Genomic DNA, 271,284 nt, shown 5'->3' with positions numbered 1-271,284 from the left:
AATACAGTAAGATAATCAGACTTAAAATCTAGTCTGACTTGTGTGGAAACCTAGAGGAGAACTTATGGAAATTATATTGAGAACTTGAAAATGTATTCCCACAATGTAAATGTTATATGTCATTTGACTAAAACTTGAAATGAAAATACAGTAATTGAACTTACGTTTTTATTTTCACATGCTCATGGCTGTTCCATAACCATATTAAAATAATAATTGAAAAGCAGTTTGACATTGACTCTGCAGTGGACAATATTCAAATTTTAATTCAAATTTGAAAATTTAAATGCAGTATAAACAATATAACCTGATTTTCCATATATGCAAGCAATATGTAAATGAAAATGCAATCATCTGACAATTTAAAAACAAAAACGGCATTTGACAAAGTCTTACATTTTAATAATAATAATAATAAATAATACATTTTATTATATAGCACTTCTCAAAATACTCAAAGACGCTTTACAAGTACAAACAAGCAATACATTAAAATTTTAGTCATGCTTTCGGCATGAATGAATGCTCGGACATGAGCTGACACAGAATCGTGATAATGAAACATTTGCATCTCACGTCCACGGCATGGTTTCACTGGAAAATCCAGACATCTGCATTGATTTGTCTCCATGTAGTTAGAAAATGACGTATGTGCACAAACAGGTGACAACTGCCAAACAGAACCCCCGCCAAGGGGCATACCTGAGGATGTGATGTCACTTTGCCCATGCGAACTCTTGCAACTCTTGCAGATGCATTGAAAATAAATCAAGCCTTGACCTGCTGTACAGTAGACTATTCAGAAACAGTGGCCTTAGTCTATTGCATTTACATTAACATGTCAACATATCTTGAGTTTGGACATCAACTGTCAAACAAATGTCCTGCCTACAGAGAGTGATTCATGTCTTGTAGGGGATTATTGAAGTCACTGAGATTCATCCTCTGGAGATCATGAATCTTGCCACCAAATTTTATGCCAATCTATCCTGCAGCTGGCAAAACACACAACATACTCAAACCTAAAAAGGTCTTAAAATAGGAGATTTTTGGAGTGATAATTCATTAATTCACCTAGCCCACTGTTTCTGTTGCTGATAAGTATCATGGCATGTCAGTGTTTACAATTTAACCAAGATAAGTCACCCACTTCCTCCTCTGAAATTTTGGCTGCTAAAACACTCCATGCGTCTGACTGAGAGTGTTTCGGCATTTTGTGCAGGGTAGGTCAGTAGTTTGCAGTGTCACAAGAGCAGCACACTGCATTAGTCAGTGGTGCTGTGGCAGGACAGGCAGTCTGGTAAGTGCACATCTTGTTGTTTTGAAAATTTTTCAATGTGTAACTGTTTTAATTTATTATTACCATTATTTCTGACTGGACATGTCTTGTCAACTTTACTACCATGTCTCCTGGCACCCTGTAACAGACAGGTGCTGTGGTCTTACATCACTAAAGCCACTAGGTGTCTCTCAAAGACAAAAAAAGTTGCAATTAGCTTGAGAACCTCATATGAGTGTTGTGTTGTCTTTTATATATATATGTGTATTTTTATATGTTTAAATGCTTTTAAACAATCAATTCATTAAAGACAATTAAACATTAAAAGAAGATGACAAGCAAAGACTTTTAGATTCATAATCACAAATATGCTAATGCCCCCCTGTGGAGACTTCAGCTTATGCCTAGAGGCACGGGATATATGCTGAAGGGTTTTGTACCCCTGGGAAAACTTGCGCAGCTTGATTATAGAGGTTTAGGCTTTGGAGCTGACATTTTTTTTCCTATTTTGTGAATTAGACCCTGATGACAGAATGGACACCTGGTTTGTGAGGTAATTCAGAAATTCAAAGCATTTATGTATAATGTGATGACTCAGTCTAAGCCACAATGTAAGGGGTGTGTTCAAAACCTCCCTCTTAGACACAGTTCCCCTTTTAAACCACTAATCAAATTGACTAGAAAGCTGTCTCTGTCTGTGAAGTGTCTGCTACCTTGTTCTGAAAGTCTCTGAACTTCATCACACGCTTTTTGCAGCATGGAAATGCTTCCATTGTGTCCCTTATGTCCCTCCTGATAAAAATATAGATTAAAGAGTCTATTAGAGGGCTAAGATAGACCAGAGCACTTGTCAAAACACTGGAAAAATCCTTGACCGTGTCATTTGAGGCATTATCACCTTTGAGAGAGTAGAAGAGATTCCTGAAACAGAAGGGGAAATACATAACCATGTATGTCCCCAACACCAGGCTCAGAACCCCCAAAATTCTTCTCCTGTTCTTCGGGTCATGTCTCATGGCCATACTCTTGTTGAGGGCTTTCCACGTGGCTACGAAGAGTCCCAGAAGAAACGGGGTAGGGAGGAGGCAGATGATGGAAAACAGCAACATGGAGAAATTGGTGTTGATCAAGAAGAAGTAATCCAAAGAGGAGTAGGCCAGTGAAAGGCTCCACACACAAACTGAGATCAGGATGGATAACTGTGCAGAGTTCTTTGTGTGGTACCACACTGGACAAGCCACCAACAAATACCTTTCTGCAGAAATCAGCAGCATGAAGCTTAAACTGGAAGTCAGTCCCAAGCGGACAAACAGTCGCGCAATGCAGCGGGCGATGGCGAAGGGGTAGAAGGTGGCATCAAAAAACCGACTGATGATAAAGACAATCGTAATCCCGATCTGAATGAGATCTGACAGAAGGAGGTTTACAGCGAAGATTGGAGCAGTTTTGTCCTTCTTGAGTAGACACAGAAGAGCATAGCAGGCCAGGCAGACTTCAGGTAGTCCTATCATGAATATCACCCAGTCCACAACAATACCCATAGTATGTGTGTAATAGACCGGGTCATTACAGCAGAGAAGTGAAGCACTTTCATCTATCCCAGTCATCTGGCTCTTGTTGGACATCCTTAGAGTATCGACCTTGATGCTTTCAGTGCTGCAGTTTTTCATAGTCAAGTTCTATTTTTTGCCTCTTATCATGTCCGCTCATGGTTAAAGTGCATGACTAGCTACAGCAGACAGCCTGATAAATATATTGTCATCAGATATGACACTGTGTCACTTCCTGTGAACACCCTGACACACATGCAAACATATTAAAAATGACCCTTATCCACACACCATGCACACAAAGGGTGATATGAAAACCCTGAGAACATTTTGTAGTTGTTTTTTTCCATAAAAAATATGCAGCCAAGTTAAATATCAGCATCTTTTATATTTGGTATAACTTACCTTTGCATCTCTGTTTTATTGCATTAGTCCCACGTCCTCTTAAATTGAAATTATTCACTGTCATTCTTTTGAGCAGTCAGAGGTTTTTAGTAACCTTTGATCCACCCCTTTCATGAGAGAGGAATTATGCAAACCAATATAATATCTCTCTTGGAGACTATTATGGTATTAATGTATTGGTGTAGTCAACTCAGTATATTGTTATTTGTTAAACAAACACTGGAGATATGGCACCTATTCCACAGTGATAATATGCAAACAAGGCAAAACAGGTGATCAGGAGATGCAGAAAGACAGAATGGCATTTCCCATATTTATTCATATCTCAACGGGAAACACAAAACATGCTTCAGTGCACAAACATAGCACAATAGGTAACACTGTTTGGCTCTTTAACAGTATAGTACTCATAGGTACCCTGTACTCACAAATATACATACAGCATAAATCATTTCTCCTCTACCCTGTACTTATAAAATAGTTAGGCTACAGTCTAAGCAATGTCTCTGTTCCTCTAAAATATCCTGTTAAAACCCAGTGCCTCCAAAATATCTAAAGCGAAGTCATTTCTTCTTTTCTGTCACTCCCAACAGAAACTCCCTTGTTCCTTTGTATCTACATTAAGGTACTAGTACCAGTAATATCTAGGCAAGTGACTCATACACAGTATTACACCTTAAGTGAAGAGGACTTACTCAGTAAGTGATGATAAATTATACTGTAAGTCACAAGCTGCTTTATAAAATGTTACCACGCAATACATTAAAGTGAGACAATGGAGGCTCTGGTGAGCATCATTGTTTTAAAGACTATATAGTTTCCTTTTAAAATGGATTAAAACATAGTAACATCACTGTGTTATAATACTGTACAGCATAATACAATCCAACTTATAGAAATATTATTATATAACTATTATATATATTATATATTATAAAACTCTAGATAACAACTTAACTTAAAGTTGTTGTTCAATAAAACATCTCTACCTTGGTCAGAGTGATCAGGTGTTTTTTCAGGCACACTACCTAAGTAAGAATCTCAGATTACACATAAATGTGTTTCTGTGTTTATTTCACATGTTTTCGACTCCTTGTATAATTTCATTAGTCCATTTTCTTTGAAAAAAAGCTGAATTTCTGGGAGCACCCAGTAGCTCAGTTGGTAGAGCTGGCACCCCATGTACATAGGCTTTGTCCTTGCTGCAGCGACCGTGGGTTAGATTCTGGCCTCTGCCCTTTGCTGCATGTCACCCCCTCTCTCTCCCCCTTTCACGCTCTATCTGTCCTATCAAATAAAGGTGAAAAAAGCCCAGAAATATAATCTGAAAAAAAAAAAAGCTGAATTTCCATGCCCTTAAATTTCCAGGAGATGGTTAGCTTAGTGTAGCAGAAAGACTTGAAGCAGGGCAAATGGCTAGTCTGTGTCTGTCCAAAAGTTACAAAATCTGCCCACCAGAACCCATTTGTCTACCCAACAAATACCAAACTGTAAAAATTACAAGTTGTGCTCCTATGGGGGGTTATGTGCAGGACGTATTCTTAGATTTTCAGACAGAGCCTGCATGGCTGTTTCCCCCTGCTTTAATGAAGACAGCACACAGACAAGAGAGTTACATCGACCCTCTCATCTTACCCTCAGAAATAAGCATATTTCCCAAAATGTACCTTAATTAATCCAGAGAAGAGTCAGATCATTTATGTTATACAGTTGAACCTGAGGGGGACATGAATGTCTGTACAAAATTTCAAGACAATTCATACAACAGTTGCTGAGGCATTTCACTCAAAACTACAAAAATCATCCTCACGGGGGCAATAGGGGAAAAGTTTAAAGATCTAGAAAATCATTAAGATACATTATCTGTACACCTGAGTGTAAGTGCAAATGATGAATGAACATTTTCTTTTTTTCAATTTTCTACATGCAGTGGAGACTCTGAGCTGCTTATTTACTTTGTTTCCTTTTAGTTTTATGCTCACAAAGCCTGAAATTGTTAATATAGTTTTTAAGGGCTTGAAGGGCTTGTTTTTAAGCTTGATTTGGAAATTTACAATCAGTTAAATCCTCAAGGAAGTGAAAATAAACCAGTGCCTCAGTGCACAGTTGGAGTTATCAATTTTCATATGTACAGATATAATTTAAAAAGATGAGCTAAAAAGGAAATGTTTCATATGACAGCACAAAAACAAGCGAGCTGAGGTCAGAGTGCTTTTAAATGTGCACAAACGGTATTCACTAAAAATAAACAAGACAAGTCTTCCAAGAACAGTTTACTTCAAAGTTACCTAATAATTTATCCCACATCCCCCTCCCATCTCAGGGTCATGTGACCTCCTTGAGTCCAGTGCTACCGATAAAGTAAGACACCCTGGGAGGTGAATCTGTTGGGATTAGCCTTTGCAGTCAACATACTGACCACACTTAACACGCTCACCAATGGCCTCAACCTGCAAACACCAGGGCACCAACAGGTAAGAAATTCCACTTTTGCTCTAGACATTCATTTCAAATTCTCATCAAATTCAGTTAAGATGAACATATGTGAGTTGGTGGTTAAACACGTAAAATCCCAACACATGTTGAGAGTAAATCAGGCCAACAAGCTGTCAAGGATGATCTCCTGATCCCCTGTGCTTGGGTCTGAGTCGAGTTAATGTTCATCTGGGGTCAGTGTTGCAGCCTTTTACCCTTACACTGCTACTGAGCGAGTCATTTTTTAAAACATTTTGAACACACTACTTCCTTCCCTTCGATTATAAGATGTAATTTTTGAACAAACCGCAGCAAGTTTTCCTAGTGATAGTGGTTGTTAAGTATTCTATTCATAGAGCACCGTAGGCAAACGCCCAGTCGACAGGATTACTAGTCTGAGTGCACAGTTGGAGTGAAACAAGGACTTCCAACTTGCCATCACTGCAAGTCTAGGTCTTTTTATTCTTCACAGCATACTTACGTATATGTAACATCAGCGTTGTCTTTCATTTGATATTGGACAGGCCAACAATATTATATCTGGTTACATTTTCTTAGCATGTACAATAACTGACTGCTATCCAAGTCATAAAAGTATTTTTAAAATAATAGATAAGATAATACTTTGTTGTCTCAAGCTCTCAACAATCAACAGAATAGCATAAAAAAAACCCCAATAAAAACATCTGAGGTCGCCTTCCAGCAGTCATCAGAAAGACTATACAATAAGCAACCATGTGTCCCTCTAACACTGTTACGTGAGAAACACATTCACATTATAGACCTTATACATTCAGAGAAACCCCTGTCTAATTACAGTATACATGTGGGATATAAATAGGGGGGGGGGGGGGCACCTCCTTGTGTGTCTCATTTGGAGGAAGAAAAAGTGCTTGTAATTTTAATCTCTGTCATGTGTGTCTGCTGTTCAGTTAGTAGACTTGTGTGACACACACATCAGAGACCCTTCATCTGCTCACTATGGCATCTCTAGAGGAAGAGCTGACCTGCTCTGTGTGCCGAGACTCCTTTAGCCAAGCACACCCCCTGCCCTGTGGTCACAGCTTCTGCCCCGCATGCATCCGCGATGCCTGGAGCGGCCAGGACGAGGGCAAAAGTCGTTTTACCTGCCCCCAGTGTCAGGAGGAGCACGGCGTAGTGTTGTGTGACTGCTGCCCTCCTGAGTCAGCAGAAGAAAAGCCAGCGTTGGCTGTCAAGACCTGCCTGAGGTGTGAAGTGTCGCTGTGTGACGAACACCTCCAACCCCATCTGGAGAGACCAGCGTTCAGCACCCACCTGTTGGTGGATCCCCTGGGGGACCTCTCACAGCGAAGGTGCCCGACACACACAGAGATATTGCGCTACTACTGTGCTGATGAGAGGGTGTACGTGTGTGGTGACTGTCTGCTGGATGGTGCCCATGCTCAGCACAAAGTAAAGGCTCTGAAACAGGTGGAAGAAGATCTGAAGGTCAGCTGGATGTCCACATGTGTGTATTTATGTTCGTTTGTGCATGAGTGTGTGTCTACTCATATGTGTGTGATTCCACAGGTTATTCTCCAGACACTGCTCAGCAGGGCAGAGGAGAAGCTGAAAGATGGAGAGCGAATCCTCAAAGAGCATGAGAGTATTGATTCAACCATGGCTGTGAGTAAAAATACATGATGGAATATAATCGACTCTCTCTGTAAATGCTCTGTGCACCCTGTGCTGCCCAAGTTATGACCCACAAGGGATCCCAAATTAAAATCCACAGACTGGCCTCATTCTACCGATTGATTTTTCAAATGAATCATACGTTTTGATTATGTCTCAATTACTGATCTGGCACCATCCACCAATCTCTGCTTTTAGGAGTCTTTGAAGCAGGATGACTCCCAGGTGGAACGGCTGGGCTCCGACCTGCAGGTCCAGGTAAAGAAGCTGGTGACTGATCTGAGGGAGATCACCAATAGGGAGAGACAGCAGGTCATAAAGCGTGTGCATGAAGACTGCTCCAAGCTGAGAGGCGACATGAGTCAGGTGCTGACCATCCAGCGTTACCTGGCCTTGCTGCTGGCAGAGACGGATCCTTTTCTGCTTATCTGGGTAAGCTGAACAGACACTCTGTTGTACATAGTAGCCATAAATAATGTAATACAGTGCTCTCAGCTGTGGAAATAGACATTTGATACAGTAGAGTTTCTGGTTGTGAAGCAGAGCAGATCACCTTAGCTACATCAGTTTTTAAGCTAACCACGTTTAGCCATGATAGTGGCACGGTTGGATGGATGTGAGTGTCGTCCTGTTGATCCCTTCACCTCTTTGATCCGGACTGGATTATCCCAATAACTAATGAATGGATTGGCATGGCATTTTGTACAGACATTTGAGGTATTCAGAAGATGAATTCCACTAACTATGGATGGTTTGACTTTTCCTCTTGCACCATCAAGAAAATATCTTGTTTGTTAAAATTTTGGTTTCCCACTAATGCCTTGGTAAATACACAGCTTGTTGGTATTATTTTGATCTATGTTGCAAATCTTACCTCATGTGGCAAACACTGAATGGAGGATATAATATATATTATCAAATATTATTTGATAAGTCCGTCACATCACTGTCACAGGGGGAAAAAGTCAAAGCACTGGAAAACTTGTTTTCAGCATCTTTCCTTGACGTTACATATGAATGATAGTTTAACACTCAAAACTCAGCTTACCCAATCAATCCTGAATGTATGGGTGTGGTTTCATTTGACTCACAATGGAAAACTATTCACAGTCATCAGATCCTAATTCAAATGTTTGTGTCATCATTTTCCCAACTGGGCCCAAGTCAGTGAGAAGAGAACAGACAAAACAGCATAGATAGCATTTCCTATGGGAAATAACCTTTCATTCATTTTCTGTAACCGCTTGTCCTCGAAAGGGTCACGGGGGAGCTGGAGTCACTTCCAGCTGTCATCGGGCGGAAGGCGGGGTACACCCTGGACAGGTCGCCAGACCATTGCAGGGCCGACACATATAGACAGACAACCTTACATGCTCACAGTCACACCTAAGGACAATTTAGAGTCACCAATTAACCTGACCTGCATGTCTTTGGACTGTGGGAGGAAGCTGGAGACCAAGGAGACAACCCACGCAGACTCAGGGAGAACATGCAAACTCAGAGGGGCCCCTGCCCATGGACCGAACCCTGTTCCAACCGGGTTTCGAATCAGAGACCCTCTTGCTGTGAGGCAACAGTGCTAACCATGATGCCACCGTGCCGCCCTGGGGATATAACCAAAACCGCTCAATCTTTGGCACATGCAGTGTTAATATAGGACACAATAATTATTGGAAATGCTGATAAAGAACAAAAATTTCAGGGCCCTGAACTGTCCATTGTTATAGCACAAAGCCTATTTATTGTCTTAAATTGTGGCAAGCAGTCAAGTTGTAACCCACAGAACAATCTGCCATCAAACAGTTTTATGGTATTATTATATTACATATACAGGGGCCACTACATATGTTTACTATAGCTTATATTATTAATGTTATATAATCTCATATAAAAGAGATGGCACATATCTACCTCATAAAATGTACAAGCTCCCAGATATAGTTAGGTGTATGTTTGAGTGAAGGTTCCACTTCGTGTTTGTTTACTTTCTTATCCAGCTGGACAGACACAGCGACATCTGTGATTTTTTTTCTGTAAATGAATTGTTTATGTCCTTGTCTCTTCTTTCCTCAGGCTTTTCAATCAGATGACACAAAGTAAGTCTAGAACAAGTTAGTGACACTAAGTGTGGTAATGTGTATGTGTGAGTAGGCAGTCTCATATATATGTGGGGCGCAGAAAAGACACAAGACATAAATGAAGGAAAATGAACAGCTAAATGTATATTTTAACAACAAAAGTCTTTAATCTTTAAAGGTTCATTCAACAAAACAAGACAGTTTTCCTCCTGCAACACAGTGTGTGTTGTGCTCTTGTATTCTAGGTTACTAGCTGATCTGAACAGCCCACTTTTCGTCCCTGATGCTGTCAGTCTGGACAGGAAACACATCTTGGAGGACATAGAGAGCAAATATCGAGAGTTCATCACCGGCACTCTGCGCTGCCTCAGTGGACTCAAGAGGGAGCTCTGTGAGTGGACACTTTTTTTTTTACTTTCTTGGCAAGAGTTAGACAAGAAGATTGATACCAGCAGTCAGCAGCTGGTTATCTTAGCTTACCATTGAGGGAACCTGCTGCATATCATATCTGTGGGTTTTTATTTCGCCTTATTCTTCTTCTTCTTATTTTTTATTTACCTCTCTCACAGTAACCAGTCCTTTGAGTCTGGACACCAACACTGCCCATCCTCTGCTGAGCATCTCGGATGACCTTCGCACAGTGACACGGGTTAAAAACCGCCTGCCCTGTGCTGCTCACCCCGAACGTTTTGACCACTGGCCGCAGGTCCTCGCTGCCCAAACATTCACCTGTGGGACTCACTACTGGGAGCTGGAGGCTGAGGGATTCTGGGATATTGGCATCTGCTATAGAAGTATTGGACGAAAGGGAAAAGAGGGCAATGCCTTTGGGAACAACAAGGTATATCTGCCATCTACAGATTGATTGTTTGGTCTATAAAATCTCAGAAATAGTTGAAAAAAATCCCATTACAATTTCAAAGAGTGCAATCTAGACAGTTTGTTTTGTCTGATCAAAAGTCCCAAACACAAAGATAATGTTGTTTACCATCATAGACAACAGAGACAGACAGCCAATCTTTAAATTTAAGTAACCACAAAAAATGTGTAATTTTGTTAAAAAGCAAACAAACAAAGTAACCCAAACAAATTATCAGAATTGTTGTAGATAATTTTTTGCCAATACATTACTCCATTGTTTCAGCTCCGGTTTCAACCAAAATGAAAACATATCCAGTGATTAAAATGTCTTTTTTAAAATGTTCAGGTATCATGGAGCTTGACCCAGCAGCATGACAAAAAGCTGGCTGCCTGGCACAACCGCAGGAAGACCCGCCTCACGTACAAAATGACTGGCAACCGTGTTGCAGTCGCTGTGGACTACGGAGCAGGCACCATCACCTATTCTGAGGTGGGACCATCCAACAACCTAACTCACCTTCATACTTTCTCCACTACGTTCACTGAGCCGGTGTGCTTGGGCTTTGGACTTTACAAAGCTGAGCTCAACAGCCACATCTCTATCATCAAAGTCTGAGGCAGAGAAACGGAAAAGACAGACAGAGAAAATCATGCTGATGGGAGTTGTGCTGGTTTAACCTAGACAAAGTCATGCCAGGATGAAGGGGTGTTGATGTAATTCCCGCTTTTGGAGCCACACAACTTGGAACTTTAAGCCTGTCTGATGCTTTTCCTCTCTCAGATCTCAGCCTCGTCTTTTTCCTTCTTAACAAAAAGACAAAACGATATTTCCCGAAGCTGAAATCAGGTTACGATGACATGGAAATATCAGAGATATTTGGGAATGTAGAATTCATTGAGTGAAAATGAGTGGATCCCAGCAGGACAGCATATGAAGAGGAAGCTTTGAAAAAGGACAAAAAATAGGTTTTGGTGACAAAATTGCAAGATTATTATGTGCTTTCTATTGATGTAGAAACTACAGTTATGTTAAAGAAGGGTGTAATTGTTGGCAACTTATGATGTCATAAATATTAACTAATATACCTTTACTTATCCCATCCTTTCTTAAACATCTCTGATTGTCTACCTCCGTTAGACTGAAAGCTACATTTTGTGAATACCCAATTATGTCTGTTTGTATTAGGTTTTTCCTCATCAGGCTGGTTTATGTGTTCATATACTCAAAAAAACACTAAAATAATATCCTCACAGAGAAACTGATGGTTTACCCTGTTAATCCAGTCTGATGTTTAACAGGTAGCTACCTAGCCATATAAAGCGTTGCAGGAGTTTCCCATGACAGTTTATTTGATCCTTTTTTAACTCAGCTTGAAGACACAGACAGGAATGACTGATTTGATTGGATATTAAAGAGAGAAAGGAAAACAACTGCCACTCACTCGTTAACTTTGCTCTTTGAAGCAGCTCAGATACCCAGTTATTTTCTTTATTTCACTATAAAGGCGAGTGGGCGGATGTAACATAGAGGGTGAGAAAGAAGCAGAAGGAAAGGGGGGTGGCTAAGAGAGACAGAGAGAGACATAGAAAGGCAAAGAGATCAGAGCATACTCTGGCTTGGCTATGATCAGACCGACTGCCTTGCTGTAAAGTAAATGTGACAGGGGAGCAAGACGGATTTGACCATACAAAGGTACTTCAGCTGGGAGGAAACAACTGTTTTCACCTGATATGGAATACAAGATTGTTCAGACGGAAACAGGTGAATATCAATTTTTTTTCATTCACTTAAAATATTAGGAGTGTACTGCAAAATGAATACAGTTGGGTCATTTTGAAGCACTTGTTTTAAGGTGAATAGTTGATCGTTTTACAATAATGTGAACTCTTCTCTATGGAATTAGTTAGAAATTAGCGATGAAATTAATTTTATTAAACCTCAACATGAAGATGATTTGCCTAATGCTGTTGCTCATCTTGGTTAAAGATAACTGAGTGTTGTCAAAATGTATTATTTTAAACTTGATGGCATCACAGAGTTAAAAAAAATGATTTTATCCCCAATTTAATTTCTATGAGTTAAGCAACAGAAAGGCTGTTGAATGTGGAGAGAAAATAACAGATAAATGACCAACAAAAAAAGGTGACTTTTTTTTTTTTTTTTTTACATATAGCTACTATATTTGTGTCCATAAGTGTGAAACAAAAGCACAAGTGAGAGAAAGAGCGTGTGCGTTTGTGTGAGGGAATTCGTGTTGAGCAGTGCTGGGAGGGAGGGGGGTACGTGTAGAAGACAGATGGTCACTCAGTGGAGTTGTTCCCCCACACCCTCTCTCTTTCTCACTCCCTTCTGGGCCCTACATCCTTTCCCTGTCACCTCTCCAGAATCTTACCTCATGTGTTTTTTTGTTTCTGCACCTCTCATCAGCATCTTTTGTCACCCCATCCTTCCCTCCATCTGCATCACTTTAAGTCTCATCCTACTTTGTAGACCCTTTCTTCTCTCTCCCTGCTCACGTCTCTTCTGCCTTCTTGTCAGGTTTTTTGCTGAAGAAATCAACTTGAAAATACCAAGAGATTTTTCTTTTTTTTCTCGTGATTGTCATTCTGGCCCCTGCTGACACAGCACGTAGGACGCTGAAGACATTTGGGAATTGTTGGGGGCAAACAAACTAGAAAGACAGACAGAAAGGGAATGATTGGCAGCTATGGCCAAAGAAGAATTCTGAGTGTTTTCTGAATATTATTCCATCTGCTGGCTCTGCTACTGCCCGGCTGCATATTAATGTTTCAGCGGGTACCAGGCCAAATTACATAAAGATTGAAGTTTAAAACATTTTCATAAAGACAAATTTGTTTCACTTTAGCATGTTTGTTTTCGTATCAAGTTGTCCAAAGTGACACCTCTCTATCGTAGAATCAATCAGAGATATTCGACCAAACATCCCAGGTTCAGTTATGCACCTCAGGTCAGTCACCTTCGACCTCCCCATACTGTTGGGTGTGCTCCTGTTGTGGGGGCCCATGGAGTCTCGGGGCCAGAATGACACAGAGCCCATTATCCTTGAGGGAAAATGCTTGGTCGTGTGTGACTCCACTCCTTCATCCGAGCCCGCTGGTAATGCCCTGGGCATGTCGGTCCGCTCTGGCTCAGGCCGGGTGGCCTTCTCCGCCAGCCGTCAGACCAACCATGAGCCCACGGACATGAGCAACCGCACCATGATCATCTACTTTGATAATGTGAGTATGTCACTGCTTAAGAATCTTTTTAGGGATTTAAACATATTTTAAAAAGTCATATGTGTTATTCCTCTGGTCTAAGACAGTCCAAAAATATAAGTAAACATGAACAACTCTCCAAAATCCAAAAGCTAGAGTGCTAAAACTCAAATTTGTGATTTCATAGGATATAGATTCTGGATCTTCTCCGTAGAAAATGAATTGGGAAAGATGTTCTAAATCAGTGGTTCCCCACTGGTCCAGTTCCTGGGTCTAGATTTCTGCTTAGTCATTAGTTCAAGGTCCACACTATGATAAATAACCACATACTCAATTTTATTTCACAAAACTGTAAACAACATGTTGACTTAGAACTTAATGAAATAAAACATTTTGCAACCAGAAACAGAGACAGTACTTCAAAATAAAAGCTCTGTGGTAAAACAGAGTCATGAGTCACAGTCCATTCAGAATAGACCCACGACCCATTTTTGGACCACAACTCACCAGTTGGGGAAACAATTTTCTAGATAACACTGAGAGGAGAAATACATTTTGTATTTCCAAACTGAGAACACCAAAATAGAATAGAGTTCATTTGGGTATATAAAAAAAAAGAAATCAAACATTCTGTGGGTCCACAAAATCAGGCTCCCATTTATTGTTGATGAAGCAGCTCCAGACTTTACACTTGATGACATCCCACGTTTTAGACTTACCTCTCTGGTTTCTGACTTTAGATAGAGTGGCTTATAGTCACAAACACTGACTGAACTTTTCTAGTTCATGGAAATAACATATTAGAATTCTTGGTTTCTGTTGTTTTCCCACTTTAAGTTACAGTAAGCCTTTTTGCAGTTAAAAACAAAGCCCTTGTGGATATTTTAATGCGGCATAATAAAATAAAGTTGATCAGTTTTCAACTCACAGCCTCTGCACGCTGCAGTGTTTTGTAGTCAGTCTTCTGCCAATAAGATGCATATACCATTAGAGTGCTGACAGAGAGGAAAAATGCTAATGAGGTAAACAGTGAACTTTTGGACTCATCGTGCAGCAGCGTGGGCTGCATTTTCACGGGCATTTTGGGCTTTTTTTAAATATTTAAATTTAAAGAAAAAAAGACAGTATTTTGGGAAGAGACTGAATTCGAAGTGCATTGCTCTTTTTTTCTTCCTTTCTTGCTGTTGCATCAGATTTTGGTGAATGTTGGCACCCACTTTGACCAAGAGAGCAGTGTCTTCCTGGCACCAAGAAGAGGCGTGTACAGCTTCAACTTCCATGTCGTAAAGGCTTACAATAGACAAACTATTCAGGTACGACACCTTAAGTGACACTCCAAGTTTTCATTGCAGTAGAAGCGGCGTGCGCTCTCTAATCCCTTTGTTTACTCTCTCTTAGGTCAGCTTGATGTTAAACGGCTGGCCAATGATTTCAGCTTTTGCCGGGGACCAGGACGTGACCAGAGAAGCTGCCACTAATGCCGGCCTTGTGATTATGGAGAAGGGGGACAAGGCCTACCTCAGACTGGAGAGAGGCAACCTGATGGGAGGCTGGAAGTACTCCACCTTCTCTGGGTTCCTGGTCTTCCCCCTGTGACAGAGATGTTTGAGGTGTTGGGAGGGTGACAGAAGGAGAATAGACAGAGAGATTGAACAGAGGTGGGAGAAAAACAAGGCTTTAGTCTGTAACTCTTTAATTAAACAGTGCACGAAAGGATGTGTTTTATGCAAAAATGATATGAAGATTGTGCAAATTAAGAGCATTCTCACTAGAGACCAAAAGAATAGGAGGGGGGGAATTCATGATTTATGTGTGGATTTTACTTGCTCTGTTTCTGTGAATAAATATTTGTTGGGTTTGTATAAAAGATACTATAATTGTGACAAAGTTATGAAATAGCCATGTGCAATGTGGGCTTCTGTGCTAAGATTGTTTTTTTCATTCAAGGTGTTAAAAACATAGCTGTGCTTCACATGGCATCCTGTCTAGCTAACAAAACTTGCCAAACTTGCCCTTTACTCTGCTGTGTGGTATGACTGATGCTCCTCTATATGCCTGTAAGTCTCCTGCAACAAATCTTTATTTACACAGAAATTTCTAATGAGGAGAAAATAAAATCATATAAACTTGGCTTAGTATATTGCTTTTATGCATGCACGGCCAAATATTCCTTTCTTCAAACATTTTAAAACACACAATAATTTATGTTTCATTGCCAGACGAACATACAGAAATGAATGAGTTCATACTGTTATATTTGAGGGGCGTGACGGTTTAATCTGCTCACACAAAACAGTATTTCTCCCTCCTTCCATGGTGCTCTTCCCAGTGCCACAGCAGCTGTTTGTAAATATAGCTCTCACCAGCAGAGTTAGCGTTGGCGTGGACCAAGCAGACCAGCATGGGGCAGAGTGTAAGTGTGGCGAATAGCGGATACTCCTCGCCGGGCCGCAGACAGATGGAGGCCTTGGCGAGCTGGCAGGCTCTTCTCTACAGAGCTGCCGTAGATAAAGTGTGGTGTGCTGTCACATGTAGTCACTTACGCTTCCTTGGTTCATGACCACCTCACTCTCTCCTTCTCCGTCAGTCACCATTAAACCAGTACCATACTTGACCTCCTGTGCAGAAAATTATGACCTCTTCTTATGTTTTTCATGTTTTTAACAAGGTAATAATAACTTTTTGTGACATTTAAGTGGAGGAGATCAGAAATAGTAAATATGATATAAAAATCAAGAACACATTATCAACTGTGTGTAACTGGTGACTTGTTCTGTGGCCCCGGATGCAGAAGGGCCTGCAGGATGCTGTGTGACAACTGGTTTGTGGACAAGGGAGGTAGTAGTGAGGGGAAAACTGGGACTGATTACTCAGGGCCCCAATTGGAGGGGGGACTGGAAAAGGCCAAGATGAACCGTTTGGGGTTTGTTTCTAATTTTTCCTAATTTTAAGTAATTAATGCATTCACCCTTTGTATCCTGAGCGAACTGGTGTGATTTCTTTCAAAAATATGGGGAGAAAAAGGCAATGAGCAACAAACAATTTTCCACAAATTACAAGAAATTAGAAGACTTAGAAAACTGTTTTTAAAAAGCTTGGGAGAATGCCTAGGGGGGAAAAGAAAAAAGCTATGAAAAAAATGTTAAGAATTAAAATAATTTAATATATAAAATCATGTAAAAAAATTCTTCAAAAAAATCTTTTTTTTTTTTTTTTTTAAAAACAGATTTTTCTTGTACTTTTACTAATTTCTTAATAATTTTTGGGTCATTTCTTCTTTCCTCGCTCATTGACATCTTCCCATGCTTTTGAAAGAAATCGCACCAACATGCTCAGGTTTCAAAGGGTTAACTGAATTACAATTGTCTGAATAAATTGGTTGACCGACTGAACTTCATAAAAAAATAGGTGTGGAGGCTTTCTGAGGCCACTCCTACCCTAATTACCTAATTAAGGGGAAAATTTCTGCCTAGCAATATAATCCTTGACAATCTATAAAACAAAGGAGCCATGACGGCTAATAATTGTATTTCGGTGTGAGGGCACTAGAGGGCGCCAAAACCCCAATCACACAGAGCTGAATCACTAATGGAAGAACACAAATCATCACATTGGTACCTAAAATAAAGCAGTTATTGATATTTTAACATGTAATGATAATCAATAGAAATCTCTCATTATGCCTTTGGGGTCTGGATGCATATATTTTTAAAATAAAAATAATAAAGCAATATTACACGATGAGGATAATTGCTGAGGTGAAGCCCATGTAATAAAACCCTTAAAAAACCTGACTGTGTCATTAACAGATAGGCCTGTTGGGTTATGGAGTCTATTAACCCTTTAAAATAATTAAAACACCGTGTATTTTTCTCCAGTCAGCTCCAAGAGGCCTGCGCTTTCTAATGTGAGCATCCATGGCAGTAAAACAGCAATGTTGAAGATCACTCAGTCAAATGATCCCAGCTAGGCCGCATTTATTGTTTTCTCAAACAAACTATGGCTCTCATCCCGCCCAAAAGCGGCCGCACTTATGACGGATAGCTCGCCCAGCCAATGACATTGCCATATGCTGCCGGCTCGGGACAAAACGGACCAATCACCGCTTGATAGCAGACGAGGGGCACGCGCTCTACGCTTTCTCTGGCAAGAATGTTAGTTCCTGCTCTTCCCTGGCCGTTTCCTGTAATCGTACAGTGTTGTGAGACGGAGAAAGCCATGTGTGTCGATGCAAAGGTAAATTTAGCACCCCGAAATTATTACAGTGAGAGTTAAGGCAGTGGATATGATGGTTATTTTCATGTATTTTTGCCGAAAAATAGACGCAGACCAACCGAAACAGTATTGCGGCCTAACCCGTGTCTGAACGTTGACGGGCAATGGTTATTGTGGCACGTTGCTTTGGTTTGGTCCGGTTTGTTGATGAGATTGAAGGAGTCCGGTAGGCTGAATGGTTGGTAGTAAATGACCGAGAAGCGAGGAAACGTTTACAAACATACAAAACATCATGTTTTTTAAGCCTGACTATGTTTTCGGTGCCACGCACGCTTTTGAAATAGGCACATCTTGGTCGCGGTACAAGCTAATGCTAGCCGACGGTTTTTGTAAGAAAGACTGCAATACGACCAGAGAGGAAAGCATCCTACCTCTCCAGCATCAGTACCCTCCTCGTCTGACTTCACTACAAACTATTTTCATTCAACAAATGTTCTTCGGGTACCATAGCTTTGCATATTAAGATTGAAACTGCTTAAATTTGTTGGTTTTTTCTTTCTTTTCTACCTTAAATGTCACACGTGAAAGCGTTTTCTGGACAAGGTGGCCACGAGTTAGATGATATTTTCAAAGAGTATTTTCTATAATCCAGTCGAAATCGTTTGTTTACTGGGCGATATATGCCGTTATTTTGTTTTTTAACTTAAATAATTGTTATAATTGTTAAATGAAGTAGTGGTGTGATGCACTAAACTCACAGTAAAGTACAGTTATTATTCCAGTAGCAGCTCTGAAGGAGATAAATGAGTGTGTTGATATATTGATTTGGTAAAGTTAAATGTTGACAGGCACCAAAGAAACAAAAATTGCAGCCGAAAAGGAAACAAAAATCACAAGTTGTACGATTGCCTTTTGTAATACAGAGCCACATTTGCCAAGTTTCTGTCTTATGTGTACTAACTATCGAATGAGGCTTACCAAATTATTTTTTGTTACATGGTTAAACTTTATAATAATCAGTACAGCATTTAATGAAATAATTTTAAAGTCATTCATTTGTGTTTCACTGACAACAGTGTTTCTCCTCTTTCACCAGCTGTTTACTTCAAAGTTGTGAAGAACTGGACTGCGACTATTTAGCTTCCAACTCGGAGTCTTCTTAACACTGTGCCCGTCTCCCTGTGTGGAGTGGGCAAGATGGCAGACCCCATCATGGACCTCTTTGAGGACACACCTCTGTTTAACTTGGATGCCCTGCCAGACGACTCCTTCTCTCAGGGCTCCTCAGACCCCGTGGAGGAGGCCCTTAAACTGGCATTGGGTCAAGTGGACCCACCAACCGAGTCTGAACTCACGGTCAACGCAGGCCTTGGTGTTTCTGTAGCAGCTCCCGCCATCCCGGACCCTGCTCCCGTTCAAGTCCCCACACAGCAGTCAGTGCCGGTGGCGACTGCTCAGACTGTTTCCATAGCTGCAGCTGCCACTGTAGCCCCAGTCCCTGCTCCTGCCCCCGTTGACACTGTACCTCAGATCCAGGCCCAGACCACCATACCCATTGTCAGCAGCACCAGCGTGGCCACTAGTAGCACTGTCCTGCTGAGCTCTCCTCTGACTGTTTCCAGCTCCCCAGTCACCACCACTGCCACCACACAGCAGCTTACACAGATAACTCATCAGCTCACTCCACAGCAGTTAGCTGCCATCACACAGCAAGCTGGTGGTAAAATTGTCATTCTCAAAGGTCCCCAGGGTCAAGCGCAGGTGCTGCAGACTGTATCAGGAGCTGCAGGCCAGACCAGTGGAAAAGTCATCCGTGTGTTGTCCGGCACTCCTCTTAAACCTGGCATGTCCATACTGCAGGGGGGGACAGTCTTGAATCAGGCGAGCCCAGGGCAAGCTCAAGTTAAGGTGGGTGCTGCAGGGGTGCAGAGGCTGCTGCAGTCTCCCAATGGGCCAGTGAAACAGATGCTATTGACCTCCGTGCCCCAGCAGGTGCAGCAGACACAAGGTCAGACGGTTCAGGTGCAGATTCCTGCCCAAGCACAAATGGCTCAAGGGCAGACTCAAGTCCAAGTCCAGCCCCAGGCCCAAGCTGCTCAGATCCAAGTGCAGACCCAAGGCCAGGTGCAGCTTCAGCCAGCCATGCAGGCACAAACACAGGTAAGCACTACCTCTTCTGCTACAGCAGGCACAACCACAAGGAGGACAGATCTTGTGGTTTGCTATCAGGGTCGTTGCTGACTTTCTGCAGCTGTATTTTTAGGTTACTCTTTTCATAATGAGTCTTATTTTGTGTTTCTGATTCTAGGGTGGCGAAGCAAAGCGGATCACCCTGGTTCTACAGCAGCCATCCCAGGCTGGATCTGCTGCCCCAGCTGGTCAAGCCCAGCAGCAGGTCACACAAGTCCAGCAGGTTCAGACAGCCCAAGGGGGGCAGCAGCAGCAGCAGCAGCAACAGCAGCAGCAGCAACAACAGGCCCCAGCTAGACTAGTGCTGGGTCAGCTTCCCGGAGGCAAATTGGTGCTCCAGGGAAGCCAGCTCGCAGCCCTGACCCAGGCTCGTGCTGCAGGCCAGGCTGGAGGGCAGCCCAAAGTCCTCACAATTCAGCTGCAGGTGCAGCAGCAGCCCAACCAACAAGGAGGAATTAAGGTGAGAAATAAGTGCTTTACAGTTTGGAAGTACCTGTATGTTTAATCAAATGAGTGTTTTCAAGCAGTAGATGTGCCTTCTGTTTGCTCTTGTTTTTCCTGCTCTCTTCTTCTTGACAAATTACTCTGAGCACCGATGTTCTCTTTTGTGACAGTGTGAAGTGCTGACTTCATGCATGCTGCTAGTTTTTTTTTCTGTTGATGCAATTGTGGGTGTTGAAGTTCTCAAACTTTACTGATAATGATGGAAGCAAAAGTCATTCCCAATACACTTATTATTGACATTTTTCTCATTACAGTCAAGTTTTCAGCCATTCCCAAAGAGTCAAGTATTTCAAATGGTGTATTCTGAAATCTGACCCGCTGTGACGTGTTGTTGCCCAGCAAAATGCCCCCAGCTGCCACATCTGTTTGATTAACCTGTTATTTTGCCACCATTTGTGTTGACTGGAATAGCTGTTTGCGCTTGTTTAGACAGGCAAACTTAATATTGCATGTGGTGTTACAGTATACCACAAACAAACAATGGCTACTTTTGTGTCGCCGGGACAGCTCAGTCCAAATGATAAATATACCCATATTGGCTCTTCTTACCACTATCTATTAGCACTTAATGTCAATACTAGCTTTTTTATTTGCCTTACAAGGAAATTCATCATCAGTTCACTATAGCTAGTTACTATCTGGTGCAGTTGAGTGCATGTCCGAGAAAAAAATTAGAGATCAATAAAATTGTAGGAATTTTATCAGAAGTCGTTGTGTCTTAAAGCCAAATGGTTTCAGGTTAAAAACAGCAATTTGGCTCTTAATATCTAACAGTACAGTCATATTGATTGTTGGCATTTCAAAGTCTCAAATTTAAAAAAAAAACCTTCCACATACACTTTTGTCTGAATGAAGTTTATTTATTACATAATTAATAGTAAAAATATATACATCTTGAGTGTGCCTCTGTTTAGTTTATTGCAGTTTCATGCTACCATGGCTATATTTTCAGCCAACTTAAAAGCCGAATGGTAACATCCGTGAAAATATTTTTTGTTGTCTTGTCCAGAGTTAGGTCTGAAAAGATCAATGGCAGTTTCATTGCTGTGTATTCACAATAGACATGGCTCCTTAACTGGCTCAATAAAGCCTAAAGCCCCAGTCAGAGATACCAGGTACTATGAAGGTGGTTATCAACAGCTCTTGTCAACCCAAGCTTTTTTCTTTAGGTTCTTTGCACGCTCACATTAAAGGGGAGATTTGGTGTGTTTTTTCACTCTAAAACTGCACAAAATGGACAGATTCCATTCCCACTACCTCTGCCTATCAGGAATATGAATAAATTATTACAGCAAAAAGCAACACTGTTGCTGGTGAGAGAGGAATGCTGGCAGAGAATGACCAATAGTGTAAATTCATAAGTGAATATATTTATTTTACCACTCAATGCACTCAGTAGTGCTGACCGTTGATTTTTAATGTGACCGTTGCACCATTCTACAGCTCTTAAACTTTATGCTTGATGCAGCAGATTTAAGTATTGTATTCAAGAACAGCATTTAGGTCTGACACTGTCCTATAATGATAGTTATGTGAAAGTCGTTCCAGTTTTTGGCCGAATCAGAGTGAAAAGATTTTTATTGATGAATATTATCAGTTAGAAATGCAAATAGACTTATCGATTTTCCAGTCAGCGTTCTACCAGCTGTAATATACCAGCCCCAGTGTAACTAACTGACCAAGCATTAAAGAGATAACCCAAAGTGGTGACATTATGGTTATGGTTTGAATGAATTCTACTTGTGTTCATATGTAAGGGAATAATATATTGATTAATCATACATAGAATTATTAATGTGTGCTTTGCAATTTTATAGAAGGCCTCTTTTAGAGCCAGCATGGGCAAATGGCCAGAGAACACTGTAAACAGATTCAGTAGTTCATTGGGAGTGAGAACGATCTTGCAAATAAAATAAAATAGTATTCTTGCTCAGAGTTTCTTCATCATTGTTAGGTACTGCAAGGTAAAACACAACAACATTGTGCTACTGTAATTGTGTGGCTTCGCTCGGTGGCATTATTAACGTAGCATTATGGCTCAGCAAGTTTAGTTTACATGAAAAACTTATTCCCTCAGCTGAGATTCTGTATCACGTAGAGATTGACTATTGACAACAGACTGATGCTATGTCCAAAGGAGATGATTAGTCAAAGGTGCTTTTTAGTCAACTTCAATGATGGAACTGAACAAAACTTGGTCAGGAGTTAGCGTGGCAAGTGAAAAGACAACAACCTTTATGACATGGAATACTGTAATTAACGAATAAATGAATAATTACTGAAATCCTTCTGGAAAAACCATCATGCACGTAAGAATAGAGGAACCAACAACACATGTACCACATCCAATCAGATGATAATTATTTAAAAAAAGGCAAATCAAATAGATACTTTTTATAATAATGTTATTAATATATAATATAATAAATATGTTTTCCACGTGTTCCTCTTGAGAAGGTTTTAATTTTCTTTTTACATTTTTAGTAGCTCATCCAAGTTTTTAACTTGACCAAAAAAGTTGCATTTATGTTACCATAAACAGTTGGACAAAATTGGTCCTATATGTAAGTATTTCAGGGTTCTTTTTTTTGTTGTTAAAGTTTTTGTTATTGTGAAATTGGTCTTAAATTTCATTCCAAGTGGCATTAAAAAGTCTTAAGAGTTAACTTGTCTTTAGCTGTATGGACCCTGATCTCTATGAGAGACTTCAGAAAATGTCTGACTGTTTTACTTTACTGTATTGCATCTAACCTGAAATGTTTTTATTTTTTTAGGTTTTGCAATCTTCTTTTTTTGTTATTTTCAAATAGGTGTGACTGTGACTTGACATCTCTTGTTTCACTCTCACAGTACCAGCTTGTCTCAGGAGCTGGCAATACTGGTAGCCCACAGGTGTTGCAGATCTCGCAGGGCCAAGGAGGACAGAGAGTTGCGGTGCCTCTCAAAATGCTTCTGCAGCCACAGGTAGACCTCCAGATGTCATTGCCTTTTAGATACATACTAATATTGTGAGAGTTTCTGTGTGAAAGACAGATTTCTGTACTCTGAAACATTCTCCCTCACACAGACAAGCTCAGCGTCCTCGGCTGGCGGCACAGTCTCTGTGGTGAAGGTCATCAACACGTCGACTGCAGGCCCCTCGACCACAACCACCACTCCATCCCAGGCTATCCGGATCACCAAGGCCCCTGGGGAGCCTGCCTCTGTGCGACGAGTGGAGATCCTCTGCAAGCAGGAGAAAGCAAACCGTATCGTGGCTGAAGCTATAGCTCGGGCCAAAGCACGCGGTGAGAAGAACCTGCCCAGAGTCCTGAACCAGGATGAGCTTCCAGTCACGCAGGCCTCCCCAGAATTGGGGGGCACTGTGACTGTGGTGTCTGCTGCCAAGAAAAAGAGCAGCGGAGGAGGAAGCAAGAAGAAAAGCCCTGTAGCTGGAGGAACGACACCCAAAGCTGCGGGAGGGGCAGACAAAAAGAGCAAAGTGAAGACACCAGGAGGAACAACTGGAGTGACTGGAGGCACAGTAATACCTGGAGCTGGGAACAAGAGCAAAAGCAAGACAAAGACAAAGTAAGTGACATCTTTCTGAGAGCGGGAATCATTTGAATGAAACGTATCTCTGTATATCTGGATATGTAGCCTTTCTGAAAAACAATATTAATAACAATCCGTTTGCTGCTTCTTCACTCTGTTTCCTCTCTGCCCTCCTGCACCTTCCAACAGCACCATTACTCTAGTGGGAGCAAAGAAAAGAAAGAGAAATGCGTCCTCAGACCACTCTGATGGGGAGTTGAGCCCTGCCTCACCTGCTGCGCTGGATGATGACATGATAATGGTACAAACAGACACATGGTCACATAAATGAGATCAGTCCACTTTAAGATTGGATTAATGGTCAGGTAAAGTAAACTGACCTCTAAGATACCTACATTTAGAGGTGACTAGCCTGCTCAGAGTACATAAGTGGTTCTTGTGGGAGACTGCCAGGATTCAAATGTGACTGTTGTCATTAACATTTTGTATTTTCTAAAGAATGATATTACTGTAATGACAAAACTGATTTGTAGTGAAGCCTGTTTTAGCCGGTGCAGTATATCACCATAATTTACAAATGTGTCTGCTTATTGGCTAAATTGAGGTGGTAAAAACATTGCACATGTGTGAAATGTTAAATCATGGCCGTGTGCCTGTGTGAATGTCTGTTTTCATCTGCATTTACATTTTACTTGACATTTAAAAACACACTCAACTTACACCTCTGTCTACTGGCCAGAAGAGACGCTCTAATCGTGTGGTGAAGAGGAAGAAGTACACAGAAGACCTGGACATTAAGATAACGGATGATGAGGATGAGCAGGAAGATGTAGACGTGACAACAACCGCTGCCGCTGTGGCCTCCATCAGTGGCGGGACAGCAGCACAGCTAAAACAGGAACTGGAGCTGGATGTTGACGGACAGCCCAGCATGCAGTTCTTTGTGGTGAGTGTACAAGTATTGAAGCAAATTAATTTTTTTCTTTGTTGAAATTGAAAGAATTGTCATAGAGTGGTGGACGCTGGTTTAATTTGGGTGTGTTTGATGATTTATACGTCATGTGTATTTGCATTTTGCAGACGAAAATTAAGAGGATTGGAATGGTGTAGGTCAACAATTTAAGTGGGCTACTTTTTTATTTTTACAGGAAAACCCAAGTGAGGAAGATGCTGCTATTGTGGACAAAGTTCTGTCTTTGAGGTTAACCAAGAAGGAAGTATGTTTATTTTTGTTTTTAAATAATTCATACCATACAATTAATGCATTATTTCAAATTCCATCATTCTGCGTTTTAGAATCATTGAACCAAAACCTGTTTTTGTCTTCAAGGTGTCTCCAGGCCAGTACACCAATGTTGAGGAATTCTTTGTAAAATACAAGAACTAGTAAGTGTCCATATATCAGTGAAGATCTTTGGCCTTGGCACTAACAGTGTCTGTTTCTTAAGGAGACATCCAGATGACTAAAATTTGGCTCTCTCTCGTTCTCAGTTCATACTTACACTGTGAGTGGGCCAGTTTGGAGCAGCTGGAGAAAGATAAGAGGATCCATCAAAAGATCAAGAGGTTCAAGACCAAGCATGCCCAGATGAGGCACATCTTCCAGGAGGTGAGAGGAAAGCAGATCCCGAAACCTCTTATCTTAGGATGTAGTTCAGCTGCCTCAACTAAATCTGTTAATGTACACAAAATTCACTGTTCAGTAAGCACCTTGGTTTTGGGGTCATGCTTTGGACCGTTTTAGCGCAGCACAAGAAATACAGTTATTTCATTTGTTTGAAAAATGTGAACATTCAGCGATGGCCCATAGGCCTCAATTCTTACTTTAAGAGTTAAGGCACAAAAAAATAAAGAACAGAAATTTTTTCATTAATAAACTCTGACTCAATAATTCCTAAACGAACTGAATAGAATGCAAACATGAAGGCACATTGTAGCGTGGCTCAAGCACTTTGACCATATGCTTTAATTCAGTATTCTCTGCGGTTAGATACAGTACATGCAAGTGTGATCGCATATATTCAGTGTAAGTGTATCCGCAGATGTACCTGACTTCCGCTGAACAATGTCGGCATACATTTAGGCAAAATCGTTGTCCGTTGAGCTTGACTAGCCTGGTTGACCGGGTTAAGCTGGGCAGCATGCTACAGCTAACAGACAGCAACTAGTGCGCTGCCAAAACTTTCAGGGAAAAAATGACACTCCAAAATGTCTCCTTCTGTTCTGTTCATGTGCGAGTAGTAGACATAAATAGACTAGTTTAAGTATCCTGTCTTATATCATCTTAAAAATAATTTAACATCATACCCCTATTAACACATGTTTCTGTTGTCTCTGACCCTGTGGTTTTGTTCAGGATGAGGAGCCTTTTAACCCAGACTATGTAGAGGTGGACAGGATCCTGGATGTTTCCCACAGTGTGGACAAGGATAATGGCGAGGTAAGAGACCAAGTCTTGTCAAGAAATGACTTGTACAGCTGGACAAAAGAGCTTAGCTGGCCCCTTTGGCTGTGCAGCTGAACTTTTTTTTTTCTTTCAGAAATATGACCCTTTCATCTTTTATGAAGTAGCATGTTTGCACTTTGCAGTCGTTAAATACTTGCTCTCTTCCCTCTAGCCTGTTATCTACTACTTGGTCAAGTGGTGCTCTCTGCCTTATGAAGACGCCACTTGGGAACTGAAGGAGGACGTGGACGAGGGCAAGGTTGAAGAATTCAGCAAAATTCAAAACCGACAACCTCGCCTGAAGAGAACAGTAAGCAGTCAATTGGATAATGGCCAGGAGCAGTTTTTTTATCATCTTCTTCTCTTCTTTTCATGCATTTTTTCTTCTCTTTCCTCAGCCAAGGCCGTCTGCCAGTTCATGGAAGAAGTTGGAGGACACCAGAGAGTACAAGAATGGCAACAGACTCAGAGAGTACCAGCTGGAAGGAGTCAACTGGCTGCTCTTCAACTGGTACAACAGGTATTTTTCACACACAGGCACACACTGGACAGTTGATCACCTGTAGCAAAGTGCATTTTGATGCCACTTTCAAACTTGATTAGTTGTGTTGGGTAAGGTGCTGTGATTAAAGTAGTTGCAGTTGCCACTTTAGAGTAAGGACTGTAGTAAAGCATAACACAAAGAAGGCTGGAAAAACTTAGTCCATTTTGAATGATGCTCGTTGATTGCTTCTCCCCAGTCAGTTCTAATTATTCTGCTTCCTGTCCTTCAGGCAGAACTGTATCCTGGCAGATGAGATGGGTCTGGGGAAGACCATCCAGTCTATTGCGCTGCTATCTGAGGTGTACAATGCTGGAGTCCAAGGCCCATTCCTTGTCATTGCTCCCCTCTCCACCATCACCAATTGGGAGAGGGAGTTCAGCACATGGACCAACATGAACGCCATCGTCTACCACGGCAGCCTGGCCAGCCGACAGATGATCCAGCAGTATGAGATGTACTGCAAGGATGACAAGGTGGAGTTACTGATTATGATTGTTGATTAACTCTACTCATGTTAAACGTGTCTAATGGAAATTGTCATTCGGCCCACAGGAGCACTTGATCCCAGGAGCTTACAAGTTTGATGCGCTCATTACAACTTTTGAGATGGTGTTATCTGACTGCCCAGAGCTGAGGGAGATCTCCTGGCGTTGCGTGATCATTGATGAGGCTCACCGCCTCAAGAATCGCAACTGCAAGCTGTTGGACAGCTTGAAGATGCTGGATCTGGTGAGTGTTCCCAGATGTGGATTTTGGAAAATGATTCTGGTCAAATTATTGTTTTATTTATTTTTGTAGTATATTTGATAGGGACAATGCAAATAAACCTTAGCCTTTGACAAACAGGCTGTAGTAACTGATGTTTCATGTATGGTAATTATAATTAATGCTAGTTCCCAACGCCTGCCCCTAGTTAGGCTTTTGATAAAGATAAAGAAGAAAAAAGAGGATATTAAGCTTGCATCAATAGCTTGCATACAATAACAGTTATGTTAAAAAGAAGACAAAAGGTAAATATTTATATCAAGATTACATAGAAATACAACATACAGTTATAGTAACAAAGACACAAATATCAAGGTTACATACACTTACAACACTCAACTAAAAGCCATTATGAAATAGTAAAAAATGCTTACATCTCAGATTTTGCCTCAGCCAACCTTTTAACACTTTTTTCAAAAATCTTAATATCTTGTGTTGATTTCATTTCAGTTGGTTGTATTTTACATTTCTAGAGCCTTTTACAGAAAAGGCTGACTGCCCCAAGCAGGTCTTGCAACGTGCGATTTGACAATTGCCGTTTGCTGTGCCCCTGGTGTTCCTACCACTATTTTACCTACTGATAAATTTGCATAAAATATCCAGTGCTAAGTGTTGAAGGCATTTAAAAATCAGTTTGAGGGATAAGATTTTTGAAAATTATCAAAACCGAGCAAAATGTACTGCTTTAGTATGTCACAGTGATGCCATCTCATGTTTTTTAATCCAGTATTTTTGTTTATTTTTGTTTGTTTTGTTTATAAAAAGATGCAACATACTTAATTGTGGTCAGAGGGGCTTGGCTCCACAGTAAGAAACGTGAAAAATCATTGCCTGCATGTACAGTTGTGCTGCTTTGATTGGTATGTAATTTAATTAGTTTGAAGCAGTTTAGATTACTTATTACTGTCTTTGTAATCTTTTGATATTTCTCAAATTTGAGTTTGGAATCTAAAACTACACCCACAAATTTTAAATTTATTTAAAATCTCAATTTCTTTTTCTTTTTCATGTTCAAAGTGAGCTTATTTTTGATAAAGCCACTCACATAAGTTAAATGTTGCACTTAATAAATACATAGTTTAAATTAGGTTTTTTTACTTTATCTTTTCTGTTCTTTCTCTTGTTCCCTCTCTCTTCTCCTGCTTTCGTACATCTCTTTATTTTTTCATTCCCTCTCTGCCTGATGAATACTTGTTCCTACGCCCCTCTTCATCCTCCACTGCATCTCCTCCCTCTGTCCTTTGCTATCTTTTATTTGTATGCGGTGATTTCTTCCAGGAACACAAGGTGTTGTTGACCGGCACTCCTCTCCAGAACACTGTGGAGGAACTCTTCAGCCTGCTTCATTTCCTGGAGCCTGCTCAGTTCCCTTCTGAGACTGAATTCCTCAGAGACTTTGGAGATCTCAAAACAGAGGAACAGGTGTGAAATTTGCAGTCATTTTGGCACTGTCACGCAGCAGTGTTCACAATGCTCGTTGTCTTGTCGTGAGTATATATATATATATATATCCATATGCATATCTTTTTTTTCTCGGGTCCACAGGTTCAGAAGCTGCAGGCCATCTTGAAACCCATGATGCTGCGAAGGCTCAAAGAGGATGTTGAGAAGAACTTGGCACCCAAACAAGAGACCATCATTGAGGTTAGTCCAAATAGTTAACATTCAATGTGAACTGGTTTGTGTTGAAGATCTGAACGACACAAATATGGGCAACTACTTGATTGTTTGACTGCATTTTCTTCAGGTTGAGTTGACGGATGTCCAGAAGAAGTACTACAGGGCCATCCTGGAGAGGAACTTCAGTTTCCTCAGTTTAGGGGCAAACAGTAACAGCAATGTCCCCAACCTGCTCAACACTATGATGGAGCTACGCAAGTGCTGCAACCACCCCTACCTCATAAATGGTATTGCATCACAATGTTACCTCAATAATAGCTTTTTGTGTTTGGCATGTTGCTGTTATATTCAGAGAGGAAAATATCTATTTGACCTGAATTGTGCCATACTGTCCATGGAACATTTGAAGTAGTATTAACATTCATTTGGCTGACCAGTACTTGTCAATGTGTTAAGATTAACTGATATGAAAGCAGAGATGGACTAATTCTCTAAAGCTACCTACACACAACAGGAAGTCTGCATTTGTGAAAAATTGGCATAATTTGTGAGCGTAATAGTATTGTAATCTGTCTCTCTCCTTTGTCCAGGCGCGGAAGAAAAGATAGTAGCGGAGTTGCGGGAGGTGTATGACCCCATGGCCCCCGACTTCCATTTGCAGGCCCTAATTCGGTCGGCCGGCAAGCTGGTGCTACTGGACAAGCTGCTGCCTCGCCTCAAGGCTGGTGGCCACAAAGTGCTCATCTTCTCCCAGATGGTGCGCTGCTTAGACATTCTGGAGGACTACCTCATCAACAAGAGGTAAGAGGGCCAAGGTGTATTTAAATGCAACTGATGATTGTTTGAACAGTCATGGCAGTGTTTAGCATTGTGATATATATATGTGTGTGTGTGTGTGTGTATATGTATGTTGATGTTCACTTATTTTTCACAGATACCTTTACGAGCGAATTGATGGCAGAGTACGTGGGAATTTACGACAAGCTGCCATCGATCGCTTCAGCAAACCTGATTCTGACCGCTTTGTCTTCCTGCTGTGTACCCGTGCCGGTGGCCTGGGTATTAACCTCACTGCTGCGGACACCTGTGTCATATTTGACTCTGACTGGAACCCCCAAAATGACCTGCAGGTATAAGATTGTGCTCTTCTGTCTTGTATAAAGTTATTTTATGTCAGCAGCTGCATACGTTAGTCTTTTAACCTTCTTTTATCCTCATATCAGGCCCAGGCTCGGTGTCATCGTATTGGCCAGTCTAAGGCTGTCAAGGTCTACCGTCTAATCACTAGGAACTCTTATGAGAGGGAGATGCTGGATAAAGCAAGTCTGAAGCTCGGCCTGGATCGTGCTGTCCTGCAGAGCATGAGTGGCAACAAAGAAAGCAACGTAAATGGGGTAAGAAAACCTGCCTGTCATTAACTCAAACTGCCATAGGATTGGTCAGTTATTACATTGTCTTTATTGAGCTTAATTAATCCAGTTTGGGCTGCCTGTTTAAATTGATTTTTGTTTTGCCTTTTGCAGATCCAGCAGTTCTCCAAGAAGGAGATTGAGGACCTGCTGAGGAAGGGAGCCTACGCTGCCATCATGGATGAGAATGATGAAGGCAGTCGCTTCTGCGAGGAGGACATCGACCAGATCCTTCAGCGCAGAGCCACCACTATCACCATTGAGAGCGAAGGCAAGGGCTCCACGTTCTCTAAAGCCAGCTTTGTGGCCTCTGAGAACCGCAACGACATTGCCCTCGATGACCCTGAATTCTGGCAGAAGTGGGCCAAGAAAGCCGACATAGACATGGACTCCATGAACCGAAAGGTAAGTGTAAGGTGGTGTCTTTTGTTAAGGTCATTCAATCCTTAAAATGCTGATTGCTCTAGTGTGTAAACACTACATATTTTGCAAATATGTAGTTGTTGCTTTGATATTGGCTTGTAAATGAAATGCATATATATTGGTCTAAAAGTAACTTCTGCCCCTGCAGAACACCCTTGTTATCGACACTCCCAGAGTCCGCAAGCAGACCCGTCAGTTCTCCAGTTTACGAGGTGAAGGTGGAGACCTGTCTGATCTGGACAGTGACGATGAGTATCCACCTGCCAATTCCAGACAGTCGCGGGCCTCTCGACGCTCCGACCGCCACAGTGGGGGGGGCTACGGCCGCACTGACTGTTTCCGGGTGGAGAAACACCTGCTTGTATATGGGTATGTAGACTTTCCTGCTAAATTTTGCATCATAAACTCTTAAAGGAGAAATTCTCCATATTTTAAGTGGATATTTAGTCAGTGATAATGGTAAAAACACTCAGTTGGAGCAATAAAATCCTTAGTGCGTGCTGCATTGACAGAGAATCTGAGTTTTCCTTCTTGCACAGCCTTAACTGCAGTGCCTTTATGTACACGGGTGCATTGCATCTGAGCTCCTGATGCTCAACCCCAAAATCCTCCCCAAAACTTCCCAGAATGTGGAGGTGGGTGTCTCCAGCACGGCTTTGTTTAGAAAAAGTAGAGACATCTGAAATATATTACGGTACTTCACTGTTTGATTGGAACACTGGAAACAAAGACATCAGTTTAATAACACTAACACATTATCAACAATAAACATGCCTTGTTGTGCCTGGAAGTGGTGTATCACCACCACAGGAAAAGCTATTTGTTGTCCAAAACACAGCATTAGGTGACAGAGTACTCACTCAGTGGTCATCCGCTCTCTTGGCCTGCTGGTTCTTTTATGCAGTTGTCTTGCTATCCTGAATAAGGTCTTCAGTGAGTTTCCAACTGGCCACAGAAGCCCTTTCCCACAGAATGACAGTATGTGTAATAATTATTGATCTAGAATCCAACGTTTTTGCGGGTCCCTGAAAGCAGCGCAGCAGGCGGTGTTTCCATGACTTCTTTTTTACCTCATCCACAGCACTTATCTCTGGCGGGATGGATAATTCATCTATCATCCCTTCGCAGCTAATCAGATCACATCAATGGATGAGAGGAGCTGTTTGCAGATGTTTGAGTAAAAGTAAAGTTTTAGACCCAGCAGGACGAATGGTTAAGTTTCACTTTCAATTAGCTGGACATTCCTCAGAGAAGTCTCCGCTGCAAGTGCGCTATAAATAACCAAACTATGTCTTATATATTAACAATAATACTCCAAATTAACAGTCCAGCTCCAAAAATGTAGTCGTGGCGGCCTGCAAAAAAATAAATGAATGTGAATAAATACAAAGCTTTCAGGCATAGTACACATGGGCTCTCGGTGGTGTGTGACTGAGTCGGCCAGTACGCTGTAAAATGTATCCTGTAACCTTCTCTGTCTGCACTCATAATTTATGATGCCATTTTCTCGGGTGGACATGCAGCTAGTTTGCAATGTGAGACAAGATAGAAGAGTTGTTTTTGGATTCATGTAGAGCCCGCTCCATGGATACCCAGAGGCGGAGACTAGAAATACAAGCTGAAATAGCTGGTATTTCTTCTTGTAGCACTGATGTCACTGGTTCACGGAAGTACAGCAGGTTTTGAAGAAGGCCCCAGGGACACAGAGGACACTATAAAAAATACCTTGTAAAATGTCACACTGTATCCCAAAGTTGAATAAATGAAGTTCATGTCAAAAAACGGCAGTTCTTTTTTAACTCTTGTCTCTTGTCCTCACTCTGTTACCTGTTTCCTTCCTTTCTAGTTGGGGTCGCTGGAGGGACATCTTATCCCATGCCAGATGTAAGCGGCGTCTGAGTGAACGCGACGTTGAGACGATCTGCCGTGTCATCCTTGTCTTTTGTCTGCTTCACTATCGTGGAGATGAGAACATCAAAAGTTTCATCTGGGAGCTCATCACGCCACCTGAGAACGGGCGTGAACCCCAAACACTACTTAACCACTCTGGTAGGAGCTTCACAAAGTCACTCACAAAATGTTTAATTGGGATGTCAGCTTTCTCAAAAGGAATAAGTGAACAGATTTGTTCAGTAGAGAAAAAAAAGTACATTTCTATGTAATCCAGTTTTTGTATAATCAATGCTGGTGATCTTTCCTCGCAGTCTGATGAAATGTTTGAAATGAACTATATTTTTTTTCTCTGTCTAGGCTTGTCTATCCCTGTTCCAAGAGGCAGGAAAGGTAAGAGAGTAAAGGCCCAGAGCACATTTGATGTTCAGAAGGTGGAGTGGATCCGTAAGTACAACCCTGACACCCTGCTTCTGGATGACAGCTACCGAAAACACCTCAAGCACCAATGCAACAAGTGAGCGAAACCCAGTCATTTGTGTTTTGCATTGTCTGTACACTTGAATGCATTGTTATCCATGTTCATACTCTAAAACATCTCTTTTCCTTCTTCAGGGTGTTGCTGAGGGTGCGTATGCTCTACTACCTGAAACAGGAGGTGATTGGCGAACATGCAGACGCTGTCTTGAAAGGCGCTGACAGCAGGTATCTAAATCTACCCTTTGTACATTAAGTCAAATGCATATTGAAGTTAACTGTGATACATTCCTCATACCATACATTTATTCATTTTATTGTTTTTTTTTTTAGGGATGTTGATATCTGGATACCTGAGATGGAGCAGCAGGAGGTTCCTGCAGCATGGTGGGATACTGAGGCAGACCGCTCCCTGCTTGCTGGCGTATTTAAACATGGTAATTTTTTTTTCTCCATGTGAGTTGAAAACATTTAAGAGAATTTGTGAGGGTTTGTTATTGTTTCTCACTCAGTGGTGGTCATGTTTACCGCTGTTGTAACATTTATCAAGCTGCTGTAGTTGCCTCAGATGAAAGACTTGTCATTACTTAGGAACCTTAACTCTTCTTGTTGTCAGGTTATGAGATGTACACCACTATGCGTGCTGATCCCTGCCTCTGCTTCCTGGAGAGAGCTGGTCGGCCCGATGACAAGGCCATCGATGCCGAGCAGCACACTGGTGATGCTGAGCTCGGAGACGAGTGAGTAATCCTGGCTAACGGGGCCAATCAGAACCTTCTTATAGCAGACTTACAAGTTAACTGGGCATTGTAACATAGATATTTTTCCATTTTTATCAGTTTCCCTGTCGTTATAAGATGAATTAAAATGGTCTTAAAATTTCACCACATGAAACATTTTGGAAAAGAGTGCCTCTCTACTGTACATGTATCACTCTTCTCCTGCTAAATGTTGCTTTTTTGTTTGTGTTGTGTAGGGCTGACTATGATAAGTACTCAGAGGACCCGGAGTTCAAGCCTGCTTCACGACACGCCAAAGATCTTTTCGAGGAGGTACGAATCCGAGCCATCACATTGAAGCAGTTGTGTGGCACTAGATGATCTGCAAAGACCCTGTTGAATATTTTGCAATAAAAAAAATTAATTAAATCTTTATTTGACCCCTGTCCCCCCAGCCTGACTCCATGAATGTGGAGGATGAGATCTCTGTGGAAGACAAAGTTGGGCCAGTGATCACAGAAAGCTTTTCCAGCCAGAGTGGTGCGTGTGACTGGCCATCCAGCTCGTCACTTACAGCGCGGTTGCGACGGCTGATCACAGCTTACCAGAGAAGCTACAGGCAGGAGCAACTGAAGATCGAAGCGGAGGCAAAGGGTGACCGCAGGCGCAGGCGGTGCGAACAGGCCAGCAAGTTGAAGGAGATTGCACGGCAGGAGCGCCAGCAGAGGTACGCTGGTGTTTCATTATTGTTTTCTCTTCTGTTGTCTCCAGTGGCTCATGAAAATTATGCATTATACATCAGTGTATACTTAAGTTTTCCATGCACTAATTATTGCCTTAATGCAAAGCTTTTACAATAGAAAGAGTGTGCAGCACTCATGGCAATATTGGCTTTAAATTTGTAAGTTCATACTTTAGATTCCAGCTCGTTCCCTTTTCCATAAATTTGTTCACATCTAATTCTTTGTAAGAGGGGACTTTTGGAGTTTTCTTGAAAAAGTGTTTTACTTTCAGCGTTACACATCAAAACATATTGATGGAGGTGTAACAAATGTGATGAGAGGAATTTCCTCATTAAACAATTGAAAAGCCATTTTTTTCTTTAAAATTTCCAACTATATCGTTGTACATTCATATTGAATACCAACCAGTCCTTTTCTTCCCTGCCTTTGTTGGCATATTGCTGCATACAAGGGGTTATCCCCAGGTCTGACACTTGGAGCTAATGTGGAAGTGGATTAAACCTGCATTGCTGGCCACTAGGGGGCAACTCCACCTGTTGCAAAAAGAAGTCAGATTGTATAGATGTGTGTGAGAAAATACATTTTCCTAATGACTTTGTGGTCTCAGTTGTTGGTTTCAAGTCATCTTTAATACAGCACAATTTTCATTTTGTACATTATCATCCCATTTAAAGTTAGTTAAGTTAAGTCCACAAACAAGTGGGTGACCTCATGGTGGCTATGTCCACTTTTTTTAATACAGTCTGTGGCTGCGTATCTCAGTGCAATACAGCTACCTGTAGATCAGTGAAAAAGTGTGGAATCATTTGCAGGATTGTGTGTAGAGTCACCCTTGTGCATGCGTTGGGATTTCAATTTCCAATGCAAGACCGCAACTGAAGTCTTGAATTTCAGGACCGCAACTGTAAAGATTGACAGTTAATGAAAGTAAAGTAATTAGTAGTAAATAGAGTTAAGTAATTTAGCATGTCAGTATATAGTCAGTTAGGGCTTAAAACATAATGTTTGGAAATGTGCCAATATGTTTTTTAGGTAGATATAAATATACTCAAACTTGACTCTCCATGCCTTTATGTCTTTCTGTTAGGTGGACACGTCGGGAAGAATGCGATTTCTACCGTGTAGTATCGACTTTTGGGGTGGAGAAGATAAAAAAGGAACTAGGTCTTCCTGATGGAGGAGATGCTGAATTTGACTGGAACCGCTTCCGTACCTTTGCACGTCTGGATAAAAAAACTGATGAGAGCCTCAGTCGATACTTCCGCTCTTTTGTTGCCATGTGCCGGAGAGTTTGCCACCTGCGCCCAGGACGTGGTGAAGGTAACTACTGCTACACAAGCTGTCAAAATAGACTCCACTTGTCTACCTGAGCACCAGCTAGTTTGATGCTCAGAATGTTCAATTTAACGCCCTGTGCTCTCAGTTAATTATTTGGTTTAAAGTACATGTGTCACAGTCTATTTTGATAAATCCAGGTTTTGTTGTCTTGATGTTTCAAAAGTTTACCTTTCTTGGCAGCTTGATAAAAGCAGATCCTGTTGACTTTATAGTCACATAACAGTAAATATCTCCTCTCCCATCTGGCTCAGATCCGTCAGAGCTTTCCCAGACTGTGGCCCCCATCACTGAGGAGCGTGCTTCCCGTACCCTTTACCGTATAAGCCTCCTGCGTCGCCTCCGTGAGAGAGTCCTGCCCCACCCATCCCTGGAGGAGCGTCTGCCTCTGGCTCCGACCAGCTCCGAGCTGCCTGCTTGGTGGAATATTCCAGAACATGATCGTCAGCTGATGCTGGGCGCTGCCCTGCACGGTGTCAGCCGCACTGAGCTCTCCATTTTCGCGGACCCACAGTTCACCTTCAGTCAGGTTCGGGAGGAGTTCATCCAGAACCAGCAGGCTCCTCCGCCTCCTCCACCTCCACCTCAGGCACCGCCCATCATGCCCCTCAGCCAGCCAAAGACTGAGGAGGACATGCCGGGTTTGAAGGAGGAGGTAGTTGAAGAGGACGTCCGATTGCTCGGAGGTGAAATTGGTGCTGAGCTGCAGAGTACGCCCTTGAGTCACCATGACGGCAAGGCAAGAGGGCAGGACTGGAGCCTCAAGAGGAGCAGGGGGAGGGCTGGGAAAACAGGAGGAAGAAAGGGAGAGGGAGGGTCGGATTCAGATTCAGATTCTGATTCAGGCTCATCGTCGTCTGAGCGATCAGGCAGTAGTGATGAGAGTGGAGAGAGTGAGGAAGAGACGGAAAGAGGTAAGTTGGTAGTTAGAGACATAAATGTTGTTTTCTGCAAGAACACAACAAGTTTAATTTTGTTCCTTTTTTTCTTTTTAGCGGGCATGAAGCTGTGTGATGTGGATGAAGACAATAGTTTACTCTCTATGACTCCATCTCAGGACGGCATTCCTCCTCCTGATCCTCTCAGAGTGGACTGGCCCAAGGTAATTAAATGATTTATTTTTTAACCATGATTAATCACAGATTTTCAATAGTTGATAGAGGTTAATCGCTTTTTTAGTTGCACTTTTTGAGTTTAGACCTTAATCACTTAGTGATTAACGCCGACAGCCATAGTAATTAATGTACAGATTACAAAATGTCTAAACTTAATTAAAATAATTTAAAATAATTTTTATTGTTGTGAATGACTGATACACAGCACTCTTTTGTTTCAGGATCGTGTGTTGATCAACCGTCTGGACAGTTTGTGTACGCTGGTGCTGACTGGTCAGTGGCCCTCAGGGCGGCGCTACATGCCTGAGGCTCAGCTAAACCCGAGCTCAGAGCTGGTGGGAGACGAGATGGCCTACACGAGGGTGATCCGTAAACCCACTGGCATGCCTGGTGGCCCTGGGGAAGATGGAGAAGATGGGGAGTTCACCGTCAAGCTGCTTAAGGTAAGAAAAAAGCGGAGGATGAAACAATGTTCTTTACAGGGTTCACATGGGCATGGAAAATCTGGAGGAATCATAGAATTTCACAGTCACATTTTTCAGGCCTGGAAAAGTCATGGAATCTTGTTGTGTGTAATGAAATTGTCTTCAGTGGAAAACCTTCCACATAACGTAACATAATTAAACATGTATTTGATGTAGCTGTCGACACATCTTTGCTCTATAATTTGCCTCATTGTGTGACATTTCGTTTACCACCACGTCATGTTTACTAATTTTTTTTCCCCACGAAAAAAAATGCTGGAAAAATCATGAAAAATGTAAATATTTCATCCTTGAAAATGTGTGGGAACCCTGTATTTAAGTTATATGCAGGCAATTTAAAACACACACACACTGTTATTCTGTTGCTTTTCTTTGCTAATAAAATCATTTTAAGCCAAAATCAGATATGTAGGTGCAGATGTCATGTTCGTTGTCTGCGTTTGTCACCCTGTCAGGAGGAGGGGCTGAAGCTGACCTTCTCCAAGCAGGCCCTGATGCCCAATGGGTCAGGGGGAGAGAGCAGCAGCCGCAAGAAACGCAGGGACCAAGAGGTACGTGCATCAGGTCTACATGCACAGTGCAGGTGGGATGCAAAACAAAACTGTTTTGGATTTAGTTTAATCACTTTTTTTTGCTGTCTCTCTGTTAGTTATCAGACCCAGATGGCCTAAATGATCCATTGGAGCGTACTCCTCGGCGCAGGGACCCTCCCACCTGGTTAAAGGAGAACCCAGATTATGAGGTCGAGGGAGACATGCTGGAGGTATATTTTGAGCTTTGACAATCATGGAGTTTAGTTGATTAATTGTCACACAAATAGTTGTGATTAACTGTGATTTGTGTCTCTGTGTTTATTTTATGCCACACAGAAGTGCTGCTGTGTTTTGCTTTGCAACTAGACCTAAATCCATGTTGTCAATTTCAAGAGCTGCCTGTCGAGATGATGCAATCATTGGCAAAACAGTGTCAATCTTTAACTAGTTTGCTGAGACAATGGTCTCCTCTTGTTCTGCTGCACAGGTTTTGTATAAATAAATAAATAACTTGTTCTGAAACGGTTGTGCAGGCTGACCTAATTTAACGAAATGTGGTTCAAAGCAGTTAAAGAAAGGGAGGCTTGTTTTTACTCCCAAGAATTAATATGCAGCTCCTCTTTGTCACCGTCTTGCTTCTTATGCAACTAATAGTCTTGTATGAGCTGAAACTGAAGAACCTGCCCATTAACAGTGAAATCTACACAGCCATGTGTTCTTTTTCCATATTTTTTTCTGACATTGGAACCTTGTTTTCAGGTAGTTGATCTTATTTACCCAGCAGATGAATGCGCACCTATTGCACTCTGTAACATTTTCTTTAAATTCTTTTGATTATGCAATCCAATGATTATGCAAAAGGATTGCGGTCAGCTCAAATTATTTTGTAATAAATGTGACAGGCCTAGGTATATTCATGACACTTCTGAGTTTATGGAAAAGGTCAAACAAACCTCAAGTGTCAATTCTGTTTGTGCTCTGTATAATGATGCCCTGTTCTCAGGCTGATAAGGAAACAAAATGTCTTGTATATGTTTTTGCTTCATTACATTATTTGTCTTCTTTATTCAGCTTCTTGTGAACCGGAGCAAGAGGAAGAGGAGGAGGAGGGCAGATAAAGCCCTGACAGGCAGCGAGAAGGTCAAAATCATTAACATGAGGACAGGAAGGAAGGTGAGACATACAGCGATTGCTATCGCACAGTTGCTTTGTATGCTGTTTTATCTCTTAAAAACAGACAGACATCCAAATGTCTCTCCTCTGCAGGTCGGAGCTGCTTTCTGTCCAATGCTGCAAGACCTGAGGGAGTACCTGGAGGAAAATCCTGAAAATGCTGTAGCACCAGACTGGTCTGAAACTGTTCGGAATTCTGTACGTACTCAAGATTTTATATTATAACAAAACTTTGCTGTGCTGTAGAGGTCCGCATGGGTCTAAAATGCCAGACTCGAACCCTAATGGACCCGGGAACTAAATTTTGAGATCTAATCAGACCTGATTTAAAAAAATATTTTTGAACCCGTGTTTCTCTTGAGGTCATTGCCAATCACGGGTCTTCTCAGATCCACTCAGGTGTAACATATAATGATAAACAGATGTGATAATACAATGGAATTTGACCCACACTCAGATAATAACAAATGTATATGAACTCGTATGTTTCTTGGGTTGGGTTGAAGGGTCGAAGGGCGCATGTAGACCTGTGAAGATCTCTACTATGCATTGTTTTTTGTTTTGTTTTGCTTTGTTTTGTTTTAGAAATGTGACTTTCTAAAACTCTATAGTAGAAGAAAGTGCTGCCTGTGTAACATGTACATTTTCTTTAAATCTAAATAACAGGCATTGTGCCACTCCAGTGTGTGATTATAGACTGCATGCTGGCATCACAGAATCAAAAGAGGCATGATGGGCGTGACTTAAAACAGATGCTTTATAAGCAATAACAATGACAATAACAATCATTTAAAACATAAGACCTGTTTTGCCAATGAGCACGTCCTGCTGGCTGTCATGTTTAAACAGATATAGTTTGGGCGCTGTTACCACCTCAAACGCAGCCTGAAAGGTGAGACCCCCCCCCCGATCTTACTTCTATACTGAGGTGGTGTAATGGTGTAATATTCCTACTCTGAAGAGGAAGTTTAAGAGGGGCTAGGTGATAGTTGAGATTTAGTAAAAAAAAAAAAAAAAAAAAAAAAAAAGTATGGTGACTCGCTGGAACAGAATATTTAAAACTGATGGCATTTAGGTTTCCCTGATAAGTAAAATAAAGACAGTGGAGCTGTGGTTACTGCAGCTTCACAGAAGGGAAAACGAAAATACATCTGGCTTTCCTGTTTTTTTTTTTCCCCTCATAATCGACTCTCCAGTGTTTCTAATAATAATTTGTCTTCTCTTAGGGCTTCCTTCCCGAGACCCTCTTCCATCGGCTGCTAACAGAGCACTCGGAGATCCCGAAGAAAAGCCGCCGCCGCCATCACCACCACCACCACCACCACCACACTCCAGAGCCCACCCCTGAAGACCCCAACTTGGACGGAGTTGAAGAGGAGACTCTTGTCTCAGACGGAGCCTACATGATGGACGGAGGACCTGGAGACCTCCCATCACTTCCTCACCAGTCCGGACTTTGACGTTAAAATGGGGGGCGGGGACAGCCTTTCCCAAGGTGACTATGACAGCTCGGATCAAGAGGCGCTGTTGGACGATGTCATCATAGCACAGAAGGACTCTGACTCCTCATCAAGCTCAGAGGATTGACTGAACCCCTCTCCCCGGACACACAAGACTTAGTCCCCTTCTCAACATTGAATCATGTTATTCCTCATTTATTTTTACCGTATTATGCATCAAATTATGGATGAATGTGTTTTTTTTTGTTGCTACTTTTATTCATTTATTTTATATAGGGATTTTTTTTCCATGACAGGAGCAGGTTTGCACCGATCTGTTTTCTTTTTCGTCACCACAATTATGTTCCATCTCTCTCTCCGTGATCCTCCTTCTCTGACCTCTGACAAATTGTCTAAAAGCTGAGCTTTCATACTCACGACTCGTCACTCTCCTCCTTCTCAGAACCTATTCTTTCCCATCACATTCCCAGCCATGACCAAAAGGGGACCCCTGCTGTACAGATACCCTTTTCTTATCAAATAACCTCAATGCTGGTCCTCTAGCGCTACATGAAACTGGACATGTGTACTGAGCAGAGCCTGGATCCAGATCCCATGATCTCCCCAATCTCATTTGGTCATATCTTTAGTGCCCAGGTGAGTCTGTGAACTAAAAGGGGGATCCAGTGCGTGGATGTACTGTTATTGTTTTCACTCTGTGGGAGGGGTGGGGGTTGAGAGGGAGGGAGAGGGAAAGTGGCGTATTAGTTACTGAAGCAGTGCTAGGAGGATGGGTGTATTGTACAATGTAGAGCTGGTCACTTGTGTACTATGGTGCAAAGATGACAGCAATGAGTTACTATTCTTGTTTTATGATCTGAGTGTATCTGTGAAATGAATAACAGCAATCTACAGTGAACGCAGGTTTATGTGTGTTATTTTGGCTTTTAATGATGATTTGTTAGGGACTGTGTCTTATTTATCAGAGTAAGGGGGTGGCAGGGTGTGACTTTAGTATTATTTTTTTTAATATCATGATCCTCCCCAGAGCAACAAGCATTTTTCCCTGGAGCCTCCCTGAGTGAATAGGGGGAAATGCTTGAGCCTCCCTCAAGCATAGTGTGATTTTTGTAAAGATTTTTTTTTTTACACGTTCTTTCAAACCCAGTTACTGCCAAATCAAAGACATGTCTCCTTTCCCAGCGATTTAAAAAGTTATTTGAAGTTTCCTCCTTCACTTTGCACCACCCCCCCTCCCTTTTTGAATTACAAACAGTCCCTCATGTCTATTTCTGCACGGTGTTTAATAATTGTCCTATTGACAACAGTTGATAATGCAAGGGAGCTGAAATTATGAAAGTAACATTCACATGTACAACATACTTGAGACCTATTAATACTTAATAGTACAAAATACAAACGGCACTACACTAAAATCTCGAGAGTCAAGTTAGAGAGCAGACGTCCTGCCTTACATAGCCACTGTTCCACCTTGTGTGTCATCCCTTTTTAATCTTTCTGAAACATGGTAGCTGAGATATGTCATTGGATTCTTCTGCTATATTCAGAGAAATGGGTGGCTAATACACTTGCTTTCGAACAGCCATGTAGTAAATATTTAGTACTCAAGTAGTAAATGTGAAAATAGTGACTTATTTTACTACAAACTGATAACGTGTGAGCTTAGAATGTGTGTGGAATACCATTACATCAGTGACATTGATTAGGTAGGCTACCCTGTTTGGATACAGGAGGTATGGTCTAATGGTCTAAAATGAAAGAAATATGCTAAGATCAACAAACAGTTGTAAATGATAATATTGGTTAAAAAAGCCATTTATCTAACCAGTTTTGAGGTCTCTTGGTTAAGTTGACTCTCCTATATTCATAATAAGCATCAAAAGAAGAAAAAAGTACCAATCCATTTAAAACCTCAATGGTGAAAAAGTGTCAGACTCGTCATCATCAGTGGCCTGACATTCAAACTAACAAGCTCTTACAGGCTGAAAGAGAAAGCATGGATATTGATAGAAACCACTGTTTGGTGGATTTTTATACATTAACAATATACATGAATAATCTCAAATTTAAAAAAATATACTGTTTTGAATCTCTAGGCACTAAAAAAAGAAATTTCTCCTCTCGCCATGTCCCTTTTGGCGGTTTCTTCTTTCAAGCTCGGGTCCTCTAACAGAGGCCTGGGACAGCTGTTAGCTGTTCCTGGGACTGCACTTTTCTGGACTGAGATCTCAGATGTTCCTGGAATCTGCTGGTTGTATAATTTATAGACATTTATTTTACCAATAATCATCAGTCAATTTTGATTGAGGTGACGAACAGGAAAAACACTGGAGGCCTCACACAATTTTACAGTTATATTCCCTCAGTTAAAAAAAAAAAACAAAACAAATTTAACTGTATTCATCCAATATACCAAGACAACCCTTTTCTTCTAAAAAACATTTAGAGTACAAAGACAACCTTTATTTTAATATTTTTTTAATTAGATTATTTTACTGTAGTATTTTCAACACATACATTTTTATTAACGTTGCATGAACATGCTATATTTAAAAATATTATTTTATTTTGATGTTTATATAATGCTATTTATAAATATAACATTTCGTCACTCATTTCATTTATTCTGCCTGTTATCTACTATCAATCTATTATCAACCAGTTTAAAGATGAGAATGAAATGTAGAAAAGCATAAAATTCCTTAATTCATTCATTAATTATTTTCCATTCTTTTATTCCATTTGTATTGCTAAATCAATCAGTTTAAAATATATTGAATTCAAAGCAGTAGAAAAATAATGATACCCCCCTGTGAGATATTGGGAAGGAAAAAAAAAAAATTAAATGATAAATAAATTACAGGTCAGTTTTAACATGTCAGCGGTCTGGTTGTGGTGTTATGGCATGCTACATGCTAGTGGACAATTGGGATTACACATGATGGTGCGGACGACACTGATTAAAACAAATTTAAGCTGGTGGGTTATTATACTTAAATAACAGAATTGGAGGAAAAGATACAAACGTGCATCATGTTTTATTGGCAGCTTTACATGTAGTTCCTTCATTTGTCCACTGGATGGTATGATTATAGCAGAACCCACCAACTGACAGCGATATATTATGCCTTTGCTAATTTAAATAATCTCATAAAACATGTATCAAAATAAAGGCTTTATATAGTAGCCTACATTAAGTGGTTTATAAGGGCTGGGTATGTATATTTGATAAATATAGTGAAGGTAAAATAATACAAGACGAAAAAAACAAACAAACCTCAAATTGTTTTAATCAGTGTTGATAACATCATCATATGTAGTTCCTACAATTGTTCAGTAGAGAGAGCCATTACAGCAGAACCAGACAGTTCAAAAATCATAAAACAACGACATAGTAGTATGTCGTCTGACAATCATAAAATAAAAAAAAAGTATAGCATGTCGTCCAAAACTCATAAAAAAAAGATATAGCATAGATTGTCCTCCGAAAATCCTAAAAAACAAAATAACATACTCTGTGATAGTACAGTATGTAGTCCAAAATGGCATAAAAACGTCATAGTATAGTATGCTGTAAAAATGGCATGAAAACGTCATCGTGCAATGTATCGTCCAACAATGCATAAAAAACTTCATAGTATGTCCTCCAAAATCTTGGAGGACCGTTTTTTCAACATGTTGTATTCAGCATGTTGGCCCTTTTTTGAAAATTCTACTCTGGCGTATCTCTACGAGCTATAACAAGCGGTTTTCAGCCATTTTTGAACATGTCAAAATGTGACTTTTGGGCCTTTTTTTGGCCCGTTTTTCAACATGCTATGCTATGGTGTGTCTCTGTGAGCTATAATAAGCGTTTTTAAAGCCATTTTTTAACATTTGGAGTGATCACTTTTTTGACCGTTTTTCCTGAGCTATAGAATGGCTTTTTTTTTTTTCTAAAATGTAATATGGCTTGAAATGCTCAAAATATTGACTTTTTGGACCGTTTTTTTTAGCAGGCTATACTACAGCCGGCCTCATTGTGCTGTTATATGACCTATTTTAACATTTGGAGCGATCACTTTTTTGACCATTTTTCCCTGAGCTATAGTATGGCTTTTTTTGCGATAATGAATTTTGGCCTAAAATGCTCAAAATATTGACTTTTTGGACCGTTTTTCCAGCAGGCTATACTACAACCGGCCTCATCATGCTGTACTATGAGTTTTTTTAACATGTGGAGCGATGACTTTCTTGACCATTTTTCCCTGAGCTATACTATGACTTTTTTTGCGATAATGAATTTTGGCCTAAAATGCTCGAAATATACACTTTTCGGACCTTTTTTTTTCAGCAGGCTATACTATTAACTGCATTATTGTGCTGTACTATGACTTATTTTAACTTTTGGAGCGATGACTTTTTGGACCATTTGTCCCTGAGCTATATGGCTGTATGGCTTTTTTTGCGATAATTTTATTTGGCTTAAAATGCTCAAAATATTGACTTTTTGGGCCGTTTTTCCAGCAGGCTATACTATAACCGGCCTCATCGTGCTGTTATATGACTTATTTTAATATTTGGAGCAATCACTTTTTTTGACCATTTTTCCCTGAGCTATAGTATGGCTTTTTTTGCGATAATGAATTTTGGCCTAAAATGCTCAAAATATTGACTTTTTGGACCATTTTTTCAGCAGACTATACTACAACCGGCCTCATCATGCTGTACTATGAGTTTTTTTAACATCTGGAGCAATGACTTTTTTGACCATTTTTCCCTGAGCTATAGTATGGCTTTTTTTTTGAGATAATGAATTTTGGCCTAAAATGCTCAAAATATTGACTTTTTGGACCATTTTTTTCAGGCGGGTATACTATTAACTGCCTTATTGTGTTGTACTATGATGAGTTTTTTTTAACATCTGGATTGATCACTTTTTTGAATATTTTTCCCTGAGACATAGTATGGCTTTTTTTTGCGATAATGAATTTTGGCCTAAACGCTCAAAATATTGACTTTTTGGACCGTTTTTTTTCAGCAGGCTATACTATAAACGGGCTCATCGTGCTGTACTATGAGTTTTTTTAACATCTGAAGCGATGACTTTTTTGACCATTTTCCATGAGCTATAGTATGGCTTTTTTTGCGATAATTTTATTTGGCTTAAAAATGCTCAAAATATTGACTTTTTGGACCGTTTTTTTTTAGCAGGCTATACTACAGCCGGCCTCATTGTGCTGTTATATGACCTATTTTAAAATTTGGAGCGATCACTTTTTTGACCATTTTTCCCTGAGCTATAGTATGCTTTTTTTGCGATAATTTTATTTGGCATAAAATGCTCAAAATATTGACTTTTTGGACCGTTTTTTTACAGCAGGCTATACTATAACCGGCCTCATCGTGCTTATATGACTTATTTTAATATTTGGAGCAATGACGTTTTTGACCATTTTTCCCTGAGCTATAGTATGGCTTTTTTTTTGAGATAATGAATTTTGGCCTAAAATGCTGAAAATGTTGACTTTTTGGGCCTTTTTTTTCAGCAGGCTATACTATTAAACTGCCTCATTGTGCTGTACTATGAGTTTTTTTTTTAAGATTTGGAGTGATCATTTTTTTGACCATTTTTACCTGAGCTATAGTATGGCTTTTTTTGCGATAATTTTAATTTGGCTTAAAATGCTCAAAATATTGACTTTTTGGACCGTTTTTTTCAGGCGGGTAGACTATTAAACTGCCTTATTGTGCTGTACTATGACTTATTTTAACATTTGGAGCGATGACTTTTGTGGACCATTTTCCCTGAGCTATAGTATGACTTTTTTTGCGATAATGAATTTTGGCTTAAAAATGCTCAAAATATTGAATTTTTGGACCGTTTTTTTTTTCAGGCAGGTATACTATAAACTGCCTTATGTGTTGTACTATGAGTTATTTAACATTGGAGTGATAACTTTTTTGACCATTTTTCCCTGAGCTATAGTATGGCTTTTTTTTGCATAATGTTTATTTGGCTTAAAATGCTCAAAATATTGACTTTTTGGACTGTTTTTTCAGCAGGCTATACTATAAACGGCCTCAACATCGTGCTGTGATATGAATTATTTTAACATTTGGAGCAATCACTTTTTTTTGACCATTTTCCCTGAGCTATAGTATGGCTTTTTTTGCCATAATTTGTATTTGGCTTAAAATGCTCAAAATATTGACTTTTTGGACCCTTTTTTCAGCAGACTATACTATAAACTGCCTCATTGTGCTGTACTATGACTTATTTTAACATTTGGAGCGATCACTTTTTTGACCATTTTTCCCTGAGCTATAGTATGGCTTTTTTTTTTGCCATAATGTAATTTTGGCCTTAAAATGCTCAAAATATTGACTTTTTGGACCGTTTTTTTTTTTTCAGCGGGTATACTATTACTGCCTCAACATGCTGTACTATGACTTTTTTTAACATTTGGAGCGATGACTTTTTTGACCATTTTTCCCTGAGCTATAGTATGGCTTTTTTTCCCGATAATGTAATTTTGGCTTAAAATGCTCAAAATATTGACTTTTTGGACCGTTTTTTTTTCAGCAGGACTATACTATAAACTGCCTCACATGCTGTACTATGACTTTTTTTAACATTTGGAGCGATCACTTTTTTGACCATTTTTCCCTGAGCTATAGTATGGCTTTTTTTTTCCCATAATGTAATTTGGCTTAAAATGCTCAAAATATTGACTTTTTGGACCGTTTTTTTTCAGCAGGCTATACTATAAACTGCCTCAACATGCTGCTGTACTATGACTTTTTTTAACATTTGGAGCGATCACTTTTTTGACCATTTTTCCCTGAGCTATAGTATGGCTTTTTTTTTTTGCATAAATTTAATTTGGCTTAAAATGCTCAAAATATTGACTTTTTGGACCGTTTTTTTAGCAGAGCTATACTAAAGCCGGCCTCATTGTGCTGTACTATGACTATTTTTTTTAACATTTGGAGCGATCACTTTTTTGACCATTTTTCCCTGAGCTATAGTATGGCTTTTTTTTTCCCATGTTGTAATTTGGCTTAAAATGCTCAAAAATATTGACTTTTTGGACCGTTTTTTCAGCAGCTATACTATAAACTGCCTCAACATGCTGTACTATGACTTTTTTTAACATTTGGAGTGATGACTTTTTTGACCATTTTTCCCTGAGCTATAGTATGGCTTTTTTTTTTTGCAATAATGTAATTTGGCTTAAAAACGCTCAAAATATTGACTTTTTGGACCGTTTTTTCAGCAGGCTATACTATAAACTGCCTCAACATGCTGTACTATGACTTTTTTTAACATTTGGAGCGATCACTTTTTTGACCATTTTTCCCTGAGCTATAGTATGGCTTTTTTTTTTTCCATAATGAATTTTGGCTAAAATGCTCAAAATATTGACTTTTTGGACCGTTTTTCAGCAGCTATACTATAAACTGCCTCATTGTGCTGTACTATGAGACTTTTTTAACATTTGGAGCGATCACTTTTTTGACCATTTTTTCCCTGAGCTATAGTATGGCTTTTTTTGCCAAATGTAATTTTGGCTTAAAACGCTCAAAATATTGACTTTTTGGACCGTTTTTTTCAGCAGCTATACTATAAACTGCCTCAACATGTGCTGTACTATGACTTTTTTTAACATTTGGAGCGATGACTTTTTTTTGACCATTTTTCCCTGAGCTATAGTATGCTTTTTTTTTTGCCAACATAAACTTTGGCTTAAAACGCTCAAAATATTGACTTTTTGGACTTTTTTTTTTCAGCAGACTATACTATAAACTGCCTCAACATGCTGTACTATGACTTTATTTTAACATTTGGAGCGATCACTTTTTTGACCATTTTTCCCTGAGCTATAGTATGGCTTTTTTTGCCATAATTAATTTGGCTTAAAATGCTCAAAATATTGACTTTTTGACCGTTTTTTTTTTCAGCAGACTATACTATAAACTGCCTCAACATGCTGTACTATGACTTATTTTAACATTTGGAGCGATCACTTTTTTGACCATTTTTCCTGAGCTATAGTATGCTTTTTTTTCCATAATGAATTTTTGGCTTAAAATGCTCAAAATATTGACTTTTTGGACCGTTTTTTTTCAGCAGGCTATACTATAAACTGCCTCAACATGCTGTACTATGACTTTTTTTAACATTTGGAGCGATCACTTTTTTGACCATTTTTCCCTGAGCTATAGTATGGCTTTTTTTTTCCAAAATGTAATTTTGGCCTAAAATGCTCAAAAAATATTGACTTTTTGGACGTTTTTTTTTCAGCAGCTATACTATAAACTGCCTCACATGCTGTACTATGACTTTTTTTAACATTTGGAGCGATCACTTTTTTGACCATTTTTCCCTGAGCTATAGTATGGCTTTTTTTGCAAATATGTAATTTGGCTTAAAATGCTCAAAATATTGACTTTTGGACCGTTTTTTTCAGCAGCAGCTATACTATATAAACTGCCTCAACATGCTGTACTATGACTTATTTTAACATTTGGAGCGATGATCACTTTTTTGACCATTTTTCCCTGAGCTATAGTATGGCTTTTTTTGCCATATTGTATTTGGCTTAAAAACGCTCAAAATATTGACTTTTTGGACCGTTTTTTTTCAGCAGCTATACTATAAACTGCCTCAACATGCTGTACTATGACTTTTTTTAACATTTGGATGATCACTTTTTTGACCATTTTTCCCTGAGCTATAGTATGGCTTTTTTTTCCATAATGTAATTTGGCTTAAAATGCTCAAAATATTGACTTTTTGGACCGTTTTTTTTCAGCTAGCTATACTACTATAAACTGCCTCAACATGCTGTACTATGACTTTTTTTAACATTTGGAGCGATCACTTTTTTGACCATTTTTCCCTGAGCTATAGTATGGCTTTTTTTTTGCCATACTGTAATTTTGGCTTAAAAAGCTCAAAATATTGACTTTTTTTTGGACCGTTTTTTCAGCAGCTATACTATAAACTGCCTCAACATGCTGTACTATGACTTTTTTTAACATTTGGAGTGATCACTTTTTTGACCATTTTCCCTGAGCTATAGTATGGCTTTTTTTTTTCCAAATGTAATTTTGGCTTAAAATGCTCAAAATATTGACTTTTTGGACCGTTTTTTTTTTCAGCAGGGCTATACTATAAACTGCCTCAACATGCTGTACTATGACTTATTTTAACATTTGGAGTGATCACTTTTTTGACCATTTTTCCCTGAGCTATAGTATGGCTTTTTTTTGCCATAATGTGTAATTTGGCTTAAAATGCTCAAAATATTGACTTTTTGGACCGTTTTTTTTCAGCAGCTATACTATAAACTGCCTCTCAACATGCTGTACTATGACTTTTTTAACATTTGGAGTGATCACTTTTTTGACCATTTTTCCTGAGCTATAGTATGGCTTTTTTTTTTGCCAAAACTGTAATTTGGCTTAAAACGCTCAAAATATTGACTTTTTGGACCGTTTTTTTTTTTCAGCAGCTATATAAACTGCCTCAACATGCTGTACTATGACTTATTTTAACATTTGGAGTGATCACTTTTTTGACCATTTTTCCCTGAGCTATAGTATGGCTTTTTTTGCCATAAATGTAATTTGGCTTAAAACGCTCAAAATATTGACTTTTTGGACCGTTTTTTCAGCAGCTATACTATAAACTGCCTCAACATGCTGTACTATGACTTTTTTTAACATTTGGAGTGATCACTTTTTTTGATTTTCCCTGAGCTATAGTATGGCTTTTTTTTTGCCAAAACTGTAATTTGGCTTAAAACGCTCAAAATATTGACTTTTTGGACCGTTTTTTCAGCAGCTATACTATAAACTGCCTCAACATGCTGTACTATGACTTATTTTAACATTTGGAGTGATCACTTTTTTGACCATTTTTCCTGAGCTATAGTATGGCTTTTTTTTTGCCATAATGTAAATTTGGCTTAAAACGCTCAAAATATTGACTTTTTGGACCGTTTTTTTCAGCAGACTATACTATAAACTGCCTCAACATGCTGTACTATGACTTTTTTTAACATTTGGAGTGATCACTTTTTTGATTTTTCCCTGAGCTATAGTATGGCTTTTTTTGCCAAATGTAATTTGGCTAAAAACGCTCTCAAAAATATTGACTTTTTGGACCGTTTTTTTTTTCAGCAGACTATACTATAAACTGCCTCAACATGCTGTACTATGACTTATTTTAACATTGGAGGAGATGATCACTTTTTTGACCATTTTTCCCTGAGCTATAGTATGGCTTTTTTTGCATACTAATTTGGCTTAAAACGCTCAAAATATTGACTTTTTGGACCGTTTTTTTTTCAGCTAGGCTATACTAAACTGCCTCAACATGCTGTACTATGACTTTTTTTAACATTTGGAGTGATCACTTTTTTGACCATTTTTCCTGAGCTATATAGTATGGCTTTTTTTTTTCCCATACTGTAATTTGGCTAAAACGCTCAAAATATTGACTTTTTGGACGTTTTTTTTTCAGCAGCTATACTATAAACTGCCTCAACATGCTGTACTATGACTTATTTTAACATTTGGAGTGATCACTTTTTTGACCATTTTTCCTGAGCTATAGTATGGCTTTTTTTTTGCCATACTGTAATTTGGCTTAAAACGCTCAAAATATTGACTTTTTGGACCGTTTTTTTCAGCAGCTATACTATAAACTGCCTCAACATGCTGTACTATGACTTTTTTTAACATTTGGAGTGATCACTTTTTTGACCATTTTTCCTGAGCTATAGTATGGCTTTTTTTGCCATACTGTAATTTTGGTCTAAAAACGCTCAAAATATTGACTTTTTGGACCGTTTTTTTCAGCAGCTATACTATAAACTGCCTCAACATGCTGTACTATGACTTTTTTTAACATTTGGAGTGATCACTTTTTTGACCATTTTTCCCTGAGCTATAGTATGGCTTTTTTTTTTTCCCATGTTGTAATTTGGCTTAAAATGCTCAAAATATTGACTTTTTGGACCGTTTTTTTTTTTTTCAGCAGACTATACTATAAACTGCCTCAACATGCTGTACTATGACTTTTTTTTTAACATTTGGAGTGATCACTTTTTTGACCATTTTTCCCTGAGCTATAGTATGGCTTTTTTTTGCCATACTGTAATTTGCTTAAAACGCTCAAAATATTGACTTTTTGGACCGTTTTTTTTTCAGCAGCTATACTATAAACTGCCTCAACATGCTGTACTATGACTTTTTTTAACATTTGGAGTGATCACTTTTTTGACCATTTTTCCTGAGCTATAGTATGGCTTTTTTTTCCATACTGTAAATTTGGCTTAAAACGCTCAAAATATTGACTTTTTGGACCGTTTTTTTTTTTCAGCAGCTATACTATAAACTGCCTCAACATGCTGTACTATGACTTTTTTTAACATTTGGAGTGATCACTTTTTTGACCATTTTTCCTGAGCTATAGTATGAGCTTTTTTTTTTTGCCATAATGTAATTTGGCTAAAACGCTCAAAATATTGACTTTTTGGACCGTTTTTTTTCAGCAGGCTATACTATAAACTGCCTCAACATGCTTGCTGTACTATGACTTATTTTAACATTTGGAGTGATCACTTTTTTTGACCATTTTTCCTGAGCTATAGTATGGCTTTTTTTTTTGCCATACTGTAATTTGGCTTAAAACGCTCAAAATATTGACTTTTTGGACCGTTTTTTTTCAGCAGCTATACTATAAACTGCCTCAACATGCTGTACTATGACTTTTTTTAACATTTGGAGTGATCACTTTTTTTGACCATTTTTCCTGAGCTATAGTATGCTTTTTTTTTGCCATACTGTAATTTGGCTAAAACGCTCAAAATATTGACTTTTTTGGACCGTTTTTTTCAGCAGCTATACTATAAACTGCCTCAACATGCTGTACTATGACTTATTTTTAACATTGGAGTGATCACTTTTTTGACCATTTTTTCCTGAGCTATAGTATGGCTTTTTTTTCCCATACTGTAATTTGGCTTAAAACGCTCAAAATATTGACTTTTTGGACCGTTTTTTTCAGCAGACTATACTATAAAACTGCCTCAACATGCTGTACTATGACTTATTTTAACATTTGGAGTGATCACTTTTTTGACCATTTTTCCTGAGCTATAGTATTTTTTTTTTTTGCCATAAATGTAATTTGGCTAAAAAACGCTCAAAATATTGACTTTTTGGACCGTTTTTTCAGCAGACTATACTATAAAACTGCCTCAACATGCTGTACTATGACTTATTTTAACATTTGGAGTGATCACTTTTTTGACCATTTTTCCCTGAGCTATAGTATGGCTTTTTTTTGCCATAATGTAATTTGGCTAAAAACGCTCAAAATATTGACTTTTGGACCGTTTTTTTTTCAGCTAGCTATACTATAAACTGCCTCAACATGCTGTACTATGACTTATTTTAACATTTGGAGTGATCACTTTTTTTGACCATTTTTCCTGAGCTATAGTATGGCTTTTTTTTTTTGCATAATGTAATTTGGCTTAAAACGCTCAAAAATATTGACTTTTTGGACCTTTTTTTTTTTTCAGCAGACTATACTATAAACTGCCTCAACATGCTGTACTATGACTTTTTTAACATTTGGAGTGATCACTTTTTTGACCATTTTTCCCTGAGCTATAGTATGGCTTTTTTTTTTGCCATACTAATTTGGCTTAAAAAACGCAAAAAATATTGACTTTTTGGACCGTTTTTTTTCAGCAGACTATACTATAAACTGCCTCAACATGCTGTACTATGACTTATTTTTTAACATTTGGAGAGTGATCACTTTTTTGACCATTTTTCCTGAGCTATAGTATGCTTTTTTTTTTTTCCATACTGTAATTTGGCTTAAAACGCTCAAAATATTGACTTTTTGGACCGTTTTTTTTCAGCTAGCTATACTATAAACTGCCTCAACATGCTGTACTATGACTTATTTTAACATTTGGAGTGATCACTTTTTTGACCATTTTTCCTGAGCTATAGTATGGCTTTTTTTTTTTTGCCAAACTGTAATTTGGCTTAAAACGCTCAAAATATTGACTTTTTGGACCGTTTTTTTCAGCAGGCTATACTATAAACTGCCTCACATGCTGTACTATGACTTATTTTAACATTTGGAGAGTGATCACTTTTTTGACCATTTTTCCTGAGCTATAGTATGGCTTTTTTTTTTTTGCCATACTGTAATTTGGCTTAAAACGCTCAAAATATTGACTTTTTGGACCGTTTTTTTTCAGCTAGCTATACTATAAACTGCCTCAACATGCTGTACTATGACTTATTTTAACATTTGGAGTGATCACTTTTTTGACCATTTTTCCTGAGCTATAGTATGGCTTTTTTTGCCATACTGTAATTTGGCTTAAAAACGCTCAAAATATTGACTTTTTTTTGGACCGTTTTTTTTTTTCAGCAGGCTATACTATACTATAAACTGCCTCAACATGCTGTACTATGACTTTTTTTAAACAACATTTGGAGTGATCACTTTTTTGACCACCATTTTTCCTGAGCTATAGTATGGCTTTTTTTTTGCCATATGTAATTTTGGCTTAAAACGCTCAAAATATTGACTTTTTGGACCGTTTTTTTTTCAGCATACTATACTATAAACTGCCTCAACATGCTGTACTATGACTTTTTTTTAACATTTGGAGTGATCACTTTTTTGACCATTTTTCCTGAGCTATAGTATGGCTTTTTTTTGCCATACTGTAATTTGGCTTAAAAAATGCTCAAAATATTGACTTTTTGGACCGTTTTTTTTCAGCAGCTATACTATAAACTGCCTCAACATGCTGTACTATGACTATTTTTTTTAAATTTGGAGTGATCACTTTTTTGACCATTTTTCCTGAGCTATAGTATGGCTTTTTTTGCCATACTGTAATTTGGCTTAAAATGCTCAAAATATTGACTTTTTGGACCGTTTTTTTTCAGCAGACTATACTATAAAACTGCCTCAACATGCTGTACTATGACTTTTTTTAACATTTGGAGTGATCACTTTTTTGACCATTTTTCCCTGAGCTATAGTATGGCTTTTTTTTTCCCATAACTGTAATTTGGCTTAAAACGCTCAAAATATTGACTTTTTGGACCGTTTTTTTTTTTCAGCAGCTATACTATAAACTGCCTCAACATGCTGTACTATGACTTATTTTAACATTTGGAGTGATCACTTTTTTGACCATTTTTCCTGAGCTATAGTATGGCTTTTTTTTTCCATAATGTAATTTGGCTTAAAACGCTCAAAATATTGACTTTTTTTGGACCGTTTTTTTTCAGCAGCTATACTATAAACTGCCTCAACATGCTGTACTATGACTTTTTTAACATTTGGAGTGATCACTTTTTTGACCATTTTTCCTGAGCTATAGTATGTATTTTTTTTTTGCCATAACTGTAATTTGGCTTAAAATGCTCAAAATATTGACTTTTTGGACCGTTTTTTTTTCAGCAGCTATACTATAAACTGCCTCAACATGCTTGTACTATGACTTATTTTAACATTTGGAGTGATCACTTTTTTGACCATTTTTTCCTGAGCTATAGTATGGCTTTTTTTCCCAAATGTAATTTTGGCTAAAATGCTCAAAATATTGACTTTTTGGACCGTTTTTTTTTTTCAGCAGACTATACTATAAACTGCCTCTCACATGCTGTACTATGACTTATTTTAACATTTGGAGTGATCACTTTTTTGACCATTTTTTCCTGAGCTATAGTATGGCTTTTTTTTTTCCATATGTAATTTGGCTTAAAACGCTCAAATATTGACTTTTTGGACCGTTTTTTTTTTCAGCAGGCTATACTATAAACTGCCTCAACATGCTGTACTATGACTTTTTTTTAACATTTGGTGATCACTTTTTTGACCATTTTTCCTGAGCTATAGTATGGCTTTTTTTTTGCCATACTGTAATTTGGCTAAAAACGCTCAAAATATTGACTTTTTGGACCGTTTTTTTTTCAGCAGCTATACTATAAAACTGCCTCAACATGCTGTACTATGACTTTTTTTTAACATTTGGAGATCACTTTTTTGACCATTTTTCCCTGAGCTATAGTATGGCTTTTTTTTTTGCCATACTGTAATTTGCTTAAAACGCTCAAAATATTGACTTTTTGGACCGTTTTTTTTTTCAGCAGACTATACTATAAACTGCCTCAACATGCATGCTGTACTATGACTTATTTTAACATTTGGAGTGATCACTTTTTTGACCATTTTTCCTGAGCTATAGTATGGCTTTTTTTGCCATACTGTAATTTGGCTTAAAACGCTCAAAATATTGACTTTTTGGACCGTTTTTTTTTTCAGCAGACTATACTATAAACTGCCTCAACATGCTGTACTATGACTTTTTTAACATTTGGAGTGATCACTTTTTTGACCATTTTTCCCTGAGCTATAGTATGGCTTTTTTTTTTGCCATACTGTAATTTGGCTTAAAATGCTCAAAATATTGACTTTTTGGACCGTTTTTTTCAGCAGACTATACTATAAACTGCCTCTCAACATGCTGTACTATGACTTATTTTAACATTTGGAGTGATCACTTTTTTGACCATTTTTCCTGAGCTATAGTATGGCTTTTTTTTCCATCCATACTGTAATTTGGCTTAAAATGCTCAAAAATATTGACTTTTTTGGACCGTTTTTTCAGCTAGCTATACTATAAACTGCCTCAACATGCTGTACTATGACTTTTTTTAACATTTGGAGTGATCACTTTTTTGACCATTTTTCCTGAGCTATAGTATGGCTTTTTTTTTTCCCAAAACTGTAATTTGGCTAAAATGCTCAAAATATTGACTTTTTGGACCGTTTTTTTTTCAGCAGCTATACTATAAACTGCCTCAACAACATGCTGTACTATGACTTTTTTTAACATTTGGAGAGTGATCACTTTTTTGACCATTTTTCCTGAGCTATATAGTATGGCTTTTTTTTTTGCCAAAACTGTAATTTGGCTTAAAACGCTCAAAATATTGACTTTTTTGGACCGTTTTTTTCAGCTAGCTACTACTATAACTGCCTCAACATGCTGTACTATGACTTTTTTTAACATTTGGAGTGATCACTTTTTTGACCATTTTCCCTGAGCTATAGTATGGCTTTTTTTGCCATATGTAATTTGGCTTAAAACGCTCAAAATATTGACTTTTTGGACCGTTTTTTTTTTCAGCAGGCTATACTATAAACTGCCTCAACATGCTGTACTATGACTTATTTTAACATTTGGAGTGATCACTTTTTTGACCATTTTTCCCTGAGCTATAGTATGGCTTTTTTTTGCCATACTGTAATTTGGCTTAAAAAACGCTCAAAAATATTGACTTTTTGGACCGTTTTTTTTCAGCAGAGCTATACTATAAACTGCCTCAACATGCTGTACTATGACTTATTTTAACATTTGGAGTGATCACTTTTTTGACCATTTTTCCTGAGCTATGTAGCTATAGTATGGCTTTTTTTTCCATACTGTAATTTTGGCTTAAAACGCTCAAAATATTGACTTTTTGGACCACTTTTTTGACCATTTTTCCCTGAGCTATAGTATTTTTTTTCAGCAGGCTATACTATAAACTGCCTCAACATGCTGTACTATGACTGTTATGACTTTTTTAACATTTGGAGTGATCACTTTTTTGACCATTTTTCCCTGAGCTATAGTATGGCTTTTTTTTCCAAAATGTAATTTGGCTTAAAACGCTCAAAATATTGACTTTTTGGACCGTTTTTTTTCAGCAGCTATACTATAAACTGCCTCAACATGCTGTACTATGACTTTTTTTTAACATTTGGAGTGATCACACTTTTTTGACCATTTTTCCCTGAGCTATAGTATGGCTTTTTTTTCCAAATGTATTTTGGCTTAAAACGCTCAAAATATTGACTTTTTGGACCGTTTTTTCAGCAGCTATACTATAAACTGCCTCAACATGCTGTACTATGACTTTTTTTAACATTTGGAGTGATCACTTTTTTGACCATTTTCCTCCCTGAGCTATAGTATGGCTTTTTTTTGCCATACTGTAATTTGGCTTAAAATGCTCAAAATATTGACTTTTTTGGACCTTTTTTTTTTCAGCAGCTACTATACTATAAAACTGCCTCAACATGCTGTACTATGACTTTTTTTAACATTTGGAGTGATCACTTTTTTGACCATTTTTTCCTGAGCTATAGTATGGCTTTTTTTCCCATACTGTAATTTGGCTTAAAAACGCTCAAAATATTGACTTTTTTGGACCGTTTTTTTTTCAGCAGACTATACTATAAACTGCCTCAACATGCTGTACTATGACTTTTTTAACATTTGGAGTGATCACTTTTTTGACCATTTTTCCTGAGCTATAGTATGGCTTTTTTTTGCCATATGTAATTTGGCTTAAAAACGCTCAAAATATTGACTTTTTTGACCGTTTTTTCAGCAGACTATACTATTGGCTGTACTATGACTTTTTTCAATCACTTTTTGATTTTACATTTGGAGTGATCACTTTTTTGACCATTTTTCTGAGCTATAGTATGGCTTTTTTTGCATATTGTAATTTGCCTCAAAAATATTGCTGGACCGTTTTTTTTTTCAGCAGAACTATACTATAAACTGCCTCAACATACTGTAATGACTTATTTTAACATTTGGAGTGATCACTTTTTTGACCATTTTTCCTGAGCTATAGTATGGCTTTTTTTTTCCCATACTGTAATTTGGCTTAAAACGCTCAAAATATTGACTTTTTGGACCGTTTTTTTTCAGCAGCTATACTATAAACTGCCTCAACATGCTGTACTATGACTTTTTTAACATTTGGAGTGATCACTTTTTTGACCATTTTTCCTGAGCTATAGTATGGCTTTTTTTTTTGCCCAACTGTAATTTGGCTTAAAATGCTCAAAATATTGACTTTTTGGACCGTTTTTTTTTTTTTCAGCAGCTATACTATAAACTGCCTCAACATGCTGTACTATGACTTTTTTAACATTTGGAGTGATCACTTTTTTGACCATTTTTCCTGAGCTATAGTATGGCTTTTTTTTGCCATACTGTAATTTGGCTTAAACGCTCAAAAAATATTGACTTTTTGGACCGTTTTTTTTCAGCAGACTATACTATAAACTGCCTCAACATGCTGTACTATGACTTTTTTTAACATTTGGAGAGATCACTTTTTTTTTGACCATTTTCCCTGAGCTATAGTATGGCTTTTTTTTTCCCAAACTGTAATTTTGGCTTAAAACGCTCAAAATATTGACTTTTTGGACCGTTTTTTTTCAGCTAGCTATACTATAAACTGCCTCAACATGCTGTACTATGACTTTTTTTAACATTTGGAGTGATCACTTTTTTGACCATTTTTTCCTGAGCTATAGTATGGCTTTTTTTTCCCAAAATGTAATTTGGCTTAAAACGCTCAAAATATTGACTTTTTGGACCGTTTTTTTTTTTTTCAGCAGCTATACTATAAACTGCCTCAACATGCTGTACTATGACTTATTTTAACATTTGGAGTGATCACTTTTTTGACCATTTTTCCTGAGCTATAGTATGGCTTTTTTTTTTTTGCCATACTTGTAATTTGGCTTAAAACGCTCAAAATATTGACTTTTTGGACCGTTTTTTTTCAGCATACTATACTATAAACTGCCTCAACATGCTGTACTATGACTTTTTTTAACATTTGGAGTGATCACTTTTTTGACCATTTTCCCTGAGCTATAGTATATGGCTTTTTTTTTTTTCCAAAACTGTAATTTGGCTTAAAACGCTCAAAATATTGACTTTTTGGACCGTTTTTTTTTCAGCAGACTATACTATAAACTGCCTCAACATGCTGTACTATGACTTTTTTTAACATTTGGAGTGATCACTTTTTTGACCATTTTTTCCCTGAGCTATAGTATGCTTTTTTTGCCAAAATTGTAATTTGGCTTAAAACGCTCAAAATATTGACTTTTTGGACCGTTTTTTTTTCAGCAGGCTATACTATAAACTGCCTCAACATGCTGTACTATGACTTATTTTAACATTTGGAGTGATCACTTTTTTGACCATTTTTCCTGAGCTATAGTATGGCTTTTTTTCCATACTGTAATTTGGCTTAAAACGCTCTCAAAATATTGACTTTTTGGACCGTTTTTTTTTCAGCTATACTATATAACTGCCTCAACATGCTGTACTATGACTTTTTTTAACATTTGGAGTGATCACTTTTTTGACCATTTTTCCCTGAGCTATAGTATGGCTTTTTTTTTTCCATAATGTAATTTGGCTTAAAACGCTCAAAATATTGACTTTTTGGACCGTTTTTTTCAGCAACTATACTATAAACTGCCTCAACATGCTGTACTATGACTTTTTTTAACATTTGGAGTGATCACTTTTTTGACCATTTTTTCCTGAGCTATAGTATGGCTTTTTTTTTCCACTGTAATTTGGCTTAAAATGCTCAAAATATTGACTTTTTGGCGACCGTTTTTTTTTCAGCAGGCTATACTATAAAAACTGCCTCAACATGCTGTACTATGACTTTTTTTAACATTTGGAGTGATCACTTTTTTGACCATTTTTCCCTGAGCTATAGTATGGCTTTTTTTTCCATATGTAATTTTTGGCTTAAAATGCTCAAAATATTGACTTTTTGGACCGTTTTTTTTTTCAGCAGCTATACTATAAACTGCCTCAACATGCTGTACTATGACTTTTTTTAACATTTGGAGTGATCACTTTTTTGACCATTTTTCCTGAGCTATAGTATTTTTTTTCCCATAATGTAAATTTGGCTAAAACGCTCAAAATATTGACTTTTTGGACCGTTTTTTTTTTTCAGCAGACTATACTATAAACTGCCTCAACATGCTGTACTATGACTTATTTTAACATTTGGAGTGATCACTTTTTTGACCATTTTTCCTGAGCTATAGTATGGCTTTTTTTTTCCCAAATGTAATTTGGCTTAAAACGCTCAAAATATTGACTTTTTGGACCGTTTTTTTTCAGCAGCTATACTATAAACTGCCTCAACATGCTGTACTATGACTTTTTTTTAACATTTGGAGTGATCACTTTTTTGACCATTTTTCCCTGAGCTATAGTATGGCTTTTTTTTTTCCAATGTAATTTGGCTTAAAATGCTCAAAAATATTGACTTTTTGGACCGTTTTTTTCAGCAGGCTATACTATAAACTGCCTCAACATGCTGTACTATGACTTTTTTTAACATTTGGAGTGATCACTTTTTTGACCATTTTTCCTGAGCTATAGTATGGCTTTTTTTTTTTGCCAAAACTGTAATTTGGCTTAAAATGCTCAAAATATTGACTTTTTGGATTTTTTTTTTCAGCAGCTATACTATAAAACTGCCTCAACATGCTGTACTATGACTTTTTTAAACATTTGAGAGATCATCACTTTTTTGACCATTTTTCCTGAGCTATAGTATGGCTTTTTTTTTTTGCCATAATGTAATTTGGCTTAAAACGCTCAAAATATTGACTTTTTGGACCGTTTTTTTTCAGCAGCTATACTATAAACTGCCTCAACATGCTGTACTATATGACTTTTTTTAACATTTGGAGTGATCACTTTTTTTTGAATTTTTTTCCCTGAGCTATAGTATGGCTTTTTTTTCCATACTGTAATTTGGCTTAAAACGCTCAAAATATTGACTTTTTGGACCGTTTTTTTTTTTCAGCTAGCTATACTATAAACTGCCTCAACATGCTGTACTATGACTTATTTTAACATTTGGAGTGATCACTTTTTTTTGACCATTTTTCCTGAGCTATAGTATGGCTTTTTTTTTTGCCATACTGTAATTTTGGCTTAAAAACGCTCAAAATATTGACTTTTTGGACCGTTTTTTTTTCAGCTAGCTATACTATAAACTGCCTCAACATGCTGTACTATGACTTATTTTAACATTTGGAGTGATCACTTTTTTGACCATTTTTCCTGAGCTATAGTATGGCTTTTTTTTTTTTGCCATACTGTAATTTGGCTTAAAAAATGCTCAAAATATTGACTTTTTGGACCGTTTTTTTTCAGCTAGCTATACTATAAACTGCCTCAACATGCTGTACTATGACTTTTTTTAACATTTGGAGAGAGATCACTTTTTTGACCATTTTTCCTGAGCTATAGTATGGCTTTTTTTTTTCCAAAACTGTAATTTGGCTTAAAACGCTCAAAATATTGACTTTTTTGGACCGTTTTTTTCAGCAGCTACTATACTATAAACTGCCTCAACATGCTGTACTATGACTTATTTTAACATTTGGAGTGATCACTTTTTTGACCATTTTTCCTGAGCTATAGTATGGCTTTTTTTTTTGCCATAATGTAATTTGGCTAAAACGCTCAAAATATTGACTTTTTTGGACCGTTTTTTTTCAGCAGCTATACTATAAACTGCCTCAACATGCTGTACTATGACTTTTATTTTAACATTTGGAGAGATCACTTTTTTTTTTTTTCCTGAGCTATAGTATGGCTTTTTTTTTTTTGCCATAATGTAAATTTGGCTAAAACGCTCAAAATATTGACTTTTTGGACCGTTTTTTTTTTCAGCAGGCTATACTATAAACTGCCTCAACATGCTGTACTATGACTTATTTTAACATTTGGAGTGATCACTTTTTTGACCATTTTTCCTGAGCTATAGTATGGCTTTTTTTTTTTCCAAAATGTAATTTGGCTTAAAACGCTCAAAAAAATATTGACTTTTTGGACCGTTTTTTTTTTCAGCAGCTATACTATAAACTGCCTCAACATGCTGTACTATGACTTACTTTTTTTAACATTTGGAGTGATCACTTTTTTGACCATTTTTCCTGAGCTATAGTATGGCTTTTTTTTTTTTTTTGCCAAAATAATTTGGCTTAAAATGCTCAAAATATTGACTTTTTGGACCGTTTTTTTCAGCAGACTATATACTATAAACTGCCTCAACATGCTGTACTATGACTTATTTTAACATTTGGAGTGATCACTTTTTTGACCATTTTTCCTGAGCTATAGTATGGCTTTTTTTGCCATACTGTAATTTGGCTTAAAACGCTCAAAATATTGACTTTTTGGACCGTTTTTTTTTCAGCAGCTATACTATAAACTGCCTCAAACGCTGTGTACTATGACTTTTTTTAACATTTGGAGTGATCTTTTTTGACCATTTTTCCCTGAGCTATAGTATGGCTTTTTTTTTTTTGCCATACTGTAATTTGGCTAAAAAACGCTCAAAATATTGACTTTTTGGACCGTTTTTTTTTTTCAGCATACTATACTATAAACTGCCTCAACATGCTGTACTATGACTTTTTTTAACATTTGGAGTGATCACTTTTTTGACCATTTTTCCTGAGCTATAGTATGGCTTTTTTTTCCAAAATGTAATTTGGCTTAAAACGCTCAAAATATTGACTTTTTGGACCGTTTTTTCAGCAGAGCTATACTATAAACTGCCTCAACATGCTGTACTATGACTTTTTTTAACATTTGGAGTGATCACTTTTTTGACCATTTTTTTTTCCTGAGCTATAGTATGGCTTTTTTTTTCCATATATTGTTTGGCTTAAAACGCTCAAAATATTGACTTTTTGGACCGTTTTTTTTCAGCAGCTATACTAAAACTGCCTCAACATGCTGTACTATGACTTATTTTAACATTTGGAGTGATCACTTTTTTGACCATTTTTTTTCCTGAGCTATAGTATGGCTTTTTTTTGCCATAATGTAATTTGGCTAAAAACGCTCAAAATATTGACTTTTTGGACCGTTTTTTCAGCTAGACTATACTATAAACTGCCTCAACATGCTGTACTATGACTTATTTTAACATTTGGAGTGATCACTTTTTTGACCATTTTTCCTGAGCTATAGTATGGCTTTTTTTTTCCATACTGTAATTTGGCTTAAAACGCTCAAAATATTGACTTTTTGGACCGTTTTTTTTCAGCAGACTATACTATAAACTGCCTCAACATGCTGTACTATGACTTTTTTTAACATTTGGAGTGATCACTTTTTTGACCATTTTTTTCCTGAGCTATAGTATGGCTTTTTTTTTGCCATACTGTAATTTGGCTTAAAACGCTCAAAAATATTGACTTTTTGGACCGTTTTTTTTCAGCAGCTATACTATAAACTGCCTCCAACATGCTGTACTATGACTTTTTTTTAACATTTGGAGTGATCACTTTTTTGACCATTTTTCCCTGAGCTATAGTATGGCTTTTTTTTTCCAAAATGTAATTTGGCTTAAAACGCTCAAAATATTGACTTTTTGGACCGTTTTTTTTTCAGCAGCTATACTATAAACTGCCTCAACATGCTGTACTATGACTTATTTTAACATTTGGAGTGATCACTTTTTTGACCATTTTTCCCTGAGCTATAGTATGGCTTTTTTTTTGCCAAACTGTAATTTGGCTTAAAAACGCTCAAAATATTGACTTTTTGGACCATTTTTTTTTCAGCAGAGCTATACTATAAACTGCCTCAACATGCTGTACTATGACTTTTTTTAACATTTGGAGTGATCACTTTTTTGACCATTTTTCCTGAGCTATAGTATGGCTTTTTTTTTCCATACTGTAATTTGGCTTAAAACGCTCAAAATATTGACTTTTTGGACCGTTTTTTTTTCAGCACTATACTATAAACTGCCTCAACATGCTGTACTATGACTTTTTTTAAACATTTGGAGTGATCACTTTTTTGACCATTTTTCCTGAGCTATAGTATGGCTTTTTTTGCCATGTTGTAATTTGGCTTAAAAACGCTCAAAATATTGACTTTTTGGACCGTTTTTTTTTTCAGCAGGACTATACTATAAACTGCCTCAACATGCTGTACTATGACTTTTTTTAACATTTGGAGTGATCACTTTTTTGACCATTTTTTCCTGAGCTATAGTATGGCTTTTTTTTTGCCATACTGTAATTTGGCTTAAAACGCTCAAAATATTGACTTTTTGGACCGTTTTTTCAGCAGCTATACTATAAACTGCCTCAACATGCTGTACTATGACTTTTTTAACATTTGGAGTGATCACTTTTTTGACCATTTTTCCTGAGCTATAGTATGGCTTTTTTTTTTGCCATACTGTAATTTTGGCTTAAAACGCTCAAAAATATTGACTTTTTTGGACCGTTTTTTTAAGCAGCAGGCTATACTATAAACTGCCTCAACATGCTGTACTATGACTTTTTTTTAACATTTGGAGTGATCACTTTTTTGACCATTTTTCCTGAGCTATAGTATGGCTTTTTTTTTGCCATGTTGTAATTTGGCTTAAAATGCTCAAAATATTGACTTTTTTGGACCGTTTTTTTTCAGCTAGCTATACTATAAACTGCCTCAACATGCTGTACTGACTTATTTTAACATTTGGAGATCACTTTTTTGACCATTTTTCCTGAGCTATAGTATGGCTTTTTTTCCCATGTAATTTGGCTTAAAACGCTCAAAAATATTGACTTTTTGGACCGTTTTTTTTTTTCAGCAGCTACTATACTATAAACTGCCTCAACATGCTGTACTATGACTTTTTTTTAACATTTGGAGTGATCACTTTTTTGACCATTTTTCCTGAGCTATAGTATGGCTTTTTTTGCCATAATGTAATTTTGGCTAAAACGCTCAAAATATTGACTTTTTGGACCGTTTTTTTCAGCAGCAGACTATACTATAAACTGCCTCAACATGCTGTACTATGACTTTTTTTTAACATTTGGAGTGATCACTTTTTTTTGACCATTTTTCCTGAGCTATAGTATGGCTTTTTTTTTCCAAAACTTGTAATTTGGCTTAAAAAAACGCTCAAAATATTGACTTTTTGGACCGTTTTTTTTTCAGCAGGCTATACTATAAACTGCCTCAACATGCTGTACTATGACTTTTTTAACATTTGGAGTGATCACTTTTTTGACCATTTTTCCTGAGCTATAGTATGGCTTTTTTTCCCATATGTAATTTGGCTTAAAACGCTCAAAATATTGACTTGACTTTTTGGACCGTTTTTTTCAGCTATACTATAAACTGCCTCAACATGCTGTACTATGACTTTTTTTTAACATTTGGAGTGATCACTTTTTTGACCATTTTTCCTGAGCTATAGTATGGCTTTTTTTTTGCCAAATGTAATTTGGCTTAAAATGCTCAAAATATTGACTTTTTGGACGTTTTTTTTTTCAGCAGGCTATACTATAAACTGCCTCAACATGCTGTACTATGACTTTTTTAACATTTGGAGTGATCACTTTTTTTGACCATTTTTCCCTGAGCTATAGTATGGCTTTTTTTTTTTGCCATACTGTAATTTGGCTTAAAAACGCTCAAAATATTGACTTTTTGGACCGTTTTTTTTCAGCAGCTATACTATAAAAACTGCCTCAACATGCTGTACTATGACTTTTTTTAACATTTTGGAGATCACTTTTTTGACCATTTTTCCTGAGCTATAGTATGGCTTTTTTTGCATAAATTAATTTGGCTTAAAAAAATGCTCAAAATATTGACTTTTTTGGACCGTTTTTTTTCAGCAGCTATACTAAAAACTGCCTCAACATGCTGTACTATGACTTTTTTAACATTTGGAGTGATCACTTTTTTGACCATTTTTCCCTGAGCTATAGTATGGCTTTTTTTTTCCATACTGTAATTTGGCTTAAAACGCTCAAAATATTGACTTTTTGGACCGTTTTTTTCAGCAGCTACTATACTATAAAAACCTCTCAACATGCTGTACTATGACTTTTTTTAACATTTGGAGTGATCACTTTTTTGACCATTTTTTTCCCTGAGCTATAGTATGGCTTTTTTTTGCCATAATTTGTAATTTGGCTTAAAATCTCAAAATATTGACTTTTTTGGACCGTTTTTTTTCAGCAGCTATACTATATAAACTGCCTCAACACATGCTGTACTATGACTTTTTTTAACATTTGGAGAGATCACTTTTTTGACCATTTTTTCCTGAGCTATAGTATGGCTTTTTTTGCCATACTGTAATTTGGCTTAAAACGCTCAAAATATTGACTTTTTGGACCGTTTTTTCAGCAGGCTAGACTATACTATAAACTGCCTCAACATGCTGTACTATGACTTATTTTATTTTAACATTTGGAGTGATCACTTTTTTGACCATTTTTCCCTGAGCTATAGTATGGCTTTTTTTTTTTGCCATACTGTAATTTGGCTTAAAACGCTCAAAATATTGACTTTTTGGACCGTTTTTTTTCAGCAGGCTATACTATAAACTGCCTCAACATGCTGCTGTACTATGACTTATTTTAACATTTGGAGAGATCACTTTTTTGACCATTTTTCCTGAGCTATAGTATGGCTTTTTTTTGTCCATATTGTAATTTGGCTTAAAACGCTCAAAATATTGACTTTTTGGACCGTTTTTTTTTTTTCAGCTAGGCTATACTATAAACTGCCTCAACATGCTGTACTATGACTTTTTTTAACATTTGGAGAGTGATCACTTTTTTGACCATTTTCCTGAGCTATAGTATGGCTTTTTTTTGCCATAATTTGTAATTTGGCTTAAAACGCTCAAAATATTGACTTTTTTGGACCGTTTTTTTTCAGCAGCTATACTATAAACTGCCTCAACATGCTGTACTATGACTTTTTTTAACATTTGGAGTGATCACTTTTTTGACCATTTTTCCTGAGCTATAGTATGGCTTTTTTTTGCCAAATGTAATTTTGGCTTAAAACGCTCAAAATATTGACTTTTTGGACGTTTTTTTTTCAGCAGGCTATACTATAAACTGCCTCAACATGCTGTACTATGACTTTTTTTAACATTTGGAGTGATCACTTTTTTGACCATTTTTCCTGAGCTATAGTATGTTTTTTTTTTTGCCATATAATGTAATTTTGGCTTAAAACGCTCAAAATATTGACTTTTTGGACCGTTTTTTTCAGCAGCTATACTATACTATAAACTGCCTCAACATGCTGTACTATGACTTATTTTAACATTTGGAGATGATCACTTTTTTGACATTTTTCCCTGAGCTATAGTATGGCTTTTTTTGCCATACTGTAATTTTTGGCTTAAAACGCTCAAAATATTGACTTTTTGGACCGTTTTTTTCAGCAGGCTATACTATAAACTGCCTCAACATGCTGTACTATGACTTTTTTTAACATTTGGAGTGATCACTTTTTTGACCATTTTTCCTGAGCTATAGTATGGCTTTTTTTGCCAATAATGTAATTTGGCTCTAAAACGCTCAAAATATTGACTTTTTTGGACCGTTTTTTTTCAGCTAGCTATACTATAAACTGCCTCAACATGCTGTACTATGACTTATTTTTAACATTTGGAGTGATCACTTTTTTGACCATTTTTCCTGAGCTATAGTATGGCTTTTTTTGCCATAATTGTAATTTGGCTTAAAATGCTCAAAATATTGACTTTTTGGACCGTTTTTTCAGCAGACTATACTATAAACTGCCTCAACATGCTGTTATATGACTTATTTTAACATTTGGAGCGATCACTTTTTTGACCATTTTCCCTGAGCTATAGTATGGCTTTTTTTTGCAATACTAAATTTTGGCTTAAAACGCTCAAAATATTGACTTTTTGGACCGTTTTTTTTCAGCAGACTATACTATAAACTGCCTCAACATGCTGTACTATGACTTATTTTAACATTTGGAGCGATCACTTTTTTGACCATTTTTCCCTGAGCTATAGTATGGCTTTTTTTTTTGCAATAATTTAATTTGGCTTAAAACGCTCTCAAAATATTGACTTTTTGGACCGTTTTTTCAGCTAGCTATATACTATAAACTGCCTCAACATCATTGTGCTGTACTATGACTTTTTTTTAACATTTGGAGCGATCACTTTTTTGACCATTTTTTCCTGAGCTATAGTATGGCTTTTTTTTTGCGATAATTTTATTTGGCTTAAAATGCTCAAAATATTGACTTTTTGGACCATTTTTTTCAGGCGGGTATACTATACTTAACTGCCTATTGTGTTTGTACTATGACTTTTTTTAACATTTGGAGCGATAACTTTTTTGACCATTTTTCCTGAGCTATAGTATATGGCTTTTTTTGCGATAATTTTATTTGGCTTAAAATGCTCAAAATATTGACTTTTTGGACTGTTTTTTCAGCAGACTATACTATAAAACCGGCCTCATTGTGCTGTACTATGACTTTTTTTAACATCTGAAGCGATAACTTTTTTGACCATTTGTCCCTGCTATAGTATGGCTTTTTTTTGAGATAATGAATTTTGGCCTAAAATGCTCAAAATATTGACTTTTTAGACCGTTTTTTCAGGCGGGTATACTATTAACTGCCTTATATTGTGCTGTACTATGACTTTTTTTTAACATTTGGAGCGATTACTTTTTTTGACCATTTGTCCCTGAGCTATAGTATGGCGTTTTTTTTGCGATAATGAATTTTGGCCTTAAATGCTCAAAATATTGACTTTTTTGGACCATTTTTCCAGGAGGCTATGCTATAACCGGCCTCAACATGCTGTTATATGACTTATTTTAATACATTTGGAGCGATCACTTTTTTCACCATTTTTCCCTGAGCTATAGTATGGCTTTTTTTGCGATAATTTTATTTGGCTTAAAATGCTCAAAATATTGACTTTTTGGACCGTTTTTTCAGCAGACTATACTATTAACTGCCTCGTCTTGCAGTACTATGACTTATTTTAACATCTGGAGCGATGACTTTTTTGACCATTTTTCCCTGAGCTATAGTATGGCTTTTTTTGCGATAATGAATTTTTGCCAAAAATGCTCAAAATATTGACTTTTGGACCGTTTTTTCAGCAGTCTATACTATAACCAGCCTCATCGTGCTGTTATATGACTTATTTTAATATTTGGAGCAATCACTTTTTTGACCATTTTTCCCTGAGCTATAGTATGGCTTTTTTTGCCATTATGTTTTTTGGCTTAAAACGCTTAAAATCTGGACTTTTTTGATGTTTTTTTCAGCAGGCTATTATATAAACGGCCTCAATGCTCTGTACTATTGATTTTTTTTTAACATTTGGATTGATCACTTTTTTGACCATTTTTCACTGACTTTTTTTTGTCAAAATCTAATTTGGCTCATAACGCTCAAAAGAGTTTTTTAGAGTTTTTTTTCCCACAGGCTATACTATAAAGTAGCTTAATATGCTAGTTTATGACTTTTTTTCAACATTTGGAGCAATCACTTTTCTGACAATTTTTTCTTGAGATATAGTATGGCTTTTTTTGCCATAATGTAAAATCTTTCTTGCAAAGCACGTTGGGCTGCAATTGTTGTATGAAAGGTGTTTTACAAATTATTATTATTATTATTATTATTATTATTATTATTTATTATTATTATTTATTATATCAATAAACGAGCCTGTCAAATTTGGTGTTGTTTCACAAAATGAACGATTGTTTTGAAATATTGAGATATGTCTCACCTTACTAATAGCCTAGATTGACATAACAAAAGAACACATCAGTAGACAAAAGGTGGGAAGGTGAGTGAGTTTTAACATGTCAGCTGTCTGGTTCTGGTGTATTGTCGTATTAATTGAACTATATTTATCAAATATACAAACCCATCCCTTAAAAAACATTTTATATACTGTAAAAATGCTTTATGAGATTATTTAAAGTAGTAAAGGCATATTACTGACCTGTCAGCTGGTGAGTTCCGGTAGCGATTTTTATTAAATCTAATGTATGTTCTGAAGTCGGCTGAAGCAGAGAAAAAATGGTTTTGACAATAAAAACAAACAAAAAAATTCATCGTTACCTGTCAGCTGGTGGATTCTGGTATAGTAGCGCTCTCTGGTGGACAACTGTGAGAACTACATGTGGAGCTGCCGATGACAATAATCAAGATTGTTAACACATTTTTTCATCTAATTGTATAATTTTGTCTGTACACACACACACACACACACACACACACACACACACACACACACACACACACACTTTTTTCAACATATTTTACTATGATGATGTTTTTCCACTTTCCACAGTCATCATACTGTAGTGACTTTTCTTTTTCCATTTTCTTGACATACCATACTATGCTTTTCCCCCCACTTTTTTAATGTACTATACTATCATGTGTTTCCTCAAAATACTGTCCTATATCTTTTCTTTTTACTTTTTTCGTAAATATATTCTGTGACTTATTTTCCCACTTTTTTCAACATACTACACTATGATTTCGTTTTTTATATTTTAGACTGTAATTTTTTTAGACTGTGATTTTCACTGTTTGTCAAATGATGTTTTTTTCCACTCATTTCGACATGTTATTCTGTTTTTTCACTTTTTCTCAAAATATTATGACACACTACACCACAACTTTTTTTGACACACTCTACTATGGCTTTTTTTTCCAGTTTACTATGTTTTTCAGGGCTTTTTTGACATACCACATGATGGGCCTCATGCAGCAACATTATCTTAAATTTCTCATATAATTTTCTGGAAGATAAAAAGTAGGAGATGTTAATTCCAAACATTCTTACACAAATCACAAATCACTACACAAATCTGCTCTTACCCAGGTGTGTTCAATGATAAATCCCACTTGATCACAAGTCACTTTTTAGCATAGGTAATGCCCTCTAAACACTATTTTCCGGTTTAGTGCCCTGTGCAGAGACTCTGGCACATGGCCAAGACTGGAGAGACGACACCAAAAAAAGGCTGTAAGAAGAACTCCTGCATTAGTGAAATTGATGTAGGCCTACTGTAAAACAAGCTTAAACAAAATTAATGCGATTTCAGGAAAATGCATTTAAGTATTAAAAGTAAAAGTACACATACAAAAAGGTTTAAATAAATTTAATAAATCAAAATAATTAAAACAATTAAAAGAAACAGCAGCAATCCCTCATACATAGCTAGAAGTAAGATTTTTTTTTTTTTTTACATGAAATAAAATAATTTCCAATTAATTTTCTAAATAATCTACTAATTGCTTGTATGAAAAAACATCTTGATTTGTAAACTAGTTGTCTAATAACAGAAAAGGAGTAAAAAGTTCAACATATCTCTCTGAAATGTAGTGGAATAGAAGTGGAAAGTGGCATAAAATCAAGGTACTCAAGTAATGTAAAAGTAAACTCAGATTTGTAATTGAGTAAATGTACATAAATACAATTTTGCCCTGGTCAGCAGGGGTACTGACAGTAAATGAAATTACAGTAATTGGGATCAATAGACTGAGTATAGTAATACCCCTTTAGCGCTGAACTTAAATAATCAGTCATTATAATTCCTCTTAAAACCCATCTATTTTTGATCAAATGTTAATGCATTTTTTGCATGCTCCTCAAATATAAAACTTTTCTTCCTCGTATTGAACAACAATTTGCGGACTGTGAAAGCAAGATGTTTTTTGTGTTTTGTTCTGCTTTTTTTCACATGGCACACTTTTTTCAGTTTTTTGGGACATCCTATATTATGACTTTTTAACAATACAGTATAAAATGACCCTTTTTCATTTTTTTCAACATGCTATTCTATGACTTTTTTTTACAAGTGATGACCAACACTTTTTATTTAGTTTTTTTACATACTGTACTATGACATTCTCTTTGTTTTATGTTATATGCTATACTATGACTATTATTTAACATGCTATACTATGACTTTGACCTATGGCCACACTGACATTTTTTTTCAACATTTTCAACTTTTTATATTCTGACTGAAAAAACAAAAAACATGCTATCATTTGACATTTTGTAAAGTTTTTTCGACATACTATGCTTTAACTTTTTTCAACATAAAAGCAGTTGTTTTTGGTAAATTGTGTTATTTATTAATAAGAAAATTAGGATTAATGTGACAAACAAAAGTGTGAGGAAAAACAACAAAGGAAAGGGCTTTTGAGTGCTGTTTAAATCAAAGAAAGAAGTGTGACAAATATCTCAAAAATAAAAGAGCTAGGGCGTCCAGTGGCTCAGTGGATAAAGAAGCCGTCCCGTATAGGAAGGCAGTGTCCTTGCTGCAGGGGCGTGGGTTTGATTACAGCTTGCGGCCCTTTGCGGTATGTCATCCCCTCTTTCACCTCCTTTTCATGCAATCCAGTGTAATAAAGGCAGAATTGCCAAAAAATAATCTAAAAAAGAGCTGTTGAGACACTCTAATGAAATCACAAGTGGAAGTGAAAACCTGACCCTCCTTAATTGCCTTGTGAAAGTGAATCTAATGTCCTATTTCAGTCCCAAAAATAGTTACTCTAGTGCCTTGAGCTTAATAAAAATGAATACAATTTACAAAACAAGATCAACACACTATGTCACATGGGCAGTTACAAGAGGCACACTGGGAAGTGGAGGGCTACCAGCTACCTCCTCTACATTAGTGCTCAACACTGGAGCACCCCAGGGCTGTGTGCTCAGCCCCCTCCTATTCACACTGTACACCCATGACTGCACTCCTAGACATCAGGACAACTCTGTTGTCAAGTATGCTGACAACGCCACCATCATCAGCCGTATTACAAACAACGATGAGAGTTCATACCGGGAGGAAATCAACAATTTTGCAGAATAGTGCACAGAGAACAACCTACTGCTCAAGTCAGTAAAACCAAGGAGCTGATTGTTGATCTTAGAAAAAAGGAGGCAAAGACACACAGCCCCGTCTACATCAGTGGAGCTGAGGTGGAGCAGTGAACAGCTGTAGGTTCCTTGGACTTACTATAACTGAGAACCTATCTTGGTCATCACACATCACCACCCAGTTTAAAAAAGAAAAAGCTCTACCTCCTACAAAAACGTAATTCCAGAGCAAGATCTTAGTTTATTTCTACAGAGGAGCAATAGAAAGAATACTGACTGGAAACATCACAAATTGGCATGGTTCGTGCACGGCCCAGGAAGGGCTGCTATGACTTTTTCAGTTCTTTTGACATTTAATACTATGCCCTTTTTCGTCATGTTTTACTATAACTTATTTTTCTGACACAGTGTATTTTGACCTTTTCAGTTTTTTTGACATACTATAATATCCCATTTTTTCACTTTTTGCGACACAATATACTATGACTTTTTATTGACATTCTATACTATGGCATTTTTCCAGTGTTATTACAATGACTTTTACATTGGTTGTTCAAGATGCTGTATTATGATATATTTTTTTTCAGTTTTTCATTATGCTATACTTTAACTTTTTTTTAAAATTTTTTTTTGATGTGCTGTTCTAAGATTTTTGTCTTTTGTTGACATACTATACAATGACTTTTTTCAATGTTTTAAATTTTATATAATTTATAGCATTTTTTTCAGTTGTTTTCCACACTACACTGTGATATTTCTTCTATATTTGACATACTATACTGTGACTTTTTTCTGTTATTTCAACATGCTATACTATGACATTTTTTTCTGGGGCTTTTTTTCAACACAGTATACAATGACTTTTTTCTCAGCATAGTATATATGATGACTTTGTTCTCATTTTTCGACATCCTTCACTATGACTTTTATTATTTTCCAATATACCATTTGATGACTTTTTTAAATGCTGTAATATGACTTTTCACTTTTTCTACATGACATACTAAGATGTTTTAATTTTTTTTGTTGGCATACTATACAATGATTTTTCTTTTCTTTAGTTTTTGACAAGCTATACTATGATTTTTTTCTCATTATGTCAACATATAATACTAGCACTTTATTCCAGTTTTTTTTCATAATTCACTAAGCATTTTTGTTAGTTTCTTGAATATTCCATGCAATTATTATTATTTTTTTGATGCTTTGCTATGACATTTTTGTTCATTTTTTCAACATGTTATACTATGACATTTTTTGAGTTTTTTAACCTATTATACTATGACTTTTTTAGGTCTTTTCCACTACTGCACTGTGAAAATATTTTCACATGCCTCACGTATTACTTTCAAGGAACCTATAATTCAAAATGCCCCACTGATTCAAGAGAGTCTGCCACTCTTTGGTTTTATTTTCGTTTCTTAGGACTGCTAGTTTGCTACAGTACGCTGGATACTGCACCAAATATTGTCTAAATTGTGGTCTGATTAACAATAAATTCATTAAAAAATAAAATGAAATTTGCTGGTCCGTTTGTGAGTCCGAGTGGATTCGGTTACGTTATCCACTAGGATGACGAAGGCATGTGATACTCTACCTCTGATTGGCTTACCGTAACCAATTTCCCACCTCATGCTTAAATCTAGCCAATCAGAGGTAGAGTAGGGCGGGCCAAAAACAAATTTCCGTACCACTCGGTTTTACATGAAGAAATTATTTTTCCTACACTCCCTGAATGCAGCAGTAGCAAGTTGTTTCGTACGGTAGCAGCATCACACCACGGCATGAATGGGTGTGTGTTGAGCTCAATATATCCATTGTCGGGCCTCGTCAAAAAATTGCGTCCCGGGGAACTTATACATGGTATTTTGATAACACTGTGATTATATGGCTGCTATCGGCCAGGAATCACCCCCTTGAACCAGTTCTCCCAGGGCCTCGAAGCTAAAGTAGCTTAGCATCATCTCCTCGACCATAACGTTATGCTAACCGACAGAGATTAGCTTCCTAGCTAGCCGCTAGCAGCTTTAGTCAATGTTGAGATAGATTACCTAAATGAGAAGAAAATACGGAAACTCAATTTTCAACAAAGTATACCATGTGTAAGATAGTTTGTTTATATTAAATAATCTCAAAATGGACCTTAATTTTTACTCTGACCTGTCGGACGGTTGTGCTCAAAATGTTGATTCGGAGTTTTTGGACACCCAATCCTATGGTGGATACTCTGGAGAAAATAAGGTAATCCAGCATTACAAGTAACGTTATTTAATTGTAACGCCTGGCGTTGACTAGTGGAAATGCTGAAATTGCACACTAAAATGCTAACGAGATATTTCAGTTTCCAGAAGGCGGTGACAGTTATCTCGCAATCAGTGGATCAGGACACCCTTTTTTGTCCGCTGAGGTGAGTTAGTACAACATGGTGTATGTCTCCATTGTCCTTGATTGTCCGTTTCAGTTGTTCGAGGACTGACCCATTATCCTGTCTCTTTCTCCACATATAGCAGACATTCCATACTCCCAGTCTCGGGGATGAGGTTTTTGAGATTCCCCCAATCTCCCTCGATCCAGACCCGACTCTGAGCATCAGTGATGGAGTGTCCCACTTTGAGCTGACAGATGGGTCCGACGGTACCGGGGGACCTTCAGGCTCAAGGAGCCTTGTTAGCAACCTGGTGGTGGAGGCCAATGACCCTTCCTTCGCATCCACTTTTGTGAACTCGGGCTCTCAAGGACTGGAGCAGCTGAACCTTGGGGCCATGAGCCAGGCCGGAGGGGGAGCCCTGCTGAGCTCTTCAGCCCTGGTGAGTGTACCACCTGTGCACCACACAGAATGCTGTAAGGGGTGTTTTAATGTTGGTAGTTTGTCGATGCGGTTAAGCATTGTTTGTGCATTTTTGTGTTAAAATCCCTGTGCAGGAACTGGGGAATTCCAGCGCTTCTCATTTCAGCAGTTCATCACCCATGACTATTGATGTACAACTTGGTGACATCAGTCATGGCCTTCTGGGAAGCAGCCAGTTGAGCACAATTAACCCATCTGAGCTGGCACTGGGTCTCAGCGGTGATAACATTGGGCATAATTCAGAGACACCTGAGCAGCCGCTGTCAGCAACACCATCACCAGCTGGCTCCTTGCAGGATGAGGACATGGATGACTTCAAGGTGGATGCTTATATTAGTTTTAATTTGCGTGTATTCTGAGAGTCTTGTATAAGTGTATTTTGGATCCCATGCTATGTTTTAGATCCTGCAGCTAACGTGTGCTTTCCCCTTTCTTCCACTTTTCCTCTCCCTGCCCAGAGGAGTGTGTTGATAGACTCCCCCATGTGTCTCCCCTCTTCCTCTGCCCTGTCCCACATGTCCTCCCATCCAGTTCCTACATCTTTGTCTCCAGCTACAGCCAGGAGGGGTGGGGGGAAGCCAGCCGCACTGGCTTCAGTGACCGGGGTGCTGGGCGCTAAGAAAGGAAGGAAGAAGAAAGACCCAAATGAACCCCAGAAGCCTGTTTCAGCATACGCCTTGTTCTTCAGAGACACTCAGGCAGCCATTAAAGGCCAGAACCCCAATGCCTCTTTTGGAGAGGTGTCAAAGATTGTGGCCTCCATGTGGGACAGCCTAGCCGAGGAACAGAAACAGGTAAAAGAACACAATATAGTGATATCCTTTGCCAGTTTTGGGGGTTGAAATATGATTGTTTGCGGTAATGTACAAACAAATGACATATATTTACAACAGTGGTACTTGTCTTTTCTGCACTAGGTGTATAAGAGAAAGACAGAGGCAGCCAAAAAGGAGTATTTGAAAGCACTGGCGGCTTATAAAGCCAATCAGCTGACACAGGTAAGATCATGTTGCTGTCTAAAAGACACCAGTTGATTGCTGTGGGGAGTTTTTATTCACATTTGTTTTCTTCTTTATTTAATCTGTCTTCACCACAGCCTACCTCTGAGGAGATGGAGACTGCCCCTTCACCACCTTCACCGGTGGTCAATGCAACACCTGCAGCTCTTCCACTCACTGGTCAACAGGCCATCCGCCCAGTAATCCACAGCAACCAGGAAGAGAACACCATCACCAACATTTGTGCCTCCAACATCATCCTGGACGTCCCAGAGATGACCACACGTTCCCGCACGGGGGCAAACAAAGCCTCAGCTCCAGCAGCAGCTTCACCCCAGAGTCAGACCATCACCAAGATCATTATCCCAAAGCACATGTTGCAGGCGGGGGGCAAGGTGGTGACTGTGCTGCCTGGAGGGGTCCGTACTTTGCAGCCCACACTGGTAGTTTCGGGTGCCTCTCGTCAGCCACCTCCTCTGCAGCAGATGCAGAACGCGCCGCCTCCACCACGGCTTCAGCAAATGGCACCAGCGCCTCCACCCTTACAGGCCAAGCCCCGTGAGGGAAGCACCACACCAGGCGTCCCTGTGTCCATCACAGCTACACCTCCGCCTCCGCTCCAGATAAAAATAGTTCCTGCGTCTTTGCAGGGCAAAGAGGCCCTTCCAATTATCGTCCCTAATACGGTGTCATCATCCGAGACCACATCTGCCCAGTCTGCACCCGTCATGTCAGTTCAGCTGGTGAATTCTACAGATGTGTCAGGCAATACAGATGAAGATGTAGTTACAGAAGTGCTGCATTCAGAAGAGGTAAATGTTCTTAATTTAGTGTTATTGTTAGTAATGCTAACTGTGACTGTCACTCACTGTGACACACCTAAATCAGAACTGGAACAGTCATGTTTTTAGAGGTTTTACAAGTTCAATGGAAATCACCTTTTGTGTTAGGTTCAGACAACTGAATCTGAAACATACAAGATCTGGTCAGTCAGTATCCAGTTGGGGGCAACTCCATAAAGATGAAGAAACAATCCTAACAAATCTGTGAACATGAAAACGCTGACAAAAAGCAATAATTGGAAAGGATACAGGAAGAAATTCCAAGGTACTGCACTGTACTTGGAGTAGGGACAGGCTATTAGGAAAAAAAACAGCTGTAAGTCTGTTGGTCTGTGAGAGGAGTGTACCCCTAAGAGCCTACAGCAGTTTTGAGGTAGCTACATGTTTTCATGGCTGTGAAGATAGAAGCTGTGCACAAATGCTGTTGCATGATTGTTTCACCAGTTACACAGCAGAGTGGCAAAGAGAAAGCCACAGTTAAACGCTCACATGACATCTGGGGTCGTGAAATTTGCTGCTCACTCGCTCAGCAAACCATGCAAACAGAGACAGCTGGAGCAGTTTCAAGTAGACAATTGGGCAAAAGTGCACTTTTCAGATGTACACACGTGTTATTGACCCAAAGTGGTAACAGCTGCCTTTACTCAACACTAACTTGGAGGGGGGGGTCGATTCTTATCCAAAAAGTAATTTTGTGTTTCATATCTGTCCGTCAAATCTTTTCCTCTTGGTTAATGCAAAAAAAAAAAAACATTTTATCCACTGTAATTTAAAATTGAACAACGTCCACCAGGGTGAATATTTATATATAATCATTGTATGTATATTAAAATTAACTTTTACAGTGTTATTGGGGATTGTGGAGAAAATTACACCATTGTAATATTATCACGCAGTGTGACAAGCCCAGATCAGTGCACAGACAATAGTGGGTACTCTCATATTACTGATGCCAAATATTTCCTTCTTTTTTAGGAAGAGATGGAGCTAAATGGGTCCAGTGATGCCACTACTATAAAGAGTGTTTGTGTGAGGACAGGCTGTAACAACCCAGCCGTAGAGAGTGAAGACTGGGACAAAGAATACTGCAGCAACGAATGTGTGGCCACTCACTGCAGGTGTGTTGAGACTTTTTTTTTAAAATAGTAATAACAATAATAATAATAATAATAACCTGTCAAACCTTTGGTTCCAGCAGACATCAGGTAACGTTTCTAAATGCAATATTTTTCTGTTTTTCAGAGATATATTCAAGGCCTGGTGCTCGATCAGGAATCAGGCCATGGGAATAGTGAAATAAAGAACAGCCACTACAGACCACATCAGCAAAATACTTGTTTTTCAGTAGGAGCCAGTGGGACGGATACAGAACTGCTTTACTACAGAGATGTCAAAAATGCATTTCACTGCTGTTTTTTCACTGTAATGTATGTGTACTGTTGGTTTGCAGTTGCTCTTCAGGACAGTAAACAAGTAGCATTGCTGAATGGCATCAAATTAGGACATTGTTTGCCACACAGACTATTCTAAGGAAAAATAGGATAATAATGTATTGTTGCGTTTGACTTTGGATGCAGCTTTTAGTCAGGTATCAAGGGACTTCAAGGCAGCTAGACAAAAGATAAGCATGATAAAGTTGGTCAACACATTTCTCTCAGATTTTCTACTACACCTCATACAGGTCAGTTTATACTTGTTTACTGTAAATTGTCTCATTCTCAAAACACTCTGACAGAGAACATTTCAACCTCCATACAGCAGACTGAGACATGACTGCACAGTGCTCTCTGATTTGAAATTTGTGCTCTTGGGTGTTTTTGTGTTTCATGTCGCTTCATGACCAAGAGAAACAATTCCAGTTCTTTTACTGCAAACTACGGCTGAAATGCATCTTAGTTTGAGTGGAGCAACAATTTGTATTATTGTATACCTTGTTTTTGTACTGAGAATAGTGGCCTTCCAGGTTTGATACTGCCTTCATTTTTTTGTGAACATCCTGTTCAGATTATTGTTGTTAAAAAAAGGTTCAACTTTCATGTTTTCTTAATAAAAGGGCAAATTTGCTTGATCCAGTGCTCTAGCATTTGCTATGTATTTAAAACATGCCTTTGCTCAATTAAGTACACTGCAACAGCCTGACTCGGTCTGGTGTGATCAGTAGCTCATGGTGCTTATTTTTTTTAGCAACTTTTGGATAGAAATAATAATCTTTATTTTATCTGTAGAGTACTTTTCAAGCTGAAAGCATAAAGTGCTTTTCATAGACAGCATACAAAACAACCGATTTAGAAAGAAAACCTCAATAACAGCAAATACAAGCGCACTGTTTGTTGTGTAACTGATGTTCCTCATACTGCTTACTGACTTTACTGAGTCCTCACTACTTTGTTATCCTTAGAGCTACTTTTGGTCATTTCTATTAACCTGTGCTATTTGGCACTTGTGGCCAAATGGCTGGTGTTCAGCAAAAGTTACAAGATCCAGATTGTTTTCAGTTTCTCTATATCTTATAATAGCAACCCCACATTGAGGGTAATCGTTAAATGAAGAAGCTCAAGAAGCTAAATGTTCCTTTTCAAAAAAAAATAAATAAAGAGTTTTGACCCCTACATGTATTTTACAAGTTTTGACTGTCCAATTTTTTGTGTTGCTATCAGCACATCCCCTGCAACATCTGTAACTTTGATCTACTTAATTATATTTCAAGGATATCGTTCATCCATTTTTGAAATATGATTTTAAGGTTAAAGGGTCTTTTTTGTTGTATAAGTGATAAGACTGATTCTTATCTGTTAAAAGGCCCTTGGCAGTGAGAAATACGATATAAAACACATACTGTACATACCTTAAAGCAACTTGCAATACAAAAATGTATTTCTGAGGCAAACGTTCTTTTTATTTGGCGTTCATGTAGGTCTTCACTCTCAGACCCCTTCACTTTTAGTGCAAGTCAATCTTAGCTCTCCTTCATCACAGCTGGATTTAAGGCAGTGTTTGTTTGTAGGTTTTTTCATGAAGCGTTGACAATGGAGGCTCTACTGGGTGGATCCACACTGTAAAGCCCCAACCCCAGGCACACCGGCTGAGTCAGTTTAGCCTTAAACTCATGCAGCTGTGTGACTGTGAACTCCACAGTGCTAAATGTGATGTTGCCCTCCTCAAAATTAACCATCACTGCTATTCGGCTGCTCTGCAGGAGTCCAGAGAGAACAGTTCTTGTTCTATTATGGTTGGCAAACAGCTCACCTTTTCCATTGTGTGTAAGGCTCCAGGACTCTGTGTTGTTTCCGAAGGCACTGATGTCCGTGCTCTTACGTTGGATGCTCTTATAGGACACAGCGATGTCCCAGTATCCCTCAGCCTCCACCTCCCAGACGTGGGTACCAGAGGAGAAGCACCAGGCAGAGAGAACCTGCGGGGCTTCTTCGAAGCGGCTGTTACTCTTAGGATAGGCCAGCTTGGTTTTCATTCTCTCTGCTGTTTGGAGGTCAGCGGAGACTCCAAGGAAAGGACTGACTGTGTCCAAATCCAACATGAGGGGTCCTAAGAGAAACAGACCATTTGGGTTTACATACACAATTTTGATTAACTCTTATTTGTAATGCACTCACAAATGGACACTGGTAATTTTTAAGACCATTGCATGAACTATAGCTTATATTTAGTAATTGCTGTGCTGTCTGGGCATTGTGCTTTCCTGAAATCCCACCAATCATTTAATTTATGTCTTTGTCCTTGAATTTTTGGTTGATATGACTTGATTCACTGGTCAGCAAGAAACAAGTCATTTTAAAATCACAGTGCTAAGTATTTATAAGGGCTGTAACTAACGATTGTTTTCATTATTGAATATTCTGGCCATCATTTTCTTGGTTAATTGGTTAATCGTTTAGTCACAAAAAAATGTCAGAAAATAGTGAAGCATGCTCTGTTTAATTTCCCTTTCCAGAGCCTAATGTGACCTGATCGAATGGAACATGTTATCTGAAAAATCCAAAGCTATTCAGTTTTCATGTATGACCAAAAAAAGCATAAATTTCTCACATTTAAAGCATGAAACAAGCAAATGTTTGGCTTTTATGTTAAAGCTGGAATTGTGAATTAGAATTAATGGCAGCTGAGATCATCTATACAATCAGCATATTTTCAAGATTAGTGGCACCAATTCGGTATCTGACCGAATGTCTCCTCTTCTTTTCCTGAATTAAGACATTGCGTAAAGACAGAAGAGTGTGAGTTCTTTTTGAGTTACTGTCAAAAACATGTCGAATGAGCTTTGACCATTGAATTCTCATCAGTTCATTCTAGAGCCACAGTGGATATTTGTGCCAAATTTGAGGAAATTCGCTGACGTCCGTCTTAAGATATTGCTTTCACGAGAATGACACAGAGGCAAGGTTACAGTGACTTTGACCTTTGACCACCAAAATCTATTCGCTTCATAGTTCAGTCCAAGTGAACATTTGTTCCAAGTTTAATCATATTCACTCAGGGCATTCTTGAGATATCATGCTTATGAGAATGAAACCGGCATGGAGGTACACAAATTAAGAGAATTCAAAAAGGTGGCTGTTCATTTTCTGTCAAAGGACTAATCTATTAAAACAGTTGCAGCTGTAGTATTTGTGTAGTGTATTTGTGCGCTGCATTTAAAACACACTGATTGTTATGCCCAGAGCCTCAAAATTCAGAAAATGTACAAAAAATGTGATAATGCACACTACTGTTCCTTTTATGCGTATCCCGATTATGTGTTTGTGCACTTAAATACCATATTCTGGTTTCAGAAATCTGGATATGCACGCTAGGATATTCAAATGGAAACTTGGATATTGTGGCATGAAAACACTTCATCCAGGTTTTTGATTTTGCATGCTTGCAGGTGAATATATTCATGTAAATAGTGAGTAACGCCATGTGGTTAATAATGTAATGATTGTGTACATCCTGCCATAGAAGAAAGTCTAACAATAGCGATGAAAATAATTATTTTTTTGTTGCTCTAAATCTTCCATTACTCAAAATTAGATCTCGAGTGTATATGGAATGGAGTTTCAGGCTGACAGAAACAATGCAGATAATCAGAAACCTGGAAAACAGGTGACAATGACAATGATTTGAATAACCATGTTAAGATATCTTGAATATGATCAAAACCAGGATAAGACCCAGACCGTGGACACTAATGTGCATGACATTAACACACTTAGATGAGCGTCTACATTATCAACATCATACTGACAGTCAACAGGACAAAGCTTCTCTCCAGCAACTCAAATATAACATCTCCATCAGGCTGGTCAATGTACTCAAACACACACACACACACACACACACACACACACACACACACACACACACACACACACACACACAGTCATTGACTCTAATTGCCTCTAACTAACATTTCCATTCCAATGTTTAAAAAAATCTGCCTTTGGTACCTTGATCTTCTGTCTCTGCAGGTATGTAGTTTTTCACTGGATGATCAACCAAGAATTCTATGTAGGAGAAAAGAAAAAGGAAAGAGAAAAGAAATTCAAGTTGGACAACTTTCCTAAGGAGATTCAACTTTAATGGAAGCATCAGATCACACAATAGTTGACTTCAACCTGTTTCTGTGCCAGAGAGTCAGATTTATTTGTAGCTGGTACCGGTCTATCAATACTGTGAGAAAAAAATAGTAAATATCTGTAACATATTCAGAATCAATACCTGTCGATAAATCTGTATTTTTGGTGAAATTTATAGGAAATAGTTTGACATTCAGGGTCTTGCCAAGAGTAAGATCAGAGGGACAATACCACCCAACGTATTGCATGATACTGTATATAAGAAGCTACAGCCAGCAGCTGGTTAGAGCAACCAGCAAAGACACCAGGAAGTCCCTGTGTCTGACCAAGAAATGGTCCAACTGGTGTATGGTGTATGAAGATTAAAGACCCGAAACACCCTATGACCACAGGTACTTCACTGATGACGTGTCCAAGTAGCACCAGAAGGTGTATTCAAACTCCAACTCAAAGCCCCCTGCAAAACCGATTTCCCACTTTAGTTTGTATACAGGTTAAACAAACAACATGTGTATTAATAAGTGAGATTTAGGGGTGTTATTACATTCAGACAGAACGCTAAGATGAGATACCCACCTGCTGGTGGAAGCTTTACATTTAACAGCCTATATCAGACTGGTATTGCTCCCCTAAACTATCAAATAGATGTAATCTCCAAAATGTTGACCTATTGCTGTCATACTCACATACACATACCCACTATAAAACGTCACACTACATGTTTTTATATTGAAGCTGAGATATGCTGAACCCAGTAGGCAAAGACTGTGAGCTAAACATGTTATGTCATCAAATCACATGTTGCTGGATTCCATGTTTTTTTTGCCGTCATAAAAGTGGGCAGCAGTGGAGATTTGAAGCCGGCCTTCTTACCTGCAATGGTGGAATAAATGTGATGAACACGGTTATGCTGCTTGTCCAGCGCCTCTGTCAGCATCTGGTTTTCCACAGAGTAGTTGTAGGCTGGTTGGAAACAAAGACAGGCATCAGTGTGTGCATGTTCACACATGGAAGACAAACACGATACTCTGGCTTGGCTTTCTCTTACCATAATATAGAACGATAAACCATAGACAAAGCAGCACCACGGTGATACTGTTGAGGGTTGAGTCGGCAGGGTTCACTTTCTGTTTCTTACCGGAGGAAAATACATATTAGATCATAAAAGTGTTGAAAAATTAAATGTAAACCATTTAAAATAATATTTATTGAGAACGTAATAAACAGCTTACTTCATGTTGGATGTCATCTTGCAGTTTTTTTACTGACTCATTGGATTTTCCTATTTGCTCCTTGAGCATGTTAAAGTGTTGATCCATGTACTCCTGTTGAATACATACACACAACTCTACTTTAAACCCCTTCACATCCAGTTGACCTTTTATATTCCCTAATCTTTGAAATAAAGATACAATCTTACTTTACATGATCTGTCAGTACCATATATAGTATGTATCAGCCTTTTCCAGCTTTCCATCCCAGCTATGTGTTTACAATAAGGGAAATATGTAAACTCTACATATTCTGTATCTTTGGAAACTCCAGGATCACCAGTACAATTCAATAAACAGTTCTATGGGAATGCACAAAGCTTCCCGGGTTGTCACAGTATGTAATGACTCCTCCATGAGGTTTAAGAGGTTAAGGGTTGAATGCATGAGTTGCAGTGAGTAGATGAAAGCCAGACTTCTATGGGACCAGTAAATCCTGTTTCTCTGCACCACATGCAGCAACACGAATTTCCTACCTTGGTGTGGTTAATTCCTCTCTATATACATGACTCTTTTGCTACTACAAACTTCCTTTGTAAATCAAACCTGTTTTCTGTGTAACACTGTGTTAAAGTGTTTCATTCAAAACTCACTGTCAGCTGTCTCCGCAGCACAGTGGAGGTCTCAGCAGCCAGGTTGTGCTGCTTGCTCTCCAGGGCGCACAGGTTGCAGATGTAGCGCCTGGACGTGTTGCAGTAGTATCTCAACACCTCATCATCGTGTTGTGGGCATTTCCTCTCCTGGAGGTCGCCCAGAGGTCTGACCAAGGGGTGTCCCGAGAACACCGGCAGCTCCAGGTGGTCTTTGACATGCTCTTTGCACATGGACACCTCACACTTCAGACACATTTTGATGGCCAGAGTTTTTTTCTCCAGGCAGTAGTCGCAATAGACACTCTCTGTCTGCTTCTCCTGTGTACAACAATCAGATATTGGCATGTAGGAATAGGGGAATTAGACATTTGTCCACTTTTAAGGATCACTTTTAACATTCCACAACTATTTTTTATTAGTGATAATGGTAGATACCTTTCTCCTCTTGTTCACCCTGAAGTCCTCTACGATGTTAGCAAGTGTGTAGCTCCTCTGCAACCCAATGATTGGTCCAAAATTTGCCCTACAGTCTGGACAACGGAAGGAAGTGTCTAAGGAGTGATCCAACATGTTTTCAAGACAGCCCATACACATGCTGTGTCCACAGGGCAGCTGCCGGGGATCCTTAAAGATGTCCCGGCACACTGGGCACATCAGCATCTCCTCTAGCTTTGCTTTGTCTGTATCATCCATTCTTGATTCTTCGAAGAGTGCCAGTGAACATGAAAAGAGGAGACAGGAAGGAGTTAACTGCAGAACTCCTGAACCGCAGTCAGCCGCTGCCTTTGTAAACACTTCTGTTTAGTTTGTTATGGAGAAGCCTTAACATAAAATCATGCAAGCCAAACAGTAAAATTATTCCTACTGTTAAAGTTAACACCCAAAGTATTGTGTGTCTTCTATTTTCCATACACACATTGCTAAAAGTGAAACTGCTGAGTGTATATTTGTATTTCCTGGTGGGGCGGGGACTAAGAGGGGCAGGCTCAGAGTAACTTGGCCTCTAAGTATTATACATACCATTTAAAAGGTAACTACAAGACTGCATAATCAAAATATCATTATTGAATAGAACATAAGTGAATTTTAGTTGAAGATGCTACTCTTTTAAATCCATACAGAAAGTATAAAAATAAATATACATTGTGGGTTGATAAAACCTTTGGCTGTAGTAAGTTTAATATTTTATTGATGTCAGTGACTTCTATACAGTCTCTCCCCACATCTGCTAATTATTAACAAGGATAGCCTAACACTTCTGCTCAATAAAAGTGTTCTAAGTCCAGTCGTGCATTTGCAAAGCGATTGTTATGACTCAAATAAGTGGCACAGAGGTATCATTAGTGTTATTGGCTGCACTTGTGGGTTCTCTCAGTACAATCAGTCAAAGTAACTGTAAACACCTGTGAGGGTGTACCATGGCAACAAGATTAAACTGTGAAAACTGCGATTTCGTGTACATATATATGTTAAGTAAACTAGGCATGAATGTTTTTCTTCTTCGCCCAACTGAAGACCCTTTGGTTGAAAGTGGTGAACATTTTAAACATTTGCTGATTGAAAAAGTTTGCGTCTCACGTCAATTTTGAGTCACAAATAATGTAATTACTTACCTTACGTGGCGTTTTTCAAGTGTAACGTAACATGTCTAGCGAGATAAGTTACGTTACACTTCATTATCAATTATAAGTACCAATTTAAACACTGTATGAAGTTAATTAATCCACTCATTGTCGGCAATTTACAACCAAAGTGCTAAACAATGAAAACGAAAAGGTTTTCCTGTCCTGAGCTCTGCTAACCGACTACCTCCATGCCGACGTTAGACTTCCTGTTTACATCGCCCAAAGCATGATGGGAGCCCTGGTGGAAAAACCTCACTATAATATATCCATGGGAAAAAAACGAAAAACAGGCAAAACTTAAAAAATATTTTCATTCCAAATGTCTAAAAAGACGTAATGTATTCTTACTGATGTAAGTAACTAAGTACATTTTTATCAAGTACTCTTCTTAAGTTGTTACAATTTAAAGGTATTTGTACTTTACTTGAGTATTCCCCCTTTATGCTACTTAATACTTCCAAAGTACTTTTTTACTTTCGATACTTAAACTAAGTAGTTTCTAACTAAGAAATACGCTGACTTTATCATCAGTCCAAAAGTGCTGTTTAGCAGATCTATCAAGCATTAGCTATTTATTCATTATCAATTAATTAACCATTAATGATAACGTAAAAACCTCTTCTAACAGGGCTTTATAAGAAAGTTGTTACTTTCCTCCATATTGCATGTGGGGTATTGAAGGTTCAAACAAAAGAAATAATCTGTGTACCACTTTTTTTTATTATTGAAACACAAGAAAACTGCTATCTACCATAAGAAGTTAAACAAAATGAAAGCAGACATTATATGACAATATGTAGAGTATCAATAATGAAGAATATAAAAACTTTTTAAAACCATATTTAAAAAGCAAACATATCACATTTGTTTGATCATATGTTCACATATCGGAGTACTTTTGTATTCCAAAGGGAATTCTTAAAAATTTTTAAAATTGAGAACAGGTTTATCATAAAGTCAGCATGGAAAGTCGTTGAAATCTGGGTCATGAGAAGAAAGAAGTCTACATACATCCAGTATTCATAAATTGAATACAAAACTAAACATTTTTTTAATAAGAGACATTTGTATAAAGTTTTGAAAAAGCACAACATAAAAAGAGTTCAGACATTAAAAACAAACATATGCGAAATTATTTTATATAACTATTACACAAATGTTGGCATGTAAGGATCTGTATTTTGCTTAACCAAACAACCCCCAGATATCTTCTATCTGTACCAAGAACTTTAACCAAAGCATAAAATTTTACTGATGTGTTCCAACACATTTACAACACACAATCTCCAAGGAGCAGTGCAGTATTGCAGCATGAAAGTATGTAGTTTAACTGATTAACTGTTCAAGGTGGTGAGTATTCTTGGCAGACTAATCATGTGTTTCTCAGAAGGTTTAATGCTTAAAACTGACATGTAGTTGCACAACTCTTGCACCGTGTTCCAGACCCACTGTTGATCCACATTAGGTGAAATGATGGCAATCAATGAGAAACAAAGAAGATTAAGACAGAACTATCAGTAGTAGAAGTTGCTAAAAAAAATGCCCCATCACACTGCATCTCCATCTTATTTGTCATTAAAATATTAACTTTCTTGAATGTCTGAGTGTAAGTAATCAATCTAGATCATGGGTTCTGTTCCACTTACAGCTTTATTTTTCTTATCTAAATGTTACAAGACAGTCGTCTACAAAAGCTATACAGTGTTTTCAGTCTGAGGTAGAAAGTAGTACAACCACCACAACTGTCCACCGATGGCTGTTTTACCACAGCTAAAAGCCAGCGATTGTCTTGAATGAAGGAACAAAGGAGCCGCACTGGCTCAGTTTATGTTTCTCCAGATTCCTTGCGATCCTGAACATCTTGCCACAAGTGGCACAGTTGAAAGGCTTCTCCCCAGTATGAAACCTCAGGTGTGCTTTCAGATTTTCTCGCAGACGGAAGCTTTTGTTGCACTGCGTGCAGATGTGCGGTCTCTGCCCTGTGTGGAACCTCAAGTGGCGGCGGAGGCTCTTCCTCAGTGCAAACGTCTTACAGCATATCGAGCACGAATAGGGTCTTTCTCCAGTGTGAAAGCGCTCGTGCCTCCGGAGTATCTTCCTCCGCTTGAACGTCTTTCCACAGATGCTGCAAGGGTATCCATCACGGGAGTGGGTGACCACCTTCTGGAGCCGCCAAACGCCGTTTCCACAGGGGGTGAAGCAACAGAGACGGTGGCCGGTGTGAAGACCTTGGTGGCGGCGCAGGTCTTTGGGCAGAGGCCAGCGACTTTTGTGGTTAGCATTGTGACCTTTGGCATCTTGAAGCTTCATCTCTGACTCGGCCACAGTGAGCACGTCCACCAGATGTACCGCACAGGGAAGCTTAAGCTTTAGGTCTGGAGAAGTCAGTTTCAGTTTCATGTGGAGGTTGTTCTTTGACTCCTTTGGCGCGTGGATCCGCTCCCAAATACCAACCTGAGCAGGAGTCACAGCACCATCAGACACGGACGGACTGTAGGCATTGCCCTTGGCGGTGCTGCCGCAGACTTGCGGGGGCTCGGTTTGAACAGGTTTCTCCGAACTGTCAGATTTGGGGTCTGGAAGCTCTGGCTTTAGAATCAACGGGCAGACAAACTTAATCTTCTCTCCAGAAATGACGTCACGTGTATCTGGTTGGATCACGAGAGGCCTTTGTTTAGCCGGAGAGCTTTGCGTAGATCCATGTTTTATTGTCTCTGTCCATGTCTCTGCACAGACTGAAAAAAATCAAAATGCATTTTTTAAAATTTTATGGCACAATCACACCATCATTTTCTAATTCATCTTTAAAAACCAAAGCTTCTTATTTAGGTGATCTGATTCTAAAATAAAATGACACCACTGACTTCACCTGTCTGTTACAGTGATGGCATTTCATCATTCAAACTCGACAGCACGTTTATATAAAGAGACAATGCGTGCACCATATTTGGCGCCTGGTGTGTGAGAGAAAGCAGAAACTGTGTGAGAGAGAACAGCAGTGAGCTCGAGCAAAGTGGCTTCACTTTGTGAGAATTGCTCTGTGGAGATGTGAATACTTGTTAATGAAAAGTAGTTGGGTCGCGTAGATGCACACACTGTGTCACTTAACTAATAAATACTACATTTTATATTTCTAAGAAAAATCAGTGTAGAATTTGCTTTGAATAAACATCAGTTTTCGATTTGTAGAGAGAGACAAAAGCTTGTCCATGTTGTAGTTTCTCAGAGATGGCACTAGGTGTTAGCATAAAGACAATTCACTGATAGTGTCTTTGAGTGGGAAATGTTGCTACATCCATGTCTCTGGAATAACTTGAATTCCAGGTATTCATCTTGTTCAGGGTCAGGGTGTGGTGGATCCTGTGGGTTTTTTCCTTACCATGCAAAACAACTTCTGTTTGTGGATCATTATCAGTCAGAGAGTCTGCTTCAAACCCGCTTAACTCCACCATGTCTGCAGCCTCCGTCACAACCTGTTTAAAGAAGAAACACAACAAATTTGCATGTTTGAAGTACACTGTGTGCAGTATGAAAATGAATCAGTCAACTTCAGGGCAACAAATATAAATAGATGCACTGTTATAAAAGGGGGCCAGGCTGTGACAGTACGCTAATGTATTAAAGCTGCTCACAGGTTCACTCAGCCTGTTTCCCCCATTCCACAGTTCATTTACACCCCCGTAAATTCACATACTGACCTGTTCCTTCAGAGGTGACCACTCGGGGTCAACTGGGCCATTATCTTCAGCCAGGAGGATTTCTGATGGAATAAGACACCCCTCCACCACCTCCACCTCCAACTCTCTGCAATTCCTCGAACAATCGCTGTCTGAGAAGAAAGGGGGGCCTGTGGAGAGGAGGGGGGAGGGTTAACACAGAGGCACACATGCATTCCTTTACAGGGGGTTTGAACTGGGGAATACCCTGCAGGATGGAGTTCACTACAACAGCGACAAATAAACTAAGTCTGTGCAAAAACTAAATGCACACGTGCAAGTTATTGCACACATACTTTTAGGCTAAATGCACACACATTTTGTAAGTTTCCGATTTTATCATGCAGTTAAAGCGGCGTGAATTTGTCACCGCAGCCTGGACGTAAACAGGAAGTCATAACATTAAAAGCTTCAAAGGCGCACAGCTTTACCAGACAGCTCCAACGACGGATAAATGTCATCGTCCACTTGCACGCCAATGCTGCGTCTTGTGTCCCCACTATCCAGTGTGTTATTCTGCTTTTTGTCCTCAGTGCGGCCCACATCCAAATCCAGCAGCGCCGAGGCTCGATATTTGCTCTCGAACAGTTTGGTTAACTCCACCGTGGCAGCTTTGACCAGCGCTCCCAGCACAGACTCCACCTGCGCCTGGAGGTTCACGAGGCCCGCAGACATTTTGGATGCTCCGACTGTGCAAAAGCCAGCGCCAGTAAACAAAATTATGTGGCGAAAAAAATCTTGTTAAAAATTAGCTAAGGTCTTTATTTACCAACCACGGCCACATGGCTTCCTAGCTTGCAGAAAGAAGAAGAAGAGGCGTGTCTCTTAGGCATCACATCGGCGCATGCGCACCAAAATACGAGAGGGGGGGTTACATCACTTGAGGGAGGCGGAGCGTGTGTGTTTTGGATTTTTAGAAAAATAACAGACTTAATTTCAACCTAACCAAGAAGAAACTAAAAATGAATGAAAGTCTCCCCGAATAATTTTAAAATTATTTGTGTCTACTTAGAAATTTTTTTGTGAAGCAGTGTGTAGAAAATGTCTCCTAAAAGTAGATCAGTAGTTACACAAGGGCATGTTGGTTAAAAAAGACTGTAAACATTCCATTAAACAGTTGTTATTTTATCATTATCTTACCTCTACAGACATTTTATGACTATGCATTGTTTTATTCTGAGGTTGGCAGAATGCAAATTGCAAAGGTAATTTTACTTTGCTGTGTTGATACCATGGGGAAAATGATGGGGCACCATGGGCAAAATGTCACAGAAAATAAAATGCTCTTTATTTTAGGTCTTCTAGCTGGTGAGGATGGCGTCCAAAAACAGACCTTTGACTCCATTTATGAGTAAATCCATATAGACACCTGTGTGCATACAATTTACCACATACAGTTGTGAATTATAGACATTACGGATTTTCACTGTTTGAGAGAGAGAGCTTTAAATGTGTTGCAAATTTAGTAGCTGCCAGTCCAAGTCTTTTTTCCCCTTAATGCTTCAAATTGTGCACAAATTAAGCAGATTTAAGAGCAGCTTAATACCTGTGTTCCTCTGCACTCTCTGGTTGAAAGGTTAAAGTCTGTCTGAAAAGTCTACTTTTTCACTGTTTCTATGTTGAAAAATATTGCAGTACATCCCTTTATACATAAACACTGGGATTTACAGTTTTGTGGGGAATGTGTCTACAACAACATAAGCTCATTTTGCAATGTGTGTGATGCTACCAAGGTTAGCCTAAAAAACTTATTGTATTAAAGATGTAGAAAGCAAAATTAATCTAATGTTACACATAGTGGTCTATAGTATTTACAGGTATTACTGGGCAGGTATTGGTAGCTTACCTTTGCACTGACCTTACAATGAACATCAGCTTTGTAACGGCTCGGCCAACGGAGCAGCCAACCTGAAGTTATGCAGCGAAAACTTACAGCAAGTCTGTTGTCACCTAGCACCAAGAATACATAACAGAAAACACTCCTCATTCCATTTTTCATTTATAATATATCTCAAGTCTTTACTGTAAAACGGAGGGTGCAATGGTTCTGTAAATTAAACTTGGATCATGCTTTGTCACTTTTTGATCCGCCCGAGCGCATGTTTTTTTTAGTAGCCAAGAACTTTCCTGAACGTGCACAGGTGGGTCCATTCCTGACATGCATCTCTAGTTCCCAGCTATCACTCGGAAATTCTGGAGTAGCAAGACAAGGAGTATAGTGTGGCAGCTGGATTTCTTTTAAATATGTATCAAAAGTCAAATATAAATAAACGCAAATGCAGCATCGTTGGAATTGAAGATAATTCTCTGAAACTGAAGGATGATCTGAAGAAACTGAAGGATCTATTTATTTGTAAATAGCTTCCCTTTACATTGTAAAACAGAATCTTATTATTTAAAAAACAGTTTTCCAGTTTCTGATTTTTTTAATTTATCAAGTTAAACCACCCCGGTGGTGGGGTTTCAGATAGTTCATAAAATTAAGCCCATTTAAAATTAAAACTAGAGAGAGAGAGATGAAAAGTAAGCTATATGAGGATATATATGAAGATGCAGATATCTATTCCATAGTTCCATAATTATTGATATGCCAATATAACATCAGTTTGATGCTTTGAAGGCAATTTCATTGCCAATGAATATTAGGTAAGAAATAGGCTACCAAGAATGCCAGTCAGCCTTGCTTCTAATTTTTCTCAGTGGACACTCACAGTATTGCAGCAAAAAAACCCACCCATGACCCAAAAAAGTTTTTCTCCCATTAGCCATCATGATAAAAGAGACAAAACTGTTGACAGGACACCTCTAACTGCAAACAAGGTCAATTATTATCCTTTTATTATGAATTTTTGATCCAAGGAGGTTTTATAACTGTAAAACTTTCCTGGAGCCAAAAAAACGGAAAAGCAGTTTAAAAAGTCTGTGACGCTGTAACAATGCAATGTCTATGAGCCGGGCGGGAACTCACTGGCGGAGGCAGAGGGAGAAACACAACTAAACATATTCAGTGGGCCACATACCAAGTAAACTCAGAAGCTTAATGCTTATTCGGCGTATGTGCCAGGCGAGCATTTTCATTGAACTGAATAGGCACCATCTTGGTGTCCAGTATGTAATATTTGTAATACATCTATGATCTTTTTTTTTTTTTTTTTTTACCGTGACAACTGGTGTAAACCAAGCCCATTATGGTCTTCCATCTGAAAACACATGCAAAGACAGAAAGACAAAAAATGATGTCTCTCTACATCTCTAATACAAAGGCCTATTTATACTATACTGTAGTAAATTTTCAGATAATTAAAATCATTATGTGTTTTTTTCTAATATTTGGAATTCACACGCACGCACACACCTTTAAAAAACTATACAATAATGGTGTTTCTGTCCAAGCTGTCATTTATTTAAGACTTTACAGTAAGTTAAATTTCTCTTGTTACAAAAATAGAATATGGCTGTTGTCATATTTCATCATTGTAGAAAACACCCATATGATGTACAGCACTTTCAGTGTACAGCGTTACATTGATTTCACAGAGTAGGCTGGTGACTTTAAGACCCATAAGAAAAGCCTGCTAGCACCCTTGGATCTGACCACAGTTGTTTTGATACTGGGGCAAACAAGAAAATAAGAGAACAGATAAAACACATTCAGACTGCAACAGACTCCACAGATGGACTCAGACATAATGCATACAATATTGCAACCCCTCCAGTACTTTGGAAAATAAAAACTTTAATAATATAAAAATCAATAGCAGTAGATGACAAGGTTTTGAAAGAATTTCTTTTTTTATTGTACCAGACAGTGTTACATGTGTGAATAAAGCCACTGTGGGATCTCATCTTAGAAAGTACTTTGTTACATGGAGGATTAGTGAATATGTAGGGGAGAGGGATAAACGAGTAGTGGAATATTGCTCTGGTGGGATGCAGAGAGAGGATGATGAAAAGATGAGATATCAAAATGGACTGATGAGTTAACAAGAACTAGTTACAAAAGAAGATGATTTGACAGAGTTAATGATGGTGACTCTTGAAACTGCATTGGTCAGACTTAAATAGTAAATTATGACTTAATGATTTAATAATCATCATCGTCATCATCATCATCGTCATCATCATCGTCGTCATCATCATCATCATCATCATCATCATCATCGTCGTCATCGTCATCGTCGTCATCATCATCGTCATCGTCGTCGTCATCATCATCATCGTCGTCGTCATCGTCGTCGTCGTCATCATCATCATCGTCATCATCGTCGTCGTCATCATCGTCATCATCATCGTCGTCATCATCATCATCATCATCATCTGGATCGATTTCACCTGACAGAGCATCCTCAATCCAGTCCTCCAGCTCGTCTACAGATGGCAAGTCCTCACCATTATCATCCATGTCCATCCACACACTGTCACCCTGCAGAGTAAGGAAGAACAAATAAAATCAACTCAACCTCCAAACACCGAACCTCGAGAAGTTTTTGACTATTTGTATCTCTATGAACCAATGTTTGCATAGGACGCACATGGATGTTCCACATGGGCATCTAGATCATGTATATTCAAAACAAACATGTAGATAGTGTGTACATTGTAGACTTAGACCCATATACTGTATGATCTTATAGCCTGCTAGAGGTCCTTGGTGCAAAACCCATACCTATGGGCCTCTATTGAGCCCAGGCACACATATTCCCCCAAACAATTTTACCCAGAATCTAACCAAACTGTCTACCTGCTGGATATGTTTAAGGGCACATGTCATGTAAGCATAACATGAACTAAAGGGGGTCCCCTCTCAATACACTACACAGTGTGAACATAACACATCACTAATGAATATGTTGCATAAATATGTTGCAAGAGCTCGCACTTGACACCACACATCCTTGTGTCCTTACTCATACCTCTGCCAAGTGAGAGGCAAATCTGATTGACAGTTGTCGGGAAAAACGAAAGAGCAGACATACATAGAGACAAAGACTCTGTACATTTCAGTTTGATTTTTACCCCAAACATTTATGATTAATCAAATTACCACAAATTAATCCAACCTGTGTATATATGTATAATAGAGTGTGAAAAGCACACAAATGGACATGCAATCTATGAATAAATTATCAAAAATATTACTCACATCATCAGCATCGACAACACCAATCTGTGGGGAGGACAGGTCAATTCCAAAAGTCTTTTCCCAGTGTGGCAGAAGCTGCAAGGAAAATTAAAACAAAACAGTTGGGATTAATTCAGCCTTTATCAGCCAGTATCGATCAACTTAATGTGACATTTATGAAGAATATGTTTAGTGAGTTTAGTCATTAAATCTCAGAGTACCCAAAGAAGTTTCTATGATTCCTAATATGCGTCATGTCACTGTTATATTTTTACCAGGGGGAAGTCATCAGGGTCAATCCAGACAATGCTGAGGTCAGGGTTATCTGTGTTATCCTCGGCAACTTCCTTCAGGATCTCAAGGAACTCAAAACCGTCTAAGGAGCGAAGAGGACAAGAGTGAAACTAAAACTAAACTATTATAGGGCATAGTCAACAAAATGGTGGTACTGGGTATTTGCACATATGTTTAATGATCATCCTTTATTCACCTGCATAAATAGCGTATAGCTGCATGGGGTACTTATTAAATTTGTCTTAACATCATGTCAATACTAACTCCAAAAAATTTGTATTGTAAAACACATTCTACTGTAGATTTGTTGGCATTTCTGTTAATGTTCTGTGAATATTTACATTTCATTCAGGGTTCCTTTACCTGGGTCAGACTCCTCTGCAAAAGCAATGATATGTTCACCATCAACATCGTCATCCTATGGAAAGAGGGAGAACACAGTGAACCCACTGGAGTGAACATGTCAAGGTTGCGATTTCAGGATATTCTGAAACCATTCTGGAGTTGTAATCTTATCATCTCATCTTCAGTTGTACAAAAATAGACCTTTGGGCTGCAATGTTTTAAAGTTCTTACCCAGATCTCATACATGTTGTGTGGCTGCAGCTTCCTCAGGGTTGGTCTTGAAAAGGACAGGGGAATAAGATTTTTGTTTTCCATTGTGGAAGGTGAAGGTTTACCTCATGATATTACTGTAGCATAGTATTAAAGGGACTCACCTGTCATTATCTTCAATGAATTTCACGAGCTCTTCCTCAGAGTAAGGTTTTCCTGGGATGACCACTGGATCATCCATAAAGGGTTCATAGAAGTCAACCTCATTGAGCTTCAGGTCCAGAATCTTTGCAACCTGTAACACAAAACCAACAGATTAGAACAAAAATTCTGAGCAAAGAGGACCTGGGAACCACAATTAAGTGGTTTATAACAACAAAGTTATATTTACACAATATCTTACCAGTTTAGTTTGTATGAATACATGCAGATTATTGGTGATAACTGTTTGAGGACACAACTTCTGTTTTGAAATTTTATGTGAAGAAGATACAATGTATAGCAATTTTGAAAGAAAGTTGTTGTGAAGATACTGTGTGCCTTTTAGGCGTGTTAGCTGAGTGAATAAGTACTTCCTCAAGGCTCAATTTTTGTCCTATCTTTTTTCTTTTTTTTTTTTTTTTAAAAAAGGTTTGTATGTTATATTTAATTATGTTAAATCAACATTGAACCATTTTGCATTAAAACTGGATCAAATAACTGTGTGATGTGGAAGGACTTGTTTGAAATGACTTATCCACAATGAATAATAACCCAAATTGCAACACCTTTCATCTTTATGGAACGTTTTTGCATTTTTTAAGTTACAGATCTGGTTTTCTGGTCCACAAACTATGTTCTCAACAGCTTGATTTAAGCAGTTCTTTTTAGCACAAAAAAGAACTTTGATACCCACTCTACACTTCTGGCCCAGCATCAAATAACAAACTGACAAAGCTTATTATTAGCTTATGATTGAATTTCTTTAATACTTTTAATATTTTAAGGATATCTAATTTTTTAAGTCAGTTTTAAATCATTTTAAAACACTAACTTATATTCTAACCACTAATATATGGTGTTTAAGTGTGTCTAATCCAACCCCAGATAATAAAATCATTGTTACTCACCTTGGGATTGAAGGTGGCAAAGAACGCCATGTGAGGATGGAACTCTTCAGCAGCATCGACAAAAGCCTCAAAATCTGAAATTTTATCGGTATCCATCAAATTGTTTTAGTTTCAAGTTGTTCCAGCTCCTGTATTAAATATATCTAAGAATATAAACTTGTTGCTCTCATCGTTAATGTAGCTTGTAGGGTGCTCACTTGAAAATCACCTTAAAAATCAAATCAGTCTGCAGCTCAAAGTCAAATCAAGCAATCTGAGACTGGTCTCTCACTTGCTTGATATGCAATTAAGAGCAATTACAGCGAAAACAACTGGAAAAAAACAAACAAATTGAAACAGATTATCATGCCATCACAGTACAGATTCTTACGTTCTGACTTGTGACTCTTAAAGTAGCCCACCAGTTTGATGTCCTCTTCGATGTTTTCAAAGCCTTTCAGTTCCCTAATATTGTCAATAATTTCCACTGGGTCTTCAAGAACCTATAGAAGAAAAGAATGGTCATGGAAGAGAAAGGAGGGGAGACAATAGTGAAAGAGAGAAGAAGAACCAAGAGTCAGATTCTGTGTGTCATCTTCAAAGAAAACAAACTATGTTTCAGAGACTTTTTCTCTAAAATAAAGCAGGCTATTAACTGGGAGATTATATCCTCACGAACATCATAGATGAACTCCACAATAGTGTCTGCTGCAAACTCGCCATCATATTCTATGACTTCATCATCTGTGAAGATGAAGACACTGTCGGACTCTTCAAGGCCTGGGGAAAAGAGAAGAAGCCCAGACCAGAGCAAAGGTCAAACAAAGACAATTTGGCCTCATCCTTCCCTCAATTTTATAATTATCTTCAGTAAGAACAGGAAACATTAAAGTACAGTAGGTCCCATTCCACTGAGACCACATGACCTCTTGATAGACAGGTTAGTTCAAATCATTAGCCATTATTACAGGTGTAGATTTGGGAGTGGTGCAGGGGGCCACACCCCCTTCATTATCTAGAACATGTGTCTGTCAAACCCCTGTTTCATATCCCCCCCCCCCCGGTATTTATAGGTGAAGAGTTTGACAAATGGCTGAGGTAATGATACTGGCTGGTGTATTTTGCATAATGGCAAAAGTTAAAGGTATCTGCAGCCGTGTTAATTTTGATGAGTGTTTACCTAATTTCTTTGCAACAGCTTTGTCTTCCTTTGCATCAATGAGGCCAACTCCGATATCTTCATCATCAAACTCATCCAGGACCTGGGCTACAAGCTGTAAAACAAAGACATTGTCATGTAACTGAGCACATGATTTGTCACTTTAGTTATGACTATAAAACATGGGAATACAAGCCTGCATGAGAGTGCAATAAACTGAGTGCTTATGTCCCTATCTCATGCATATTTATACCTTTTTGATAAAGTTGTTTCACTCAGTAGTTTCATTACCATAAAAGCCTGCTTTTCAGAGCGCTGCTTATGCACTTTCTAAATCTGTATGAAACTTGAACCTTGTGACTGACAGTTCATTCCACCAATGGCAGTGCCACATTCACAGCTGACTGGATTGAGGAAGTGGTTTGAGGGTTGTCTCAATGTGTTTGGAGAGTAAAAAGTACACACACACACACACACACGCACGCACGCACGCACGCACGCACGCACGCACACACACACACACACACACACACACACACACACACACGTACACACATCGTGCACGCATACACACATGGATGCACTCTGGTGTCAGAGATCTTGAGCAGCTGCTTTTACTGGCATAAATAGTTTGACTAAGCAGGCCCATCCTGCAGGTTGTTGTGCAGATAATTCTTTGCATTTCTTTAATTTGATTGGAGTTGCAGATGGGTGGGGGAGTTTAGAGTTGGTAGCTTAGCAGCAGGTAAGTTGGTATCTATGCAATATATCTTCAAAGTAATATTTCATTTTTATTAAGTATACTTACAAATTTTTACGTTTTTTAAAGGCAAATTGAGTCTTTAGGTACATTTCTTAACTTTACTGTAATTTTAGCTTTTCTGAATTGCACTATATTTTGTTGCAGACCCCACCCTCTCGGTATTTAAGTAGGCTAAAATAAGCTTTTAAAGGGCAAGTGACTGAGATCAGTAATGTTTAATACTACATAGGCAACGTAAGCATACATTTGAGGAAAACGTGATAAATGCATGAAAAAGCATTGATTATTTGTACTGGTAATTCTTTTCATTTTCCTGTATAAACACTTGAATAAAACCAATAAATTAAAACTCTGCAACTGAGACATATATTGGAGATAAACATTTGTAAGTGCATGGATACATTAGAGGTTGTTTATCTTGATTTGAATATGTAATAAAATAAATGTCATTACCTTGTGACATATTTTTTCTGCATTTTTTTGAGAGATATAAAATGAAAATAATTTCAAAGATTTATATACATGCATGTTCTCCAAATAAAAAACATGCAAAGTTGTCTTAAGACCTTGATGTATGCGCAGTAATGTGGCTGATATCATTTCTTCAGAGTAACTGATCCTCCCTAACTACATGTAAAGTTAAACCAACAACCTCAGTATCTAGGATGGGATTTCATAACTAGATCTGCATGTTTTCCAACTACATAACATGCAGAATGCACTGCAGCTGTACACAATTTCACTTATAACATTGCCAATTTGTACCTGCTCACTGAGACATTGACCAATATATATATGTCAAATATATAAACATGGCAAATGATAAAATGTAATTTCCTTTTTTGCTATTACAGTGTGTAATTTAATAGTAGGGTGCATTTAGTCTAAAGAAAGCAGGCAAATAATATAAAAAATAAATGGAAATATGAGAAAATGATTGTGCATGAACACATAGACCCCAGTCACGTTGTTAGACCACCTTAACATTTTTTTTTCTTTACCAAGAAAGAAAACACTTAATTATGACTTTCTCACTGTCATATTCCATTTTACGGTCACCAACAGAGTGCCTTCAACTCTGAAAATCTGAGCCCTTTGCTGCTACATGTTTCTAATATTAAATCCTCATCAAAAGTAAATCATAATACATTCATAAGGAGAAACACAAGCCTTCAGGGAGCTCAACCCACCACAAAAGCAGCTTGCGATAAATATAGCACCAGAAACCACACCACCGCAGGGACTATTTTGGCTAGGTGGCAGTGATGCCCAGTGCTTTGGGATCCGCTGACAAGTACAGTACTGCAAGTGTCAATCACAGCGCCGAGCTGAGCCGGCACTACTGGAGCCAGAACCTCCAGTGCTGGCCTCCAGCCCTGAGGCTGAGCCTTAACGCTCCCATACAGAGACAGAAGCTGTCGAGATGATGTGATATGCAAAGGGGAACAGTGTGTATTACTGTTTTGCTCTCTATAATTATCTATTTCTATTCATTTCTTCCCATGTCATTTTGTTAATAATACATGACAAGATGGATTCAAATTTTGTTGACTAATGAATGTTACAATATTTTTGCCCAAATTCCTTTCTGTATCAATTTGTGCATTATTTTGCTATGATCACTGCTGCAGGGACTGTTGAGCATTGCCTATCTTTTAGTGTTACCCCACTTATTGCATACCCAATTCTGAATTTGGTTGCAATGGCAAAGACTGTGTTTTTTGTGCCTGTTCTGCAAGTCAGTTCATAGACGAGCCACCAGCAGTGCTTTCAGTTCTCCTGAAACATAACCATGCATCAAGTACGTAAGGAAGTGGCCTTTGCGGTTGGTCATGCCAAATGCCAAAGATATAGTTGCCACATGATCCAGAGTATATATTCCATAAATCAGTCATCACCTCTATTACTTTTTTACAGAACTTCAACTTTCACGTTAGATGTTAGTCTAGTCTTTCTTCAAACGATGGCAAAAATGCTGTTTGAGAACCAGTCAGATCTATAGGCCTCTTGTGTGTGACGTCAAAATTGTACCTTTCATTTTGTTTTCTGTTTTTGGTCCAATTTAAAATGGCTGCCAATTCCTGCCGACTATGAACATGGAGAACAAGAAGGACAAATATAACTTTGCGACATTTTATATTAAGCGTTTTTTTAAGAAACCAACCCGTATCAGTTGTGGTTTGATGCCATTTGCGAGCCGATACTGGAAGCTTGCTGACTGATGATGTAATGTCTATCTGTGAGGAATGTGATAAAACTGCTGAGTATCCAGGCTAACAGGAGGCCTGAGGTATACCGATAGACGGGTATTAAGTACAACTCCAACACACACACACACACACACACACACACACACACACACACACACACACACACACACACGCACGCACGCACGCACGCACGCACACACACACACCACACACACACACACACACACACACCATACACAAGCTCAGCTTTTGCCAGAATAAATGATATCTTGGGCCCTCACAGCTCAGCTCTTTGCCTCGGGTGGATGACACTGATGACACACAGCAGGCTTGTGACACATATTTGGGACCAATCAGCATTTCTGAATCCAGCAAAGCTATTTTCCTCCTTGTAGCATCACTTTTCATTATAACAGCCAATGTGTAAAATTTCATATTTCAAGTCTTTAAATAAATGTCATTCCCTTCCTTTCCTATGAGCAATGCTTTTTACATTTTTTTACTTGCAAATTAAGCCCTTTACCAGCAGTATACTTTCACACTTTGCACAATTCAAATTCTATGCAACCAAATTAAATTGAGTTACACCAAAATACAAACAAACCAAACCAAATAGCAACTTTGACTTCAAGTCTGTGTAATGTTTATATGCTTTGCATTATGAATCCAGCATGATACAGCTTTGTCATCAGCAAGCTATCCTCCTTATTCTACCCATAGTCCCCATAGACCCAACCCACCTCAAGGGCCAACTCCTCAATCTCAAACTGTCTCTGGGCGACGCGGCTGGATCCGGGATGGTCATGGTAGTAAACCACCATAACATCGTACTTCTTCATCACAGACTTATAGTTCTTGATGTGGAGGTCGTGGACGCGGTCCTTGCCATCATACTCTGGGAAGTCCAAGCTATCCTTGCCCAGTGTTAGCCCTCCAAAGGACAGCAAAACTGCCACAAGCACCCAGGTCCACTTCATGGCTCCTCTCTAAGAAAATGTGGATGTGTTTACAGTTTCAGAAAGTAAAAGAAGGGGGGAAGTCGAAAAAAAACTAAATAGTTTGATAAAAGTGTGTGGAGAACCCCTTCCAATCCGCGTCACCCAGAAGAGAGCAAGACCAACTCTTGCATCCACCTTATTAAAAATCCTCACATGGGCTACTGGCAGTGGGGCACAGGGTGCAAGAGGGGTTGGGCTAAGTTTGACATAGGTGCGAGTGTATGTCTATGTGGGGTGTAATCGGGAAAGATGAGGTGGGGGCAACTGTGGTTGCTGGGGCGACAGCTTTCTCTGTGTGTGTGTGTGTGTGTGTGTGTGTGTGTGTGTGTGTGTGTGTGTGTGTGCGTGCGTGCGTGCGTGCGTGCATGTATGTATGTGTGCATGTGCTTGAGTGTGCAGACCTGTAAAAGTGGGTGGAGTGAGGAGATGAGGACCAACCTGCTCTCTTTCTCTCTCTATCCACTGAACACAGGAGAAGACGGTGACAGAGGTGGTGAGAGATGGTGCAAAAGCAAGGAATCACGAGTGAAAGAAGGATGGGACATGTGTGTTTGCGTGCGTTTGTGTGTGTGTGTTTGCATGCGTTTGTGTGTGTGTGTGTTTGTGTGTGTTGAGCTCCTCTGCTTTGCGGCAAATGAGGAAACAGCATTACGATGGATTTAGAGGTGGCTGCGAATATGAGGCACTCTTTTCCCATATTAAGTGAAGATGGAGGCTTGGATCCCAGCTAAAAATAATGGATGTAGGACAGAGAAGTACATATCAGGAGGGGTTGCCGGTGTCTAATTTGCTCCTGCTGGCACTGGCGCAGCGCTAGAATGTGGTGGTGGGTCACTCAGGGACATGGAGAGAGGAGAGGGTGGTGCACCTGCTGAGGATTCAGTGCATAGGTGTCACTTAGCCCTGACTCAAGAAGAAAGTGAAACATAGAGTTTTAGGGGGGGGCATGAGGCAATTTTTTGGATCTTTTTGAGTCTGATCCATCTGTACATACAGTACACGTGTGTCCAGTGCAATGTGTGCATGTGCTCAAGATGATCGCATGTGATATTACATTACAGATTGAAAGGGAAGAGGTAAGCTATAAATAAAGCAGGCTACGTGGTAGCGTAATACTCCTTCAAACCCCCAAAACACACACGTACCCGACACACCCCTCTTTAATGTAGCAGGGCCTTCAGCCTACAGTATTAATGTGGGCTGATTTTAATGGAATGTTACTTGAAGATGCTCCGACTGTATGTGTGTTGTAAAATGTGCCCCCATTGTTAAAAAGGTTAAGCTACAACGTAAAACCACTGCACCCTGACAAATTAAATGTACAAATTTCCGTTATTATTACTACAAATTATAGTATTATGTTTTTGATAAAAACAGGAGGATTTGCGAGTGCTGCTCAAAGACTGTAAGAATAATATAGCGTTACGCATCACACATTGGTTTGTGGACTGCCATTTTGAAGCCTCAAATTCAGCATTTCAGCCTTCCCCATCTTGTTTTTTTTGGCAGCCAGATCAGAGGTTGAGCTGTGGAGGAGTGAGGGGTGCATCTGGTTTGAACCCAAAGAGACTACTGGCAGACAAGTGGCCCCTCCCTTAAATATGGGTAACTATGGGCCCTCATAAAAAGTAAACTGATGAGTTATAGAAAAACTCACCCCTTGTGCAGCTGCCTTGAATGTTGAAGTTTTAGAGACCAAAAGCATTTGTGGTCACCTATATTTCTGCTGCAAAGTTGGGCATTTTAATATGGGGGTCTATGGGGATTGACTCTGTTTTGGAGCCAGCCTCAAGTGGCCATTCAGGGATGTTTTTGGCACTCCAGGATGGTTTCATTTTTCAGCCTTGGATGTTGCTGCTTGGTGAAAATCAATCATTACTAATGTTAGCTATCGTAGCTAAGTCACCGGCACTTAATTTGCCACACATTCATCCAGTGACCAACAATGTGCACAAGAATCCCCAGAAATATGCCAATGGCCATGTGCACATGTGTCTGTGCACATGGCAAAGAATATTCTTGAATGTTGAAAAACGGTGCTCACAGATGTATTCAACTAACGTTAAAGGTACGTATACTATACAGGATTGTTGGGTACCTTGTGTAAAAAATGCTCTCAACTAAAAGTGAATGTAAAACCTAACCCTAGAATCAATTTCTTTTGGCACTTCACCATGCTATATTTCGAATTTTTCATCTCTGTGTATCTTTAATGTGTCTGGCACCATGTTGCTATTCTTTCATAAAGTCCTACTTTGGGGGTTACACATTCATAAACTTTCTGAACACAGGAAATATGAAGAAAACAAAATACAGACAGAGGGCAGAGTCTCTGCAGAAAAATACACCATCACATGCTTGGTGTGTGGGTAATAAGTGATAATTCAGAGCGAGTACTTTTGCATGAGTTGATACATTGTTGTTGTTTGTCAAATAGCCCATGTGAAGTCTGGGTAAACGGTCAGTCATTTATGTTGCACTGATGTGTGATATACATTTACAATAGTAGCTTTCATCTACTGCATATCTGTAAAGTATATCTGTACTTGCACCTAATAAATAATTGAATAGGAAATTAGTTGTCCAAATTTGCTGTCACATGTCATGTGTTTTAACTTTTTTTTTAATTAAAATGTTTATTTTTTATTTTCTAAACATAATAAAAATATAATTTATTACAAAATAAATCATAAGATATAACATATAAATACGTAGATACAAAAAACCTACCCTAAGCTCCCACATTGTGGATATAGGATTAAATTCCTGTAATTAAAATTTTATTTCATAAACAACATGCCTACCTGATAACCCATGGCATCCGTCTGTAAAATTTGTGCCTGCTGCCATTCTCATATTCATTTAGCTGCTTCAGTTTTTGGGCTCCTGCGTTGTTTGTCCTGGCCACTGTCATGGGACAATCAAACAATTAACAATCAATATGTCTGCTGTAAAAATAACCCAAACACCTTCACAGTATTTTAAATGTCCTCTTCTAATGTTTTCACACTGTCAGAGCATGCCAATATAATTAACAAATTTGGTCCCCAAAACTCAAAATGGTCTTTTTTTTCTTTAGAAATCGTGTTTGTTAACGTGTTTGCTATCATGAATCTACACAGGTATGTGATACAGTAGATGGGGAGTTTCTACGTGATAGTTTGTCAATAGTTCACTCATGTCTGCAGCAGTTACCTCTATCCAGCAGTAGATGACGCTCTCTACTTGCCCTGATGTTAGTTTAGAAATAAGAAACTTAAAAGCTATTTTAATAGATTATTGTCTGTTTGCGTTAGGGTAAACGATCACCATAAAACACTAGCAAGTATGTTTCAGTGTCAATGTTTCAGTGTATGATAATACAAGTGTGTTAAATTTAAGCCTATCTTGAATGCATGTTACAATGTTACATGGAAAGAACATAACCTCCGTTCATTCCCACGGTTGTAAACATATATGTCTTGCATAACAGCTGACAATGTCCACAAAATCTCTCCCTCGGTCAATGTTGGTCAGTCTGTTCAAAGGTGACCAGAGGAGCAATGGTGGGAGGGAGGATACCGTTGCTTTCCTGTGGGCGGTGCTAAAGAGACTTTCATAACATGTTGTAGGACCGCCCATGCAATAAGTAAAATCGTAATTGTTCTCCACGGAAGGTGCTGAGGGTGAAAACAAACTACCGTACGGTCTGGGTGTCAGTATTACACTGTAAACATCAAACGGAGTTTATGGTAAGACTCTTAGCCTAACGTTAGCCTATAGTACGTTATGGCTAAAACCTTTAGCTTATGCGAGCTAGTGGTCTTCAATGTTTAAAAGAAGGTTATCGCTTTCTGCATAACTTCTGCATAGGTCATTGTTATAGTTATAGATAATAGAGAATAGACAATAGAGAGATACACTATGCTACTTTTAAGTCAAACAGCACTGCCAGTAACGTTATTGCTGAAAGATACCGAGCTAATATCTGTTAAACAGCGTTAGCATTAGTATTCGAGCTGTGTACAGCCTGTCAGATGATTCAGGAAAAGTAGTAGAGCGTAGATAAACTGACTGTGCCAGTCAGAGAGCGATTACCCTAATGAGGAATCGGGTTACTAAATGTTTTACCTATAGTTAATCTAAAAGGGCAAGGTTAGATAAATATCACATAAACATTACAAACAGGGCAGGAACCAAATAAACCACATTAAAATAATCACGATGACGAATGTACTTGTTATTGTTTTGGTGAATAGATGTTATTCACTAATTTGAGAACTGTCAGAATAGTAGAAGAAGCCTTAAACACTGTTCTAGAGTTCAAGGTGACATTTGAAAATGTTTTGTTTAGTCAAAAACCCAGGTATTTAGTTTACAAATATATTTATCAAAGACAAGCTGCAAAACCTCACATTGGAGAAGCTACAACAAGACAGAGTGGTGTTTTTGCTTGATAATGGATCGAAATGATTTACTGATTGTAAAAATTGTTGCTATTTAATTTCTGTTGATTGATTAATTGACAGTTTCAGCTCCAGTTACAAAAAAATCCCATGCATTTTTATTTTTTATTTTTAAAAGCAAATAATCTTTTTTTTTTTAACAGATGGCTGCAGCTCTGGCCAACAGAGCCATAGGAGCCATTGTGGGATCAGCTGTTGCAGATGCAGCAGGTAATGACATTAGTCTGTAAAATGCCTTAGTTTCCAGCTTCAGTTTTCTGTTTTAATGTTCTATTTCTTTTTTCCCTGAAGTCTAACCCTCCTAACATCAGTAGGCACTTTTCTGCTGAGATTCTACCTTTATGGCTCTCATCTGAGTTTCTATCCTTAATCACAATATCAGTGGTTTGACATGTTGTAGCAGCCTTTCAATACTCTGCTTGTCAGAGTTTCAAGGAGCCCGTGGTTCTTATCATAATGAAACTGGCATGATGGCCTTTTCCCTATAGCGCAGCCCCTTCACTGGGTGTACGACCTCCAGAAGCTGCAGGGGATTCTGGCTCAGGATCCAAACCCTGAGTTTCGCTCTGAGTCAGCCAACCCTTTCTACAGGAGGCAGACGGGCCACCAGAGCTGCTACGGAGACCAGGCCTTTGTCTTGCTGGAGTCCTTGTCTGAATGTGGAGGTAGGCTTGCTTCTTCATCTTTTGGATGCAGTAGACTAGGAATAGGTCACTTTAAACTTTTACATGCATTGAAACTGTGTATTCTAAGAAAAATAAAGCCTGAACTGCATGCTATTTGATTGAAAAGTGGTTATGGAGAGGAGCTTTTGTCATTAAGTGTGCACTATAGTATCATTGTTGAGACTATAATTAGAACTGTGAACACTTCCATAAGGCTCAGTAGCAGGGCAATGAGCTCCTCATCTGTTCTGGACATGAAGCAAAACCTTCCATATCACAACTGAGTTAACCCACCATTAGTCCCCCACTGTATAAAAAAAATGTAAGATATAAGATGATGGTATATATGAAATTGATCCCTAGCCTCACAAATTTAAAATTTCCAATAGGGTGTGAAATATAATGACTGTGTGACTTAACAGCGTGAATACTATGTTTGTAACTATATGCCAGGTCTAAATGTTGACGATCTGAAGCAGCGCACACTGAAATACTTTGGCCCTGGATCCGAGTATGACACGCCTGTCAACGATCCTTACAGAGAGAGAGGAGGTAGGAAAACTGTCCAGTAAAAGTGAAGTATTGTTTTCCTCTTGTAAGAATGGATTACTGATAATGTTGTGTTTGTCCTCGTGTTAAAGGGCCAAGACCCCAGCTGCCCATTGAGGGACCATGGAGACATGCGAGTTTGAAGAGCTTCCTGAAGAATGTGGATGCAGGCAAAGAGGAGACAGGTAAATCTGTAGTAAATGCACCACTCACTTAAACAGAACTAAAGGAAACAGCCCTGATCAATGTGTTATATTTTCAACAGGCTGCGAGAGCGACTGTCAGATTGACGGAATAGCCAAACTGGCTCCCATAGTGGCTTTTTATGCAGGAAAGCCTGACATGCTGGATAAGGTGGAGCAGGCAGTTCGTGTCACCCAGAACAATGACACATGTGTGGCAGAGACTCTAGCAGCTGCAAGGTCAGTATGTTTTTCATATGCATCAGGTTGCTCTAACTATTTTGTTTCTGTCTGTTCTGTCTGTCTTTAAATGCAAAGCACAACCGATGCAAAGACATTTTCCTGGTAACACTTCTCAGGACACAGTTCTCAATGACACATTCATTGCAGTAGAAAGTAGTTGCAGTAGAAAAGAACCTAAATGTATTTTATTTAAGTGGACCAAATACACTCACACAAAAAACCTCATCTGTGATGATGGAATAAATGCTCTTGAAGGAGATACATACAGTATTTACTATTAGACTGGGCATGTCTAAGATTAAAAGATTTTGCAATATATAGGAAGTGGCAATGTTATGCCTTCTCTCTTGTCTCTCTCTAATGTCCGCTATCAAGATATAGGCAAAAACCTATATATTAAAACTTATATAATATAATATCTGCTAGCGGAGAATTGAATTCCAGATTTGTAATGAATTTTGACATTCCGTCATTCACATATAAAAACTACAGTGGAGTAGCATTTACTTTTGGGAATTGTTTCAGTTTTCTGACATCTCATCAGTAATGATGACCCACCATTCCTGTAAATTCAACACCCTGTCACTTTCAACATGGTTTTAATCCTCAAAATAAACTCTTAACATTCAGTTATCATTTTCAGAATCATTTGCATTTCAAACTAGAAAAGTCTTAAGTTGGAAAGGAATGCGACTCTGTTAATTAAAAAAGAGGGGAAAAAATTATTAATTGTAGATGGTGGCTAAACTAAAATTGAAATACTGTATGATTGTATATTTACTTTTTTTCTCAGGATCCTGGAGCATTTCATCCTGAATGGTCCTGATCCAAAAGTCTTGGACTCGGTGCTCGATCAGCTCAGTGACTCGAACAGAAAGCAGCCCCAGGATCTGGACAAAGCAGTCGTTGGTATGTGAGGCCTGCACCATTGTTGCGTCACTACACCAAAGTCATGGGACTGAGTCATGGAGTTAAAGGGTTTAGTCTTTCACATTTTGTACATGTTTAATATTATGAATGCTTACTGTGCTTTTAATGATTTGAGCAGACTTTAACATGGTTTGTTACTAAATTCCCTAATCTAAAGATAAAATTAACATGAAAAAAAAATCATATTTTATGTGACTTTACATTTTTACATCGGACACGTGTTGTATTTGTTTGTCTATAAACTGATCTTTTCTGGTTTATTCCAGGGCACCTTCATCAGGTGAAGGAGAATCTCTCAAAGACTCCTCAGGAGCTAATCCCCACTGTGTTTCCCAACACATGAGGTACATATTAAGTCATACAAGCAGAACAGAGTACTACCAGTAGGTGCTTGTCATTACTGTACCAGATAAATATTGAGACATTACAGTGGCCTCATGTCATCTACATCTGGGGCTGATGTTATTTCAGGTTTGCCCGGTGCGTTCCAAGCAGCGCTGCATGGAGTCCTGACAGCCAAGCACTACGAGCAGGCTGTGAGAGATACCATGAGCTGTGGGGGATGCACCTGTAGCAGAGGGTCCTTCATTGGAGCCTGTCTTGGGGCTCAGGTATAATTGTGTGCTAATCTCACATACATTATATTTAATACAATGCCAGTATTGCATGCTTGGTAATTATTTTCTACTCACCCAGATTGGACTGGAGGGAATTCCAACTTCCTGGACAGCCAAAACCCTGCGTTACGACTCAGTGTTGGAGCATGCCAAGAAGATAACCGAACATCACCGATAGTTACTCTTTTTCTGGCAGTGTGATGTGTTTCACAATCAGAGGTTGCTGAGAACAAATGAGAAACTGTTGATCTTTTGCAGAACAGTGAATGAAGGTTCTTGTCTAAACGTTTGGATGACAGGAGCCAGATGTTTTTGTCTCTGTTTAAGTTAAACATGTCAGTTCATTTGTCCAGTAACAAATTTTCAGCAATAAAGTATTTCTGAAGAAACATGTTATGAAGAATCATTTGTCATCATAGGTACACAGTTATTCTCTATAATAGATGACAACTTTAGATTATTTTTGCTTTTTCATTGGGGGTTCATTAGATATGCCTAAGACCGGTCAAGAAAACCCCAAAACACGTCAGTATGGTAAGGTAGAAATGTACAAGAGGGAATTGTAAAAAGGCATGGGTTATAGTTGTGATTTTGGGGTGTTAGTTACAGAAGTGTTTCCTAATCATTTTTCAGCATGTTAAGGCAAGAATATATATTTACAAAATGTTTTGACATGAACATTTAGTACTGTCACTTTCACACAATAGCATAGGTAAAATCATCTTACTTTCATCAGTTAATTATGTACTTGGGAAATATATATTTTAAGAGCAAAAATCAAACTCCAAACCCATTTTTTCATTTTTATGTTTTTCAATGTTACAGCAATTCTACATATGAGTGGATAACAGGATCGTTGTGTGAAACCCCAGGCAGTGTAAATAGGCAACTAGATTGTCTTGTCTAGAATTTAATTCTCTTTCATGCTCCAACCTAGCACTTGGTTATACTTTTTATTTAGATCAACAAAAAATAAAGTTGTTTTTTTTCGCAACAGTTGCGTTCAAGGAACTACAAGAGACTTGTTTCTGCTGAGCATACTGTAAATTAAATGTATTGACAAAGCATTTAAACAGTTAACATACAGTATGTTCAATGAAAAGTAATTTGTAGAGTTTATGTCTGGTATGGGTCCTTCTCGTAAATCATTAAATACACTTCTAAAAAACTAAAAAAATAAAAATAAAAAAAAAAGAACAAATCATTGCCATGACATCAAACCAGGTAAACAAATGCATTGAATCTTGCAAAAGTCCCAGCACGAGCTTTGGTTTTACTAATTCTACGAAAAGTCCCACTGCAGCCACCGTAGCTGTGTCTGACGACAGAGTTGGTTAGCACTTGGGAGTCAAACATGGCCGGTAGAGGAGGAAAACAGAGCCGTTCAGGCTCAGGGATTCCTGGTAGAAAAGGTGGAAATGAGCAGGAAGAAGAGGAGCAACCGCTGCAGGCTGTGTTAGTCGCTGACAGCTTCAACCGGAGGTTTTTCCCGGTGACCAAAGACCAACCGCGGGTAGGCAGTGAGCTAAGCTAACGGGTCTGCTAATGGTAGCTAACTGCTGTCCATGCTGTAAACAGTGACAGAGCTGCTCTGACACTGATTAAACCTTTTAACTAAAAGCCAAACACGTTACTCCAAAGCCCTTATTTGACCAATTGGGTTGGTTTTATTTAATAGTGCTTGGGGACTTAATTCCATCATCCCGCTGTACAGTTACTTCACTCATGACATCTGTCACATTTCAACTGATGACAGGCTTTGCTGCCGCTGGGTAATGTTGCCATGATCGACTACACGCTGGAGTTCCTCACTTCCACTGGCGTGCAGGAAACGTTTGTCTTCTGCTGCTGGATGGCCAGTAAAATCAAGGAACACTTACTGTAAGTTTCACTCAGGCTGTGTGATTGTAAACATCAGTGTAAATGGGTTTTAACATTTTGACATTTTGACTGTGTTTGACAGGAAGTCAAAGTGGTGTCGACCCACCTCTCCAAACACAGTTCACATCATCACCTCAGAGCTGTACCGCTCCCTAGGGGATGTGCTCAGGGATGTTGATGCAAAGTCCCTTGTGCGCTCTGACTTCGTGCTGGTCTATGGAGATGTGGTATCAAATATTGACGTCAGTCAGGCACTGCAAGAGCACAAGTAAGAGATAAACTAAGTGTATTTTGATATAGTCAAAAGAAATTACATTGTTAGCGATCCCTGTGATTGTGTTGCTCTAAAGCTATGTCTCATTTGCTTGTTTGCAGGCATCGTCGAAAGATGGAGAAGAACATCTCAGTGATGACGATGATCTTCAAGGAATCATCGCCGGGTCACAGGTCCCGCTGTGATGAGGACGATGTCATTGTTGCTGTGGACAGCAAGAGCCAGCGGATTTTACACTACCAGAAGACACACGGGCTGAAGAGGCTACAGTTCCCAATGGTAGAAGTTTCACATTTTATCACATCTTTGACTTAATTTCAGCTGTGGATTGATGATTGACAGACGCTCCTGTTGGTTTTGCAGAACATTTTCCACAGTGGAAGTGATGAGTTTGAAATCAGACACGACCTCCTGGACTGTCATCTCAGTATCTGCTCCCCACAGGTTAGTTTCTAAACAGAGACCGGAGCTATTGAACTCAACATTGGTGACTGAGGTAACAGGGTTCTTTTATTAAAAAATTATTTTACAGGTCGCTGAGCTCTTCACTGACAATTTTGACTACCAGACTAGGGATGACTTTGTCAGAGGGATATTGGTCAATGAAGAGGTAATGCACAGTTACTTTTACTGAAACTTGGATTGTGTTATGCCACAGATACTATTCACTGTTTTACTTCTGTTTAGATATTGGGCAACCAAATACACATGCATAGCACCAAGGATGGTTACGGCGTCAGAGTGTCCAACCTACTCATGTATGACTCCGTGTCATCGGACCTGGTGCGGCGATGGGTCTACCCGCTCACCCCCGAGGCTAACTTCATTGACCAGAAGGGACGAAGCTGCACGTATTCTCGCCACAACGTCTACCGAGGGTCTGGGGTCAGCCTTGGCCACGGCAGCCAGATGGAGGAGAACGTTCTCATTGGCTCTGACACTAGCATCGGCGCTAACTGTTACATTTATAACAGTGTTATTGGTAACAACTGCACCATAGGTGAGCATCAAAAACTTATTTTGTGTGTGTTTGAAAGAGCGGATTATAAACTGGTAAAAGTGGTGTGAACAGTCCCCTTTTTTTATTGCAACAGGTGACAATGTAACCCTGGACCATGCCTACATCTGGAATAATGTTCACATTGCCAGTAATGTGGTGATCAACCAGTCTGTGGTCTGCGACAAAGCTGAGGTCAAAGAAGGCGTGACGCTGAATAAACAGTGTGTCCTTGCATATAATGTAAGCAATGATTGTGTTATCATCTTTCACTCTTCACTGTAATAAGTATAAATCAGGTCTTTCACACTCTGAAGTTGGCAATACTACTCATCATGTTAAAGATGCACTGAAAAACCTTGTGTGCACACACTTGAAATGTCTCTAATGCTTCAGCTTGAACTGACGTTGCAGCTTATTTCACCTCTTACACATCAGCTATCTTCATTTCTTACTTTTCATCTCACAGTCTAACTTTTTGTATCATGTATCTTTAAATGAAGGTTCAACAGTGTTCAGTGAATACCCTCACATTAACTCTGCGTGTTTCCAAGGTGGTGATTGGACCAAACATCGCTCTACCTGAGGGCACTGTGGTGTCCATGCACCATCCAGAAGAGGAGGAAGAGGAGGATGATGACGAATTCCTGAGTGACGATGCTGAGGTCGGTCAAAGCAAAGAAAAGACCAAACTGAAAGGTGTGTATGGACTGTGCACTGACTTTTACACGGCTGAACAGAATGCTTAAAAGTTTGTGGTAATGAGCCGTTTTCCTTTGGTCTGCAGCGTTTAACCCTGCAGAGGTTGGAGCCGAAGGAAAAGGCTACATCTGGAAGGCCAGCAGTCTGGATGACACAGAGGAAGAAGAGCTTTCGCAGTGTCTCTGGGGTAGGACAGCAGCGCGGCTGGCTTGTTGAGCTCATCATATAAAAAAAATACAATTTCCAATGATGCTGTGGTCCATGTCCCAACAGCCTGGCTTTTGTGTCCTGTGAAACAGGTTTGATGTTGAACCCTGACCCCGAGAGTGAAAGTGAGGACAGCGAGCCCGATGATCCTGATGATCCAGTGATCCCCTCCCCCGAGATGGACGATGTCAAAGGTGAGAACTGTTAATTTCATGTGTCTGTGGAACCAAATGATGGCCTCCTATTGACCAAAGAGTAAAAATACCAATAAAAAAGCCATCTATTGTCAGGTGACATGTAGACAGAACATCAGGAATTTTGATAATGTGTCAGAGTGTAAGAAAAATCAGTATTGAATTTATTAATCGGTTAAAGGCTGCAACTAAAAATAATAAGCATCTGTTGACCTGTCTTTGAGATGTCCTCCTTTCTGACTTCTGTCCTTTGCTTTGTTCATGTGTAGTCTTCCAGATGGAGGTGCTGGGGACTCTGCAGAGAGGTTTGGAGGAGAACATCAGCTTCGACAATCTTGTACTTGAAATCAACTCTCTCAAGTAAGGATGAACTTAAAAACTGCAGTTCTGTCTCTCTCTTTCAAAGTGATTGTTTTGACACATCCAGTTGGACGCACTCTTCCCCTTCAGGTACGCCTACAACATCACCCTGAAGGAGGTGATGCAGATTTTAACCAGAGTGGTGCTGGAGTATCCTTTCCAGCAGCAGGGCCCGCAGCTTACCACATCACAATACGTTGCTCTGCTTCTACCGGTACATATGTTTTACAGCACATTCACATGTCAAGTGTAGACATTATGGAATTAAAGATCCCCAATTTAAGTTTTCACTTTTGTCTTTGTCCTCTTTTCAGTTACTAAAGAAATGGGCACCAGTGTTTAAAAACTATGTGAAGAGAGCTCAGGACCATCTAGATTGCCTGTCTGCCTTTGAGGAACACTTCCTGGAGCAGGAGAGTCACTGGGCTGCAATGGTCAAGGTCAGGGTGAATCCACATTACCATGCACACTCAGAAATCTGCTGACTTTTTCAGAGGTTGATTAGAAAAGATGTCAGCCATCGAATATAGGGAACCGTGTAAATCTGCAGTTTGCCCTGCATGTATCAAGTCTGGACTGCTCCTGACGCTAAAGATGTTCTGGCTTTTTCTGTCCATTCAGGTCTTGATGAATATGTACCAGCTGGAGATCCTGGAGGAAGAGATGATACTGCGCTGGTTCTCCCAGGGAGCAACCACGGACAAGAGCAGACAGCTCCGCAAGAATCAGGGGGTACGTACAGGGACAGCTGGGCCGCACAGGACACTTTTTATGACATCGTTTCTCAATTATACAATAAAGAGTTGGAATTTTGGATGATGTGCTACTCGCACAACAGAGGTAAAACATTTGAGTATGAGTTTTTTTCTTTCATTCTTGTATTTGTTGTTTTTCCGTACCTGTGAGCATTTTCGGCACTTCTCACCTGTCCACCATCATCTGTGATGGAGTTTCAGAATGATACATTTTTCACAACCCTGTCCCCCATGTTTTACTTCCAACAGCTTCAGAAGTTCATCCAGTGGTTGGAGGAGGCTGAGGAGTCTTCAGAGGAGGAAGGGGAAGAATGACGAGCACTTCAGGAAAGACAAAGATGACTCTGTAAAACTTGAAAACTGTTGTGTGAATAAAGGGATTCAGGCAGTTGATATTACCCTCCACTGCAGCTTTCTGCCACTAATATCCATCTGGATCTTCTCTGTACAGTTCAAGCTGACATACACATTTTTTCACAGTGACACCTCATGTAAGGGCTGTGTGCTATGAATGTCAATATCCAAATAAAGAAGACCCTCAGTGCTTGGAAATGTATCATCCCTCTCACTTTTCTGACAACATAAAATGTCTTTATGTTTAACAGTTCACTTCAAGGTTTTAAAAGAGGTTTTTATTAAATAAAAACACCACATCCCTTTAAAAAAATATTGTGTACAACAGAAGGTTGGTCATGAAACAGTGAAACGATACAGTAAAAACATAATCTGAGAGGTAGAAGATCATATCTGCTTCACAGATTTAGTCCAAATCACCTTAAAATTGGATTTTAAATCCATCCCATCTGGACATGGTTCACAGTTAAAATCTTCCAATCAAAAGTGAAAGTAAAAGATTGTGGAACATCTTAAACTGACTAATTTGATCTTCAATTCTAAAAAAAAAATACAATGCCATTACAAAAAATATAATGTCCCCTTAAAAAGATAGCTTTAAATTGATTTAATTCTTAAGATAATCGGTCTAACAAAATCAGATATCCTGCATTTAATGCATGGTCATCTCAGGTGCTTTATCACTTGTCATATGTATATGCTTTAATGATTGTGAGCGATTGTGAGAGATAAAGGCCACATGATCAAATGAGCAAATTTGTAGTTGTCATAGCTTGACATGCTACTGAACATCATTTAAACCCTGACACACAGACACAGACACAGGCGCGCGCGCACACACACACACACAGTATTTTAGGCTCAAAGAGGACCTTAAAAATTCTGTCTTCAGATTAAACAACCATACTCCACCTCTGCTCACATCATCAGGTGCAGGATTTGGGTGTACATAAAGCTTCTACAATACACTGCAATTATTTGACAAGATGCTCAAACAACTTTTGAGTGGTCCATTAAGTACAGTGGCCCTGAGACGCAAACAAAGAACATCGGATAATATACTAAAGCTCAATTTAGAACACAATATTTCAGAAAAAAATAAGAACCCACAACAGTTTAGAAAATACATAGTTAACTTGAGTCTATGAACAAAACTTGTCGACACCTTTTCTGTTTTGTAAAATACCTTTTTCTGTTTTGTTTTCTGACATTTTGATGCATTTTCATTTGTGTTTTCTAATTTGTTGTATTTTTTGTAGTTTTCTTTTTGTATTTCCTGTTATTGTTAGTTTTGTTTTATTTTTTTCTGAAATGTGCTTTCTATTTTCTAACATGAAATTGTCCATTGTTGTGTATTTTCACTTGTGGCCACCATAGCGAAGGCCTCGATGTATGTTTGTTGCAATGTGACGAGATCAAACTTGCCAGCAAGAAAACAAATACTGACATACAACACAGTTATCGTAGCATCAGGATGCTTTGGAATCTCAGATTAAACACCTGAGTTATTTTTAGGACCCAAACAGGAGTGACATGCCTTTTTAAGCCAATAAGCCTGCATCTTACAAATTCAAAACTATTTCGATTTGTCATCCTGTTTTCCCACCAAGCCGTGAATAACCTTGGCTAGAAGAGTAGCCCCCGTGATGCCAGTGACCGCAGTCAACATCTTCCACATGTTGGCTGATCTCTCGTGCCTGTCAATGAAGCTCCTGTAGTCAGTGGGCACCAGGATGTACCTGCGGCCGTCCTGCGGGGCCTGCAGTCTCATCACCTGGCCCCCCTCCAGCACCACCTCACCAAAACCAGTCAGGGTGCTCCCCACCCTCAGCAGCTCCTCGCTCTCCTCTATCGCCACTGGTTTCTCCCCACTGAGGCCCTGCAACATTACGTTCGCTAAGCCCTCCTCAGCACGTCTTACTTTGAAATAAACCCTCTCCAGGTCGCACCCAGAGGCCTCCAGGGGGTTTTGAACCTTCACATATAAGTCAGCAATGTAGGCTCCAGGGCTGACCAGACTGAAGGGCACTGTGTTGTTGGTTTCTTTTCTGTTCATTGTCCGAGAGTTCCTGGAAACGTAATCAAGATGTTATCAACACAACAGGAAATTGATAAAGAGACACTTTTTGTTATTTTTTTTCTGTTATGTAATGTACCATGTCTTGGAGAGGGAGTTCCAGTATTTCCAGTGCTCCTCCACTGCTATCTTCTGAATAACACCAAAGCATCGTGGGACAAACTGGCTTGCCAGAGGTTCCCCATCTGCCTGGATCAGACCTCAGAACAGAGATGAAGGAAACTGTAAATTATCTGACTGATCCCATTCAGAACTACACTGACTAAGATGTCACTTCTAGACATGTTTGTACCTTCGACAGCAACATACTGAAGACGCTTGTGGGGAGATGCTCTCAGCACTTTGACCAGGTGTTGATCTGGCCTGAAAATGGGTATTTCCTAAAATAGAAAATTAAAAATGCTTTAAGAGAGGTATTTTTAGGGACTGTTGATTATTTATGAGAGGGGAGGATGTGGCTCAAAACAGGGAAAGCACTTCAGATGACTTTTTGAGCACTGCAGAGGATGTTGCAAAAATCATATTAAATCAATACTTTTTAAAATTGTTATTTTATTTATTGCTTATTTTCAGAAAATTTTCTGATTATCTTTTTACTTTTTTGCAAATTTTTGGGACATGTCTTGTTGAATTGCTCATGGAAATCAGAAATCAGACCAATACGCTAAGGTTTCAAAAGGTTAAATTTGGTTATTTATCGTGAAGGGGGAATCATGCATTTTCCCCCAGTCACTAAAGGAAAAACATATTTGAAGTTGTGGGGAGGAACATGATATCCATAAAGTGACTCCCTTGCCACCCCATACTCTGATAAATAAAGTACAGTCCCTTACTTGACTAGAGCTGTGTGAACACTTTGAGAGGACTCAAACAATGATGTAGCCTACTTGCCTTCAGCTTTTTCAGCTCTTCTTTCTTCTCTTGGTACAAATGATAAAAAAGGCCAGAAAAGGCGAAACTGGACCCGACACCGATCAAAACCAGCGGGTTCACGGGAAAGTCACTCATATCTGTCTCTATAACAGGAAGGCATAAACACAGGTCAAACTACTGTACACATAGTAATTATCATCGTACAAGTACGTCGTATGCTTTTAAAGAATACTTAGACAAAAGTCAGATAACTGGTGTAAGACCTACCAGTTAAACTATAAGGTAAAAGGCTGACTCACCTGCAGTTTGGTCACAATCCAAAAACAAAACCTTGAATTACGTTAGTTTCATTTCCTTGTTTGCCCATGTTTCGTCATGTTTCATCAGCCAATAGGAAATGAGCTGCAGTTTCGAATGAGATTGTTGACCATCAGGTGGCGACAGTGTCCAGTTCAACCACAGACTTAAGGCGTTTCTGTCTTCCACCATTGAATGTACACAGTTATGTAAAATAAGTAGTATAGTAGTATAATGCAATACGTTTAACCTAAAACCTACTTTTCATTGGACATTAAACTCAAACTCACTCAGAGACAATGGTGGAAGATATTTTCAAACATCTTCTTAAGTAAAAGTGCTAATAGCACCCTATAAGAATACTTAAAAATCAATAAGGTAAGGTTGTATTTTTTCAAGGTTTCATGTTCCCAAGAGTAATAACATCATAGGAGCAAAAGAACAAATATAATAGCCTACACTTCCATGCACAATGAATAAAATCATAAGCAGTATGAACATTGTCCTGCTCTGTAAACATTACTGCTGTGATGATACATACTGCACATGTTCAGTTAGCCCTTCATGTGACTTCTTCCATTCAAATAAAAATTGTGAACATTGTGTTTGTCATATGGAATCATTCTTAAATGGTATGGTAATCAGGCAGATGTTAGTTTAAAAGTATATTAAAATTTGGTTGGTCTTTTCCTAATAGTCCTGAAGTAACTGAGAGAAATGTGAAAAGTGCTGCAACCACCCCCAGTCCACCAGACTAAAAATATTATGAGTAAATTTCCCTTAACTAATAATTTGAATGTTGGACTTTTTACCTGTAGTAAAGTATTTTTTCTTTGTGGGTTTTTTTTGCCCACTGAATACTTATTTCACCACTACAGAAGCAGTAATGCATGGATCCTGAACCAGTCTGAATGAGATGACTTGCAGGTTTAATCATGCTGCATTTACGAAGACTGTAACAGTTCGCAAACGTCTATGAGGTGTAAGTTCCATTAAGAAGGATCTTCCCTTCTCACATTGTTTTATTATAATAACCTATTGCTGTGAATTGTTATAATAAAACAAAGCTACATCTCTATAGAGTATTTACAAGACAGGAAAAAAGTCACAGAAAATGTTAATAGCATAGTGATGGTTTTTTTTTTCTTTTCTCCTGTTAATCGACCTATGACCTCTCAGATATAAGTCCAGATCACCTTAAGTACACTCAACACTGACGCAGCTAATCCCGTGATTATGCCTTTACTGAAAGTTGCCAATGCTAAACCAACCTAATACACCCACGCATCATAAAGTAAAGCGTCACAGACTTTGCCAGCTTCCTTTTTCCTCTACCTCGCTCTTTGTGGACTGAATAGATGACTATGCTCTCTTGGCAAACAATGTTGACTGTGAATACACATCTGTTTTACATGTGTGGTCATAATTTGCCTGTCAGTTGGATACTGTCTTTATCGCTTTTTTCACAGCCCATTTTCCCTAGACTGTGAAAAGAGCTGATGAAACTGAAAATGTGTCTGTAGGAAATACTGGACATTTGGATTGGACTTTTTAGGTCCACAAATGGTAGTGAATCTTGAGGGGTATTGCTGACACCACAACCTTAGAGATTAATTTAACACCTGATGCCTAAGGAAGAGAAGAAATGAAACATCCCTAAGAATGCTTTTATTTATAGCTGCTTATGTCCTGCAGTTACTTGATGCTCAACCTGATTCAGGCGCTGCTTTGTTCCTCTTCAGTATGTCTGTCCTTGACTGCTCATTGAGAGCAAAAACGGTATTCAGTTCAAAATTATGACATCAGCTTCTGTATTGTTGGAACACCTTGCACTCAAACATGTGCAACCTTGGCTCCAGACCTGCATGGAACAAACCCCACTGATGACACTGACAACACAGGCCGTCTCAAGTTTCTGTGAAGATATGCAGGGGTCTTACAAATGGAACTGATGCAAAACAGAGCAATACATCAGGCAAAAAAATGAAAAAGTCTGGCAGGCAGAATCTCTTTGTCTAATGAATAGTCTTTGTCTGATGAATAGTTGTTATTTTTATTTCTTCAGCAAAAAAAAGTATCTCTGAATCCTCCTCTCTGACTCTCACAGCACTAATTCTATTTGTTTTAAAGATGCACACACCCTTTGGCCCCTCCACTCACTGATGAGTGAGAGTGGACAGAAGACACCCTGTTTCAGATGTTCATGCCAAACCATTTCTCTGTACTATTTCCATACTCTATAAAATTAACTTAAGACAGTGCAGACTGAGTGATACATGAGCTATATGAGTTATCCAATTAGAATGGCTGGTAAACACAAACCTCTGCATTTATGTTTTGCACATTAAACACAAAGATTTTGATATAAAGAGACTTTGTGGCCTTGAAAATGTGAAGTCTATGTTTATTATTATACATTATGTTTACATGTGACCTTAGCCAGATCATCTGGTTGCATGAGAATTGAAATACTGTGTACTAACAACAACAATAACACTAAGTAATTCCAAACAAATGAAAAGGTAGCACGTCTCAAGTCTTAAAAGTCAAGAAGGACAAAATACTCACATTTCATTTATTTCTTTGGCTCACATCACAATAAACAGTTGTCCTTCTTGACTTGAAGACTTGAGATGTGTTACATTTTCAATTTATTTGGAATAAGCTCACTGGATTTTGGGTTAGGCACTCCACTGAGAATCGCATTGTTGAAGCGCAACTTCTTTTTCAAAGTACACTATATCCATGAAATTTGGGTTTAATTACACTCAATGACTGACTTGGGTTTATGTGAGGCATCCATATCAGGTTTTTTTTTGTTGTTGTTTTTATTGGGCACTTGTCCAACTGTGCACTGTCATGTTAAGTGTCAAATATATTATAATTACAACTTGGATTTTAATGTGAACACTATTTAAAAGTTGGAAAGTCTAATATGACATGAACATGGCATATGAATTAAAAAAATATTACTGCAGCTCATCCCCAGGGGAACATAAATGTGTGTACCAGATTTCATTGTAATCCTTCCAATAGTTACTGTCATATTTCAAATTCTGTACAAAGTGTCATCAAAGTGTCGAGGTGTTTCATGGATCAAGGTGGTGGACTGGACTAACCAGCTGACAGACAGACACTTCCATCCTGTACGCTAACATGCTTTAAAATGATGTGGATGACAAAACCATTGATTGTAGGCAGTAAATTTTCAGGGAAGTGCTACTAAAAAAACATCATCACTATCGTGTGTAAGCTGCAGTTTTGGTGACTTTCACGTTTTCATTTCAATTGATATATGACATGCTTGACAAAACACTCAAATGGCTTATGATGCACCTTTAACGCCCACAATATTATATATATAAAAGCATGTGTTTCAAAAAAGCAGTACAGAGCTGTTTTTTTTGGATCTGAACAGATGGCATTTTTGTGATTGCAAGCTTGACAAAATCAAATAATATTCCTTGTCTTATTTTACCAAGATTTATAGGCACTCTAAAAATCAAACACACACACAAACACACACACACACATTTTTGGTATCCCTGCTGGGAAGATAATTTCACTCCATGATATTCATTTCAGTTTGATGAGTTTGGTGCACCTTCATTGCCTCCATTACATTATCTAATTTGTTGACTGACAGCTGGCAGGTCAATTCTGACATTAATATCAGGGCCTCAGTGTACCCTTCAGGTAGCTTGTGAGGAGGCAGCGTTTTTTTGCAGCAATTGCCAACGATAAATAATTCCCACTTTCATTTTGAGCAGTTAATACATTCATTACTGTATAATAGATCCTTGAAGCTTCTGATTGGCGCCATATTTCAGTTGTCATGTTTAGATTTTGCGGAAAGGCTTGTATGATTGCTTTATGGCACAACACAGGGAGGTGTCGCTGATCTAACTGTACAAGCAAAAGCTTCCATGGAAAAGCTTTTCTACAGGAAAAATGTAAACAGGCTTATACTTTTTGGAAGCAAAAGGGGTTTGTGAGTAATGTGTTTTTCATTTGAAAACACCTCTGCAAAATGGTTTGAGGGTTGTAAACATTGGTGGTGTCAAATATTTGTTGTAATGACACCTGACACTTTTGATTTAGATGCTACGATTTAATGACATTGCTAAAAAATTAACTCACCTGTAACTTTATGCGATTGACCATAAACAACATCAAAGTACTTTGTATTAGAGGTGAGGAAGTGTGCATGCAGATCACACCTCAGAAAACAACACAAGAAGCACAACAAAAAGGGGCTTTAATCATAAAATTCCACTAGATACATCCAACTGGACACAAAAGCTCAAACATTTTTAACTTCATCCCAGGTGAAGGGTATTTTGACATCCATCAAAGCTTTCATAAGCCACGTTGAGTCACCCGCTGATAGGTAAAACCAAACCAGTAAATCATAAGGTATAGCATATGCTGTCACTGGTGGAGTCAGCGCATGAGAAACAACGGCTGGTTCTGTGCATTGTTTTCAGTAACGTGTATTCCTCATGGTTGGAAGTAAATGACACACTCCTCATCTCTTCACACTATGCACACTGATGACAGAGCAACCATCTGACCAGAGACAAACACTCTGCATGTTTTTCATAATGCAGAACTTCCAGAGGGAAGCAGACATATTTTTTAGTCTTCCCACGCTGTTTTTTTAAAATGAATTACGAGCTTTACAACTCTCTATTCTCCACATCAGATAGCTGCAGCCACATCACATACATTGAATATGTGCACCATGCATCATTCTCTGAGTGTACGGCATTATCTTATCTGAGAGCAGTGTCAGCTAATACTGGCTCCATATCTGGAACTGAGAGGGACTGGTTTTTACCGCATGCAACTATACAGTTCATGTGACTGTCTACTGAGTAGGGTCTTCTTAGCCAATAATTAATAAAAAACTGTCTTCATGGTTCTTGTGACTATTTTTGTTGGACGGTTTACTATTTTTTAGCCTTTGCTTTACAGCTATCCGTATATGCACAGACAAATTACAGATAGAAACAACATTAATTGTCATATGATGTATAGGTAGAATTTTACTGTTGTAGCTCATTATGTTGTGTCTAACTTTGACTTCTTTATATACAGGTAGATTGTTCAGTTCAGTGGTTCAGTGGCTATAAGCTGGGCCCTTCATAAAGGTAACACCTTAAATTGTGGGGATCATGAGATGATTTATGGTAGAGGAAACAAGAAAAAAAAGGATATAGTCCTTTCTGATGGGGAGCTGAAGCCGATATATCACCCTATTGAAAGCTACCAGACTCCATTGTCAAAAGTAAATTTTACCTGGCTGAACATGGGAGTTGCTGGTCTACCACAGCCTTAGTCTGTTAGTTAGTTTGTGTTATTGTGTGACTTTAGTGTTTTGAAGGAATGGTTTTGATTCACAGACGAGCAGCTGTGAACCTGTGTTCAGTGAAGTATGATTACTGTTTTTGTCAGTGGAGTTTGGTGGCTTTGAAGAGGGCAACGTAACAGCTTGAGTTTCCCATTAGAAAGGACATTGACAGCAAGATAAAGCAATGCTAATATTCTACTTATGCATATACTTAAACTGTTACATATTTTTGGGGGGTAAAATACATGTTGCTGCTTCACAGCAGTACATTGCTCAGCTTCAGTAACAGGAACTGCTTGACCACCATCTACTATAGGTAATATACACTGACTATGGAAAAGTATCTCATAAAGTCTCACTTAAAAAAAATCCCACCTGAACTATCCCTTTAACCTGGGCATTTTAAAGAAATCTTATTATTAAATTATCAAATACTTACACATTTCTACATTAACTATTACTTCAAATAAATGTAAAGGAGTACAATATTTGCCTCTGAACTGTAGTGTAAATATGTATATTGCAAAAATACTTGCGTAAAGTACAAGTAGGCTACCTCAAACTGTACTTAAGTAGGCTTCTTTTCAGCGCTTGAGTAAATGTAATCAGTTACTTTCCATCACTGCCCTTTTTGAAACTCATGAAACAGGAATCCCCCTTTCACAGGGTTATACAAAGAGTTAATAAGCTGCAATAAAACACATCACTGCAGCCATAGTTATGAAATAAATGCGTATATTGTATTACAATAGACTTTTCTTACATCAGCCTTCATGATAACATTTTTGCTTATCACAAATAGGCTATACAGAGGGAAACAAAGGCTCAGACATGTTCTTGTTTGATTTTACGTATACAGCAATCCCTTCTTTCTTTGTTACTACATATTGAAGCCCTCAACCGCTGACGTTCACAGATGATCTGTCATTGGTTATTTGTTGGTTGTTCAAGGTAAAGCCAGAGTGGGAGTAGGAGTAGGAGGAGGAGGAGGAGGAGGAGGATGATTTCAAGAGTGGAGCAACTCTCTTCACTCAGAGCGAAAGTACGCACAGAGTCAGTAAGGAGACCCAAACCAACCCGGACTATCTATCAGTTCTCCGACTTTCCCCCCCTATTCGCTGTCTGTTAGTCTATTTTAACGAATCAGCTGCTCTAAACGATATGTTGCTAGAAGTTTCGAAAAGCTTGTTCATCCTTCTCTCCTGCATGTTGCTGGAACCCGTGAGTATATTTCAACACTTTTGACTTCTCTCATCACTTGACCTTGGGCTTGTTCTCAGCTATGCGTCATTTGCTGACCTTTTTTTTTTAGCAGTGTGAGATTGATCAAGTAGATCTTTCAAGTTAGAGCGTAGCCTTCGGGCCTAAATTGATGCGCACACTGGTGCGCACGTAACCTAGTTTTGGATGCAGGGCGCACCGATGTGCCCTAAAGCTTGATTCAGTCACTGGTCAACGTGTGGAGGGAAGCTCTGCAGAGGGAAATATTGTCAGTTACTATGCGGGATGTACCAAGGAAGTATTTGGATCTTTGGTAAGCTTTTCATCATCAAAACTTTTGTTATTCAATACATTTTAAAACAAATGTTTTCTTTTATATGTTTTCTAAGTTTTTAAAATCAATTGTGAGCTCATTTATCCCCATCACAACACCAGCCTCCTCACTCCAGGTTCAGCTTTTCCCAGGGGGGAAATTTTGCTGCTTACAATAGTCTTTTCTTTGTCTCATTAGAAATAATTTAGCTTTTCATTTGGAGACTACTGAATTCTGCTATGTTTCTCCTAAGCCCCAAAAGAATATCGCAGCAGGAGTTATTTTGCTGTGCTCACAGGTTTCTAAGAAGTGAGAAAAGTCTGAGAACACCTAAAATCCACAAAGCTGAGACTTGAATTTGATCACTGAGACAAAATTCTGAAATTGTGCAGGATAATTTATAAGCCAATCAAATTTTCTTTTAGATGTTAAATTATTTCAGATGAATGAGTGCAGTGCAGTAAGATCTTAAATTAGGACTGGATTGAGAAAAGAGGAAAGCTATATCCTAGGAGTTAAATGTATGTGAAAGTGGTCAAAATGTCATGTTGATCTTAAATTGAGCTCAGTTATGTATAGGAGACATAGGCCGGACAAAGAAAAGGTCTTATTTTGAGTGTTCCTCTCCTCTGGGCTGCTTTGTGTGTCAGTGCCCGTGGGCAAAACCTGTGACTTTTTAAATGACATTTGGCACCAAAGCAAACCGGTGGGCCAGGCTGTGAATGTTTTTATGTGACATTCATGTGTTTTTATGTCCTAGCTGATCTCTTTTCATGACTACAATTAAGGTGAATTACCAGGAGCAGTCACAAGGTGTGTGTTAGTCTCCTTGCAGGACACCATAGTAGGGACTTCCTTTGTTAGACTCTGTACTCTCTGGTCTACAGCATCCTTATCCACCCCTGTCTCATGCAGGGAACAATATATTATTCCTGGTGGTCAGTGCCCTTAGAATAGTGTGCTTGCTTTCACATATGTATTTGTATACACTCACAGACTGTTTCAGTGCCTCAGTGTTGAAAATAAAGAAAAGGAAAAGTTGGGTTGTTATTGCTGGTGGGGAAGGTAGAAAAATAATGACTATGATCATGCTGATGGAGTGCAGGAAGTTTTCTCCTGATACTCCAATGTGCACTGCCTAAAGCGGCGCTGATCCATCACTGACAACATATTCTCCAATCAAAGTCCAGGGGTGCACTGTGGGTGAAGTAAGACGTGCTATGTAGCCTAAGGACTGAGATAAATCATAACTCATAATGAGAGAGTCACCTTGTGTGTGCGTGTGTGTGTGTGGGGGGTGGAGGGGTTGGAGTCTAACAATAGCTTTATAGTACCAGTCTGATTAATGCACATAGAGAGGAGACTCATTCACCTAAGTGAAAGCAATAAATCTTGTGATCCTGCAGAGGGAGTGCATATTCTCTGCTGGGGAACCCTCATGGATTGTGCTTCATGATGAAGATTTACTCCGAACACGCACATGCAAATCCGAAGGGCACGATGGTTGAATCACAGTCAAAAGATTGATTTTGTGTCTGCTGTGTATGTGGGGTGGATAGATGAATGATAGCCGGGGTCCAGCACATCTCAGGAAGATCCCAGCGGAGACAATAGATGTGTCTTTCTTGACATGTGAAGCATCATTGAGAAAGTGCATGCAGCATAGCTCACACAGGGTTTTCTAATAGACAAATAATGTGCAACTGGCATTTTCAAATGTCACTGGCCTCAGAGGTATAAGTAAAACACATGTAAAATGTTCTCTTTGCAGGTGTTTTCAGTGCAGAGTCAGATGTGTGACATGGTGAAGGAGATAGACAAGGAGAGGAACCTGTGTGAGGCTCAGATTGAGAACAAAACCACAGGTATGTAGTTTTTATTTTGTGCTTGACAGGCCTTCATATTCCTGGCTGCACTTATTCTGTTTCACCATTTGCTTAATCCACAAGGTTCTGATTGAAGTAACACAACAAGCTCTAAAAAAAACAAAAGCTGTTCAGCACTCCCCTCTCTGGCTTTACATTACACCTTGCATGACTGAACACTGTTTTCCACATAATGCCAGCCTCTCGTCGCGTGTGCCTTGGTTCAGTTTCAGAGTAAACTTTCTAATTGATCACATTTTACCTCACAAATATGATTAAGAAAAATACAACAGCAAGTGTGCAATTATGAAACTCAATTAGCTGATTTGTTGTTTCAATTTATGTTGATGAAGTTGGAATTACATGTTGCTAAGTGGGGTGTTGCATCCTCACAGCACGCAGCTCATAATTGTTTCCTACATAGAGATAATCATGCTTCATTGAGCTGCTATTACCTCTGTGTGTAACCGAAACCTCATTGATCCTCACTGCATGCGCCAAGAGACTCTGTTTACTTTCACACAACCAAAAAGTCATTAAACACTCATTATCTTTTTTTTTTTTTAAATTTCGATATTATTTTGCTCCCTATAGATTCCATCAAATCTAAATGCTACCTAATTCTCAGGGTGGTGATGCAAATATCACCTGCTAAAATGATTTTTCATAGTGATGAAATGGTGAACAGGTGTTGTTGTAAAAGTGCCTAGTTCTGATTCTGCATCCTGAGATTGAGAGGACAGCCACGGTGCTCTGTTGAATTCAAATAACAGTGTGTAAGGAAAAGGACAGGGAGTTGTTTTATTATACATGATGGTGGGGTGTTAACTCAGGTCAGCCGCTGTAATGGACCCAGGACAGCTGACTTGAACCAACACATTTTGGCTGCCATGGGAACTGGAGTGCTCCACCTTCACCTGAAGCAGGTTGCTTTTTGTCACTGGAATGGAGTCAGCTCATTACAGCTATGCACATATACTGTCAAAAAAAGTTGTGTTATCTTGATTCTTGTGGTGTTTCTTTGTTTGACAATTATGAATATGCCTTTCTCTCTTTCTGTCTCTGTCTCTGTCTCTGTCTCTTTCTCTCTTTCTCTCTGTCTCTCTCTCTCTCTGGGCCAGGTTGCAATGGGACTTGGGACAAGATCACCTGCTGGCCCAGTGCTGATGTTGGAGAGGTGGTCACCATCCCTTGTCCCAAATATCTCTTCTACTTCTCCAGAGATGTCCACACACGTAAGAATCAGGTTTATAAAGTAGTTTAGTGCTTGTGTGTGAGAGGAAAGAAATGGGGAAGGAATTCAAGCAAGTGACAATATAGATGTCCTTTTTTGTGATGGTCGCAAAAGTTTTGGGGGTCTTTTGGCAATAAGTAGACAGTGAAGTCATGCATTGGTCAAAACCCTCATGAACCTTTGAGATTTAAACACAGTTAAACATATGTAAGACAGAAAAACACATAAAAAAACCATATGGATAGTGACACCTGTTACCCTGAAGTTGAAAATGAAAACTGGTAGAATAAAATGCAAAAAAAACCCACTGATAAATAAATAAACCAATGAGAAGACTGGCAAATGCTCAATAACTTCTTAAACAACTTCTGTTAAACATCTTAGCAAGATTGGTTAAAGCTGCTGTAATCAATATTTCATATTGACAAAGAATCAGATAATGTGTTATGTGAAAAAGGGGTCACTCAAAGTGACAAAACACAGAGAATTTTGTTTTATTTTGGCCCACTGCTGTTTGGTTTACTCTTATGGCTCTCATCCTGTCATTTCCAGTTGCAGGCAGCTGTTTTCAGTGGGAAAAGCTATTTAAAAAAAATCTTTTACGCTATCTACTCAGACAGAAGACAAATAAGTATTGAGTATTGAAAAGTAATTGTATAAATATATCTTTTGTGACATTAATATGACTACCTCATCATGTTTGTGACAGATTAGTTCTTAAACAGCCTATAAATATGACACCAAGGATAGTCTTTTTATACCAATCCTATTGATCTCTATGCTTGAGTCTAAGATAAACTTGAAATATAGTGTAAAGGATGCATATTCCTGGAGAAAGGAGTGATGTATATCAGATATTTAAAAGAATGACAGAGATTTTCCAAACATGCCATGCTGTTGAGTCTTTGCTAGTATCATCACACTCCATATGAGACCAGAAATAGAAACTATGAAATATTTAGCCTCCTACTGGCTCATGATGTCATTCTGGCCCATGATCACCTGTTGTTTCTATCTTTCCTGACACCCCATCTCAGATATCACAAAGAACACAACCAAACTGAAAGCACATGGCGCACAGCTGAGTCATAAAAAGGCAAACATCCAGGCACCATCCACACATCAAAGACACATTCTGGTTGTCTTTGTTTTATGCATGGAAAGCCTCACAGGAAACAGTAGTAGTGGTAGTAGTAATTATGTTTCAGGGGAAGCACTCTCTTGAAGATTTATTGACTGAATTGCAACGTGTTTGTACAGAGCTTCCCGTATATCTCCATTTATTAATTAGCACACCGAGTCTCCTCAATGTGATCATGCTTTTTAATGGAGTTGTCAGTTTGTATTCAGCTGGCAGAGAGGCCTCATTTTCAACTTGGTGTCTTAAGAAATGTTCCTTTCGTGGAGTTGAAGCAGCTTGAAATGAGCTTGGATTGGTATAGTTCTTTGATTAGTTGTACTTATCACTTTTTTCCAGTAACAATGGATTGATGTCTATGTGTACCATGTGTTATAGTGACAAACCCACAGAGAACTTATGCGCACTTTGCGTTTATTCAGCTTCATGGAGCTTTTTAGCTTTTTTACCATATTGTTTGTGTTTTCGTGCCAACAAACTTTCATGTTGCTTCATAATGCAGATGGCAGCATTTTCCAGCAGAATACTAAACAAACGTATGCTGCCTACCCATCACCAACAGCAATCAGAAAAAGTGTCACAATGAGGACTCAAATGCAAAACATAAATGACAGACAGGTGTCCAAAGAAAAGTGAGATTTAATGCCAATGAAAATGTCCAAAAAAAGCAGGTAACCAAAAATAAAAATAGTACAGATGAAACAAAAACTAACAGAAACACAAGGAAGAACCAAGGAGTGTTGGCAACAGCAAGCACAGAAAAGAAAGCAGGGAGGATCACAGACAAACTGACAAGGAACAATAGGAAACACACAGGTATATATACATGGTGGGGGGGCAATCACAAGAACAAGACACAGCTGGGGTAGGTGAACGCAGGGAAACACAGGGATTGGCTAACAATCAAACGTGTGGCAGGGAACACAAGGGTGGAGCAGACAAGACTTAAACAGAACAGGTGTGCAGGGAAGACTCTGAAAACAGGGAAGGACTAATGAGACTGATATAAGACAGGTGTGAGAGAAAGCAAGAGCGGACAGACAAAAGAACTAAGGACACAGAGAAACCACAAAGGAAAGTGAGAACTGGTGAGAGATATACAACTAATGAGGGCCAGGTGAAACTAATCAGGGAAAGACGACGGTGGGAAAACCCACAAAGACAGGAAGTACAGTCAGACATGACACATGAGGAGTGATAAAACAGGAAATAAAACATGAATAACATTAAACAAATAAAACACAAACAGAAAACCACATAACAAAGTCTACACTATAACAGAATACTCAGCGTTAATTGTGATGCAATTAAGGTCCATACATAACAGGATTTTTTTTTGTTTTTTTTTAATCGAGTTAATCATCAGCCTACATTGTTGTCTTCAAGAGGCTATACTGGGTTTTACAGCTAGAGTGATGATACTGGTATCATATAAAACTGGAAGACCTGAGGAATCCAGTGGTAATAATGTCATGCTAGCTTGTCACGAATGGAGCTAAATAGCACTTCAAAGTTAGATGCTGTCATTTGATTCCCAATCAAAACAATCTGGTAAGAAATGCTTTTCCTTCAATATGAAGCTCATAACTGTTTTGTAATGCAAAACAATGGAATTGAAAACGTGATAAAAAAATGTGATCAGTTGCTATTAAATATTGAAATTCTGCCATCACTCGCAAATTTTGAAAATGTATCATTTGAAAGCCCTAATTAATACACAATTGTCTGCTTAAATGTTTACCTATTCAATTTTATAACATGCCATTATGTTACATGCTAAGTTAGTTGCTTTGCCTCCAAGTGGCTAAAAAATCCATTAAGATGCACACTTGTGTATGTTGCATGTAATGTATTCTGTCAGACTGTACCTGGCTTTGGTTGTGTAAAATAATTTCACAAACTCAACCCAGAGATGTGCAGTGCTTTGAACAAGTATTAAGTTGCAGGTTACAGCTGTAAGTGACTGCATCACTTTTACACACCAGGCATGAGAGGAACTCACACCAAAGATTTATTATCAGCATGTGAGGGGTTTTCCAGGAACCTATGATGTGACCCAGATGGTAGAGATAGAGTGACCTGAGAACAAAGAGCACTCCAGGGAAAAGAGATAGGGGATACATGAAGAATCGGCAGATTTGTGGGGCTGTAGGTATATTTCACCGACATGTCAAACGTTCACAGAATCAACGCGCCCCCGCTGTGCAGGGACCAGGATGAAGCAAAGGGGCCTTAAAAAAAACGAGATGGGATTATAAGTGGCCTATGCTGCACTGATGTGCATGATATCAATTATGCAGTAAATCAACAAGTCAGTGCAGGGCTCCGCTGGTTAAACCTACTCTGCTCTCAGGGGCATGTAAGGAGGACTTAATTAAGGGATGATGAAGGGTCTGGATTTCTGTGTATTATAAATTACTGCTGCAGTCGAGTGAGAATCTTGTAACTACAAATCTGGCCATTACAGAAACTAAGAAAAACAACCTTGTTTGTGGTGCCTGACCCACTGTGCATTTGACAGATTATTCATTTTATTTTGAAAAGGTCTCAGAACCCTGCGGGGTTACAAATAGATAATATGTACTTTTCAAGAAGTTGCCCTCGTTGTGCATGTAGTCAGGGTTTTAGGTTTTGTTTCAAAATTGTGGTTAGAAGTATGAAGCAAGGGGTTTGGGGGTTCTCCTACAATCTGGCGATTTTTAAAAAATTTTTATTTCACTAATTTGTGGCTTTTCTGAATTTATTTATAGAGGAAATTTCTTTATTTTCCCCAAAAGAAAAGTATTAAGGTAACATATGTTCTAAATAATGAAGGGAATGTGCACATGTTCTAAATATAAAGGGGGAAGTGTCCCCGGTGTCCCCCTGAAGTCTACACCTATGCATGTAGTACAGTGTAAAAAAAATTTTTTTTGACTATTATCAAATGTATTCACTGTCAGTCAATTGTGAAAGACTCAAGTTATTGACACATCCCAAGCCATTCATATTATAAGCCTCACTCACAAATAAAACAAGCATTACGAAACATGGCGCCACAGAGATTCAGGGTCATAAATTTAGTTGAGATAGAGTGTGCCATTCTCATGAACTCTTTACCTAGTAGGTCCAACACAAACACACAGTCATTCATCTCTTTCAATAACACTGGCAACTCACTCTCTCTGCATGCTCAGAGTGCCTGACTGTCAATGGTTTCACCTACATAATATTCAACTCAGCTGAAGCTGATGAGCGTATGCCAAAATGAATCTTCCTCCAAGATGTAATTATTGCATGAAGGATGAAGCATTTGACCATACAATATTGACTAAAAAAAGCCAAGATAAAAAAAGCCTTGAAATTAAAACAATAACTGGGTGATTAACTCGTTTGAGCTCTCCCCGTTGTCGTGCATGACACTGAAAATCCTTGCAGTCATGTTTTGGGGGGATGATGAAAGCATTCTTCTGGCAATCCCTCAAACAAGCCAAATCCAGTGGTGGCATGGGCTAAAACAGCAGGGGCTTATCATCGCCTTTGTGTCTTGTCATATTGTTTGAGGAAGCTAAGCCTCAGTCTTCTCTGCAATACGCCACTCAGGTATTTGTGAGCTTACCATTTTTTTATGCCAAATACATTCTAAGATTTTGGATTGTTGGTCATTTCCCAACTCAGTATTGATTTGATAGTGGCTGTGGAGCGATACGGTTGGGAAATGTGAGGAATGTCCTACATTTAGATTTCTGCAGCAGCATTCAGTATAAGGGATAAATTTGACGTCAACGTGCACAGCTTCCTTTCTTTGTTGACAGGAAAGAAGATGAGGAAATGCTGCAAATAAATTTTACTGCTGATTACAAGATTAGACATGCATCAAGAACATTGCAAGAGGGTTTTTCAGTCTAATTAATGATAAGTGTCTTATGTGAACTTGGTCACATCTTGAACTTCCTTTCACCTTACATCTTTAAAAAACAAACCAAAATCTTCATCTATTGCTCAATATTTTGTTCAGCATTTGCATATGTAGCACTTTTAAAGAAAGCTATTTGATCTGATAGGAAATGCCTTTTAAAATGTTTTTGATATGCATCCAAGTTTCTTAGTATTATTTTGGGCATTTTGGCCTCCAAACATAGGGGTTAAAAAAAGTCCCTGATCTTAACCACCAGGCCATCACAAGGTATCTTTCAATTGTTCAATTGATTTGCTAGACATTTACTAGGATAGCTCTTTGATTGACTCTTTCATTTACTCTGGCCAATATTTTCAAAAGTATGAGACGTAGTACAAAAAAGAGCATTTATCTGATTTTGATGCTGCTTTAGTGACACAGATGCATCATTTTTCTTTTTTTGGGGGGGGGGGGGGTACTTATTGTGCAGCTGTAATTTACTGAGAGAAAGATGAATATATAATGCAAGGGAGGGAGTAAGACAAGATGTGAATCTACAAATTCTTTTTTTTAAGTTTGCTTTTGTATACATTTATTCAAGCTGTACTATTTGTTCTTGTCTGCTCTGCTGAGCTCAAGGCTGCTTTACAGGACTCTATGACCTCATTGACCTCTAGCCTCAGAACTCTGTCCTATTTCAGAGATTTACTCTGCTCTACTAAGCTGTACGATTTATAGATTAATAGATTTAGAATAGAATTCTATTTCTATAGATGTACTCTACAGACCTCTACTCTGAACTCTAGTTCATGGCATTACTCTTCAGAGCTCTACTTCACTGAGCTCAAATCTACTGGGGTCTTCTCCACTTTATAGGGCCGGACCCTACTATACTGCACTCTATAGAGCTCTGATTTAGTGTAATCTACTGAGATCTTATAAGTACGCTGGAGTAACGCAACTGTACTGAAGAGTTGATCTATGTAGAGCTCTACACTGCTCTATTCTGCTGTTTTGTATTCTACTGACCTCTAGTCTGCTGAGCTCTACCCTACTGAGCCTTAGGGTGGTTTCCATTAATGACCTTACCTAGTACTTTTAACCACAAAGTCCAGTTCATTTGATTAGTGAGAACACAAGTGTACCTGACTTGGGCACTGCTCCGTTTTAAAAGGTGGTCTTGGGCATGATTCATGTGTGCTCGGATAAGGTCCACAGCAGGTGTGAAAGCAACTGTGTCTGTATATTGTGTACTGTGATCACTGCCGTTATAATAACATAACCTTTGTCACTGGTTAGGCATGTCCTCAAGTTTTAAATGCACTGTAGAAATCAAAACAGTATTCTAGTCAACAACCGGTCTGTTTCTCACCTCATGGACCACCGCAAGTCGCAGTCAGTGAATAGAGTATTGAAGAGATCCCTCAGAGCCCTATGTCTCTTCCAAAAACTTTGTATCCACACAGCATGGGACCAATTCCTCCTCTGAGCTGAATGGTAGATGATAAAGCAGCACTCCGTTGTCTACTTGTTACACTGGATTATACACTGAACCACACGGAACATGTGCCTATTTAATGGCGTGAGTGGTTGCTTCTTCTTCTTTGTTTGTATTGGCGGATTGCAAACCAACTAGGTGCATACCGACACCTACTGTATCAGACTGTGTACAAGCACAAGTGCACTAGGGCATGCAATGATGTTACTAATGGTTAAGTTTACTGACTTCATACTTGGGCACAGTACGAAACAATCATACGTAATGTGAAGCCACCCTTATTTCGACTGAGTCTCTAATCTAGTGTACTCTACAAAGCTATATGATGCTTTACTCTACCCTACTGAGCTCTAATCTACTGGTATCTACTCGACAAAGCGCTTATTTACTGAGGTCTACTTTACTCTGCTGAGCTGTACCCTACTGTACTATACTTTACATTACTCTGATTTAGTGTTATTTACTGAACTCTAGTCTAGTAGCTCTACTGTACTGTAGAGTTGATCTCTTGTCTGTTGAGGTGTAATCTAGTGACCTCTAGTCTACTCTACTCCATTCTACTGAGCTCTAGTCTACTCAGCTCTAGTCTAGTGCACTCTACAAGCTATATAGAGTTCTACTCTTTTCTACTGAGCTCAAGTCTACTGCACTGTACTGTGGGGAGCTCTGCTCTCCTATCAGATGAGAGATGTCTCTCTTCTCTTAATGGTCACTCTAATGCACTTGGACCTTTCACTTCTGCCCCCATGAACAGGCCAGAGTAAAAATATCTCTCTGTTTGACTGTTGGCCTCCCGCTGTGTGTATATGTGCATCCCAAGAGAAATTAAGAAACAGAAGGAAGGAAATACACATGGGAACCATCCTAGAACGTCTGGGCCAATGGGATGACTGATCCCCTTCAGACATTTCTTCCATTTCCTTTTAGTATTTGAAAGTATTCCAGTGAGACACATATACCTCAATTAGGTGTAAGAAGGTGTAGGAGAAGTTTAGCCCTATGGCTCATATAGTGCCCCCCCACCCCCAACACACACATAAACTATATTTTTATAACTATATAAATAATTAAATCTAATTGAAACTTGAGTTGTAATAGTGTTAAATATTCCCTCTGTCCCTCTGCTCTTTAGGTAACCTGTCAAAGACCTGCACTGAGGATGGCTGGACCCCAATCAGCATAGACTCATACATAATAGACTGTGGATACAATCCCAACAACACCATCGATGATAATACGTCGGTATGGCAACAAGAGCTCCAATTTTGTTTAGCCGCATGTTGTTTCTGCTTCATTCTAAATGTTAAAGTCAGTCCAGATGAACTGCTTTCAGTGAGCGTAACTGCTTGTGTTTCTGCAGGGAGAGTTCTTTGATGCGATCAAAGTGGGTTACACCATCGGTCACAGCATGTCCCTCATTTCGCTGACGATCGCCATCATTATACTGTGTCTCTTTCGGTAAGCAGATCCATCAAAATACTACTTAATGTCCCTGCATAAAGACAATCGCACACCTTTTTCCATCATTTAGAGCGATAAAACCTTGTTGATCTCTCATTTCACACCATACTTCCTGCATTTTATAGAGGTTTTACAGTGTTTTTCACAATGTACTGTGACTCAGTCTGATTTTGTGGGACAAGATGTCTAAATTTGACATTATCTGCTCTTGCAACATTTCTCAAACAAAGCGGTTAACTGCAAGTGGCCATAAAGTCAAACCACTTAGATAGGCTGCCATTATTCACAACATGCTTCCTTTTGACCTTCAGTTCTGGGATTGCAGAGAAAAAGTGTGTGTGCACATGCTGACATGACATAGCACTGATCATTAGAATACATTTAGGTGGCTGATGTGTGCACCTTCTAATAAACAGCCCAGTGTGTTCAGTTGGGTGTGTTTGCAGGAGTGTTTGTGTGTTAAGGGCTAAACAACAAGGGATATGTTTACTTCTCTGGGTTATAAAATGCCAATGGTTTGGACTCGAGCAGTGACACAGGATGTAAACAGCGTGTGCTGTTAATGTTCAGCTGCAGACGCAATGTTGAGGCAGCTGGTTGATGCTGTGTGTCATCGCACCCGTCCTGCTGGGATTACTTGCCTGATGGGTTTACACAATTCACCCCTAATCATAAGCTCACCAGGAAGGCATTTGTTTGAGAACACCCAGGAGAGAGAATTTACGTTAGTGACATTTTCCCTCACATATACCCTCCTGATTTGTTCTTGTGCTGAATGTCAACAGTGGTTTTGCCAGATAAACGTATGTTTCACTGGAAAACTACATCCAAGTGTGAAACATACAAAAAACTTTTCATGACCGTAATATGTAGCTTGATTTTAAACAATAACACCACAGAACGGAAGTCTGTGAAGTTTCTGGCAGATATTTCCTTGATATTTATTATTCTTTGGTACAATAAACACACAGTTCATCATATGATTTTCTTAATAGGTCATATTCATATGAGATCTTTAATCATTAAGAGGATTATGCATTTCCTTTTTTGATTTAAATCCCCTCTCCTCCTTTGCAGGAAGCTACACTGCACAAGGAACTATATCCACATGCATCTGTTTGTGTCTTTTATACTGAAAGCTGTGGCTGTTTTCATCAAGGACGTGGTTCTGTATGACGTCGGGGAGACGGACAATTGCCAGTCACCTGTGAGTAACTCAGCTGTGTACTCTACTCTTTCCATCTCATCAGCCAACATGTCCATTTTATTAGCAAAGCTGCACAGTTTATTGATCCTCTTCCCCGCAGAATCAAAACAACAACTCCGTCTGATGTTCAGGCAGCAGCAGGCTGCTAGTTTTTGTCCTTAGCTGAGGCAAATTGCATCTGTTTAATTACTCAGACTTTACTGACATTAAAGCTTTGTGTTGGAGTTTACCCAACATGTGAGTGCTCAAGTGCTTGTGGGTGTAGCAGTGTTTGCCAAGTCCCTTCCACTCCTGAGACGATGTTTCCTCATTCATCTGTCCAGCAGGATGTTGTGAGAGTTCCTGTTTGCTGAACATTAATGTCTGAACTGCAGAGAGCTTTGTCAATAAATCACATTCAGAGTTTTGATATCTAGTTTTAATCACTATGTTTTGACATCATGATCATAGCGACAATATCAAAACGCTATGAGTGCCAAGTTAAGATAAGGAGTTAGATTAGCTACTGGATTGGGTTTGTATAATGTGGCTATTTTGTTTTATATTTGATTGATTAAGTCACCAACGTCTGTGGTGTTTTGTCAGGTCTTGCTCCAGATGAATCAACTGCTTTATTACCAGAGAGGATCAGATCTGCTGTAAATCACCTGCTTTACTATCTCTAAGTGGTGACTGACTGAGTTTATATTCCTCTTCAGGGTACATACACTGGTCCAAACACAGCTGCTTACCCTCTCAGCTTTTTCTAAACTCAGCACTAAAAAATGTAGAAAGCAACATATGAAAAGAGACCTCTTCCTTTACACATCTTGATTATTACTTCATTGTGACGAGCTCTACTCAGCTTGAGAAAATGCTTGTATAGTGAGCCAAAGTGAAAAGGAAAGGAAAAGTAGACATTTGCAACTTAATTTTGTGTTTTTGTGAAAATAACAGAATATTGTTTATTCGATGTCAGTTTCTCAGTGCCTTAGGCTTAACAATGTAGACATCTTAAATAGCCAATATAACAACCAAAAGGTTGTAAAAACGTTAGAGCTGGTTGATAGTTACAATGACAGGTGTGGCTGTAGTGGTAAATACTCATGGGAATTGTTTTTTTTATGCTAGCATATGGGTTATTGCTGGCTTTGTCAAGATCACAAAGGTTTCGGCTTCTTGTAGTTGTGCTCTTGTACAATAGATCTCAACAAGGTTCTTGAAGGAGGTCCCCAGAAAAATGGTTAATGGTGTGTTTTTAACTGTTTCATTTTTTAAAGAAGTGAGCCCAATGAGAGTCAAAAGAGTGGTCCCAGGGGTCACTTCCTCCACACTTATCTCCTCAACTGTTATTGACAACTATAGACTTCTGATCTCACTCATATCTGACAACCCAAATCTTTTCAAATGGAGGTCCCTGAAGCGAAATCTTCATATCATGCATATACATTTAGGGGTACTTGATGCAAAAAAAGTTGATAACCACTTATTTTATAAGATGCAAACCACAGGAAGACTTTGGCTCTCCAGTGTTTCTGTGGCTTTGTCTGGAAATTTGTAAGTCACCTCAAATAAACCAGGTGATATCAGTGGAGCTATCTATGCAATCTGCAGGGGAAAGTGTGCAGTCCAAGTTTGTATTGCACACTGAAAGCGTCTTTCATTTGACCACCAGGGTCAAATGAAAGACGCTTTCAGTCTGCATTATGGGATTGTTATAATCCATTGTTTTTGGGGCTTGATGCATGATTTGATTGACTAAAAGTTTGAATGTCTAAGATTGCTTTTTCAATTTTAATGTTTCTTTTTTTGTTTTTCTGTCTCTCAGGAGTCCTTTAACTTTCTGTAGGCTAGCACAAGATTTACTGGAGTGCCCCTTTAAAGCAAGACCACATGTAACTTTTGAAAGGAGAAATAATTGCTTTCATCTAACAAATGAAAAAGCATTGTTTTGTCAGCAGTACAATATAAACATGGACTCAGATTTTACCTCTTCAGCCTTACTTAGTCTGGTATAGCTTATGATAGCTAATGGTAGTGAAATGAAGCTAGATATTGCTTTCAATTTGCTGACTTTACAACTCTTCCCATTTTGTGCTTCTGTTATACTACGTTTTAAGCCATTGTTGTCATTAGTGGCCTCAGTCTCAGGAAAAGATATATGGGTCCAAGTTATTCAGCACCTGTAGTTGCAATTTTACACTCAGCCAACAAAGACAGTGTCTTACCACGGTATTGTGAGGGGCTTAAGATATAAATATTAATTTGAAGCTCAGAAACACTTTGATTGCTGATTTAATCAGTCTAGGAGTCATAATTAGTGTAATCAACAAAACCATAAGGTAACCCCTGTCGAATTTTGTCTAATTATATTATGCTTATATTAATTGAGATAATGACGGTCTCCTCACTGCTGCTTTTGATGAGTGACTTGCCGACTCTAACAGAATTGTCTCCTTGTAATTGAGTCATGATTACTAATTTTAGAATAATGTGCTATACATTCTCTGTGTAGCCTCATCCACGTGAGACTAAGTTTGTCTTCATTATTTAAATTGTTGTAGAACTGCATTTATCTACATTCTCTGATAATGTAACAAGCCACTAACATCCTGATTCTCCTGCAGGTGAGCTGCAAAGCTGTGGTGGTCTTCTTCCAGTATGGGGTCATGGCGAGTTTCTTCTGGCTGCTGGTGGAGGGCTTCTACCTCCACACTCTATTAGCCGTTTCCTTCTTCTCTGAGAGGAAGTACTTCTGGTGGTACATCCTGATTGGTTGGGGTACGTGCCAGCCTGTATATCATATGTTGATGTATACAGATAGCTCATTTGCAAGGGGATTTCAACCATCCATTTTTCTGAAATGGCAGCCAGGAATAGTCTATTGCCCATCGAGACAATCTGCAGGCAACCGTAATATCTGTTTTGTCTTCACTAACAACAGCCACAACATACATGTTAAGTAAATTCATTTAGAAGTGAGGTTTTATACGTGCACAGGCGAACATTATGCCTCCATCTGCATATGAATTAGTCTTACTGCCAGTTTTAGATTAGCAGCAGCGGGCAGCTGCCACTCAGCTCCACATTCAGTCAAAGCGTCCTGCCATGCCTCTGATGCTCTTGATAGGAAAATAGCTCATTTAACAAATCCGTGCATCTATGGTAGATATATTATGTGAATAAAATGGGTTCCTCCCCGTACTAAGACATCAGACAATTTAGAATTTTGACATCTTTAATGGTTAGCTATTTGGCAACAAGGATGCTGTTTAGACGGCTGTTATCAAATATATGTGGAGTGCTCAGCTTAAAAATATTTTGGCCCTACATTTTCATCTTTTCAAGCACTAACTTTGACCTTTTAGTCCTAAATTTCCAATGTACTTAGCTTTGAAATGTATATTTAAAAGCCATTCCCCAAATTTCGGATGTTCTTTTTTTCCATTGCAGCTATAAAGTTAAGTATAAATAGGCCTGAATGTTGTGTCTACCAGCAAGAAAATGGACACAAGCCTGTGACTTTCCTGTGGATACCCAGGATGAGCCAATATTTGCACACAGCACATATGACTCCAGTTAAAAATGATAAGCATTCCCAAAATGCAATTACTTCTGCTATAAAATCATCCAAAAGATTAACAGTGTACACATGCGCAAGGCTAAACGTCATATTTGGTGGTGATGAGTTACTGTGGTGTTTGTTTGAACAAAGTGGATGTAATTAATTGTTTCTCTCTATCTGACATACTAGAGATCATTTTATTGTTGAAATGACTTACAACAAATTCTGTTTATGTTTTCTTGTTTACAGGGGCTCCAACCATCTTTATCACAGCATGGGTTATTACGAAGGCTTATTTAAATGATCTTGGGTGAGTTATCATTTATCATTGCTTTTATCTGGTTGATTCATGTTATTTATCAGCACAACTGATTTGAACGATACACACAAACACACTCGAGATGTAATAATAAAAACTGGTCTCTGTGGAGGTCTGTGGGGAACTATCAATCTGCAACATGCAAAAGTAGGCTAATTACGTCAGACAAGAGCTGAGCATTTCATACCTTACAAAGCCAAAGTAAAGTATTCTTTTAAAATGCAGTCATCTAAATGTCCCCAGGGCCCTATGTTCCCAAGGGCCAGTCTATCCTTGAGTTTTGAGCATGTGTCTTTTGATTTAAACCAACAGAATAAGAGATTGGGAAGTGCTATCTTTGCAGTTATATATAATGTGCTATATTGAGCATAGATATGATCATTTCAAAGTGAGCCAAGACGAATTAATCTACTGAAAGATGGACAGTGCATCTCCAAGTCCTCCCATAAATTAAACTAAAATAACCCGGATACAGATACGCTGCGGTCTTGCGTTGGTGATGTCATTTGGAGCCAGAGTCTGCACAGTAGCATTCTCCGCAGTATCTAGTTCCCATCCATACATCTGTCGACCAATCACAAGCAGTGACTTGAACACACATCTGTCAATTATCATGTCAAACCCTCCTTTTAAAGCATCAGTAAAACCCAAATTTATCACAAACGAACACATGAACACACAGAGCATGATAAGCACTACCTTAAGTAACAGAAAACATTATTGGGAAAAATTGTTTGAGTATGAGGGCACGGAGTTTAAAACCCAGCCAGCTAGCAGGATGTTTGGCCTCACTTTTGGAGAACTGTCCAACTTTATATTCAGTTTATGGTCAAGACCAGGCTTTTTGAAATGTGCTTTGCCACATGCATTAGTAAGCTAATGTGTAATTTCCTAAAAGAGAGCTAGGCTATGTTAAGTTTAAGCTAGCTAGCGAGTAAGGCACAGCTAGCCTTAGCTAAATGTATTCACTTTTCCTGTTTCCTGTGATTGAAATGTGTGTTTTTTGTTTGTTTTTGCTATCTGACATGGTTGTAGTCCAATATGGCAAATTAGTCAAAAATGAAACCCTTTTATGATGGAGAAAAAGGGTACCAGTCTTGCTAAAAGGTAATTAGTGCTTAGCAGAGTAAGTCAGAACCACAGTCTCTGACTCTCCTGGAATTAATGTGATTCAGTGTGGTTAAACTACTTGAAAAAATCAGATATACAAATATTTTAGATTGCAGATTAATTTATTATACTAGTTCATTAGTTCAAATTGATTCGAATGAAAGAACATGTTGTGTGTGCCCTTTAAAGTAGTCTACAGTTTGGCTAACTAGCCTCAAAATGACTCATCTTAACTGTGTCTGTAGTTACTGCTCTCTGCCTTTGTAGCACAGTTCAAGGGGTTGCTCTATATTAACTTTTGTTTTTTGAGATTTTGTTTGTATTTACTCTCTTCTGACAGATGCTGGGAGATAATTGACGACCACCCATGGTGGATCATCAAAACACCTATTTTAGTCACCATACTTGTGAGTCAAGGCGCCTCTTGATGAGTACTATTTCATTCACAGCTGAGCTCATCGTAATGCAATCACATTAATCAGTCTTTTACTTTCTGCAGGTGAACTTTTTTCTCTTCATCTGTATAATCCGGATTCTGCGACAGAAGATGAATTGCCCTGACATAGGAAGAAAGGAATCCAATCAGTACTCGTAGGTTTTCAATGCAGAATGGCAACATCTCTGTCATAGCATGGGTCACAGTTATTTCTTATCAGGTGACACTGAATAAATTATTATTTTTCTGCCATTATATTGTCAGTGGTGAGTCATCATTGCTCTTGCATAGTGACAAGCACAGCCTTCTGTGTAGCTTTTGTGGGTTTTAACAAGGGTGAATGCAAACCTTTTCTTTACTTTTTCAGGAGACTGGCTAAATCCACTCTATTGCTGATACCTCTCTTTGGCATAAACTACATCATTTTTGCCTTCATCCCTGACCACATCCACCCACAAGTGAGGATGGTGTTTGATCTTATTCTGGGGTCATTTCAGGTAATGTCACAAAACAACATGCATGGTGTTAGTTAACAGTCTGTGTGCATAGAGCTTTCCAAATGTCAGACTGAAGCAGCTCTACTGATTAATTAAGGGATTTAATGTACCTAATCCGTCTTTTGGCTTCTATGTGATTGCCATCTTGTGTTTTAGATTTCTGCCACAAATATGGCACCGGATAGAAATCAAAATGATCCTTTGATTCAAAAAAGTTACATGAAAACAGCTTGGTACCACGAAGACAGTTTGCCTGATTAAGCAAGTGAATGGTTTGTTTAGCTGACATGTTTAATTTTTTATGCCTGAATAATGAGGTTGCTGATTTACAAAGTATTAAACTGAATGTGAATGCTGAGAGCCAAGTGCAATGATGGAAACCTAGCGACGGAAAGTATTCTTAATTTATAACTGTTTTAGTCCAGACTGATATCTCCTGGGAACATTTCCCAGAGATCTAAATGATGAACCTCCTGTCTGAGGCTGAAGTTGGTCATGATCTTACTGTCATTATTCATACACAAGCATTTTGAGTGTTTCCCCAGCTGTACAATCACTGTGGTATTTCTTTTCAACAACAGCTCATATTTGGTGGTACATTTTATCTGCTTTTCTCTTCTTCAGGGCTTTGTCGTTGCAGTTTTGTACTGCTTTCTGAACGGAGAGGTAAGTAAACAAGAAACACAGCTCTTTAAGATGTTTGCTGTCCTTTTTTGTAACTCAGTCTTATTTTCACTCTCCCTCCTGCGTTTCATGCCCTCTTAATACCCCCTCTTCATCCTGTTTGCTATCTCCTCGTCTCTCCTGCAGGTACAGGCGGAGATTAAGCGTAAGTGGCGCAGATGGATGCTACAGAGGTTCCTCGGTGCTGACACTAAGTATCAGCAGCCGTCTATTGGCAGCAACGGCAACAACTTCAGCACCCAGATTACTATGTTGACCAAATGTAGCCCCACAACACGCCGGGCATCTGACTGTCAGGAGCACTTCTCTGCTATCTGAAACCCATCTACAGTTAACAACCCTCTCTGTTTCTATCAGTGGGTACTGAACTGTTGCAGTGTCGTTTAGTTGGTTACCGAAGGTCAATATGACATTTTAGTGCTGACGTAAATACTTATTCATTGTAACTTTATCCATTACCTGTCAAAACATGATCAGATGTGATCAGAAGTGATCTGTGTTGTTCTTGCAAAGGTGACAGCACCTTTTAGTAAGTGGTTTAAATAATTACCTTTACATAAAGGATTCATTTTCAAAAAAAAAGCAACATTTTCACAGACTGTTGTAATGTAGCTTTGGTCAGGAAGGAACTTCCATCGAACGGGAGGCTAAACACTCTGACTGGCACATATTTGATATTTGCACATGGGCTAGTTTAAAACGGACATATCAGCAAACAGATAAGTTTGTACTACAATGTAAAGCTTTGTTGAGATCACATGATCAGTCAGTTGTTGAGAATCAACTGTCAGAATAACATTAACAAAGTCTTTTACTGCTATGAACTCATTTTCAAAATACTGCAGGGAGAAGGATCTTTGTGGCCGCTCTGTGAATCAAAGGGAAAAGGAGCTTTTGCCCAGCATTTTCCATCTGTTGTTAAGCAATAGATGGATAGAGCCAGAGACGAGCTGCGTCCTATAAGAAGCAAGATGTTTATTAAAAGGGTGTGTTACACAAGAGGACTCGGAGCACTTAACCTAATAGCTCATGTTGCTTAGGGGACCAGTGGTACCAACATTAATGACAGCATCAGGCTGTCATAAGCACTAGTCACACAGGAGTAATCTATAGCATAACCATCAGACTGGATGTTCCTATCCTGTCTATGACAGTTTTACACGGGGCACACACTCTGCTGAATTACTGCCGGATAACATTCCAGAGGAGACACTTAAGCTCCTGCTTGTGAAATTTATCTCATTACAAAGGCTTTTAGTTTTGTCTGAGTGCACAGTTGCTTCGTTCATTTTTACTGTTTCTGCAACTAATGGACCAGATGTATTCCATTATTAGTGCACCATACACAACATTGTGAATAAATTTGTGGCAACACTGATTAACTTCCATTAACTGGATTGCATGGATAATTCATTTTATTGCAAGTGTTAGCTTTCGGTCTTTTTTTTATTCTTATTGACTCTTCTTTTTTTCTATTTACAGATTAAATGAATATTATTATTGTTATGGTACCATACTGTTTTTTTAGCTATGCTAGCAGCATGGCAGTTGGCTGTTTGGCCCACCACTTTGGTTCAGCTGGAAAGATCAACAACTATAAAAATGGATTGTCATGATATTTTGTACAGATATTCATTGTCCCCAGAGGATGAATCTTGGTGACATTGATGATCCTCTGACTTTTTTTCTCGCACCAGCATCAGGTCAAAGTTTCCACTTACCTAGTAAAATATATCATCGTCTACAAGATGGATTTGGACAGATGTTAATTATTCTCATTATTCATCCTAATGACTTTGATGATCCCCTAACTTTTCCTCTAGTGCCATGATTAGGTTCACATTTGTGTTTTTGAGTGAAATGTCTCGGAAACTATTGGATGGATAATTTTTTAATTTAGTTTATGTTCCAAACCTCAATGAATTGTAAAATGATGCCTTAACTTTTAATTTAGAATTGTTATCAATACTTATGATAAGATTTATGGCTAGTGACTGGTAAACTGATGACATTTTCATCAGCTTCAGCTATACTTTGAGTATAGTACTAAATATTAGCATGCTAAAATGCCAAATTAAGATGTTGAACATGGTTATCCCTCTAAACACCTGCGTCTTAGCACTGTCATTGTGAACATGTTAGCATGCTGGCATTAAACTCAAAGTGCTGCCTCACACAGACGTGAGCTTACCTTTAGATTTTCAGTCTTATTTGATGTAAAAGGATTTGTCAAGTTCAGTAACACCATGCATGATAGTTGTAACTCGCTCTCTCTGTTTAATAATGTTGTTAACATAACCATCTCCTGTGCACACAAACAAGACATTTTCATACATTAATATGTACAGGCAGTGACAGTGTCACATTTCATGTGGGAGTTTGATGTTTACTTTAGTCCCCCTTCTTGTTGTAAAAGTATGTGTAAAATTGAACTGAAACTAACTGAAAGTACCTCAGACTAATTGTCACACACACATTTATTATATACAATGTGAAACTGTAAACATAGCTAAAGAATTGGTTCATGATGTGTTTTGTGGCTTGTGATTTAATAGTGCTCAGGTGTCAACTGGAAATCGATGTTTACATTTAAACGTTCCTCACTCATGCTATGTGCATAATGTCACTTAGGTATCTCTTAATTGTTGCCATGTAAATTTTGTGTAAATGTAGCGTAGGCTACTGTACAGTATATGGAATCAGCTGTAAAGATGTTATTGAACAAACTGTCTGATGAAGATGAATTAAACCATTTGCACTGTGGACCGCCCCTCTGTGTCTTTTCAACTAAAAGTAAGTTATGCCACTTACAGCAATACAATCAACCGTTATTTTTTTTTATTTCTGCTTTAAAAAAGCAAACAGGTATTCAAGAAACTTTATGAAATAATGTAACAAAAAAATAACCATGTAAAAATCAGCATTTTCCCTTTTATAAAATAAATGTAGTGTGATATTCTAACTCATGTCATTCATCTCTACCCTCACTTTGACTTAACATGTATCTGTCTCCCCCTGCTGTAAAACATAAGGTGAAACAATCTGATGCTTACCTCACAACACTTTTCATCTTCAGAGGCCAAATTAATTTCCTACCCTGAAACAATCTCTACCCTTGGACAATTTTGGACCATGTCCATAATGAGTACACTAATTTGCACCATTAACCTCAAGGCACCACCAGCAATTCAGTGCAGTTATAACTTGTTGAGGCGCAGAGTGTTGAGACGCACTGGAAGAATAGTGGATCCCTCTGCGTAGCTAATCTCTCGCAAAATCCCATTCCAGCACTTGTCCGACTCGTCATATCTGTGGGAAACATAAATATGTTAATGTTTAGTGCCCCGATACAAGACAGCACACACTAATAACATTACATTTCAATGCCCTTTATCATCCATAGAGAATTATTTAATATGAAGGGGACTTTTGAGTGACACTCTAATAATAATAGTATATAGACAGAAAATACATTTTTTGGAAGTTTTTTAATATCATTATTTTCTCTTTTAGACCCTCATGAACTCGTTTATGTATAGGGACACACAATGACCTCATTGTGTGTCCCTATACATAAACAACATTTTGTGGTGTGAGCCAACATGCCCAACACCAGGACCCTGAAAGTGGAATGCAGCTATTGTTATAAAATATTACAAGGTTTTGGTGTTACTCTATATTTTTCTAAATGTCAACATTGTTTCTACCAAAAATGTACTTTCCAAAAACACTCAGTTACTTCCCAAAACAGATGGGCACTGTAGTTTTAAGAAAGGATTACTTAAACAGGAGATAATAGTGTATTTTGGGGGTCTGTTTTCAGCTGTGGATTAATACACATTTGGTGCTGAATGAAGGAAAGGAGCTTCTTCTTTGGAGCTCTATGGTACAGAAGAATAAGCTATATAAAGCTTTTGGCCAACTTTGGTAATATTTGTTAGTATTAATTAACTGTGGGTTTTGGTTTTTGATATGATTTTTAAACAATTACAAAAACATAAAGCATCACCAGACTTATCTTGGAAGGTTATTCATTAAGCCAGTGCTTTTTTTGAGGGAAAACTCTACAAGATGACTATTTTATCTTGTTCATTTAAAAAACGTGTAATTGGTCAAATCAAGGGGAACCTGGTAAGTTAAATTCTAGGAAGAAATCTCCCAGTAACACTTTTTTATTTCAGCAATTACATTCTAATCACTCGTAATGTGTATTGAGCAGGTAAAAAGGGCTCTCACCTCCAGATATCAGTCATCTCTGTTGGGACAGGCTCCTCACTGGTTTCACTGGGCATCATGGCAAAGCCCCCAATTGCGTACAGGAAACCTCCCATCGAAATCAGATTGAGAGAGCTGCGCTCCTGAGGGAACTCTGTGAACTCAGACCACCTAGAGCACAACATGACAATAACCCACACACATACACAAACGCACACACAAAATCAAGTGATGATGTTATATTAGTGTATGACACCCACAGCAGTGTTATTTTATGACCTACTGATCTGCTATTCATGCTTGATGAGTCATTTCACTACTATTGGCAGATGCTTCCCCTCATGACAATGAGATAAAGTGGGTCATAATAAAATAAAATAAAACAAAATAAAATAAAACAACTGTTTCTCACGTGTTGGTGGCAATGTCGTAGACTTCCACAGAGCTGGTGAGTCCTGTGTCTGTGACACCTGTCACCACAAAGATCTGGTCTTTGTGGACAGTGACACCAAACAGAGAACGGGCCGTCTTCAGAGGAGCCAAGTCCTTCCACTCAAACTTTGTGGGGTTGTAGACACACACTCTCCTCATACATTTCCTGCATGAAGCATTTAATACAATGTGTTACTGACTTTATACATAATCTTCAGTTTACTTGTCACAATGAGCACCACATAGCCTGTAAACATGTTCCATTTTTATTCTGTGGAAAAAGTACCCTGATAATGTTATCATTACTTTTTTGTTTTAGAGGGAAGTCTACATTACAGTGGACTTTAAAAGAAGCAAGCATTAGACAGCAGGGAGAATGTAGTGAAGGATGCTGTTGATTTGCATTATGTGAAGTTTAGAATTGAGCACTTTTTTTTAGCCCTTGACTCATACTAGAGATTAAAAGTCAGGATATCTTGGCCTTCAACTGTCTCAGTTTTGACCATTGTTTATTATAATCTGTCTATTGTGAATCACAATGCATTAACAAAATCTTGATCCATATTTGATCAGTGCTGCCTAGTTTGACCACAGTTTACAGTGACTGACATGATTGAGAGCCATGTGTGAAACTCTTTTCTTTGGCTCTGATTGCTTGTTTTTGTTCACATGCTGTGGGTTCTTACAAATGCCATGAGAAAAACTACGAGGACTATATCTTTAAATACTAACTGATTGGTTTAGTTCTTACATGTCAAACTCTGTGATATGCAAAGTGATAGGCCGACTGTTATAAAGCAATACAGAATAAATGATGATGCCAAAAGGTTTTGGTTTACACTGTGATGGCACTGTCAAAAACTGTACACATGTAACCTAGTTTTTGTTTATGGAGCCACAAATGATAAAATATCACTGAAGTTAAAGAGTGCCACATACTTGCTTTCAGACTTCCCTCCAATGACGTAGACAAGACCTTTGTGTGATACGGTTCCATGGCCATACACTGCATATGGCAGAGGGTCAGACTCTCCCCATTTGAAAGACCTGTGTATGAAACAAGGAAACATCATCATGAATTGACCCTATTGATGATAACAGTGAATCTGAACTCATGTGGGAATAATTCTGATTTTTTTAAAAAAAAAAAAACAACAAAAAAAACAAAGATGATGGAGATGAGCAGGGATTCAAAAAGTGACATTGCAGTCCAAAGAAAACCACAAATCTCCAGATTTGGTGATTTTTAAACTTTTTTGATAAACCATAAGGTTAAGTTAAAATTTGGAAAAAAATCTGCATCTTTCAGACATAATAAAACAGTGCATTAGCTGAAGAATGCATTGTGACAAAGCTAAAACAGGTACATGGTTTTCATGGAATGCTAATGAAATACTCCATTTAGATGGCATTTTTTATCAGTTATACCTATGGAAACATATATCATGTCTTCAATATGAGATTATAAGGGTGATGATTTTACTCTTTAATGCAGTGAATGAGAATTTTTGATTATTCGAAGTCCTAAACAGTGGCCTGATTAGTGATCAGTGGCATATATTCCCAGAGAAGTTCCATATTAAATTTGGTATCCTCACTTACTGTCTATCATAGATGATGACTGAGTCCAGGGCGTGCTCGCTGTCCTTCAGTTCCTTTCCTCCAACGACAAAGATGGAGTTTTCAGCTTCTGTCAGGCCAAACAGGCAACGAGGGTTGGGTTGTGAGGGCATCCCTAACCATTCTGAACTTACTGGGTCAAACTGGTGATGAAAACAAGATGTGAGGAATGAGAAGCACACAGAAGAGAAATCAGGGGGAAGTTAACATGTTTTTAAGGTAACAAAGAGCCACTGATGGTCTTCATTACTCACACACTACCTGCAGGAAGTAAGAGCTGAATGGTTCATCTTTGTCCTCCTCGTTATAAATGAGTCCTCCGACAACAAACACCTGGTTCTGGTCCGTCACCAGGCTGCAATGGTTCTTGGGAATTTCAGTAGACTCTGACGCCACAAAGCATTCATTTCCAACCGGGTCATAGGCTACAGTCCCTGTGTCACTGATCATAAGTATCAGGTCCAGCTCAAACATCCCAAAGCGAGGGTTGTTGTTGAGTATACCTGGCAAGTACCCTTCCTCCTCATCCTCCTCCTCACTTCCCTCTCCACCCTTTGCCCCATCAGTGCTGGGCTTCTTGGGCTTTGGCAGACGCCCTTTGTAAGCATCCTTGACTAGATCAAGATCCTTCTTGATCTCCTGGCTGAACCGCAGGTACTGATGACGCTCTACTTTCTCTTTGAAGTAATCCGGTGGTATGAGCCTGAAACGGACGCAGTGCAACAGCTCTGGCAGGTCTTTAAGGCGTTTTTTCTCATCATGTTTGATCCAGTCCATCAGGGATTCAAACACCAGCTCCTCCTGCCCGATGTTAAGCGCGTCTGAGGTGATGATGATGCCCAGCTCGCTTGGGCCAAGCTGCAGGAAGTCCTGGTCCCTGACAACAATTTGGTAGCGTTCACAGATAAAATCTCTAGCAGCCAGAACAAGCCTGGGACAATCCAGCAGCAGTCCCAGTCTGAAGATAGCCAAGCAGTTTCCCAGCACCAGCTTCTCTTGGAGGAAGGACACACATACAGAGAAGATGGAGGGGATCTGGTACATGTTAGCAACCATGAAGATATCCTGGACGTTCTGCTCTGTCAGATTAATGTCAGATGTGTATAAGTAGCGCAGGATCATCCCCATAACACCCGGTTCCACATCTTTTAGGACAATCTCACGCTTCTTGCTTTCCTCCAGGTCAGACAGGAACATGGCCTTGAAGAAGGGGCTGCTGGCTGCCAAAACCAAGCGGTGGCAGGGGAACTTCTTGTCCTGAATTTTAAGGACACAGTCCACGAACTTGTCATTCTCCAAGAGGTCACAAAGTCCGTCCTGAAGCAGAGTCTGTTGGTACATCCGAGGCTGCTGCACCGGGTCTATAGTCATGGCAGCCATTTTGTTCTGTCTCCTTGTCCTGGTTGGGTTTCGTGGGCACCCTACTCACTCCCCACGATGCAGCAGGACTGTCAGCATGCACAGGACTGCTCAGATTGCTGCGGTTAGTCTCCACGGGTTGGTTGGTTGGTGGCTGCAGCTGTCTGTGGCTGTCAGTCACTCTGTCAGGGGTATTTATAGACAGGACCCTCACAAAGCTAAGGAATCCATTTTGGTGAACAGGGAAGAGGACCTACCCACTCCTGCACCACACGGACCCCCACAAACAGCTGAATGACTAAGCACGGGGGTGACTGCTTGTTAAATCCAGCTGAACATGCCACCAGGCTGTCTGACTCACTATTTTCCCTTCGATATTTTAAAGACATGAGTCACTTCGTAAATGGCGTTTAAATTAAAAGAGTTCATCACTCAGATCAGTATGTGTGACACTGTATGCATTTCAATGATTCGTGTGCTAAGCTGTACAGTGCGTCATTGTATTTTTCTTAACTGAACATAACCGTTACTTCTGCATCTGTCATATACCCACTAAACTGAAGAAAACTCCATTGGTTAGATTACTTAAGAAATAAGCTCTAAAGTTTACTATTTTCAGTAGCTGAAGAAATTTTTAGATCTTCTACTTAAGTAAATGTAGCAAAGACAAGATTTTCAAATTCCCTCAATTGATCTTAATAGGTAAGTAATTATTTTTGGAAAAATGGGGTTAAAATGGGTTTATTGTAGAGTTTTTGCATGTGGATGAAGCAGGCAGACTGAAGTGAGGCTGAGGCTGGTGGTGAGAGGCTAAAGTAGAAACAGTTGAGGTGTGGCTGAAGCTGGAGCACCATGTGGCTTACAGCTTTGGTGTTTGTAGGCTGGGTGGTGTGTGTGGCTGAGGTGCTGGAATTCAGAGGAGAGAGGCACTGGAAATGGAGAAGACAGCAAATTGTCATGAACCACAAAATAACAACAAAAAAAAAAGACACTTGAGAATCACAATGGAAGGCTATTCACTGAAACCAACACTGGAGATGATACAACAGTACTACTATGAACAACCTGGCAGCATGGAGGGGAGAGACCAGGGTTTTTAAGCTGCAGTTGATGAGTGTGGAATGATCAGCAGGTGTGCATGCAGAGCTCCAGCACCAGGAAGCCACGCCCCGCCTCTGAAAGTACACAGAAACACAAAAGCAGAAAACACAGCAAAAAAATCCATGAAAAATATGAAAAAACACTAAATCCATACCACCACAGCCTCGCTCTGAAAACTTACGAGACGTCATGTCTCATTGAAGTCAATATATATAGAAAAAATGTGTCCAAATAAAAGCCATGAAACTGTTACATGTCGTGGTGACAATGAGTGTAAAATAAAGCAGGAGGTTTTTGAGGTGGGAAACTGGAAGTCGGAATTACAAAGGCCTGTTTTGCAATTTTTTTTTAAAAAAAAGGTGTGTATATGACTTGCGGAGGCCTAGATCAATGTGAATTTGGACCTAAGTTTAAACAGAGAATGACAAAACTATTATCAAAAATAGTATACAAAAGCAATATTGGGTCATATTGGACCATTTTTGCATGCACATTTGAAATTCCCCGACAATCCCATCAAATATCCAGACAAGCAAGGTGGCAGTATGCAATATCGGCTCATGAGTTGAAAATGACACCTGAGCAACATCAACAAGCTTCTGCAAAAAATCAGGTGCTTGCTTATCAGTAATGTCTACATAATTTTCATGAACAACAGGCACTTACCTCTTGTTACCACTTGGAGCCAGCAGTGTTCCATGTCTCCTGTAATGCAGCTCTCAGGGATTTGTTAAGGGTAAAATTAGAAATACAGGAATCATGACACAAATTAGCCTATATATAAAAAGAGCAGTCACGGATAACAGCATTTAACCATTCTTTGCCACTGTTGTGTAAATGAATAAATAAATGTTATTGTCGCATTTTGCACCAAAATTCATTTTCAGGTACTCTGAACTGTATTGCTTCACTCACCTCAGCCAAAATAGAAGCCCATTGCAAACGCTTAAAAATTTGTTTGCCATGCATACCCTGTTTAACACCTCTCCCACCCCCCTCATAAATAACAAACAGACCCTTATTGTTTTTAATAATTTTCAGGTAAAATAACCCATTGTTCCACAAGAAACCAAGATTAGAAAGTGAACTTCATTCTAAACACCCCACCTGCGCATAAAGCTGTCAAAATTAATTCCGCTGCAATAAAATGCTGCATGTAGACTGTTTGATCTGTATTGTATGTGTTGTATGTGTAACACTCTCTACACATTTGCAGAGCAAGAATCTTCTGATTCATACTTTTAAGAATGATTTTAAATGCAGGACTTATGCTTAAAATGAAGTATCTTTGGTTGTTTTTGCACTTGTCCTTAAGTAAAGAATACGAGCGCTTCTCCCAAAAATGTTTATTGCTTTATTGTAACATTAATAAAATATCAGCTAGATACAGTTGTTTCTAGAATATTTGTTAGTGTTTCTTCGTGCACATTTTAATATCTTTATAATCCACAATAAATATACAATCCTGTGTAAAGTGCTATCCAAATGCCATTAAAACTGACAATAATGAACCTGATTAACAGTTAATTACTGTTATGTGATATTGGAGATGAGCGCTAAGACATAGAGACTTTCCAGTACAGTAACAGTCAGTCATTTGGGAGATGTGATATGATCTCAAAGTCTGTCAGGAAGGAAACCACCAGTAAATATTTAATCAGCAATTTGGTTCGCCTTTCAAATATTCATGAAATCTAATCAACTTAATCACGGTGTGATCGTTATTTCACAGCGTAATGAAACTCCCCGCCACTTCACTCAAGCGTGACCAGGGTGGCTGACTTCACGGCGTTGCTTTCAAAAACAATAAAACTAACGCACCCGTCATCCACACGTGCACGCACATGCACACACACACACACACACACACACACACACACACGATGACAAGGTGGCTGAAAGCAGACTGTAAGGAAGAAAAGGGAAAAAAACATGGAAAAGATAGAGAAAGAAGGGCATCAAGAAAAGAAGTGTGAAAAGTCTGAATACAATTCACAGATACAGCAGTACTGTAGGTTGGGGTATAATGTTTACCTAACCCTGTGTCCTAAAAGTGATGTTTACTGTATATATCACTTGTTTCTTTACCTAATTACCTTGAGATGACAAACATAATTGCCTCCTTGGATTATATTATGACATGTTTTAAGTGTGAAGGAATTGTTACATTTATGTACCACACTGGGGTCATGAGGCTAGGAGGTGGTCACGATGGCCAGGGTGGTCGGTGGGTCTAAAAGCACAGGACACTGGTGAACTTCCATGCACCTATTTGTGCCATTACTGAATCCATTTAAAGCAGAAATGTCTAAAATTCTGTCAAAATTTAAGTCCTCTGCACATTTCTATTGGAGTGAACAAATGCACTAAATAGTAAGGGGAACATGCCCCCTGTGCCCCCCCTGAAATGTACACTTATGTGCAGGGGGCCCCGAATCAGTAGAAGTAGATGATCCCTCACTAGCTTCCCACCAGTAAGCAAAGCCACTTTTTTTCACTGGAGCTGATTCCCAGACCCTAGATACTCTGTAAGTGTTTAACCTCTGCTCTCAGAGGTTGTACAAAAAAGACACAGAAGCAAAATCAATACACTGCATCAGATGCAAGAAACACTGCGTAAACTTTTCACTGAGATACTCTAATTATGCTACTAAGAAAAAACATACACCATCAGAATGACTTGAAAGATAATATATTAACAGATGGTTGTTTTAAAATGAAATAAATCATGAAACAAATTGATTTGTTGAGAGCAACACAAAAACAAGAAAATCAAGTGTGGACTAAGAAGAAGACAGAGATGAAGAGACTGACAGAAACAAATAAAAATGCTAATTCTGTAATATGACATAAATGTCCAGATGACTCAACAATATCGCCTTATTTAGCCTGCACATGTAGCCAAATCTGACTGCAGAGGATGGAGAGAGCGTGCCTGCGGGCTGCAGCTCTTTACAGAGGAACAGTGAAATGAATCTAATGTACAGTATAATGTTTGGCCTGAGGGGTGCACAAGGGAGCTGCTGTGTCCTATTTGCTGGGATGTTGAGCTCATTTTGGAGAGCAGTTCATTCTGCCTGCCCTGTGGGATCTTAGCCACAGGCTGAAATACAGTACAATCTATCTGTTTTTCATCAGACGCAGTAATAGCCTCTCTGTTGTGTCTGCATGATGCTAAAGTCTTGCATGTACTTTGTCTCACCTTAACAGCTTAGATGTCTGGAAAAAGCAGGAGATGATGGACAAGTTGTTATTTGATCACATGGATGAATACATCAGGACGCTGCATGGGTGGCATCGAATCTTGTCCTATATGTTGATGTTTTCAGGATTTTTTTTGTCCTTTCTTTATTTCAGAGTTCCAGGGAGCTTTAAAACTTTATGACAAATATAATTATACTTTTTTAAAAATGAAGAAACTACAAACCGTGAGTTAGACGCTGGTCTTATCTGGCCTTAAGAGTAAAGCCTCTTATGGTGTTGTAAAAGACAGATCCACTTCTGATAAAAGTATGACAGTGGTGGACTGTAACTAAGTATATTTACTCACTTTGCCTACTGTACTGAGATAAAACTTTGACGTACTTGCACTTTACTTGTGTATTTCCATTTAATGCTGCTTTATAATTCTGCTTCAGTACATTTTTCTGACAACTTTAGTAACTTTGCAGATACAAGTGATAAATTATTTAATAAATGATGATGCATTATTATAGTTTTAACTCCACAGCACGGTATACATTATTCCAAATTGGCTTCACATTTTACCAGCAACGTTAATATGATGTGGACTTTAATGCATCACTAATCATAATCCAATATATAATTCTGAAACAGGCCATTATTATTTTAATGCTAATAATTTTGTACTTTATCTCAGGGGTGAAGTGCAAGTGGATTATGGGACTCCAGCACAGAGTGTTATCTCAAAAGCCTGAATCCGTGCTATACACTAAACAAATCTATTATAATTAACTAAATATTATTCTGTTTAATTTTAAGTATTAAAGATCACATTTATTTAGTATTGTTTGAGATCCTTAATTTGCTATTAGAGCAGCCCAGTTTATTAAGGCATGGATTTAAATCTAGCAGATTTGTCAGTCTGTTTTCACTTATTTTGTCTAATAGCTTAGTGTGTGCTTACCTTATTCCTGATCCAGACATTCAGATGGGTTTTACCGTGAGCCTAATTATTTGCAGAGGTGTCTCCTTCTCTCCGAAACAGACCTGGTCATTTAAAGAGAAAGAATGATGAATAAAGCAATTTCACATCAAAAATCAGTGTTTCTACTACGCTGTTCGGCATGTTGGGGACAGGCTGCTGTCCCATCACCTGCTTATGTGCTCTCACCCTTTTTTCTCTAATAACTTAAAAAAATCAGATGTTCAGATGGTTTTTACTGGGACCTAAATTATTTAGAGATCTCTTCCTCTTCTGGACCCAGTGATTTACACCAACAGAAACACTGAAAAAAGCAAGAAAACATACTTATTATATTATATTCTGTTTCTGCCAATATATCCCCCTAAATCCAACACAGCTGACCTTTAAGTAAGACTGTGAATGCTAGTGTATTTCTATACTGTAATATTGCTACTTTTTCTTAAAGATCTGAAAACTTCTTTCTTTGCACATGTCTGTGTGCTAAATATGTAACTACAGGGTGCATATTAGCTTAACATAACAACTGGGAATGGGGAAAACAACTAGCCTCACTCTGCACAAAGTTAAAAAAAATAAATCACATATACCAACATCTTCTGTTAACTATAAATATATCAGAGCATGCAGAAATATATCAGCATGGCTAAAAGTTTTATTTTAGTTACTTTACAATGCAGCCAGATGAAATCCCTCACACTTCTCCATCAACATAAAAGAATAATGCTCCAAAGGGAAAAGTCAAATCAAAGAGGGGAGAGTAGAGTTTATCCCTCCTGCTAAGATTTACTTACAACACATGACAAGCAAAGTCACGGCACATGATAAGAAACTGTGGATAACTGTACGCACAACGCAGCAGTGGAGCTTTAGGAGTCAGTGAGGTGAACTAGTACAAGTAATGTGGATCCCAGAGGCTCAGCAGCACGCCACCTTCAGCTGGAGATAAACAAAGAGGTACAGCATCTTGCTAATCCTCTGAAGAGGGAGTCAGTCACTGGAAACCTGCAAAACCAAGAGGATCAAAACATAGCAAAGGCCAGAGAGGAGGGGCGAGGAGATGAAATGTGATGATAGCAACAATAAAATGATGTTGGGGAGCAAAACAGAGGGGACGATTTGGTTCTTAGCTTAGATGTAACACAGTCAGATTATCAGTTTGAGGACGGTGATTGGCAGGGCTTTAACAGCTGCTGGTAATAGACGTAAAGGTGAAGTGGGGAAGATTATGCAAAGTTGGCTTTATAATGCAAATTGTGAGGTGGATAGTCTGAATTGGAGTAGGAGATCTTTCTTTGTTATTATTGTTATGATTATTATGGTTGCTATTAATGTTCTCACCGACAAAAATCCAGTTTTCCCCATAAGGTTGTTGAAATGATCTTACCATAATGCTGACAGCTTAACAAACACTATATGATCTGTTACAGCTCTTCAGTGATGCTACATGATGCATACATGGAATTAAGTATTTAAACCTAGACTCTATCAAATATTCTACATGTCTTCTGCATATTTTTATACACAGTTTCCCAAAGTTATGCTTAATATAATAAGTGTTGTTGGAAACTTTGGGATCTTGACTGCAATTTAAATTCTGATGGGATCTAAAAATTGTATTGCATTTCATTTTACTTCTTATTTTTATTTATTGCATTTTAAACCCTCCTCGTTGTTCATTTTGCAGCCTGCAGTCCAAGCAGCAGAGACAAAGGAGATAAAAGTGTCGCATGACTACAGAAACTCAGTGTGTCTCCTGCCGCTGCAGAAACAACACAGCTGGAGCACCTTTCTAACCTACATTTCACTGCTGTAATGTTTAATACATGTACAAATGTGCATAAGTAGCATAATACTGCTGACGTGCAGTATTTATAACTGCTGCATGTAGGACATAGATTAACAGTATGTACAGCCAGTGCTGAATTTGCCTGAATAATATTTTTTTTTTTATTAGTGTTGCAAGATCCAGGCATCTCATTTTAATAATAGCTATGAATTTTGTTCCTTTGCTCACAGTTGTGAATTCACACAATAAAATACTTCAGTACACATTTGAGGTATTTGTACTTTAACTTCAGCCCTTTTTTGATACCACGTTGTATTTCTACTTCACTACATTTTAGACGGAAATATTGTACTTTTTAATCCACTACATTTATTTTTAGTTACTTCACAAACTAAAATGTCTGCAGACCAAACATATGAAGAGCTTATGAAATATGAAGTTATGTCATATATTAAATTAAACAACAGTTTATACAAGTACAGTATAGCTGAAACAAATGGTCAATTTTTCACTTAGTCTATTAACAGAAAATTATTGAATAGTTTCAGATTGACAAGTTGCTGATTTTCATTTAAATGACTTTTTTTTAAAATAATAATAATAGAAGTAATTTTAAGGTTTGAACTCTTGTTGGACAAAACAGACATCACTGAGTACTTTAACTTTTAACGTTGCATTTTCCTGATTATATTGAAAATACCTTTTACTAATGTAACATTTTCAGCACAGGACCTTAACTCCGAACAAAGTATTTTAAAGTGTGGTTTTAAAGTTTGCTAACATAAAATGATCTGAATTACTCTACTGGAGATAAATGTCATGATTCTAAATTGGAAATCCATTAGTCCATACCTTTTTTTGGACAGATTTCACAAAAAACCCCACAAATTTGAACCTCAGGGTGACACTATAAGAACTGTTGGAGAATAAGGGTAGGGTTCATCCTCTGATGACCATGAATAATGGTACCAAATTTATAAAGACCATCACACAGTGAGATATTTCAGTCTGGACCAAAGTGGCAGATCTACCAACTGCCAGACCGACATCACCATCCATAGAGCCATGGCATGACTAAAATCTCAGTGACTTTGAATCAAGGATGCTGAATCACAGCATGAACCAAAGCTCTTCCTCTCCTCATGATGTCACAGTGTGAACAGCCGCCTGCCTCCTAAAGCCGGCAGATGGGGGGAGAGAAGTCAGTCACTGTTCAGGGCTTCCTGCTGCAGAGCTGCACCCTCAATCCTCCCTGTGCATTTTTGCCTTAGACAAGAAACAGCAGTGGACAAACTACTGAAAAAATTGAAAGAAGAAGGAATCTCCTGAATGGCACCGGTGAATGGGAACTGAAGCAGAAACATGGAGAGGTCAGACCGTGATATGGAGGGAAAATCCAAGAGGAAGAGGAGGAGGAGGTGTAAAGGCAAAGGTTAGTGCAGCAGGCATGTTTGGAGAAGTTGTACTATTGTCACTGTGATAAAATCCGATTATTCATCTTAGTGTAGTGGTTGGTTTACAATGGTTCTGTTATGTCTGATTTATTTCAGTCTCTTATGGCATCTTTAAAACTATTCTCTTCAGGTTCCTTGTCTCTTTCATGTCTGAAGATATTTGATTTTTGCACTTAATGGCATGCTTTTTGAATTCTAGAGTGATAGTCTTATGTAGACTTGCAGTTTTGCTTTGATATTTGCTATGATAGAATAACATTACATTAATGAACTGACGCGTTTTTCGAAGCAATAAGTGCAATCTAGAAGAACTACATGTCACCAAACTACAGATCCTATTTCGTGTGTGTGTATCCCAAATGAATTACAAATCTATACAAGTTTATAAGTGTGTTGATAGTTACTTTATTATACTTTATGGTGTTTGTTGTTGTTCAGACTAAATCCCTGTAGGGAAAAAAAATATTTAAAAAAAAATAAAATAAAATAAGAAGAAGCTCTTTATTGGCTCTTGGGTTTGCTCTCTTGTTTTGGGGAAAACAGGGTTTAGCCTGTCTTTTACTGTGGCCACTGAGGCTGAACTAAGATCTGCGACAGAATCAAAACTCCTCTCTGCATAAAACTGCAACTCGTAGTAATGTTATTCATTGCAGTCAAACTCAACTCAAGTCAAATCTAATGCATTTATATACAACTTGGAGATGCATTGTATTGAAGATGGATCATTTATCAGCTACATGTAACCAACATGCCCTTTGTTATCCTTTGATCATTGATTAAAAAAAAAAAACTAAACTCAGCCACACTAGCAGCTCGGAGATGCTGTAATTAGGACCAGTAGTCCTTTAAGCTAAATGCTAACATGCTGATGTTAAGCTGGTAATATGTTAGCATGCTATATTTTGCTAAGCTTAATACAAAGTACATCTGAGGCTGATGGAAATGCCATTTGTTTTGCAGATATTTGATCATAAACAAATTAAATCTTTGAACTGATGATTGTTTTAGAGTACACTCAGACAGTTTGCTTAAAAATATATATATTTTTAAAAGTTATTGGAATCGAACCTGAAGGGAACATGAATGTATTTGCACAATTTCTTGGACGAACTACAAAACAACAGTATGCCAATAGTCAGCTGTGGACTGAATATATAAACAAAGCAACTTGTATTAACAGAAAGTTCTGCAGAAAGTTGACAAATGTGTTCTTTGCTTCCGGAGATAAATGATAAAATCCTGTGTTTACCTGATATTCAAATCAGTGATGTAACAGTGATCGTCTGAGGGCCATGAAAAAAAAGTTCCAATAGTGTCAGTATTCATTTATATATGCTCATCTCACAAACTCTTACTTCAAAAAAGACCAACCAAGTAATTCAGCAGCTCAGCTGGTGCTACAAAAGTCTCATCAATCTAAAAATACTGTACATTCAGCCTCTGTTTATTCTCTATCATGTAAATGAAATGTCTCATCGTGATGCGAGCTCTGGTAATCATAATTACAGTGGTCTAGGCAACAGGTCAGTCTTTTAGGATTAAACTGGCATTGTTCTCCACATGCTAATCCCCAGTAAATGCTGCAGATTACTCCGTGATGGCTTTTGTATTAACTCAAATGGTTATTCAATGTGCGCTAAGCCTATTCTACTTTCATTAATGGCCCATTGGCCTTTTTTGTACATCAGTGCTAGAGCGAAAGAACGTCCTCTTTGAAAAATCATTACTGCTCAAATCCCTCTATTTTAGGACCAGAATGCACTTTGCTAATGCTTCCACTGTATCCAACAATGAGCTGTATTTCAATGCCAGCTGTCTGAACAGAAGGTGGCATCTTTTTCACAAATGGCTGACGTTCCTGTTTACAGTGAAGCTCTCTGAACACACAGCAGGAGGAAAACTCATTCTGTATGACTGTTGCGATTTCTCTTCATTTAACAGTAATTCATCAAAGTTGAAAGTTTATCTGTTGCATCGAGGGTTCATCTGCATCAAGTCACCCACATTTTCACTGTCTTTGTGAAACGTTCTTAGGTTGTGTTAGAAGAGACCTCTGCAGGCCACTTAAGCACATATTTATTTTGTGTAAAACATGATAACATTACATTGTATAGTAAAGTAATACAACAGTTTCTAAATGAAAAAAATCAAAAAATGAAAATATATTACAAAGTTGATGCAGCTACTGTGACGTCATTCATTGGTTTGTGGACTACCCTTTTGAGCCCCATGTTTGGTATTCTGGCCATGTGACCATATCTGGGTAGACCTGATATGACACCACTGAGGTAGCAATTTGTAAAGCAGAGGTGGCCAAACAATAAAGTATTTATTATGCTTTATTGTCTATTTTACTCTTAATGGGACCATGCTTAACAAAATGAACATCAAGAAGACGCTACAGATTAAGACAAAACACTCATTAGGAAAACAATTACTGAGGCAGTGATGTACTGGAGTCCTGAACGCATTAGCAACATTAAGCTAGCTAAGTAAATATTAGCTAATTCTAATGTTATTTACGCCTATGAAAAAAATTAAAAGGTCAGCTACATACCTGATGCACATACTAGGAACTCTGTGCTCCTTGCTTACATTAACCGCAAAAAAACCCCCAACCGTTTTACTTCTCGAGTCCATGTTTGTTGTTTCTTTTCTGACCAGAGAACATGAACGCATCTTTGTCGTAATTATCACTGCAGCGCTGGGAGGTCCGATATTTCCGTTAAGCACGTGAAGGCAGCATATGACGCAGATTCGGACTGGAGCGTTCATGATGTAGAAGTTGGAGACGACCTCTCTATGTAATGAAAATCGCCATAAGATATTAATATATATTAATTGTGTAACAGTAGGTTTGTTGCGGTGGCAGGGCATGTGTTCTCCTCCACTTGCGGTGCGAGTTCACGTCGCGCGCGCCCGCGGCTCTAGGCTATGCAGTCTGCTCTCAAAAGATGCGCCGGGAACTTTCGCCTTCGCGGTTTTTTTTTTTAACCCAGTTCTGAAAATAGCACATTTTAAATGTTTCATTTGCAAACGTACAACTGAGGAGAAGAATAAGATGTCAAACTTTAACAGACACCTGTCACGGTTGCACCCAGAAAAGTAAGTGAAATGCTTTCGTTAGCTCGCCAGCTAAGGCTAACATTAGCCTCTGAAATGACTGGTTTAGCCCAGACAGCAAGTAAACACATGGCTACTTAACATGCAGGATGGCATTTAACTCGCCATGTGCATTCTTGGTATCGGACTTTCTGGAAGGAAGGCTGTTAGACCTCACTGTGGGATAATTTATTAACGTTATATTGTGTTGGTGTTGTAAGTTCAATAGTCGAGTGGTGTTACAAGTTACTGTCTCACATTCAGCATCATTACACTCTTGCCATTACACGCCATTACTGTCATTAACAGGGGGGCTGCTTCATGTCGGTTCATATATCCTGTTCATGGCAGACATTTGGACTTGTCATTATAGGGAAAGCACAAGTATTTTTTTCAACATTAATGATGGCTGCATTCTACTTAGGGTATATACTAGCATTGTGCATGATGGCTCACTTGAATATCTTACTGGAGCACTTAATGTATGCTGAGTGGTTAAGGCGTTGGACTCGAAATCCAATGGGGTTTCCCCGCGCAGGTCCAAACCCTGCTCACAGCCAGTGAAATACTGAGTGATCACTCCTGCAGCTCTCAGTTTCTTTGATTGAGTGGTTAAGGTGTTGGACTTAGAAATCAATCATCATTTATATTATTTATGATATCAGTTGTACCTGATATCAGTTTTACCTGTGACTGTTGAAATGTCAAAATGTCTGCTGTGAAAAAGGTATATTATCATGTTGTTGTTTTATTTCTGGCATGGATTATGGTGTTAACTGCATTATTTAGAACATTGTTTCTCAGCCCTGGAACTCAAACAGTTGACCAAATGGACCAAAAATGCATTACTACATTACTACTATACTTACTTTTTAAACAGTGAAATTAATATTATAAAGATGCCATGAGTAGTCATGGTTTGAGCTAAGGAAAACTAATAAGGGCAGTTCTAGTTAAATCCAGCTCTTTGAGTGTGCATGATGATGACTAGGACTTGGTACTCTGACTGAGGCAATGGTGACTCGACTTAGGCTTTTCTTCGGTGACTTGGCTACAACACTGTACTGAGGTAATAAATGAAGTTAGGAGTGTCATTTTCTCAAAGACTTAATACAATCATACTTCTTTATGCAACCAGTAGAGTCGCCCCCTGCTGGTCATTAGAAAGAATGCAGATTCAAGGCACTTACACATTGGCTTGCCTTTTCAGAACAAGAGAAAACACAATTCCAGGGTTTTAAGATATAATGAAAACTGAGTAATACTGAAACAGAGAAAAGATGTATGAACATGTTTAACTGCCTTAATGTGTACATATGATTTACTGTGGATTATTAACAGCTGCAAGTCTTGTCACTAACAAGTGAGGGCAGCCAGTGAGAAATTGATTCTCCAACTTGAGGGGAACTATTAAATTATTTATTATAAGAATACCAGAAGTTGCATAGTATCACCAAGTTCTTTCTGGATGCAGTTTAACAGAAATAATCAAGGTAAACCCAATAACTTCATCTTGTATTGAGCCTAAGACTCATATGTTTCTGTACAAGTGGAAAAATCTTAAGTTACTGTGAAGTTATTTCACTTTTATTAAAGAAAACTTCTGTTCAAATTATCGAAAATGAATAGTTCAACATTTTAAAGAAATGTGCTTAGATGAATGGTGTAGGGTTAAATATTTTTGGATTTTTGTACCGCACCAGGCAAGCTGTTTCCCCCTGTTTCCACTTTTTATGCTAAGCTAAGCAAACCTTTCCTGACTCCATTACATTCTTAATAAGTTAGCTTTGAAAATGCCAGCCTGACTGGGGCCTAAAGCTTTTCACAACAGAAAGACTCAGGAAGCAAAATGCTAAGCTTAACATCTATCATTCACACTGAAATAAAGTCATTGAAGTGCTGCTGCTTACTTTAAAAACATGCTGACCTGTTGGAATGGAAAACAAAATTACAATTGTCACATTGTTACAGAAAACTAAACTTCTCTGCCCTTGTTAGGAATTACTGGACAAAGTCTATTGAGCACATGACCATAATGAAATGACTTTGTTATAAGGATTTTTCTCTGTGTACAGATGACAGGAAGAAGTTATTGCTGGCTTTTCAGTTAGAACAAATTGCCATTTGGCTGTAAAATCCCCTTCTGCTGGCTTTTCAGTCTAAATTTAACAAACTGTCATTTGTTGGCTGTAAAACTCAGTCGGAGAAAACATTTGATTGTCCCGCTTTCAGTGCGGATTATGATTCTCCAACATGGAACAAACAGCTGCTGTCTGTGATGGGCCTGTCAGTGATTTTCTGATGACACGTCATGCGTTTGGACATATCTGTATATTGGATGCATTTTGGATAAGTGAGCTCCATCGTGCAGTCAAACTTAGTGGGGCATGTCAGTGTGCAATTTCACTGATGGATTCTGCAATCTCCACACTTCTATGGGGCTCTGGCTTCATGAAAACATTAGCAATATGGTTTGTGTACCCATTTAACTTAATTGCAGGGATGCTTGGTGGGTAAAGTGCAATACTAACTCTGCAAGGGTTAGGGGTCCCATTTCCTCTGCGTATCAGTGTGAAAGGAACTACTGCTGACACTGCTAGGGTTTAAGCTTTGATCTCCACTGGGGCTGAATATGCTAAAAAAAAGTTACATATTTAATAATTGTCCCTCTTTTTTGTTTCTTCTTTCCATCTTAACTGGAAACAGATATACCCAAAAATATAGAAACTGAATAAGACACTAAGTCCTTCATTGCACTGCAGACACAGCGGTTCAGTTGTTGGACTTTTAAGTTGCATCATGTTCCAGTAACAAGCACTCAGTTTCCTGCATTCTGGTGAGTTTGTATGCACCAATTTGTGCCTTTTCTGCACCAATTTAGGGTGTCTTTAATCTGATCAAAATAAAAGTCCTTTGCTACTTTCATGTTTTATTGGGGGGCAACAAAGGCACATACTCTAAATACTGAGGGGGACATGCCCCCTGCTTCCCCCATTGAAATCTGCACCTATGTCAGCTGAAATTTCCAGATCCAATTCCAATAGCACCAACCCTCAATTAAACTTCTAACCTATTGTGAGGTTTAAAGAATGTCTTCTAAAGAAACATGTTCCATGTTAATTCCAGCTTGTTATAGACATTATTATGCACTTGACACTGAAACAGGAACATGGTCTTGAATTGGCACACATTTTCATGCCAAGCTTCCAGTATCTTTTACTGCTGACTGGTGATTTCTTCTATTCTAATACTAACTGTTGCTCAGAGGGATCTTTGTCTCGTTCTGCCCTTTCAGTGGTCAGTCTGGTTGAACCATTTTACAGCATTTTGTTCTCGATGTTCACATAAACCCTTCATAGAAAATAAAATCTATTTGTAAAAATGATTTTCTGCTATCTAAAATCATGAAGGACCATTTAAGCATATCAGGTTGTTCTCAGGAATCTGACTGGCTCCAATCAAACTTTTAAATGGCACAGTATCCTTACCCAGAACTTGAATAGCTGATGTAAATATAAAGAAGAAACTGAAACATTCAATCCACAATTAGAGACGACTGAAATCCAATCTTTCAAACCTAGAAAGTGATAGGAAAGCAGCAGGAGAGGGCATTAAAAGTTGAAAGAGGTCATCGGCAACAGTCAACAGCCTGCCATAGATTACTGCTGTCATTGTTATTATCTCTCATTGCAGTTTCATTGCACATTGCCATATGTTTCAGGCAATGAGTTCATCACTCATTTCCAAATAATGATAATCATTCTGTTGATTTGAAAGCAGACGTTTAGCTTATTTGCTTGAGTGTGATTTGATTTACTTGCTGCACTGAATTTAGACTGAGAAAGGCTTTGTGGGTCCGTACTCACTGTGCAAAAAACAGGACATTTGATAGAGATCTGAAGTTAAATCACAACACTCAAGCAACAATTGGACAATTAAAAAATGTACAAGCAGTAGGCAGATGACGCATACTTGCAAATGTGTTTGAATGTAATGTTTTAAAAATCAGATACATTTGGAAACGTTTTGAAGTTAGAATGTCTTGAAATAATAGACAGTTAACGCCGAGGCATAGTTGTAATTACCGTCCTGAGTGTCAGTGGGAATTCTCAGTATACTCCTCCACTTTTCCAAGACAAACCTCTGTTCTGCCTGAAGCAACTGAGGAGATCTTGACTCTGAATCTATTGTTGTCTCAACTCTGGTTGAGGTCAGATTTAGGTTAAGCTGTTTACATGAACTTTTTATTCCCTGTAGCTGAGTTTCCTTGTTGCCAGTGCCACAGATATACAAATAAATTAACAAACTTTTATTCCTGCCAGCCTGAGATGCCCCATCAGCAGTGCAAAACTGACAGATTAATGCAGAACTAGGAATGAAGATCAAAATAGTAACATTACTAGGGAGAAGGGCTGCTCTGTATTTATTTCTGTGTGTAAAAACTGAAAATGAAAAAAAAAAACTGAATCTTTGCCTCAAGTACAGTAATGTGCAATTTATTATTTATTTTATTTAATTGTTTATTTTATGATTCCCAAAATTTTTGTGAAGAAAGAAAACCAGCTTGCGGCTAAATTTCTTAAAGGTAATAGGTGACAGTCTTGGAATCTCAGACAAAGTTTTTCCAATGGACTTGAATCACAATGTGTCCTGGTTTCCAGATATGCAACTCTAATAAAAGTGCCACTGAAATTACAGCCTTAACCCTTTGAAACTTGGAGCCATATCACTTTTCTTGTGCTGCTTTCAGACACCTTTCACAAGTAATTAAACCTTCAAACCCTGAGCAAATTTGTGTGATTTTTTCCAAAAACGTAGGAAAAAGGCAGTGAGCAACTTGGTCAGACATATCCCACAAATTGCAAGAAATTTTGATTTAGAACATTATTTTTTAAAAAGTCAAGGAAAATGTCTTAGGGGGGAAAGAAAAAAAGATAGAGTAAAACTGTATTTATAATAACACATTTAAAATTTTGTAACAATATTACATTTTTAAAAAACATTTCCATCTTTCCTTGTTTTTTTTTTTTCCACTAAAGACTCGGGACTTGGGTTTTTTGTAGTATTAGGAATTCAGTATGCTTAAAACAATAGTAAGCAGTAGTAAGCAAAGTACCTGTACTAAACAATGCTCAGTCTTCACAGAAACATCGCTGTTCAAGGCAAGTATCACTGTGAGTACAGTTTGAATCTGCATGAGGAAACCCCATTGATTTCTGAGTCCAACACCTTAACCACTCAATCATCAAAGAAACTGAGAGCTGCAGGAGTGATCACTCAATATTTCACTCGCTGTGAGCAGGGTTTGAACCTGCGCGGGGAAACCCCATTGGATTTCGAGTCCAACGCCTTAACCACTCGGCCATCACAGCTATTTTTCCTTCCTTAATTCTCCTGTCTTTCCCCCAGTGGGACCTGTATCTCTATCAGCCACCACATTGAAATCACTTGCAGGTGAAGAAAATAACATTGATCAGGTTCTCTGGTGTAGTTACAATGCAATATCCTGGGAAACATTGGGACCTTACATTCAGGTGCAGGCATTGTGGATGCTGCTTGACATGCACCACCCAGCATTAACACAGCTGACAATGGCACCTTTTGCATTTTTTTGCAAGTAACCATTGTAATGTGATTGTACAGTGGTGTTACTATATATTGAAAGCTATCAAAGGTAGACAACGCTGTGAGCAGGGTTTGAACCTGCGCGGGGAAACCCCATTGGATTTCGAGTCCAACGCCTTAACCACTCGGCCATCACAGCTGTTTTTCCTTCCTTATTTTCATGTTTCTTGAAGATTTACTCACTTGATTTCAAGGTTAACCTCTTTGGTTTCGTCCAGACAAATCCTGTGTTTGCCCCATTTGGACCTGTATACTGATCAGTATAGAGTACTGATCAGCTGTGTGATCGTACTCTATACCTGCATCAGTGGAGGGCAGGCCCTGAAACAGATGTCTTTGTATTTGTTGCACTATTAGTTTTCCTGCCTGACCATAGAATCAAGGTTTACACTGTAAGGACATGCAATATGGGGAATTTGTAGACCAGATTGATGCCTTTAGCATTTCCAGAAAAGTTCTTGTTCTGTGTTCTGACGTGTTTTGACTGTGGCTAGCAACCATCATTTGGTAAACAGGGGTCAACCAGCATAGAAAGAAAGTTGTGGTATGATTTGACTACGCTGTGAGCAGGGTTTGAACCTGCGCGGGGATCCCCATTGGATTTCAAGTCCAACGCCTTAACCTCTCGGCCATCACAGCTATGAAGATTTCCATTTCATTGTGAGTTTTCTCAGATTTTTACTTTCTAGCCAAACCTTTTTGGCTATGTTCAAATTCATCCTGTGCCTGCCCCATTTGGACCTGTATAGTGATCAGTCACAACATTAAATTATGTGTGACCCTACACCTGCATCTGCAGAGGACAGGCCTCTTTGTGTTTTTGTTGCACTTTCAGTTTTCTTGCCTGATATGTATTGGCTGATTATATCCACGTAGCATTTTTTCTTTAGCACCCAACTCTTTTAAAGGATTTTTTTTAATATCTTGACATTAGTATTAGCTTGTAAGCTAATGTGACACTATGTCAACAGAGGGCTGACTACACAGGTAACAACAAGCTAACAACTGTACAATGATAAAAGCACATCACACACCAGCAACATCCAGTGTCCGCCAGCCGCTCTCACAAACAAGCTTCTCTGTCTAGCTAGTGGCAGTGACATCACCAGTGCCTTTTTAAAAAGTTCAGAGATTTTCAACCAGGAGCAGCTGCTTGTAAAAAAGGTGGAGCACTCTGAAAAGAGACACTGGGTGCAGTGCTTTTTCAGCCACAGGTAGCCACACATACCTGCTTCTCATAGGGAAGTATTGAAGAAAGGACACAAGCTCCTGATTTACACTGTGAGTAAACACATTACGGGGAATTTTGAGAACAGTTAGATGGCTTGAGTCTTTTCTAAACACTTTTTGTGGTGTGATCAACTGGCAGGGACTAATTGACAGAGTCAATCTATACAGAAATGAAGCAGCAAAGTTAGGTCACGCTGTGAGCAGGGTTTGAACCTGCGCGGGGAAACCCCATTGGATTTCAAGTCCAACACCTTAACCACTCGGCCATCACAGCTGAGTATACCTGTAACTTTCCCTGTGTTTGCCCCATTTCCACCTGTATACCAATGAGCCACAACATTACATGATGTGCAGCTGTACCCTATATGTGCATCTGGTAAGGGCAGGTCCTGGATCATATGTCCTTGGGTACATCCCATTTCCTTATCCACATCTTCGCATCTCCCTTACTTGCGTCTCTTCCTCGTGTCTTAGTCCTGTCTTTTTAACACTGCTGTCATTCATGTTTTCCATTTTTGTCCTCGAAAGGGTCGCGGGGGAGCTGGAGTCACTTCCAGCTGTCATCGGGCGGAAGGCGGGGTACACCCTGGACAGGTCGCCAGACTATCGCAGGGCCGACACGTATTGACAGACAACCTTTCGCGCACACAGTCACACCTTAGGACAATTTAGAGTCACCAATTAACCTGACCTGCATGTCTTTGGACTGTAGGAGGAAGCCAGAGACCAAGGAGACAACCCACGCAGACAAGGGGAGAACATGCAAACTGCACAGAGGGGCCCCTGCGCATGGACCGAACCCCGTTCCAACCCGGGTTCGAACAGGGGGCAACAGTGCTAACCACAATGCCACTGTCCATGCAATCGTTAACTGATATCTGGTCATGGGGGTGTGTCGGTCGGTAAAAGACATCTGTGAAGGCTGCCCTCGTGTATCCTTACTTCCCTCTCCTCTGAGAGCCTCCTCCCTCCTTGGCTCCTCTCTCCTCCAAGTGCATTTGAGCAATGGGATGACCTTATGTCCCTTGGTCTTGATTGTCTTAATTGTAGAATTTATGCTGCAAGTACAAGCAACCTTTGTATTGTATTCAGGGGTCTATCTATGTAGAAATAATGCTATTAAAGTCAGGTAGGTAGTCAGTTAGGTCACGCTGTGAGCAGGGTTTGAACCTGCGCGGGGATACCCCATTGGATTTCAAGTCCAACGCCTTAACCACTCGGCCATCACAGCTATTTTTGCTCCTACATCCTCACGTATCTTGAATTTTTAATCCTTGGCTGTCTAACCAAATGTGTTTTGTATGGTTCAAACAAACCTTGTCTTTGCCTCATTTGGACTTGTATACTGATCAGCCACAACATTAAAATCACTTACAGGTGAAGAGAATCACATTAATCATCTCATTGCAATATTCTGCTGGAAAACCTTGGGTCCTGGCATACATGTAGATGCCATTTGACATGTACCACCCACCCAAAGACCATTACCAAGACCAAGTAAACCCCACATGGCAATGGCACTCCCCGATGGCAGTGGCCCTTCAAACAAATGCTCGATCAGAAGGTGTCCCTAGATCCCAATTCAGTCAAGCTTCTGGAAAATATCTGAGCCCTCACAGATTTAACTATGGGGTATATAACAGTACTGGACAACAAGGGCCCCTCTCACAAGTGCAACTAACACCTTTGGATGATCTGGTTGTCAAGTTGTCAATGTGTAGACGAAACAGCCCAGATCACTTGAGTGTGTCGGTCTCAAACTGGGGTGCACAAACAATAGGTATGTGATTGGAGCATGACTTAAAAGCTGTTCTGTTAAAATGAATCTGCTGATTGTGGGAATTGTCAGGGAAAGGACAGACAATAATGCAAAATGATTTGGTAACCGCCAGCTGTATCACATCTCCACATGGTGTAGATCCCAACCGAGTAGTTGGAAAATGAACCAATAAGAATGTGACCTTATACTCAAGGACCAAATGGAAAAGATTGTGATATCATGAGAATAAAAAAAGGTAATAAAAATAAAAAAGCTGTTCACACTATGAGCGGATACTGTATTGTTAGACAGCCTTTTTTGTCAGTTTTGATTTCTGAAATACATTGTTAGTGAACATTTTGCTGATGCATTCATTATTAAAATTTTTGTGATTTGCCAGATATGTTAAAACGTATTTGCAACATCACATTTATTTTATATATACACATAAAGAAGGCAGGGCTGCTCGTAAAAAAAAAAAAACTCAAAGTAAAACCATGAACCTGAAAATTAGCATAGTAAGTCCTTTTTAAAATCCCTTTTAAATTTAAAAACTTTACCATTTTAACATTTTAACAGACTACTTTAACAAAAGTTCGATAAATGATGTAATAAGTAAGAAAGGTCAAGAAAATCTTATTAAATTATGAGAAAATAATAAACCAAACATCTACTATTACAAATATCATTACTGATAGCGAGGGGGTTGATAGAGAAATGATTCCAAAAAGTTTCCATATTTCTTTGCCCTTGAGAAAAAGACAGTCCACATTACAAGTAAATGAAACTGCTTGCCATTAATTACGCTTAGCAAATGAGATTATCCACAGCTGTCAGACCACACACACACACACACCGGACAGCTTCTCGCTTCCCCCCTGCCATGCCTAATTTCATTATTCTATTAAATAAGGTTCATTAACGGTGGCTGGACAGAGAAACTTCACTTCTAAGGTTTGATAAACACAAGCATGGTGGAATATGAAGCCATGCAAGCTTCCTGTTCTCATTTCAGCTCATCTCTTTGTCTCTATTTTCTTTCATCCAGCACATTATAGTCTTTTGATTCCAAGTGACTGTTCTGTCAAGATAGTGCTCAGTGGAACTTTAACTTTGTAGAGGTCCAAGCTAGCTGACAGTGTTTTGACCTTTCAGTTGTACTGCATTTATCCGTGCTTGAACACAAATACCAAAAAACATATATAAAAAATAATTGTGGGGCAGTAGTTGATGAGTGTGTTACAAACATAAGCAGAAAGTTGCAACACATCACCAATCTCACTTGTTTCTATTACATTTGTGTTTGGTTTTTGTTACTTAACTTATACTCGTCACTTACATTGGTAGGTCAGAGGCCACAGTTATTAAATCCAAACTCTCGCTAGCTGCTCTCTGGGTATACGTGAAGATATCACTGTCAGCAGAATTCAACATGTCCTCTTCCATAGGACAAAATAATGGACGGTCATGCAGCACTTCATACAACTCTTTGCAAGATGGCCAAGTTATCAGCAAAACAACCACCGTGTCCTGCATTGATGATGTAGTCCTTGTCAGGCTGGGTCAGGATGAATAAGCATTCACACCTCAAAAGATATGTGCACAAATGCATCACAGACAAACTCGGCAAGTGGTTTTAGTGATCGGCTTACAGTGTCCTTTGTGGTCATTTATGCTTGTTCTTAGTGATTTCCACTTGTTCTTGGATCACCAAAGATGCATGTTGATACCAGGTAGCTTATAAACAAGCCTTCTGTGTGACTACACTAACGTTACTTATACGTGAAAGTGGTTTTTTAACACAAGTATTTTTCTCTCATTTTTTTATTTTCATTTTTAGTGATCCAACATGATTGAGTGCATTTTTTGCTAAAAGGTTCACAAGTATTTTGACCTTCAAAAATGTAAAAAACAAAGACCTTTACATCACCAGTGTTGCACAACAGCAGCTGCAATTTCATCTCTAAATTGCTGCACAACCCCCCCCCCCCCCCCCCCCCCCCCTGCTCCCTTTTTTTTTTTTTTTTGCAGATTTGCTCGTGCGTAAGATTACAGGTAGATTAAGCAAATAATTTGTCATGTTGCAACCTGGTTAACCTCTTCTTAAATTAAGTGTAAAGTCTAGTACTGCAATTCACAAATGGGTGTGAGTTAATGAAGTGCTCCTTGAAAGAGAGAGTGTGTGTTTACGAGCAAGGGGAAACAGTGAGAGATGAATGAAAAAGTGAAAATGACAGAAAGTGTGTGGGACGGTGCGAGGAGCTCAGCCGATGTAACGCAAAGACAAACACAGTTATTATCTTTTTCATCCCAAATAAATGGCCCCATTAGCTGTGATGGTGGAGGTCATTAAAACACCTCCAACCTCCACCTGCCACTGCCTTCAGAAGCTCCAGACTCACATCATTACATTCACACCCCGTCTCACAGCTCTCGCTCATATCTACCCACCACTTAATGGCATCACACGCCTAATATAACTGCAAGGTGCAAGGTTAATGCACAATAGTTTAGTGTGCACTCTTCATTATTCTAATGACTTTTAGTTTGCATTGCTGTGCCCTCCAGAATCACCAGTCACCGAGGGTGAAAATGGGCCAAACAGGCAGTAAAGTTAGCCACCAGAAAACATGCATCTTATAATGATTGTTTCAGAGGTAAAACTTATTTAATACAAAAAGCTTTTTGTATTTTTTTTAAAGTAATCGTCATTTTACAGTTTTAGTGAGGTTCATAAGATTTTGATGAGTTGTGCAATATCAGCTTGTCACAGTTTTTCTGAACTGATTTTATTTGATTTATGTATTTTCTAGTTGTATTTTGCCAGTACTGTTGAGAATTTAGAAGTTTTAAATAATTTTTTTCTGCTTTAAGGTAAAATAAAAATGAATTATTTATCCCAAAATGCTATACAATTTGTCTGGAAACAATTGTAACTAGTATACAAGTGCAATAAAATAATTATGTCTCAGAATGGCTCATTATTTTAATGTTGGTCCATAATATATTTTATTTGCAGCAAGCAGCCATTAATATTTCATAAACAATAGAAATCAAATATAATTGCCACTGCAGGTCACATTTCTCTGCATTTATGTCTGTGTGTGGAGGATATTGTGCCCACATGCACTGCTAAACTAAAGCTGGTTAATGGTGGCAGGGCAAAAGATAAATCTAACTGGGGAGAAATGGGGCCACTGGTACAGGGGCCAACAGGGATCATCAGGTGATTTATTACAGTGTTGGAGCAGTGGGTGTTTTTTGAAGCCTTATCCCAAAATCTAAATATACTGAAGATATGGTATACTGTTAGGATTTTGGAGAAAGGGAGGAAATGTCTGCCTGCAGAAAGTTTCAAGAAAGAAAATTGTTAATAATTGTTAGTGCTGCACAACATGTCCTCTTTCCATGCCACGGTGGAGGGATACGTCCGGGTAATGAAATGTAAGTTTGTCGTCAGGACAAATCACCAGCAATAAACCCACACAACGCTACCAAGGCAAAGATAGTTGGTGCATTTTACACCGAATGAGGACTGTTCATTTTGTCCAGTGTTCAAATTACACTTAGGTTTTTGGATGAGCCTTATTTTTTTGCATGTGACCAAATAGTTTTGGAGAGAAAGAGATCTTTGTGGGATATTTTTTGCTTTTGGTAAAATCCTCCTAAACAATGAACACTGAAGGAATTATAACCTGGAGAAGTTTCAGCTGGCTGCAATCTGCAATCCTCACCGCTCTATGCCACTAAATTCCCAAAAATCTTACCCGTTTGACCGCTTTAATGGTCACAGTTTTAAATATGTGGTTAACGTTGTGAAACGATAGCAGTTGCACTAAAACTTTGTGATTAGGTTTAGAAAAAAGATCATGGTTTTGCTTAAAATAAGTATGTTTGTGAATAAGTTAACCTAACCTGACGTTATTTCTGATATATGTCACATACGTCACGTGACATAGATCACATGAAGTGACAAACTACAGCATACTACCTTAGGTCCATTTTTGGTTCGACACAGGACATTAACACCTATCTTAGGAAAGTTCTGTGTTTGACCCATCCACCTACCGTCCGTCATACCTTAAGTGTACTTGGTCGTGCTTTATACTACGTCACCTGCTTCCCTCTTTCCTCCCATAATAATTTCTGCGGCCACTAGATTTAATAATTTCTGCCTTACGAAAAAGGTAAATATTTGTCGTAATATCTGTGAAAATGCCCTTTGTGATTGTATTTTGGAGGACAATCTCAAAAAAAGGTGAGAGGTTTTCTCCAATAGCCTACCTAATTGGAAAAACAGCTATCACACCACAGATGCCTGTCTTTGTTAAACCTTCAAAGCACTCAGCAAATCTGTTGAAATCTAATGGAAAAAACAATTGTGCTCAATTCAAAAACTGTGTGACCGGGTTAATAAGACAAAGCTTTAAGTCCCTTGATGCTTCCTGTCTGAAACGTCAGTCCTTATCACCGACACCTTTCAATTCCCCCGGCTGGCGCCATGCCACATTTCTGTTTGTTTTCACTCCGTTCATTTAAGCGGGAACTCTAATGGTCCTCCTGGCCTCACACATTACATTTGCACTATCACCATAAATGTGTTTACGGCAGTCCATTTCATTACTTTTATGATTGAGAATGAATATAAAACTATGCAGTATTATGCAGTAAGTGTTTAGAATTGTGACTGAAATTGGACTCATTTTACAAACTCAAAAATGTCAGAGATGAATTGCTTTTTATTTATGAGCACATGTTTAAATATTATCTTTACATGTGTGACATATATGATGTTGCATCATGCTCTGGAGAAAATGCTCAAAGATTTCATGCATTTATGATGCTGTTTTTCAGGACAGAGCAACATGTTATCAACCCTCATCAGTCCCATACGACACTGGAATACTGGACCGTCTTTAGCCGAGGATGCTGACAATTCAAGTAAATCCTTTGCACCCTCCTTGCACTATTAAAAAAAATGTTGTTTTTTTTATGCCATTAAAACCGAAGTTTTCCAAGTTAAGCCACCATCGACAGATTACCATAACCATGATTCCACAGGGGCCCAGTCACCAACACACATTGTGCATTATGTTGAAATTATGTTGATTATTTTGGTTGCCTACAATTTATATATCCACTTCACAACACACACATGTGGCATATACTTGTTGCATTTGTGGACATGTTAGCAGCGTTGCTGGAAGGATGTCAATATCAAGTTGGTTGGTCCACATTTTTGGTCCAGACTGAAATATCATATAACAAACAACTATTAGACGGATTGTTTGTTACTGACTTTGGTGATTTTCTGACTATTCCACCAGCCTCTTTATGAGATGTACATTTGTGGCTCCACAGCTGTTGGATGAATTGCAATAACATTTTATTTAGTCATTCATAAGTCTGTTGGGATGAATTATAATAACTGGTTTCCTTTAACATTTCATTTACCAAGAAATTTCAGTAGGTTCGTTAAGATGCAGTTACCAGGGTAACCAGGTTACAGTCGGCTTTTTTTCTTCTCACTGTAAACGAGAAACCCAGGTAGAGTGATACTGAACTGGGGAGTGATAATTTATTTGCAATGTATACAGGTTGCAAGATTTCTCATTGGGTTTGGAAGAAACGCGTATGTTTAGACAGGGAAAGCAAACAGCATAGGGGCTGGACGAAAGGGGAAATCTTTACACAGAGCTACATGTTCTTGTATTTAAAATGATTCTGTTAAAAGACAAACAAAGGTGAAAAGAACACAAAGTCTGAAGTTAGTTTTGTTGTTCAATAAGGAAGCCATTGTTTCAAACATAAAGTTGGAGGTAGGAGGGAAATCTGATAACTGATCTATTACATGCATATTCATATATACGTATTTAACCTGGTTACTTAAGTACATGTAAACACACTGTATGTATCCAATACTTTGATTTCTGACCAAATACCTGCAAAACGAATGGCATTCCCAACAGCCTCAGCTGTGTACTAAGCTTTGTGCTTAGTGGAAAAGTTAGCATGCTTAAACATTACTTTTTATGGGCCTTTCAGACCAAGCATAACAACAGCACCACTGCGCTCTAAAAAACATTTTTTCTAATGGCTTGTGCCATGCCACAATGGTTTTTTGCTGCATCATGTAAAGTGCAAGCACTGCCACAGTGCACAGCTGGTGAGCTTGTGCTACCACTGTGTCTTAAGTTAAACGTGGTTGAAGTTCTCAGTCTTCTCAGCTTACACCATGCTTGGTTTAAAAGCCCCATTAGATGATAAACATGCTGATGTAAAATTTACCTCACAAGTACGGTGTCACAGAGCAGCCATGTGGCTCTTTGTTTGTGATTCAAACAAAAAACCTGTTTTTTTTCTTGTTAACAGGTACAAGCAGTTTGGAGGTGAAAGAGAATCAGGATGATAAAAGCCAGGTGGACTGTGACCTGCTACGAAAGTATCATCCATCAACTTTTTGCACAAGTTTTCCCAAACACAGATCAAGACCTCTGAAGAGGAAGTGGCCACTGGTGGATGGAAAACCACCAGTCTACCAAAGCCACTTGAGTTGTAAAAGAGCAACCTGGGCTGTCACTCAGAAGAACGCACTGGTGCAGCTGAATGAGTTGCGACCTGGTCTGCGGTATGAGATCATGTCAAAGACTGGCCCGCTGCATGCTCCAGTGTTTTCTGTAGGTGTGGAGGTGAATGGCTTCCACTTTGAGGGCAGAGGACCAACAAAAAAGCAGGCCAAAATGAGGGCAGCAGAACTGGCTCTCCAGTCATTCATTCAGTTCCCAAATGCCTCCCAGGCTCACTCCACCATGGGGACCTTCCCCAGCACTCATGCGGATTTTACAGCAGATAAACTGGACATCCCTGACTCATTTTTCAAAGAGTTTGAGCCATCACTGCGTGAAAACTGTGATCTTCTGCACTGCAACACGTCAAAAAAAGAGGTTTTCTCCAGCATTTACAACCACAGAAGACTTGTGCGCCTCACACTGGACTTCTCCTCAACTTATTCAAAAAGACAAGCTCTTAGCACCTCACTGTTAGAGCGCCTCAGCCCAGTGGCGCTGCTCAACGAGCTGAGACCAGGACTCAGGTACATGTGCCTGACAGAGAGAGTTCACGGCAGGCCAATGAGGAGTTTTGTCATGGTGGTTAGGGTGGAGGGGAGGATGTTTGAAGGTTGTGGTCACAGTAAAAGGCTGGCGAAGGCTCAGGCAGCAGCAGCCGCCTTGCAGTCTATTTACAATATAAGTCTGGGACCGGAGAGGAAGCTCTCAGGCCTCCAGGGCAGCAGATCCAAACATCAGCTACCTCAGGTGAGTAGGTCAGTCTTTTGTTCCTACACATACATATTTTCCTCTTACCTGCAGCGCTATTGATCACCCTAAAATGTTTCGGTGTGAGTTGCCAAGTGTAGAGATATTGGCTGTAGAGATGTCTGCCTTTTCTCCAGTATAATGGAACTACATGACACTTGACTTATGGTGCTCGAAGCAGATTTTTTTTTTTAACTCAGCAGCAATGTATCTTTTCAGAAATCATGGCCTAGTTACTCAAGATAATCCAAAGACCTTGTTGTGAGCAGTCTTATGGAGGGACTGTCTCCTATGTAGCAAACTACACCCACCAACTGTATCATCATCAAATGCATTTACTCATGGATGAAAAGCTCGGCCTTCTGACAGCGCTGAAACATTAACGCCGCCCTTCTCGGCTGAGCTGTAAGGTTAACTAGCTCGGTGGTCCTCGCTGAGCTAACAGTAGATACACGCTTCCTTCTGCGCGGTGATACAATTGGCGGATGTAGTTTGGAAGAAAGACAATAGTTCCTACATGAACAACTGCTTATAATGTCTGTGAAAACCAAGTGCCATCTCGTTTCATTATATTCAAGAGAAATAAGACATCTTTATGGCCAGTATCTCAAACACACGGCAACACTCAACAAAAACAAATATCTAGATGGATAAATAGCACCCCACGTAAGAGGAAACATATTTTTGGCGTGAACTGTCTCTTTTACGTGACACAGCAAGGAGACCTTTCAAAGGGTTTTATGTTCTCAGCAATGTGTGTTTCACTGGTCTGTGTTGATAGCAGTTGAGATTTGCTGGCAAGACAGTTTTGTTGATTTTAGACGTTGATATCTCCACAGTGGCTGAGCAGATTTTTAGCATTTAAATTGTATTTGAAACATCCATCTCCCTTTGTTCCTTTTACCAGTCTCTTACAAGAGGACTCTGGGAACATAGGGATGACCCCTGTCTCTCAAATTATTTAGCTCACTGTATGGCCATACACTCACACTAGTATTACATTAGTTACTGGCCTGATAAAAATTAGGTGACAATGAGACGTAAATCCTTTTGCACATTATGAATTATGCTTCAGTTGTCAGAATATGTTTGTACGCAGAAGGAAAGAAGGAAAATACAGTGCAATACGGCAAAAGAGGCCATTAGAAACAATTACCTCTGACTTTTTATGCAATGCCACCATTGGGTCAAGACTTTAATTTGTCCAGTGCTTTGTTTACTTTAGATATCATTTGCCCAGTGTTTAACCGTATGGGTGACTTTCTTAATGTTGTTTATTTCATTTAAATATTGCTTTGTCTCGTCTGTTATGCTATATGTAATAGGGAATGCAATCATTTTTATGTCTAACTCCCCTAATAGTGCTTCTGACCCCCTTAGAATCACCTGTTTTTGCCCTCAATTACTATTGTTTTGAGTCCTGAAGTATTGCAATTACTAAAAAGTGAATCAATTAAAAACAAAACCTGTACAACAAAGAGCTTGAAATTAGACATTATTATAAGGCTGTTCTGCAGTGTTGTTTTTCTGTCCATTTTTAGCCAAATGTCTGGTCAGCATTTTATTCAGAATATGGAGAGAGGAGACAGACTCAGTGAAATATTGGGAAACATCAGAATGACACAGACTTCGCCACTTATCTCTTTAGCTTTCGCCAGTCTTCTAAATGGTCTGGATAAATGGGTCTGAGGTGCGTCGTATGCTACCAAATGGAGTGTGCCGCACATCAGCATGGCCATCATGTCCTGAGGCCTGAGAGCTGGATGGTAGTCCTGTATGCATCGTCTATAGCATCTAAACAACTTCATTATGTCTGTGAGCCTCAGAGAATTGTCTTCGACGTCTTTTGCTGTCGTGCTTTATGAATACAAGAACATTTGTCTCCAGAGATCTGTCTCCACGGAGCTGAAGGGGGTGACTGAGCATGGCTAATGCAGATCCACACCGTCATTCAAGTATGCAAAGGAATATGGAGTTGTCAGACAGACATGTAGATACTTATTAAACCCTTGGGTGGTGGGTGGGGGGTTTATGAGAGACATGCAGAGTGCAACTGAAACATTTTGGATGAAAAAAGAAGCATTTTGATGCTCCGAATCTGATCAGAAGGGTGATTTCAGCCCGCTTTAGGCTGACGCGCCAAAACTTAACAGTTTGCAGAAGCTTCCCTCCTCCTCTGTGTCTAGAAGATGATTTTTTTACAGCCTCCCCGACCGATCATTTACCATCATCCTCCCTTCAATATGAACTGTCTGTCAGGCGGCGTGACGCATTAATGAACATTATTACAGCACATTAGGGATGAAGGAGGAGCGGCAGCAGACCGAGGAGATAGAGGTGGAGAGGGAAGGCGGTGTGAAGAGCATAATAATCTGACGGATAATTGTTTAACACACCTATTACACACGACCTTGTGCCACTGTCATCCAGAAAATGTTGAGCCAGAGAATTTCACTCCAAAAAACCCTGAAACACCTGCTCTCCCAGAATGAGTGGAGGTCACATATTGATTATATTTGTGGGAGTTTGGGGTGATTAATAATGTGATGAGTTTAATTTCTGCACATATATTACACATGTAGGACCTTCTTATAAACGTGGAAGTCTCCTCTCGTTTCCTCTGAGAAATGTATGGCAGCCACCATGTTCTCAGACACGTTAAGAGGAAGCTTTGGCACAAGTCAGGTGTTACAACAAAAAAGTATGTGGTTTGGAAATGTCAGCTTTCTTGAAGACATTCCCTGACGATGCAGCCGACATGTCAAAGTGACAGGGGGTTCCAAAGTATAATCCCGCCACTATAATGTATCCAGTTTTATTCCTTGCATAATTAAAGCTGCATGAACAATGACATCCAAACCATATTTATGGGGTATTTTTATGATGCGGATGATCATATATGAGAGTAGAGTAAGTTTAGACAATAAATGGAGGTCTAGTTTACCCACCCATCGCACACACATTTATCAAATATAAATTATTTGCAGCTAATACTGGACTCAATTCAGACTGTCAAATATTTCATTTGCCTTCTCCGAACTGAGGAAAGAGACTGAGCAGTGTCATTTTCTATTCAGCAGTTAGCACAACTGATCTATCTATCTATCTATCTATCTATCTATCTATCTATCTATCTATCTATCTATCATCAAAAGCATCACTGGCCCTCCTCCTATTATGTAATATATATATATATATACGTGTATAAATATATATAATATATATATTATATATATATACATGTTAAATATATATATATTGTTAAGTCTCCACACACTTGTTTTATTGTGATGCTCCTCTTGGCATTTCGGTGAACCTTGCTGCATATAGCAACTATCTGTAACTTCCTATAACTCCATAACCATGTCAGGCCTCTAAAAATATAATTAAACATCTTTTGACGAGTAGGAGTGTGACACCCTCTTCCTCTGCACACTGGGCTGGGGGATTTTTGAGTGAGAAAACTTTTGGGCCATTCTTGACAGACTGTCAGATTTTTTTGGCCAACCTTGTAGTTGTGGCCCAGGCGAATGTCACAGTTGTTGGTGCATCCCTGCAGACTCTGTTTCAAAGTTATCCATGTTATTTGTCTGTAAAAAATGACAACAGAAGAAGTTACAATATCTTCAGGTTTAAATATAGATTATATATAACAGATTGTAGCATGCAGTTTCTCCAGACAGCTTTTATGTAAAGCGTAGGAATGTTAAAAAAAAAAAAAAGCATGATTGAGTTTTTAGCAGATGGATAAAAATTCATAAAAGGAATAATTATCCTTGCTTTATTTGGCATTTGTAAATGTTGTGTTAAAATGGTTATGACACATCCTATGAACCACTTAATTAAAGGTTTAGCACTTTTTATTTTTTGGTATATGGGTTATAAAATGTTGAACAATGAACAATGTTTTTGATATGTTAATGCCTTGGTTGTGCTTTAGGGGAAATCGTAGACAAAGATGCTCCTTGAACTCCAGAACTTGCCTGTTTTTAAGTTTTCTCCAGTGTCCGAATATTCCAGTAATATTTGTCAGTACATGACAAATATAATGAGCATGAGTATAATGCAAACAGTAACATCTAATATTTAATTCTGGCATACTTTTAATAGAGCAACTTTGCCAAAATTCTAAAAAGGCTAAAAAAAAAAACTAACCCTATGGCTCAAGTGGCAGCTAAACAAGAGACTCCCTGGCAACATTATTCTTTGTGTTTACATCCCCCAACAGGTAACAGAAGTAAGACAAAGAATAATAATAACAGATGTGACAAAATCACTTTTTAATCTTTTAAATAAGCCCAACACTAATCATAATAATAACAAATACATCTCATAATAGGATTACAAAAAAGTCAGATAAGGGAGGAACATGACAGATAGAAAGAGACACAGTAGGAATAAAATGAAATGAATGTTATTATTTAATGCATTCTCCGTTATTTAAACACTGTCTCTACATTTCTTCATCTGCAGTTCTTCGCAGAGTCGATCTTCCACCTGGTGAGAGAGAAATACACAGAGCTGACAGACAGTTCTTCCTCTACCTCGCATGCCCGTCACAAGGTCCTGGCAGGGGTCGTAATGACTAGAGGTGAGTGGTGGAGGCACTGCGAGAGGGAGTCACGAAAATACACAAAGATTAATGAATGAAATATATACTTACATTGCTGGTGTTGGCAATGCTGCGATCATACTGCACAATATCAGCCTGATAAGACAGGGTGGTAATGTGATTTAGCCTTCCCTCATTGGTGTTAATTGGGTGACATACACCTGTCAGTACAGTACAGTACATTTCAACAGCAGCACAGTCCATATTCTCACACTTGAATCAGCACCCCCCTAAAACAGTCTCAACACAAACTGAACTCTAGAAGCTTCCTGGGGGGAGGATTCCTCGCAGAACTGTTCTGTCGGACTGCATTAGTTTTAGCCAGGTGTACCTAATAAACTGGCAACTGAGTGTATGTATATATGTATCTATCTATCCATGTACCCAATTTTCAGAAAACTAGCAGAAGAAAATGTGTTTTAATGTGCACTTTGTTAAAGTCTCTTTATTGATGTTGTTTGCTTTCCTGTACTTTTCATCACTACAGTGGAAGTTTTGGTGGACATTTGAGTCACATGCTTCATGTATGCATTGATTAATTAAAAAAACGGAAGTGTATTTTGGGAAAGCACGATGCATGTAACAACTGTAAATTGACACACTGTCCCTGAATATCCAAAACTGATGCAGGAGGGTATCTAGCTTGTCATATTTTGACATGTAGGTCCACTGATAAAGCAGCAGTATTTGACGAGTTGGCATGAGAAAGTGCTCCATATGCGGTCAGATTTTCGACTTGTCATTTTAAGCAGACAGTGCAGGAGCATCTCTTACATGAGTTACCTTAAGTTACCCTGCAGATCTAGAGGGGAGACAATCATCTTAACCCACTTGTGAATCTTTCATGAGGCCACATTGCAACACAACAGCATGTTTCTGAGGCGTTGTAATGATTGTTCAGTCATACACTTTTCATTAGCTCGTCTCAGCCTGTTAACGTTCTGGTTATAGCAGGACATTGAGGCAGAGGAGAGCAAACTGGAAATGTCTTGTTCTGAGATCTGAGTCAAATGCTGCTCTTGTTTGAACTTCATTATGTTGAATGACTTGTTCCATCAGAGAGTCAATCATTTGCTCCACAATTAACCAAAAATCTGAGCGGTTACCGATATAAGGTATTTTCCTGTCTGTCTTTTCCAGGATTTGACCTCAGATCAGCGCAGGTTGTGTCTCTGGCCACAGGCACTAAGTGTCTGGACTCGGACAACGTGAGTGACCATTGCGATACCCTTAGCGACTGCCATGCTGAAGTTGTAAGCCGGAGGGCGCTGGTTGGTTCGGTTCCTGTATGCTCAGCTGGAGCAGCAACTCTGGTACAATCCTCATCCCCGAACCTGAAACAAGCTTTTTGTTTTTCTTTGTCTAGTCTTTGTGGGGAATTTTCCTTTAAGGTTGTTTTTTTTTTAAGAGCTTTGATCTAAAGTACAAGGCTGACATAATTCTGTATTTTTCTTATTACCCTCATATCCCGTAAAAACAATGTGTTGGACTTGATAAGCTTTTTCTATCATTATAAACTGACTGATTGTTAACTAATTATTGAAAGACACAGTTTCATCATATTTATAGAGTTTTATTCATATTGTTGCCAATTTGAGCGGTCGGTCTTTCGTCAGAAGGTGGTTGTGTTTATTTCACCTCTCTGTGCCTTTCCTCTCTGAAGTAAACCAGCAGACTGTGAAGAACAATCCATCTTTGTACCAAATAAAGGCAGTGGCTTCCATCTGCGGCGATGGCGTCCTCTTTCACATGTACGTCAGCTCGTCACCGTGTGGAGACGCTCGACTCAACTGTCCCTACGAAACCACAGCTGCATGTGAGTCCAAAATCTTTAGACGATGGTGATAATGATGATGTGAACCTGTGTCCTTTTGTCTTCTAGTGCCATAAATATGTCAAAACTATCATTTATTCATCATATATGATCTAGATGCACATTTTCACCTTAAGTGTTTTGTATTATTAACAATTTGTACTTTGTTGCGGACACAGACTTTAATACCTTTAATAATCTATTTCTTCTGCAGCTATTTATATTCTGTTCTTAGCTGCTACACAAGACCACTAACCTCAGACAGTTTCATTAATTTTTAAAGGAAAAATCCACCATAAAACACTTTAGCTCTGTGAAAACATTAATTAATAAATACCAGAACTTCTGGCTTCATTAAACAGCTTAGTCTGTGTTCCCTATTTATGCAGATAACTGACTGAATTTCCTCCATATTAACATATTTTTAAGAAGCTATATGTGCAATTTAATACACTTAAAATCAAAGAGTGAGAACTTTTGTCTCCATCTTCTGGGGACCATGAATGTCTTTATAAAATTTTATAGCAATCTGACCAATAGTTGTTGAGACATTTCAGTCTGGATCAAAGTGCCAACCCGAGTCATGCTGCCAGCTTGGTTAAAAACAAACCAAAAATCCTAGACATGACAGTTAATTGCCTAATATTCAGGATTTCCTTCAAATGCTTGTTTAAGAGCATTTCAGCAGTGGCAGCAGGGGGAGGGGAGAGTAATAGTCACCTTCTAAGTCTCCTTCTTCTTGTTTTAGATCCCAGTAGAAGGTTCACTGTCATCTGAGAGTAAAGGTGGACGGAGGCGAGGGAACACTTCCCATCACAGCGCGAACAGCCAATCAAAACTGGGATGGTGTGGCACTTTGTAAACCTCCCGTTACCATGTCCTGCACTGACAAAATGGCAAAGTGAGTTTATAATCAGCCCTAAAAGGTTTGTCCTGATATTTAATTGAATATAAATGTTTTACCTTTAAAGATAATTCTAATTTTTTACAACTTGGTTATTGTTTTTGCAGTTTTGAACATGAATTATATTGATTGTGACTGATAGAAACTGCCAGTTGTGAACATCAATCACAGTCTACAGATGGCTTACTGGCTAAACTTTGACCTACTGTACAGTTTTCAGCACAATGAGGTATTATTATCAACATTTTAGCTTTGGTCACTTGAAGTATCACCTCCAAATAAAGTGATTTTGATGTCAGATAAGTCAGCAGATAAACTGGATAAATAGTTGGTTTGAGTATGACTTTTAGCATTTTGGTCATCACCTTGGTTGTTTTGGAAGCAGAAGTGACCATTATTTGGACAAGAGGGTGGAGCTTTGGAAGATATACATTATGCATTAGTTTTCTCTAAATGAGACCATAATTTATAGAATGAACATCATGCTGTATTGAAGAAAACTTAAAACTAGCGATTGAGAACATAAACGCATTAGGAAAATGTTTACTGAGGTGATAAATCAAGTGAGAAGTAGAGTCATTTTACGATCTTATTTTTGAAGCCAGTAGAGTCGCCCCCTGCTGGCCATTAGAAAGAATGCAGTGCACACTTAAATGCTTTTGATTGCTTTACTTTTCTGACCCAGAGCCCCTCGATTAAGACCCAAGTTGGAATAAACTAGAGTTTTCTTTTAATACATGTCAATATTTGTTAATGGCTTTTCTGTTCTACTCAGACTAAAAGTACACAAAACTGTACTGACTCACCTTTATTTGGGGAAACAAAAAAAAATCAAAGACAAAAGATTAAATGAAATAACTTAAAAACAAGCAGGAGCAGCATATTTTGTGAACTAATTTGGTACAAAGTCTGGGTTAAAATCCTAAATAAAATATGAACTCCCGTCCAACAAAAAATAAAATTCAGCTACTTTTCATCTCTTGATTTCTTCCTTTCTATTTTCTTCTCAAGGATCTCAGTAGATGTCTCTCATCCAGCCAGTCTATATCAGGGACACTGCAGCTGGTTTTCATATTATGTGTTCAGTCAGTTCAGACAGAAGGGTAACAGCTTGCTGCAGTCTAGACAGTCAAACGCCGGTCAAACATTAATGGGCCCTGAGTGAAAATCTTCTCAGCTGAAAAGCCGTCAAACTGCCATAATAACTAACTGCTCATTTTTTTTCCTTCTCCTTCTCTTTAAAACTTGCTTGTCTCTACAGGTGGAGTGTGGTGGGCCTCCAGGGGGCGCTCCTTTCTCACTTGGTGGAGCCGGTTTACCTGCACAGCCTGACGGTGGGGACGCTCCATCACACGGGTCACCTGGGCCGGGCCATGGCACGCCGCCTTGCAGCCGTCAAGCACCTGCCCTTTCCATACCGAAGACAGCAGCTGCTGCTCGGCTGTATGTCCAAATGTTTTACACACCTAAAATATTAATCCTGCTCGGTAATTGAGTTCATGACAGTTTATTCACTCAGAATCTGGTAGGAATTTTATGGATCATTTGAAAGAGAGAGCGAGAAGAGAGAGAATGTTGTAGTGGAAATAAGTACATTTACTTGTGTGTTTCTCTTGATTATAGATTTACATTTTATATTACTCAGCTACGTCTCAAACTAGAATTACCAATTTACGGTCGTATGCCTCCATGCACCCATCAATTTGCACTTACAGTTTACATTCTGTGAAAACATGGATGTTTCACACACATCTCCCCCCAGAAGCACAGAGGATCCATACAGTCAGCACCCAAAATCAGTTTGTCTCCCCTTTTTGTTCCTAAATACTACTTTATTAAATGTTAAAGGTTATAGGCAGGTTTAATGTTCAGCATGTTTATCATCTTTTAGTTTAGTGTGTTAATATGCTAACATTAGTACAGCTGAGGCTGATGGGAGTACGTTTTGCTGGTATTTGGTCATAAGCCAAAACATTTTGACCTGATGACAGCACTAGAAGAAAGGCCTGAGGATCATCAAACTAATTACAATTCACCCTGATGGGGCCTGAATGTCTGAACCAAATTTTATGGCAATCCATTCAATAGTTTATGAGACATTTCAGTAAAAAACCACACAGAAAATCAATTTGTTCAAAACCCCGGTAATTTAGACCAGAGTACCAGTCTCAACACCTATTTGTTCTCACACCTTACCTGTGTGTTTCTCTCTGCACAGGTCTGAGCAGCAGCGAGGTTCGTCCGACAGGGAAGGCGCCGAATGTCAGCTTGAACTGGAGCTGTGGTGATGGAGGCCTGGAGGAGATCAGCACCTCCACGGGGAGGAGGAGGGACTCAGGGACGCCGTCACGGCTCTGCAGGCGCTCAGTCTTCGCCTGCTGGCAGAGGCTGCAGCAGCAGGTGGGTCAGAGCCACTTTGAACCTCCTCAGGAGACTCTGGCAGGAATTTATCCCTTGATCAATTAGTTAATGTAATGCAAAGCACAAAGCATTAACAAAGACATATTCTCAAAAAACCTTCTAAGGGTAAAGTAATGCTCATAACATTCACTTTATGGCAGCTAAATTTTGCTGTTACTTGTTTTTACCATGTCATTCTCTTTTGTGTGTCCAAATTTGATATTTTCACACAATTTTAAAGGCTTTTATTTCCTATTGCAATCTTTAAGTTGATTAGCAGTGAGGGTTGACTTAATCCCAATAGCACATTTAAAACATACCAATAAAAAGCAAAGAAGCTGAAATGATGATTGAGGTCTACCAGCTATTTCATTAGCACCTCGAAGCAGAAGACCAAACTTTTCCTTAAGCTTTTTCTCAGACCAAAAATACCTCAATGTAATGATGTTTTTAAAGGTAGGGTTCAACTTCTGCAATGAAATTAAAATATGTATGCCGAGAGTGTTGTGCTGAACCAAACGGCCTCTGTTTAAAATTTGATGATAGCAGACAGAGTTGTAATTATTTACAAAAGCAACTGGACTCATTGTAAGAAAAGTTCCTCACAGATCACTTGGAAGAGAAGACGCAGGACACAGAGGGAGATAAGACAGAGCTACAGAGGCTGAATGAGGGGGAGAGAAAAAATGTAGACAGTGATGTAGTATTTTAAAGACTCAGGGACTTGAAAAAGCATCTGATTAAAATGTGAAAGAAGGACTACAAATGAGAGACAGAGAGAGAAAAATCCCAATTCTATGAATATGCAAAAATATGTTTTCACTTCAAATACTATATAACTACTACTGCTAAATACTTCACTGAAAAATCTACATGCTTACACTTTCACACATCACACTTGTAAAAGTACCATAATGGACTACAATATTACAAAATCAAATCATACAATCAAGTCTGAAACTCAGATTTAAGGTGAACACAGATGGATGTGAAATTAACCCTCTAGTATCAAACTCCAAATGAAGTTACAATAAGCAAAACATAAACAGTCAAGGAGACAGACTTTCAGTTTAGGCTTCCTCAGAGGAGTCTGAGGATCAGCCTGGAGATCCTTACTAGCTCTGATACTCTGACTTTCAAACACAGGTGTGACCAATAACATTATCAACTACTTAGACGTGTCAGCTCCAGGTCCCTGCTGAATCAGCTGTGTGGTTTACAGGGAAACTTGAATAGGTAATGTTATTAGTTACACCTGTGCGTTTTCCTGCTACGGCATGTCAAAATGTCTGCTGTGTGAAATATCAATTTTCATGGGACAGGTGTCATTTAGAGGAGGCTGAATAATATAACAGATGATTGACAAATGTTATTTTTAGCTGAGAAATCAACATGGCCAGGTGTGCTGCTCACCGGACTGACACTGTTCTTTGTATCAACGTTTCAAACTGCAGAGCTGGAATGTAAAATTATAAAAGTACAGTTACTCAAGTACTGTATTTAAGTACAAATTTGAAGTACTAGTACATTACTTTAGTAGTTTAAATTTATGCAACTTTATACTTCTACATTACCTATTCACAAATCTCCCTTTTTGTTCGGTATTTTGGTTAGAATCTTGTGACACTAATCATGTTTTTGTCTTTCTCTGTCAGTTTGATGGTGCAGAGGCCACAGGGACATATTCGGGTTCCAAGATGGCTGCTGAACGCTACCAAAGGGCGATGCAGCAGTTTACCAGCGCTCTGCAGGGTGGAGGACTGGGAACTTGGCTCAGAAAACCTCCAGGAGTGGGTCACGTCATCATCAGTGAGTGAAAAACTGTGTTATAGGCTGAAAACGGAGGGTCAGAGTGAGGTCCGTGTATGTTTTTATTTGTGAGTGCGTGGATGAGGGTCAAAGAATGTGACGCTAAATAGAGAAGGAACTGATTTCACTGTCATTTATCACATCTGAGAATGATTAAGTGATGTTTAATGACTAACTAGAGAGACAAGTAAAGGATTTTTCATTATGCAAATGAATTAAAAGCATTTAGAAAGGTAACTCAAATTTAGGCTAAACTTGGAGTAGATTTTTTATTGCGTAACATTAGCTTAAGTTGCCTAAAAGCTGAAAACTTAAGCTCTGGAAGCTAATGGCAGCTTGTATGGCTAGCTTAAATCTTAACCATGTTGTTGAAACCACATAGTAACGCTGAAGATATGTTATGTAAGTTTAACCAGACAATATGTTTCAGTGAAATTTAACCAATCACAAATTGTTCACTAAAAAGAAACAGCTGCGCAGCTACAGCTGGATGTGTAAATGTGGGTTGAGCACTAATAATGTGTTACTCTCATATTGACTGCAATGATAATAATAGGCCAATTTGTTTGATATTTGACATTTTTATGCTACAATATCTCCTACATGGCAAGACATAAATAAGTATCATCAAACCGGTGGCAAAAATCCGATCACCTAATTAACAGAGCTAATCACTATATCTGGTCGTATTTATGACGAGCGCCTACAAAGTTGTAACACAATTAAGGCTAATTATTAGGGCTTATTATCTGATGTGAGTACAATACTACCGACGGGGCTTTCGATCTTGGAATAATTCTTCATGCTCCGTAGTGAAAATCAAAGGAGATTTTCCATCTCTTTTCTTTTTGCGTACATGGCATGGATGCTGCGCACCACAGGAAACAGACACCTGAAAACACCCCTGAATTGTTGTAGTAAATGTGAATGGAGGGTCAAGGGTCATGTTTGTTGAGAATTAGATCCAAAGATAATGCAGTTGGAACCACAAAATATCCTCTATTCCCAATTGTGTCCTTTCAAGGTCTGATAGCCATTTTGGTCTTCACAGATAATCCAGAATTGCGTGCACATATGAACACACAAACTTGTTTTTGCCACTTAGGACGACATTGCACTGATTTATATCGATGCCGTGGTGACTTACTCTAACCTTATCCATAGACGCTACATACCTAACCTCAATCTAAACTTAACCAAAAACCAAGTCTTAACCTTAAATTCAATGGTGTACCTTAGACCAGCATTTGTCACCAATTGGAAGGCAAGTCCCCACAGTGTTACTGTGTGCACAGATGTATCTCCCTCATAATGTGATTCATACACGATACCTGATGACTGCAAAGCAAAACAGCTTTTGCTTTCTTTTACTACGTAACTAAAAGTCAAATTTTAATTTTATTCTTATTTATTTGTGTTTGTTTTATTTTCTTTTAGAGATTGTGTGTTCTGTTGTTACAGTAATGTATATTTTATGTAACTGTTTGTCTCATCTAGTCAAACAAGTTTTTCACCTTACATCCATCTTGAATCGTGTCAGGGTGCCAGCATGTATATGAGGCTGATGAGTGAAGGCACGCCGCCATCTAGAGGGAGACCTTGTTTATTACAAGATGTGGAGTTCAGGTTTTACCACAAGAGAAATGTTTATTAGTTTTGTTGAGTATTTATCTTTATTTTTATTTGTCCTCTGTATTTCTCCGTTGAAATGAATAATTTAATTTCAGATGTCCCAAAGTCTTTTATTTTCTAAAAAAAGTTATTCTTGTTAGTGTTTTGGTGTTAATTTATATAAAAGTTATTTGAGGTAATTAGTGTTTGAAGGAGTACTTCTATTGAAAGCCACTGCTGTTAAATGCTATGTAAACTTTTATTATTAGATATGCAGAATGGATGTAGACTATATTGGTCATGGCTATTTTTCTCACTGGGAATAAATGATCTTATTTGTGTTAGTTTATGTGTTTTTGTTTGTTAGGAATGTGAACGGCTACTCCAAGGAACACTTTACACTGTAACAAAAGAAGAAAGAAAGAAAAAAAACTTTAAATAATTGATGGGCTACTCGCAGGACCTCTGTGTGTGTGTGTGTGTGTGTGTGTGTGTGTGCGCGCGCGTGCGCACGCGCGTGTGCGTGTGCGTGTGTGTTGTGCCTGGCATCCCTGATATGCACGAAATGAAAATTTAACATCACTGTAAATGAAAGCAAAGTTGGCCAAACAAGCTAGTTTACCTTACTAAGACATGATCGCAACTCAAGTTTTAGACAGTCAGTGGAGGTTAGTGTGTGTTTGCTGTGTCCACAGTTTAGAAATGTAATTTAAAATTAGCCCTTAAATACTTGTGAGCAGACATAATCGTGACAAATGTCTTGACTGGAGAAAAATGAAAACCCCTGACCCCTAACTCTAACCAAAAAGCAACTGGGAATTTCAAAACACTAAAATGCACGACATCAATTTGTCCGTTTCTCTGGTTAAACATCCTTATGTACATTTAGCTTTCTCCAGTGTGTAGCATGTTGTTGATTACCTTTAAATACATTAAAACAAGCTGAAAATTAAGCAACCACAATTTATATATGGCTTAGTTATTTTGACTTATTTTAGCTCATATATTTTAACTTAAAACTTAGCCAACATCTATTTCTATGCAGCAGCAGCAGACGCTGAGAAAAGTAGCTGTTTATTTGGATAAGTGTTTGTTTACCCTTGATGAAAGTAATTCTAATTCTCAACCACCTTTTAGTCCCGGCTCTGTAGCTGCTAAATGTTTCACTTTCTTCACCAGCTAGTTTCTTAGTTTGCCTGGCTGCTGTGCAGGTATACAGTTGACTGAATTAGAATCCTTTGCAAAGAAAAAATGAACAACCCAAAAAAACTCAACTCGAAAACATTCAAACAGCACAAATTGTTTATTTTGATTTCACAAGCAGATGCTTGTTCCTTGTTACACAGCTATAACCCACAAAACTGCTGTCAAGTCGATCTGTTTTTTTGTTTTTTTTCCTCTGAGAACAGAGCTGTGGCGTGTGCTGTTCCACATCAACCACTTTGATCACACAAAACACTGTTAACACCAAGGAGCCACAGTTTAACAAGGCTTCACCACGGTGGAGTTGAGATGGCTGATGCTCAGTGGTGATGTGATCTGGTTTAATTGTGACTGAGAGTGTGAACAGTGCGACTGAACATTGTTAACATTATTATGAACGTGGCAACAGAGTGGCTCAGTGTTGGTAGAAAAATGCAGTTGAGTGCAGTGAAACTTGTTTAAAATCTCCACAAAGAATAAAACAGAACTAGATAAACTAGAGGTTGAACATTCACACACGCACTAACACGCAGCTTTTAAATTTCCATCACACAAACACATTTTTGTCAGTTAAACCAGGGATGACTCCTTCTGCAGAACTGATTTTAGGAAAACACACAACAATGGTCTCTTCTCCATTTCTGCAAAAATTGCTTTTAATAGTTGCTTGTTGCAACTGGAGTGAATAAAACTGAATGACTTTGGGTATTCCTACAGTGAAAAATATCAACATTTACACCGGCAACTGATATAAATAACTACTGTTCTACATACAAAAAAAAACCCCAAAAACAATGTGCAATACTTTAGTCTGTAGCTGACATTTTTATCAGACAAATTAGTAATTTGCATTCCACTATTTTTTTTTATAGCCAGATGTAAAACATTTCAATTTGGATCAGAGCCACCATCCCTGGTATAAATGGCCAAATGAACTCAGTTTTATGTGACTGTTAAGCCTTTGACAGATGAACTCATCCATCATGAAGCAGAAAAATGAACTTACACAAAATAAAAACAAATGAAATGCAGGATCATGTCATCAAGTTATAAAAGCTAATCAAACTGCTGCAGCTGAAATACACTATACAGCCAAACCTGGCTACTTTCTTCATATATTACAATTTATATTGTACAAATATTATGGTTTTAATGCAAGAGGAGGTCAACACTTTACATTTGCCTTTTGACAAGTCATCACTGTGTTGGAAATCTCCATTTATGTGATCTAAAATGTAATGACGCTGTTTTTTAAACACGTCAAAGTTCAAATTTACTTCAACAAGCATGGTATTTCTAAGACTTTTCTATTGCTAGAAATACACAGAGCTAGTACACTGTAAAAAGACAGCAGTAAAGTGTTACCAAATATGCAAACATAAACTATAGGTAACCACAAAAAAGTGTGTTTTTTAATTTTACCCAGAGATGTTTGTCATGTCAATGTATTTGTGTGAATGAACACCTTTGTTACAAACCAGCAAAACGCTCCACAAATCTAAAGCTAGACTCAAAAACAATCAGTTTGATATTAACTGTGCTTGTTCATCGTGTTAATGCTGTAACTCCTGAGTACAACAGAGTACAACAGTTGTACTGCAGTCAGAACTGCCTGTTATCACATTACACACGTTTTAGACATTGATTTGTATCACCACAAAGACACACATACCTTGTTCTCATTAAAATCAAACACACACACACTCACACACACACACACACACACACACACATATTAGCCTCTCCCAGTCACTTATATGCAGCTTTGGCTTTTTTTTTTAGTGGCAGTGGGAAAGCAAAGCGGGTGGCAGCAAATGCATTACAACACTCCTCAAAGATTTCACTAGTTTTTAAGTACCATAACAAATATGACACTGACAGAATCCCCACAACAGTGTTTCAACATTAATGACTAAAGGGCACTGCGATAAACTTGATAAAAAGGTTTTTTTTTTTTGTTTTTTTTACAATCATGTCAAGTATTGGTACAACAACAGGGCTGGGCATCTGAGGAACATTCATTTCCAGTTTTAAAATCTGACACCAGTTTTAAATCCATCACTTTTTTTTTCCAAATCAGCTCTCACTTTATGATAAAGTGAGTTACATTAATTGTACATGTAACATGTACAATTAATTTGCTTCCTCTTCTGAACACTTATATTATTCCCTAAATCCTAAAAAAAAGCCCTTACATGAGAAGTCTGTTTCCTGTACCACTTTCTCATACTTTCAAAAGGCTTGGTGGGAGTTTGGTCCAATGGTCATTTAGTACCCTGAGTTACCTCTGTGTAGACTAATCAATGTACATGTTTATTGACACAGTTTTTTATTTTTGTATTCATATTAATCTTGTGCCATAAGTTTAAAGGTTTGTGGACAGATGTAAGAATTAGTGGTTTATTTTAGTAGATAAATTTAGCTTTAAAAACAAAACTTTTAATCATTATCCAAGCCCTTAAAAAAAGTGTCTGAGCACTTTCAGTGTAAACAAAATTGTCACTCAAATTATGGGTGGAGAATTTCCCGATCATTTAAAGTGCACCATTCTAGAATTGTATTTCTATTTAACAAGCCGGGTTGAGTAGCAGTTACAAGATCCCATTAGTATTAAGACAGTGTATGCTAATGAAGTAATATCTGAAACAGTAATGATTAAGGTGTCACTAATCTCATTATATACTGCATTAAATGACCAATCAACCAAACTCCCTGAAGCCCCCAAAAGCTCTGCGAACTAAAGAGAACCAGAAACTAAACTCAGGAACTAAAAAAGACTTTTTTTTTTTGCTCTCTTGTTTTTTTCCTGGAAAAGTGTCTGCGATGAAAAAAGGGCTAAAAGAGCAACCCTTTAAAATTAAAACGGCATTACATAAAAACAGCTTTACACTGAGTATACTATAGGCATACTAGAGGTATTATTTCTCGATACCCAGCCCTGCCTAACAACCAACAGATGTTGCTCTTAGAGACTAAAGATTTCATTTGCACATGTACAGAAACACTGATGTCACCTTTTCTCCTTGCACACAAATCTTGGATGTCTGTATATTTATCAGCCTCTAACAATAAACTGTCAACAGGGCAATGACTTTTTTTTCTGTCTACTAGACACACAGTGGCTGGTTCATGGCTTTACAGAGACAGAAACACAGTCAGATCCAGACGTCAACACTGTGAGCAGAGTGATCACATAGAAGATCACGTAGGAGGAGAAAAAAACCTGCCTACTGGGACCAACACAGGAGAAGTTTTAGCCATTAAGGAATACACCCACAACTCCAAAGCCTCCACTCAGGAGAGGAAGCTGACCTATGTGACCAGTATAAGAGTTTATAACACTTGTCTGTGCTGGGAGAAAACATCAGCATCCACCCTGGAGAGAAGCCATACTACCGAGGCCCACAGTGGAGTGAAACACTGTCACTAGCGAATAGGTTTCAGTCATTTTACCACATGCTAGTTCTGCGTATCATGGTCCTGGATGGCTAACATACAGAGCTTAAACATTTCAGTCACTCAAGCATTTTTGCCAGTCTTTAAAATGTAGATTGAATGATTATAATTAATATAAGTAATTTAAAATGACGCAGGATTTCTTCTTCACTCACTGACTGGAGTGCTGTCATTAGTGGCTGGAAGCTATAATGCAAAACTTTAAAGGTGCACTATGCAGGATTTTCATACATAAACACACACAAAATACAGACTCTTACAAAAGCAATTTTCTCTATATCACTTATGATGCACTAGAACGTTTGACAGTGTCTGTATCTGCAAGGACTGTGCCTGTATTCTCTTATTTTGCTGTGGTCGGGGTGTTTCTGGGCGTGTAGTCCCCAGCCAATAACAGCACCCAGATGAGGTTGAGACTTTATGTAACCGTAGTGAGCAGGTATTAGGAGACGATCGGGATATATAGCGAGGCGGAGCTGGCCTGTTTTCTGTTTAACAGGTAGATGCTGGCAATTTCTGAAGTTTGGTTTTTTGTTACAACAAATGTAACGTTCCTACAATATTAGCTTGCAGTGTCTGTGCAAGCAGTGTAGTTAGGACGGGTTAAGTTTAAATGTTGTTTACAAACAGTTACTGACATAAACCCTCCGAAGTACACCTTTAATTATTATTATAGCAATAGTCCTTTTTATGTATTGGTGAGCAGATAACAGAGTTTAGATTGTTTACATTTTTTTTCCTTAAAAGTTAGCTAACGTTTTTAAAACATGGAGCAAGAAGTCAAGATAAACTAGTTTTTGGTTACAATTACAGAATCTTTGCAGAAGTAATCTAAGATTTTATATTTTTTGTCTTTCAGAGATAAATATAATTGTGCAAATGGCATAATAATTAACACATTGCATATAGCTTCTTTTATTAGAGACTGCTGCCTTTCTATTGGAGTAAATCATGTGTTTGTAGCTTTAACCCAGCTGGCATCATTTCTTTTCTTCTTCAAAATTATTTGCTACCATCCAGTGATTTCCTGCTTGTAACAGACTTGTTCAGGTTCAATCTGAAAGCCACCCAGAATCGTGATTTGTAGTATGTCACTCTTGTCTTCAGGGCGAACAACATGCCAGCAGTACAAGTGAACCACACTGGAGAGAAACCGTTTTTAAACACAGCACCGCTGCCAGCACAGGAAATGTTTTTACTCACATTTTTATCAGGTTGCCACAGAAGAGAAACCAGACAATTTCTTACCCTTTATCAGCCATCTCGATTATTACTACAGAATAGGACCATTATGTGCCAAAGTGTCTGACTGTGCAGACAACATTACGACCAGCCAGCAGCTGAAACTCACAAGCACTGAGCTGTTTTCCATTCGGACTGTGCTGACTATATACAGCAGCTGCAAAGGCGTTTTTTTTCTTTTTCTAAAACAGCAACAAAAAGCTATAAGTACTTTCAAAAAGGTGCATTACTTTATCGCACAGAGTCTCCAGAGTGTCTGTCGCTGAGCAGAACTAAGCTGTGACAACCGAGAGAGCTCTGACACATGATAGACAGTTTTAAAGTGTTTAACAGATGTTGAGCTGCAAACCTCAGGTGCCAAACAAAAACATTTTGGAATGAAACTCAGAAGTAAAAAAATCATTTTTTAACAAAAAGCTAACCACAGTGGATAACCAGCCAAACACGTTTTCGACAAAGGTTTGTGTTGTCACGTTATTTCCAGAGGCAGAAAATGTTTGAGAGACTGAAAGGATGATGAAAAAAAGATGATTTTAACTTCTGAGAATCATAAAGTTTTGGCTTCTTTTAAGTGCTGCCATTTTGCACTACCATTTACCTATCAAAGAAATACGTAAATTTAAATAAATCTAAAGGGCAAGTTATCGCAGATTAACACCTAAAATTGATTGAAAGCTAGTGGATTTTTTCCTCGGAAGTGTCAGACTTCTGTTCTTGTCCAAACAAACATCTGCTGTTAGTGGCACAGATTAGACTTGCTTAAATAAGCACCTCACTTATCTAACTCTTCCGCGTCAGCATGTGCTTTTTAATTTTTAACAAAGAAGACTCTCCTGTGTTATGTTTCTGTGCTTTTTTTCCATCAGTGGTACACAGTTTTTTTTCCTCTTTTGGATGGTGAGGAATTGCTTCCGTGCAAAAAAACCCACACAGATATGTTCTGTGTGTATTGGCAGCGGTGAGTTAAAGAGCATAACAGATGCAGTAGACAGCGAGCGCAAGTCCTCTTTTAATTTTTTTGTCCTTCCCTCCTCAGACTGCGGAGGTCAGACCTCAGGGAGCTTTAAGTGTCAAATACTGACCCTCTGTAGACTCAAAAGACGGCTGTTAAAAGTCTTATCTTTCGCCGAGTGATTGCTAAAATTGTGTCGGTTACAACATGTGACAAGATTTCACAGACAAAAGGAAGGATAGAAGTAAACTTTTTAACGCCACCTTTTAAGCCTGCAGGATGTGAGTGTTTGATGCTCCAGAGACGCACGTCGGGTGGAGTTTTATTGTTAAGCGACAGCAGCAGGAGGTCATTTCTCCTGCAGGAGAGCGGGGATGTTGATGTTCCAGCCGATGGCCTGCCGGTCGAAGCCGCATGTAAACAGGTTGCAAGAGGCGTTGTCTTCACACCAGGCGGAGCAGCACACCATCCGCCGGTGACCCTGAACCATTAAAAGACAAGACCGCAACGGTTTATGGATGTAGATTTCACTTCCAAATCTCAATATGTTTATTTTGGATGGAAAAAATAACTGTATGTGTGTGCTGTTCAATACTTAAATAATAACAGCACCCTGTCAGCAAACATGTCACCTTTTTGTCAACTATTTAATTTCAAGTGTTTTCACAGATGAATAATTACCTTTTCTAAAAGGTATTTTAGCGCAATAGCAAATGTCATAATGAATGGAAAAGTGTGTGTGTGTGTGTGTGTATGTGTGGAGGCCTCGAGGGGCCAATCAAAGGCCTGTCCTCCTCCGCTGACTGACCTGTCTGTTGCTCCGCGGGAGCCGAGCCAGTCGCACCCCGGACATGTCGAACAGCCGGACCTGCCGATTGTCGTGAGGAAGAGCGATGATTTTCTGGGTCACTGACACGCTGATTCTGGACACAAAAACAGCAGAATGATGCAGCACAAAAGAGGCCAGATTCAAAATGCAACACATGGCACTGTTTTATTTAAGTGTAGCACCAGAAGGAATTATGACCATAATACTTTAAGATGCATATGTACTGATATCTGATACAGGACAGAGAGAGGCAGTAAATCATCGCATCTGAGACACTAAAATCTGCAAATGTTTGCCATCTTGCGTGATAAATAACTTCAGCATAATTGATAATTGACAACAGTTTTTTTTATTCTTTCTGTCGATTGACTTATGAATGTTTCAGCACCATCTCAAACCTGCATATGGTTCACAAACGTGTTGTCCCACAACATTTCAATTAAAGCCAGAATATTGCAAAAAAACAACAAAAAAAAACTAAAGTAAAGCTGCCACACTGTCATTTAAAAAACCCAAACTGGACACTGGACGTATATCACTACACTATTACACATCAGTCAGTTTGTTTACAGCTCACACACCTGTTGACAGCAGAGTCGGTGCGGATGGTTGCTATGGGCGACCTCATGTTCTTCAGGTCCCACACTTTGACGGTTCGATCGTCGCTCCCAGACACCACGTTGTCGCCCACCGTGAACACAGCAGATGTCACCGTGCTGCAGAGGACAACAAAACAGTTTTTTTAGACTAAAAATGCACTGTAACTTAATAATTTAGATGTTTTATACCAAGAGTACTTATTTAAAGAACTCAGTTGTGGTTTGCAGTGTTTTTTTATTTATGTAATACTTCAGTAAAAAGAGATTGCATCAAGTTTCTCATGCGTAGCGGTTTTACAGTTCTATTGCCCCCATGCAGGACAAATAAAACCAGCATGTACATTTAGATTGAGGCATATTACTATTTTCTGAAGTGTAATAATAATAAATCATAAATGTAGAAATACAAAATATTGAATGTCTTTATGTAGCCATACTAGTGTATTATCCTTCCAAAAACCCCAAATTAATTTTTTTTATGAAAAGCTAAACATTTAACAAAATGAAGAAGACATGTTTTTTGTGTGCATGCGCGTGTGTGTGTGTGTGTGTGTGTGTGTGTGAGAGAGTGTGTCAGACTTACTCAGTGTGTCCCTGGAACACGTTGACAGAGTGGATGGACGGGTCTCTGAAGTCCCACAGTCTGAAGGTGGTGTCTCTGGATGAGGTGACCACCAGGCGCTGGGTGGGGTGTGTGCAACAGTGGGTCAGCTCCTGGTCATGGCCTGACCCCACACACAAACACACACACACACACACACACACACACACACACACACACACACACACACACACACACACAATGTAAGCACAGGGAAAATCTCTGGGGCAGCAGGGTGGCATATTCCACAGTGCCACCCTGGAGTTCAAGGCTGACTTGTGAGGAGACAAACCCCTAAATCCCGCCAAGGTCAAAGGAGGTCCCAGTTTGACCTCTGGCCTCCTCTTTAAGAGTGGAGGTCAGAGGTCACAGATCAAACTGATATACCAAAAACACATCCTCTGAAAATTGTGCCCTACATTTTAAAAGAAGGTATAGCAGGCTTTGGAAACATGTACACTGATGTTGAAAATACATGTTATGAATGTTTTCTTGACAGTTATTACTATTAATATTACTACATTTTCAAAGTTTTACAATAAACACACATGGTGAACAGTATCAGTGTAATATCCCCGTCATCTCACCAGTGAGTGAGTGGACCAGCTCTGACGTCTCCACATCATAAAGGTTGGCGGCTCGGTCCCAGGAGGCCGTCACCACCTGTTTGCCCCCCACTAGCCAATCAGCAGCAATCACCACACCCTGGTGGCTGCGCAGAGTCGTGGTCGGCACACGGACAGAAGGACAGTCGTTTGGACCTTCGACCTCGCCGTCGGCCTCATCTTTATCTGAAAAGTCCACGTCATCATCGCAGGGCGTCTGCTGCTGACGAAGGAATTGTGTTTCAGAAACAATAAAAGGTCCAAACAGAAAGTCAACGAGGAGAACAGTAACACACACACAAACGGGTTTGCTTACACTGATATCAGCAACAGGCTGCGGAGTGGGCAGCTGCACCATGTACCTCCAGATGTGAGCTGTCTGGTCTCCAGAGGCTGAGGAGGAGAGAGTGGAGGCACATATACTATTTTTACTTTCCTGAAAATATCACTGTATAAAAGACCAAAACAGACGGGGTGAAAGATGCTCCTCTATCTGTGTTGTCACGGGACGCTGTCCTTTGTTTAGCTGTCTGACCTAGAACAGGGTAACCCCCAGGTTTCTCAAAGTCAAATTTAAGACTTTTTAAGACCTTTTTAATACCACCTAGAATTAAATTTAATGCCAACTTCAAGGCCATACTGGGAAATGTCTTAAGGATATAATACATATTTGGTGTACATTTTTAGCGCTATAAATAAGTATTTACCAAATATGTTATCAATACTCACATTCATATGTGATGTATGTAGCTTTGTGAGGTCTGTATTCTAATAACATTAAATGAAAAAGATATTCATTTCTGCATTAAGAGTCCAAACCCTTCTCAGTGGCCTAATGTGGTGCCTTTTGGTCATACAAAAAACTTCTACTTGTACAAAATGTTATACTTTTCAGTAAGTGGGTAAAAAGTAACAAATATTTCTTACACAATGGCCTTGCAAAGTGTGTGACTGTAGCCTACTCTTATAAAATTAAATAAATAAAAAGCTGTGCATTTGTCGCATAATGGCCTCACATCGCACCATTTGATCACAAAAGCTCCTATTTCAACCAAAGCTGACTCAATAAAAAGTAACAAACATAGCATGAAGAACAAAAGCATACAAAAATACAGCAATCCACTCTGGCTGTGAAGTGAGAGTGTGTAAGAGACTACAGTTTGTGGAGCTTTTCATCTACATATTACATATCTACATATTAAGTAGGCCTTCTTTTAAGACTTTAGAAAGGGAGCATCTGTAACTAATTGCAATTTCCCCTCGGGGATCAATAAAGTATTTCTGATTCTGATTCTGAAATACAAAATAGTGATTTTATTTGAATTCCATAAAAACTCAAAAAAGCTACTGTTGAAATTTAAAAGTACAACATTTTGTGGAGTAAATAGTCTCTCTTTCTGAAAAGCTTTCATGTTTGGGGGATATATATGATATTTACGGAAGGAAAATGGCAACCAGCGTTGAAAAACTTTTCACAGCACAGGGCGGATCCCCTGTAAATGAAAACACCATCGGGTCATCATCGAAATAAATGAATGCAGGATTGATCACAGTCATGGTCGAAATGAAGCATTATCGGGGGAAAAAGACAAGGTGCACCATGGTCACTGACAGGAGTGAACACAGCGTCTGTTGTCACAGAGGACACTGCAGCAGAGGACAATGAGGATGTCTGCAGTTATAACCTACATATACTTGAATTCGGATACAGTTTATGAACCCTAAGATATAAGGATGTTGATTTGTATAACTCCGTGCGGAGCCGCCGCCTCGGCCCTCAGAGCAGAGAGCCCGGATGACGGCGGGTGGACAGCTGTCACAGATCTGTTGATAACATCCAGAGCACAGCAGGACGCCTGAAGACGAACATCACTGTGAGTTGACAGGTAAAAACATTATCACCTTTGCGAACGAAATTTAAGACTTCGTTGACGAATTTAAGACTTTTTAAAGCCTTAAATTTGAGAGTGAGTCTGAAAGGGGGAGGGCGGAAGTAATTAAGAGACGATTCAGACCAGGTGTGGGGGGCCGGTGGATTCAGACCAGGTGTGGGGGGCCGGTGGAGAGGAGATGTTTTCTGAGTGCCGCCAGGAAGACGGACGATGGAGTTTCTTCTTGAAGTTTCATTTTCTGTTGTTTTCCGCTTGTTTTAATGTCTACAAATAAGCAACTCGACGAAGTTTTGAAGCGAAGCAACTCTGGATAAAGGACAGCTAGCTGACTGAGAGAGGACCGACGGCTGCGGGCTGCGACAGCGAGGCAACGGGCAACGGGCAACAGGTAGGCCCTCATCCTTCACCTTTAGCCTGCTAGCCAAAAGCTCCCTCTCCCGTAGAGATAGCCAAGCCAAAGAGTGTTTGCAGGGTGAAATACTATCAAGTGCCTGGTGTTGTTTTGCCGTGACAGTGTTCACAGGTCTTTGTTAAAACTTGAAGTAAAAAGTTAAACATATGCTGCGTGTTTATCACTCTGGGTGGATAAAAATTGCCTGTGAAAGTTGTTGTATATGTTGAGGATTATTTTGACACATTTTCGATAGCTTGCCCTGTGGCTTGGTCCTCACCTTTTTTTTTTAGTGGCTGCAGTTTTTGCCGTGGGAAGTTAAAATTTGAGGTCAAGTGTGTGTGTGTGTGTGTGTGTGTGTGTGTGTGTGTGTGTGTTTTAAAGTGTATTTGTGTTCATGCCAATTGGCTTAAGTGACTGTACTAGTGGGAGTAGCACAAAAAGGTGTATTACTGGATTCACAGACTTGCAAAACATTTTGTGGAAAGACGGGTGAGCTAAAGCACAGCTGTGTGAGCAGGTGGATGCATGCAGAAACATGGTCACAACTATTGCAATTTCAGGCGTGTTTAATCTTGGGCCTATTCCAGGTTAGACTACAAGAGTTTTCTCAGCTTTGAATAACTCTGTTGGTACACCGACAACTGAGCACATTATCGGGGACACTAAGATTTCAATCTGGTTGTATTACTTCAGCTGTGGGAGTGTTGCAGCTGATGCAATGAATACATACACAGAATAAACTGATGTGGCTGCTACCTCTGAGAATTTAAAGGATGTTTTAATTTTGGATCATTACCTGTTAGAGCCATCTGTTCAGTGGGGTGAAACTTGATGGAGTTGACTGTGGAGACAGAGACGCAGATGTATTATGTCACCTCATATTGTCACACTGTTAATATAAAGCTTGTGATTTACGCCGACCTTTAGTTTTCTGATGATGTATGACCGTTATTTGATGAGGTAGAAGAGGATGAATTTTGAAGAAGTACTTAATTATGTACAACTTTATAACACTTTAAGAAAAACAGTCCAGATAAAAGGCTCTGTCTATGAACAGTACTAGTGAATTTAATTAAATCTGTTGCCATAAATGTTCTTTACATTTCTAACTCTACCTGATCCTTGATGGCCCATATATTTGAGGAGGCACTTCCCAGTCTCAATGCTCCACAGCATCGCAGTGTGGTCTGTGGAGGAAATGTTATGAACACAAAGGAAAAAAACATGAGAGTCAGAGTTTAACATTTTTACCAACATTTTTACATTCTACAGTGGTTTTACACAGTTCATACTTGATGTATACAGGCTGTTTGAATACAGAGTTTCTGAAGTTAAATCTAGCATGAAATTAACTTTTTTCTCCAGCATGGATTGATGGCTGTAAAATAGGAAAAGTAATTTCCCAAATACATTTCTTTAAAAGGGACAAAGCAGCCCTGAGTTTTTTCAATAATGACTGTGTCAAAAGGCACCAAACACTGATATTCAATTTGAGAAAGAAACTTTTAAATTATCCTTTAACATACAGCTTAGTGAGTCGACTAATGAGATGTTTTAGAGACGGAAAACAGCCAAAGAAAAGTAAACAAGGGGGAAAAATTTGAAGAAGAGAAACTGAGGATGAAAATAAGTGTCATACCTGCAGACGCAGTTCCGAGCACCACAGGTTGTGTCCTGGTAACGCTTAGGTCCCAGATGCCGTCTCTGTGGCCGACATACTCCCTGACCAGCTGGCACACGGCTCTGGACGTGGTCGCTTTGAAACTGGACACAATCTGACACCGACATCAAACTCACATTAACACAGAAGGAAATCATAGTGCTGAAACTAACAGGGTTCCTACACACTTTACTTCTCAAAATGGCATCTTTTGCACCTTTTTGTTGAGTGTGTAATGAGACTGATTTGTCTGTGATTCACGTGAAATGTTCCCACATTCCCACATTCCCATACTTAGAAATTGAGATGACTGGGGCCCCTTTTTTAAAAATGACTAAATGCCAAATGTCAATAAAGGTGCTTCAAACCATATTAATAAATTTTACATGTTTTTGCAGAAACCCTGGTGTACTATTTATACATATGTAAGGGTTTCAATATTTCCCCACACTTGTTGCTTGTTTCCCAAGCATTTTAATGCACGAAAATTATCGAGTTTAAATCCTTTGGACTTTAAGAGCTGTGTAGGAACCCTGGTCTAATAGAGGGAGGAAGCGGGTCAGCAGAACTGAGGAGCTGCTCAGCAGGGTCCTTGTAGTATGCCAGGGCTAAGAAGCTTTGGTAAACGACAGCGTTATTCATATCAGTGCTGGGTTCAAGAGGTCTTTTTTTTCTCCCCAAAGAAATCTTTATTGGTGTTTGCTTTAAGCTTGTTTGAGCACATGAGCACATGCTAGGTGGTGTTATCACCAATCTGACGCTCCAAGTGCTTTAAAACAAACACCATCGATGACCAGTCAACCCAGATCTGGTATCAGCACAAATGCAGACACATTAAGTATCAGTACTGTATACTGCATTCATCATACCAGGATTACTAGAAATTAAAAACTGCAACAAAAGAAAACTAGAAAAAATGTAGAAGGGGATAAGAGAGGGGGCAAAAAATATAGTGTTAAGGTGAGACAAGAAACTGATCAGTAATTATTATCAGTTGTATCACGGTTTGGCCAAAGTGTTTACATTAAAGATGGGGATGATACAAACTGGACTCTCAGGTCGTTTTGGAAACAGACCACTAAATAAGTTCCAACTGAAAGGAAACAGGAGAGCATAAATAACAACATCATTTGTGTGAAAAATAAGTCTATGGCTACACAAAAAACAGAGAACACCCTTCAAATTCTTTATATTTTAAAATGTATTAAATCAACAAATTATTGTCAAAAACAAAACAAAAACATGTATAACTGACATTAAAGTCAGGATACAAATACCGTTGCTAAGCATGAGAACCAGTGATTGCCGGTTGTTAGCAAGCAGCATGGCAGATTCTCTTAAAATCTATCAAGCAATTGATTTTTATAGCGCATAATGTCTATACTACATGCATGTTATAAGTGTACATTTTGCATGTTATATGTATACATGTTGCATGTTACAAGTGTATGTTTTGTTTTGTTTTATTTGTATTCAGCTTAACATCACTTCGCTAAGTTAAGGTTTGTCAGATAATGCAAGCACAGTGTGACGGTGTGAAAATGAAAGCTGGCTGTGGATCGACAGTAATTTTATGTACTGAGAATGATGGTGAATCTTGAACAAATGTAACGCTGATGCAAGGTGCTACTACTTTTAAAGAAGCAACAGTGACTGGAAGGTTTAAGGAAACGCAAAGCATCGCAAAATAAGCTTTGAGTGACTGGCTGAGCGTCTGATCTTAGGCACCCAGCAGGTTAATGCTCTACAGTTTTATAGCTTCAGTGTGCAGTCTGCAGTAGCCACATCGAGATTTTGCTTGTTTTACAATCAGTTTTACCAACCATAAATCAGTTAATAGGTTTTAGAATCAGTATGTAACCTCAGTTACAGAAACATTAACATTAATTTTCCATGTGAAGGAAGTTGAATCTAACTGCTGCTTTGGCTGACATTTGCATAACAGGTGTTTGGTACTGCTGTATATGTTGACTAATAAGTAACAAAAAGTAGAGGGCTGTGTTAGTATTTTAGTACTGGCTAGCTCGCATCTTGAATTTGTTCTGACGGTCTTCTGATTTTGAATGACGAATACAGACAAACCCTGCCAGTATGAAGAGTCATTTCCTCTCACATAGGAACAGAACAGCAACAACAACAACAGAATAAACATATAAGTTGATTGTAGTCTTTGCTGTGTGTTCAGGTGCAACATTGTGCCCGAGACCCAGGTGACAGGTGATGCAGCAGGCAGCCTTCATTTGCCACTAGTTATTTGGTAATGGCTTGGTGTGTCTGGGATTTAAAGCCAATACACCTGATAAATCTAGTAACAGATACATCTAAAAAGATATAAAGTCCTCAAATTACAGTAAAAGTTGCTTTTGATCCTAAAATGACCATAAAATGAGAGCAAAATCTTATGTGGCTAAGCACTTTTTTTAGCTGACCACACACTCTGCTTCCACTGCGCAATGATCTAAAGCAGCTCCTCCGCCTTCAGTATTTTCTTAATAAGGCATAAAGAGCATTTTGAGGTAAGAACGGCTTCGTGTGAAAGATGTCTCCATAGTGTACCATTATGTGATTGCCAACAAGAAGCTAAATGAAAACCAAGGATTTGCAACTGAAAAAGCCTGTTAGTGAGATAATAAATGTTGTGTTTTATCTCACACAGAAACTGATAGAAAAGATCAAACTCCTACATTTGAATGACCAAGTCTCTTGGGGAGGGAGAATCGACCCCCTGGCTGGGCTGTTCATGCATATTGGCACACAAGGGGGAGAAATCAACAAGTTACCCATGAGTCTCCACCCCACAACTCCCAACTGGTTACGCTGAAGTTGCGGGATCCACCTACTCTGGCATGGCAAGAGTTTGAACGCGGCTACGAGCAAGAAGGTGAAAAAAAGACAGCAGTTCTTCTCTTTAACATTCAAAAGGCATGTGATGGTGCACTGACGAGATTAGAAAACAATGGACCCAATTTACCGGTTCAAGCTTTTCACAATTTGTGTGCTACCTTCCCTGATACAAGTCAGCAACATTTTCTTCAAACCATTGCATTTTCAACAATGCTTTGACAAAACCAATAAATCTAAATACACACAGCTATGCAAGCGGACTACAACAAATAATGTACACAACAATGATTTATACTTTTTATTCTACATTCTTTGCACTGGCAAAAAAAAATCAGTTTTTACCTTGCTTGTGGAGGCCTTGTAGGTAGTCTTTAGTTTTTGTGACAGCTGACTGGTGCTATGACTCGCTGTGGATTGTCAGAAACAACAGAGATATATATAAATAGTTACTATAATATTACATAATATAATTACAATGCAATTCATGGAAACATTTCACTATTTACATGCTATCTGCACACATAAATACACACAAACCTGTCCCACCTTTTGTTTTGAGTGCTCCTTTGGCTAAATCTGCCCCTTCGAAAGTCTGTCCTTCTGCAGTCAAACGATCATTCAGCGTTTCGATTTCTCTGCGTACTGAGAGTCAAAGAGGTCACGTTAACCGATTCACAGCAAAAAGACTGTGAAATGTTCCAGGGGCAGACATTATGGAGGATTCTGAATTTAATTTGCTTAAAAAAAGTCCTGCGATGGCCTCTTCTAGACAGAAATCTCTAAAGATTAGACCAAGGCTTCACACCAAAGTTTCTTGTGCTTGTATGAAATTAACCATTTTATTAATAGCAACGTTGATTATTTCAAATGTAAAACTGTGCCTATTGCAACTATGGCAATTATATCAGTTGTTTTAGATAGTGGGAAGAATCCATGTAAAAAATAAGTATTGTTCCTTTAAGCAATGCAATTCTTAATTTGTCTCAGAGAAAGTCAAATTGTTTGTTACATTTAACATACATGTTTTCTCATCTTTTATTATCTTTTTAAAATGTATTCTTGCTCTTCAGTTGCATATTTAAAATATCTCTAAATGCAAATGCTCAATTAGTTGTCACATGAAGAGGTAGCATGATTGAATTTGCATCATTAGAGCATGCTATGCAGCCTCAAGGTTAGAAAAATAGAAGCTGTTTGACCCCTACAGTAGATGAGAAAATAAGGATGAAAAACTGAGGTTTTCTTTAACTTTTTACGGTCAAAGTGCCCTTCAGCAAGGCACTAAGTCAGGGTTTGTTCCTGTTTATCCTCACACAAACAAATGAGACTCAGTGACACTGTATACTGTCTTTTAATATATCACATGAAAGCAAATATACTTTGTGACTTACATTCCAGGTTTTCAATGTAGAGGTTTTCAAACTCCCTCTCTATCTGACTGAAAAGGTCCAGCAGATTGCTCCTCAGAGACAAAGGCAGTTTGGAGTCCTACAGGGAGACAAAAGGAGGACATGAAGCAACCTGGAAACATCCGTTTATCACTGAGGAGACATGTGTGAGGTATGTGAGGCTGGCGCTTCAGTTCAAATACTTAGATATAAAGACTAGAGTATTGGAGTGTATCTAAGCCTTTACACAAGCATATTAATGTAACAAAACAAAAAAAGACTTGTATCACACAATAAAAACCTTAAGGAAGGAAACAAGAATGAACTCCAGTTTCAGGCTCAAACAGGAAAGAATCAATAAAAGTATCCATGAAAGGGAAGACTGAGAGTGCAAGGAATGTGTTGGCGCCTTACAAACGCCTGAATGTGTTTTTGGAGAGAGGCTTTAAAGTTTGGTCTGTTGGCTTGAGAAAGCAAACACGTAAGAGAATTTCTAATGTACCACAGTGCAATGTTTCAGTTAAAAACAAACAAATTATGAACAAGATCCCAGATATTTTGTTGATAAAAGCACATTTAAGTATTCAGGCCACATGTAGCCTGTGATGTGATATCTACCACATACACATATGCATATGATCTCAGAATCAATGACTTAAACTCAACATTGGGCAGGGCACGTTCAATGAAAAGCAGATACTTGTAATTAAGAACATATAATTTAAAATAGCTGACTGTGTGATGACTGAAATTGTTTTGTCACCCAAAAATGCATAAACTTTTAAAACACTGATTTTGTGTTCACCTGCATTGAAGTGCATGCAGCAAGAAAGTCGGTTTACAGTATAGTAAATCCTCCTGGTCATAATATTTTTATTTAACAAAGGGTGAAGACAAAAATGAGAAGAAAATAGCAAGAAGTTGCTGATTCATGCCTCAAATTAACTTAAAAAACACAATACATGGTGAATCTCCTTCAGTATTTGTAAACACTTACAGTAATCAGTGTGTTTTATAATTCCTTCTCATTTAGACTTCTGTAATTTTATTTATTAAATGCACTTTGCATCCATTTAAACCCACTAAAAATACACAGAGAACACCCCATTTCTTTTCAAAAATCAATAAATGATCAGCTTTGTAGTGAGTCACAGTGCAGTACATCTGAGTATGCTATTCCTGTAGTCAGTAAATAGTTAATAACATAATTCATTACAGACAGTCTTGCTGTGACAGAGTCTGCAGCACAGATACAAACAGGAAGTGGGCCACATCTCCAAGTGTTGTCCAATCATGTTCATACTGCTCAGTGCGTCTTTGTACCTGAGTGCAGTGTATTCTGCATAATGCACCCCTGCTTGGGCTGAATTGCTGCTTGCAGCTATATTTTCCAAAGAAATCAGTCAAGTGTGCTGTTAGCATTCACAGGCTGATGTTGGCAGCAGAAAAGGTTTGTGCCACAGTGCTCACAGAAAAAAGACCAGAGGAGAGGAAGAGGCTGCAGCATGGAGAAACATGTCCATACGCACGTAACATAAAGCCTTACATACGCTGTCAGCAGCTAAAGAACACATCATATGAAGAAATCAAACTCATATGTGGAACAGCTTATTTGGAGTGTTTGATTGAGTCCTTCAAGATTATTTAAGCATGTGAGAGTGATAAAGACTGGTCCAAATATCTCAACTGAGATGCCTGAAAATTCAAATTTCAATTCCTAATCAACTACATGCATAATGTTAAAAAACATGTTTATGGCACACAAGATTGAGATGTATGATAGAAGTCCTAGATGCTAGAAAATCTTCACATACACTCACGGCAAATGCTCATATTTAGATTTTTCTTCTTGTGTTTATTTATGGAAAATTCCATCCCATTTTTCTTTTATTTATTATTCTGATCAGTGAGGACATTTTACACTGCACAAAGTAAAGACTGGGAAACATGATCAGGTCAAAGAGCCCAGGCCTCCTTCAGCCTTTCAAAAACTTACTTTGAACAAAAATAATCTCAAACATTTGTGTTTACATCAGACCAAAATTAAACATAAAGAACTCAACTGGAAGTCTCAGTAGCTATTTCAGAGAACTTTGGTTCAAGCAACAAAAGTCAAAATTTCATCCAAATGTAGTGCAAATTTGAAATGAAAGTCGGGAAGTTAGTCAAAAGAAAATGTTAATTTGTGCTTCTTTTCATCCAGTACTCTTAAACAGATATTGGGAGTTAGATGCATTGAATTAAAAAGTATGTGGGACTCATTCCCTAGTGGGGTAGTCAAAAAACCATAGCAGATGTATTCAAGGGATCTTGGGTTACAAGCCCTTATTTGCACGAAATACAAAATCCAGTCAAGTCTACTTTAGTTCCCTTAAGCAAAACATAACCTTACTGCGGGTGTGTGATTGAACCCTAATTACCGCTACAGCTGGAATACTAGAATATCACAACTGTGAGGGAAATCATTTGAAATAGAGAAATCGCTTTCAGGACCAGCACACAACACCGTCTCTGAGCTCTAATCAAACCTAAACTACGCCAAACCCACACAACTAAAGCTAGCTCAAAAAGCTATTTGGGGAGTTACACTACTGTCTGAAACACGGAGGGCTAGACACCTGAAACTTACCTCCATTCTCATGAGCGACTCCAGATTATCAGAGGACTGAGACCAAAAGGGACCAGAGTGAAAAAACAATAAGTCATGAGGAAGGGATTACACTGTTTGCACCATGTTCGGTTAGAAACAGCTCCTTCTAACTGGCCAAAATCCAGAAAAATTCTATGTCTACAGAGATGGCATGATTATTTATGTTCAACTGTACGTCACAAGTTCAGCTTCCATTCAGAGTGTCTTTAACTGGCAAGGAAGCTATAATAAACCCTCTTTCATTTAGGATGTCACGTGTATTTACATTTTCTCAATAAACTATAATAAGAGTAACCTCCTCTCACCATCAAATTTAATTTTTGTAATTCATAGTATACTAAGCTAACCATTTCATCCACAATCATACTTTTTACTCTGCTAATTTATATAAAATTAGTTGAAGCAGACCCCAAATTAATGGAAAATCTCTAATTCACCTTGTTTTAAAATGCTTAATACTCAATGATAGTGTTAATAGTGAAACTATTAATATTGTCTAGGTTTTAACTCTGCAGGCAGTAACTTAGCTTTCTTTAAACTTGAAGATTTTGTGAACTCAAGCGACAGTCCTCCTATCCCTTGTGCAAATTCAGGTTTAATTGATTTGTGATTTTAGCCATTAGAAGAAGAGAAACAACCTTTTTTCAAGATTATGGTGTAAAAAATTGTTAACTATTCAAAGCGTGATTTCTTCAGGCTACCATTTGTTCTCCAGTCAGCATGACACAGCAAAGCATGCAACCCCTCTTTGGTTTTTCTTATATCACAATAAAGGACCATGCCACTAATTTCACACATGAAGCTCAGATTACTCCAGTTTACTCAAGTAGTAAAAGACAGCCTGTGAAAGCTGGTTATGGTGTCTTCTGGTGCTCAGGGGGACACTAACACTGATGATGACCTCAGTTCTGTTCAGGTTGTACAATTTCCAAAGTAAATATTTTTTCCAAGCTTTAACACAGATACTTTGCCCATTCCATAAGTTTAAATTTAAATGGAATGTAGTCAATCCTTGATTCAGTGGCTCTCACTCCTTTTTTTGACGTACTGTCTATTCAGATAATTAATTCTAGGTCACTGTGTCTGCCCGGCAACCCCAAGAGTAATTCAGTTCCTCATGAACAGCACAGATTGAAACCCAGCAGGGCTCTTTTACCTAGCAACCAAAAAATGAGCACCACAGATCAAAATGATCCACCTGAAGTGCAAAGCCTGCTCTGAATCCATCTGTTTGAGCCTCTGAGTTAAAAAAAACACACAGCAATATTGCTGCAATTGTGGCATGCTTAAGCCAGCAACAATATAAACCATTATGTGCCATCTAAATGGATGCATAAAAACCTAATTGGATTAGGCTTACAACAAGATTGCTTACAGGTGCTGACAGCAACAGCCGGACAGTGAGCTAATGATGACAGACAGGAGTATAGTTTGACACTGGAGGAGTAGCCACAAATTCATGACGGGGATTCTAGTGGTTGTTACTGAGACATTTTGACTATGAGTCAGCACCTTTTTTTTGTGCGATTTGTTTGCTTTTACTGTGTAAATGAGTGAGTCATCACCTGTCCCTCCAGCATGTCTCTCTGCAGACCAGAACGCTCCTGCTCGGTGCTGTTGGTCCTGCGGATGGACAGGCTGTGGGACTTCCTCTTCTGCTTGGCCTGGCGGGCAGCAGCACTGCTTCCACTCTCCACCGGCATCCCTCCTTCCAAATTTTCTGTAAATACAATCTGAAAAAAATACAATATTATAAGGAAAAATGTGTCCAAAGGGCCAGGAGAACAAATCCTGATAGATATAATCAAAGTGCAAGTCTCTCACTCGACAACAACACTCAGTGGAAAATACAAGACAACTGTGTAGAACTTGGCCATGGTTGTAGTTGGCAGCTTCCTTGAATTTGTGAAATGACAAAGTGAAGGAGTGTGAAGCAGAGTGTTACTGAGCCTCTAGGCTCAACAAACCCTCGGTGGGTACCTTAAGGTGAAACATGAGAAGTCTGCAATAATAACAGAACTTTTATTTCTATATTTTGCTGTAGAAAGCTGAGATGTTCAGCTACAGGGCAACAAAATCACTCCACTGACTCTAGTTAATGTTCATTACATTGAATTGTAAGGTGCAACTGACATTTTTAAACAGTAATTTGCAATAAATATTTTAATGTATAATTGACAGAATATTTTAAATTAATTGATTTATCAAAATAGTGATAAAATGCCACAAAATTTGCAACAAAAAAGGCCATCATAAGTTCCTAGAGCCCATTGTAACATCTACAAATAGCTTGTTTTGAACGACTAACAATCCAATCAAAGCATATTCAACTTAAGGATACAACTAGTGGTTATCTTAGAGTTTGCTTTATTTATTCATTTCATCAATAGATTGTTTGATCTATAAAATTCACAGAAAATGTTCTCCAGATTTTACTAGAGCTCAAGTCGTTGCTTCAAATGCATACAAAACCGTCAAATTTTCTAACTGTGGAGGAAGTGAAACTCATGATCAGAACAGTGACTCTTACTCAGATTGGGATCATTTCTATAGTAAATTACATAGTGAAAATACAGTTCCTATTTTTCTGGGGACCCCTGGAACCCCCCTAATGACCCTTGTGGGCCCAGGACCCCTAGTTTAGAACCATTGGTGTAAACTTTGATTAAATGCGTGAATAATGTATAACAAAATCAGTGAATCCTCACATCTAAATAGGTGGAACAAGTAAATGTTTGCCATTTTTGCAATGACTCATTGCAGGATAATGTGGGCAACTCATTTGATTATCAGCATTCATAACATTAAACAAATCCCACAGCTTTACTATGATAAATGAGGAAGCTGATCGTCAATATCTTCCCCACCCCTAGATGTAATTGGAGTTTAATAATTCATTTAACCAGTAGCCTGTATGTTGTAAGTTTCGTCATGATCTATTACTCTAGATTTATGAATCATCTTAGCTGCTAAGAGAAATGCATATTTCGTTTTTGGTTTCTTCAAAAGAAATACTGACAGTGGCATCGAGGACTCAATACAGCTCTGTATCAGAATGAGGGAGTCATTGTTATAGATGCTCATATCACAGTAATGACATAACATAAGCCTGGCTCCAGCTGTCACTAATCTTTGCCCTTGAGTTGACATAAGAAGGTCTGTGGACATAAGAATCAGGTGTTTTTCTACCACCAGACAGCCTTTAACAAATAAAGACATTACTGCTTCTGTCATCGGTTAATGTCGCTGTCTTCTGAATAAAGCAGCTGCCTTGTTTAAGCTGTCAGACACCTTGGCTTGGCTGGTCGTTAGTTCCTCTTGCTGACTGAGGGCAATGACAAAAACATTTAAGCTACATTGCCTTGCGGTGCATTTGGTGGGAAAATACGAACATTAGGAATGAAATCAATTTCCTGGCTGTACGCGAACACTGACATTAGCAAATCTAGACAATGTTAGCATCGTCACAGCGCGATCATCAGTGCTCAACACAGCGTTAAGCGAAGCAAAGCTACCGTTATCCCCATTAGCTGGCGGTGCCCAACATGCTAACAGGCTAACGATAAGACAGTCTTCCCAAACATGGAGTCCAACTTACCAGAGTCTAAAAATACAACGTTTTATTCCGCAATATCGATATGAATGTCGTCGTTTCTAACATTTTCTTAGATGTGCGAGAAAGCAGCGCAGGATTTTTTGTCCAAATCCGTGTTGACAGTTGACGAGCCCCGCTACGTTAGAAAAGATAACGAAGCCAATTCCGGCCTGGGTTTTTTCACAATAAAAGCCAGAAATATACCTTTTTTTTAAGCTGTGGACGTGCTTCAGAAAAATATCCACTAAAAATGTTAGTCGATTGTTTTATTTGGTATGATTACACAGCAGCACCTAAAACAAGTAATTTTTAAATAGTAGTTTTTTTTGTAAATAATTGACATTTCTGTAAAATTCAGCTTTGAAAAGCCTACCAAAGGGTTTGCAAGTTAGGAAATAAAAAAAAAAAACATTTTAATGATTAACAAATGCACCTTTAGGCATGTAAATTTATCTGAACATAATCGCCGGCCCCTTCAGAGAAAAAAGATATTTTTACTGTAGGCTCTTATTAATGAATAAAAATACCAGCAGAATTAAAGAGTTGTTGACAGCTTGTACAACAAGTAATATATCAGGTGTGTGTCTTGGACAGAAGCTTGGATGCTCAAATAGATAAAAATCCATATAGACTTTGATCTGTCCACTTTCTCTATGTGACAGAAAGGAATGCCAACCAAAAATAGTAAAGTAACAAAAAATAAACAAAATAAATTTCCAACTACATACAGGTTATCATAGAGGTGAAGTTAAAACACAGAGGGGGTTTTATACACGGCATGACTTCGGCTTTTCAAGATAAAAGCAGACCTCATAGATGATTTATGTTAAACACCCTGACACACAGTTTAGTTCAGGTGAATATTTATTTGGCTCCCTTGTTGACAAATATCTTCTCAAGGAGAGACATGTAAAGGAAGTATCATCATTACTTCATCCAAAGCAAACCCAGCATTTCCTGAGCCACGTACAAGCTGTAAGGTAAAAGTTCACTTAACTGCTTTTGCCAAGAGAAAAAACTTGTGAAATTGCATACAAATCAGTTTAACAACTACATATTTGACATATTTTTGTTAATCAGGATGTATGTTTGATCAAGGCAACCGCAGTAATTTCATAAGAGATAAACTGTCACACAATTGCTTTCTGGGTCTCTGCTTTTTCATTTAGTTTTACGATTTCTTTGATTTTCAGTTTTACTTTTATGAGCAAAACCTTGAGAGCTGACAAATAAGAGACAAACAGCTATTATAATTGCTAATCATTTAAATGGGTTGATGCATTTTCCCAGAGGTTTTACAGTTTCTTGTGGCACAGCCATCCTCAAGGATGACACTCTCATCACGTCACATAAATATGAAATGACCAGGGTTTCCTGTTTTCTAAAGAAAATATGTTTCTCATGTTCCTCTATTTTTACTCTGTAGCAAATGTATAGAATGAAGAAACAAACAATATGTCCCCAAAGAAGACTCTTTTCCAAAAGTGTCCAGGTCTCAACAGTCCAGAAAAAGCAGTTTTATCTGCGATCGGTGGTGCCAGACTTCCTCTTCCCGGCCAGGAGGTGTTTGGGTTTGAGGTCAAAAACGTGTCTGTCTGCCTCTCCCTTCTTGCCTTGGCGGTTCATTCCTTTCTGGGAGTTCTTCATCATCTTCTTTGCCTTCTTTGCCATCTGAGGATCAAACAAAGAAGACACTGACATGAGTTATCTTCAAAATAAGTTTCAGAATCAGGATTTATTTAATGCACCACTGCCTTGTTTTTCCCACATTAAAAAAAGAGGTGACAGTTTCTCAGAAATAATGTTAATTAGTCTTCCACATAAAATCCAGTTAATTATCTTTTAGAGTTAGGATGACAAAGAAACTAAGCCAAGTAAAGACACTGTCACATACCTTTGGATCTCTTAAACCAGACTGGTCTCGTGGTGGACGGGAGGCACTCTGGCTGCGGACTTTGGAGGTCGGAGGGGCTGAAGCTTCACGTTTACGTTTCTTAGCGATGCTGCGGGACCGTCGGGCTTGTTGTGCATAGTGGCTCTAAAAATGTAAGAGGAAAATACTTGTAAATCAGTGCTTCGTGTGGGAAAATATTCCTTTAGCAAGTTTCACAAGATTTACTTTATGAATTGTAAGGTCTTATTTAGTTAGTGACTCAATTCTGTCATGTTTTGGGTTGAGATTACGCTGGCAAAAGTAGCACAGGACAATATTTGAATTAAAGGCCTCGTGATTAAAATATAATCTTGAAGTAGTGGTAAAATAGCTACTGAAAATGTCATTATTTTAGGATTTTTAAGTGCAATAGGGTGGCGGCCTTGACTACTGCAACTGTGAATCATAAAGCCCATTTACACTGTTGACAATACTCCATATACAGTTCTAAAATTTTCTTTTCCTTTTCACAAATGTGTATGTGTAATATTTCTCACATAAAATTATGAACAGGACACAGTCCAAATGATCAACACTACTATACCACACTATATAGAGTCGATTATATTTCCTGTATTTTCTGATCTAAAGGAGGAACTTACACCGTCTTTGTCATTCATGTCCAGACCGAGGTCACCCATCTCCTTCTCTAGCTTCTTCCTTTCAACCTGTACACATTAAACACACATGCAGACACAGTGGTGGTTACAGTTGAATTTTGGTCATATCTACACTCAAACAAAAGCACACACTCGAAATACCTAAAAAATTGAGACATAATAATTTGGGTAGAAGTCTCCACTAGGTGACACACTCAAAGTAGGAAAATTTAAGGGTCTTTTCAAATAAAAAATGCTCTAGGATTATGCTAAAATTTTATGGATTATTTCAATTTTTTTACTCTGAAATTTGTCAGGATTTTGTTATTAAATTAATAGTTCTGTTTTGCTTTAAATGTATGGGGAAAAAAAAGAACTACGAACCTAACCGCTTAAGTCTAAAGGTCTTACACCAAGCATACAAAGTATATTTTATTTAGAAAGGAGACACCTATGAACAACCACAGTTAATGTGGGTAATGTCTCTGTTTTATTCCTCATATCAAAATTTCCTCTATGTTCCAACACTGACAATTATGAACTGATGCTAAATCTAGATACACCAGAAAACGCATTTACTATTTCTTGGATGGTTGAAGTTCTCTGTCGTCAGTACATTGGCGGCAGACATATATTTACGGCATCCTCACCTTGGTGACAGTCCTGGGCATGCGAGGCCCATGCACGTCCTTCTCTTTGGACTTTTCAACCATGAGCTGCTTCTTTTCGCGGATCTGTTTGGCCAGAACGCGGATCTCTTGCATCTCTTCGTCTTCGCTCTCATCGTCAGAGTCGTACTCTCCGGCTCGCTCCCTCAGCTCCTCCTCCTTCTCCAGCTGCTCCAGTTTCTGTGGGATGGGAAACAGAGACCTCAAATCATTAAAAATTAAGTCTATATACCTTTACTTTGCTCCTCTAGGAAATCAAGGAAACTAGATTCCTTTAGTTTTTTTTTTATCTAACTGGGTGAGCATCAGAGTATGCTGGCTGATAAATGCAGAGATGAGTTTAAGGAAATAGGCAACACAAATAACTATCACAAGATCAAAATTAATATGTAAAACCATAAATAACTGACAAAAAGGATCGTGCAGAAGATCATATTTAACAGACTATATCTATCTAAAACCACCAACCAATTAAATAAGACCAGTGTAAAGCTTTCGCATAATACGATAAAAAAAAAAACAGCCAAAGGGGACAGTTTTGAATTTTAGCACAATTACTTTAACTCTTTACAAAAGAGCGAGTTTTCTAATTTACTATATACTAAATACTTTTTGTAGAGACCAAGGGAGCTTAATACATTAAAACTCTTGTGTGGAGTTCAGTGCAGGCTTTAGGGTCTGCTAATAGAAATGAGGAACATAGTTGCCGACACAGCTTTGTCCCTTGACAAGATGAACTATAAAAGAAAGACTACATAGCAGTGTATAGCCTGGCTAAGATAGTTGCACCACATATAAAACAACCCATAAAACATAAGGCATTGCAATTATAGAAGACCAAGTGCAAAATGTGGTACACAAAGATGCGTGGGTCACATCATCAGGGATGATGACCATGTGCAGCAGCAGGGTTGCAAATTGTAAGCAGAAGCCACATACTGGCATGTACATTTCAAAATGTACAGATGATGTTTTTGGAGCCTCTGCGAGCTCAAACGTTTCACTTGTCTTCTTTACTATATTAAGTGAACAACGCTGGGTGTGACTGATATTTTGTAAATGAAGCAGTAACTTATGTTAAAGCTGCTCCCTGGTTCAAGTTGCTGATTCAAAATAGACATTTTATTTTAAAACTTAAGTGAGAATCTGCCTCAGGCACTACAACCACACCCGAGGACATTGCGTTACAGCAGACAGCTGGAGTTAGTTTAAATTACAATCTACCAAGAGAGTTGGGAGTGGGAGTTTCCCACTTCACTCTGCAGAGACTCACCTTCATGATTTCAGGATCAATGTAATCTGCAATGTTGTGGCCCTCCCAAACCTCGGGGATCTTATCATGCTTCTCATCCTCGTTCATCAGATCCCAGTATTCTAAACAAGACAATATCATTATTGCAGATTTAAGCGTTTACTTTCTACAAATTTTTTACTTGTGTTGCTTTAAAAGAAAAAACTTCTCACTCTGTAGGTCCAGAACGTAGTCATCACCAAGCTCCATCTCCAGATCTCTCTCCTGCAAGATAAACGATGAAATGGTTTACTGTACAGTCACACAGGGCACAGTTCGGTGTGCCACGTCTCATTTTAATGAAAGCCCTGTTGTGACTTTGTCCTCGTGCCTGATGTTAACATGGGACATACCAGTTTGCGTTTGGGTGCGTCCACCTCCATCGCCTTCTTGCGCATCAAGGCTCCTTCTGGGATGAAAGGAGGTCTCTCCTGCAAATGACAATATAAAAAATAATAAGGCTTCATATCAGTGAAAAGCAAAAATGAGGATGTAATTTTATCAGACGTCAGATCAGACCAGGGCTCGTTCTTACCTTGTCATCTCTCTTGGTGGGCATAGCCAGGTGGAGCCTGTTGAGAACATCATGGACCTTCTTGCTCTTCATCTTGGTGTCAACGCGATGTGCGAGGAGCCGGTCGCAGGCCTGAAAACACACAAACCACGAATCACAACTTATTCTCAGCAACAATGTAACACTTTATTCCTATACCCCTCCAGGGCTCAAGAGGGAGTCAGGAGTCTGCCGCAGCTCACCTCAGTTTTAACTTGCATGACTCCCTCCTCGGTCAGGGTGCTGGTCTCAATCACAGGGATCCCTTCAGCAGAGAGATCTGCAAAGATTTTCTGACAGCAAAAAGAACGACAGGCAAAGGTGTGACTATAAGGTCAAGTTATAGCTTTAATATTTGTGCTAATAAACCCTCACTCTCTACAGTTTCATATACAGATTTCACAAAAACAAACAAGTGGTTCTTAGAATTAGAATCAGCTCTGCAGTATACTCCTATGTGTTATGCATCTTGTCCATGTGATTTTGGTGGGGGGGGAAACAAAATCAAAGCCTCGTCACAACTTAGGCAGATCAAACTGTGTCTTAACTGTTGAATCACTCACCTGGTTCTCCTCAGACAGCTCATTGATCTTCTTCACATCACATTTGTTGGCCACAATGATGAGAGGCTGCAGGGAGCGAGACATCAGCATTACTTCAATTACTTGCACTTTGAGGTGTTCCATTGTAAAGCCAGTATTTATTCACCTTTTATTTAATCCCAAAGAGAGTCATTGTGGTTTTCCCTCATTTGCTCAGAGTTTAAGGGGTTGGGTATAGGGAGCCTAAAATTTGGAAAAGCGAACAAAATGTATAAAACCCAGGTGATGAGCTTTTTCCTGTCAATGTCTGCAAGTAAAAGTTTGCACCTTCTGTGCTCCCATGCTTATAATATAACAGAGAGGAGCTAGCGCTCAAAAGTGTCTTTTCTTAAAATAATTCATTAAATTGATAAAGCATAATCACCATGCAAAACTAATTTTGTGCAGGAAATTAGACTGTCAAATGAGAAAACATTTCCTGCAGCCGGGTGCAAGAATTGAAATGTCATAGTCATAATAACCTAAAAATAACTGCTGCACAGATGTCCAATCCAAGTATTTGCTCAAGTCAAATTTGAGAATATTAAAAATTAAGATTGTGAGATTTCTTTAATTTACCTTTTAACCAAAAAGAAAGTAAGTATCTCTGTTTTTATGGCAAGAGTCAGTTCACAGCAGCCTATGAGAGCCTTGTCAAATCACAGAGTGGCACAGCAAAATTCATCTGTGCATCACAAAAAAAAAAAAAGGTCACACTCAAAATGTAGTAGTGTCAAAACTGAAGTTCTAAGGTCAACAAAGTCAGCACAGTTTGTATTTGGTCACTGGAAGTAACAAAATATGCAAAATCACAGTGCAAATTCAGTCTTTGCAACATATTCCACCAATTACAGCAATTCTCTGCTTTTTTTTTTTTTTTTTTTAAATTAGTCAGTCACAAACGTTTTAATAGCTTCTGTGACCAAACCCTAAATCTCTAACAATATCAAACCCTTGTTAGTTCTGGGAACGTTTAAAAAGTGATAAATCTTGGCATCTAAATCCAGAAAAATTCAAACTAAATCCAAAATCATCTCTCTTTTAAAGAAATCTTTATTTATTCAGGGAAGACTCACTGAGAGCTAATCGTTCTCTGTCCTGCTTTGCTCAAAGGCACCAAAGTGGTCGTAATAATGTTATTTTTTGGTATCACAGGCCCACCTTTAACCTCGAGGGCACCACATTAAAAATAAAGTACTTCATCCAGAAAAAGCTAAAATATTTCACATATCTCTTATATCAGCTATGAAGAGGAAGAAAACTGGAGTTTGCAAGTTTTCTGACATCATTATCACATTGATGAGTAATGTTGTCTCTGCCACTTGCTGCTGAAAAAAAAAAGAACTGTAACAACACACGTCTGACCTTGTTTGCAAACAGGGGTCGGATGTTGTTGAAGAGCTCCAGCTGTTCCTGCAGAGTGTGACCGCACTGCTCAGACACGTCCATGACGTAAAGAACCGCAGCTCGCAGGTGAGCCAGAGCCGTGATGGCCTGCATCTCGATGGTGTTCCTGTCCTCCAGAGGGTGGTCCAGGATACCAGGGGTGTCTACCACCTACACACACACAGAGAAAAAAAGTTAGCATAAGAATAGCCAGTGTGACCGGACCAAAGTGTGAAATAGTACGGGAAAAGACAAATGCCTGCACATTAAACACATTTATAATAGCTAAACCTCTAATATGGCAAGAGACATTAAGGCTGTTTTTTTAGACCATAAAACATGTCAGCACAACACAATTTCAGTACAAATGACAACATTAAAACACAAAAGAAGCCTGTCATAATGACTCAGTCACTGCTTATGTGTTGAAAAAAGGGTCCTTTTATAAAAACATACTAAAAATATCTACATTACTTTATTATATTATATTTCTGGCCTGAAATTTGTTAAATTATTATTAAACACTTTGGACCTGGAAACATCAAGTAAAAGGTAAATACGCATATTGCAAATTTAAGAGCATGCATATTTATTAACAAAAAAAAATCAAAATGAACACATCAATGTGTTTTCAGCAAAAACACATCAACACGAATAAAAAAATAATAATATTAATAATTCTACTGCACTGTATCTCCAGTTCATGTTTATAATATAGCGTAAGTTAAAACACATATGAAGCAAGAAAACATGTCTGGGGAGGGGGGAAGAAACCGTGAGTGAAGGGTGACAGTAAGAGCTGGTGCGTCTTACCTGCCAGCGGAGATATCTGTAGTCCATGTGACCCACAAACAGAGACTTGGTGGTGAACGCGTAGGGCTGGACATCAACATCCGCTCTGGTCACCTGACAAGGAGGAAGACCATTTACACTCTGTTAACTCTACGTTAACATAAAGGGACTGAAACCAATGATTCCTGTAGATTACAGAGAGCTGTTGAAACTAAGAATCCTACGTAAAGCAGCCCTTTAAAAGAGAATACTTAAACTTGAATTTTTCATCAGAATGGAGCAGTCTCAAACACTCATTATTTCTGGACAGCTGTTTACCTTGTTGATGAAACTGGACTTGCCGACGTTGGGGTAACCGCACAGAAGCAGAGTCCTCGTGTTGGGGTCAATGGTCGGCAAACGGGACAGATGCTGACGCACTGTTGACATGGAGATTAGTTATTTTCACATATTGCAAGACTGAAAAGACAGATAAAGGTAGAAAATAAGGCTAATAAAAATCTCTCAACTGACAGGAAAAGTACAAAAAAAGGGGACATGTCAACAGAAATAACATAGTAGCAGAATCTGATCCATCTGACCAATTTGAAGCAAACACGTAATAAATTAATTTAAGAAAAAATACTTATTTTCTGCAAGGACTCTGAGAGCATTTTAGCCACTATGCATCTTTTTAGATTATTACCTTGTTCCAGATACTCCAGACTTGACTTCTGCCGTTTCAGGATGGTGCACATACGACCTAGAGCGGCTCTCTTCAGCTGTTTACACCGGTACAGAGAATCTCCATACTTCATCAGGCGCACATAGTCTTTAGCAACACTGGAGGGGAGTTTAAAAAAATGAATTGTTAATTTACCATGTTGCTTCCTTCTCTTTTATAATTATCATGATTATGTATTAGATCTTGTTACATGTATATTTGTGCATGTTTAGACAAACTTACTTATCAATCAAATTCTTGGCGATGTTTATCTGTCCCAAGGCCAACTTATAATGGTCTTTGTCATACAGCACGTTCATCAGATCAGCGTAGAATGGATGGATGTCCTGAGGGAAAAAACAGCGCATTATCAAATTTTACAAACTGATCACATTGACTGAAGTCAGACAAAGGGAAAAAAATTGTTATTTAAAGCACATAAGGAGCATCTTGACTTACGTCGAGCTTGGGGAAGTCAGTGAGGATCTGCGTGAGGCGGTCATGGTAGTTCTGCTGGGTGAACTTCACTTTTCGCATGTAAAAATGTCGAATGCGGTGGATCTGGTAATGTTTGTGTACCACTGTGGGTGTCTTCCTTTGTGTTTTAGATAAAGTGATGTCGATGAAATCCTGCAGAGAGGAGAACAGTTTGCAAAGTTTATGTGAAGGGAAGTGCCATTTTTACTACACATATTATTCACTTTATTACAAACCAGATACGTTTACCATTTTTGGCATTTTATTTTTGGGAAAGCATGAGATTTTTCACTAAAGCAGTTTGCAGCTTTAAAGTATTTGCTTCATCTGTTATGCCTTGGGCTTTTACTGCCTTGTACCTTTGCCTTGGCAAATGGTGCTTGGCTGAGTTTTTAAGTGACTGCAAATTTGAGTGTCACATTATTGGTTTATTCAATCTATCAACACGGTACCATGCACTGGAACAGCTACTTAACATGTATCCACAAAAACATGCAGTTTCACCCAGAAAAATCTCGTGTAGACCGTTTTTCTTAAGACTTCTGCCAAAATTCATTAACAAATTTTTCATTTTAATACGTGAGTGCAAAAGCGGACAATTTATTTAAAAAACCCATTATATATAATGTCCACAACTCATCCATGTCCTATTGTCAATTCGGCATACAAGTAATACAAATAAAAGCTCTAAAACTTTTGTGACATGATTCTACGTATCCTTGCTCTTGGGGGGGATGAAGATTAAACTTCCAGATTGTCTTACGGTGTTTGTTATGGGACACCTTGGCTTATGTCTGCTTTGACAATTTTTGGACTAATCATCAGGAATTGGCTGTTTGATCTCACTTTTCTCCTTTCCTCTTCTGGTACACTATCTAACGTTACACACGATACATGGACATACTTGGATGGGAACCTGCTGCTGTCTCTTTACACCAGCTCAGCACGTGTTTTCCTTCCCGACAGGATCCCACCATGTTTTCTTCTATCTTCCACTGTCTCTCAAAGCTCAACAACAAAGCAGCCAAAACAACGCCCGTTTGAAACGCTAAAGAGGAGGAACAAAACTTACCTTTGCGGTGGGAACCACCATAATCTTCTTGAAATTATAAAGTGCCATTTTGTCGGGACACGTTGTAGTCCGCTGACGGCACGGGGAAAGGAAAGCTCCTCTTTCCGTTAAAACCGGAAGAGACGCTGAAAAAACACTTTGGCCAGTTTTTCTGCAGATCGCCCCCCTGTGTCCGAATACAGACACGTCAAGAGAAGAACAAAAATTTTGTTTTTCAAAATGGTAAAAAAAAAAAGAGACAAAAAAAAATTATATTATTATTGAAATTATTTTACGTGTATTTTGAAATTCACTCTCTTGCACATTCATGCACACAACGGTTCAGCTCACTCATTTTAAAACATATAGTGTAACACACACACACACACACACACACACACACACACAAGTATTAAATGTTTTTTGCTTCTACTTTTACACCGTGGTTGCTTAGCGGATAAACCTTAAAGTAAAAACTCTCCTTCTGTCATGTTGCTTTCACTGATTAAAGCCGATCTGCTCTGTTCCTGTATTATTATTATTACTATAATGAACGTTTAGTTGATAATGATGATAACTGATATGATAATTGATTAATAGTAGTAGTAATAATAATAATAATAATAATAATAGTAATCATAATAACAATAATGATAATAATTATAATAATAAGAAAAAGTATTTAGTTGAATTTAAACTATTCATTCAAGGTTGAGGGAAATATCCATAGGATATAAGCAAACAATTAAGAGATGGACTTTTTAGTGTAGTGGGAGTGTTTTGGAGTGAAAAAGGTGTGTCGTACAGTGTAGTGGGTGTGTTTTATTGTGGAGTTGGGGCTCTTTGAGACTGCAGCCCGATCCGTCTCGGGAAATGCATAGACGCCTCCGGGTTCAGTGCTGCACCAGAGAAAGGAAAAATACGAGGAGGTCTCACTCTGCTGAGTCCATCTGTACCACCCACTCAAACAACGGGTTTTACTAATATAAAAATTACTGCTGGAGCTTTCTGTACTGTACTGTACTGTAGTGTAGCCTATTCTGTATTGTACTGACCGTATAAAATAGGACTGTACGGTATACTGTGCATACCATACCTTACTTCACTACTTTCACTACACAAACATCCTCAGGGAACTGCTTTTATTGCACTTACCAGTTGTTTAATTTTTTTTTAACAATACCTAAATTTTAATTTCTATGACTTGTATTTATATTTTGCAGCTATTGCACTGCACCTGCTGCTGTAACACAAGAATTTCCCAATTTGGGATCAATAAAGTACATCTGTCTATCTATTTGGGATACAACCATAGAGTCTATAGCTATTTTCTCTGTTAATATTTTCAGTTTACTATAACAGAGGATATAAAGAAAACAGAAATCATTAACTTCTAAGACAGTGGAATTTAGTTACTAAAAAATACTTAAAATGATTAATCAATCATCAAATTAGTTGATTAATGTAACAGTTGATAATCGATCAAATTATCATTGCAGCTCCACTATCTATATCTAACCCTGGTCCTGGGTACTGTGTGTATATCTAGATGAAGTCTATAGTATAATTTTGAAATAGCCATTATTAAACGCATGCATTGTTTTTAAGGCATTTTAAATGGCACAATTTGAGGCCGGACGACTGGCCTCTGGTGAGTGCTCCATCAACTGTAATATAGACGATCTCTGTGCTGCACACGAAAGGGAAAGGAAACAGCGACTTCTCCATTCCGACCCCCCTCCCCTCCTCTCTCATCTTTAGCTGTACCGAGTGTTTGATCGATCGGAAGCGTTGAGACGAGTAACGTTTATTCCTCGGTTTCAGGGTGTTTTGGCTGGTTTTTGACTCCCCTTCCCACAAAGCCTGTTGTTGACCGTGAGGAATTTGCTTCGCGTGAAATTTCCAGGCGCCAGATTTATCGAGCACAAAGTTGACAGGCAAGCTAGCTAGCTAGCCACCTAGCTAACTCTTGGCTAGCTTACTCGCTAACTAGCTTGCAGTGCTGGTCGGAGAAGCCCATTTTTTGCAGGCAGTTTTGGGGGGCGTCGATTTGTCATTGCACTGCAACTAGTCGTGGTCACCCCCCTCCCCCCTGAAATCTGAAGGCTGTTTGCGGTTAGGTTTAGAGCGGTAAGCCCGTTGCTCCTAGCTAGCGTGCTCGATATAGCCTGCTAGCTAATACCCTGCGTATTTAGCCTGGAAGCCAACTCAAGGCCTCAGTCCAGCACCACCATCAGCTGCCACTACCACCACAGTATTTGCATTGCCGTGCAGTGAGAGTTGACAGGTGAGTAAGAAACTGTTTTCCAACTTATTCTTGTGTCAAATTGGATTAACAGTAAAGCAACAAACACGCAGACAGATACTGTTATGTCCCTGCTCTCTTAACTTGGGCAAAAGTTAGCTTGCTTGCTAACTAAATATTAGCCTGATTCAAAACGATGGGGGGGGGGGGTTGGGGAATCCGCGAAATCACGCCGGAGGTCGCCATCTTTCATTGGATGCTACGGCAAGCCAGCTAACTAGACATGGCTGCTACTTTTTAGCAAGAGTCAACTTTAAAACACAATGTTAGGGCGTGTTTAAGATTGAAACACCTCCCTTGTTGTTCATCTATTACCCAAATTCAGCCTGTACTTCGCTCCCATGGAGTCTGCATATTGCTAAGTGAAGGAGGAGTGTCGCTGTGCATGGCCCCTTGGCATGGGCATGGCATGTGAGCTGCAGTCTTTCTCGGCTGTGTCAGCTACTAAATGCGCCTGCATTGCGTCTTTAGTAGAAGTTGCAGCGATCGACTAGTAAAGTTGACGCACACAAACTCATTTGAAGCGAGCTGTAGCCTCGCTGGATGGAGATAAACATTGTTTCAACACCCCCACAGGAACATGTAGGATGCTTGGTGACCATCCTCCACCAGCGGTAACCCATCGACTATAAATAAACCCCTTTGGCCCCCTGTTGCATTTTTCTCCACAAGGCTTATTTTGGAACAACAGGGTAGCATTTGTGTTATAAATCACCTCTTATGATTATGCAGGGTGGAAACCAGGCAGAGGATGGAGGAGGAGGACCAGCAAAGCGTGTGTTTTGGTTCGGGCCTTGTCTAGACATTATGATTGACTCACTGCATTTGTAGAGGAAATGACATGTGCAGTGGCCAGGGTCAGTCTTTTTATGGGATGTATCAGGTCAAACTGCATTGTAAACGTTGCCAGGAGTCTTGTGATTACCCTTTGCCCTACATGACATAAATATCAAGACTTGGTCACTCTCAAAACAGTTATTTTTTGCATCGTGCTGCATGGTTGATTGTGTGTTTGTGAAAAGTATTGGCTTAAGCAGTTTAGGAACACAATGTGGGAAGCATTGATATTTATGTTATGTTCTGGTTAACTTGTGGATCCCTAAACTGTGTGGTTTTCAGGGATAAAGGAAAGACAACCTTGTTTTAAGTTGAATATTGTGCATTTTTTGGATCTATGGTGAGTTTTGTGACTCCTATGATCCCTCATGAAGTCAAACATTGGGAACCGGCTGTTGAGTTCACACAGCTTATATATGACAGCTGAAGTGTATAGTTTCCAAAACACAACAAACTGCCAGGATTTGCAGTAGAGTGGGATGTGTGTTGCCAAGTTTTGATCAGCTGCTCAGTTTTTTTGTTTGTTTTTTTTTTTTTTACAGAAAAGGCCTCTTTCCCAATTAGGCTTTTGAATGACTCACAGAAATCTTGGTCTAAATATGGCATGTAAATGATACAAAACCACAGAAATATATGGATTTAACATATCTCTTAACCCCTGTATTTATATTATTTGCAGTGCTATGGTGTGGCTATGGAAAACGCACACAAAAGTCACAGAAGTTAAAATGTACATTTCAGCTGGCAAACAGGTTTTAACGCCACTGTTCAGAAAGCCTGTCACACAACAGCTGTTTTGATAGCTGACTGGTATTGATGGAGAGATGTGTTTAGCCCCATTCATCACAGTGGCATGACACAAACACACATACACACACATGCCGTGTATGGGAATCAGTATGTGGATCAAAGGTCACCAGCTTTACAGCTATGCCATTCTTTTTCTGCTTTGTATGCAAACACAGCGAGGGCCCGTGTCAGAGACAGGCACCCGATTGTTGGTGTGGATTATCACTGCTTTACAAATGGCTCCAACAGGACAGAAAAGAAGGGGTTTCCAGTGATGTTTGGACTTGTTGGAGTTCTCCTCCTCACTTTTTTCTCTGAATGTGTAATGTTAAGGTCGGATGTAGAGGAAATGGTGAACCAGTTAGACTGCTAGAACTGAAATTGCTGCCTTAAAGATGCAAGAAAAGTGTTGAAAATTCAACTGAGTGCAGAAAATGTCACTGTAGAGCGTACACTACTATCCAAGATGTGGAGGTGATGGTCAGTTGTGCTGAAGCATTTAAATTGCAGATTGATAGAAAGTTAATTAAATTGAATCAAATTGTGAAATCCCATCGAACAGCATTTCTTACGTCTGCAAAGCCACTTTTTGCAGGCTCCTCACCCACGCTACAACTAGCATTTTTTTTGTTTGTTATCGAATAACCCACAGATTTTGTTAATATTATTTTTTAATAATTCAGTGTGTAAATAGTCAGTAAATGCTAAAATGAAATTGCCTTCACAAGCTCCCAGATCCCAGGTGACATTTTTATGCTGCTTGCTTTGTCTGACCACCAGTTTGAAAACTAAAAATACTAAAAAAAATACTTAACTCACACAAAACAGCAGTTATTCACATGTAGACACTGCAACCATTTTTTTTTTTGTTATTTTTGCGATTTTTGCTTAAAGCATTATATACAAGATTAATAGATTATCAAAACTGGTGACAATAATTTTTCTGATGACCAGCTAATTATTTCAGCTCTACTCTTGGCTGTTCTGTTGATGTTCATTTGCCAGTTTTGTCATCTCCTAAAACAAAAATAAGACCCAGTTGTCCATCACAGCCCAAATGGTCGCATATTGTTTTCTCGGTCTGTGCAAAAGGGTCATGCCCTTAAAATGAATCCATAGATTCATTGTTAATTTTATTTTTTACTACAAGAAATCTGACCAACAAACAGGGTTACCTGCGGCAAGTTAAAAATGCCACATTGGGCTAGTAAATCTAGCAACTCACTTGCCTGATTGGGCAAATAAAAATTAAAAAAAAGAATTAAATCCTTTTTTTGGAGCTCCTTCCGTGTCCTTCTCATCTCTGTTAAGAGTTGCACATGCACAGTACTGCACGAGCACTTGTTTGAAAATAACTTTGGGTAAAAAAGAAGTTCATGAGCTGTGTTGTAAGCAAACATTTCAGTTATTCTGGAAATAGTAGTATAGTTGGGTGGCATCAGAGGATGTGGGCAAAACTCCAATTATGTATTGCACAGTTCCCTGCAAGTTTGAGAGCAAGGGGAATAAAACGGCTTTGTACCCTCATATTTTCAGAAAATGTTGGAGTGCCATAACAGCTGACAACATCTCATATGCAAAGAAGGCCGCTGACAACCTTCCAGGGCTTTGCCAGTGCTTTTACAAAAAATGACAGTTAACCCAGTCTTTGTTATTTGATACTCACTAATAAATAATCAATATATTGGTAGAGGAGCAAGTAAAAATTACTTTAGGCATGAAGATTTCTGACCCTCTTGCCTGACTAAGCAAGTGAAAAAAATCCCTGACAAATGTGGAATCTGTCTGTGTTGTGCAAAAATTGGAGCCCCCCTCCCAGTAGATCAGGGGCACAGTACATACCATGAAGGCTGTGTCCTTACCTTGCCTGGGTTTGACACTGGACCAAGGCCATTTGTTGCACGGCCTTCTGTCACTCTCCTCTTACATATCCGTCTGTCACTATAAATAAAGCATAAAAAATGGCGAAAATATCATTTTAAAAAGTGCGAAAATTAAATGTAAAGTTTGATTCTACTTCACCTGTTAATCAGGTTGGCAAATTCAGAACGTCATTTTCCCTTTATATTTATTTTGGCTTGGCATCATGAGAGGCATGTTCTCATTTACTGTAAACCCAGTCAACAGGAAATGCAACATGTTTTTAACACGTCACGAAGATTTGAATTTAATCCAGGAGGCTGTTTGTTTGGTTGTTTCCATTTATATGTTTTAACATCTGTTTAAGTTGTCAAACCAAATGTGCAGGTCTGTCTGTGGATGTCAGCCTACTGTTAGATATTTACCTTTTAAACTTCACTCTACCTGTAACTTGCAAATTGAGTCGTGCTAATGTGTTAGCAGGAGTTGACTCTTCACATTTTGTCATCACATTGGTTTGAACCTGCCTCTTATAGTAGTAGTATTGTTTCTGTGTTTTGGCAAGAGTTGGTAAACTGCAGCTAAATCTGACATTAAACATAAATTTTGCCTATTTAATCAAAATATATATGTCACCTATATATATCTGTCAGTATTTACTGGAAAAGTGTGAGTAAATGTGAGTTCAGATGAATAACTTGGGGTCAGTGTCAACATAAAAGTTTAAAACTTTAGAGCTGTAACAATGCTTTTGCCGTTAAACATAAAGAAAAAAACAACTTCTGTTGTGTGAGCTCTGAACTTTTTTTTTTATTCACTATAGCATGCATTATTTTGTACACAAACAGGTATTTAAATCAAGCCACATTTGTATAAAAAAACATATAATGTCTCCCAAGTTATCTCAGGAGGTTGTTTTGTGTTATTTTAAAGTTCACTCATCCTCAACAGGCTTCTATTAAGTAACTATCGGACATTGCCCCCCCGGCCTTTTTCATCGTACACGTGTTACAACTGCTATTATGCCACAGTTCTGTTATAAACATCCATTCTTGGATCTAACTTGTTTGTCCCCTCCGCCCCCCTGTAGCTTACTTGGTGACACAGAGACTTCTCCCTGAGGAGCCAAGAAGCAGACGGCTCATGACTTCTGACCAGGACACGAAAGTTGTAGCTGAACCACAGGTGCAGCAAGTACAAGAGGCAAAAGAGAACTCTCATTTGGTGAGTTTTTACACACACACACACACACACACACACACACACACACACACACACACACACACTCACGCACCTCGGTTGATTTAAGTAATTTTCCAGTAGCCATAAAAAATCCCCAAAATGTTGTTGTTTAGTTATAGTATTGTATTAGACAATTGTAAAATATCATCATGTCAAATGGAAGATAAACTCTTAGTTATAGTGATAAATAAGATTGTCATACATGAAAATAATAAATTCATTCACTTCCTCCTTTAAGTTCATGGAAATTGTTGACAGTACAAATTAATTTCAAATTCTGAATTCATGAAAAGAGAGTAGCTCAACAATTAAAAGCTAAGCAATAACCACCAATAATGTAGAAATTTGTAGTTTGGGGGTATTTCCCATAAGGGTTGGAAATCCTTTTTTTATCTTGGGATATGTAGTTTTATATTTGTTTTTTGCTTTATACTATGACACAGCACAGTGTCTGTGATAGAATATCCAGATGAGATTGTGAGTCTTAAAATAATCTAACAAATTAGATTATTTTCATCTTCAGGTGATATGCCATTCAGTTCAATCATAACTTAATAATGACTTTTAAAAGTAAGCAATTATCAAAATAGTTTCCAATTATTATTTGTGTAAATTTACTCAAAATAGAATACTTCACAAATCAGACTAATGCAATTTTTAAGAATCAGACACAACCATAAAATAATTCAGAGGTTTGCAAAATTGTCCACAGTGGTCTTATTCAAGTAGAGATATGAAAATAAAAACATTATGTGGAAATCTCACAGTAAACATCACATCGCCCTCAGCTGGATGCTATCATGCAGCTGCTGTTCAGTTAAATCTAGTATTAAGTCAGATAAGAATGTTGTGTCACATGTTTTCTAGCTGTTTACTTGACTGATTTAAGTTGACTTCATTGTTTATTATCACATATTTGTCAAGTTATCAACATTTTGCAACAGAGCTGAACGTGAGATACCTGCTGTTGTGTCTTGTCAGTTGTCGTTTGTTTTTATTGCAGCCATCTGCTGGATGGATGATTGTGCTGCATTAGAGGTTCAGTGATTTTTTTGTTTTTAGGTGGGTTTTAAGCTAAAAATGCAGCCTGATTTGTGTTGTATTGAGATTGTAGTTGGGCAGTTGACAGTCTTACCAAGACTGAAATAAGGAGTTGAAGAGTGAAATGGAGTTTGAATTTGGACTAGAAACTTGTAGCTGTATGAGTCTTGGCCCTGCATACACATGCTTGCTGTGTGGCTTCGGCAGATAGTCAGTGGTCAATATTTTTAAGCACAGAAGTTAACATGCAAACTCAGCAGGAGTTGGCAGTAACTTCAACAGCGCTGTATAATGACCCTGAGTTATGCCTGCTTTATTCGGCTTGTTAATAGAGTGCCTCAGGAATGAGTCCTAAAACCTGGAAATGAGTTGGCATTTTTGCACCTCTGGTTCCCACCTCTCAAAGTCATTGGGTTTTTTGAATGGGTTTTTGGTTAGATGCCTGAAATAAGGTCTGTGGTTAACACAAGTCTAAGAGACTTTCATGTTTTGTTCTGTGACATAACATGTCAGTAAATACTCCCAACAGTGAACTTTTACGCTTTTATGTGTCTTATAAGAGGAGCTTGCTAACAAAATAGAGCTTGGTATCGCCACTGTTTTACTGAAATGATCTGCTTTCGATTTAGTATCGACTGTGAAAGAGATTCTCAGAGTCCTAATGCTGTAAAGTGTACAAGGAATTATTTTCAACTAGAATCGATTAAGAACTAGAATAGAATTTAATATTTTATAACTAAATGTAGTTTCTGGAACAGCAACAGTAACATTACAATGGCAAAATCTCTGTATAAACTCAATATTTCATTGGAAACACATCTAAATTGCCAATAAAATAAATCATATTCCTGACATCACAATACTGAGTGAGCTTTTGAAAGAATAAAAAACACAAAAGAGCTGTCAGTATCTGTCTCTCCCTCTGTCCTCTGTTCTGCTCTCTCTGCTGTAAAGGAGAGACGCTGTCTGCAGTGAAAGGTATTGCTGGTATATTTAAAAATGCGAGGCAAACTATGCGTACTGTAATGTTGCACATGAACAGTTGTTGCTGTTTTAGCTTGTTTGTAAGGATTTGCTAGAAGCTGAGGTAGTGCGCAGTGCCTGTGTCAGATATAAATTTTGCGGCGGACTGAGAACAGAGCAGACGGAAATATCACTTTTCTGTTTGTTGACATGTTAATGCTTGTTGAACAAGTGCATTGATAAAGTATTGGCTTTTTCCTTGCAAAGGTTTTGTTGAACTTATATTAATGAGCGATGTCATCAACCTGAGCAATTTTCTGCTCACTGTCTATGATTTTTAGATAAATAGAAATACTTTATTAATCTCGTGAGGGAAATTGTTTTGTTGCAGCAGCAAAGAAGACAGCAGCAACTAAATGAAATATTCGTTAAAAAGGGCAATATATATATATATATGTATATTTACAAGGACAAAATATATATACACAGGAAGGCAGAATAAAATAAAACGGAACAGAAAAAAATTAAATAACAATAATAATAATAACATATGTACAGTATGTACAGAGAACAAACAAACAAACAAAACGCCAAAACAAAATGTGCAAAAGTGAAGATGGATGTTTAGAAGACGCTCTCTAAGTCATAGTCAGTGTCCCTCCAAACTTGCTTGTTGACAAAGAGAGCATCATACCAGCCTCAACCTGCTTTTGACTGGTGTTGATTTCCCACACTGATTGTGTATAATAGAGAAGTGCTTTGTGAAGAAACATGAAGCAAAGGGGGAGAAAAAGCAACTCTCGTAACTTAATAACAATGACCTGTTTTTATTTCTCTCTTTCATGAGCCTGTAGTGGCCACTGTTGATCACAGGCATGACGTTATGTTCCTTGTTGGAGTGTGAAGTCCAAGACTTTTAAAACAGAGCGGTAGAGTAGAGCAGCAGCTGAGTTTTGATTCTCATGCCTTCATGGGATGTGACAACACAACATAATGCTTTATCGACTAAACCAACTGGAGCTTAAACTGAGGCCTTGTCAGAAAGAGCTTTTAGGACTAAAAATAAGATGAAAAGTTACATGCCATGGTAGCCTGGATTTCATTGTTGAGCATGTTTTAGCAGCTCTATGTCATGTTTGCTCTGCCTCGTATTGATAGTCTTTCCACAAAATCTGCAATGTGTGTTTGTTTTATTTCTCAACTGTGATTTACATAGAATGGTAGCTCTTTAAAGCATATTCTTATTACTTTTTTTTTTATAGATATATCAGTTGTTTTTTCCCCGATAAATGAATTTTAACATCTTCAAATTGCTTGTTTTGTCTGGTTAGCAGTCCAAAAGACCCCAAATTTTATAACCAGGAAGTATTCTGTTTACAATGATAAAAACCAGACAAAGGCTGCAAGACCTCACACTTGTGAAGCTTGAACTATCAAATATTTGTCATTTTTGAGTGATTATTACATTTACTATTCAGAAGTTCGTCTGAATAATTGACCATTCATTTTCTCTAAATTGGTTTATCGATGGATCTACTAAATCTCAACAATATGGTACAAAAATGTGAAAGAATCCTGTAGTATTTATGATGGAAAATCAGTAGAAATGTTAACTAGTAAAGTTTAGTTGATGTTAAAGCTGTCAGATTTATGGTTTCCACTTTAAGGAAAGTTCAGAACACACAATGCCGTTACTTCTACAGTCAAAACCTAGACGTAGAATTACCGTCAAACACAGCAGAACCCTACCACTTAGTCAGCACTTTATATTAGTGTGTTTCCCTCATAATATAGAGGTAGCTGCTGGAGCTAATGGCAGGTTACTGTGACCCTGCCTGAGTGTAGTAGGCAGAAAATACTTTTTCAGTTTTGGCTCTATTGAGGTTTATTGTTAAAGATTTAAATGTATGTGTCGGAGAACTTGACAAAACTCTTTAAAATGTATATTGCCTCCTTTAGCAAACAACAAAATATCAGTAGTTTAGTATAAGTGAGGGGTCCGTGCGCTCATATTTGGTCGCCTTGTCAGCTTGTCCACCTGTTCTCTAGAAGGTAATTAGTAAAGATGCATATAACTCAACAAACTTCACCTAACAGTTGTGTAAAAGCAGTACCTCCTTTCATTCAAATGTAATGACTGCAACAATTTAACTTTCTACATTAGTATTATGGGAAAAATAAAGACTGGTAGCAAGCTGACCTCCCTCCAAAATATTCATCTCTACTGAATTGCATCTTTTACTTGAAATAATAGTAGACAGAACTGATTATAAATTGCAGCCATGAACGGGTTGTTATTGTTCCCATCAAGAAGAACTGTTTAACTGCTGTGGACAGACTACCATAAGAGCCTCATTGTGTTTTGCAAAGAGTGTCTGAAATTTGTTTTTGTTGAGTCTTCTGCAAATATTGTCTCTGCCAGATAAACCTCAGTTAAATAACTTTCACTTTCATTCCGTGGCCTCAAGCCATTACTGACTGAAAATAAACTGTGCAACACGTTAATATTAATCCTTCTTCTCTAGTTGTGATTTGTGTGTCTGGATTTTCAAAAGGTCACTAAGGGTGTTAATGAGACATTTGCCATTACTTAAAACCAAGTCAATAGTTTTCATCATAGTAATAGGGGGGAACACATCCTGCAGTTTCAACTTTTATTTCTGTAACTGTTTTTAGAAAGGTTTCATCAGGACCTGTTTTTCCCGTGTGCTGATAGTTCAGTGCTCTGCCTGTCATCACCCATCTTACAGACCAAACAATATGTTGTTGAAGTCATCATTGCACTTTGTCCTCAGACGTTGAGGTGGTGTAAATGGGTCAACAAAGCAGGCCTTAGTAGAAAACTTTATGAGGTGTGTCGGCCTGGGTATTGGTACTCAACATCTTTTAAGGTATCGACCTAAACAGTTCAGCACAAAACAGTATTGAAACTTCTCCAGTCAAACAGTAACGACATTCAATTCTTTTATAGCTGGAAAAAATACTATTTGTAGGGTTTTGCTTACACTGGAATGATTGAGCCTTTTTCCTTTTGGCTGAGGAGGTTTGACAGATTAAGGAGAAACCAAGACTCTATACTGTATACCTAGATAGTGGCTGACTAAAACCAAACTCGACAGTTTGGTCAAAGACACAGATATTAGGCCTTTCAGTCTGATTTTATTTTCACTTTTTGCAGTTGTTATGAGAGTGTCAAATGTCCAGAGCGATTTACTACACGCATTACACCTCTCATTGGTTGGACCATTTTTACTTGATGTCGTTATGCCACACATCTGTCAGCCACATGCAAAAAAGACTAACGGTGAGTAGCAAGAAAGCAAGGTTAGTTAACCATGTGGAACAGACGTCGAGGAGTAGGGTGTTTGGAGTAACGACCTGTTTCAATATGTATATGGTGATAAACAGGAACCAGGATTTGACTGTTTCTAGTTGACACGTAATATTGTTGTCTTAATGTTATATGTCACCAGCTGCAGTGGTGAGTGACAAGTGAGTTTACCCCCCCCCCCCCCGCAAAATAAAAAATCGTATCTGAAGTGAAAATTTCTAAATTAACATGACGTGATCTGTAGTTGGCTGCGTATGTATGGGAATAGGGCATAAAAGACAAATGACACCAGAATGCAGAGGACTGTGCATCACCAGAGCTGTTTGACCCTTTAGCACCAAGCTAAAGAATTTGCTGTTTATTTAAAACCTTTAAACGTGCAAGCAAATTAAAAACACTGTTTTTATAAAGAGTCATAGAACATGTATAGCAGCACTGACAAACCTATTAATGTCATTCCTCCGTCCTCAAACCTATCCTGAGAGGAAAACATGGTCTGTCAAGCAAAGAAATGTCGTGACTGTGCAAAAAAATCTGTACATTCAGGAAACAAAAAGGAAGCCAAAATATCATATGGTGTACAGCAACGAGGAAGCTCTATTCATGCTAAGGTCTATACCTGTGTGTTTTGTTACTGACTTCCTTGTGTGAGTAATCCCACATCCCCACAGACTCCTCTCAGACGGTTTAGCCTATGAATCTGCTGTGGTGCTGCACATCCCTGCTGGTTTGATTGATGGTAGCACATGTGACAGTTAAGCATGTGACTCGCTATCAGGGCTAAATGCGGTCACCAGGGTGGGATATTACACTAACCTCAGGCCAAATACTGTAACTTCTGGGTGTGACAAGTAAACTTACCTCTTTCTACCAGCCACTTAACCAACTTTCTTTTAGATTTCTGATTCCTCCCTAAAAAAAGACGAGGCTGGTTAGACTAAAGGTCGGTGATGAGTAAAGTAGCTTTGTAATATAGATAATAAAAAAAAAATCAGTTGTACACAGTATATGGCACCAACACTATGGCTTTAGGAGGAAAGTGTTAAGGTTCAAGATCACTTCTTGTTTTGGTTGCAGTTGCATTTCTGGCACCAGTGCTTTAAATCATTCCTCCTTGGATCAGAGATGACCCCTTCTTTGTTTTTTAAAGGAAAAGCATTCTTAGTCTAAATACTCTCTCAAGCAATGATGGTAATTCACAGCTGCTGCTTCAGGGCAGAGGAAACACAGGGAATGAAATTGAGAAAGTGAACCTATGTCTGCCACAAAACAAGCACAGGGATGTGTCTTCCTGCTTCCCTGATGGGTTTCAATCAACCTCTTCAAATAGGAAAGAATGTGAAGCTAAGGAAATGGGTAAGAAGTAAGCGGATGGCCTTCAGGCAAAGAAAAAGTTATTTTTCCTGAGAGCTCCAAAATTAGGAAATGGAAAGAGCCTGCTGTCTTTTTTCCACTGTCATTTACACATGCACAAGATTGGAAAGAAGATTGGCAGCGAAAAGGAAGGAGCAAACTCCCCCCTGATTGAGTCCAGTGGGCTAATGCTTCAGGCTGTAGGTCTCATTACAAGCCGGGATTAGTGGTGGGAAAAGCGGTCAGAGAACCAAAACACTGCTTCCAGGGTTGAATACACACAGTTCACAATGTTAAGGCTGATGAGCAAAGCCCGAGACATAGGAAATCTTTTCCCTGCAGTTTTTCAGTTAATAAGTCATAAAATTCACCAGAGGTCCGTACAGAAGCTGGGGTTCATTCCAGGCCACCTTTATAAATGCACATTTTATTTGCTTAAAGATTTCACTTCACTTCACTTTGCTGCTCTGCTGTTCTCAGTATATTCAAGAAGACTTCCAAAATATGCTATGTGAGGAAACTGTAAAATCAAAGTGTTGGGACCATGGGAAGTCAACTTAAAATGTCAACCACATACACTGTCAGTAATTTTCACAGAATTAAGATAAAAGGGCCTGTTGTTAATGCTGCACTCTTATTTCTACATGCACTGTAGAACACTATTAAAATCACATAAATGATTATGGAGCATTCAACTTGGAAATATTAAGACATTTAATTTACCAAAGAGCACCTAGTAGATCTTAATAATAGAAATTGTAAAATAACAAATTAGACTTATAAAAGTAACATTAACATTTTAAAGGGAAATATTACAATTAATTAAAGAACCAGTTACATTAAAAAAAAAGTTTTTTATCCAAGTAATCAAAATCTAGTTTACCCCCACATTAAACTGATGCCATGTGGTGCCACCAAACCCATGTGTTTTCCACCTCATTCCTTATTCACATGCACACGCATCCACACAGAGAGACAGAGCAGTACGCCATATGCTTTGCACATATGTGTTAGAAACGGAGCAGAAATTGAACATGACCTATTTATAGCCCTGCATCTTAAATCGAATTGGTTACAGACAAAAGCTGGAAAGAAAAGAGGACTCCAACTGAGATCTGATCTTCATCTTGTTCGGATGAAGTGACTGCAGAAATAATCAAAAAGAAACAAAATGCTCAGGAAATAGTTCAAATATAATATTGGTTATTTTAACTTCAGACACTACAAATACAACTTCACACTTGACTCTTAACCATGTACCACACAGATGGTATGAAAAATTTGCATAGTTTGAAGTCAAACTTAATTTCTCACTTAGTCACATCTTTGGAAGTCAGCTGTTCGGTGGAAATATGGCTGAAATCAGTGTAGATCTATAACTACATTGCATGAAAGTAACCTAATTGTTTAGTGCAGTAAACTGGGGTTCAGCTGCCATGTTTTATATCAGACAAAACTTATCACTCTATGAAGTTTAGTTTTAAGGTTTTTGCTTTAGCATTTAGATTTTTAAACTATAAATTGCCTGGAAACATTATTTTTTATTGCAAACTTTTGTGAAAGGATAACATAATATAATAATATGATTCCACTTTAATGCTAAAGTGATGCTGTCTTGAGCTGGTGATGTCATTTGAAGCCAGTCTGTACAGTAGCTGTCTCCATGCTGGTGGAGTTACGCCCAAACACCCGTCTGACCAAATCGCGAGCAGAGCCATTGATGGCAAGCACTCAGATTGGCACACACAGCTGTCAGTCATGGCATCATTTCCCTTTTTTTAAAACATTAACTAACTAATTAAGATCGAGATGTTTTTGCTTCACTTTTGCGGAGCTTTCACGTCGTCCATATAGTCTAAAGTTGGGACATTAACACAAAGCAGGAGTTTATCCATTATTGTTTTTTCTCCGATCTGCATTTTTTCATGTCGACCTCAACCTGCTGTTATTAGAGAGTCAACTTTTATGTGACTAGCAGCTTTTATTTTAGAAAATACAGTACTTTCATTTTCTTTTTCTTTCATTAACTTTAGCAAGTGATGTATCGGCCCTCCTGTCATTTTCAGTAAACCAAAAAGTTGCTGTTGCATGAAGTGAAATGCCAATATAAGAGTTGTTATTCCTTCAGGTCTGTTCACAGCAGCCTGTACAGCTGCATAGATCTCACACATGCCTATCACTTGTTTTGTGGTACTTTTCCTGTCATTTTGTTCATGGATGCAGATAGTTAGCTTGCAAGCCTTTCAGGAAGTTGATGTCCCCATTTTTAGTAATATTTCTAATTATACATGACTGTTATAACTGCAAGTGATGAATATTGATAACTTTGCCTGCCAGTAGAATTTGTATTATTTTGTTGTGTCTGGAAGTTTCACCAAAGGGAGACACTAGGTTTGAAAACTATCTTCAGAGAAACTGAAGTGGTAATACTTCATCACCACAAACCACTTGTGTTGATGCTATACCAGTCTAATGGTGCAGGAAACAGTGCTCAGGACGAAGCATTTTTACATTAGATGTGATGCGTTAGCTCCCTGATTGCTCAGCACTCATCTGGCCCACTGTCCCCTTCAGCTCTGTAGCTGTCAGAGAGGGAAGATGAGCCTCGGGTCTGTAGACAGACAGATCCGTCCAAATTCAGCTGTTTTTGTTTTCTCCCCTGAAGGACTCTTGCATGTCGGCTGTCTCTGTATTTCTGTCTGCTGCTCAGAGCTCCCCTCCATCAGACAGGCAGAGCAATAAACCCAGCGCTACACCGGCTGCCCTCCGATGACACCGACAATAACTCGTCTCTGTCTGCAGTTCATGATGAATCACATCTTCTCCGCTCCTCCTAAAAAACGCCCTCAATCAGGGTCGCAGATAACCTTTTCCTCCTTCGTGAAGGAAGGGAACATTTAAAAAATTTTGAAAGGTCAAGCGGTAACCAGAACATACACATCCGGTGATGTCAGCAACAGTTTCTATGGCAGCCGGCTCGGACAGGAGTGGGAGTTTTTCATTAGTGCAGGGCTGGATTATTAGCAGAGGTGGGGGTGTGTGTCTGTCTGGCCAGACGCATCCCGAATGATCTTGTAGTGCTGCGTTCGTGAAATACGACCCAGGAACAATATCTATCGCTGCTCATCTTGTATCAAGTTAGTGTTATGTCCTTAACTCCCTCTCCTTTAATCTATCTTCCTTAGTTTCTGTGACTTATTCTATATTTAACTCAACTAGCTGCCTCTTAAATAAGAAGCAGGTTTTCCCAGTCTTTCTTTTGCCTCAGCAACTCGGCTCGTTAGCAGAATAATCTATTAAAACCAAAGCTCAAGAGGGCTGATTTAATTTGAGCGACGCCTCGGGGTTGATTTAGCTCGTGGATCACTGGAGCAGCCTCCGCTTGAGCTCAGGTGTGCAACTTAACACTCCCTCTACAGCTCCAGTATTTTGCCTGAGAATGACTCAGTGCAACGGCGACAAAGCAAAAGCAGAGACGGCTGCTCAACAGAAGCAAGACAGCCAGTCAGCTCCTGCAACGTCAGCCGAGCCCACCGGGGCAGCAGAGCCTCAGTGCTGTCATCAGATTTGTTGAATCAACCTAGCAGCTCGGATCTGAGGGGGCCAGACAGAGCGTGGCAGTGCCTGTGATTTGGCGAGGATGACTTGGAGAGCTGCACTGGTGGCTGCTTCACTTGAAGGAGCCCCTGTTATGGCTTAAGGCATACAATGTTGGTTGGAAGTCTCCCTCCGGCTTCCTGTGGAGATATTTAGACTGTTTGTATGTGTTAATCATGGATTGGATGCAGTGGAGCCTTATATCACCACCGTCAGGAAGCGCCTGGCCCGCTTTTCCTCAGGACTTCAATGAAACGCTGGCTCTGACCACGGCTCTGGGTTACAGTCTGTTAGCCTGTGAGACATGCATGCTGAACTACTGCTTTGAACCTGTGAGTATGTCCAGCAGGCAGTAGGGCGTTATGGCCCTGGTCCCTGCCAGCTGAACCTGTGTCTCTGCTGTGTGAAACCGTTCCTGTCAGATGTTGCTGGTCTTAGGAGTCTTGTTGGCAGGTGATTGATGAGTGCTGATAAAGGATTTCTCCTGCCCAAACTGGATAATTCACTGAAATTGTGCATATTTCTGTACCTTATTTACTCATGCAAAGATTCAGTGAAAGTGATGAAGTCATTTAAACCTAATTTCCCTAGATTTGACAGTAAACTGAGCAAAGAGGATATTACTTAATTGGTCTATTTAAACTTACAGTTTTGTTTTAGAAGATATTCCAATATTGGTTTAAATGATAATAAGCCTCCAACTTGTGTCTTGACTCATATGCAAACACTTATGATGAAGTGTCATGAAGTTGTAAAAGGGATGTTGTTTAACACAACTTGTAAGCAGAGAGTTGTGCATGAGTATAATATGTGTGAAGCACATACGTTTTCTCAGCTCGATGATAGGTAAAAATTATAAACATAAAAACTCTGGTAAAACCAAAATTCTCAAAAAAACAGAATAGGGTGTATGTTAACTTTTTTTTTTTTTTTTTTTTTTTAAATTGTCTGTTGAACTGTAAAAGGGTCACAGACTAAAGTAGGCCTCTAAGTTGCAATATCCCATAACTATGTCTTAACTGTCATGGATTCTTCAGCCCTAGTATGATGTTCATCATTAAATAACTTACAGGCAAAACACTTATGGCTTAAATCAGTCACAATTTTGTTTTATCCAGAATCTGCTGTTTTTGTATCTGTGCTCTTTGTCTTGTTGCTTAATTTTAGTGTAGCGCTTGTCTATTTTCCTCGTCCAAATTTTTACCGGCAGGTCAAAATGTATGGTATGTGAGTTTGTCAGTTTTTTTGTTGAGTGTAAAACATTTAAAATGTTGCTTTATATTTTTACGTGATGACTAATCCACAACAAGCTCGTAATACTTTATAAAATTTTAGTTTACTGCCCATTTATATTCAACATTTTTTCCTGTCATGAATCAGCATTAATAGCCATGTACAATGAGTCAGTAAATCTTTGTCTTTCTTTACAGCTATTGATGTGCTGGCATCCATCCGCTAACATTGACAGCCCTGACCAAACTCTGTTTTTTTTTCTTTCACAGGAATCAGCCAAGGTTTCAGACCTCAACCCCAATGCGAAAGCATGGGCCAACCACATGTTTAGCCTGGACCCCAGCGGAAGTGCTGACACCACAACTGCTGCCCTGCAGCCATGGAAGGAAGGCTGCGATAGTTTGGCCGACCCCGGCCCAGAAGGTCAGCCAACAATTTGGGATGCAATATATGTTGACGACTTCTACACGATGCACCTTTTTTTTCTCCATTGTAGTAAATTAAAATAAATATAAATGTGCGGCGCTCAAGGGTAGAAAATCAACTAAAGTCATCTTAAACATGTAAATCAAAAAGGATGCACATCCCAATTAACAAGCCGCAGAAAGGTTGGATTGTACAATAATGATCGAAAAGCAGTGTCAGAATATGCTTGAATTAGGGGAAAACAAGTTTCCTGCCACTTTTTTATTAGGGCTCTTTATTTGACCAAGCCACCTGAGACATCATAGGACCCCCATGACTTCCATTACCATCAGGTGAAATTCTATAAGCGGAAGTAAGAAAGTAATGTTTTTATTTAAGATGAAATGGACAGATTTTTATATCTAATACTGTGGCCACATAGCTTGGAACTTCTAAAATTCAAAATAATATCTGTTGGAGTAGTTGATAAAATAAACATGGACAAACATGGTGGTGAGAAAGAACTAGGTTGTAGTTGTGTCTGAGGACAAGTCAACTGAATGAATCCGTTCCAAAATGTTTGAGTTGTGTTTGTATGAGAGCAACAGCTGTGGTTGAATCATTGGAAATAAAGTGAAGTGTCAGTTGGGCGTGAATACTAGTTAGTTTTTTTGTTTTAATTTTGAAACACCTCACAGAGTAGAGGGGTCATTTGAAGTTGAAGGGTGGGATGGAGTTGAGGTATTGAAAGGAGCTGCAGTGTTTGAATGCAGTTTATTTACTGCTCACCTGTCAACATATATGCTAGTATATCTGTAATAATCCAGTAACGTTGGCTCGTTTAAATATTAGTTGGGCTCTACTCACAAACCTTTATTTTTTAACTTTGCAGCCTGCCTCTGTCCATTCTTGTCACTTTTCTTGTCATGTGGAGACGCCTCTTAAATCATTCATACTCAATTTAGTTTGAGCTATGAATATTCCAACCACAGTCACCGTTCCCTCTACACAAATGACCGTAATCACTCACTTTAATGTGCCCAGCCAAGTATAGCCAACGCAGAGGCAACAAGGATATGGTGGCGAAACAGAAATTATTGATTAGTCTGACTCTGATTGACGTCTCGGCCTATTTCATGTCCTACGTCTGCGAGGACATTTATGGAAAATTCATAGCAGGAGACTAGAGACTTAAGATGATCTGGTCATTCACGTAGTGGCCTTTTTCACCACTACAAACTCACTGAATTTGCCGTTAGGGAAGCAAACTTCTTTTCCTCAGCATGAACAATGCCTGGTTTCACCCCCCCCATGACAACTCAGTGTCACGCTAGCTATATTTGTAGGACATAAAAGCCCTTGCAGATGGAGTTTTTTTTGTATCTTTTGCTCAGTCAGCACCGTAAAGGAGTTGTGAATTAAATTCAGGCATTTGAAATGGAAGCTACCCACATCTTAACCTCACTACTGTCCCTGCTCTCATGCAGGTTTCTCTAACATTAATACTAGTTTCCTTTTTTTCTTTTTTCTGTAGAGCGCAACTATGATTGCGTCTTAAGTGTCGTCAATCTTATTACAACGTCAATAGATTTGGGAAGATGTTTATTAATTGTGTCCCAATATGACCACTCACTTTACATGGTAAAGTGTTAACCATCATTTTGTGTTATGGAGAACAATTTCAGGGATGGAGATCTGACAAATGTAGAGGTGACTTTATTCGAGCCCTAATTTCCATTACTATCAGAATACATCTTCTTGAAATCCTATTACCGGAATCTTTGAGAGTTTAGTGAATTAGATAATAACACTTTCTAGGGAAAAAAATAGAGTAAGTGTGTAACATACAGGTGCACTTTCCAATTCCTCCTTGAAAACTCTCCTCCTCTAAGGATTAGTCTTAATCCGCATCTGGTAAACAAGCTTTAAATTTATGTGCTCAATTAAACTGCAGCACTTTGGGTGATAACTTTCTTTTTGGTGTTTGTGCAGTTTTCTTTAAACTCATCCTGTGTTGCAGACTATTTGAAATGTCTCTAGATTATGTTAAAAGTTGTCTGAAGTTTTTAGACTAAATGTTATGAAGTTGGCAAATGTAAGGATAACTGGAGGTTTAACATAACGTCTAAAAGACTGTTATAGAGCAGGCAATTGCAGGTTCACCACCTGCAAAAACCAGAGCGATTATTATAAAGAGATTACCTGACAATCAAACAGTGATGTCTGGGTTCATTTAATATTGGTGCATTGTACTTTCTGTTGTCCTGCCAGCATAATACAATAATTTATATGGCATCTGAATAACTTATGAATTACCTGGCTGCAAATCCTCAATCCTCAAAAGAGCCCTTCTTTTTGTCTCAATTACAGGATCAAGCCGCAAGGGTTTCATATTAAAGACAGATTTTTATTTCTAATTTCTGTGTGATTTAAAGTATATTTAATATGGTTTGTTATCTGTTGTAGCTGTTTCCTTTAAACTAAACACTTCCTTTATGTTGTCTTAATTTAATTTAATAAAATGTTCTGCAGCACTAATTTAGTCAGTACAACAACATGATTATGTCATACTCATCATTCTGTTACTTTGAGTTTCCTGTTCCAAGTAAACATCATTTTCATTCTCAAGTCATATCCGGCTTCTTTTACTTCCCCCTCCTTATTTCTTTTTATTGCTGTTACGGCACTGTCAGTGAAACTCAACTCTTTTTCTCGAAAATGTTTCACAGTTAAAGAGCAGCTCAGATGATGTATTCCCTCCCTATCCTTTTTTTTTTTTTTTTGTGAAGAATTTCCTATCAAGTATTCAAACAGTATTCCTTTTTGGTAATGACTCAACATATGACATGAATTAATATTTATTTATTTATTTATTTATTAATGTGTTGATGTAGTAGGGGTGATCTCGCTTGTCCTCAATGTTTTTAAATTTCCCTTGTTGAATGTCACAGGCTATGAAGCCAGTGAGGACAAGGCTTTCAAAGAGCCCCTACTAACCGACCCAGATGAGCCTCCACCGGTGCCGGTAATGCTGGCAGAGCCAGCCCCCGTGGCCTCCGTCACCCTGGAGTGCTCAGAGCCAACATACACAGAATACCCCGAGCCTGGGCAACCAGGGCGCACAGGTGAGCTGGTTAGTGATCGGTTGTTTGTCAGAGCAGACAGAGCGGCTGTTCTCAGATCAGTGCGGGTTACCAAGTGTCTGCAAGGCCTGGACATTTCATTCACTTCCCATCTATGCATTGAGTTAGTTTTGTGGCATCCTCAACTCAATATGTCATCAATACCTGAAGGAACTTGGGCCTCTTTGACACATGGTTAAAACCCATTTTGAAGGTAAAACAAGCGTAGATTTCTTTTTTTAAAAAATTATTATTCTGCATATCTGTGGCTGTCGGAGTTAAAACTGAATCAAACTTAGAACTTCTGTGAAAAAAGGACAGTCCTTAGTCTTTAAAAATAGTGTCATTAAATAAGCAATGTCATTTTAAAAATTGCAACTGAGTGATTTTTCGTTGTCAAAAGGCTCCGAGCTACAGCAGATTGTGTATACTTGTTCTGATTGGCAGAGCAAGTGAATAATCACAGTTACCAAGAGATGCATCTCCTGTGGAGTGATGTAAGCAGTATTGTCTCTTTATTTTCTTAGTGATTGGAATAACATTGCATCATGTTGTTAAGAGGTGTGCTCAGCCTCAAGTGGCAGAATTTATTGACTGGAGGCATACAGTGACTGCTTAAGAGCTATTTGTTGTTATGATGTTTTATTTATGGCAGTATTAACCTTGACAAGACGTTCATCTCTAAATTCCCTCTACCTGAAAACAATGTCAACACAACATTTTCTGTTTTAAGACCTGAACCTGGATACATTTTCATTCAGCTTTTCTTGATCAGTAAATTTGCTGAAAAATCAAGAGAGGCGAAGTTTTGGTGATCTACTAACAAACATGTTCCATGTTTTGTGTATAACTACACTTTTTGTGTGCTTTTTAATATAAATTCTTCTTGAAATGTGGGCATCACTGCTCTGCCTCTCCCACATCCTGCTTTAATTTCAGTTTGTTTTATTCAGCCTTAAAATTCTGACATACTTTCTGCAATGAATGTCCACAGACAGCTGCGGACTCGTAGCAGTCGTGCAGACACACCTGCAATTCTGTTCATGCTACAATTGAGGGTCCGTGTCAGTCTAGTATTCCAAAAATGCACATTACCCAATCCACACTCCCTTCCAGTTGTCCTGGCTGTATTTGTGATAATTTAACAATGAATTTTATAAATGTGGATAAAGGTAGATATCCTCACACAGCCTCTTGACAAACCAGCTAGAGGCGCATATGCCACCAACTGGACTGGAATGTGGAACAAGAGATTATATTTTGTAACTGAAGCATATGCACTCAGCGCATATCCTATGCGTTTCGTACTGCCCAGACACATATTTTGGGCTGCATGTTGACCTTCGTTAACGCAGAAAGTAAGAAGCTGGCATTAGGTTTCACTGGTATGAATCTTGTTTTGCTCTCTAGGTCAGGGATTAGTTAAGGTGCTCTTTGATTTACCAAAACATCCCTCCGTGTGTCAACAGGCAGCGATCCCCAGCAAGAGAGTCCGCAGGAGGGCTTGAGGGAGCACCTGAAGAAGACCTTGGAGTTCTGTCTTTCCAGGTGAGTTTACCTCAATACTTTCACACCTAATTACACGAAAATGAGCATTTGGGGGTATTTTTGACAAGAAAATGAAAATGTTTGCTTACAGAGAGGTGTCGGCAAGTTTTTTGTTATTTTTTTTGTATGAAAACGAAGCTACTGAATTATTAAGTTAGTCACTGAGGACCTCTAAATTATAGACTTACTTACTTACTAACTAGCCATGTTGTCATCAGTCATTATGTAAAATTACTTTTCTTTGGATGCTCAGTATCCCATTTTTCAAAAGGAAGGGAAAAAAATGCTGAACCTCTAATTGTTAAGGAATTCCTTTTAATGAACAGCAGGCTAAAATCTCAGACCCCATCCACTTTTCTCACTGCTCAGCGACTGTTTCGCACTTGTTAATAGGGAAAAAAAAGCACTTAAATTAAGCCACAGCAAAAAAAATGACCGCTTTTAAGTGATCACTAATGAACACCCGGACCAGAGCAAAAAGGCTCTTGTGGATGACTCAGTGTAATCTCTGGTTATTTTGCCTCATGAAATACTGATGATCCTTTTCGTCGTCAACAACACAACAGATCATCTCACTGTGTTAAAAAGAATGTTGTCAACACATTCATTACATTCACCAGTATCACATTCATCAGCATCCTCCCACCTGTCTAAATTTCTGCATTTACAACTATATGTGGAGTGTGTGTACCCAGTGCTCACATGGCCTTCTACGCAGATACCCAGTGTCGTATAAACTGTGTGGTGGCATTTTGGAGTATCCAGCACTTAAAGTTTATGGAATTTATGGATTTTTTGCAGTTTTCAAAAGTCTGAAATCATGTAAATAAATTGCCTAAAGAGAACTGCAACCTCATCCAATCTTAAGTCCAAACCTCCTCCACAGAGAAGTGGCTGCTGTTGAGTTTGTTGTTGATCTTTTTTCAAGTGCAATTGTTGCTTTCTATTTTTTAGGAGGCATGTTGGAAATGGGTTTAATTTCAGAAATCAGGTTAATTCTCTCACTCCTCTTTTAGCAGAACAGGAAACTATCTCAGTTTTACTTTTTCTTTTGATACAACAGTTTTATTTTATGTTGAACAGCTTGCTTATTACAGCTTTTACCAAAAACATTATTGTTACCAAGAAGAAAATTGTTTTACAGTCCAGTGAAACTTGTAACACACAAACTTCAGCATTATATAAATCACAATAAAATATCCAAAACATATAATAATAGTATACAATAAGGCTTCATATTTTGGCTCATTGCCACCCAAATCCTAATGTGAAAAATGATTTTCAGAAGGTAGGGGCAGCAGATTACTGTACCTCTGGGTCCTGCATTCCTAAAGCCCAACTAAACACACTCACATTTTCTCATTTCCTTTTGCAGCCTAAAACAGACAAGGCATTTTTTCTTTTTTTCGGCTTAGGTGAAGGACATACATTTTAAATTACAGTATTCTGTATTTATCTCAAATAACCTCTGAACCCAAGTTCCAGCTAGCAGTTTTGAAAAGCATTTTTTTTTTAATTGGCAAAATCACACTGTTTATCACAGCCAGAAACAGAAAAACAAAATTTCTGACAGTCCTTTAACATTTTTGCAATGGGATGCGGTGACATAACTGCAGTCTATGAATATCTGCACAGATCCATACAGCAAAGATGACTGCGATCTTCACAGTCTGCAGTGCAGAAAGGTAGAATAACCCCCAACCCATACCCGCATTTTCCATAGGTGTTAATGTTTGACCAAATTCTTAGGTTAAATTGTTTTTTTTTTTTGTTTTGTTTTGTTTTTTGCAAGAGCTGGAGTGCTCAATCATAATGTAATGTGAGTACCCTAATATGGAAATTATTCAAAATGCCAGCCCTAAATTGATAATTAGTGATATATGTCTTTGCCATCCATTTGATGTGGGATGATTGTTTTTCTCTCTTCTCTCTTCTCTCTCTCTCTCTCTCTCTCTCTCTCTCTCTCTCTCTCTCTCTCTCTCTCTCTCTCTCACCCCCCCACTGTGGGCGTCAGGCGTGGTCTGAATGAAAGCTTTATTTTATACTGTTGAATGCCTCTGTGGTGTTGTTGTAACTGCTGGCTTGGGGGAAATCAAGCCGTCACAAAGTCTGACCTTTCTGTGATTTTTTTCTTTTTTTCTCCTCTTTATCAACTCGATAAAGTCAACAAGTATAGGTTTGTGTGTCGTTACCTTCTCCAACAGAGATCTAATAACAAAACCCAAATGACAAAGACTAGACATGAACACAGAGAAACCAGAAGTGTCAGGCTATTGAATACTGGATGAGAAAATATGTGGAGAAAGTGAAACCATAAACACCAATGTACATAACATTTCCTTTGCACAAAACCACTGAGTTCACAGTTAAATAAGCGAAGCAGCCAAGTGTGCTGCAGCTGTAGACTGTGGTATCTGAGAGGTTCACATTCCTATATTTGTTACTCTTGCTGTTTGATGTTCATTCAATATAAAGTTAAATATGACACCTGACAGGTGAGGACACCCTTTACATGGTAATCAGAAGTGTGGTTGACTTAATCTGTTTAATGAAAGGTTCAATTTCACCTCTGAACAGTTACAAGGACGCATATTCTAACCACCTCTGGCTCTAATCTTTCTGTCAGGGAGAATCTGGCCAGTGACATGTACCTCATCTCCCAGATGGACAGCGACCAATACGTGCCAATTGTGACGGTGGCCAACCTGGACCACGTCAAAAAGCTCAGCACTGACGTGGAGCTGATCGTGGACATTTTACGATGTGAGTGTTTACTGATAACATTTTTATCCTCCTCCTCTATGATTTTGCTCACCAACTAGCAACTAGTTAGTTAAAGCAGGATTTTGATGAGAGTTGCTTACCTGCTAAGGAAACTGTATGACAAGACAAACTAACCAGGCACGATGAATTTTTATATCAGTGTGTGGTCGGGGTTGATTTCCCAGGAGAGGCTGTTGAAGTGCATTCAGCAGTCTTATCCACTTGTGTTTGATTTATACAGTAGACATACTTAATTTACGACATAAATGAATCCTGTCTGGCTTGAAACTGCACTTTTATTTATGGCTAAGTGTCAAGATTTAATGTTTGTTTACAGTATCTTGTCCAGTTTCAAACTATAACTTATTTGTTCTGCCGTTTGGCCTCATGTATTAGTGTTTGATCTCTGTCACTGTAATCTGAGACATTCAGGTAAACATTAGTTGACCAAGGCTAAAGAGTTCAAAGTTAAAGGCCAGTGGATGAGATTGTATTTTTTAAAATCCAAACCATAATCTGTAAATGCTTCATTCTAATCTCAGCTCTGCCACTGGTCCAAGTGGATGAGAAGGGGGAGAAGGTGCGACCCAATCAGAACCGCTGCATCGTGATCCTCAGAGAGGTTCCTGAGAGCACGCCCATAGAGTAAGTAGATGTTGCACGGTGTTGGGTCCATGTTCTTTATAGATATTTTTGTCAGAGATTGAACTCTCCCAGCAACTCTCCAGCATTAGAGCCTGCACAGAAGCCATGTTTTTCTTGTCCTTAAATCTACTGTTTTCAATATGGGTGTGTAGAAGGCATGCTCAAAAGCAAAAGCCACACTGCCATGGCGCGTAAGCATTCCCAAATGCCTGTTTTTCAGGGCGCAACAGCTGCGCCCTGATATAAACAAAGTGCACCACGTGTGATGATTAGAACCACTCACATCTTTCCTTTCTTCAATAAATATCAGTCTGTGATAAATATGGAGAAGGAGTTGATAATTTTAGTGCAGGGCTACCCAGAGCTTCACCTCTGTCCCAGGAACCAAAATTAGGCCAAATACAAACTTAAAAACAACGCCAGAAAGAAGATCCGCTCAAAAATCGAAATTGTCCAATTATCCAAACATGTCTGGATGTGTGATCGATGGTTTAACTTCATGATCTAATCACATTTGTCTTCACATAAGTCATCACTTTATCTTTTATTTTCAAGGTGCGCCTGTATGTAATGGCATTAGGCTGTGTGGGTAAAATTACACTAATGTGGCCTTTAAAGTTTTTCATTGTATATCAAATATTATTTTTTTGAAATATTCCTTCTATCTAAGAATCCAGAATAAAAAAAGATGGCCAAGACAAATTGGAAAAAAGGAAAAGAAAGAAAGACATTTGAATGCATTATTTGTAAATCATATCAGTATATATCAGTACCTTGCGCAGTCCAAGCTCTTGGTTGGTGCACTCAGCTCACAGAACACCATCTGTATAATAGCATCGGTTGAATAAACCATGACAGCAGTAGTGTGGTGACAAGGGAGCTCACCCCGCATTCACACATCCAATTTAAGCATCTCACCTGTTGTTCCTCACAGCCAATCAGGATTTTAATATGGAGACACACTGTCCTTTTTTTCCACTAATGCAGCCACAGCATAGGTATCACCCACATACAACATTGCATTTTTTAGGAGGTTTAATGTTACTCTGAAGCCTTTTCCGGCTACGGCAGCAGCCACAGAAAAATCCTGAACATTCAAGCAGCACATCATTTGCAGAATGCTTGTAATATCAGTAAACTTATCTGCCTCAGCATGACAGATCATTTTGTCTCAGCAGTACATTATCAGCTTCGCAGTTTGTCCAATTAATTTTCTCATACATCAATTTTTGTTTTGTATCATGATGTGCCAGTGTTAAAGAAACCTGGCAGAAAATGCTATGTACGTGTGTATTGCAGCTTCACTAATTTTGAATAACATTAGGGATAAAAGTATGAAAGCACGTTTTTTGTGCATTTTCTGCTTTAACATTTGTCATGTGCCGTTGGATGTTTTTATTCTATGTAGTTTGACACCCATGTGCTGACTTTTCAGACCAAAGTGAAATGTCATTCTTATCTATGTAAGTGATATTTATTCAGAACCAATGATGAGGTCAAAATCAAGGAAGGAAACCTATTATTATTATTGTTATTATTATTATTATTATTATTATTATTATTATTATTATTATTATTTATTATTATTATTATTATTATTATTATTGTTGTTGTTGTTATTGTTGTTGTTGTTATTAAATTGTAGTTTTTGTTTATTGTGCATCAACAGCAATACAGGCACATAATTAAATGCATTAGCCACATAAAGTATTCAGAGCCAACTTAATTATTTACAGCAGGACTCAGACATGTTTATTGACCTTAAAGCTATCTACAATCACATTAGCTCACAGAGAATTAAGCCTACAATATAACTCAAATCAAACCCCAAACACAATATGTTTGGGGTTCTCATTTTTTGCTTTAGTCCATTGTTCATAGTGTGTGATGAGTGAGTATGTATGTATAAAAAATGGGGACAACAGTCAGTTTTTGGTTGTGTTTTTAAGCAAAACAAGCCTGTAATCTGCATGTAAAATTCTGGATTATTTTCTCATAAAATTCCTCAGTTACGATAGCTTTGAATGTTTTTAACACACCATAAATTAAATTAATTACACCATTGGCCCTCACACAGAAGAATTAGAAAGATTTTGGATGTTGGAAAATAATCACATCTCTTTTATGTCAAACTAAAGAATAAGAGAGTCTTTTCCCTGCATGACTAAATTCTTAATTTTTTTTGGTTTAGCTTTTATTTACTGGCTGCTATTTTGCAGAGAGGTTGTTTTGGTGCGTCACCATAAAAATAACTCAAGGCGATAACTTCATCTCCCGTTTTGTTTTGCAGGAGGTCGAGGCTCTTTTTAAAGGGGATAACTTACCCAAGTTCATCAACTGTGAATTTGCCTACAATGACAACTGGTTCATCACCTTTGAATCAGAAGCAGATGCACAGCAGGTAACAAAAGTGACACAGTAATATATTTTATTATTTTACTGTTTTTTTTTTATTCGATTCCTTAAAGTTACAGTGAAACGGGAATTGGTATCCAGGGTGGCATTAATAAATTTGACCTCAGTCAAACTGTTTTAGAAATGTAAACAAAGTTTTGCCCTGCTGACATCTAGACATGCGCCTCCCATGATACTGCTCTACTAGCTACTTGTCTCATAAGCTTATGGTGAAATCCTGCTAGGTTAGGGTTCTCAACGGGCCGAAAAATTATAACCCAACCAACCTGTGTGAGTTGACTCAGGAACACAGCCCAGGAGTGTTAGGACCCGTTGGGCTCAGGTTGAGATTGAGAACTCTGTTTAGGTAATTTATTGTTTTCCAGGAAGAGAAAATAAAGATTTTTTTTTTACATATTGAGTGATAACTGAACAATCAATCCAGGGTCAGTGATTTAAATCTTTGGAAATGTGTTTTTTATTTCAGTGTTTAGGATTTTATCATGTTTTCCATTTCCCATATTTCTCACTTTATATGTACAGGATTGTATTTCTCAAATGGCCCATTTTTTTTTCTTTAGACAAATCAACCCCACTGATGTGCCCAATGTTTGGTTTTCCAGACTGATTATACTGATTGCACTGTTAGCAGTGTGATACTTCAAGATTCCTCTAGCATTAAGATGAATTGATTTATCATTTGTACTTCTGTTTTTTGTGTCATTTGAAATCCAACTGGTTATTTAACACTATTTATTTTCTTTTGATAAAGGCATATCAGTATCTTCGTGAGGAGGTGAAGACCTTCCAAGGGAAGCCTATTAAGGTAGGTTGGAGTACGTCACAGCCCTTTACACTGATTGGAGGCTTTCGTCGTGTGTACATACAAATACTGACCTGACAATTTAATACAAAGTGACATCTTAAATCACCAACACTCAAAAGACTTCAGGCGTAACCTTACAAATCCGTTTGGGCTAAATATATTTATGTTTTTCGTATCATCCACTCCTTTATAAACGATAACGTTTCACTGTATGTGAGAGAACTTTACTCGCTGCTTTCTCAGGCAGCTGAGGCCATTGAGTTTGTATTAAGGACAAGTGATATAAAGCTCAGAGCATAAAATACGAATAACTATGGATTTTGGTCAGTTGTTGCCCGATTGGAAGAAATAAAAAGTCTAAACAAAACACTCCCCAAGCATTCATTTGTGCTATGGACTCTGGTTTCAAGTCACAGTCAGCACCCAATTTTTCTTTTTGTTCATTTCACCCACTCTTCTATTCATCTGTCTGTAGGCAGTTCTTCTATTTTTTTGTGATGATAGAACTATGTCACAGTTAGTTTATGTGCTTCAAGCACATCTGTGCTCCCACAAAGTCTTAAATGTTGAATTTTCATTAGTGAAGAACAGGACAAAGATATCCTTCCTCGTGCATAATTAATCAGTGTCATAAAGAGACACATCAAGGTTTTCAGCAGAGAACTCTCAAATCACAGACCTTCACTTAAGAGGTTCGTTTAGAGGTGACGTGACTTCACACTTTTAAGTAGCTCCACTAATGTATGAAAATCCTCATTAACACCACAGAGGAAAAGCCTGGCTGGGCAGAGCTGCTTCTTCTTTCTTTCTATTTTTCTCCCACTCATTTATATAATGCGCTGTGGGCCTGCACACAGACAAAGTTAGATTTTGTTGCTTCTTTCATTTACTACTTTTTATTTACAATTAATCAATACATTTAGTTAAAGAGCAAAAAAGAGACTTCTGTTTCTGGGCCACATTTGCTGATATGCTCATCACATTGTGCTAAATTATAACTGATATGTGTCTGGCTTCCTGTGCATGTGGCCAGCTGTTACCACCAATATTAATCAGGAACAAAACATTAATGAACTTTTTTCAGGCAGTGTGTTTGCTACTAAGTGACTAACCATAAACTAATGGAACAAATGCATATTTAATAACTAATTAGGCAAAGAAAAATATGTAGACTCAGGCCAGTATTGATTAAATGGCTCAAAGCGAAAATTGGGATTTAGTGCAAGATAAATGCAAAACCCTTCACTTTTCTCCCACTTGCAAATGTGTCAGTGGAAGCTTTTTTTTTATCAAATCAAAGCAGACCTTCCTTGATGCCCTACTTTGGTGTTCTATTTGTTTTTGTACATCTCATTTCCTATAATTTCACCCCTAGTTTAATATCTGTTGGTACATTTTTGTATTTGACTGTTAGGTTGAGGTTACATGGGAGGTGCTACTGAACATATAAAATATTTTACTCAATTGAGAACATTTGAATAATTTTTGCACAGAAACATATCAGTAATTTAAAGCTTTTCCTGTTCTGAGCATATGTTTGACTTTCCTTTAAGAAGAAATAAGTTCTTTCTTCGCTTTCAGCCAAAAACCTATAAACTCCTTTGTTGACTTTTTTTATGTCTAATTCTTAGAACATGCATTTATGCAGGCCCCAGTATGTAGAAGATACAGAGAAATGTACAATACATCCATGTTGCTGGCTGGTGCTAATTCCCCACCCTATTCTGGCTTTCTCTACCAGGCGAGGATAAAGGCGAAGGCAATCGCTATCAACACTTTCATGCCAAAGAACGGTTACCGTCCGGTGGAGGTGAACCCATACGCCCAGCAACGCTACACGTCCTACTACATCCCACCGGTTTACAGCCCCCAACAACAGTTCCCCTTATACAGCCTCATCACTCCACAGGCCTGGTCGGCCACACACAGCTTCATCGACCCCACATTGGTAAGCGTTAGCTTGGTACATTTGGACTGGTACGAAAAATGATGCTCAATGTCTTTTCAGAAAGATGGAGCATCAAAACGGATGTTTTGATGTAGTTTTGCTGTTGTTAAACAGTCAATCAATATATCAATATGATGGCTGTTTTTTGTAGAGCCATGCGAGAAAGACAGCTTTGCTAATTGATATGCAAATAGTCATTTTGCGGCTGAAGTAGAAGATACAATTGAAGATACAATACATCAAATTTCCCCTCTGGGATCAATAAAGGATTTCTGATTCTGAAACATGTTTTAATTGTGTGGCAAATGTAAATATCAAAAAAGTAATTCACAGTGTTGTTTTGTAACTGTTCTTTATATGTTAATAACCAGTTTGTTTATATATACATAGGCTAGATTGGCTGATTGGGTGCTTAATTTGGTCTTAAATTCAAACTGATTAGGATATTTTAAGTGCCTCCTAGAACTGGTTTGTTTAGCTACTGCATGTGTATTTCTTCCAAGACTAATTTTCAATATAAAACACAACTTAAAACCATCAAATAAAAAGATGAGGTCCAAAAACTACTTTTTAAGTCACTTTTGATTATTTTGACGTCCTGTCTGTTCAGCTGATAATCTTGTTTTCTGTTTCTCAGGTTGCACCATTTCACAACAACCAGTTCATCAATGGATTTACCACGTCACACAGTTTCAAACCAGCAACATCGCCCCTCACAGTCAGACACTACTCTCCCAGGAACAGGTTGGTATCTGTGACTTCTCATTCACTAAAAAGGGGAAAAAGCAGGAAAACAAACATCACCAAATCCTGCTCTTAGAAAATGTAATGCATCGTAAACTGTAAATTGTCATTTGTTGTGGTTGTTGTTGCAGTCTTAAAATAAAATTGGAATTTTTTTTGCTCATTTCATTTAAACTCAAAGTCCTGAATGTGGCTAAATGTCTGATACATTTTATTTCAGAAGTGTTTTAAATGCTCTTGTTTCCTGCAGGAATCACAGTAAACCTCATTTGAGGCCAACCATCCCCACAGCGGACCGCAGCACGGGCCTCCTGGACAACCCGGGTCTCTTCCCCAGCTTCCCCAGCGAGAGGCTCAACGGTGTTCGCAGCAGTCCGCCAACACGACTCCCCACCAGCCAGCCCAGAACCAGGTTACCCTCCACCGCAGCCTTCCCCCGCAGGGACACCGTGGGCACAGGACGCGTGACCGAGCCCACAACCCCAGACTACTCCCTGGGCATCGGCCGAGGAAGGTACGGCACTGCTTCAATGCACAAGTATTTCTGTGTACCACTAAATACTGCTGCTACCTTATAATAGTACCATGACAACCTGATAATACAGTTTTTTTCCTTTGCTTTTTGACGACTGTCAACTTAAATATTTTGATCGTACATTTTCACCATGTAGATAAACAATTACATTAAAACATCAATAGCAACAAAAAGAAACAGTAGGGCCTTAAAATCTAAATGTTGATATTGACTTGTCTGAAATATTGACTTGTAAGTGATTGTTATACTGAACTGAGTATTGTGTAAAAGGCTTTGCTTTCACAATTAGCTCTGCATTTAAATTGCACAACTTATTTCTTGACTTTGACTATGCAGAAAATGCAAATAGATTTGAGATCATGAACGAATAAAAAAAAAGGAGTTGTGAAAACTTTTTTTTCTCTGATCCAAAACATGTATATATATTTAAGTGCATTTATAAAATTAAAATAACAGTTCAAAAGCTACCACAAGCATCACTATATTTCAAATGAGTAAAACTGGAACTTAAGCTTAAAACACAATATAATGAAAATGTTTAGAAAAAGTGTGTACAAAAATGATGCACCTCACAGTCGTAAAGTGCGTAGTAACACCTACTTGAGACATTTACATTTATTCTGTGGTATAAATGGAAAACAGAGAAAGTCGCTCACACAATCCTTCTCTACAAAATAAAACTCTGTTCTTCCTCTACTCAAACTTTTGAGATTAGATGTACTTCTGTCAGTGTGAGACATAAACCGGTCATTGCGGGTTGTTAAATCAAATGATATAAATACTCTAAAATATGGTCAATGTGATGCAGAAGATCATTTCTTTGTGTGTTTTGGGTGAAGTCATTGTTTCAGACAGAATGGATGTTTGTAAATTAAAGTGTTCTCTTTCTTAAAGGAAAAATGTTTCTGCTTCTAGGAAAAAGAGGGACGAAAAGTTTACAGTAAGTACTTTTTTGGTGTCCTCCTAATGTAGCTTTGGTATTAATTTGACTCTTCTTTTTATGGAGAGACCAATAAAATGGAAAACAATGAAAACTGGATTAAATGCAATTATATAACCGTTCTGCCTACAAACAAAATACAGAAAAGGACCTGGTACCAATAGTGAGCTGAGTGAAATCGAGGCAAACCAGACAGGGGAGATGAGGCATTTATGTTGAATTTGTTATCCATCAGATAACAAACACAGCCAGTCACATTTCCAGATGTACGTAGTAGCCAGTGACATTTAAGGATGGACCAGAGAACGAACAGTACAGGGCAAGACACTGGTGACTTATGACGTGTGTCAACATAAGGAATGTAGCTCAATCCAAATTTTCTAACTCTGAGTTCCTTTAGTGTTTCCTTGGTTCCTGCTTTTTTTTTGTCAGTAATTTAAAATACTCAACATTACAACTGGTGCTTTTTCAGTCAGACTTCTTATCCTGAAGTATGAGAAAGTAAAGAGAAGGACCTGGTACCAATAGTGAGTTGAGTCAAACCAGTCAGTGGAAATGAGGCATTGGTGATCTTTCTTTTCTTTTCTCTCTTTTCTTTCTTAAGTTTTGTGCTGAATCTATATTTGCTGTCACCTTGTAGAGAGTGACGCCTCAGTCGCCGCCTCCTCCTCCCAAACCTCCTTCTCCGAGCTTCGAGCTGGGTCTCTCCAGCTTCCCTCCCCTGCCCGGAGCCGCAGGCCAGCTCAAGACAGACGACGTGTTTGACAACCGGCTGGCCAGCAGCGTAGTCGTGGGAAATGCAAAGGAACGGGTAAGAACTGATACTAACGTAGCTAATTCACTCTTTGTTTTATACTTGTATACAATCTTTCTGAATAAATGTATACATAATTCAGCTCTTAGCATACTGCTGTCATCTTAGTGCACAAATAATATAATCTCTTAAATTCATTATTTAAGCTTCTGTATTTCCGTGCAGCAATCTTCTGTGGCGAGGGTTTAGGTTACAGAGTAAACTCATGGCTGCCACAGTTGATTTTTTGATACGACTACTATGGATTCACAGTCAGGAATATTCTAACTTTACAAAAGTCAATTTCTTAACCGCGGCATCTTTTAAAAGTTAGTAACAGAGTGAGATTCTTCAGCTATCCAATACAAACATAATTATAACAATAAAAGGACAAAGTTGTCTCAGTAAATCACAGAGTTACTCACATTTTTTAATTGTGCAGGCATCTCGCCAGAAATTAAGAACACCTCATAAATATTTATCAAATATTTTAGACGTATTAAGCTTCAATGAAAACAAGCAGTGGTGCTGCATCACATAGAAAAGTCTTAAATTGAATGCGTGGTACAATTGTACAATCTTTCATCTGCTAACTACTTTACCAACGAGATGCCTCACGATCTGTCTGATTCAGCTCGGCGATGTTGGTCAAAAAGAAAAGCTGAAGTTTTACAAAGTTTGGGAAAAAGTGGAGATTTGGTTGAAATATATTGACTTCATGAGAGTGCATCAGACAATATCTAATTACAAAGCGTTGGTTATTTCCTGACAAGTTAAAGGTGTAGGTAATGACATTATCACTTGAGAGCAACTATAACCTTCCTGATATCTCGATTAAAGCTGCACTACCAAGATGCTGGATTTATCCAGTATTAGTGTGGAAAGGTACAGTGATTGATGAGAGTACTACCTCTACTTGCTTCAGTGCTTCACTCTCTTCCTGTGTGTGTATTGCTTTCATTGCAGAATGTAAGTGCTGATTCCAGTACTGGAGGAGCTCTCTCTCCAGCGGGCCCCAAAGAGCCGCTTCGGTCCTCCACCTCACCGATGCCCACAAGCTTCCAGCCCTCGCCGACTACCCCGACCCCAACCTCAGCCTCGACCCTGACCCCAGCCGCCGGCCCACCACACAGTCCTGCTCCCTCCCTCCCAGCAGCGTAAGAACCACACTGACAGTGTTAAATCAGAAATGTAGAGAAGGGTCTGTAAAAACATTTCTACATCTTATCGGGTCACTTTATTCAGTGTCCATGTAAGGAGTTCGGTTGGGATCTGTAGTAAGAGTGATTTCAGTGGGATTGAAAAAATCGTCCACATAACGACAGCTGCTATCTTGCAGCAATTTCATGACATTTGTCCCACTTTCTGGCTGCTGCACGTTAACCACTACGTTCTTTATATGTAATGCGCGTTCACTGCGTGCTACATGCAGCCCTGAGCGTTACATTCAACATGTGTTGCCCTTGTAAGAGTGGATTTCTCTCTTCTTTCTCAAGATTTTTCCTATCTTTGAAGAATGGAGCTTTTCTTCCACATTATTACTCTGGCAGACAGACTGTCTGAGTTCTGTTATCATGTAATTCTTACATGAGTCATTCTGATTGCTCACAATAAGTTCCTGTTATGTTTCACTACCCCTGTTTTTGTTAAGCGTTGTTTGTGGGGGTTTTTTTTCAGGGAGGCGAAGGTGACGGAGGCGAAGCCGAAGGAGATGCAGTTGTCTGTTGAGCGAGTTCCGGGCACTCTGTCCACCGCAAGCAAATCAGTGCAAGTCAACGGTGCTGCCACAGTCAGTATTGATTTCTTTCCTGTTTTTTTCCCTGCCTCACCTCAGTCCTTTCTGATGTTTACCCCCTCTCAGACAAATCAATCTCACCATGAACAAAAGGGGGTAAATTAATCGCCCCTTAATTCTGCTGCATCTCATATTGATTTTGATTACAGTCAACTCCTTGGAAAACAAAAGTTGTGCATTTTGAAAATAGATACAGGTACGAGTCCAAAAGATTCACTTGTAACAATGCAAGGAAAAATTTATCTTCTTTTTTAGAATTGATTACACTTCTCAATCTCCCATAAGGACATGGTGCCTTTTAAGGAAAGTATGGCTTAGACAGGGAAAACAAATCCTCCTTCAGCACTGAGGAAACTCCCCTCGGCTTTGGTTTTTAGCATTGCAGTAAAACACAAGCGCCAAAGCCTGCAGCTGATGAAACGGGAGGAGAGAAAGAAGACTGAGACTACAGACGTGTGTAGGTGTGAACAGAAATCCCCAAAGGGCCTACAAGATGAGGTGAAATGAAATATAGGATACAGCAAATTAAATGCTGTCGACACATTAAACGTTGGGTTAGATAACAGTGCTGTCAAGTTGAACCTCTGAATCTCAGAAAATGTTTGGATAGAACATTGGTAGTAATGGCCATGTTTGTAGTTTGGTAGCAGTGGATCTCTGATGTTGTCAAAAACATCCAGTACATTTTCATTTTCAAGGTATTTGGTATCATTTGTCTTGATGTAGTTTTTAGGTCATATCATCCCGTTATACTATTTATAGTTAAAATAAGTCAGATATTTAATTCACACAATTAGCCAAAATCAAAGAACTCAGACATGGTAACGATGGTCGTATAACAATGTCTAATGATTTATGGTATTATATTGTCCAAGCTATGGTGGAGCTGGGCCTTTAACAGTCCATGTCTTGGTGCCAAACCGTCATGGTACGGATTTCGTGGTTCAGTGCATGCAGCAGCACAGAACACATGGTATTCAGGTGGATGCGCATTATGTGGAACCAGTGCTCTTAAGTGGCAGTTCTGACTGGAAACTTTTAGCTGTACACCGTTGGCAACGTGATAAGGTTAGCACACCAAGCGTATTGGCATGCGAGTCAGTCACACCGTGGTGTGTGCAGATGAAACACCGGGCTTAAGAAACCCAATTGCTGATTCTTGGTCAGCTACAACAACAACAGAAAAGTGAGTTGTGTAGAAGATGATGGCAGTAAGTATGTTTTCATGCACAAAATAGTGTGTTTTTTGCCCTTATTCTGAAAAAGACAATATTCCTACTAAGCTGTTAACATGTCTAATGAAAATGAATATTCCACTAATTCTCTTGTTTACCTGCAGCCATGCATACTCTGATTAACATGCCCTAACATGTTGTTTATCATGTCAAAAAATATTTTTGTGTGCTGTTAATCAGAGTGGAAACATAATTCATACAGGAAACAATCACCATACTTGCATTAACAGGTGTGCAGAAGGAAATATGGAGGAAATAGGAATAGGAAGGAAATAATATGTTTTATGACTGTGTTGTTGTTTTGCTGCCAGGAGCTAAGGAAGCCTTCCTATGCTGAGATCTGCCAGCGGGTAAAGGACGCCCCGACATTACAGCAACCACAAACCCCCAAGGAAGCCAAGCCAGCCTGCACCGCACCCGCAGGCGAGGAGAGGAAGTGCCCCGACGCCACCACCCCTGCAGGGGAGGCCAAGGCCAGAGAGACATACCCTCCCTCCTCCAAACCCGGCCCGGCGGCCGTCACACCGGGCAGACCCCCGAGGGAGGCCCGAAGGCCGGCTGGGCGTTGGGCCTCCCCGCCCCCACACCCAGGGAAAACCCCCAGCAAAGATCCCCACCACACCCCACCAAAGTCCCCGCAGGAGGGTGCCTCCCCACACCGCCCGGAGTCCTCCAATCCCCCCCAGTTACGCTCCACAGATGCGTTTAAAAAGAAGAAATAAAAGTCAGGGCTACTCAATACTTATATCCCAGAATCACCAGTCACAAGAATAGAGGACGCCTTCTTTTCTGGATCAGGGCTTGCAGACAAAAAGCACTTTACTGTGCATGTAGAGCACCGTTTCATTCTTTTTATTCTATTTATTTGCTTTTTTTTTAATTCTCTGTTTTATTTCTCCTTTTTTCTTTTTGCATTACGTAGTTGTGTCAGCCTGTAAGTCGGCACAGACAACACTGAAATTTATTCATTCTGTCCAAATGGCCTTGTGGGATTAAATTAGTCTTGTGTGCGAAGCAGCAGGGCATTGTTGGAAGCCACCCCAGTGGATGATGGGAAAGAGTGCGTAAAACAGACTCCACCTTGTTTGGCTCTCATAGTGAGGGGTTTGTTTGCATGTTGAGTGGCACTGTTGTGCAACTTTATGTAGCTTAATTATGGGTCATAGTTAGAAGATGTGTTTTTTAATACATATTCACATCCATATGCAAGACTTAACATCTTAATGTCGTCACAACAGGACTCGGATCCTTTTGGTGTATATCGCCTCAGACTGATTTCATTTGTTCTATTTTTTTCAGATTTATTTACACAAGATGACTTTTGTTGATGTTTTTCTTCTTCAGCAGCTCAGCTTTGTCTGTGGACTATCGGTACAGTTACTCCTGGTAATCACCGCTGGGTGCCACCTCAGCAATGTCTTTCTCTGATCATTTTGTCTGTAAAAAATCACCTCCCTCTGCTGTGTTGTTGATTTTACTGTTTGCTAACACTGCTAACTAGGTAGCTACATCGCATAGCTTGTATCTAATGGCCGTGATGTGATATAAGTGCTGTTTTTAGCATCAGACAAGAAGGGCATGTGATTATCCGCAACCAAAAGACAAATTAGGCATGGAGGCACCATGTTGTCTGCCAACATTTGTTTGTTGAAAATGTCCGGACGTGGTTTAAGGTGTTTTTTTGTTTGGTTTTTTAAGTTGCTCGCAGTGTGTGTGAAGACATCTAAATTATCGGGGGAAGCTAAATTTTCCTGGCATTGCGTTTTTTGGGAAAAGCAGAGCAAGCTCTCACAGCTGCCAAGCTCTCCTCTCTTCTCATTTGTAAACTGTGGAATAAAACTTTGAGCAGGCACATACTGTCGAAGGAAAATGCAGGGCGCATTGTAGGCTTAAAATCCAGTTGTGATGATAAAACGTCCGCTTCCTGTCTGAAGCGATTCGTCCCACTCTGTAAGAGAGGAAACACTGGTGAGTTGCATTCAGAAAGAAGGAAATTAACACTAGCTACCATTGAAATGCTCAGTGTGATTGGTTGTCATAAGGGGGAGGCGCTCTTGTTCTGAACTTCTGCTGAGACAGCACGACTCTTGAGGAGAAAAGTGTTTGTTTCCTGCCTGAATTCAGAGTGGAGTTGTGGTACAGAGAGTTGACAGTGGGAAGTTTCGTGTTTTTTTTCTTCTTCTTGGTGCTAGAAGTCAAATCCTGGAACCTGTTACAACTCATCTGATTTTGTATATAGAAAATACTTGATTTACATCGACAGAACTTCGTTTGCACTGTTAGCGTTTTCTCTTGACTCACAGGCAAATTGATCATCCTACCTGAAGCGAAAAAGGGAATTGTTTCTGAAGGGAGGAAAAAAAAAAAGTAAATTCCATTTTCCAGGAGCAAATGAACCCTGCGACACCATCTCTGTGGACACAATCGCTAAAGCCTTTTTGTTTTCGTTGTTGTGCCTTGTGGATGCCTGTTGAACACACTGTGGTGAGGAATGGACGTTTGTGCCGCGTCTTAACAGATTTTTCTAGCTTGTTGTCTTTTTGCCGGCTCGTTGCAGATGCTAATATTAATTTTTTGCTAAAGGACTTGGTGCTCTTATAGGCATGCTGTGGTTTGGATTTTGGCCTCTTGTTCGGTATCAGTGAGGATTTTCATTAAAAGAGTGCTTGTAAAACTGTTGAACATGGAAAGTGAGACGCTTGAATAGACCTAGAATGTTTCACTGAAACTAAGCTGATGGAGGTGAATGCTGAGTGGGTTTTTTTGGAATGTAGTTTGCCATGTCGGAATGTGAACGGGATTTTGTCTGGAGTCCTGTCGGGGCTCATTTGTTGAACCAAACATCCTTTAAAAAAAAGCGTTCAACAAACAGGCAGACAAGAGCAGTTGGGTTTACAGCAGGAATGTGACGAGGGAAATCTGAAACAGTCGTGTTAAATTCATCTTCAGGATGAAGATGTTCAGCTTCCCCCTCTTCCTCTGCGCAGTCTCTACCACTGGGGTTGTCTGCTTTATTTTTCTGTCAGCATGCTCTGTCGTCAGTTTGTTCTTGTTTGAGTTTTCACACTTTGATTTATGTGGAGTTATTTCTGGAAAAAAAAAAAAAGAAAGATTGACCAAAGCACACGGCCCCTCTTACTGCTTCACTCCTGTGTTCCTGGGAGAAATTGCACCTGACAGGACTTAACTTAAAAGCACAGAGTTTTAAGGGTAAACAACCTTTTTACGTCTTTTACTCACCTTGGGCCCGCAGAATGTGCCTCAGGATGAAGACGCTAACAGTTCGGGCTCAATGGGACTGAATCGAGCAACATTTTGGAAGACAGCTGTTTGTCAGGGAGCTGGTGGAACATTGGAACAACAGTGAAGTAGCAAGACGTTGAAGCAGGGAGGAAACTTGTGTTAAATTGAAGCTTTGGTTGGGAGGTCTGTCTACTGTAGCAGTCACTTTGGCAGATAACCGACCAAGTCGTGGATGTTTTACTGTATTCTAAAAATGTAATTGGCTGGCAAAATAGTGAAAATCATTACTGTAAGAGTTTTGAAATGACTCCAAATAGCAGACGCATGACTATACTATAATTGCGAAATGTCAATAGTTAGTGTTTTGGGGGCGTAACTGACTTGAAGTGAGTTTCCCTCCCTGATTATCAGTCGTGTGCTGGGGTTTAATCTTTTGTAGTTGTCACTTCAGATGCAAAACACCCTTAAAAACCACTGTACTATACACAATATCTGTTTTTTTGGGGGGGGGGGGGGCACAAACCTACACGACGTGGGACCTCACATGTCTCGCCAAAGTCTTCCTGCAACAAGAATCATTCTGGGTAATTCCACTGAGAGAAAACAGGCCATCTAGAGAGGGGAAAGCTTCATTTAAAAAGCCTATACTCCCCCTCAGAGCTGCTTCTGATTTGGACGCAAAATCTTGAGTTTGCTTAAAAAAAACAAACAAATATATATACATATATATATATATATATATATATATATTTTTGATTTTTTTTTTTTTTTTTTTGAAGGACTGAGATGCACTTGGATGGGTCGATTTTTTTTTCTCATCGGTGGAAATGGTAAAAGAGATGAAAATGCACCATATCCACTTATTTATAAACCAATGCTGTTTATTCCATGAGAAATATCGTTAAGTTTTCTTTTTAGGGAGAAGAAAAAATAAATAGAGATGCATCGAGGTCTCTCTCTATATATATATATACACACACACACAAAAATGTAAAAAAAAATTCCATCCAGTGTTTGAGAAACTTGAATTTTATTTTAAACTTGAAAAATGACTTTGCCTTAACTTTTATACAAGACAAGCATAGAGTTTATTTCTTTTCAAAAAAAAATCCCCAAATTGTTAACGAAGTGACATGTGGAAAATACTTAGTTGTACCAGACGTCACAAGTCTTACTGAGAGAGCGCGAGAGAGAGAGAGCGAGAGAGAGAGTACAAATCTAGCAGCATTTTCTTTCTTTTCCCTTTATCTTCTTTTTGAAAAATGTACGAAAAATTAACTTTTTGATTGTTCTTTTTTTTCTCGTAGTTTCAGGTTGTTTTGTTTTTGGGGGAAAATATAAACCTTGTAAATGCAAAACTAGTCAATACTGTATTAAATTTGTGCACTTTGAAGTGTGTGCTTTGCTTGTACAGTTGTAAATACTCAGAAAAATATAAGAGGTACCTTAAAATGATAATAAAAATATATTGATCTTGTTGAACTATTAATGTCGCTATCAAGCTGGATGTAGGATATAAAAAAAAAAAACTTAATGTTGTGCTTTTGGAAATATTTTTCTTTAAATTTTTTTAAAAACATTTTTGTTTGAGTGTGCAGAGTTTGAATTCTGCTCCTCTGTGCGGGGTGGGCACCTTGTCTGATTGTATATTTTTTTTTGTTTTTGTTTGTTTTTCATTCCATTTTTTGTACGTGTGGTCGGTTGCACCTGAGTGTGCAGGTGTGTCCTTTATCCCCATGCCCCCCCTGACTGTGCACTAATTAGAAAGAGCCTGTGGTACTGACAAGCA

The 271,284-nt window shown here is 38.7% G+C and overlaps 15 protein-coding genes, 5 non-coding genes and 1 pseudogene across 24 annotated transcripts; 9 read left to right on the top strand and 12 right to left on the bottom strand.

Annotated features, from left to right (window-relative positions):
* The first annotated feature begins 5,482 nt into the window (after positions 1-5,482).
* Positions 5,483-11,012, top strand: trim110 (tripartite motif containing 110). Its single transcript, XM_042498416.1, has 8 exons — positions 5,483-5,708; positions 6,642-7,179; positions 7,261-7,356; positions 7,564-7,797; positions 9,439-9,461; positions 9,689-9,834; positions 10,013-10,284; positions 10,651-11,012. Exons 2-8 carry the CDS (start codon positions 6,691-6,693, stop codon positions 10,918-10,920), a joined length of 1,530 nt encoding a protein of 509 aa, XP_042354350.1. The 5' UTR covers positions 5,483-5,708; positions 6,642-6,690; the 3' UTR covers positions 10,921-11,012.
* A 743-nt stretch (positions 11,013-11,755) lies between these two features.
* Positions 11,756-15,625, top strand: cbln12 (cerebellin 12). The gene is made up of 4 exons (XM_042498162.1): positions 11,756-12,066; positions 12,844-13,544; positions 14,717-14,836; positions 14,922-15,625. The coding sequence occupies exons 2-4, from the start codon at positions 13,263-13,265 to the stop codon at positions 15,117-15,119; spliced, it is 600 nt and encodes a 199-aa protein (XP_042354096.1). The 5' UTR covers positions 11,756-12,066; positions 12,844-13,262; the 3' UTR covers positions 15,120-15,625.
* Positions 15,626-17,693: 2,068 nt separating this feature from the next.
* chd8 (chromodomain helicase DNA binding protein 8) lies at positions 17,694-41,511 on the top strand. The gene is given in 40 exon segments (XM_042497159.1): positions 17,694-17,759; positions 18,835-19,898; positions 20,047-20,388; positions 23,283-23,396; positions 23,500-24,002; positions 24,156-24,267; positions 24,706-24,912; positions 25,115-25,183; positions 25,297-25,352; positions 25,458-25,575; positions 26,323-26,406; positions 26,585-26,722; positions 26,811-26,932; positions 27,186-27,429; positions 27,509-27,685; positions 29,000-29,143; positions 29,267-29,365; positions 29,469-29,628; positions 29,932-30,142; positions 30,276-30,471; positions 30,565-30,735; positions 30,865-31,155; positions 31,322-31,542; positions 33,020-33,222; positions 33,424-33,580; positions 33,679-33,768; positions 33,874-33,977; positions 34,157-34,280; positions 34,517-34,592; positions 34,715-34,986; positions 36,090-36,322; positions 36,592-37,251; positions 37,333-37,439; positions 37,674-37,895; positions 38,393-38,488; positions 38,587-38,700; positions 39,542-39,643; positions 39,737-39,841; positions 40,870-41,054; positions 41,056-41,511. Coding segments are annotated over 39 exon segments (7,767 nt in total). The 5' UTR covers positions 17,694-17,759; positions 18,835-18,935; the 3' UTR covers positions 41,231-41,511.
* Positions 41,512-75,166: 33,655 nt separating this feature from the next.
* Positions 75,167-80,490, top strand: LOC121951380 (TOX high mobility group box family member 4-A-like). The gene is made up of 9 exons (XM_042497678.1): positions 75,167-75,975; positions 76,076-76,141; positions 76,242-76,541; positions 76,657-76,902; positions 77,041-77,376; positions 77,500-77,580; positions 77,679-78,392; positions 79,398-79,540; positions 79,665-80,490. The coding sequence occupies exons 1-9, from the start codon at positions 75,871-75,873 to the stop codon at positions 79,720-79,722; spliced, it is 2,049 nt and encodes a 682-aa protein (XP_042353612.1). The 5' UTR covers positions 75,167-75,870; the 3' UTR covers positions 79,723-80,490.
* Positions 80,491-81,296: 806 nt separating this feature from the next.
* On the bottom strand, positions 81,297-87,682 carry LOC121951381 (E3 ubiquitin-protein ligase Midline-1-like). Its single transcript, XM_042497680.1, has 8 exons — positions 87,473-87,682; positions 86,295-86,560; positions 85,860-86,177; positions 85,228-85,320; positions 85,044-85,128; positions 84,869-84,958; positions 83,867-83,923; positions 81,297-81,965 (listed from the first exon to the last, which is right to left on the bottom strand). The coding sequence occupies exons 2-8, from the start codon at positions 86,550-86,552 to the stop codon at positions 81,433-81,435; spliced, it is 1,434 nt and encodes a 477-aa protein (XP_042353614.1). The 5' UTR covers positions 86,553-86,560; positions 87,473-87,682; the 3' UTR covers positions 81,297-81,432.
* A 593-nt stretch (positions 87,683-88,275) lies between these two features.
* On the bottom strand, positions 88,276-92,003 carry si:rp71-1g18.1 (uncharacterized protein LOC559922 homolog). Its single transcript, XM_042498016.1, has 4 exons — positions 91,632-92,003; positions 91,183-91,331; positions 90,864-90,957; positions 88,276-90,219 (listed from the first exon to the last, which is right to left on the bottom strand). Exons 1-4 carry the CDS (start codon positions 91,873-91,875, stop codon positions 89,255-89,257), a joined length of 1,452 nt encoding a protein of 483 aa, XP_042353950.1. The 5' UTR covers positions 91,876-92,003; the 3' UTR covers positions 88,276-89,254.
* Positions 92,004-94,973: 2,970 nt separating this feature from the next.
* Positions 94,974-103,540, bottom strand: casq1a (calsequestrin 1a). The gene is made up of 11 exons (XM_042497841.1): positions 103,132-103,540; positions 99,440-99,533; positions 98,939-99,039; positions 98,651-98,762; positions 98,281-98,354; positions 97,336-97,466; positions 97,193-97,238; positions 96,980-97,034; positions 96,598-96,698; positions 96,344-96,418; positions 94,974-95,623 (listed from the first exon to the last, which is right to left on the bottom strand). Exons 1-11 carry the CDS (start codon positions 103,366-103,368, stop codon positions 95,285-95,287), a joined length of 1,365 nt encoding a protein of 454 aa, XP_042353775.1. The 5' UTR covers positions 103,369-103,540; the 3' UTR covers positions 94,974-95,284.
* A 3,462-nt stretch (positions 103,541-107,002) lies between these two features.
* Positions 107,003-111,409, top strand: LOC121951589 (crystallin J1A-like). The gene is made up of 10 exons (XM_042497971.1): positions 107,003-107,120; positions 107,978-108,044; positions 108,323-108,499; positions 108,953-109,051; positions 109,141-109,233; positions 109,314-109,470; positions 110,267-110,382; positions 110,670-110,747; positions 110,875-111,014; positions 111,100-111,409. The coding sequence occupies exons 1-10, from the start codon at positions 107,118-107,120 to the stop codon at positions 111,196-111,198; spliced, it is 1,029 nt and encodes a 342-aa protein (XP_042353905.1). The 5' UTR covers positions 107,003-107,117; the 3' UTR covers positions 111,199-111,409.
* Positions 111,410-112,343: 934 nt separating this feature from the next.
* Positions 112,344-116,942, top strand: eif2b5 (eukaryotic translation initiation factor 2B, subunit 5 epsilon). The gene is made up of 16 exons (XM_042498180.1): positions 112,344-112,533; positions 112,777-112,901; positions 112,984-113,169; positions 113,277-113,454; positions 113,539-113,619; positions 113,708-113,785; positions 113,863-114,175; positions 114,270-114,415; positions 114,727-114,871; positions 114,960-115,061; positions 115,174-115,275; positions 115,545-115,635; positions 115,726-115,849; positions 115,950-116,075; positions 116,257-116,367; positions 116,640-116,942. Exons 1-16 carry the CDS (start codon positions 112,375-112,377, stop codon positions 116,703-116,705), a joined length of 2,133 nt encoding a protein of 710 aa, XP_042354114.1. The 5' UTR covers positions 112,344-112,374; the 3' UTR covers positions 116,706-116,942.
* A 1,056-nt stretch (positions 116,943-117,998) lies between these two features.
* LOC121951727 (mitochondrial ubiquitin ligase activator of nfkb 1-A) lies at positions 117,999-120,029 on the bottom strand. The gene is made up of 5 exons (XM_042498178.1): positions 119,994-120,029; positions 119,713-119,837; positions 119,114-119,201; positions 118,901-119,021; positions 117,999-118,813 (listed from the first exon to the last, which is right to left on the bottom strand). Exons 2-5 carry the CDS (start codon positions 119,827-119,829, stop codon positions 118,321-118,323), a joined length of 819 nt encoding a protein of 272 aa, XP_042354112.1. The 5' UTR covers positions 119,830-119,837; positions 119,994-120,029; the 3' UTR covers positions 117,999-118,320.
* A 6,476-nt stretch (positions 120,030-126,505) lies between these two features.
* LOC121951680 (vasoactive intestinal polypeptide receptor-like) lies at positions 126,506-146,066 on the top strand. Its single transcript, XM_042498113.1, has 13 exons — positions 126,506-126,565; positions 128,650-128,743; positions 129,865-129,978; positions 137,623-137,732; positions 137,851-137,948; positions 139,029-139,158; positions 141,765-141,918; positions 142,952-143,012; positions 144,472-144,538; positions 144,631-144,722; positions 144,935-145,064; positions 145,689-145,730; positions 145,875-146,066. The coding sequence occupies exons 1-13, from the start codon at positions 126,506-126,508 to the stop codon at positions 146,064-146,066; spliced, it is 1,344 nt and encodes a 447-aa protein (XP_042354047.1).
* A 2,498-nt stretch (positions 146,067-148,564) lies between these two features.
* LOC121950916 (kelch-like protein 40a) lies at positions 148,565-153,755 on the bottom strand. The gene is made up of 6 exons (XM_042497036.1): positions 152,277-153,755; positions 151,998-152,158; positions 151,335-151,442; positions 150,376-150,561; positions 149,985-150,134; positions 148,565-149,057 (listed from the first exon to the last, which is right to left on the bottom strand). The coding sequence occupies exons 1-6, from the start codon at positions 153,393-153,395 to the stop codon at positions 148,946-148,948; spliced, it is 1,836 nt and encodes a 611-aa protein (XP_042352970.1). The 5' UTR covers positions 153,396-153,755; the 3' UTR covers positions 148,565-148,945.
* An 8,036-nt stretch (positions 153,756-161,791) lies between these two features.
* Positions 161,792-192,461, top strand: LOC121951295 (annotated as a pseudogene).
* Positions 170,276-170,357, bottom strand: trnas-cga. The gene has a single exon. It is a non-coding gene; the product is annotated as a tRNA-Ser (tRNA).
* Positions 170,668-170,749, bottom strand: trnas-cga. The gene has a single exon. It is a non-coding gene; the product is annotated as a tRNA-Ser (tRNA).
* Positions 171,169-171,249, bottom strand: trnas-uga. Its single transcript has one exon. It is a non-coding gene; the product is annotated as a tRNA-Ser (tRNA).
* Positions 172,033-172,114, bottom strand: trnas-uga. The gene has a single exon. It is a non-coding gene; the product is annotated as a tRNA-Ser (tRNA).
* On the bottom strand, positions 172,990-173,071 carry trnas-uga. The gene has a single exon. It is a non-coding gene; the product is annotated as a tRNA-Ser (tRNA).
* A 5,686-nt stretch (positions 192,462-198,147) lies between the features above and the next one.
* Positions 198,148-218,118, bottom strand: LOC121951082 (WD repeat-containing protein 37). Of its 4 annotated transcripts, none has more exons than XM_042497291.1 (15): positions 217,978-218,118; positions 215,945-216,112; positions 211,733-211,829; positions 210,888-210,983; positions 210,684-210,748; positions 210,278-210,364; positions 207,477-207,612; positions 206,953-207,024; positions 206,634-206,678; positions 203,868-203,944; positions 203,534-203,774; positions 202,929-203,070; positions 202,328-202,462; positions 201,726-201,840; positions 198,148-201,398 (listed from the first exon to the last, which is right to left on the bottom strand). In XM_042497291.1, exons 2-15 carry the CDS (start codon positions 216,080-216,082, stop codon positions 201,267-201,269), a joined length of 1,578 nt encoding a protein of 525 aa, XP_042353225.1. In that variant the 5' UTR covers positions 216,083-216,112; positions 217,978-218,118; the 3' UTR covers positions 198,148-201,266. The 4 variants fall into 4 exon arrangements, with proteins under 4 accessions (XP_042353225.1, XP_042353226.1, XP_042353227.1 ...); XM_042497292.1 differs by having other exon boundaries at positions 203,534-203,771; XM_042497293.1 differs by lacking the exon at positions 210,278-210,364.
* A 702-nt stretch (positions 218,119-218,820) lies between these two features.
* gtpbp4 (GTP binding protein 4) lies at positions 218,821-228,141 on the bottom strand. Its single transcript, XM_042498287.1, has 17 exons — positions 228,030-228,141; positions 226,940-227,110; positions 226,724-226,827; positions 226,463-226,599; positions 226,096-226,196; positions 225,799-225,891; positions 224,965-225,156; positions 223,582-223,647; positions 223,222-223,311; positions 223,001-223,111; positions 222,819-222,896; positions 222,639-222,690; positions 222,448-222,548; positions 221,157-221,354; positions 220,510-220,575; positions 219,869-220,012; positions 218,821-219,645 (listed from the first exon to the last, which is right to left on the bottom strand). Exons 1-17 carry the CDS (start codon positions 228,075-228,077, stop codon positions 219,493-219,495), a joined length of 1,905 nt encoding a protein of 634 aa, XP_042354221.1. The 5' UTR covers positions 228,078-228,141; the 3' UTR covers positions 218,821-219,492.
* A 1,621-nt stretch (positions 228,142-229,762) lies between these two features.
* LOC121951497 (la-related protein 4B-like) lies at positions 229,763-270,418 on the top strand. Of its 2 annotated transcripts, none has more exons than XM_042497839.1 (17): positions 229,763-230,295; positions 234,890-235,023; positions 246,829-246,982; positions 249,916-250,089; positions 251,556-251,634; positions 254,261-254,397; positions 254,940-255,041; positions 257,331-257,443; positions 258,209-258,262; positions 260,004-260,210; positions 260,848-260,954; positions 261,205-261,468; positions 262,405-262,429; positions 263,070-263,240; positions 264,189-264,379; positions 264,900-265,011; positions 266,564-270,418. In XM_042497839.1, exons 2-17 carry the CDS (start codon positions 234,943-234,945, stop codon positions 266,972-266,974), a joined length of 2,382 nt encoding a protein of 793 aa, XP_042353773.1. In that variant the 5' UTR covers positions 229,763-230,295; positions 234,890-234,942; the 3' UTR covers positions 266,975-270,418. The 2 variants fall into 2 exon arrangements, with proteins under 2 accessions (XP_042353773.1, XP_042353772.1); XM_042497838.1 differs by having other exon boundaries at positions 262,384-262,429.
* Positions 270,419-271,284: the final 866 nt, after the last annotated feature.

The sequence above is a fragment of the Plectropomus leopardus genome, chromosome 12, assembly GCF_008729295.1.
Source record: "Plectropomus leopardus isolate mb chromosome 12, YSFRI_Pleo_2.0, whole genome shotgun sequence".
In the NCBI taxonomy this organism is placed as follows: Eukaryota; Metazoa; Chordata; class Actinopteri; order Perciformes; family Serranidae; genus Plectropomus; species Plectropomus leopardus.
This window is presented reverse-complemented; position numbering and strand designations above follow the sequence as displayed.

Bases quoted from the DNA above. Each gene is read 5' to 3' on its own strand.
- trim110 (XM_042498416.1), top strand. From the start codon at position 6,691: ATGGCATCTCTAGAGGAAGAGCTGACCTGCTCTGTGTGCCGAGACTCC. The intron at 7,357-7,563 runs GTGAGTAAAAAT...CTCTGCTTTTAG, and splicing joins GTATTGATTCAACCATGGCT to GAGTCTTTGAAGCAGGATGA. The intron at 7,798-9,438 runs GTAAGCTGAACA...TTCTTTCCTCAG, and splicing joins ATCCTTTTCTGCTTATCTGG to GCTTTTCAATCAGATGACAC.
- cbln12 (XM_042498162.1), top strand. From the start codon at position 13,263: ATGCACCTCAGGTCAGTCACCTTCGACCTCCCCATACTGTTGGGTGTG. The intron at 13,545-14,716 runs GTGAGTATGTCA...CTGTTGCATCAG, and splicing joins TGATCATCTACTTTGATAAT to ATTTTGGTGAATGTTGGCAC. The intron at 14,837-14,921 runs GTACGACACCTT...ACTCTCTCTTAG, and splicing joins ACAATAGACAAACTATTCAG to GTCAGCTTGATGTTAAACGG.
- LOC121951380 (XM_042497678.1), top strand. From the start codon at position 75,871: ATGGACCTTAATTTTTACTCTGACCTGTCGGACGGTTGTGCTCAAAAT. The intron at 76,142-76,241 runs GTGAGTTAGTAC...CTCCACATATAG, and splicing joins ACCCTTTTTTGTCCGCTGAG to CAGACATTCCATACTCCCAG. The intron at 76,903-77,040 runs GTGGATGCTTAT...CTCCCTGCCCAG, and splicing joins AGGACATGGATGACTTCAAG to AGGAGTGTGTTGATAGACTC.
- LOC121951381 (XM_042497680.1), bottom strand. From the start codon at position 86,552: ATGGATGATACAGACAAAGCAAAGCTAGAGGAGATGCTGATGTGCCCA. The intron at 86,178-86,294 runs GTATCTACCATT...TGTTGTACACAG, and splicing joins GGGTGAACAAGAGGAGAAAG to GAGAAGCAGACAGAGAGTGT. The intron at 84,959-85,043 runs GTAAGAGAAAGC...GTTTCCAACCAG, and splicing joins GTTTATCGTTCTATATTATG to CCTACAACTACTCTGTGGAA.
- si:rp71-1g18.1 (XM_042498016.1), bottom strand. From the start codon at position 91,875: ATGTCTGCGGGCCTCGTGAACCTCCAGGCGCAGGTGGAGTCTGTGCTG. The intron at 91,332-91,631 runs GTAAAGCTGTGC...TCCTCTCCACAG, and splicing joins TCCGTCGTTGGAGCTGTCTG to GCCCCCCTTTCTTCTCAGAC. The intron at 90,220-90,863 runs GTAAGGAAAAAA...GATTTTTTTCAG, and splicing joins AACAGAAGTTGTTTTGCATG to TCTGTGCAGAGACATGGACA.
- casq1a (XM_042497841.1), bottom strand. From the start codon at position 103,368: ATGAAGTGGACCTGGGTGCTTGTGGCAGTTTTGCTGTCCTTTGGAGGG. The intron at 99,534-103,131 runs GTGGGTTGGGTC...TTTGTTTTACAG, and splicing joins TTGAGGAGTTGGCCCTTGAG to CTTGTAGCCCAGGTCCTGGA. The intron at 98,355-98,650 runs GTAAGAATCTGT...ATAAAATTTCAG, and splicing joins TAAGAGTCACAAGTCAGAAC to ATTTTGAGGCTTTTGTCGAT.
- eif2b5 (XM_042498180.1), top strand. From the start codon at position 112,375: ATGGCCGGTAGAGGAGGAAAACAGAGCCGTTCAGGCTCAGGGATTCCT. The intron at 112,902-112,983 runs GTAAGTTTCACT...TGTGTTTGACAG, and splicing joins AAAATCAAGGAACACTTACT to GAAGTCAAAGTGGTGTCGAC. The intron at 114,176-114,269 runs GTGAGCATCAAA...TTATTGCAACAG, and splicing joins TGGTAACAACTGCACCATAG to GTGACAATGTAACCCTGGAC.
- LOC121951727 (XM_042498178.1), bottom strand. From the start codon at position 119,829: ATGAGTGACTTTCCCGTGAACCCGCTGGTTTTGATCGGTGTCGGGTCC. The intron at 119,022-119,113 runs GTACAAACATGT...CTCTGTTCTGAG, and splicing joins TCAGTATGTTGCTGTCGAAG to GTCTGATCCAGGCAGATGGG. The intron at 118,814-118,900 runs GTACATTACATA...TTACGTTTCCAG, and splicing joins AACTCCCTCTCCAAGACATG to GAACTCTCGGACAATGAACA.
- LOC121951680 (XM_042498113.1), top strand. From the start codon at position 126,506: ATGTTGCTAGAAGTTTCGAAAAGCTTGTTCATCCTTCTCTCCTGCATG. The intron at 139,159-141,764 runs GTGAGTAACTCA...ATTCTCCTGCAG, and splicing joins CGGACAATTGCCAGTCACCT to GTGAGCTGCAAAGCTGTGGT. The intron at 145,065-145,688 runs GTAATGTCACAA...TCTCTTCTTCAG, and splicing joins TTATTCTGGGGTCATTTCAG to GGCTTTGTCGTTGCAGTTTT.
- LOC121950916 (XM_042497036.1), bottom strand. From the start codon at position 153,395: ATGGCTGCCATGACTATAGACCCGGTGCAGCAGCCTCGGATGTACCAA. The intron at 151,443-151,997 runs GTAAGTGAGGAT...TTTCATACACAG, and splicing joins GTCATCATCTATGATAGACA to GTCTTTCAAATGGGGAGAGT. The intron at 149,058-149,984 runs GTGAGAGCCCTT...TGTTTCCCACAG, and splicing joins GAGATGACTGATATCTGGAG to ATATGACGAGTCGGACAAGT.
- LOC121951082 (XM_042497291.1), bottom strand. From the start codon at position 216,082: ATGCCGGTGGAGAGTGGAAGCAGTGCTGCTGCCCGCCAGGCCAAGCAG. The intron at 210,365-210,683 runs GTAAAAACTGAT...TCTTGCTCGTAG, and splicing joins ACAAGGCCTCCACAAGCAAG to CCGCGTTCAAACTCTTGCCA. The intron at 207,613-210,277 runs GTAACTTGTTGA...TGTCGGTGTCAG, and splicing joins TGTGGGGTGGAGACTCATGG to ATTGTGTCCAGTTTCAAAGC.
- gtpbp4 (XM_042498287.1), bottom strand. From the start codon at position 228,077: ATGGCACTTTATAATTTCAAGAAGATTATGGTGGTTCCCACCGCAAAG. The intron at 226,197-226,462 runs GTAATAATCTAA...CCATGTCAACAG, and splicing joins TCTGGAGTATCTGGAACAAG to TGCGTCAGCATCTGTCCCGT. The intron at 220,013-220,509 runs GTAAGTTCCTCC...TTACATTTTTAG, and splicing joins ACATGAATGACAAAGACGGT to AGCCACTATGCACAACAAGC.
- LOC121951497 (XM_042497838.1), top strand. From the start codon at position 234,943: ATGACTTCTGACCAGGACACGAAAGTTGTAGCTGAACCACAGGTGCAG. The intron at 251,635-254,260 runs GTGAGTTTACCT...TCTTTCTGTCAG, and splicing joins TTGGAGTTCTGTCTTTCCAG to GGAGAATCTGGCCAGTGACA. The intron at 257,444-258,208 runs GTAACAAAAGTG...CTTTTGATAAAG, and splicing joins CAGAAGCAGATGCACAGCAG to GCATATCAGTATCTTCGTGA.